We start from the raw sequence: 288,358 nt of genomic DNA, 5'->3' as shown, positions 1-288,358 counted from the left end.
AGGATTTGGGATTCTGTCTCATTCTTCAAGTCTGGGAAGTTTTCTTGTATTATTTCATTGAATAGACTTCTCATTCCTTTGGTTTGGAGCTCTGTACCTTCCTGTATCCCAATGACTCTTAAGTTTGGTCTCTTAATGTTATCCCATATTTCTTGGATGTTCTGCTCATGGTTCCTTAACAGTCTTGCTGAGCTGTCTATGTTCTTTTCCAGTTGAAATACTTTGTCTTCATTGTCTGATGTTCTATCTTCTAAGTGTTCTACTCTGCTGGTAGTATTCTCCATTGAGTTTTTAAGTTGGTTTATTGCTTCCTGCATTTCTAGGATTTCTGTTTGTTTGTTTTTTATAACCTCTATCTCCCTGTATAGTTGATCCTTTGCTTCCTGGATTTGTTTGCGTAATTCGTTGTCGAAGTGATCTTTCATTGTCTGATTTTGCTGTTTAATGTCTTCCTTGATACTCCAGATCATTTGAAGCATGTATATCCTGAATTCTTTATCTGACATTCCATCTGCTGCAGCTGTTACCTCTTCTAAAGTTGCGTTGACCTGCACTGCTTGTGGTCCTTTCTTTCCTTGTCTTTTCATACTGCTTGCGTATCTTTCCTGCAGGTGCGGGCAGTGGCTCTGCTCTCTCCTTATTCCAATTGGGGTTTCGTGGCTACCACGCCGGCAGGTCACTGGGCCTGTTCTGGGAGCTGGCGGCGGCTCTGTTCTGCCCCTGCTCCGATTGGGGTGACGAGTGTACCACGCCGGCAGGCCACCGGGCCTGATCCGCCGGTCGGTTGCAGGTTTGCCTACCCTGCAGGCGCGGGAGGCGGCTCTACTCTGCCCCTACTCCAAATGGGGTGACGTGTCTGTCGTACCGGCAGGCCACTGGGCCTGTCCCGCTGGTCGGTCGCAGATCTGCCCACCTTTCGGGCACGGGTGGAGGCTCTGCTCTTCCCCTACTCCAATTGGGGTGTTGTGACTACCCCGCCTGCAGGACGCTGGGCCTGTTCCTGGCACGGGCGGCGACTTTGCTCTGCCACTACTCCAATTAGGGTGGTGTTTGTACCACGCCGGCAGGCTCCTGGGCCTGATCCGCCAGTCTGTTGTAGGTCTGCCTACCTTGGAGGCGCGGGCGGCGGATCTGCCCTGCCCCTCCTACCACGCCTGCGGACCTCTGGGCCTGATCTGCAGGTTGATCACTGGTCTGCTCACCCTGCGGGCATGGGTGGCGGTTCCGCTCCGCCCCCACTCCAATTGGGGTCACGTGACCACCACACCGGCAGGGCCTGATCCGGGCGTGGCAGAAGGATCTGCTCTGCCCCTACTCCAGTTGGGGTGACGTGTGTACCACACTGGCAGGCCACTGGGCCTGACCCGCCAGGCTGTCACAGGTCTGTTTACCTTGCCAGCGCGAACGGCGGCTCTGCCCTGCCCCTCCTACCACGCCCATGTACCACTGGGTCGCGGGTCTGCCCACCTTGCGGGTGCGGGTGGCGGCTCCGCTCCGCCCCCTCTCCAATTGGGGTCACGCGGTCACCATGCTGGTGAGCCGCTGGGCCTGCTCTGGGCGCTGGCGGCGGCCCGGCTCCTCCCCTCTGGCTCGACGACAAATTGCGGAGACTCGGGTGACTGTGCCTCACCCCCCCCTACCAGGAGACCAACTGCTTATGTCACCGCTGGTATTGATGAAGTTCTCTCCTCCGCCGCTTTCTGCTGACATCAGATCTCTGCCATGTTGGTATCCTATGCGAATGGCAGCATTTCGTTCCCCTTGCCAGGCAACCAAAGCAATGGATGAGTCCTGACCGGCCCTCAGCAGGACCCGGACCGAGAAGCAGTTTCCGCGGGCTCCTAGCCCCGGGCCAGGGAAGTTCCGGGAGCCGGAACTCGGCCGCTCTGTGCTCTGTGTAAGCTCCTATAAGTGTAAGCTCCAAGAAGCAGTCCCCGCGGGCTCAGTTCCGGGAGCTGGAATTCGGCTGCTTAGTGCTTGGTGTATGCTCTGATAGGCGCAGGGTCCAAGAAGCAGCCTCCGCAGGCTCCGCAGCCCAGGGCCAGGGCGGTTCCGGGACGGTTCCGGGAGCCGGAACTCGGCCGCTCCGTGCTCTGTGTAAGCTCCTATAAGTGTAAGCTCCAAGAAGCAGTCCCCGCGGGCTCAGTTCCGGGAGCCGGAATTCGGTTGCTTAGTGCTTGGTGTATGCTCTGATAGGCGCAGGATCCAAGAAGCAGCCTCCGCAGGCTCCGCAGCCCTGGGCCAGGGCGGTTCCGGGACGGTTCCGGGAGCCGGAACTCGGCCGCCCCGCGCTCGGTGTTCGCTCCGATAGGATCAGGTTCTAAGAAGCACCCAGGCGCTGAACCCTAGCAATCTGTCTGCAAGCCGCAGGCGAATTGCAGCCTGAAATTACCTGATCTATGGCTGAATGAGCTGCGGTCAGTCGAAAACAGGGGTGGTGACGTCAGTTTACCAACATGGTGGCTGCTGGCCTCCTCTGTGGTCTGACCGGTGTGGAGAACTGAGATGGACCGCTTCCTTCCCCCGTCTCGAACCCAGAATTCAGCCCTGAGTACGGTGCTTGCGCGGCTGGCAGAAACTGCAGCGCTGTAACCCTGCGTCTCTATCCCAGCGCGCTCTGCAGACTTTAGCCGCGGGGCGATTTGCTGAATAAGCAGTGTTACCCTCCGTGCAACAAACCTCTCGCGTTTGAGTCCCCGTAGCCGATCCTCGTGCGATGGAAATCCTTCCTCCAGGTTCCGGAGCACCCCACTATTGCTGGAAATTCCTAACAAAATATCCTTTAGCCGTCCTGACTTGTCATACTCCCACACAGTGAAGCAGCACACGGGGACAATGCACTCCCCTCGCCGCCATCTTCCTTCTCCTCAGTGGCTTCTTTAACAAGTTTTCTCAGTGTGCTTGACCATAAGAGGGCCTATGGGGGAGACATGGTATGAATGCTCCGCTCTCTGCCCCAGGTGTGCGGAGGACTTGAGGTGTAGTCAGAGCTCCCAAGTGGCTGTGTGGAGTTCAGGCTACTTGGGCTGGTACAGCCTAAAGGACTTTAGTCATGGTGACTGCCTGATGGTTCCAAAATCCTCTCAGCTTTTCCCAGCTTTTCTAGGTTGGCCCCAAGGGCATCATTTCCCTCCATAGCCACCAGATTCCTTCTCTTTTGACAACACACCCCTCCAGACTGGACCATCCTAGTTGCACTGACCTTCCTATCTGCCCTCAAAATGAAACTCTCATGCCTGTGTCCCTTCCTCCTCCCCAACCAACCCATCCAAGCAAGTGACAGTGGTTTCAGGCATTGATCTCTTATTTTAATTAATTTGCTCCATCAAGCAAGTAATATGAACTGGAAAGCTGACTGTGTTTCAGATATTGCATTAAGCACTTAGAAAGCTCTGGAATCTGACTGCATTCAAAAGCAGCCTCACTAGATTTTTGTTAGGGATCTCAGGAAAGCTAATATCTTACACCACAATTTCCTCATCTGTAATATGGGAACCACAAGAATTCCTAACTCCTAAAACTAGATTTTTAAAAATATTTTATTTTTTAAAATTGTAATTGGACACAATACCTTTATTTTATTTATTTTTATGTGGTGCTGATGATCGAACCCAGGACCTCACACATGCTAGGTGAGTACTCTACTGCTAAGCCCCAACCCCAGCCCCTCATAAAACTGTTTTGAGATTAGATGGCATAGTATACATAAAGAACTTAAAACAGAATCTAGTGCTTAAGTCATTATCAGGGGCTGGGGATATGGCTCAAGGGGTAACAGGCTCGCCTGGCATGCGCGGGATGCTGAGTTCGATCCTCAACACCACATAAAATAAAATAAAGATGTTGTGTCCACCGAAAACTGAAAAATAAATATTTTTTAAAAATTCTCTCTCTCTCCTCTCTCTCTCTCTCTCTTTTTAAAAAAAGTCATTATCAGTTCTATTAGTAGTTCTACTACTATTAGTCACTGTCATTAGTAAACACTGGCAATAGTATTAATAAGACAATATTCCATGCCTTCAAGAGGGACTAGGGGAAAGATTGGTAGACATGACCTCGAAGTGTGAGCTGGCCAGCAGGAATGCAGAAGAGTGAGCCTCTGAACTTCCAGTGCAGCAGAGGGAAGATTTCCTGGAGGGGTGACGCGTGAGCCTAAGTACTAGCGGACATAGAGGAAGAGAGACCACTTTAGAAAGAGAGAGACCAACACACAGGGGAGAGAACGGGCGAGGGAGGGAGAGAGAGAACACAGAGGTGTGGAGAGAGATCTCCATCAGACAGCTGAAGGGATTTGGTCTGCCTGGATCCCAGATGGGGAGGGAAAGTTCCTCAAGAGCTTTGAGGGTGATGTTGAGAAATCTGTACTGAATCTACGGTTGGATCTTAAGCAGGGGAGCAATACAGTCAAATTGGCACTTCAGAAAAATCACTAGTAACCCATTAGGGAAATCAAGGTAGGAAACTGGTTGGGAATTGCCCAAGCAAATAGAGTTTAGTTAAGGCAGGGCCAAAGGACACAGAGAGGAAGGGCCAATTTTAGGAGATTATCAGGAGCTGGACTGGACTAGTGGGCTAAAGGGAAGTAAGGAGGCTACAGAAGCATTGAATAGTTCACAGCTTTTGCCTGGAGTGACTGGGTGGGAAATGTCCTCACTCAGCAAGACCAGAAGTACAGGAGGCAAGGCAGGTATTTTGAGAGGAAGGGGAGAGGGAAGAGGTCCATTCTTAACACACTGGGTCCGAGGTTGGCACAGCAGAAGATTCCAGCAGGTGAAGCCTGCTGTCCACAGTTTCAGGGAGTCCCCTGTCATGAGGGAGAGAGTAGAGTGAGAATAGAAGAGACCCCAAGACAAATTCCTAGGAAGCAACAGCATAGGGATGAGGGGAGCCCATGAAGGGGACTGAGAAGAATACAGACTGGATGGAGAGGTCAGATAATATCAGAGAGGGAGAGAGAGGTTTCGTAACCCAGAAGGAATAGTCAACACACTCAGAGCTGCAAGAGGCCTTGCAAGATAAGAGCAGGAAAGGGGGCCTGGTGCCATCAGAGGGGTAGGTGACAGTAGTGGGGACAGAGGCAGATTGCAGCAAGGAGCTGGGTGGGCAGGAGGTGAAGTAGTAGAAGACAGGTTTGGCTAAGGGGTGGAGTTGAGAGAAAGAGTAGGGGCTAAAGGGGTATGCAGGGTTGAAAAGGGTGAGGGTTGAAGGTGGGTGCAGTTTTATTAAAACAGTGAGTTGTATTTGTGCAAGTAAAAGCTGTAAGAGCTGACTGGGGACAGAGAAGTTTGAAAAACAGGAGAGAGAAGGATGCTGGTGTACAGGTTCCTGAGACAAAGGCTCAGAAAGCAGGTGAATGCAGGAAGAAGTGTCCCATATCAGGGAAGGCAGTGGGTGTCCCACTCCTTACTCTGGGTCCTTCCTCCTGTCTTCTCCTTTCTCTCATCCATGCTTTTCTCCCTAGGCATTCCTCAAAACCTCCTTACTGCCAGAAGCAGTGGTACATTTGCTCCAAGGACTTGTACTTCATTTATTTGGCAGTGCTGAGGATCAAACCCAGGGCCTTACGCATGCTAAGCAAGTACTCTGTCACTGAGCCACATCCTCAGCCCTCTTACTTTTCTTATTAGAATCAAGGTCCTTGCTCATTGGCATTCTGTCCTCTCAGCTATTTCCAAAACTCTGGTATAAATCTTAATGTTTCTTCTTCTATTGTTTTTATTTGAGATTCACATTGGGCCTAGAAGGTCTCATCCCAAACAATGAAACTGACAAAAAAATAAATACAATTAAAGTCATCTCAAGGGTGATATAGAGTGGGATCTGTTTGCATTTAATGTCCAGAGAGTGGCTTTTTGTTTTTTTTAAATATTTAAATATTTTTTAAAATATTTTAAATATTTCACCATTTTTAATACCTTTATTTAATTTATTTATTTTTATATGGTGAGGATAGAACCCAGTGCCTCATGCGTGTGAGGCCAGTGGTCTACCACTGAGCTACAACCCCAGCCCAGAGAGTGACTCTTTGGGATAAAGGAGAGGGCTCAGGTACAGAGCAGGCTCACTGAGGCTTTCTTAGTTGTGGGTGATAGTCCTTCCCACAGAGGTCCACGCCACTTCATCCTCCTGGACACTATGTCAGCTCACCTTTCCTTCGGCTCCCCCACCACAGCACAGCACCTGCCAGAAAATGCCCTACTGCTCAAGAGCCACATGACACTAGGCCCTGATAGTTCCTTGGCTTCTGCACCTCCTCTCAGCCAAGTGACACTGCCAACAAAAACCAAAGGGCAAGTGAGAAAACCAGTTGTGATCTGCCCAGTAAGCAGGCGGCAGTGCAGCAACCCGCCCCGCCTTCTGTGTCTCCCAGAGTCTTGGGATGCAAAGGGCAGCAGACACTCCGGGACCAGTTTCCGGAAGCTCCAGTCCATCCAGCTGTTCTGTGGGAAGCAGCCCAGGAGCCCTGAGGCAGCCACCATGGCCCAAGGTAGGGGAGGCTCTTGGGGCTGCTGGAGTGTTAGGGACAAGGACACAGAGAGAATTAGGAAGTCCAGGGGAGAAGGACGGATTCCAAGGAATAAAGAAGTAAATTCAGAGTTGACCTAGGAAGAGAAGGACCCCCAGAATCCTCAGAATTCATTGGTGGTCTGAGAATCAGGAGATAGGCTGGACGCTGACAGGTAAACACACCTGCAAACCAGCATGGCTGCTTCGATAGCTGAATGGGATAAGGCAGAGCCAGGGATTAGGGGGTCTGATTCCTATCCTTTTCTGCTACTAGTTGACCTTTTGTCATTGGGCAAGTCATTTCTCTGATTTCCACCTCCCATGCTTGAAAAATGGAAGGGGTTGGAACACAGTCTTGAAGTTGTCTAGCAACTCTAAAGTTCTTTGGATCTTCATTTCTTCTCTTGTCCTTCATTCCAGAGAGTCTCCTCCTCATTTTAGCTTATCTCCCCACATCTTCTCTACATCATCCCCTCTCTCTAAAAAGAGCTGTTATGAAGATTCAATGGTTAGTTGAAACCATTTACAGGTATGAACTTTAATTTGCTCTACAAATGTAACAGCCTCACCTTTGTTGATTTTTGTGTTTAAGTTTTTTAAAAATTTTTTTGTATAATATTTAATTAACAAGGAAATATAAGAATACATAGTTGGAGTAAAATAAAGCAATAATTACAGGTATCCCAATTCTATTTCCAATCTCACCCATCCTCATCTCCAGAGTAAATGCTGTTACCAGTCTTTGGTCTACACATTAACATTACATATATATATTCTATATATATATATATATATATACACACACATACATATATATATATTCAAGGTAATACAAAATATTAGCATGTGTGGCTTTTTTATATCCATGGTATCATCATATTGTAAACACTTTTCCTCAATTTGATTTTTTTTTCACTTAACAGTTTATCTTGATGCTCTGTCCATGCCAGTCAGTATCTATAGATCTACCTCAATTTTTCCACTTAGCATAGTATTCCATAGTATGCATATAAGTAATTTATTTATCCAGTTCCCTTCTGATGGACATTTGGGTTGTCTCTAATATCTCAGTTATATAGGCAATGAACTTTGCAATGAACTTCCTTATGTGTGCTTCTTTGTACTCTAGAACAGATATTGAGATCTTCTTTAAAAGATCTTCCTAGAATCTTGTTATTTCCCTGATCATTTTACCTCATTCTACCCTTACCTCAAAGAGAATTAATATGCACAATAGAGAATGAAGGGACTGAAGAATAATCCCCATGCTATGGGTGGAAATTAGCTTGACTCATGATGTATCCAAAGGATGAGATCTGGCTGCTGTGCTTGCTGAAAGGCAGATGCTGCCACACCTGTTGGGTAGCCTAAGTCATGTGCCCCACCTGAGCTGGAGCCAGTTAGTGCTCCCTGTCTAGTCAACTGGTCTCCCAAAAGGATGAGCTTCTTTTTCTACTACCAGGAAAAAGCTAAGTGTCTTCCCAATGGCACTGTTGTGATGTTCTTTCCAAACAAAGAGTGAAAGACAGCAATAGGTGGCCACTATTGGATAATGGAAAGAACAGTGGACTTGGATTGGGAATCTTGGGTTTAACCTAAGGCAAAACATTTAATCTACCTGAACCTCAATTTTTTGTCTCCAAATGCAGACGGCATAACATTTCATCTTTCTAAGGTAATTGTGAGGATTAAAGGAGATAACTGTCCTAGAGTGTCTAGCACAGTGCCCAACACATAGTAGACAGGCATTGATAAATGCTTATTGAATCTGAAGTCTAAAATAAATGCTGGGTGATTGTGCAAAAGATAGAGAACTCTGTTCAATCTAGCACACATTTCTGAATACCTAAAATGTGCTGATATATGTATACAAATATATATATGTACATACATATATAGGTACAAGTCCCTTATTAGATATATTATTTACAAATGTTTTCTTATATTCCATGGGTGATCTTTTCACTTTATAGTGTTCTTTTTTAATATTTATTTTTTAGTTGTAGTTGGACACAATAACTTTATTTCACTTATTTATTTTTTTATGTGGTGCTGAGGATTGAACCCAGGGTCTCGCACATGCGAGGTGAGCACTCTACTGCTGAGCCACAACCCCAGCTCTTTATAGTGCTCTTGAAGAAAAAAAAACTATTAATTTTTAAATTAACGTTGATGAGCTCCAATTTATCTGTTTTCTCTTTTACTGCTTATTGCTTCAGCTGTCATATCCAAGAAAGCATTGCCTGGTCCAAGATCATGGACCATATTTTCTTCCATGGGTTTTTGCTGTTATGTTTAGGTCTTTGATCCATTTTGAGTTAATTTCTGCATATTGTGAGAGGTAGGCATCCAACTTCTTTTCTTTCACATAGGAAGTCCACTTGTCCTGACATCAGTTTTTGAAAGGAGTATTTCCCCATTAAATCAACTTGACACCTTTGTCAAACATCAATTGATGGGCTGGGGTGGTAGCTCAGTGGTAGAGTGCTTGCCTGGCATGTGTGAAACACTGGGTTCAATCTTCAGCACCACATAAAAATAAATAAATAAAATAAGATATTGTGTCCATCTACAGCTAAAAAAATTTTTTATAAAGATCAATTGACAGTAAATATGAGTTTATTTCTAGACTCTCAGTGCTATTCCACTGATATAAGTCCACAACCATATTGCTTTAATTACTTTAGCTTTATTGTAAATTTTAAAATAGGGGAGTATAAGTCCTCTAATTTTGTCTTTCTTTTTAAAATTTGTATTGACTATTATGGAGCCCTTGTATTTAGGATCTGCCTCTTAATTTCTGTAAAATGGTAGTTGGGATTTTGAAGTCATTATATTGAATTTATAGATCAATTTGTCATCTTAATGGTATTATCTTCCAGTCCATGAAATGGAAAAATCTTTCCATTTATTTATTTAGCTGTTCATTTATTTAGGTATTCTTTAATTTTTTTCAATTTTGTGTGTGTGTGTGTGTGCAAGTGCGCACGCGCATTCATGTGCATCTGTGTGTGTGTGGTAGAAGTTTTGCACTTCTTTCAAATTTATTTTTAAGTGTTTCATTCTTCCCATGGGATTATAAATGTAATTTTAAAAATTTATCCTCAGATCACTCATTGCAAGTGTAAGGAAACTATAGCTTTATTTATAATTTGTTTTATTTTACTCTAATTTTAAAATAGTTTTATCCTGCAAACTTGCTGTCCTTTATTTTTATTTATTTATTTTTATGTGGTGCTGAGAATTGAACCCAGTGCTTCACACATGCTAGGCAAGCACTTTACCACTGAGCCACAATCCCAGCCCTGTTTTAGGATTTTTTAAAAGACAAAATTATATCATCTGTGAATAGAAATAATTTTACTTATCTTTCCAATATGAATGTTTTTAACTTCTTATCCTTGCTTAATTGCCCTGACCAAAATCTCCAATGTTGAATAGATGGCAAGGGTAGATATCTTTGTTCCGTATCTTAGCAGGAAAGCATTCAGTCGTTCATTATTAAATATGGTTGGCTGTGAGGTTTTATTATTACCACTTATCGGTTTGAGGAAACTCCCTTCTAAGTTTGTTGAGCATTTTTATCATAAAAGGGTATTATATTTTATCAAATGTTCTGATTCATTTATTTTTTAAAATCTTATGGCCAAGACAAAACAGCTAGCTATGTCCTTATTGGCTTACATCTCGTGGGGGAAAACAGATAAATAAAAAAGAGACTAAGAATTTTACATATATAAAATAACACTTTTTTCAGATATGTGGAAGATGTTTAGTAACTAAAAAGTTGTTGAATAACTCTAGACCATATTAATTATGTCTCAGTAAAAATAATTAAGTATTACAATTTTTAAAAAGTAAGAAAAATATCTGATGTCGATTTTGAAAGTAATAGGATCTCAGTAAAAATTTGTTGATATCAATAAGCATGAACAATAAGCATGACACTTAACATATTGATTGAGCAGTCAAGACTTAAGGTAGGTTAAATTAAATGCCATAGATCAGTGGGAGATGGGAATAAGGGTTTGCCAATTGGGGCATGCTTCATGAGGGAGGTAGATCTCAGGACAAGTGGAATTTGGTTAGTGGGGAGGCATTCTGAGGTGGGGCTATAGCAGGAACAAAATGCACAGACAGGTAGCTGCCATATGCTTAGGGCATGGCTGGAGGAGAGGCCCCATGGTGGGAGTGGTGAGAAGTAGCTTTCAAATATAAGTTAGGGCCAGGGTATAAGGGTCAAGTAAAGGAGTTTTCCTTTTTAATGTGGTAGATGTAAGGTATCTTTGAACTTTTAAAGCCAAAGGATGGCATGAGAAACTGTCTTGAGGAAAGATAATTGGGTGATATGTTAAGGGAAGGTGGTGGGGAGAGACACAGGAGGCAGAAGACCCATTGGAGGCTGGTACTCACTAGGAATGAGGTGAGGAGAGAGGAATTCCGTGCATGTGGAAAGGGACAGTTCTCCTCCATGGTCAATCAAGAAGTCAAAAACAGGGCCCTCTGGGAGAGCCACTCTCTGAGAACAGTGAATTCAGTTTAGCAGAAAGTCCTAAAGGCTGAGAGTGAAACTTTCTTTGACTTTCCTCAGCATTCAAGCTCCCAGACTTTGGACACATTGGCATTGGTGGTGGTCAGAGAGCCAACAAATTGTTAAAAGTAAGGCAGCTAATCTAGGGACAGTTATTCCAGGGGAAGCTGACCCAGGGACTTGCCCCCAGGTTTGGAGGCTAGTATACAAACAAGTAAGACTGTTAACTTGAATCCAAGAAAGTGCATCTTAGAGTAAATTGGAAGACATGCTGGACTGCCATCAAACTTGGAAGCAATCAAACTTGGATGGGTCTACAAAAGAAGTTAGAGGTAGAAAATCATTCACATCCAGCTGTGCAGGGATAGAAATTCAGAGAAAATGGAAGAGGAAGGAAGGAAGAGGAACTCACATTCATGGAGCCTTGGTAATCCTCAAATCTAAACTTTCAGACTGGTATTATATATTCTCTTTCACCGACATGGAAACAGGTGTTGAGAGGCCAAGTTACTTTCTCAAATTTGCACAATTAGTAAGTAATAAACAGGATTGGACCAAGTTCCACAACCTTTCCTTTTGTCTGTCCCTGGCTGCCCCATCACAGGGCTGGAGGTGGACCTCACAGACCTCCAGAGCTACCAGAACAATGTGCGGCACCACACAGAGGAGATCAGCATTGACCAGCTCATTGTTCGCCGGGGCCAGGCCTTCAACATCACCCTGTACTTTAGGAACCGGGGCTTCCAGCCAGGCCTGGACAACATCATCTTTGTGACTGAGACTGGTAAGGACCTCAGCTGGCTCCCAGGGTGTGTGAATGTGTGTGTGTGTGTGTGTGTGTGTGTGTGTGTGTTGGGGGAACTTTGTGTAGTTACCTCTGGGAGGTAACCACAGAGGGTGTCAGCTCTATTTCCCCCCAGGACCCCTGCCAGAGCTAGCTAAAGGGACTCGGGCAGTATTCAGCCTGGCAAGCCGTGGTGGCCCCAGCCCCTGGATCGCCTCTCTGGAGACCAATGGGGCCACATCCCTAGAAGTGAGCCTGTGTCCCCCACCCATGGCAGCTGTGGGTCGGTACCTACTGAAAGTTCGTATCGAATCCTTCCAAGGGCCTGTCACAGCCTATCAGCTTGGAGAGTTCATCCTGCTCTTTAATCCCTGGTGTACAGGTAAGGCAGGTGCCCATGAAAGGCTCCTTCATCTCTGTCTGTCTGTCCTGCTATAGAAAGCCAAGCTTGAGGGTTTCCTGACCCTGCTCCTACCACCTACAATTATCCTAAAATCCCAGGTACTCAGCATCCACCCCCCACTGTCAACAACCAGGACAGGGAGACCTTGTTACTTATTTAGAATTTAAAAATTATGAACCAAATAATCTTTACTTAAATAGAAAACTATTGTAATTAAATTGAACCAATGTTAACACCTACCTTCATCATACATTTTTGAAGTTGATTTGAGATTTCTCATTTTAAAAGTAATAAGCACACTATACATTTGATGAATGAAGTAAAGGGTAAAACTGAAAGATACAGAGAGAAAAGAAGAGGGAGGGAGGAAAGAAGAGAGAGAAAGAGGGGAAAAGGAAAGGGAAAGGGAGGAAAGGAGAGAAAGGTATAAGGTGAAAAGTTAAAACTTCCAATCCCAGGCTGGGGTTGTGGCTCAGTAGTAGAACCTCGCCTAGCATGTACAAGGCCCTGGGTTTGATCCTCAGCACTACATAAAAATAAATAAAATAAAGATATTGTGTCAAACTGCAACTAAAAACTAAAATATTTTAAAAAATTTCTGCTCCATTCTCTAGCAGAAACCTGTTAACATTGTCTTGTGTAGCCTTACAAAATATTCTATAATTAATCAAATATGTGTATGTATGTGCCTGTATGTGTGATTCTATAATACATTCCACAAACAGGATTATATAATACCTAGCAGTCTCCAACTTGCTTTCCTCATGTCAGCATTCAATATTGAAAATATCCAATTCCTAACATTTTCTTTCTTTTTTTTTTAACTTAGAAATCCTCTATGAGTAGATCAGCATACTTTTATTTTATTTATTTATTTTTTATGTGGTGCTAAGTATTGAACCCAGTGCCTCACATGTGTTAGACAAGTGCTCTGTCACTGAGCACAGCCCCAGCCCCATCCTACCAGAACATTTTTCTTAACAATCATTTCACTACTTGGATGCACCACATGTTTATTTCCAGGCACTTTGGCTATTTGCAATTTTTCTCTTATACAAACAAAGCCACAGTGAATATGCCAACATCCTATCCCATAAGCCTTGTCCTCCAAATCTACCCAGGTGTAGAGATAGATGCCTAGCCAGACATAAGGACACTGTGGGCAGAATAAAGCACAGGGCAGCAGGAGATAGTGGGAAGAAGGGCGAGAAGTCTTGACAGTGGAGAATGGTCCTGTCTGCTTTGGGTAGAGGCCAGAAAAGCTTCTGACTAGAGGATGATCCCCTTCCTACCTTCCTGTCATTGAATGGCTCAGGACCATCACTGACATACTAGGTAAAGAGGCATGCTCCTGGAGCAAGGAGGGCCAGTTGTCTGTCTTCTGCATATGTGTCTGTTTCTCTCTGTATATCTCTCTCTGTCTCTTTCTCTCTAACACACACACATACCCCCTCTTCCGATCTCCAAGACTGTGGGCTTCAGGCATGTAATGAGGACCTATCTGAGCTGAGGAAAGACTGTGGGGCTTCTCTCCTGAGCTTAGACTGCACCCAGATTCCAGGGAGACCCAGTACTGGGGTAATGACTGGTGGGAGCTGCAGTTGGGACTGATAGCTGCCTATCACTGTGCCTCATACATATATTGACTGGAAATCTCCACTCTGTGATTCAAGGATGTATGTGATCTCACCATGAATCTATAGCTTCTCACCCCACTGTTCAAACCCTCGATAAAACACATCTCAGCAAGGAGTTCTCCTACACCAGCATCCTGTTAGGTTGTGTCTGAGGCTCCCTCCAACAAGGGCAGGATGCTCCTTCACCTCAGGCTCAGGTAGCATCTCCAGACAGGTCCAGAATACTGCAAAGGGGACACCTGCTCCCCTGGCCTTTTGTTTGTTTAAGCAGCCTTTAACTTTAAAAGATAATTTTTTATATCACTAAAAATAACACATTCATTTGGGAAAATCTGGAGAATACCAGTAGGCAAAAAGGAAAACAAAAACAATTACCATTAACATGTTTTAGAATAGGCTTCAAAATCCTTTCCTCATATATGTGTATATGTTTAACAAAAATCAATGAATGCTGTACATGTTATTTTATAACCTATTTTAGTTTAACATATCACATGTAGATTTCCACGTCCATATATCCAAATTTGCCCCTTTCTATTAATTCTATAGAGAATCCTGTGGTGGAGATGCAATGAAGCTATTTGACCAGTCCCCAAGAACAGCATTGTGATTGTTTCCAGCTTTTCAGTCCTATAAGCACTCAGATGAGCTACCTACTGTCTAAATCTTGGTTCACAAGCTGAATACTTCCTTTAGATGAAATTCCTAAAACAGGAAGGATGAGGTCAACGCCAACCCTTAAATTTCTACTTGCTCTTTTCCAACCAGGATTCGTTGAAAATAACAGAAAACACAGAATATGGAGTTGCATGGGCTCTGTGCTCAGATTGCAGCTTTGTATTTACATATAACTTGGGCAAGTTACTTAATCACTTGTCAGGTTTTTTCAATCTTCAAATGGGATTAGGGTGTAAATGTGTTTTGGAAACCCAGAAATTTCACCAAAGGTAAATTTTTATTATTCCACCTCAAGTTCATATTGAGCCTGTTGCTGATGTTGGGGATGTCGTCTCCCAAGACCCACCCCTTGTGCTTGTGCCCCTCATGGTATCTCCAGGTGCCCTCCCCAGAGCTCAGTTTCCAGGGGATCATGAGGGACACGAATGGGATGGGAAAGACAAGATAACTTTTCTGTTTTGTGCCCTCCTGCTTTGAATCTTAGGGGACGCTGTTTACCTGGACAGTGAGCCCCAAAGGCAGGAGTATGTTATGAATGATTATGGCTTCATCTACCAAGGGAACAAGAACTGGATCCGCCCGTGCCCCTGGAACTATGGACAGGTGAGTCTCAGCCCGTCTAGGCCCGGGCTTGTGGGGAGAGAGGGGGGAGCAGGAGTGGGGTGAACTGCAGAGTGATACTAACTAAATGGCAGCAGCAAGGGGTAAGATGGACCCCAGGTTGCTAGTGGAACCATAGGAAGGTGGAAGGTCCATTCTGTGCTGCTCATAGTTTCCCTTGGACAACAAGATCTAAAGGGAAAAGGCAGATAAGAGCACACCAGGTGGTCCACTGGGTGTTAGGGTGAGAATGAAGGGGACATGATCACAATGGCAATGATAGTGCCTGGCATTTTGTTTTTTAAACTTATGTTTCTTGTGGGATTCTATTTTCCACTCTCTCGCTTCATCATTACAACTCTTGGTGATACACTAATGAAAACTTGCCTTTGAACATCTCAGCCAGAAGTTGTGCTGATAAGCAGCAATGCATCTCCCTCCACATGACTATTATCTTTTTATTTTTTTTATTTCAATGATAGATCTTTTCATTATAAAAGTAGTACATGATTGCTTAAAAAAAAAAAACTTGCAAAGAAATATTGCAAAAATAGACATGTAGAACACGGAGGTCATCCCAAGCACTGTTACCAGCTTGGTGTATGTTCCTCTACACTTTTTCTACACATATTTAAAAATGTGATTTCATATATAAATAGCATCCTATTTGTTGCCAGGCTTGAAAACTAAAGACCTCCTCTCATTTAAAGCTCAACCTCCCAGCAGGTGCTCTAGGAAGTCCAAGGCCAGGCCAGGGAAGAGGGTTCTCTAGGCTGAGCCTAGGTGCTAGGAGCACTGAGGGAGAGAGAGGATCAGTCTCTGGCTTCTCAGAAGGGGTGTCAGCTGGGATACCCTGGGAGTTCTCCAGAAAGGTCTTGTCAGCTGTATATGGGTTCCTCTCCTGAACTTTTCCTGATAGAACTCCAATACACATGGCCTTCAGGCCCAATCAGGGCCCAGGTGACTACAACTAAGAAGGAGACAGCAACCTCCACTGGCCACAACTAATTTCCCTAACTTCTCACTCAGCTAGGGTATTTGGGGATTTCAGAGAGCCCTGGAGAAGAGTTGACTATCATCTGTGAGATGCAGAAGCAAGGAGTTACTGCTTTCGGAGCCCTGGTTTCCTCCCTGTCTGTCTCTCTTCTTCAGTAAACTTATACTGAATGTGGGTTCAGTGCCAGGCAAGGTGCTAAGAGAGACAAAATACGATGCCTGATCTCAGAGTGTAATGGGGCCACCACACACACACACACACACACACACACACACACACACGCAACAGGTCACATATCTTGCAAAAGGATAAGTGAAGACTGACAGGTGCAGATGTTCTGAGGATCAGGAGGAAGGCTGTTGAGAGTGACAGTGCTTGAGCTAAATTGGCCAAGTGAAGGCAGAGGGAACGCATAAGCAAAGACACCTGTGCTTACTGCCCACTGTTTAAAGGAATACATTGCATTCATTTACACTCATTCAACAAAGATGTATGGAGTCTCTCCTATGTGCTGGACAAACTGTGCCAAGTCTGGGGTCCAGAGTTATATGAAGAGCTGGAAAGAGACAGTGAGTACAGTTAGGCAAGAAGGATGGACCTCAACTATAGCATCTACTGAATCTGATGGGAGCAGGCACTCTTCCAGGGCTAAAGACCTATCCCCAAGTTCAGGCTCAGGAAAGACTCAGAGGAAGTGACATCACACTAAGCCTGAAGGGTGAGGAGGATCCAGGCTTCCTTGAGTGGGAAGTTCTGTAACTCACATGTACGGTAGAGCCCCACTGAGTTGTGGGTGCCATGACAGGTTAGCATCATGACCTCAGCATGGCTTCCAGTGATAATCTGGGCTGTGAAGTGAGTGTGGAAGAAGAAGAAACATGGTTTTAGTAAGAGTATCCCAGCAGATCCAGAATAAAGGGGCAAACAGACTTTTTTGCCAGCCCAACTCACTGGGAAAACCCAACAGTAGCAACCATCACTTCAAAATGAAGGAGGAAGGATTTGACTTGCAGGACATACATTCCAAGTGGGTTATAACCCCAGAGCTTTGGAAACCCACACCCGCCTGGAAGGCAGTCAATGGTTTTCTGTTTGAAAGTCACCTTCCAAACTGGTTTGTATTCCACAAACACACTCCTTTGGAGAGCTGGACCGTGTATGTCTTTACACATCCTCACATGCCAAGCACAGGCACCTCCCTTCTCTGCACTTCCTCTTGCAGTTTGAAGAAAATATCATACACATCTGCCTGAAACTTCTAGACAAGAGCCTGAACTTCCAGATCGACTCCGCCATAGACTGTGCCCTGCGTGGAAGCCCTGTCTACATCAGCAGAGTGGTGTGTGCCATGGTGAGGTCCCTGGTGTGCCCAGGGAGGGAGGAGACTGTGCAGGGCCTCCCTTGCCCTCTCACAGTTGCCTCCTGCAGGGGTGGAATAGAATCAAAGCCATTTGGGTTAAGACTGATGCCAAAATGTGAGTAACAAGTTTTCTCAACTGAGCTCTGAAGTAGCTAAGCATGGCTCATCACCTCTGTTATTTCCAAATTGCATGTTTTGGGAAAAGCTGATTGTCACTCCAGTTTGAGAAATTATCTTGTTGTTTCTAGATTTCCTTTGTCCTGAAATATTTTTTAAAGTACTCAGAGCCAAGCTCCAGCTTTGCAAGAGGTAGAAACAAATTAATAAACTAAAAGTGAAGGACAAGTCTGAACAGTGGCCTCCCACCTTTACCCCTTCCCCAGTGGATCTGGAAGATCTTCAGTGAAATAAGGTCAAAAGTCTCCTTTGGCCATGTTTGGTGGTGCACACCTGTAATCCCAGTGGCTCAGGAGGTTGAGACAGGAGGATTGCAACTTCAAAGCTAGCCTCAGCAACTTAGCGAGGCCCTAAGCAACTCGGCAAGACCCTGTCTCTAAATAAAATACAAACAGCGCTGGGGATGTGGCTCAGTGATTGAGTGTCCCTGAGTCCAATCCCTGGTACCAAAAAAAAAAAAGTCTTCTCTGTGTCTAAGGCTCATGGGCCTTCCCACACATCAACTCTTATTGAGGGAAAACATGTTTTTAATGTTTCTATCTATGACTTCTCTTCAGATTAATAGCAATGATGACAGTGGGGTGCTCAATGGAAACTGGAGTGAGAATTACACAGATGGTGTCAACCCTGCAGAGTGGACTGGCAGTGTAGCCATCCTGAAGCAGTGGCATGCCACAGGCTGCCAGCCAGTGCGCTATGGACAGTGCTGGGTCTTTGCAGCAGTCATGTGCACAGGTAGGAAAGAGCCCCAGGGAAAGGGCCCCAGGTATAATAGTTCACTTAAGAGTTCTCCGAACTCTTCTTATATCAGTTTCAAAATTCCCACCAAGGGATGTTTGGAAGGAAACCCTTTCCACTAATGGAAATGTCTCATCCCTGACCATATGTTTCACAAATCTGGGCTTACTCCAGATGATAGTTTTGAAGTGAAACTCACATACATCCCAAGACTTGGCTCCCCTCCATTCTTCTGAGCTCAGGAAGCCTAACGATATTCCTAAGAGTCTAGCTGGGAATTAACCAGGTACAAAAGAGAGTGAGAGTGAGATGAGAGAATAAGTAATTAGAACTCTAACACACTGAATTGTGCCCTTTTGGAGCACAGAGAACGGGCTTAGTGAAGATATGCTCATGGGAGGGAAATGTGCATCTGAGCAGTGTTTTAGACCATGGAGCTAGAACAAGATGGTACCCCAGTAAAATTATCTTTAATTTGGAGTTGTCATAAAGTCAAAGGGAATTGGAGGCCTGACTGAAGCCAGGGAGTTAGGGAATGGAAGCAAAATGGAGATCAGCTTTTCAGAGAGAGAGAGAGAGAATAGTACATTAATAGAAGAAAAGATTAAAAGTGCATACAGGGCAAATAAGGAAAATGGAAGTTGTGTGGTGCGTGGCAAGAGGAATAAGCAGAAGGATGAGATAGGGAGGAAATCTTGAGGGAAGTAACATCTAGAAATGAGTAATGAGTCACATGCTGGAGGTGACAGGAGGATGCCTTCTGCCCCACCCAGGGCCACGCTCCTGCTCTTGGTCCTCACCCTCTCGCTCTTGGTCCTCACCCTCCCTCTGCTTCCGTGTCCAGACCAGCTCCAAGCCTGTTGAAACACGCATATCCATATACCTGATTTGGTCACAATTGGTAAGTTATTATTTATGTTAGCTGGACAAAAAGGCCAAGTAAGGCTTTCACTCATAGGACTCTCTAGTAGAATCCAGGGAGACAAGATTGGCCTACAACTTGGTTTGTTGAAGGCTCAGGACTTCTGTGTAGAATTCCCTGTGTGACAGGATTGGTGTAGTCTGTGAGCATATGAATGCCATCTCTGGGCTCTTGAAGGAATATGACAGTTTTGGAGGAATCCCAGAGAGCCCCAGGCTTCTGAACAGTCAGGCACAGGAAGGTCTCTGTTAACACGGACAGAAAGTGACTTTAGAATGAGCTGATGATGATGAAATCCCAAGCTTATTCCTCCTTTGCAGCTGCAAAGCCTGACCTTGAGTTGGATGTTTTGATGGCCCAGAGATAAGAAGCAGATAACTCAACAGCTTTTGTATCAAAAGTCAGGGAGCTGGCAAGGTGGTGCACACCTGTAATCCCAGCAGCTCAGGAGGCTGAGGCAGGAGGCTCAGGAGTTCAAAACCACCCTCAGCAACAGTGAGGCCCTAAGCAACTCAGTGAGACCCTGTCTCTAAAGAAAATACAAAATAGGGCTGAGGATGTGGCTCAGTGGTTGAGTGCCCCTGAGTTCAATTCCCAGTACCAAAAAAAAAAAAGTCATAGAGATTGGGGTGAAGTGGGAGGTCTGAGTCATTCAGAAAGCAGACACAAAACTGACAGGCAGAAAATGGATCGTATGCAAGATAAAGAGGGAACCTTCTGGTATGTGGAAAACCCAAGAGCCTAATGTGCCAGGAGCGTGTGTTTAGAGGGAGAGAGACGGGTTTGGGTGTGGTTGTCTGCAACTGGGTGATGAGAGAGGTGGAACCAGTAGATGGAGATTATGCAATGATGGCAGGCCAATTAAAATGTTTATGAGAATCATGGCCCTTCAGTGACTTTGGAACAAAGAGCTGGGCAAAGGGGTTCTAATGTGGCCTAGTTCGGTAGCAGCTTAGTCACTACCAGCCTTCCCCAAAAGGACCACTGATATCATATATCATCCAGTAACAATTAGTGAGTTCTTATTCTCTGCCAGGTTCTGTGTTTCAAGTACTCTTAGATATAAAGATGGGAAGGATCAGCCTGTCCTCCATAAAAGTTAAAGATAAGAATTTAGTTAAATTCTTTAACCCAAAATAGCTGTCTTAGTATGTCTTTTAAAAATACATTATTATAAAGGAAAATGAGAAAAAATTAAATTCATTATTATTATTCCATAGCCACCATAACTAATGTTTATTGGGAACTTCCTTTGTGCCTTTAACTAGTTAAAACCTTGAGAACCTAGAACAATGAAGAAGCATAGGAACTCTGGAGACAGACTGCTTGGGGTTAGTCTCCTTTATCCATAGAGGTTACATTCCAAAGTCCCCAGTGGATATCTGAAACCATGGATAATTCTGAATCCTAGACATCTGTACTATGTTTTTTCCTATGCGTATTTACCTATGATAAATTTACCTATGATAAATATTACACTTGGCATGGTAAGAAATAGGGGCTGAGGCTGGAGCTCAGCATTAGAGTGCTCGCCTAGCATGTTCGAGGCCCTAGGTTCGATCCTCAGCATCTCATAAAAATAAAATAAAGGTATTGTGTCAACTAAATAAACAAAATATTTAAAAAGATATTAACAACAATAATAAAATAGAACATCCAGGCATAGTGGTGCATGCCCATAATCCCAGCAGTTTGGGAAGCCGAGGCAGGAAGATTGCAAGTTCAAAGCCAGCCTCAGCAACTTAGAGAGGCTCTAAGCAACTTAGTGAGACCCTGTCTCAAAACAAAAAATAAAAAGGGTTAGGGATGTGGTTCAGTGATTAAGTGCCCCTGTATTAAATCCCCAGGGTGTGTATGTAAATATATATATGAACATATGTATATATATGAACAATTATAACAATACACCAATATACCATAATAAAATCACCAGAATCATTATTCTCATGATTTTCAAAATAAGGGTCACTTGAACAAGCACCATGATAGGTGATCTTGTAACCTAGAAGGATGTTAAATGACTCATAATGGTTGATAGTACATACAGTGTGGACACATTGGACTAAGGGATGATTCATGTCCTAGGCAGGGTGGCTTCAGATTCATCACACTCCTCAGAACTACGCACAATTTAAAATTAGTGAATTGTCTATTTATGAAAATTTCCACAATATTTTCAGGTGATTATTGACTGAGGGTAATTGTAACTGCAAAAAGCAAACAACAGATGATGAGGTACTGCTGTAAATATTAGCACTCCCATTATTTGTCTGAGTAATCTTGGGCAAGTCACTTAACTTGAGCCTCAGTTTCCACAGATATGTGTGATGGGAAACGTAATGGTATCTCTCTCCTAGTTTATTAAAAAAATTCGTATATGGAGAATGCCTAATTATAGTGAGAATTCAGTAAGGGTTGTGCTAGTTGAGCCCCAGAATGACTTTATGACATTCTTTCATTATCTCCATGTGATAGATGAGGCATATGTGTGGCAAAGCCAGTCTCACCCCCAAGTCTAACTGGCATTGCAGTCCATGCTCTCTAACTATGAGGCTGTACTGCTTCAGAAACATTACTAGTACCTGCCATTTATCCAACACTCACTGTGCTTCAGGCACACACAGGGTACTTTCACTGTTTATAATCCTTCCCACTACCTGCAAAATAGATATCATTACAACCATTGTACACACAAGAAAACAGAGGCTCAAAGTGACCAAGTGACTCTAGTCTGACTCAGAAGTACATTCTCCCTCTGCAGCCCTCCCTCCTAGTGTTGTCTTTTTAAACATTTAAACATGACTTCAACTTCCTGTAGAAAAATCACCAAGGAGACTTTGTGTGCATCAAACTTATGGTTATACTTTTTAGACAGGAGATTTCCTTGGCATCCATTTAATTGAATGTTACTTGGGAATTTTAGAGAGATCCCTGTCACACCCTTCCTGTGCTCAGCACCAGCTCCCCCCACTCCACCCCTGAGCTCTAGGTCATCAGGCTTTTTCTGTTCTGACCAAGTATTCCCCGACAAGGTTGGAACCCTCAGCTCTTGGCTGATGTCTCAGAAGTTGCCTGGACTCCTTGAGCTACAGCAAGGGGACAGATGTTCTGTTTGAAAATTTCCCCAAAACATGGTGTCAAAAAGCCACATATCATCCAGGCATAGGGGCACACGCCTATAATTACAGTGTCTTGGGATGCTGAGGCAGGAGGATTGCAAATTCAAGGCCAATGTCAGGAACTTAGCAAGATCCTATCTCAAAAAATAAAAAGCCTTGGGGATGTACCTTAGTGGTAGCTTATATGCCCTGGGTTCTATCCCCAGCATGGCAAAATAAATAAGGCGGGGGTGGGGGGCAGTTGTTTGGGAAACAACTAGGCATCCTGGGAACATGTTTGGTCTGTACTTTCCTGTAACTGCATGAGGACTAAGGGGTGGGGACAGCAATGACTTGAGCAGGAAGACATTAATGTATGACAGTGAGCAGGTCTATGGGGCATCAACCCCTCCTCTGTAAAACTGTACCTGGACCTTAGGAGCTACAACAGGAAGGGGAAGTAGAAACTGGTGTGGGGGATGGGAGGCTGTGGGAGAGGCACTGGCTCCCCTCTTCAACCACATTAACTCACTTTTACATCTTACTTATAGGATCCCCACTTACAGTTTGGCTTGCACATAGTGTCATCCACTTCCAACTTTTTGAAACCCTGCCCTCAAGCTAGATGTCCTCTAAGATTTTGTCTAACTTAATTGTGTAGTGGCCGCTATAGAGTATTTCATGTTTATTTTAATACATTCTTGTTATTGCTTTTTTTTAGTTGTTGATGGACCTTTATTTTGTTCATTTATTTATATGTGGTGCTGAGAATCGAACCCACTGCCTCACACACCCTAGGCAAACGCTCTACAACTGAGCCACAACCCCAGCCCTCTTGTTATTGTTTTTACTGAGCCCTGAGTCTCTAAGAAGAAACCTCAGCCAAGTGCCTGGTGTGTTATTCTCTCCAACCTTTCTTCAGATCCCATTTCAAACTTTCTTTTATGCAACACCCTGGCTTGACCACATATCCACCGTTATTTTCCATTGGCTTATGAGACATCAAGATTGTATGGAATGTTCCCTCATAAGGTTATTGGTTAACACATGACACATATTTAGAAAGACTTCTGGCGCGTCGGTTTAACTAAGTGTTAAGTATCATAATTAGTCTGATAATGTTTCAACCTCCACCTCTTGAGCTGCAGTGGTTTGGCTGGGTCTTGCTAAAAAAAATATTTCTAGCAATCCTTAAAACTTCAGTTTCCCATCCCCTCTACCACTTTGTTCCCTTCACTTCCTTCTTTTCTTTCTTAAAATCTTTAGTGTTAAATTAAGCATATTGCTCATTTCAAGACATTGTGATTGGTCTGTTTTAGCCTCTCTTTAAAAAAAAAAAGTTATTGAATTTTCTTTTTATCCTGTAACCAACTTCTATTCACTTCCTCCTACAAAATATTTTTTTCACCTCCAACTTCCTCACATTCATTAGTTTACAAATATGTCTCCCTGCTCAACTCCTTGAGGTAAGCAATGTCATATTCCCCTTTCCAGGCCCACATCCAACACTGCTCTGCATGTACAGGACATGTCCATGTCAGTGAAGAATTGCAGCGAAGGGACTTCATTAACATAGGAGATTTGCCGTTTCTCTGGTAAATCTTGGAAGCCACATAGGCAACCACAACTGTCTGGTTTTCACATAGACTATTGTAGAGTTTGGGAGGCTGAGGCAGGAGGATCACGAGTTCAAAGCTAGCCTCAGCAATTTAGCAAGGCCCTAAGCAATTCAGCAAGATCCTGTCTCTAAATAAAATATTTTTAAAAGCTTTGGGATGTGGCTCAATGGTTAAGCACCCTCGGGTTCAATCCCTGTTCCAAAAAAGAAAAACCACTGAGGGGTGAATCTGGCAACATACAAAGTTCATAAACTCCCTCCAGCAGGCAGCAGGGCATGCACTTCCCATTTCATTTCTTGCTTCCCCACATTTTCTAACAGCTTGTGTCCAGGGAGATATTTTATATTTGCATGGTTATTATGTATGATGTCTGTCAGTTTTCTCCGATTGACCGTTTCTTCAAAAATCTGCATTTTGACTGTGGAGGCAAATCTCTGCAGTATCTTGACATTATTACCAATTATTTTTGCAACAGCTGAACCCCAGTTCCCTGAGCCTATGATGCATACTTTCAGGGGCACCACTGCCATGGCCAGGTTGGTGTGCAGCAACCAGATTGTGCCTCTCACGCCGGCTGCCGGCCTCACCTGCTCAGCCTAACCTGCAATGGCTTGAGGTGACCCCATGCTTTCCTACATTTTAAATGTTTTATATGTAGCATTGCAGTTGAATGTGTTCTCACAAAAATATATTGTTATCTGTATATGATTTTTTTCCCAGTATGTTTTTGTTTCATATATTACATATATTTTTATCTTTAGAAGTTCCATTGGGTCTTTTTTTCTATCTTCAGTTTCTCTCCTCATTGTGTTCATGCTTTTCTCTACCTCCCCTTGAATATATTTATAATACTTAAAATAGCTCTTTTAGATCCTTGTCTGATAATTCTATCATCTCTATCATTTCTGGATCTGTTTCTATTGATTGATTTTTCTCCTGGTTATGGGTCATCTTTTCTTATTCTACATGCTTGGAATTTTTTTGGAAATGATCATTGTATGACATTGTTGAGAACTGTATTTTGTTTTATTCCTTTAAAGGATATTGTTATGGTTTGCCAATAAGTTCCTAGCAGTTCAATTTGAGCTGTCAGAGGTTTGCTTTTAATCTTCATTTTAGTGGGTCCAGAGTAGCCTTTAAAGTTGCTTTAGCCCCACTAGTAAGTCTCGACTCTCTGAGAACTCTTCCAATGCCCTGTGTGTTATAAGGTCCAACTACTCTATTACTTTATCTGTCCTCTTGGAATTTCATTCTCATATATGCACAGATCATCATTCAGCCAGAGACCTGGAGGGACCCCTCTGATAATCTCTGGAATATTCTCTGTTCAGCCCTCTCTTCTATACTACCTTGCAAGTTTGAGCCACCTTAACTTCCCTGAATTGTAATTATATCTCTTCAACTCGGTAAGACTGCTGGGGGTCTGCTTGGGTTCTTCCTCTCTATATATTGTGGCCTGGAAGTCACCTCTAGGAATCCTCTCGGTTGGGATGTGTCTCATATTTTTATCATGATTGGACTGGAGTTATGTGTTTTGGGGAGGAAGATCACAAAGGCTGAGTGCCACTTTCACCATGTCTATCAGGTGAAGTTACTATCAACTTGACTTTTCACCCTTGATGTTGACTTGATGCCTGCCTGAGGTTGTTTGGCCTTTGATGGCAGGGGGTGGCAAGGGTGAGGCTATAGCTTTTTTCTGTATAGTTTGTCCAAATCAAAATCTTATCTGGAACCAAGCATTACACCTAGTTGCAATGTCCTTGGTGTCCCTTTTAATCTGGAAAAGACATTTTATTTAATATGTGATCTTGTGAATACACTAGGACATGGTCCTCTTCAAGTTAAAGTAGAATGCTATTTTCTGGATTTATTGATAGGCATCCTTGTATTGTTGCTCTTCTTATGCCCCTGTTTCTTGTTTTGTAATGAGAAGTTGGATATAAGGGCTTGAAATGTTCAAATTGAACATTTTTGACTAGAGACTGTTTCTTTTTAAAACAGCTAAAGTTTTTGATATTTGTTTATTGGTTCAGGTGACACTTCTGTGAGGACAGGGGGAGTAATCTATAGGAGTGCTCATTGTGAAGTGCTCATTCTGCCATTTAAGACTCCTGCAGATAACTCATTCCCACAGAACCTCAGAGCAGTTCTTGGCTCTGTGAAATGCCCAATAGTCCCTGCATGAGTGTGTATACACATGTGTATAGACACACAGATAACCTATACAGGTCTCTTTTTCTGAGGGAGTCAGTCCCACAAAATTATCATTGAAAGGGTCACCTGAATCTCATTTCAAACTGTGAGTCATCAGGACTGATAGTCTGCAGACACTTTGTTCACAGGTTGAAGACCTTTTACTTCAACAGAAAATTAATGAGCCTCTACTCTGTACTCAGCACTGTGCTAGGAATGAAGAAATACAAACAAAGTATCTGATATAAGCCTGACTTTAAGTTTATTAATAAGCTGGATGACAAGATAAAACATATATTAAATTATAGAGAGCTTAATCCAGTGCTAAAATATGTGGCACAGATGACTGGGATTATGTGAGAGTGTGAGAAGGGAGGTTATTATGGCCTAGAGTAGTCAGTGAAAATTTCACAGAGGAAGGTACATGGATCCTGAGGTGTGGCTGGGATGTCCAGTGAAGCTTCAGTGGGCTTATAGTTACAGCAGGGAAGAACTGGAGATCAGAAAAACATGGGCTAGGGGCTGGGGTTGTGGCTCAGTGGTAGAATTCTTGTCTAGCATGTGTGAGGCACTGGCTTCAATTCTCAGCACTGCATATAAATAAATGGATAAAATAAAGGTCCATCAACCTCTAAAAAATATTAAAAAGAAGAAGAAGAGGAGGAGGAGGAGGAGGAGGAGGAGGAGGAGGAGGAGGAGGAGGAGGAGGAGGAGAAAAAGAACATGGGCTTAAATCCTGGCCTGGCTTTCTTCTTGTCATGTGACGTCACTTCTCTAAACTTTAAGGCATCTCATCTTTAAAGTTGGGAGAATCAGGTTTTGGAGAGGATTAAGTGAGATAAAGCCTGTGCAGTGCTTGACACCACACTTGGCACCTACAAAGATGATGATATCCTTGACTAGAAAGGAAGATTGGGAACACTAAAAAACATTCAGCTGGAGATGTGTGACACCAAGATCTCCATACGATTCTAGATTCAAATTCAGAAGTCTTGCAGAAGTGAGAGATGAAGCCAGTGACTGAGTAAGCTCTTTGTGGCAAGACTGAGCAGGAAGTACAGAAGGAGCAAGGCTCCAGGGAATGTGCACATACGTGACTTTGGCTGCACAGGTCTGAATACCATTAGCTACCTTCATGTGTGCTTCACTTCCTATGCAAGAAACTATGCTTGCTCCTTTCTAGTTTCACTTATTTCCACTGTGACACTATATCCCCCTTATCAGTCTTCTCATAGCCATGATGAGGAAAAATGACAATGAATCAGTGCAAATCCATCACCACTCAAAGTTTGTGCTCTAAGGACAGTTGAGTTTGACCTTCATGCATAGCATGCAGCCATTATGACTGTGATACCCTGAAGTTGGAAATCACCAGAGTGGTCATAAGGTTTACAAGACACCACTCATTTATCTATCCAGTAAAGATGCACCAAATGTTGGCAAAACAGGCCTCACCCTGTATTATTCATGGTTGTGTAATGATAAAATGAATCATACACAATCCCTGTCCTCAGGAAGACACACTCGTAAACAGATCATGACAAGCCATGCACTCTGGTCTAATAGAGAATTTCCAAGTGTTATGAGATCATTTACCTGTGTTAGGATAGAGAAGTGCCCATCAGGCCATGTTTAGCAGGAGTTGACACCACCATTGCAAGTGGCCATTCACAAATTCATCAGAGTGAAGATGGGGAGGAGGTGTCTCTGCTCTCTCCCTGGCTGCCCTTCCTTGGCATGCTCTCTTGTTATCTTGGGTGTCATCCACCCTCCTGGCCATACTTTTAGCACAAAATGTGCCCATGCATTGCTCCTCTCTTGCCTCACATCCACTGTGAATTTCTTTGGTGACATCTTTTCAACCTTTACCATTGCCTTCATTGTTCTGTGTCACCTCTACCTTCTACTGACTCATCAGCACTGCCCACGGCCTGCCCTAGTTTTTTGGCCCTGTTCAGACCTGCCTCTCCAGGGACTGTGCAAGGAACCTCTCTGGCTTCTCTTCTCTCCATCCTAGGTTGCATCCAGGGAGGGGTTCCCCACCTTGGTCTGGAGAGGCTTATACCAAATCAAGCTAACAACTATCTGCAATTAAATGCTCAAGTTAAAATTTCCAAACACTTTTAAAAATGATAGTAGTATGTCTGAAGAACCTTTAGAAATATCTTTATTTTTAGTCAGTCATTCTACCTTTGGAATCTGCCCCAAGGAATGGAATAAAGATTGATCTATAAAGATATTCATCACAGCCTCATTTATGACAGGGGAAATATTGAACACTAGCCCAATGTCTAAAAATAACCACCACTAGAAATCTCTTGGCAAATATTTGATTACATGGGAAAATACATGGATATATAATTAGATAAATTATATATATATAACTAGAATGATGAACTCTGGGCATACTACCCAGAGGTGAACTCAGTGTTGAGTACAATCTTAGCAGTGAAACCAGGACTTGAGTGATAGCTCTATCCCTTACTAACTGTGTGACCTTGGTCAGTGTAGCAAACTTTACTTAGCCTCTGATTTTCTGTCTTTAAAATGAGACAATAATTGTACATATCATGTAGAGTTGTCCTGAGGATAATATATATGAAACATATAACACTAAATACAAGAAACATTTGACACTTATTATTATCTTTATCATTATTGAATTGGGTGGGACATCACTGCTGTATTGAAGGGACAGAGGTGCCCACAGCACTTGGTGGGATGGGATAGGACAGGGGATATCACTTTACTTGAAAGAGCACAGAATGAAGGAGATGTGTCAAAGGACAAAGAAAGAGGTTGGCTAGCAAAGGGAATGGATGCCTCTCAGGAATAAAAACAACATTCTACTTCCTTTCAAGAATTTCTGAACCAGGTACAGACTCTCACTTTTCTAAGATTTTGTTTCATAGTTTCCTTCCATTCCTGACTTAATCTGTGATGCTTTCCTAGAGAGGTGGCCAAGATAATATTCCCAGGGGAAGAGGGAAATCTAAGCCATAGAACCCTTTGCCTGAGAATCTGGTGGTCTCGCCCATTAACCTAATGACAGGAAGAAATAGAATCCCAGCTATTTGGCTTGAAGATGGAGAGAAGCGAGGTTCAGTCAGCTCCCTGAGACTCACGAATGGAGAGGTATACTGTCCCATCTTCTGGCATGGGCAGGAAATCTGACAACTTACTAGACATTCTGTTGGCTCTAGCAGTGCTTATCACAGCAGCTAACCTTTGCACAGTCATCCTGCAAGCTCAGGAAGTGGGGAAGAGATTGGAAATGTCACCAACCCATTCCCAGACAACTTCTGCCTGGTCCTGCAGATGTTAAATGAAAGCTCTCCTTCAGTCCAGGGCCACAGCCCACAGGTGGTTTTTCTGCCCTTTCTGCAGTGATGAGGTGCCTGGGGATCCCCACTCGTGTGGTTACCAACTTTGACTCCGGTCACGATACAGATGGAAACCTGATCATAGATGAATACTATGACAACACAGGCAGGATTTTGGAGAATAAGAAGAAGGATACCGTCTGGTGAGAAACAATCTCTTGGTCTGTTTCTAGGGTCACAAATCTGAGCCAAACCCCACAAGCATAAATTAGAACAGGGGCTGGGGATATAGCTCAGTTGGTAGAGTGATTGTCTCATATGCACAAGGCCCTGGGTTCAATCCCCAGCACCAAAATAAATAAATAAATAAATTAGAACAGGACTGGTCCTTAGCCTCCTGTCCCTTGTATACCCTCACCTCTTGCCAGACTCAGGGCTTGGTATCTCCATTCTAAGGCTGGGGGACAGGGGAGCAAAAATCATCTTGGGTTTAGATAAATCCTCACACCATCAGAGCTCTAGGCCTTGGGTTGAGGTCTTCTTCTTTGTCATGTCCTTCAACTACTCCTTAGATTATGGTTCTGACCACAGAAGGGCCTGAGTCACACTTCTGGACACATGCCTCCTTGAATGAGCAACCCATTCAGGAAAAGGGCCACAGGAACATTTTTGAGGGAGAGAAAAGAAGTTTTAACTTCTATAGACTGGAAACCTTTGCTGTCTATTCACGACGTCAACAGAGGGACACTTTTCTAGAGGTAGACAGAGGCTCACAACACACAGATATGAAACTATTCATCCACAGAGGCTTCAAACTCTGTAGGGGCTAAGTCTGTCTTTCTATCTAACAGTTCACCTGCTCACCCATCTTGCTCTAGAAAGAAGACAAGAAGGACACCTCTCCCTTGGCTGTGGTTAATGGGGACTCTGTTTTTTCCCTCAGGAATTTCCATGTCTGGAATGAGTGCTGGATGGCCCGAAAGGATCTCCCTCCTGGATATGGAGGCTGGCAGGTGCTGGATGCCACACCTCAAGAGACCAGCAATGGTGAGGCCCTCCGGAAGGAAGGCAGGACCCACTCCCAGAATCTGCCCCTACCACACAACCTGCCCCTGCCACTGTATGGCCTGCCACAACCCGTATTCAGGCTCTCTTGTACCCCTTCAGGTCTCTACTGCTGTGGCCCCGCCTCTGTTAGGGCCATCAAAGAAGGAGAAGTGGATCTGAACTATGATACTCCCTTTGCATTTTCTATGGTGAATGCTGACTGCACATCCTGGCTTGTCTCTGGTGGGAAGGAGCAGAAAATACACCAGGACACAAATTCCGTTGGCAATTTTATCAGCACTAAGAGCATCCAGAGTGATGAGAGGGATGACATCACACAGAACTATAAGTATGGAGAAGGTACAACTAAGAGGCCCCACTCAGAGTCCAATTCTGTGGGCACCTTCCCCTACCCAACCTCAGGGAGCCAGAGGGCAGCTGCAGGTAGGATCCAGGTCCACTGTCTCCTCAGCTGATCAGTTGTAAGGTCCCAGTTGGGGTGTCCACCATCACCCCACATCCTACAGGCCAGAGAGCTACCTCCACAAGATGTTCACATTGATTGGGGAGCCATTCACAGACATCCCACCAGGAATATATGAGTTCTTCACCCCTGCTTCTGGAAAAATCAGCCTCCCACTGAAGATGGGAGACAACTTAGTAAATCCTCTATGATTAATCTGTTTTATTTAACTTATTATTTCATTAAGTGTGCTTTATTGAATGTTTGGAAGATAGGTCAGACCACCAGCCAACATGCAGGCTGATTGGTATAAGGCCCAACGTTCATTCCCACCCTGTTGGACCAGAAGGGCCAGTAGGTGATTCTTTTATTGATTGATTGACTGAGATGGGGTCTTGCTGTGTTGCACAGGCTAGGCTCAAACTTGTGGTCCTCCAGCCTCAGCCTCTTAAGTAGCTAGTATTACAGCTTTATACCATCATTCCCAGCTACCAGAGGTGATTCTGAGGTAAGAGCCCTGGCAGGAGTTTCTTGCACATGCCAGCAGGGTCAAAGGGGAGGCTAAGTTGGTCAGGTGTAGAATGATGCCTGGAAATTGAGAAAGGTCATCTGCTAGGTTTAGCTATCAGAAAGTCAAGCAAAAATGTCCATCCATGAGGGCCAAAAGCAGGATGAGGGCCAGAGCTGAGATCAGGTAGGGGCAGGATCAGAGCAGAAGCAAGTCAGGGTAGGTGGAAGGCTGGGGGAGCTGAGTAATTGCTGGGAGTACAGATGAATGTGTGGTCTTCCAGGCAGACACAGAGAAGCTCCGGGTAGGGTATGTACAGTAAGAGAGGAGCTCATTTGATCATTTGATCATTCTGCATTTGATCATTCCACCAACTATGAACTGAAAATATTTGGTGAAAAAAATGCATCTATATTTAACATATACATATTTTTTCCTTGTCATTTTTTAAATAATACAATGTAACAACTATTTGCATAGCATTTATGATGTATTAACAATCATAAATGATCTGGACATATTCAAAGTATTCAAGAGGTTGTATATAGATTATATGCAAATTTCGATGCCATTTTATATAAAGAACTTGAGCACAGATTTGGTGTCCTGGGGGTCCTGGAACTAATACCCTACAGATACTAAGGAACATGTGTTTTGAACACACAGCCTAGTAGTGCCATTACCCCTCTAGTACCTGTTGACCGAAGTTAACCTTGGCTGAGTGGCCCTAGAAACAGATCTTGACTCCTTGGAGGCAAGAAATTAATATGAGAGGTTTATTTGTGAGGCATTCCTGGGAATTCTGTAGGAGAGTGATGAAGTAAGACAGAGAAGTAGAGGAAGCCAATGTAGAGCTGGTTAAGCCTGTTAACACTGTGGACAGCTGGAGCCTACTTCTGGTGGGACCTCCTGGAGGATGAATAATGCTGAAATTAAAATTAAATGGCCCTCTATTTTTACTTGCTAAATATGACAGCCCCACATTGACTCAATGTGACATGAAGAACAACAGTAAAGCTTTGTTGTGCCTGAGAGGCAAAGGTATCTAGGGTTGCTCCATGGGGGTATAAGTTCTCTGGCTCTTTTGCCTTCCCCATGAATGGTCTGAACCTGCTCTGGTAGCAGAGAAGGTCACAGTAGTCGCAGGGGCTACAATTTGAGGGTAAAGCCTGTGGGCACTGAGATGGCAAGTGCCAGGGGATATGGGCAGGACACAGATAGCATTACCATGGAGGTCCACATTGAGTCACACTGCAGTGGGCTTGAGTGTCCTGATAAGTCATGTCTCTTGGGCCAGCAGCATTCTGTCTCCCACTCCCAGCCTGACAAGATCTGGAGGTGGAACAGATCCCAGATGCACTGAATCTGAGTCACATCTATCTGGGCTCATCTCTACTGAAGTAAATGTCCCAAGATCCTCTTCTGCCAGGGACTGGGCTTTGAAGCCCCAGAGCAAGGACATCAAAATGGCCTCTGGCTTAGGTGGTTATAGCAATTCACTGAAGGGATGGAACCAGTGCCTGAATGTAGTAAATTCTTAAGGCAGCTTTTGGGATAGGGATGTATAAGAGAGTATTCCTGTACCTCCTAGACTGAATGCAGAAGCCTGGGCTACTCTGAGTTCTCTACTTGCCTAAATGTACTGTTTTATCTATTTGTTTATTATATTTACTGTACTTCTTGGTTTCCCAATTTCTAGGAATTTGTTTTAATCTGACCAATAATTTGATTCAGGGACAGGAAATCACACCATGCCCTGCTGTCTTATTTTTTTAAAACATTTTAACAAACACATAAAACATAAATTTTTCACATATTAATGTAATATCCTGAAATGTTTCAATACACGTATACATTGCACAATGCTTAAGTCATCTTAATGAAGTTTATCTCCTCAAACTTCTATCATTTCTTTGTGGTAAAAACTTTCAAAATCCTTTCTTCTAGTTTTATGACATACAGAACATTATTGTTATCTAGTACTACCCTGCTGTGCAAGAGCATACTAGAACTTCTTGTTCCAATCTAACTGTAACAGTACCCATTGATCAACCTTTCCCTCTATCCCCCATAATCACTCTCTGGAAACCGCCTAGAACTTCTATGAAATGAACCTTTTAAGATTCCACACGAGAACACATAGTCCTTGTTTTTCTGTGGCTGGTTTATTTCACTTAACATAATGATCTCTAATTCCATCCATGTTATCACAAATGACAGAGTTTCATTCTTTTTAATGGTTGAATAGTATTCTACTATGTATATATTTCCTTCATTCATTAGTGATGGGCACTTAGATCCTTTCCATTTCTTGGTAATTGTGAATACTGCTACAATGAATGTGGGTCTGCCGATGTCTCTTCAGCATACCGACTGCATTTCCTTTGAATGTACACCCAGTAGTAAGATTGCTGGATAAAGGGTAGCTTTATTTGTAATTTTTTTTAAGAACCTCCATATTATTTTCCAAAGTGCCTCTACTAATTTATATTCCCACCAAGAGTGTACAAAGGTTCCCTTTTCTCCAGCATTTGTTATATTAAATCTTTTTGCTAATAGCCATTCTTACTGGGTGAGGTGAGGTGAAATCTCATCATGGTTTTGATTCTCATTTCCCTGATGATAAGTGATGCTGAGCACTTTTTCATGTGTCTGTTGGGCCATTCATATGTCTTCTTTTGAGAAGTATCTATGCAGATATATTGTCCATTTCAAATTCTAATAAGTTTTTTATTTTATTTTATTTTATTTTTGCTATAGAGTTTTTGGAGTTCCTTATATATTCTGGATATACATTATCAGATGTGTAGTTTTCAAATACTTTTTTCCATTCTGAAGGATGTCTCTTCACTGCCAATTGCTTACTTTACTGTGCAAAAGCTCTTTTTTTGTGTGTGGGGTTTTTTGTTGGTTTGTTTGTTTTGGTAGAGATGCTAAGGAGGAACATTCTTGTTTGATGTAATCCCATTTGTCTTTGTTTGTCTCTTGTGCTTTTGGGGTCTTGTTAAAAAAAAAATCCTTAGTCAGATGTGGTGATGCATGCCTCTAATCCACCTGGCAGGCTGAAGTGGGAGGATCCCAAGTTCAAGGCCAACCTCAGCAATTCAGCAAGACCCTAAGCAACTGAGTGAGACCCTGTCTCAGCATAAAAACATAAAAAGGACTGGGGGCACAGCTCAGTGTTGAAGTGCCCCTGGGTTCAATCCCCAGTATCAAATGCCTATTCCAATGTCCTGAAGCATCTCTTCTGGTAGTTTCTAGTTTCTAGTTTCAAATTTTAAGTCTTTAATCCATTTTAAGTTTGTCTTTGATGGAAGTGAGAGATAGGGATCTAGTTTCATTCTTTAGCATGTTGATATTCCCAGCACCATTTATTGAAAATACTCTTCTCCAGTAAGTGTTCTTAGCATCTTTCTTTAAAATCAGTTGGTTGTAGATGTGTGAGTTTACTTCTAGGCTGTCTATTGTGTTCCATAGGTCTGGGTGTCTGTTTTTATACCAAAATGATGCTGTTTTGATTACTAAAGCTTTGCAGTACATTTTGAAGTCAGATAGGGTAATGCCTCCTGTTTTGTTCTTTTTGCTGAAGATGGCTTTCGCTATTTGGGTTTTTTGTTTGTTTGTTTTGTTTTGTTCTGTGTGTGTGGCTTTATATAAATTTTAAGATCATTTCTTCCAGTTCTTTGAAGAATGTCATTGTTATTTTGATGGAGATTGCATTTAATCTGTAGATTGCTTAGTTAGTGTGGACATTTTTGCAATATTGATTCTTCTGATCTGTGAATATGGGACGTCTTCTCACTTTTTTGTGTCTTCTTCAATTTCTTTCATCAATGTTTAACAATTTTCATTGTAGAGGTCTTTCACTGCTTTTTAAAATATTTATTTATTTTTTAGTAATAGGTGGTCACAATATCTTTATTTTTTAAATTTTTATTTTTATGTGGTGCTGAGGATCGAACCCGGTGCCTCATGCATGGTAGGTGAGCGCTCTACCTCTGAGCCATAACCCCAGCCCCATTCACTTCTTTGATAAAAATTTTTTCTTTGATATTTTATTTTTTGGTGCTATTGTAAATGAAATTGCTTTCTTGATTTCTATTTCAGATAATTCACTATTGGCATATAGCAGCACTACATTTTTTGTGCATTGATTTTATCCTGCAACTTTTCTGAATTTATTTATTGGTTCTAATCATTGTTTGGTGGAGTTTTTGGTTTTCTACACATAAGACCATGTAATCTGCAAACAGGGTCAGCTTGGATACTTTTCCAATTTGAATGTCCTTTATTTCTTTCACTTGCCTGATTGCTCTACTAGGACTTCCAGAACTATGTTGAATAAAAGGGGTGAAAGTGAGCACCCTGTCTTTTCCAGCTCTTAGAAAGAAAGCTTTCAGCTTTTGCCTGTTCACTGTAATGTTAGCTGTTTGCTTATTATAAATGGCCTTTATTATGCTGTGGTATATTTCTTCTATACCTAATTTGTTCCAAGTTTTTATCATGAAAGGATGTTAAACATTATCAAATGTCTTTTCAGCATCAGTGGAGAAGACCATATGGATTTTATCCTTCACACTATTGATGTGATACATCATGTTTATTGACTTGCATGTATTTAACTATCTTTTTATTCCTACATGAATCCCACTTGATCTTTTGAATGTGCTGTTGGACTCAGTTTTCTACTATTTTGTTGATGATTTTTGCATCTATATTCATCAAAGATATTAGCCTATAGATTTCTTTTTTTATTGTGTCCTTTACTGGTTTTGGTATCATGGTAATTCTGGCTTCATAGAATGTGTTTGGAAAAATAACTCCCTCTTCTACTTTTTGGAATAACTTAAGGAGAATTTGTGTTTTATCTCAATGTTTGGTAGAATTTGGCAGTGAACCCATCTGGTCCTGGACTTTTCTTTGATGGGAGGTTTTATTATTGATGCATTCTTATTACTGGTCTGTTTAGGATTTCTATCTTCATGATTCAGTCTTTTTGGGGGGAAAGCTACCAGGGATTGAACTCAGAGGCACTGGACCACTAAGCCACATCCCTATTTGTATTTTATTTAGGGACAGGGTCTCATTGAGTTCCTGAGCACCTTGTTTTTGCTGAGGCTGGCTTTGAACTCATGATCCTCCTGCCTCAGCCTCCCGAGTCACTGGGATTACAGGTGTGAGCCACAATGCCGAGCCATGATTCAGTCTTGGTAAGGTGTATGTGTGTGGGAATTTGACCATTTCATCTAGTTATAAAACTTCTTGACATATAGTTGTTCATAATAATGTCTAATGATCTTTTGTATTTCTGTGGTATCACTTGTAATGTCTCCCTTTCATCTCTGATTTTATTTGAATCTTTTTCTTTGTCAGTCTGGCTAAGGGTTTGTCTATTTCATTTATCTCTTCAAGGAACCACCTCTCACTGATATTTTGTACTTTTTTAGTCTCCATTTTCATTTATTTCTGCTTTTATCTTTGTTATTTCTTTTCTTCTGCTAATGTTGGGTTTACTCTTGCTTTTGTAGTTTCTTGAGATCATCCTATTTCTTTGATGTGGGCATTGATTGATACTCACTTTCCTTATAGCTTTTGCTATACGCATAGGTTTGGATAGTGGGGTTCAAATCCTCAACTATCTCTCCCTTTGGGTCTACTAATATTTACTTTATATATTTGGGTGCTCCAATACTGGGTGCATGGATATTTAGAATTGCTATTTCCCCTTGCTGATCTGACCCCTTTATCATTATATAATGACTTTTCTTGTCTCTTTTTACTGCTTTTGATTTAAAAGTCTACGTAATCTGAAATAATTTGGTGACTCCTGCTTTCTTTTGCATTTCATTTGCATGATATATCTTTTCCCACCCAGAACCTTTCAGTGTTCTGTGTATCCTTAATGGTGAAGTGAGTTCCTTGTAAACAACATATTGTTTGTTCTTTTTTTTTTACCCCATTCAGTAACTCTATGTATTTTAATTGGAGAACTTAAATTCAAAGTAATTGCTGATAGGTCTGTTCTTACTATGGTTATTGTGTAACTTGTCTTCTGGTTTTGTTGAGGTTCTTTTCTTTATTTCTCCCTCTCTTATGATCGTCCTTTGTGATTAAGTGATTTACTCTAATAGCATGCTTTGATTCCTTGCTTATTATTTTTGGTTTGTCTGTAATAGATGTTTTCTGTGTGGTTACCATGAGGCTTACAAAAAACATCTCTTGATTACAGCAAACTATTTTGAAATTATATCAACTTTCTATGATTATACATGTAAGAACAGAAACAAAAGAGCAAGAGAAAATATACTAATAAGAAAATTCTAGGGCTGGGTTTGTGGCTCAGAGGTAGAGCGCTCACCTAGCATGCGTGAGGCCCTGGGTTCAATCCTCAGCACCACATAAAAAATAAATAAAATAAAGATATTGTGTCCATCTATAACTAAAAAAAATATTAAAAAAAAGAAAACTCTACATTTGTATTCCATTTCCCACATTTTGAATTTTTTGTATCCCATTTTACATATTTCTATATTGCCTATATTTTAACATATTAATGTAGTTATATTTTTTAATTATTTTGTTTATTAGTTTTCATACTAAAGACATAAATGCCAGACATGGTGATACACATCTGTAATCCCAGAGATTCAGGAGACTGAGGCAGGAGGTTCAGAAGTTCAAGCCTATCCTCAGCAACTTAGTGAGACACTGTCACAAAATAAAAAATATTAAAAAAAAATTTAAGGACTGGGGATGTAGCTGAGTGGTAAAGCACCCCTGGGTTCAGTCCTCAGTATCCCAAATATATATATATATTTTCCATATCATCACCATGCTTACAATGTTCAGCATTCAGAATTTGTATAATTACTTTCATCATTGAGTTTTATACTTTCTTGTGTTTTCTTCTTATTCATTAATGTCTATTTCAACTTCCTTTAATATTAAAGAACTTCCTTTAATATTTCTTTTAGAACAGGTGTAGTGGAAATACATTCTTCTCAGCTTTTATTTGTTTGCAAATGTCTTTATTTTTAAAGGATAACTTTGCTGGGAACAGTACTCTCAGCTGACAGAATTTTTTTTTTTTTTCTGTGAAATTCTCCTGCCATTTTCTCCTGGCCTACAAGGTTTCTGCTAAGAAGTCCACTTTCAAGTGAATTGGGTCACCCCTATATGTTACTTATCTCTTTCTCTTGCAGCCTTGACAACCTTGTCTTTATCTTTCACCTTTGAAAGCTCAATTAGATGTCTTGGGGTGGATTTGATTCAATTAAATTTAACTGGTGACCTTTGAATTTCCTGTACCTGGATATTTACATCTTTCCCTAGGTTTGAGAAGTTTTTTATTATAATTTATTTGAATAAAGCTTCTAATCCTTTGGTATTCTCAAGTCCTTCCTGAATTCTAGTAATTCAAACATTTCTCTTTTAATACTGTTCCAAAGTTCCAGTAAACTTTCATTTTTTTCTTCATTCTTTTTTCTTCTCCAATTGTGTATTTTCAAATAGCTTGTCTTTTTTTTCCAGGTTTTTTTTTTTAAAGAGAGAGAGAGAGAGGTGGGGGTGGGGAGAGAGAATTTTTAATATTTATTTTTTAGTTTTCGGCGGACACAACATCTTTGTTTGTATGTAGTGCTGAGGATCTAACCTGGGCCGCACGCATGCCAGGTGAGCGCGCTACTGCTTGAGCCACATTCCCAGCCCCTTTTCCATGTTTTAAAAATAGAATTTATTTTTTAAAAGTTAATATGTGCATTACAGGTAAAATAAAAACACAAGCAAAAATGACAAAGTCATCCAGTCCCAAGCATCTTAGTTGGATGTGTCCCTCCAGGTCGTATGTATACATACACAATATCCCATTTTGAGTGATCGAGATCATAGTATGTATCATGCTTTTCCACACATCATGAATATTCACCCATTCAAAATCCTAAAGCTACATGAGTATTTTTGATAACCAAGAATATACTACACCAACTCAATATGTTATCCTTTCTTGGGAACAAAAATTTCACTGAAGACAGTCCTCTAGATAGACCTATTGGCAGAGTTACAACTAAAATAATGCATTCCCTTAATACACCAAGCTTGTTTTATTATAAGATTTCTACTACTAAAATATTAGGAAGAATGCATGTTCCCAGTGAATTAAAGTATTCCTATAGTACAGCCAGAAGATGCACACACACCAGTAGTTCATATCAAAATGCAAATCCTTGAGCACTTGCTCCCGTCTTTCCCTGTGTGCTTCCCTGTGCCCCTCTGCTGCCAGCTAATGAACAAGTCCTGACATACGCTGCCCAGAGATAAAGCAATTTCATGCCCAAGAAGCATCTTTTCTATCAATTATAACAAAGATATTTACAAATTGGCTAATTCACTAGCTCTACTTTTTATGATTTATTGTCACCTCAGGACATCTAGAAAGTTTAGATATTGTGAAATAAAGTATGAACTTTGTGCACAATAAACACAAATACTTTATCAAAAATGCACATATAAATCTATGATTATAATCTAAACCTGTCTTCCAGATATGGACATATTAGCAAAGAGCACTTCCCCTCACACTTCCTCTTTTCCCTCTTCATCATTCCAGTGACTAAATTCAGGACTACCCCTAGCTCCAAGAAGTGGATTAACAAGGGTCATTCCCAGAAGACAATTCTTCCTAAAAACTAACAAAAGGATATTTATATATAGGGATTATTTTACTACTTCTAGCAAACATTGGACATTAAGACTTATCCTTTAATACTCAGCAATATTAATTAAAATGTATATATAAGAATGGCTGGACCATCTGAACTAATCTAAGGGACATGATTGCTTCTCTATGCATACTTTCTCCTTCCCCCACACCACCCAGTGAACCTTTAACATACTCTCCAAGACATCAAGTTCAACAATTCCAGTCCCCTAAATGGCAACCATTCCTATGTAGTAACAAAAAATTTAGCCCTCTACTTTTACCATATGTTGTGTACTTTTAAACATCTAGAAACACTAGATGTTTCCAACAAGGACTTAAGTTTCCAACCATATATACAGTAGCACTGAATAAACTGCAACACTTACTTAACAAAGGCTATACTTTGAAGCAAAACCTCCTTTTTTTAAAGGCTAGAATTTGAAAGTGTCTTCCAAACAGAAACATTCTGGTCTAGAACCCTTACCCTTCTAATCTCTTATTAACCCAGGGTCCAGATTTATGTATCTGTAATGCTTAGAGATGACTTTAACAATTTTACTTTCTTAGTGGTTTTAAGAACTGCCTTTCTTATGAATTTAACACTAAGCGTACTCAATGTGTTAGCTTATTAACTCTTCTTTTATCATACACTGGCAACCTCTTTAACATCTAGATAGACTACATGTAAATTAGGATTCATTTGTCCTTTATATACATTATTTACACAGCATAAGAAAACAAAACTCACAGACATAAGAGCCAACGGTCAATTCACAGAAAATACATTGGTATAAAGCCCTTTGCATTTTCTTTTCCTTCTTCTTTCCTGAACCAGCACTGATATAATATGTGCTGCTCAGAGAAGTGTTTTAATCATCCTATTCCAAAAGACAGTTATTTCATTATGAATTTTAACCAAAAGATATCCACAAAATGTTTCCTTTACTACCTCTACTCTTAACATACTTTTTGCACTTCTAAACATCTAGAAAGTCTAAGTTTGTCCACTATGTCCATATTGTGTTAAATAAACACACATATAACAATGGTTATATCTGAAAGCATCTTCTAAATAGGATCATTCTGGCCTAGAATCCTTCATTTCTTCCACTTCTTTCTTCTATATCACATGTGTCACATCTGAGTGTCACATGATAAAATGTTACAATTTCACTTCCTTTTCAGAGGACTGCCTTTCTATGAATTTTAACACAAAGCGTACAAAATGTATTAGTTTACTAACTCTACTTGTGTCATACATTGGCAACCTCTTTAATATCTAGAGACAAGATTTATAAAATTAGGACTCCTCTATCCAGTATATATACAATATATATAGTACAGTAAAGTTAAATGAAATTCACATTACAGGACAATGGGTAAGCTAAAATTTTCTAGCATGCTCTAACAAAATACCTTTTTGCAACTTCTTCCCTCCCTCCTCCCTCAACCCAATGAACCAGAACAGACAGTATTCTGTTCAGAGGTGGTTTAACAATTCCAAACACAGTATTTTTCATCAGTTTTTAAAAGAAATAGCTGATCTTTGTGCTCACTAATTCTTCCTTCTGTTTGTCCTATCCTATTGATACTTTCTCTTTTTTTTCTATTGATACTTTCTATTGCATGTTTAATTTTGCTAAGCATATTTTTTCAGCTCAAGATTTCTATTTGATTTTTTTTAATTGAAAAAAATCTCTGTTGTTTCTCTGTTAGAGTATCGAAACATTTCACTGTTTCTTCAAGTCATTGACTTTTCTTTAAATAGCTGTTTTAAATTCTCTATGACTTCTCACATACTGATCACTGTCTGCTCTGTTTCTGGAACCCTATTAATTGAAGTCATAGTTTCCTGAAAGTTCTTTTTTTATGGTTTATTTTTTTATTTTTATTTTTTAATTTTTATTGTTGGTTGTTCAAAACATTACATAGTTCTTGACAAATCATATTTCACACTTTGATTCAAGTGGGTTATGAACTCCCATTTTTACCCCGTATACAGATTGCAGCATCACATCGGTTACACATCCACTGTTTTACATATTGCTATACTAGTGTCTGTTGTATTCTGCTGCCTTTCCTATCCTCTACTATCCCCCATCCCCTCCCCTCCCATCTTCTCTCTCTACCCCATCTACTGTAATTCATTTCTCCCCCTTGTTTTTTTTTCCCCCTTTCCCCTCACTTCCTCTTGTATGTAATTTTGTATAACCATGAGGGTCTCCTTCCATTTCCATGCAATTTCCCTTCTCTTTCCTTTTCCATCCCACCTCTCACCCCTGTTTAATGTTAATCTTCTTCTCATGGTCTTCCTCCCAACTCTGTTCTTAGTTACTCTCCTTATATCAAAGAAAACATTTGGCATTTGTTTTTTAGGGATTGGCTAGCTTCACTTAGCATAATCTGTTCTAATGCCATCCATTTCCCTGCAAATTCTATGATTTTATCATTTTTTAATGCAGAGTAATATTCCATTGTGTATAACTGCCACATTTTTTTTAATCCATTCGTCTATTGAAGGGCATCTAGGTTGGTTCCACAGTCTTGCTATTGTGAATTGTGCTGCTATGAACATCGATGTAGCAGTGTCCCTGTAGCATGCTCTTTTTAGGTCTTTAGGGAATAGACTGAGAAGGGGAATAGCTGGGTCAAATGGTGGTTCCATTCCCAGCTTTCCAAGAAATCTCCATACTGCTTTCCAAATTGGCTACACCAATTTGCAGTCCCACCAGCAGTGTACAAGTGTACCCTTTTCCCCACATCCTCGCCAGCACTTGTTGTTGTTTGACTTCATAATGGCTGCCAATCTTACTGGAGTGAGATGGTATCTTAGGGTGGTTTTGATTTGCATTTCTCTGACTGCTAGAGATGGTGAGCATTTTTTCATGTACTTATTGATTGATTGTATGTCTTCCTCTGAGAAGTGTCTGTTCAGGTCCTTGGCCCATTTGTTGATTGGGTTATTCGTTTTCTTATTGTTTAATTTTTTGAGTTCTTTGTATACTCTGGATATTAGGGCTCTATCTGAAGTGTGAGGAGTAAAGATTTGTTCCCATGATGTAGGCTCCCTATTTACCTCTCTTATTGTTTCTTTTGCTGAGAAAAAACTTTTTAGTTTGAGTAAGTCCCATTTGTTGATTCTAGTTATTAACTCTTGTGCTATGGGTGTCCTATTGAGGAATTTGGAGCCCGACCCCACCGACTGTAGATCGTAGCCAACTTTTTCTTGTATCAGACGCCATGTCTCTGATTTGATATCAAGCTCCTTGATCCATTTTGAGTTAACTTTTGTGCATGGCGAGAGAAAGGGATTCAGTTTCATTTTGTTGCATACGGATTTCCAGTTTTCCCAGCACCATTTGTTGAAGATGCTATCCTTCCTCCATTTCATGCTTTTAGCCCCTTTATCAAATATAAGATAGTTGTAGTTTTGTGGATTGGTTTCTGTGTCCTCTATTCTGTACCATTGGTCCACCCGCCTGTTTTGGTACCAGTACCATGCTGTTTTTGTTACTATTGCTCTGTAGTATAGTTTGAGGTCTGGTATCGCTATACCGCCTGATTCACACTTCCTGCTTAGAGTTGTTTTTGCTATTCTGGGTCTTTTATTTTTACATATGAATTTCATAATTGCTTTGTCTATTTCTACAAGAAATGCCGTTGGGATTTTGATTGGATTAAACCTATAGAGAACTTTTGGTAGTATCGCCATTTTGATGATGTTAGTTCTGCCTATCCATGAACAGTGTATATTTTTCCATCTTCTAAGATCTTCTTCTATTTCTCTCTTTAGGGTTCTGTAGTTTTCATTGTATAAGTCTTTCACCTCTTTTGTTAGGTTCCTGAAAGTTCTTGATGTGTGTTGATATGCAACATCATCTGGTCATTGAAGGGCTAGGTCTCTCTAATCTGTCATTATTTTTGCCTATTTTTCCAGAAATTCTCAACAGGTTCCTTATTTTCTCTGAACTTTTAGTCACTTCCACTATTTGATCACTGAATGGTGCCCCGGTCCAGATTTTCCAGGAGTCTGCTGTTGATGTGTTGTTGCTATTTCAGTATTAGAGGGCAATCCAAGTCCTGATTAGGTTTGTTCCAAATGTACCATTGGTGTGTGGTTTAGAATGAACCAGGAGAGAACCTAGAAAGAGTGTACTTAATGAATGCTTTTTTAAATATTTATTACTGGTATTAAGCCCCTCTAACCTCTATAGTGTTGGCAGAGGCATTGAGGGTGGGCCTTCAGCCAAATCTTGCCCCCTAGTTAGCCTAGCCCACAGCTAATTCTGTGTTCTACCATCCTAGGTTCTCCTCAAGAGAGGCAGGTGTTTCTGAAGGCTCTACAGAAACTGAAGAATGGAAGGTTCCAAAGCCCCCATCGAACAGACTCAGAACCCTCCAGGCCCATGCCACCAAACCAGGACAACCCTCACAGCCTGGATACACCTTCCCTTCGACCTAGTGATGTTGTCCAGGTCTCCCTGAAATTCAAGCTACTAGACTCTCCCAACATGGGCCAGGACATAAATTTTGTCCTGCTGGCACTCAATATGTCATCCCAGTTCAAGGATCTCAAAGTGAACCTGAGTGCCCAGTCCCTGCTTCATGATGGCAGCCCACTGTCCCCATTCTGGCAGGACATGGCATTTATCACATTGTCTCCTAAAGAAGGTATGGGCTCTGAATATGGGCATGGCACACACTACGTGCAGAGTCAGTTAGGCCACTACTGAAGAGTCAAGTCAGCCAACAGAGCTCTGGGGACAGACCCCCGGGACACTGTTCTTCTTACTATGTTCTCCAGTCCATATTCCTCCTCTTCCTTTTCTCTCATTCCCTCTTACTCCCTACTCCCTTTCTTCTCTCTCCCTCTTCATTTCTCCTCCTCCTCATTCCTGCTCCCCTTTTGAATCTTCAAGGAAAGTAGTTAATTTAGTGGGAAAAGTCTAAACTTTAGAGTCATCTAGACCTTGGCTGGAGCCTCAGCTCACCCATTTGCTAGCAGAATGATTGGGCAAACCATTTCACCACTCAGTCTCGAGTTTTCTCTGTCTGAAAAACTAGTGCTTGCTTCAGCAGGACTTGGTTACACATTGGTTCCCTCTTCTCTATGGAAGAGCTATCAGATCCAATCCAGGCCCAATTGATTTTCTCAGCTATTCTCACTTCATCATTGTGTTCTCTCCCTAGCAAAGAGCTACCCCTGCAAAATCCTCTATTCCCAGTACAGCCAGTACCTGTCAACAGACAAGCTAATCCGCCTCAGTGCCCTGGGTGAAGAAAAGAGCAGTCCTGAGAAAATCCTGGCAAACAAGATCATCACCTTGACTTACCCAGGCATCATGATTAATGTAGGCAGGAAACCTGCAAATGGCCATGGATCTCCTTGACTCTGACTGGGAGGGGGTGGAGCCCTTAGCCCCTCCTTTTCTTTGCTTCTTCTGGTGCCCTTAGAATGGGAAAATTATCTTAGAGGTCTTTATTCTCTAGTACCACTGAGGCTTTATGAGTGGGTCCTTGAGCAGGGGCCATGTACTGTCAGAAATATTCTTTCTTGTGCCACCTCCTGCTGTTGGCCTTCCTAGGGTCAACAAATAGACACAGAGTCCAGATGGGAGGGGCTCAGATAAAGAGATAGCCCTGCCTCAAGGTTAGCTCAGATTTAATTTGCCATTTCCTGGCTATGCATCTGGGCCTTTACTTCTTTAACTGTCAAAAAAGAGGATTATAGGGGATGAAGATGTGGCTCAATGTAGAGTGCTCACCTGGCACCTGCAAGGTACTTGGTTTGATTCTCAGCACCACTTAAAAATAAAGTATACAATTTGATGTTTAAAAAAAATAAAATATATTGAGTAGATATGCCTAAAAACAAAATAGAGGATTACACTACAGAGCTTCTGAGGACCCCTCCTGCTCTGACATTCTGTGGTCTTTTGAGTGGGATGATGTTTAGGGCTCCTTTCTTCCAGTACCATCGCCTCAAGGCCAATCCACCTCCCGGACCCCGTTTAGAGAGTCCATGAGCCCCTAAATGGGGCAACTCAAATGTCTGGTGAGCACTTGGGCCTGTGTAGCATCTTAGCAAAGGATTAATACACTTTTAGAGAAGTGACAAAACAAAGGAAAAAGACTTTTCTTCTCTATGTGTGGGAGTAGGGGGTGGCAGATTGTGAGAAGTCCAGTAAATGGGAAATTCATGGAGGTAAGGGTTAGTTAGGAAAGTTTGTTATGTAGATTCCTCTTGTGCCCCTCCAGGCTGATAAACCTCTTAGATTGTCTTAGGGATTAACTTTTGTCCTTCTAGGTAGAGAGAAGAGGGGATATCTTAGTAAATATATGTCCTGCTTTAAGGTAAATAGAAGGAGGCCAGAGAGCATTTCTTGTTGCCTCCAACTTAAAATAATCCTGATGTCAAAGTAGCATATTTTGGGGTGGCATATTCTGGAACCCTACAAAATAGTGCTATCCATAAGCATTCAGTGATTCGGGATTGAAAACTAAGCACTACTTCCCTGCTCTGTTCGTTTAGGTGCTAGGAGCAGCCATTATGAACCAGCCACTTACTATTCAGGTCGTATTTTCAAATCCCCTCTCAGAACAAGTGGAAGATTGTGTCCTGACCTTGGAAGGAAGTGGCCTCTTTAAGAAGCAGCAAAGGGTCCTGTAAGTGCTGGGAGTGCTCAGCCTTCTCTCTCATTTTATTCTGGGATTAGCATTATCCTTCTTTCTAGATGTAGGCTCCTGGGCCAGGCTCAGTACACTGGAGGAGGGAGAGACCAGGAAGTTCGGTGGAAAAGGGCTTTATAGTTATTGTAATGCCTGTGGGTTGTTCTGACCTTTTCCATTCTTTGCTGCAGCATTGGAGTCCTCAAACCCCGATACAAAGTCACTGTCTCTCTGAAGACTGTCCCCTTCAAGAGTGGCCAGAGGCAGATCCAAGCTAATCTGAGAAGCAACAAGTTTAAGGACATCAAGGGTTACAGGAATGTGTATGTAGACTTTGGGTTATAAATCCTGGGATGGTGAGCTGGACGTGTGGATTTTAAACTTCAGGGAAAGGAGCAAATTTAAATGCAAGCTGTACCTTTCCCCAACATCAAAGGCTCCTCAGGCTCTGATGTGAGCAATAGGGGAGATGTCAATGATGGCTAGTTCCTTGGCCATTGGTACAGCTGCCCAGGACTCCATTCAAGACCCAGTGATTCCATGGTTTCCCATACAGAAGTGTGACAGATGTCAGAGGGTACCAGTAGGACATGGCCATGACTTACTGCTCCTCATATATCAAGGAAAGAAGACTCACTGAGCAGATTGCTGTTGTCCTGTTGTTGCAATGACTAATTTCTCATATCAATAAACTTCAATCCTTGCTCTCATGTCCTTCACTCGAGTAATCATCACTTTCCCTACATAAGCTTCTGCCTATTTTCTGGTTGCTGGGAGTGTCCTGTTGTTTCAATGCCTGAGCCCAATTGCTCATTTGAGATTTATTGATTGTCTAGTATATGCTGTACACTGTTTTGAGCACAGGGGGACAAGACAGTAAACAAAACAAACTCCCTGCAGACATATAAACCTAGCAACAGATGGGGTATCTGTCATGATCTAGTTTGGAAAGCAAAAAACAGGCTGAGACAGGAAGATTGCAAATATGAAGCCAATCTGGGCAGTTTAGTGATACCCTGTCTCAAAATTTAAAACCTTAAAAAAGGACTGGGATTTAGCTCAGTGGTAGATCACTGAGTTCAATCCCCAGTACTAAAAGAAAAACAAAAGAGCTATAACTTCTGTTTATGTCTCTACATACACCTATATGTTTACATCTTGGAGAAAATCTGGGCAAATCTCTCACTCTCAGCATTCCCTTGGATCCCTTTCCATATGAATCCAAGCAACATCTTGGTCCTCACAGTCTTAGAATTTTCTCTCAAAGTCCACTGATGCGTTGTGGTCCTGGAGGGTCTTGGATTGGCTAGAGTTCAGGAGACAAGGCCAATTGAATAATGCAGGCAGGTAGATTTTTTTTTTTTTTTTTTGTACTAGAATTGAACCAGGGCCTCACACATGTTAGGTGAGTACTCTATCACTGCACTACATCCCCAGTCCACCAGTCTTTCTTTTTTTTGGGACAAGGTCCACTAAGTTGTTGAGGCTGGCCTGGAACTTATGACCATCCTGACTCAGCCTCCCCAGTAGATAGGATTACAGGCATGTGCTACCATGTTCAGGTATGATATAGATTTTGGGTAGGAAATGAAATTCCTTCAGAGTTTTCTATAGGTTGTAGTGTGTGCTTCTTCTGGTCATTTATATTCCATCCTTTCTGGGTCCTATGAAACACAAAGCAACTCCAATCATTATCTCCGCTTGGATGCACCTGCTTTCTCATGGCAGCACACAAAGTTCTGTACTGAGAAAGGTATGAAGCACCTGCCCTTCAGGCAATGACTATGAGATGGAGACAACTATTCTATTAAATGTACATCCATTAAATAAAGAAGTTAAATACTTCCATTATATACAAACAAAAAGGTCAATGCAGTTAATTTGAGAAGGGGTATGGTGGGAATCATCTAGTAGGCTGCTCATCCTGTGAGTGGGCTGAGAACCAGGAGCTGGTGGCACAGAGCTAGAAGTAACCTATAATTACTCCAACCTATAATTATTACATGACAATCATGAGAAATCATTTAAGGAAAACACTGTGGAGAGGCACACAGTGGGGTATCTGTCATGATCTAGTTTGAAGTTCTTGGAAGACTTCTGCTACCACACCCTCAGACTCTTTCATGAGCTCTGTATGTACATATTTTTTTCCTATGTTGGTACTGGGGATTGAATCCAGGGGCGCTCAACCACTGAGCCACATCCCCAGCCCTTTTTTATATTTTATTTAGAGACAAAATCTTGCTAAATTACTAAGGGTGGCTTTGAGCTTGCAATCCTCCTGCCTCGGCCTCTGGAGCCACTAGGATTACAGGTGTGTGCCACTAAGGTGTGTGTGGGGGGGGCGGGTAGCTGGTTTTAACACCACTTTCATTAACACCTCAACAAATATTTACAGTTTCTTCTAGTGAGGTAGGCACTGAGGACTCAAGGAAGGACAAGGGCCTGCACTCAAGTTGTTCATGTGTAAGCACATGCAGAAAGAAAAATAAACAGGAGATTATAATGCAGAGTGATGAGAACCACCACTGGAATAACCTGAGGTGCTGTGGGAGGACAAAGAAGGCCAACCAGTCCAGTCTTGGGATTGTGGATCAAGGAGAGCTTCCTGGGGGAACTGGCATTTAAATTAAAACTAAAGGACTAAGAGTTGGTCAAATATAGGCTCAGGATTAGAAAGAAACAGGGTGGAGTCTAGCAGCCAGGAATTGCAAGTCAATCAGACGTGAGAGGTCAGAGTAGGGGGAAACAAGCAGCAGAAAAAAAAAAAAAAAAACAAGGCAAGAGCCAGGTGGGTGAAGAATTTCAGGTGGCAGTCTAAGGAGTTTGGATGGCTACCATCTTCAGGCATCTGTTGCTTCTACATCCTAGATCACAGTCACTGCCTGCAGAATTGATTTTACTTTGCAGAGCTGAACAGAATTCACGTATTTAAGAAGCGCTTAAAGAACAAAGAGTTCCCCACCCTGATCTGCCACAGAAGTTGCAATTCTTCGAGTTAAGGCCTTTCTTGGTGGCAAAGGTTGTTTTTCATCTATTCATTTAACATGTATTGAGGACCTATGAGCCGAATGTTCTAGACCTGAGAAATGGAGCAGTAAACAGGTCAAATAAGGTCCTCCCAACTCATCCTAGCCACCAAAGCAATCCCTCAACTCCAACAGAACTTGATATGATTTTTTCTTACAACACCCAGTACAGTTCTAGGTATAAAAGAGCCTTGTAAAGGCATCTCTTAGAAGGAGCTCCTTTTCTCTCTGTTTGCAGTGTTTGTGGCTCCATCAGCAGAGGTGTTCTGCTTCCTCACAGCTAGAGGTGGGCATGGAACTTACAGTGGACCAATTGGACTCTTCTCCCCAGAACTTTGCAGAGCTGGGTGAGCCAGAGAAGGGAAAAACCAGGAACCCATCCTTCTCAGCAACAAAGACCCACAGGGCAACCAATCCTCCCTTCTATTCCTGATGCCTAGGCCCCTGAGCTGGCCTGGATTTCTCCTTTTTGCAGTTCTGAGCCTGGTTGTCATTTTTTCCCCCTATCATTCTAGGAGCTTATCTCGTCCACAGCCCAGTTGTGCCAGGGCAGTGAGGTAGTTTGTGAAAAAGCCAGAGAAAGTCTCTGGAGACAGCATGCAAGACAAGATTTATTGGGGAAAGCTTTAACAAAATCAGTGACTCCAAGAAGAGTTTTGTGGCAACAGGCTGAACAGAAAGCACCTCTGTCCCTCTTGGTGCTTCTCCAAGCACTCCCTCCTCTCCCTCTAGGCGTTTTGCATAGGACACATATTCTTTCCACTGTGCCCTCAGTTCCCCACCAGTCCCCATTCAGAGAGGGCTGCAGAAACAGTGACATCATTAACATTGGCTTGCTTAGTTTGCTTGTCTGACCAGCAACTGTCCTGGCATACATGAAAGAAAGTAGCTTTCCACAGATAGCACTAACTTGCTAACTTGCCATAGTTCCCAGTGAGCTTAAGAGAAAGCCAGTGTCCTTAAGATCATATGTATCTGGATTTTTCTGCCCAGGCTTGCTATTCCCTTGACTAGGCTAGATTTTTGAGAACAGAAATGGTGCATTCAGAAACATAGTGATTTACTGTCCCCCTTCTCTTTAGGGGTGATACAGAATTTCCTCACCCTTTTGCTTTTTTGCCTAAATTGACTAAAGATGGTTTCATTTGCTTGCATTCAAAGAAATTTATCTGGTTCAGAGAGACAAGGTGATTTGTTTAAGATCACACAGCGAGGTCTAACCAACTCTAAATTCCCACCAAACCAGGTTGCTCATTGCTCCTCAAGGTCTGCCCTTTGGTCTGAAAGGTGTCTTTGTTAGTGTCATAAGCTGGTCTAAAGTTTAAGGAAGTGGCAGAAGCTCTCATTCTCCTGATAAATAACTAGAAAGATTGGGGCTAGCTATGCAAAGGTCAGGCATCAGGAAAAATAATTTTGTTTCCCAGGCTCTGCTCCTCCTTTGGTCTCTGGCCCCATACCACCCACTGTCCAGCCTTTCTCCACCATAATCTGCCCACTGACCAGAGTCAAGCAGCCAAGGTGCAGCAGTTACCACCTTTCTACCTACTCCTGAGGCTTGGTTTTCTGGTATCCAAGAAGCACCTAGTGTCATCTTTAGCCTGTTGCATTTTCAAGAGAACAGGAGAAAAGAATTTGATTGTACAATGTACAATGGAGACAGCATGCAAGACATGATTTATTGGGGAAAACTTTAACAAAATCAGTGACTCCAAGACCTCAGGATTGCCCACATTTCCTCTCACTGCATAGGATGAGATATGGCTTCAGGCTGAATAAGAGAATGGAGCTTCATGAAGGGAGGCAGGCCACGTGCCTGGCATGGCAAGGATGTTCAGGAAACGTTTGAACTGAGATAATTAATGAATATGTGGGAATGTGAAAAAGAGCTCTGCAAGCAATGTCATGCTTTGGATATTATGCTAAAAATCCTCCAGAAAATTTTCTTTCTGGAAGGAAGTTTGGATGGGACAAAGCACTGTAATCAAGACTGATTTAAAACCAGGTTTTAGCTTTTATAAGGATTGTTCTGTTTCCTGTTTACTACTTTTACTCCTGGGACTTAGCCCTTCTGGGATCCCAATCAAAAGCCTAGATTGTTCATTGGGACTCCTCATTCTTGATGACTCTGAGACTCCAACCTTGTGAGATGGCCAGAAGATATGCTCAAATTCTCAGGCTCTCATCCACCAATTATGAATCAGCAAATGACTCAGGTGAAAAAGTAACAGGGTCAAGTCCAACTCTGTGCACTCTTCTTCCAAGATCTTCACACCTCCAGTACTTGCTTCCATGACACTTTAAAGCAGATATTCTTTTTGTTTAAGTATTTATTTTGAGATGGGGGTTCTCACTACGTTGCCAGGCTGGTCTCAAACTTCTGGGCCTAAGTGATCCTTTCACTTCAGCTTTCCAAGGTCTGTAACTATATGCATATATCAAAACACCCTGCCAAACAGATATTTTAAATATTTTATTCAGCTTTTCTAGTCGTTTTCAACATAGGGGTTGGTAAGAAGCTAGTAGGTTGAATTTAGAAGCAGAAATCAATGAGAGATTTCACAAGAAGATTGAACAGAGAATCTTCTTAGCATGGCTTGGATAAAGACTAAGGTGAAATCAGATGTTTGGGATATAAGTTGGAAGACTTAAGTTTGAATCTAGGCTTTACCATAAGCTGCGAGATATTGGGAAAGCCTCAACTTCTGGAAAGATTAGAGATTAACATCCAGTGTGTGGAAAGAGTGTATATAGGTAGGTTATAATGTCCTTTTTTAGCCTCATCATGAGTATGTTTGGTCTCCATCTCTGTTCTTTCATCAATTGTATCATTTTAGTATATTCTTCTGCCATTTCATGTTTCATTGCTAGTCTTCTTACATTTTTTTCAGGAATAAGACAGTATTAACTGATTTATTCATTAACCCATTCATGGAAATAAGTGTTTACTCCCTGAACCTGTTTTTTTCCCCAATTAAATTGAAATAATGACCCCTTATCTAGTTTACAAGATTGAGGTAATATATGTGAAATTACTTTGTAAAGCATAATTACTTTATTTGTACTTGGAGTCATGTTGATTATCTTTTTTTCTTTGACCTCCCTACCCTGTCCATTACCATATTTTGTCAATTACTTTTTTCTTTTTTAAAATATTTTTAGTTGTTAATGGATCTTTTTATTTCATTTATTTACTTATATGTGGTGCTGAGGATCAAACCCAGGGTCTCATACATGCCAGGCAAGCACTATACCACTGAGCCACAACTCCAGCCCAATTACTTTTCTTTTCACATCTATCTACGTCTCTTTTCACTTGACACTCCCTAACCAAGCCACTGTCATCTGTTGTCTGAACCATGACAGTGTCTCTGACTGCTCAATTCCTTTCCCCTCTGTTACCTTTAAATAATTCTCCCAGTCTTATCAAGTGTGGTATTTTTAAAATGCAAATCTGTTTGTGCTACTCGCTTCCTTAAAATATCATTCAGTGGCTTCCCAATAAAGCCCAAGATGCTTAATTCAGCTCTGCAAGACTTGATCCTTGCCTTAGCATCTTTGCATTGCTCCTTGCCTTAGAGCTCTGCACATGTTAATCTCTCTCCCACTCCACCCTGCACCTTGCCCCATGACTGAGCCAACTCCTAATTCTTTCTATAATGAAGCAGTATATTAATTGATTTGCTCATTAATTTATTCATTAAAATAAATATTTTTTCTTAGCTTAAATACCACTTTCTTGGAGGAGCCTATTTTGACCTCCACTCCCAGATCTGAAAGCTCTGAACTTCTCTCATAGCACATTACAAGGGCAGGTGAATAACTAATGAATAAACAGCACCCAGTACTGTCTCCCCCTGCTGGAAGATAAGCTCCTCGGTGGCAGGGATACATCTAATTTACTACTCTACCGCCACTACTCATAGGGTTCTTGGTGCATGATAATGCTCAATAAACATTTGTTTCACAAACGAATAAGTGAATCGTTGGGTACACACCTGCTGTTGAGTTGTTCTGCCAGAGACTGGGGAGCTGAAAGGTGTGGGTGCTGTAGGGAGCAGACAGACCGACTTTTCTGGTCACCCCTCCCTCCATCCTCCTCACTTTTCCCACTCACCTTTTCCGCCTTTTCCGGGCTAAACCAAAACACCGCAGTATCTGTCTCATCATGGGCTCCCCTGAAAGCACCCCACTGAAAATAATGCTGCAGACTGGATATTTGTGAAATGCTCATGGACACTGTAACAGGAAAAAGAAGATTCTCCCTGCTAGTACTGAATTAGAACAAAACCCACAGGAAGGGCAGGGGTTGTAACTCAGTGGTAGAGCACTTGCCTAGCATGTGTGAGGCACTGGGTTCAGTTCCTGGCACCACATTAAAAAAAAAAAAAACACAGGGGGGCCAACCCACGATCTCCAAGGCAGGGGGGCTCTCAGTGGTGAAAATAGTCCTTTCAGTCAGGCTTTTTTTCTGTTACAAGTTTTTGTTATTTTAAAAATATTAACAGAGATGTACGCTTATAGTCAAAAGATATAAAAAGGTGAAAAAAGCCTTAATTCTAGGTGCTGAATTTCTCTAACCAGAAGCAGTAAGTTTTCAGAAATATTCTGGGTCAACACAAGCAAACTCATATATATATTCTCTTCACACTTAACCCTTTACAAAAAGGGATAGCACATGTTTATATTGTTCTGTAACTTTTTTTATTTAACAATACAGTTTGAGAATTGTTCCATATCAGTTTATATAGAGTTATTTCATTCTTTTTCATACCTGTATGGTACTATATTAAGTGTATGTCTTATTATTATTTGTCCAAAACTTTATTTATGGTACCTCCCAATCTTTTGTTATTATAAACATCAATGTATTAAATATATAAATTTCATATTATCTCTATTTGTTTTCTGGCATGATTAACATATAGAAATAAAATGGCTGAATCAAAAGTATAGATTGTAAAAGTTTTTGTAGATATTACTTAACTTCCCTCTGTTTATAGACTGAATTATGTTCCCTACCTCCTGCAAATTCATACACTGAAGCCCTGACCCCAAATGTGACTATATGTGGAGAAACAGCACTTATAAGAGAACCACTGTCTCCCCAAACTGTCACCAACTTAGAATGCAGTCAAACATTCAAATTTTATCTTTGCCATTCTGATAGGGGAAAAAAATGATACCTCAGGTAGGTTTATTTTGTATTTATATTCAGCAAGGCTGGACATCTTTTCATGTATTTGAGAGACATTTGCATTTTTTTCCTGTGAATTGTCTGCCAGATCCTTCCCCAATCTTTCTATTGGTTTGTGTTCTTATTGATTTGTAGACCTACTTTATATTAAGAAAGCAAACCCTTTGTGATGAGTTTTAAACATTTCCCATAATTTACTTGATATCTTTTAATTTTGTGAGTTTTTTCATTTAAAAATGTTCAAGGAATCCAATTTATCAATCTTTTCATTATTGCCTCTTGGTTTGCAGACTATTTTAAATGGTTTTCCCAAGCTGACTTAAAAATAAGTGTCTCAGTAGAATTAATTGGACATGACTTTCCTAGCCTTATATCTGTATACACAACCAGGGTAACTCCACATCATGTACAACCTACAAGAATGGGAATCTAAACAGAATAAGTTACACTTTATGTATGTATATTCTGCCCAAATACATTCTACTGTCATGTATAACTAAAAATAAAAAAAAATTAAAAAATAAAAAGATATAAAATCATATGTGTCACATCTTTTAACACTTTTAGGATTTAATGTTTTACATTTAGATTTTTGATTCATCTAGAATTTATTTTAGTGTGTGGTATAAGTAGAAAAACAACATTATCTTGGCAAGCTTTTTACAAATCATTTACTGATAGACCTTTATTTTCCCCATTAATTTCAAGTGTCACATTTAATATATACTTAGTGCCTGTGTTTTGTTCTGTGGACTTATTAAGTTACAGTAATATTATGTTTTAATATCTAGGAAGACTGGGAATATTTCATTACTGTTTTAGAAATTTCATTTTGAAATTTAGAATCAGTTTACTTTGAAACAAAAATTTTCTTAGTGTTTTTATTGGGCATACATTGAACCTAAGATCAACTTAGGATGAAAAGACATCTTAGCGATGTTGAATCATCCTACCCAAGATGATAATCTGCCTTTTTATTTGCTCAAGTCTTATTTTGTGTCTGTCAATGGCAGTTCAAACATTTTTTTCTGATAGTTCTTGAATATTTCTTAAGTTTATTTCTTGGTCGGTCTTTATTTCTTTTTCTAACTGATAGTTGGAACCAATTACATTAATTATATTTTCTAGTTAGTAACATTTAATTACATTTTGTAATTGGTTATTTATTTATTAAATATTTATTTTTTAGTTTTAGGTGGACACAATATCTTCATTTTATTTTTATGTGTTGCTGAGGATTGAACCCAGTGCCTCATGTGTGCTAGGCAAGCACTCTACTACTTGAGCCACAATCCCAGCACTATAATTGGTTATTTATTGTAGATATAAAACTACTGTATTAGCTGCTATAATTTTAGTATTAGCTAGCTTATTAAATTATCTCAACTTTTATCATTTTTAGTAGATTCATCTTTTCTAGGCAAAAATCATAGTATATTCAAATAATCAAAATTAGAGCTGGGGTTGTATCTCAGTGGTAGAGCACTTGCCTAGCATGGGTGAAGCACTGGGTTCGATCCTCAGCACCACATAAAAAACAAATAAATAAGAAGTGTCTGTTCAGTTGCTTGGGTATTGATTGGGTTATTTGTTTTTTTGGTGTTAAGATTTTTGAGTTCCTTATATATCCTAGACATTAGAGCTCTATCTAATGTGCATGTGGTAAAAATTTGATCCCATTCTTGAGGCTCTCTATTCACCTCACTGATTCTTTCTTTTGCTAAGAAGCTTTTTAGTTTGAATCCATCCCATTTGTGTACAACCAGAGACATGAAAAACTGTGCTCTATATTTGTACTATGAATTGAAATGCATTCTGCTGTCATGTGTAACAAATTATAATAAATAAATTTGGGGGGCTGTGGTTGTGGCTCAGAGGTAGAGTGCTTGCCTAGCATGCGTGAGGCACTGGGTTCAATCCTCAGCACCACATAAAAATAAAATAAAGATGTTGTGTCCACCTTTACCTAAAAAATAAATAATAATAATAATAATAAAATTTTAAAAACAAATAAATAAAAAATTAAATTCTTGTTAAAAAAACTAACTTCTTCGATTCTTATGAAGAATTCTTTTTTTGAAGGCAAGAGTAGGAAGGCAGCAGGGTTTTTGTTTTGTTTTACACAAAATAAGATTTTTCAAATAGGTAACAGTTCAAAGTTTTGAAAGCATAAACAGGTAAACAGCAATAAATAAATAAATAATCTTTCTACCCCATCACCCAGTATCCCTGATCACAGGTAACAGCATTTTTCATAATTTTATATCCTTCCAGAGGCATCTCACACATATGCAGCAGGTATTGTTGCCCCTGGGCCTGCCTCCAGGGACAGTTTCAGACGTCCAGGCAAAAACTGAGCTCTAGAAGGCCAAGGAAGACCAGATATGAGATCTTTTCCCATGTCTTATATGTCTCAGTGACTATACAAGGAGAAATTGAAAAGATCCAAGGCTGAGCTCCAAGACAGTTCCATCTTCTCTGGTAGGTTTTCCCAGACTGTGGTCTTAAAAGAGCCTTCTGCTTTTAGAACTTTTCCCCCATACTCTGCAACAAACTCTACCTCCTTATCTCTTTCACACAGATGAATTCCAGACACACATGTTCTCTCCTTATATTATCAAAACAGCCCATGAGCATCTAGCAATGCAATTCAGATTTGGACATGGGCCTCCTGTTTAGGGAGTCACCTTCCAGGGTTTTCCTTTGTTGTCCAGATAACATCTCTGAGGGGCTCTTAAAGCCACTGAAGAAACAGGCTTAGAGGTTTCTTGGGGGATCTTCCAGCTGGTAGGTGTTGCTGGTTGCATCTCTCACTCCAGGCCTGACAGTCATATCCCTAGCTGGGTCCCCTGGCACAAGAGATAGAACTCAGGAAGGGTTACTCCCAGCAGCTGGTCCAGGAGATACCAGCAGGGAGGGAATAGGAGAAAAGAAACCTGTCAGGCCACTCACAAGAGGAGTGGAGAGAAATTTTGCTATTTACAAATTTTTACGCACTTGATCATTTCTTGTCTGCAAGAGATTTTCAGAGAGGGAACCCAGAGGCAATAATTCAAGACAGGCATTTCCTGTGCTGAATTGGATGAAGGTGGCCTACAGTCATGGGACAAGGTGAGCCAAGCCACAAGGCTTACTGAACTGTCATTAATTCCTCCATTATTATGTGTTTTCATTAAAGAAAGTAGGATGACAGGAAAGATGATGGTGGGGGAGGGGAGGGGAGATGATAGTGTGGCTGTGGTGGGATAAATAAGTGGGTGCTGGTGGAGAGGAGATGGTGGTGTGGCTATGCAGTGGTAATGGGTAGATGGTTGGTGATAAATTAGTGGTCACAGTTGTGATGATGATGGTGTTTAAAATGGATTTACATCCTTATCCCAGGATAATCATAACCTGATAGTTCACAGCTCACTGGGCTGTGATACAAATGAGAGACACCCCAGAAAAGCATGAGTCCAATAAAAGGAAAGGGGAGGTGAGAGTCAGGGAATCAACTAGAAGGGGCAGACGCAGACATAAACATCAGGCAGACCTGGGGGGTACAGAAGCTTCAGGAACCTCTGCAGGGGTCCATCAGCACAGGCTGAGGCCCAAGGTGCCTCTGAGAAACTCTCCATAGGGCTGACTCGATGTTCTCATCCATTCACTGACTGAGCAAACACGGACTGGGTAACTATTGTATTCAGCACACTGCTCGGCACAAGATGTAGTTAAGAAAAAACACTACCTCAGGAAGTTCAGTGGGAGGGGTAGCAGAGAGAAAAACTGGATGGCTATAAACTAAATGCTGAAAAGAGTGAAGCAGAGTATATGGGAACTCAGAGGACTGATCTCCGCCTGGAGGAGTCAGTGAAGGCTTTGTCGGGGGGTGTCTTAGGATCCTGGAAAATGAGTAGGCATCAACCAGGCAAAAAGAGGCAGGAGGAGAAGCCTTCCTGACTGACCCAGAATCCTAATGGATCCTGAAGAGTGGCTCTTCTGTAACACTGTGGTCATTAAGTCATGAGGTGGACTCAGATACACCAAGGCTCAAATCACATGACTGTTCACCATTCCACCATTCACCAACACAACCAGTCTAAAGAGGCAGGGCTTGTTCTGGTCCCCAGCAAACAGAGAGGAATCGTTTCTGGTTTCTGAGTACTGCCATTTTCAATTTACAAATCCCAGCCTTGCTGTGGCTATTTTATTTATTGCAATGACCTAACCAACCCACTGGTGGACAAAGGGGTAAAAGGAGTACCTAGGGACACCAGGATTAGATGCACAGAGAGTTTCCTTTTCTCCTCTGTATACTTTCACACTCCTTCATATGAACAATGTCACTTCTTGCCCCCCATTTTTATATCAATGGCATCTTCCGTCAGCTCTATCACTAATGAAAGGAATATTATTGGAGGTGGGATATTTTCTTTTCTTTATCCTTCCCTTCTACTCTTGAGCTCTAAGTCAGAAAGTTTGGGAACTGATGGAAATTGGAAGCAGAATTGAATTTGCCAAAATATCTTGGAGCCTGAAGAACTTTGCCATCGGGGTCAGATCATTTCCCTGAAGTAGGTTTGACTCTATTCCACGCCTGTCAGCAAAAGTCATAGCTTCTCTATCCCAGTAGCTGAGCCCCTGCAAACACTGCAGGCCACCTTCAGACTAGAGAGACTCCCAACAGCCCTCTGTTGTCAAAGAAATTAAAAAGTTCACAACTTTGCACAAGGAACTGAATTTTCTTTTAACAGCATTGTGCCTTATCTTGGACTTGCCAATGATATTTTTAAAAAATTTCTGTTTCCTTGTATTTCCTCTTCTCCATAAAATAAAAATTAATTGATAGACTTTTCTCAGGCCACCTCCTTGTAGAGTTTCTCTGAACAGTGTGGTGCTGAGATTTTGGTAAGCCTCTAGGTCACTGAACACACATGATCTCAAGGGAACTGGTTCTACTCTCAACCTCACTCTTTTCCTCTTTAGGACAAGAGAACTGGATCTCAAAACGAGTTCTGAAAATTACCCAATTGCAATCTAAGAAAAAATGAACAAGGATGAACAAAATTCTGGATCCTATTCATTGCTTGGAATTGGGAACATAAAAGGATATCAACAATGAGAACAAGCATTGCTCTCCATAATAATAACAATGGCAATACCACTTCATGGGTTTTAATATGTCTGAGACTGTACAAAAATATATGATCTTACTTAATCCCCACAAACTCTGTAAGGAGGGTTAATAATTATAAGGAGAAGGAAATTGAGGCTCAGAGTTTGCAAGCTAATAAGTAAGGTGAAACGATGACTTGAACCTTGTCTCTCTGACTTCAGAATCTCTGCTTTTACTTATATTGTTACCCCGTATCCATGATTTTGATCTTTTTCACAATAGCCCTGGATATCGAGAGCTGTGACTTCCAGGCAGCAAAGAACAACAAGGAGCACCATACCAGTGCCATCAGCTCCAGTCACCTCATTGTGCGGAGGGGGCAGCCCTTCACCATCAGCTTGCACTTCCGTACCCCAGTCCACAGATTTCTTCCTACCCTGAAGAAGGTGGCCCTAATTGCACAAACTGGTAAGTGGACAGGTTTAGATATCTTTGGCAATGGGACTGTGGGATTTCTCTCTCAAAACAAAAGAGAGAGGAAAAAGGAACAAATGGCCCACACTGTTATGGGGTCTTAAGAAGTCCTGCCCACCTGGAGATGCCATGAGATAGTGTGCATAATAAATGCTGTCTGTTACTATTCAGAATTTGCTCAGCAGCATTGTCAAATGTTTTAGTTTGGTTGTAAATTTAGTTTTTGTAGAAAAGCCTGAATGGGCTCTAACTCAGGGTAAATATAATATCTAATTGCCACTATTTGTTAAATCTGTACTACATGTCCAATATTTTTAAAAAATATTTTTTAGTTATCAATGGACCTTTATTTTATTTATTTATATGCAGTGCTGAGAATTGAACCCAGTGCCTCACACATGCTAGGCAGGCGCTCTACTACTGAGCCACCACCCCAGCCCCTACCTGCTTAATATTGAGCCCAGTACTTCATGTGCAATATCAGTCCTCACATTGGCCTCCCCACTCCCCTACTCTTTTTTTTTTTTTTTTTTTTTTGTAACTGAGAATGAACCCAGGGGTGCTTAATGACTGAGCCACATCCCCAACCCTTTTTATTTTTCATTTTGAGACAGGGTCTTGCTAAGTTGCTTAGGGCCTCGCTAAATTGCCAAGGCTGGCTTTCAATTTGCAATTCTCCTGCCTCAGCCTCCTGAGCCGCTGGGATTATTGGCATACACCACTGTGCCCAGCCTTTCTCCCCCACCTTTTTTCATATTTTTTATTGGTGCATTATAGTTTTACATAATGTGCATTTGTTGCTACATATTAGCAGATGCCCACAATATAATTATATAATTTGGCCAATATAATTTCCCAGTCTTTCCCTTTCACATTGTCCTTATGAAGCAATTACAATCACCCCTCCATATCCATGGGTTCCCCCATTCTCGGATTTAACCAACCACATATGGAAAATTCCCTGGGGGTGGATTATGTCTGTACTGAATACATAGACTTTTTCTTGTCATTATTCCTTAAACAATATAGCATAATGACTATTTACATAGGACTCACATTGTATAAGGTATTATAAGATATCTAGAGATTATTTAAGATATATAGGAGGATGTTCATGGGTTATATGCAAATAACTAAGCCATTTTATATAAGGGACTTGAGCATTCTCAGATTTCTGCAGGAGGTCCTGGAAAAAAATCCCCCACATATAGGGAGGGATGACTACATTAATATGGCCATATTATTGACTATGAAACTTTCGAAAAGTGTAAGCAATGAACAATGAGAACCTGTGCTCTCCTTTACCTTTTATTGTTCCTCATTACTGGATAGGCCTCTTTCGTTCTCCTCCAACACAAACTTTCACCTCCCCCATCTTTGTAATACCCTGACTTTCTTATTCTGATTGTGACCAAGAAGTCCAAATGGCTGATTTATCATTGTGGGATTGCAGGACAGCAGCCTTCCAAGACCAACAGGACCCAAGTCACTCTTCCCATTTCCACTATGGGAGACCAAAAATGGAGTGCAGCAGTGGAAGAGAGAGATGCCCATTTCTGGGCCATCTCTGTGACCACATCTGCTGATGCTGTCATTGGCCACTACTCACTCCTGCTGCAGGTCTTGGGTGAGAAGGAACACCTCTTGGGCCAGTTCACAGTACTCTTTAACCCATGGAGTAGAGGTAAGTTTGGACCCAGGCTACCCTGGGCTGCACCAAGGCATTGGAGCTGAGGTGCAGGTCTGGGAGGGACCCTTCTCAGACGCAGCATCCTGTCTGGGTATCACCCTGGTAGAAGCACCCTGGGGCTTTCCACTGAAATTCCAGGTGCTGGCTCAGGTTATTTCAGTTGTGTGAGTTGAGACTCACTTAAATAACCCTAGGAAAGTTACCCTTTAACAGTAAAGGGGCAAAAGCTGGAAAAGGCTGCAGGAAGGCCATGGGATAGGCTTCTCTGTCATTCCCTGTCACCTTTAGTCTATCTCCAGGGTGTAGTCAGGTTTTCTGGGGCCAGAGCTTTTATAATTTGAAGGACCCTTTTAAAGAAAAACAATACAATTGAATTGAATTGCTAACCCCCTCCAAGAGGGGGACCTGTGGAAGAGGTCTGTGTTAGTGAGGGTTCCCAAGCTTCATCAGCTTCACAGTAAATGTGCCCAGTTTTGCTTTGCTTGTCTCCATTTGTTTGTTCTGTTCTTGAGACAGATTACAGGGTCCTCTCCATTTTAACTTGTCCAAATATCTAACTGGAGCCCTATAATTCAGCCAGCTTATAGGTGGGCTCCCCTGGGTCATGCAACCTCATGTTGCTCATTAAGTGGCCACCTCTAGCAAAGCTGAGCCCTGATTGAGGCTGGGGCTATTACATCTAGAAAGGGCCATTGAGGGGCTGGAGTTGTGGCTCAGTGGTACAGAAATTGCCTAGTACAGGTGAGGCACTGGGTTTGATTCTCAGAACCACATAAAAAAGAATAAAGATATTGTGTCCATCTACAACTAAAATTATTTAAAAGAAAGTAAAGGCCATTAGACATGACTGATTTGCCCAAATTAGGACCCAATGGGGCATATTCTCTTCCTTCCCATTCTGAAGATTGGATCTTTCCTTTCCTTTCTAAATTTGCCACACCCACCTTAATCTGGTGGGCTCCATAAAGGATTGATTGGGAGAATGGAAAACAGTTCCTCCTGGCTTTCCTGTCCTCAAGACTTCAGATCTTGAAAAACCCTTTCATTTCATGAGTTTCTCTGCCAGCCTGAGGGCCCCCCTTTAAAAGGCAAGATGGATAGTCAGAGGAAACATGGAAAGTAAAAGAATCTTCACAGATTCCTAGAGCCCCATCCTGGACCCAGGTCCTGACTATGTTTCTCTGTGGTACCTGAAGCCCAGTGGCCTCACTCTCTCTACTTCTTTCATCCAGGGTGGGGTTTTCCAATCCCTACTGCCTGCTTTGGATGGTCCTGCCAGTCCTCAGTTCAGACCCTTCTTTCCTGTTCCAAAGGGGTAGGCAGGTGGAGCAACAGATGGGAGTTAGTGTCCATTCAGGAGCCCTTATTCCATGTGGGTGAACGTGGATTCAGGGCCCTTTAGCTGACAGAGGCCCCATGGATCTCCACATAGGGAAGACCTTCAAGCCATTTCTCCCAAAAACTGAGGCTTTGGTGTACCTCTCACTAACTAACTGAGTCCAAATCCAGAGCTAGAGCCTGGCAGCCATAGTAAAGACGAGCAAAGACAGTACTAGAACAGTGCTGGGTTCAAAGGGAAGCCACAATCTTGACTGGTGCCAGGATTCCTGGCTTCATGCTTCAGTGAAACATGCTCACATGCTCAGGCCACCTAAGGAGGCCTTTCATGTGAGTGTGCCAGTGTGCATGGAGGTGTCGGTTAGAGCGTGGTGAATTGTTGGCTCTGATCCTTTGGGAGATGACAAAAAGAGGTTGAGAGCCCAGGCAATGGCACATGCCTGTAATCCCAGGGGCTTTGGAGGCTGAGGCAGGAGGATCACGAGTTCAAAGCCAGTCTCAGCAAAAGTGAGGTGCTAAGCAACTCAGTGAGACCCTGCCTCTAAATAAAATACAAAATAGGGCTGGGAATGTGGCTCAGTGGTCAAGTGCCCCTAAGGTACCAAAAAAAAAAAAAACAGAGGTTGAAAGATTCTCTGGCATCTCAGTCTCAGCGTATTTAGGGGCTTTCCTGGATTCAAAAGGAATGTTTAACTCATATGATGAAAGTTATGCCATGGACTTTATAAAGGGGGCTGTATCCCAGCAGAGAAGAGGTAGTAGTGCTGCCTGTGCTCTTCCCAGAGCCCTACAGATCATGGGACCAAATACCTCCATTTGAAGTGATTTCTGAAGAACTGATACCTAGCTGACTTCATAGAGAGTACTCAGAATGAATGCACAGGAGTTAAAGACTCCTTGGAATACAGTTCTGTGATTTTAGACCCCAGATTTACAGGATTTCCTGATTTAGAATATTCTATCCTGGGCTGGGGATGTGGCTCAAGCGGTAGTGCGCTCGCCTGGCATGTGTGCGGCCCGGGTTCGATCCTCAGCACCACATACAAACAGAGATGTTGTGTCCGCCGAAAAAAACTAAAAAATAAATATTAAAATTCTCTCTCTCTCTCACTCTCTCTTAAAAAAAATATTAAAAAAAAAAAAAAAGAATATTCTATCCTTCTCTTGCCTGGAGTACCTTCATTTCAGCTTGATGCCTGTGGAGGGCCCCAGAGAGCTGTAGCCCATTAGCTTTTCTGGATGGCCTAGAGATTTTTATTTTTATTTATTTATTTTTTGTACCAGGTATTGAATCTAGGGTCACTTAACCACTGAGTCACATCCCAGCACCCCCCCCCCTTTTTTTTTGTATTTTATTTAGAGACTGGGTCTTGAGTTGCTTAGGGCCTTGCTAAATTGCTGAGATTGGCTTTGAACTCACAATCCTCCTGCCTCAGCCTTCCAAGCTGCTGGGATTACAGGTGTGCAACTTGCTCCCAACCTGGAAATCCTTTTAAGAGTTCCCAGGAACTAGTCTAACTGCCCCCACTCTTCCATATCACCAAGTCAGAGAGATAAGACTTGGCAAGCAGAGCTGTTCCCTGTACTGCTCCCAGCTTCCTGGAGTGAGCCATGGTCTCCTCCAAAGTTGCCTATCCTCCTCATGATGCCCAGCCCAGCCCTGGGGTGAGGGAAGCAGAAGGAACTTCAGGAAGAGATGGTAGGAGTCTTAGACCTAAGGCACTGCTCCTTCCTACCCTGTCTTGCCTCAACTCATCTTCCCTCTGCTCATTCCTGTTTACCTATGACTTCCCTTGAGCTGATACTGCTCTGTCTGCAAACACCTTCTGGGAACTATTCTGCATTTTAAGGTTGTCTTGTTCCTGTCTGCCTGGCTAACCATGAAGGCCACATCCTGACTGACCCAGGAATTCTGGGCCAGGTCTCAGAACCGGCAGTGGAAGAGGGACTTCTTCCTGGATCTTTATTAGGCCCAGAGCTGCAAGGGAGTCCTATAGCCAAATATGACCTGGACTGGGAAGGCAGAGACCTGAGTACAGAGGGCAAGTCTGGCACCCCTCAAACCCTCATTCTTTCTTTCTTCTTGCCAGAGGATGACGTATTTCTACCAAATGAGGCTCAACGCAGTGAGTATGTGTTGAACCAGAATGGTCTTATCTACCTGGGCACGGCCGACTGCATCCAGGAAGAGCCCTGGGACTTCGGCCAGGTATTTGGGACCTCCAAGGGAAGGAAAGGACAGTGGCTATCCTATAATCTTCCATGTTCAGGCCAGACAGGGCTGCCAGATCCAAAAGTCCCTGATTGTGAGATCATTTCTTAAGCCCATTTTAGCCCTGTGGTATCTCCCTTTCTACTGGGTCTCATCACACCACCTTCCACAGCTGCCAGAGTTATTGTCCCCAAAGCTGTGGCACATGAAGTCTCTATTAAAATAATCTCTAATATCTATAGAATCAAGACCAAGTCTCCTGCCCTGATACCCAAGGCCCTTCCAATGAGGCACTGCTTTCCTTTCCCCACAAGCTGCCCTGTGTCCTAGCTGCAGGGCGTCAAGGCTGATGTTTCCTCTGCCTGGAACAGCTTCTCCCTTTATCCTCTGGAAACTCCTATCTATCTCTTAAGACTTCCTGAAACAGCTTCCCCCATCCCCTAAAGGCAGAGGGATTCTCTCCACTGCATTCTCTCCTCTGCATTGGTGTCTCTATAGAGCCCTGAAATCTAAGGGCCATGTATCTATCTCTAGCGCTAAACTGGGGGCTCCTCCAGAGCAGGAGTTACCTTGATATCCTCCAAACCTGCCTCAGGTATGGGGCAGTAGGAGCTCATGAAATAAAACAGTGATGGTCCTCAAGAGTTCACACCCTCTCATGTGCGTCAAACAATAGAACAGGCAAAGGTCTGGATGCTGGGACATAGGGACCAGGAAGCACAGTGGGAGAGAGGCAAGAGACAGAACTCCCACAGGAGACAAGGAGGCAGGGGAGGAAGGTGCAGAAGGGAGGGTGAGATGTTGGGGCCGTCCTAGGGAATGAGTGCCTGACCTGGAGACCCTTTATTGTGGCCCTGTGTGGTCTTACAGTTCGAGAAGGATGTCATGGACATCAGCCTAGGCTTGCTAGGCATGGACAAGCATATGGAGAAGTGGAGTCAGCCTGTGCACGTGGCCCATGTGTTGGGTACCTTGGTGAGTGAGAAGTGGGAACCAGAGGGAAGAAGAGATGGGAAAAGAGCCCTTTGACAGACCTGTCCCACCTGTCCTGGAAGTCCTCAAAATTACAAACAGTCCCCTCTCCCAGGCTTTTAGAGAAAAGCCCTGCTAAAGAGGGAAGAAGTTTAGGCAATAGCCTCCACAGGAGCAATAAAAGAAAAAAAAAGGTATCATTCAGAAAAAGGCCAACTGAGGGGCTGGGGTTGTAGCTCAGTGGTAGATTGCTTGCCTAGCATGTGTGAGGCAATGGGTGCAATTCTCAGCATCTCATATAAATAAATACAAATAGGTCCATCAGCAACTTAAAAAAAAAAAAACAGCTGAGAAGGAAAACTGGTCTGGGATTCCTCAGAGGACTCCTCCCCAATCCTTCCACTGCACCCTCCCAGACCCAACTGTAGTGTCCACATTACCAGTGCTTGCTGCTACCAGGTCAAAGGGACCTGTCTTTATTTCTAAGAATAATGCAGACCATGAAGGTAGCTTGGTGGTTTTCCTTGTCTCTGAAGGTTTTTCCATAGGAGTAATGTGCTATTTCCTTAGGTGCCTCTAAAGTCCACTCTGAAAAGGAAGTAGGACCAAGGCCAGCCTCTATGGAGGAAGAAGCCTCCAAGACACAAGGCAAACTAAGTCAAAGGAGTCAGGGCAAGGGAAGCTAATGACCAATGACCAAGCACTTCCCAGCAGCTTTCTTACTCCTCTCTGTGGCTCAAGCAGGAGAACTTATTTAAAAACGTAATCCTGGGTCTGAGTTCTAGCAATGACAACCCAGTGGGTCTAGGATGGAGTCCAGAAGCATTCAGATTTAACAAGTCTCCAGTAATTCTGATTTGTGCTTGGAGAGATGCAGTGAACCCTCATGTATTTCATGTATTTTGTGCCGTGGGACTCACACCCACACATTTCCCCAAACAGCTGCAAACTCTCAAGCAGAGGAGTGTCCTGCCCATCCCGCAGGCCCAGACTGCCCAGGAAGAAGCCCTGCTTAACAAGCGCCGGGGAAGTGTACCCATCCTGCGGCAATGGCTCACCGGTCAAGGGCGACCTGTGTATGAAAGTCAGGCCTGGGTGTTGGCTGCTGTTGCTTGCACAGGTACAGAGCAGGCAACACATAAGTCAGTTACCTGGGCTGCTGTATACTGTCTGTCCTGTGTCCTGAGTTGCCCCTTGACCTTCCATCTGGGAGGGACATCTCCAAAAGCAGGCACAAACCTCTACTCTGCAGCTTTCCCCCATCTTCATCATGCCCATAAATGGTTCAGCCTTATTAAGAAACCAAAACCACTTCCTGTCTGGCTTGGGAACTCCTTGTCCCAACCAATCCTCCCCAATAGCTTTTGTTTCTTTTCCTGTCAACAAAGCTGGGTCCTTTTTCAACTGTACTCTCTAAGTCACTTTCTCTCAGAAACATTCCCTCACCCTGCTGCAAAAGAGCAAGTTCTATCCTCTATTCTGCAGTCCTCTCCCGTGCTCTATATTCAAGTGCTGGGTAATTTGTACCTCCATGATCAGTCTTTATGTTCTGTTCTTGAGTGCCAGTTCTAACTTCCTGGTGCTGTGCTCCTCCTCCTTCCACAGTGTCATTTGATATTTAAAACAAAGTTTACCCAGAAGAGACACTGAAAATTCTAGCCATATGCATTGTGTCCACTCCCTCGGCCCCAACTTCTCTGCTCCCTCTGACACCTATCAACTACCTCTTCTCTGCAGTGCTGCGATGCCTGGGAATCCCAGCCCGTGTTGTTACCACATATGCCTCAGCCCAGGGTACCCACGGGGACCTGTTGGTGGACGAGTACTACAATGAGGAGGGGATCCAGAATGGAGAAGGTCAGAGAGGACGCATCTGGTGAGAAGCCCAAAGGAGATGGGGTTCCAGATTAGGAAGAGCTCCAAACCCTTTTGGTATAGGCCCATGGGAATCCCCACATCCCGAGCGGCTCTGGTACTCAGAGTAGGCCTTCAGGACTCTTGGAGGCAGGTCAGTCATGTGTGTACTCCCCTTCCTGGAAGTGTTATGGACACTTTTACAGTGTCCTCCCATCCCCATGGTAACAATGACTCTGCTAGGCCCATTTCTAGAACCACCTACATACTCTTTTTCTTCCCATTTGCATTTGATACCTTCAGGATCTTCCAGACTTCCACGGAGTGCTGGATGACCAGACCTGATTTTCGTTACCCACATTATGCCGGATGGCAGATTCTGTATCCATATGTTCCTAATAAAGGTGAAGGTAAAGCCTGGGAGTGGGCTCAGGACTACCCAGGGCTGCAAGAACTGAAGAGGTCCCCCAGAGAGAAAACAGGAACAGCAGGTGTCCCAAAGGGGATCTGTGTTCTCTAAAACAGGAGAAGCAGAAGGAAGAATAGTGGCCAGCAGAAAGCTGACCTGATACCAGCATGCTTAGCCATATAGGGAAATGATCTTAAGATGCCCGGATAGTGCAAGTGCTAGGGCAGGGCTAGCAGCATAGGATTTCTGAGGTTCTGGATGGGGATGAGGAAGGTCTCAGGATAGGCTCAAGCTCAGAAAAGGAAACCAGCAGCCATGGAAAGGGTTGTTCCTTGCTCAGAAACAGAACTGGCAGATAGCAAGTGCTTAAGAAAGATGACCAATTCCTGTCATATCTGTAGTTGAGCTGGCTTGGGAACTCCCATGTATGACACATGTTCCTCTGACGTCCTTCCTGGCCAGTTTCAGAGAGGGCTTCAACCAGAAAGTATTTTTATTACATAGTTGTCTCACCTCTCTCCTCTAAGAAACTGCCTAGTATCACCTGTGACCTTGAGCCTGGGGGAGGGAAAACAGGGTACAGGGTAGGGACTGATGTGATGTAGCAGCTCTGAGAAGAGCAGAGGAAATGTCTGGGAGTGGTCCTCTTGCTCATTAACCTTTCTCTCCCCCAGGCTTGGGATCCTGTGATCTTGTTCCAGTCAAAGCAGTCAAGGATGGGATACTGGAGCTGACCCCTGCAGTGTCAGACCTTTTTGCTGCAGTAAACGCCTCGTGTGTAGTCTGGAAGTGCTGTGAGGATGGAAAACTGGAATTGACCAACTCCAACACAAAGTATGTTGGCAACAACATCAGCACTAAGGTTGTGGGCAGTGACCGCTGTGAGGACATCACTCAGAACTACAAGTATCCTGCAGGTACTGGCCAGGGAAAAGCCCCAGGTTTCTCAGCACTGAAATGAGGGGAAGAGATGGGCCAATCAGATATAGGCCAGAAAAAGTCCCAAACTTTTCTCCAATGTATCTATCCTCTATCCATGAGATGTCAGCACCCCTCACATACCAGCTGTGTCAACAAAAAGTGTATTCAGGCATTTCCAAATGTTGGCAAGGGGGGGGGGAGTGTAAAATTCCCCGAGTTGAGAACTACTGCTATAAGACAATACACTCAAAACCAAGCCCAGTGTTCAGAAGAGTTTTGCTGTTGCCTCCTTCCCCCTTGCCTCCAACACCCCAACTCTTCCTTCATATTAGCAGGTGGCACTGCTTTCCACCTATTTGTCAAAAGAAGAAGGGAGTCTTCCCTTTTCACCTCCATATACTATCCTCACATGAATCTGCATCCTGAGCTGTTTCTCATCGCCTGGAGTTAATCCAGGCCTCATTACTTCTTGTCTACAAGATTACAACAGCTTGCTAACTGGGCCGCTGGCCTCCAGTATCTTCACCATGGTTCTCTTTCCAATTTTCAGTTTCCAGAATGAGCTAAGATAAAAAAATCATTATGCACACCCCCAACTCCGGAATAGTCCGTGGCCCCATTACCCTTGGAGTAAGTCCAAATTCCTTCACATTTAATTCCCTGAAAACTGTCCTCAGAGACAATGTTGGCTTGTTGCAAAGCTTACTCTCTCCTTGTTTAAGGGACAAATTCATTTCAGTTGAATAAGTTGGTCCTTGAGTGGCTTGGAAGAAACACATTATCTGTGGTGGCTCTGCCTAACACAGGCATTTTGTGGGCTAAATATGGCCTTAGAGGTTTGCAAAGCTTTTGTGACTTTGATATCTGAGTAGAAATGGGGTAAATACATGTTAAACTTTGGCTTTAATTAGAAGGGTCTGTACCTGCTAGGTGAGAGGCCTGCTTTGTCTCTTCCATATTCCAGGATCCCTTCAAGAAAAAGAGGTGATGGAGAGAGTCCAGGAAAAGAGAATGAAACAGTGGAAACCGAATGGCATCAGACCCCCCAGCGACAAGTGGGCTGATCCTCTATACCTGTTCCTGGAAGCACCCAGCTCCTTTCCCTTGAGAGGGGATGCCCAACTCTCAGTGATCCTGTTTAACCCCAGCAACCAGGAGAAGGAGGTGCAGCTGGTGATTGGGGTCCAAGCTGTGTATTACAATGGAGTGTTTGCTGCCAAGCTCTGGAGGAAAAAGCAGTTTCTCACACTCAGCGCCAACCTGGGTAACGCTACAGCCCCACCAGACACCCTTGACACACCAGGCTCCACCCTGGACACTGCCACAGGTCTCCAGAGAAGGCTTTTAACCTCTAGTGCTCATGCATTCTCAATCAGCCATTCAACATATATTTATTGGGCCTGACATGGCAAAAAAAAAAAAAAAAAGCACAATCTCAACTGCAGTCAGATAAACAAACAGACTTATCATAACAGTGAGGAGGCATCTGAGGAGGTGAACAGAATACAAGGGCAGGAGAGCATCTCACCCAGGCTGGAGTGGGCTGCCCCCAGATGACTCATGCCATGCTGAGTCTTGAAGGACAGGTAGGAAGACAGAAAAGTGTGCTGGCATTCCAGACAGAAGGAACATGAGCACAGATTCCTCCTTCTCCCTGAGATTCTTGTTTAATTGGTCTGGGATGGGGTCCAGACACTGGTGTGTATGTGTGTGTATAGTTTTTTTTAAAGCTCCATATGTGTTCTAGGGTTAAGATTCCCTGGATTAGAAGAGTCATTCTCAAACTTTGTCACCCGTCAGTCACTTGGGAAGTCTGATGCTTGGGCTGCATCCATGCTGCATCCATGGGCTGTGTCCATGGTAGACACAAACATCAGAATTTTTAAAACTTCTCAGATAATTCCAATGTGAGGCAAGTTTGAGAAACAGTGGGCTAGAGTTTGCCTACATGATCGCAACAGCTTCCTGACCATCTCCCTGCCTCCATACTCTCTGTCATTGTTCCCTCTCCAAGCACAGGGGGAATGGTGTGAGGGCAGTGGTGTCAGAGCTACAGAGAGCCCAAATGATGATGGATCTTGTATATGATGCTAAGGAGTCTTGTTTTTGTTCTCTGAAAAAGGGAAGGAAAAGCAGAGAATGGGAAAGAACTATGTGAGCATATATTCAACAACCATGTGTGTCAGCTTCTTCATTCAACATCATCTCATTTAGCACAAACCATCCCATTATTAGATAGACACTGAGGCCAAAAGAGCTTCCCTTCTTTTAATTCATGGGAACTTTTCCACAAACTTTTCTTCTAATTCACGGGAACTTTTTCACACTGAAGTGGTCTGCCAAGAGTGTTGGTGGAAGTGGTATGGGGGAATGGAGGGTAAGAATAGGGTCTTGAGCAAGTGCAAAGTTTATAGCTGTGTGGGAATCAGGCCTCTTTCTGACCTCAGTGAGAGCTTGAGTCCTTTGCATTGTGTGAGGAACGATGGCTTGTTTCAGCGGTATATGCACTCACCCCTTTGCACTGACTCTGCTCATCATGTATTTCAGATATGAGAATAACTATCAGCCTGTCATTCTCCCATTTTGAGCGACACCCACCGGAGAACAGCTTCCTCAGACTTACTGTGATGGCAACACATTCTGAGTCCGGTCTTAGCTGCTTTGCTCAGGAAGATGTCGCCATTTGTAGACCACGTCTTGTTATCCAGGTAGGCACTGGTTCTTCCCTGAATTGCTCTCATTTGCTGCCACTCTGGTCATTTCAGAAGGAAGCCCAGCTCCTCAAGCTTCAGAGCAGATGAGCATGTTGCATAATTGCCTAACAATGCTAGGTTTGAGAGCTCTTCTCTTGAAAGAGATGACCTCTTACATGTAAGATTAAGATTTTAAATTTCCAAATTTAAATGGTTAAGGTTTCTTAACCATACTTAAAGGATAATAATAAGCTGTATTTATTTAGCCCTTTATACATATGCCAAAATATATTCACCTCCTTTATTTCAATACAAAAGCCTTACGAGGTGGAACCATTCCTCTTATTCAGATGAGGAAACTAAGTCTAGAGAGCAACGTATCCAAGAACATAAAAGTAGGAAGTTCTAGAAGCTTGTGGCGCTTGGTGCATAAAGCTTATGGCTCTTTCCACAAGTCTACCACAGCCAAAATGAATGAGATCTGATTCCTGTTCAAGGAGGTTTTACTTTGGTAAAGGAGACACAACATTTGGTCTTCTACATAAGTGCTTTACAAGAGGCAAAGTCACTAAGAGAAAACTGAACTAAAAGAGATTAACTCTAGCTGGTGGGTTTATGGACAATTTTGTGAAGGAGGTGACATTTATGATGGGCCTTGAAACATGGATATGCTTTCAGTGCAGAGGTAGGGGAAGGCCATCAAAGGCAGAAGAGGACACACAGAGGTGCAAAGGAAAGGAGCCTGAGTGTTGGGCTAGGGATGGAAATTCCCTGACATGGCTGGAGCATCCTTAGGTCAGGGGAAGAACCAGTAAGGTTGAAAAGGTAGGTTTGGAGCAGATTGTGATGGACCCTGAATGCAAACTAAGCTAGATTCTGAAGGCAATGGGAGACCCTCCAAGATTTCTAAGCAGAGAACAGGCACCATCAGAGAGAGTCCATGATGGATAAAGGGTGGAGAGTAAATACAGAAACATTGGGGAGAAGGCAAATAAGTCAACTGAGCAGTCTGGGTCAGGGTGGCAGAAATGAGATGCATAACTGAGGAGGGAAGGGAATGCACAGGAGGGGAAAGTGGGACAGATTCTGTGCCCTTTGCATCATTCCATGTGTTGTCCTTTCCCACAGATGCCAGAGACAGCCAAGCAATATCAACCTCTTACAGCCTCAATTAGCATCCATAACTCCCTAGACTCCCCCATGATGGACTGCATGATCTCCATCTTTGGAAGGGGGCTCATTCACAAAGAAAGGAGATACGGGTAAGAAACTGAAAGCTTCTTATCCCAGTGATACATCTGGTCAGAAAGGAAGAGACCCCAAAACAATAACTTAGAATATCATAGGGAGGGTGAGCTGCAACCACAACATACAATTTTAATTTATTCCCTATTATTCTAATTCCCTACTTGCACTCACATCACTACCCTTCATATCCTTTTCTATTTGTGTGTCCTTACATGAGTATGTGTAAAATGTGTAGCATTGCTTCATGAGTCTTTGTTTTTAACTTATATAAATGTCTACTTGTATCTTTTCACTCAGAACTGATTTTAAGATTCATGGACATATATCAAGTTCATTGCTTCTGCTACATAATAATCCTGATGTACATCCATCACTTCTTACCATTCCATGATGATGGCCACCCAGAGTGCCTCCAACTGTGACACCATAAATATTGTTGCAGTGAACAGCCTCACATATGTCCCCCTTATATGCTTGGTTAAGACTCTGATGGAGTCAGGGGACATATATGCCCAGGAATGAAATGATGGGTTACAGGATATGATCTGGTTTGACAAGGTACTTCCAGATTTATTTGCAGAATGGCTACAGAAATCTACACTCCCTCCAGCAGTACATGAGTTTCTATATCCTACCTCTCCTCCACTGGTAGCAATAATTATTAATTAATTATTAATTTCTTCCAGTCTAATATAAAACCAGTAGTATCTTACTACTGTTCTAATTTGCCACTCTTCATTTTTCTTCACTGTTTCCACTTCTTCCTTTACAAAAAGTCTATCCTTATCTTTGTCCAGTCTTCTTTTGGTAGTCTTGCCATTTTTTCTTGTTGATTTTATTCTACACTGTAACACTGTGTATTCTACATTAGTCCCTTGTTGATTAGATGTTACAAATATTCTTTTAGTATGTCCACTGCATCCTTCATTGGTTATATGATATAGAGTTCAAGATCCCCATTTCTGTCTTCCCCGAGATCCCTGACAGACAATCAGGTTATTGAGTCACTGCCTCAGCCTCATGGAACTAAATGAGCCACTCTAACCAGTTAAGATGTTAACTGCCAACATTTTACCAGACTTTTTGTGGTTTACCAGGTCCACTGTGTGGCAAAGCTCCTCAAAAGAAATCCACACCATTCTCTCAGTCACCAAAAGGCCTTCAGCAGGCCAGGAGTTGATAGGGCCTTCAAACATCACCAACTGACACAATGATATTCTCCCCAAATGCCTGCTTCACCCACTATGCTTAGAACTAAGTGAGGGTTCCAACACTATTTTCCAAACATACACCTGTCCTATTACCAAGAAATGACAGACTGAATCACAGATAATAAAAGGAAAATGAGAAGCAACCCTTATTATTCTTCTCTTTCAAAATATGCAGTTGCCCAGTGTAGGGAGGTTCTGGTCTTCTATTCTTCTAACCACCTCTGGCTTAAAAGCTACGTACATAGATGATTTTTCTTTTTCTTTTTTTTTTTTTTAACATCTTTATTTTATTTTTACGTGGTGCTGAGGATTGAACCCAGCACCCCGCGCATGAAAGGCGAGCGCACTACCGCTTGAGCCACATCCCCAGCCCCATAGATGATTTTTTCATAGTCCACCTCTTCAAGCAAAGAACAGAGTTACCACAATGAGGACAGCAATGAACCTGTGACAGAATTAGCACCCACTTTTTCCTTTATTTCAGATTAGGTTCTGTGTGGCCTGGAAACACCTTGAGCACCCAGTTCAAGTTCACACCAACACAGCTGGGGCTCCAGAGGCTCACCGTGGAAATGGATTGCAACATGTTCCAGAACCTAATCAGCCACAGAAGCATCACTGTGGTAGCCCCAGAACTTTCAGCTTAAACTTCCCAGCTCTAATCACCATTTTCCTCATAAACTCTTGAAACTACACTCTAAAACCAAACATGTGCTGTGGAGGGAAACTCTGTCAACCAATGACTCTCCATTCAGGTTGCAGAAGAGTGACCAAGAACAAAGTTAGATTCCGAGAAACCAAAAGACCTGTCACCTGGCTTAAAGCAGCCATGAGGGCTAGATGTTTTAGAACAGAACTATTAGGTTAGAGTGACAAAAGGACGCCTTTGAAAAGGTACTCAGATCTAACTTTTCAAAGTATGAAAAGTATATCTATATATTTGCCTTTTCAGAGTATATTCAGATTTTCTAAGTTTGGGGCTTTTCACAACTTTTACTGAATAATAAAACATTCACTAACTTAGAGGCAAGGGAAAGGACCTAATGTGCAAATCATTATTCCATTTCTGATGAAGTAGTATAATATTAGCTAAGACTGAAATTTTTAGATAATCTTAAAATTATATTGATTAGTGCTATCATTACCCTTAAAGATCCAAAGATGACTGAACAAATGTATAAAATATATAACACAGGCCACATGTGGTGGTGCACACCCATAATCCCAGTGACTTGATAGGCTGAGGCAATGGATCCTAAATTCAAGGCTGGCGCTGGCCACTTGGCAAGACCCTATCTCCAAAAAAAAAAAAAAAATGAACTGGGGATTAGCTCAGCTCAGTGGTAAAGTGCCCCTGGGTTCAAACCTCAGTACCAATTTTTTAAAAAATTTAATACATATACACACATCTAAATGCATAAAAATATATATACTCACACACCGTACATACATACACATCTAAAAATGTGTATATATGTGTATGTACACACATGCATGTGTGTATATATACATATTTATATATTTGTAGATAAGTGTTTATATATATGTATATACACCCTATATACATATTTACAACACAGAACCTAAGAGCATAATGACCTACATTTAGCTATAGATAAATATTTATTAGAATTCTATATTCATTAAGTATCCCACAACTAAACACTGATGTTAATAACATGTATTTGGTCCAGTAAAGAAATATGAAAATTAAGTATATAGAAAATAGGCCCTATAAAAAAAGAATAAATGAATAAGAGTCCTTTTGTACAAAGTTGTGATTTGTTTACATTATGTTGTTGCTTCAGTAATTCACTAGTTTTAGTTCTTTTTATTATAATAAATAAATTTTTTAGTTGTAGATAGACACAATACCTTTATTTTATTTATTTTTATGTGGTGCTGAGGCTTGAACCCATTGCTTCACACATGCCAGACAAGCACTCTACCACTGAGTCACAACCCAAGACCCTTAGTTCCTTCTCTTTAAAAGTGCAGATTGGTGCGGCTAATTTGGAAAGCAGTATGGAGATTCCTGGGAAAGCTGGGAATGGAACCACCATTTGACCCAGCTATTGCCCTTCTCGGACTATTCCCTGAAGACCTTAAAAGAGCGTACTACAGGGATACTGCCACATCGATGTTCATAGCAGCACAATTCACAATAGCTAGACTGTGGAACCAACCCAGAAGCCCTTCAATAGATGAATGGATAAAAAAAAAATGTGGCATTTATACACCATGGAGTATTATGCAGCACTAAAAAATGACAAAATCATGGAATTTGCAGGGAAATGGATGGCACTAGAGCAGATTATGCTAAGTGAAGCTAGCCAATCCCTAAAAAACAAATGCCAAATGTCTTCTTTGATATAATGAGAGCAACTAAGAACAGAGCAGGGAGGAAGAGCAAGAGGAAAAGATTAACATTAAACAGAGACATGAGGTGGGAGGGAAAGGTAGAGAAAAGGGAAATTGCATGGAAATGGAAGGAGACCCTCTTTGTTATACAAAATTACATATAAGAGGTTATGAGGGGAATGGGAAAAAAAAAACAAGGAGAGAAATTAATTACAGTAGATGGGGTAGAGAGAGAAGTGGGAGGGGAGGGGAGGGGGGATAGTAGAGGATAGGAAAGGTAGTAGAATACAACAGTTACTAATATGGCATTATGTAAAAATGTGGATGTGTAACCGATGTGATTCTGCAATCTGTATTTGGGGTAAAAATGGGAGTTCATAACTCACTTGAATCTAATGTATGAAATATGATATGTCAAGAGCTTTGTAATGTTTTGAACAACCAATAAAAAAACATAAAAAAATAAAATAAAATAAAAAAATAAAAGTGCAGAATGGAACTTTTAAAAAATAGGTTAAAACTCATTTGGTTTAAGGAATTTCAAACCCAAGGATGTACTGGTCACTGAAAATAATGACTGTTATTGTTGATTATACCTTAAGAAAGACAGGTTGCAGAGACCTGTAGTACATACATTAGGCCCAATTCAAGTCACCACATATACGACATTTATAGCTTTACTCCACTTTACAACATGTGATCTTCTAGATAGATGCAAAAATATAATTAAGTGGAGATAATTTTACAAAAGAATGTACCAAATAAACTTAAATTTATATAAACTCTAATATATAAAAACTTTTGATTTATATACTGTGGTATTTATCTTTGGGAATGTAATATACAATAGAACAATAACAATAACGTATAAGGAAAACAGATCTGTTTAATAAAGTGGACAAACCTAAAAATGAGCTCAATACCAATATATTTTAGAGGCAAGGAGTAACCTGGGGTAATATTCAGAAGGAATTACTGATGAGAATAATATTATGAAACATGCTAAAACACTAAGGGGCTTTTTGCAGTCATTTTCTCTAAATAAATTAATGTCAAGTGTTTTTGTTCTAAATAGACTTCTGATCAGAATCAGATATTTAGCCAGGTGCGATGGCACACACCTATAATCCCAGCAGCTTGGGAGTGTGAGGCAGGAGGATCACGAGTTCAAAGGCAGCCTTAGCAACAATGAGGCACTGGGCAACTAAGTGAGACCCTGTCTCTAAATAAAATACAAAAAAAGGACTGGGGATAGGTTCAGTGGTTGAGTGCTCCTGAGTTCAATTCCTGGAAACCCCCCGCAAAAAAAAAAAAAAAAAAAATCAGATATTTATACTTATAAACCCAAATGAAAGTAATGGTGGTCTCAGCAGATTGCATTTCTGGTAGGAAGAAATTTTAGAAGGGTATTCATTTAATTGCTAGCAAATAGTTAGCATTTCATTGAGACCACTGGCATCTGTAACAATGAAAAACATACTTTATTGCAAATAAGGATTAAGGCAGCTTCCCTAGGAGTCTCTGAGAGGCCATTCAGGAATACTGATTCATGCAATTATCTTTTGTATCTAGCAGAAAAATATATCATACTCATACTGTTTATAAATAATTGCCAATCTGGCTTAACCAACAATCTTTGGTAATAGAGTCTCTTGTTAAATATAGACAGGAATTCCCTTTCCATCCAGCAAGTATTCTAGCTCCATTCTTAAAAGCAGACATTATAGATCTGGCTGGGACAATAAGAGAGAGTAAAAGGAGAATATGAATGCGCCTGAAAACTCATAATTAAATTTCACTCTGAGTGAGCTCCTTAATTCTGTTCATGCAATGATCAACAGCATTAATGAGTAAAGGGATCCAACTATCTTCTGGCTGAGGGGTCACATGACTTGCTCTGTAGAATAAAATGGGGGAAAAAAGGTTACTATGAGGTCAGGGGAAAATCTATCCTCAGGAGAGTGCACAGAAGAAACTACAGTAAAAGGCAAGTTTCTTCACAGAAACCAAAACTAAAAGAAAACCCCAATCCTTCCCTTTCCTATTTCTTGAAGTGGGAACTTGGGAGTTGAGAAAGTCAGACAGACACTCAGCTTTATTCTCAAAAGGCTAGCTAGGGAGAAGTCTTCATACTTACTTTGTAATTTCGAGTGCCTTCCTTAAAACAGATACAAGTTTTGCAGACTAGAAAAGAAACAGAGAAGTTAATCACCCTGAGCCCTGCCATCAAAAAGGTAAAGGAGAGCTTGAATTTTTAATAGACCCCCAAAATTAAAAAAAAAAAACAAAAAAACGTTAAAACAAGAACTCATTTAAAAAGAACCTTGAATATACTCAAAACAAAAATGCTGACTAGGTTGAGGTGGCAGGATTATAAATTCTCTTCTATTTAGCAAAATATTACTAATATTGTTGCTATAACATTTTTCTAAGTTTTTAAAACTTAAAATATTTCTAATTTTTAAAAAAGAAGAGAAAAGAATGTAGTCTGAATTTATCCTATCTGCTAAGAGCTCAAAATATAAAGCAGAAATAACTAATGTTCTTTACTTTAAAAATGTACAGAATTTTAACAACACCAATTTCAAGTTAACATGGGGAGGTGGGGGACACAGCTCCATGGTAGAATATGTGCTTACCATGCATAAGGACCTGGGTTCAATTCTCAGCACCAAAAAAAACACCCAGAAATGAGGATGTATATATCCCAACAATATAAAGTAAGACATATAAAGATTACATATTTTTAATTGCTTTAGTAATTATTATTTGGGATAATTGAATATTTTTAATAGGCATACTGCTAAAGATGTTTAATTCTTAGGAAGTTAACTTTTAAACTTAATGCCAAAACAACAAACAAAAAATTTAATGCCCTAAGGATACTATTCTTCTTCAAGGTGTTTGTACACTATGAACACACATTTTGATGAATCTAATTTTCACTATCAAATTTATCAAATATTAGAAGGGGTACATCTGACTATAAAACATAAGTCATTTGGGGGGCTGGGATTGTGGCTCAGTGGCAGAGTGCTTGCCTCACATGTATGAGGTACTAGGTTCAATCCTCAGCACCACATAAAAATAAATAAATAAAATTAAAAAAAAAACACCTCAGCAAATATTTATAATGCACAAACACATGCAAGAACTGTGACATTACTGTTGTGACAGTACTTTCGCACCCAAGTGAGACAAATAAATAAGTACCCTATACTTTACAGAAAATACTAGTGACTAGTGAAATTCTACAAATAGGTCTATAACTCCTCCCAAAAAGTCAATACTCACATTGATTCGCACAGTCAGGTGGCACATAGGTGGATATATGCTCAGAGCCAAATCATCCACGCTAGGAGCAGAAAGAAAAATAACCATTATCATATTCAACAACAAAAACAAAGGAACTAAGCTAGCTAGGTTGTTTCTAGTATACAACTATGGATGTAACTAGGGAGAAATTGGCTGTCCCAGAAGTGCTTGTCAGTTCCTTAAATTGGGCAACCAGGCAACCAATGAAAAATCAATTTAACCAGTATTCGCTGAAACATACATACCCTATTTCACTAGAAAACTGGGGTGGGAGGGAATGCCCTTGGTTCATTCATAGGGCAGGACATGATTAATTTAGTAAAAAATGTGAGGATCTGAAATTATAAATTTAGTAACTGATACAGGCTCATCAATGGAAGCTAAAATTGTTACATAAAAGTCACCCTTACTAAAGAAGACACCACTTAAAATTTCACGATCAAATTTGGGATTATCAATAATGGAACAAACCGATATCATATGACTTCCCCAATATGACAGGAGGCACAAAACATAACAGCTATATGATAGTCTTGCAAAAAAAAAATGTTTAACCTGACTATAATCCCTAGAAAATTATCCTATGAATACAAATTGTTAAGGTATTCTATAGGACAACTGATGGGTTTTGTTTTGAAATGTCAATGTCAAAAAGAGACTGTATTAAACTGCAAGAAACTAATTTGAGACCTTGATAGAAACCTGGATTTTATATAAAATATTTTAGAGCCAAAGGGAAAAGTACGACTGTTGGATAATATTATATTCAACATTAAATTCTTTAGATATGATGATAAGACTATCTTTGTTCTTAGGAGATAGATGCTAGGTTTTAGGGGTGAAATGTCATCGATGAATACAACTAACTCTTTAATGGTTTAGGAAAAACCATTATGGAACATCTATTTATCAAGACATAAACCAATACAGGAAGAAAAATGTGAACAACAGGTGAATTCATATGTAGGATGTAGAGTTATTTACTGAAGTACTTTTTCAACTTTCCTGTAGGTTTAAACATCTTCAAAATACAAAAATCTAGGCAAAAACTTTGGGATGACAGCACAAGCATAAGCTAAGATCAGAAGTCTCCTGCAGTTTCAAGTGGAGAACATGTTTACCTAGGGCTGATCTCATCAGAAATATCCACAATGTCATCCAGCTGAGCCACCTGATCCTTCTTCCCATTCTCTGCCACTAAGATCCGTATTTTCTTCAGGCAAGCTTTGGATGATCTCACCAGTGCAAGACATGGGATTATGAGCTCTTGATCTTCCTCAGACCAATATAAGTCTCGATTGCTTGGAAACCCCAACACATCTTCATTGCTGTGGTTGTCCTCCTCAGAATCATTCAAGAGACCACAGTAAGGGTCACATTCTTCCACAGCCTAAAACATACCATGATAAATGTGAATGCAAACAAAAACAAAAACACCTATTTTACTCTTAGCACCATAACTGAATTGTTTAGAAACCCCAGCCAGGCTAAGCACAATATTGCTCCTTATAATCCCAGGGACTTGGAAGGACGAGGTAGCAGAAGTTCAAGTCCAAGGCCAGTATGAACAACTTAGTGAGACCCTGTCTCAAAATAAAATATAAAAAGGACTGGGGATGCAGCTCAGTGTTAAAGCATGTACAGGTTTAACTCCCAGTACAAAAAAACAAACAAACAAACAAACAAAAAAACACCCAGGCTGGCTGTTTCACTAACAACTAACAGCTAACAGCTACACAGTTAAATCACTTCATGAACCCTGTTCTTACTCTCCTTGTCCAGCAAAGGAACAAAGAGAAGTGGTACAAATTACACAGCAGAATGGAGTGGGAATGGAAGACACAGGACAGAAGTAAGAATGGAACCAGCTAAGTCAATGCTCAAGATATCCCTCTTTTTTTTTTTTTTGTAGTTGTAGATGGACAAAATGCCTTTATTTTATTTTATTTGTTTATTTTTATGTGGTGCTGAGGATCGAACCCAGTGCCTAACGTATACTAGGTTACACTCTGCCACTGAGCTACAGCCCCAGCCCATATCCCCTTTTAATTTTTTTATTAATGACAGCAGAATGTATTACAATTCTTATTACACATATAGAGCAAAATTTTCCATGTCTCCAGTTGTATACAAAGTATATTCACACCAATTCATGTCTTCATACATGTACTTTGGATAATAATGATCATCACATTCCACCATCATTAATAACCCCATGACCCCTCCCTTCCCCTCAAATCCCTCTGCCCTATCTAGAGTTCGTCTATTCCTCCCACGCTCCTGCTCCCTACCCCACTATGAATTAGCCTCCTTATATCAAAGAAAACATACAGCACTTGGTTTTTTGGCATTGGCTAACTTCACTTAGTACTATCTTCTCGAATTCCACCCATTTACCTGCAATTGCCATGATTTTATTCTCTTTTATTGCTGAGTTATAGTCCATTTTGTATATATGCCACATTTTTTTAATCCATTTATCTGCTTAAGGGCATCTAGGTTGATTCCACAGTTTAGCTATTGTGAATTGTGGTGCTATAAACATTGATGTGGCTATGTCCCTGTAGTATGCTGTTTTTAAGTCCTTTGGGTATAGACCGAGGAGAGGGATAGCTAGGTCAAATGGTTCCATTCCCAATTTTCCAAGAAATCTCCATACTGCTGTCCATCTTGGCTGCACCAATTTACAGTCCCACCAGCAATGTATGAGTTTACCTTTTCCCCCCACATCCTCGCCAACATTTATTGTTGTTTGTCTTCATAATAGCTGCCATTCTGACAGAGTGGTTTTGATTTGCATATCCCTTTCTTTATAATCTATTTTCTACTGGTCATGGAGTTTGCCCTCCAATGACCAGCAAAGGCAGAGGTTCCCTCACCTGCTCCATTTCTTCATGTGCATCCTTCACAAAATCCACACTCTTTGTCAGCATTAATAGGGCTGCAGCTTTATTATCTATGAATGAAAAATTGAAACACTAGAATGAGAGAAGAAATCTTATAATTCTCTTAAGACTACAAAGGGCAACCAACACTGTTTCTTTTGAAGAGAATATCAAAGTAACCTAGGGTCACCACCTAATGTAAAACTCTTTTTTCACTACCTCCCCTGGAACTCAAAGATTAAAAAGCTTTTCTTCATTCACCACAAGAAATAAAATGGGCACATGATATTTCTCATCACAATCCTTTTATTGACCACTGCTTCTGACCTGATAACTGCTTCAGTGTGTCCAATAAAACTGCCGCAGAGGTAATACTAGAAAAAAACCACATCTGTTCAGCAAGAGAGAGAACCGCAAGTAGAGTCTGAATTTAAAAAGGTGTTATAATTCAATCACAGCATGCTTGTCTAGCATATAGAAGGCCCTGAGTTAGATACCCAGTAGAACTAGAGAATGGCAAAAAGTACTAATACTAACTATTAATGCAGATGACAAACTAAATCTATTTCACTAAAGTGTTTATACAAATTAAAATATATAAATACTACAAAGCAGGAAGTTAGACATGGGATGTCTTTCTGTTTTGGCCAGCAGTTACTGGCTCATCTCCCACTCTTACCTACCTTTTGGTATCTGAGGAACTTGCTGGCATGCAACCCAGACATTGTTGTAGGAAATAAGGTTACTGTTTTCAGGGCTGGGGAATGGAATCAATGAAAATATTGTCAATAATCTAGGTTCCTGTCTTGTAAAAAGCTCCCTCCTACTGGTCACTATTCTTGGCTATCAGTAACTTTTCTCTTAGGGTGAGTTTTCCCCTGGGTCAAGGAAGCCTATTAACTGCTAACCCATACTATGGCATCAGTACCTCTGAGGTGGAGTGATAAGAAGCACTTCCACAAGCTGAGCCATGCCATCCACAATGTCCAAAGTGGCACTCCGTACCAGCTTTCTCAGGGTGATCCCTGTGGCCAAAACCGAAGAGTAAGCAGCCTGGTCTCCTTTTCAGAAGTCACTGTCCATTTTCCTGAGTTTAAGCATTAGAGAACTACAAGATAATGGCCACTCACATGCTTTAAAGGAAGTACCAAACACAAAACTCAGATTTTATTTATATCCTCATGTTATTTTCTTATCCCCCCCACCAGTACTTAGAGCTGTTCCTCCAAGAGATTTGGAAATACAATCTTTCCATCACAACAAGTACTCATTCATTAAGGACAGTAGCCCCTTGACAACTGTGGATAAAATGCTGAAAGTTTAAACAATCCATGAGTAATCCTAAAGATCTATGACATGTATTCATTTATAATTTTGGCATGATTATAATCAAGACATAAATCAGAGGAGTGGCAGGACTAGTGAACATTTAACCTATTAAGAAGCCTAGAAATAGAGTATGCTGTAATATGAATGCAGGAGATGGGACAGCTTTAGTCTAGGTATATGGGGCTGAGATTGAGCCAGCATCTAGCAGTTAGATGGAAAGGAAGATCCAAAAAGAATTAAAAGCCTTAAGATTCAGACAAAGCACAGGAGATGGAAAATCTTAGGTACAAAGCATCTGTACCTTAGTATAATGGAGTGTTTACATAGGTCAATTACATTATAAAATTCTCCTTGAGGTGCATGCTCAAACTGGGGAAAGGCAAAAGTCTCAGGATATACCCATCATTTTAGCAAAGATGTAGCCTACAAATGCAATATTAATGTGTATATAGTATCTTACCCTGTTCCTTGGGAAGTGAATAGTACACCGCAATAATTGCCTTGACGGCAGCACAGACTTGTTCACTGATCCTCTGGGTTTCCTATGATGTGACAAACCAATTTAAAAATAAAGAAAGGAAATGGATTAGATCAATTTGGTCAACTCACCTACTGTAAAAGAGAATAGACATCTGTAAAGCATCATTAAATATTTTCTGAAGTCCTATTATGAGTTAGGCCTTGTGATAAGACTCATTGTATACCACAGAGAAGTTAGTGAAACACCAAACACTTGATGACAACTCAATAAGGCACAAAGAAACAATAAGTAAAACTTGTTCCTGGTTAACTCTATATCCCAAGATATTCATGATGTGCCATGAGATATTCACCATATCATAGACTAGGAGTAGTCAAACTATAGTCCACAGGTAAACCAGACCCATTTACATTTATTATAAATAAAGTATTACTGGGACCCAGCCATGGTCATTAGTGTACATATTGTCTATACCCGCATTCACACAAAAAGGGCAGTACTAACTAGCTAGCCTTCAAAGCCTAAAATATTTACCACTATCTGGCCTTTTACAGAAAAAGTTTGCCAACCCCTGTAGCAGATCATTAACCAAATCTCTATGTATGTGTCTCTTTCAACAGAATCAAAATATGTACCTAAAAGTAAATAACATGGACTGAATAATGCTCAATATTAACTATTTTCCTTCTAAGCAGTCATTGGTTTTCTTATCTTCCTTGTCCTCACTTCTCTGTTAAATTCTAAACCAGTGCTTATATGTAAAATGTGATCCAGGTTGGTGCCAGTCCACAAACTGTTACCTGTTTGGGATGAGACATCCCCAGGGATTGAGAATAAATGCTTAGAAACTTTTTAAAATTTTTTCAATGCTGGGGATCCAACACAGAGCCTTGCATATACTAGGCAAGAACTCCACCTCTGAGCTATATTCTTACTCTGTTCAGAAACTATTATGGCAATACACAAATTTTTATAAAAATATCAGTTCATAAAGATTTTTTGAATCTTAAAAACAAAAACAAACAAACCACCCTGCAGTAGGACTAAAATGCTAACGTCCGAAGAAGGCAACTGAATCTTTGTATATAATTCCAATAAAACTATGTTCTAATTTTTCATCTATGAGTAAAACTACCATCCTGAACATATATAGAAAAATAATCCTATGCTATCTACTCACTGTATTTTTCTTGCTACAAATTTTAGCAGGAAGTTTTTCTTTTCAAAGAAAGAAGCCAGCAAATATTTAAAAATAAGATAATACTTCCTTTGGAAAAAATACACCTTCTATGAATCTTTTAAAGTGCTCTCACATAGTTCACCTCTTGTTTCCTCATCACAGACCTCTAAGGTATCCAAGGAGAAGGTTTACCATTGTAGTCATATGCAGCAAAAGAATATTTATATCATTTCAAAACATCCGGATATAGATTTGGGCTGGGGGATTGTAGCTCAGAGGTAGAGCGGTCGTCTGGCATGTGTGAGGCACTGGGTTCTATCCTCCACCACATAAAGTAAAATAAAGACACTGTGTCCACCTATAACTAAAAAATAATATTTAAAAAAAATCTGGATATAGACTTAAAATATTATTAAAAAATAAAATAAGATAATGAATATGCCATTTTTAAATACCCTTACTCTCAAATTAAGTATGGGCAGTTCTAGAAAAAATGAATATAGGGAATGCTATATCACAGTCAACACCTTTACTTTCAGTTTTATAATGAAGAATTATTAAAACTGTATAATTTCTTTGTTCTAGCAACTTCTTCTTGGGAATTTTTTCTACAAATATGTACACAAAGATTATATTTGGCAATTCACCACAGGACCATTTACAATAGTTACAAGTTGGAAACAGTTTAAATGTCCACATAAGGTATTGACTAAATTATAGTTAAGCCCTCTGTTGAATATTAAGAAGCTATTACAACTTTTTAGGTGATGCTAAGAATCAATTTCTAAGCTATACTATTAATTTTTTAAAAATGAAAAAGTACAGTGTTGATGGTATCTGATCATTTGTGTAAAAAGCATATATATATATATATACACACACATATACATGTAAATATGAATATACATATGCATAGAATATACAGTATACAGAATAATACAAAAGGAAGTGAAGAGAGATGACAAAAATGAGGAACAGGGTGGGTAGGTAGAAACATTTTAGCATACTTTGTTAGCTTTTGAATTTCACACTTTCTACATAAGTTACTGATTATATACAAAATAATTCACTACCAAAGGGTCCTATGTAGTATAATAGAATAGGTATAGCTTAGCATTCAGATAGACCTTATTTACATTCAACTTCGACTTTTACTAACCTTAACCTGAGCCTCTGACCCTGACTACTTATCTGTCAGAGATCATGTATGTGAAACTATCTAGAAAACAGTGTGCACTTTAATTTTTTTTCAGAAAGTAAATAACCAGGCTAAATTTCAAATTGCAAAAATTAGGAGACTGGTCTACCCATGCCAGGCCCTGCATTTAGGCAATTTGGTTTCCACAACAATCCTGTAAAGTAAGAAATGTAGTCTCATTTGAGATTACATGAATGAAAAAGGTGGAAAGAAATAGCGAGGATACCTAAGGAATAACAAGTCCGCACAAGGATTCCAGTAAAGTGAAGCTCACCTGTGGAGACGGCAATGGAAGTCGAGAGAAGACTGTAGTCAGAGCGGTGGCTTCCCATGACACTTTAACAGCTGCCTCATCTGGTGGGTGGGAATAAGGGGAGGCAGGTGCTAAAGTTAGTGCCAAAAGGCTAAAGCTGCAGCTGCGACAGGGACTTGGACGACAATGCGTTCTCTCTCCACGCTTATCAGCCTAGACAACTCAAAAACAGCTCCAAAAGTCAATATTTTATATTTTAACCACTCAAGTGCCAAGGACTAGCAAGGTGAAGTATCCCCACAGTCGGGATGAGGCAGGGGAGACGCAGAGCCCTCCAATGGGGACTGCCAGCAGGAAAGGGACCTTTTCGCTGGAATAGGTGAGAGAAGGGAATCACCGACAGGAAAGGCACTCACTGAGTCTTCTCCAGAACACCTCCCGATTAAACTCCTCAGTGGTCTCCCGGGCTTCGCCGACTTGTAGGTGTAGTATGGTGGGCCGAACCGCGGCAAAAGGAGAAACTGAAGTGAGCGGAGCCACCTCCCCTACCGGGGTCCAGCCCGCAGCGCCCTACCTGGGCTTTTCTCTACCCCAAGGCCGCCCCTGGCCTCGCCAGACCCACAGCGTCAGCTCACCCCGCACTCCAGGCAAGAGCAACCGCAGCTCGGCCGCCAAGTGCCGGAGCTGTTCCAAAGGCGGAGCCAGAGTGAGGACTGAGGCTGCAGACGCAGTTTCGCTCGCCATTTCTTTCGCTCACCGGCACCTGAAAACAGACGCCACCTCCCCAGTTGCCCTAGACGCACTGCGACTGCGCCTCGCTTCCGGTGCCGCCTACCCGAGATCGTTTCTGGCAACAACCCAGCCCTCCCGCTCCGCCCCTTCCTCCCTGAGGCCTGGCCCCGCCCCTTCCATTGGCCGGGTCACGCCTCCCCGCCCCACCCCATTCCAACCAAAAGACTGGGCCACACTGCAAGGTTCAGGTTCGTTGTGTATCTTATTCTTCATTCATTCATTTATTTGATTAGCTGAAACACTCCCGACTAAGGAAGCAGAGAGCCCATAACCCTATGTGTGGCGCTGGATGCTTTTACATGGGGTAACCCCCAAAAATGCTGGGCCTCCTGAGATACTCCCATACACACACCCAGCCCCTACCCTGTGGGTCTCCTTGTTTAGGGCTTTCTCTTTGCCTCCTTAGGAAAGAGAGAAGTCATTATTTAGACTCTTTTTCAGTCCACTCTCCAGGAATCAGTAGTGAGTGATCCCTCCAACATTCACGTGTCCAAGAAGCAGCAGCTCTCTGAAGCTCATCCACTGACATCTGCTTTCCACCTAGTACGGGCAGAGACCAGGGTTACAGATGCAGAGACTGAACTTCTGCCCAGCTGGCAGTGATGGGACATGCATTTCAGGAGCTCAGGTGGCTTTTTAACTGCAACATGAAGGTTCCAAACTTGGTGGAGTTCAGTGTCCACACACAACGAATGAGTACTGGTGTCAGCAATGTCAACCAGGTCCGCAAAGGGGAGAATAAAAGAGCTAGCGTGCCCTGTGTCACATGAAGAAAGTAGCAGGAATAAATCTGCCAGATATACAGCAGTAGCATAAGTAGGTGAACAGGTATAATTTTCAAGTATTTTCCTTGATGGAGATGAGACTTGAAGTTGTGACCAAAGCACCTCTGCAACAAGCTCCAACAAAGGTAAGCCATCAAGGGAATGTTGAAAAACACCACCTAGAATAAAGAAGCAGAACACAATCGTTAGCTTACCACCAAGCTAACGTTGAAGGAGTCAGGTCTCATTATTGGTGGCTCCTAAGAATATGTTGCTTTCTGACTTGGGGTTAGTTGTCTGATATATATATATATATATATATATATATATATATATATATATATATATATATACTTTTTGTTTGTTTGTTTTTGTTTTGCATTTTTTTTATTGGTTGTTCAAAACATTACAAAGCTCTTGACATATCATACTTCATACATTAGATTCAAGTGGGTTATGAACTCCCATTTTTACCCCAAATACAGATTGCAGAATCACATCGGTTACACATCCACATTTTTAAATAATGCCATATTAGTAACTGTTCTGCTACCTTTCCTATCCTCTACTATCCCCCCTCCCCTCCCCTCCCACTTCTCTCTCTACCCCATCTACTGTAATTAATTTCTCTCCTTGTTTATTTTCCCATTCCCCTCACAACCTCTTATTTGTGATTTTGTATAACAAAGAGGGTCTCCTTCCATTTCCATGCAATTTCCCTTTTCTCTACCTTTCCCTCCCACCTCATGTCTCTGTTTAATGTTAATCTTTTCCTCCTGCTCTTCCTCCCTGCTCTGTTCTTAGTTGCTCTCATTATATCAAAGAAGACATTTGGCATTTGTTTTTTAGGGATTGGCTAGCTTCACTTAGCATAATCTGCTCTAGTGCCATCCATTTCCCTGCAAATTCCATGATTTTGTCATTTTTTAGTGCTGCACAATACTCCATGGTGTATAAATGCCACATTTTTTTTTATCCATTCATCTATTGAAGGGCATCTGGGTTGGTTCCACAGTCTAGCTATTGTGAATTGTGCTGCTATGAACATCGATGTGGCAGTATCCCTGTAGTACGCTCTTTTAAGGTCTTCAGGGAATAGTCCGAGAAGGGCAATAGCTGGTGGTTCCATTCCCAGCTTTCCCAGGAATCTCCATATTGCTTTCCAAATTGGCCGCACCAATTTGCAGTCCCACCAGCAATGTACAAGAGTACCCTTTTCCCCACATCCTCGCCAGCACTTCTTGTTGTTTGACTTCAGAATGGCTGCCAATCTTACTGGAGTGAGATGGTATCTTAGGGTGGTTTTGATTTTCATTTCTCTGACTGCTAGAGATGGTGAGCATTTTTTCATGTACTTGTTGATTGATTGTATGTCCTCCTCTGAGAAGTATCTGTTCAGGTCCTTGGCCCATTTGTTGATTGGGTTATTTGTTATCTTATTATCTAATTTTTTGAGTTCTTTGTATACTCTGGATATTAGGGCTCTATCTGATGTGTGAGGAGTAAAAATTTGTTCCCATGATGTAGGCTCCCTATTTACCTCTCTCATTGTTTCTCTTGCTGAGAAAAAACTTTTTAGTTTAAGTAAGTCCCATTTGTTGATTCTTGTTCTTAACTCTTGTGCTATGGGTGTCCTATTAAGGAATTTGGAGCCCGACCCCACAATATGTAGATCACTCCATTCACAATATCCTCAAAAATAAAATAAAATACTTGGGAATCAACCTAACAAAAGAGGTGAAAGATTTATACAATGAAAACTACAGAACCCTAAAGAGAGAAGTAGAAGAAGATCTTAGAAGATGGAAAAATATACCCTGTTCATGGAGAGGCAGAACTAACATCATCAAAATGGCGATATTACCAAAAGTTCTCTATAGGTTTAATGCAATGCCAATCAAAATCCCAACGGCATTTCTTGTAGAAATAGACAAAGCAATCATGAAATTCATATGGAAAAATAAAAGACCCAGAATAGCAAAAGCAATTCTAAGCAGGAAGTGTGAATCAGGCGGTATAGCGATACCAGACCTCAAACTATACTACAGAGCAATAGTAACAAAAACAGCATGGTACTGGTACCAAAACAGGCAGGTGGACCAATGGTACAGAATAAAGGACACAGAGACTAATCCACAAAGTTACAACTATCTTAGATTTGATAAAGGGGCTAAAAGCATGCAATGGAGGAAGGATAGCATCTTCAACAAATGGTGTTGGGAAAACTGGAAATCCATATGCAACAAAATGAAACTGAATCCCCTCCTCTCGCCATGCACAAAAGTTAACTCAAAATGGATCAAGGAGCTTGATATATATATACTTTGATCACACTTATTTGTAACACATTCAACCTACAGTTAGTTGTGTCCTTTTGTTCATCTTAAAGACAGGAATCATTTAACTTATATTGAAGCTCCAATATATATATATATATATATATATATATATATATATATAGAGAGAGAGAGAGAGAGAGAGAGAGAGTAAATATCGGCCAGTGTTTAAATTAAAATTAAGTACACACAAATGCGAGTGTGCATGTGCGTGCGTGCGCGCGCACACCAACACACACACACCCAGAATATACATTCTGTTTTGGTGGAATGGAGGGACTTGTATTACCAGTATATTTTTTCTTATCTTGATATTTTTGTTTGAGGTAGAATGATGAGTACTAAAGTATAAATTGGAATATCTATGTTATAATATAGTTTGAAGGATGTGTGATTCATTTATTCATTCAACAATATTTATTGTAGCAGTCACTGTCCTAGGATCTAGGTTAGGGATACTCTAGGTTAGGGACACAATAGTGAACAAGTCAAAAAAGATCCATCATAGAGCTATACAGTCTAACAGGAAAAAGAAAAAATTAAAAAAGGAATTACAAATTGTGATAAATTCAATTAAGAAATAACTGGATCACAAAAGAGTAAATAAAAGAGAGGCTCTGTGTAGCCTGAAGGACAGGAATGAGTCAGTTAATGTAAATGCATTCCAGGAAGAAGGAACAAATGAAAAGTCCAGAGGTGGGAGAGGTCTTGGGCTCTGTAAGACAACGGTAGCCAAGGATGATGAACAAGGTGGAAAGTAGGAGTGGAGCCACAAGTGTGAGGTCAGAGACATAATACTGAGATGCCTGTTATGCATCAAAGGAAATATATAAAATGGCAGTTGAGTATATAGACACTTGAAGTACAGAGAAGATATCTATGTCAGAGGTATACATTTGGAAGTCAGGAGCCTGGATAATACATAAAGTCCATTATTAACTTATAATTGCTCAAAATATGAATGTACACATTTTCATAGAAAAAAAAACCCATGCCTTTTGGTAAGACATAAGTTTCACTTGGTGTAAGAGTGCTCCTGAGAGACAGCCTGCATGTATATAACAGAAAACTGAACTTAAGCCAGAGATGTAGTTCAACAGCAGAGTGCCTGTCTAGTATGCCTGAAACCCTGGGTTCAATCCCCAGCACCAAAGTGTGGAGGGAAAGAAAAAGAATAAGACCCAGGATCTATTTACATGCTGCTATGCAGAGAATGTTGTGGACTGGGGTAAGTATTTGCTAGGTAAAAGTTTTCCCTAATTGGCTGTCTCTAATCCTGCTAATCTTGTTATACTGTTGTTAAGAGGTTTTTGAACTCATTTTGATTAATATTTTTTTATGTTTTCCAAAACTTCAAATTACACTGAGATTTTGGTCCAGCAGCCCCATTAGGTGAATAAAACAAAGCAATTGTTAGGTAAATACTTGTCAAGTTTTTTTAATGGAATTTTGCTATGGAACAGGATCTCTTAATTATATATTTGTTTTAGAGGAATCAAATGTAAACTTAATATGTTGGTGTTTCCCGAATAATACTGCTAAGACATCATTACAAAGCCCAGGTCTGAATTTTGTCCAGTGAAGCTTCTACTAAATAACTGATTTCCTTTTCATGTGTTTATATTTTTCCTTTCCTTCTTCTGAAATATTTTCCTTCCTTCTTTATCATAATCAGTTTTGGTTTAACTTAAAGTGTAAAACTTATTCTATCATAAAGCCCTTATTTCATTTTCTGTCAATGAAAAAGCACAATGAAACAAACAACAAAAACCTCTTTTACCTCTGATCAACCCTGAATGCCAAAATGTATTTTTGAAGTTTACACAAGAGTGGTGGAAGAAAAGGGTTAGGAAGCAAACAAAACATCAGTTATTAAAGACTGCCCTACAAATAAAGTAAGAAAGATGATCTATAATGTTCAATTTAAGACTTGAGATTTTTAAAAAAGATTTTGGATTTAACTGTTATGCAATTGTTTCAACAAGGCCAAGATGTTCTTAAACTGTATATCTAATTTCTTACCTGGAAAATTCCAGCTACAAATGTTGCACCACCTTGTAGGAAATGTCCATTAACAAATATCCCAAAGGAAAAGCAGAAACCCAATTTGCCATCAATAATTTCACCAAAAAACCATGGTCCTGAGAGAGGCAAAGTGTAGAAAAGAAGATTAAATAGCTACCACCCTAATTACATACATCTGAGATTCATTTATAGTAATAATGAAGATACAAGAATAGTAATCTATGAGCATTTTATTTCATAGTGTTTCTCCTTTGCTAATTTCTGTTGCATATGGTATCTTAACCAACTATTTGCCCCCTGTTTCTCTGGATCAAAAATTATCTGCATATATGCTATACTTGGAATAGATAAATAGCTTGTAGATAGCAAAAACAGGCTGCATTACACTCACAATTTTAAAAATATTCTCTTGCACTAATAAACTCAATATAATGTATTAACATTTCCTTTAAGAAGCAGAGGTATTCTACTGAAGCTAATTTTTGAGATACCTGAGATTTACTCCTTAAAGCAATAAAACCTCAACCACTTGTTTTAAAAAATATTTTTTTAGTTGTCAGTCAATCTTTATTTTATTTATTTATTTATTTGCAGTGCTGAGAGTCAAACCCAGTGCCTCACACATGCTAGGCATGTGCTCTACCACTGAGCTACAACTCCGGCTCCCTAAACCACTTTTCAATGGAAATTTTTCTAAAATGCTCTCTTGTACTTCTCTTTCTTACTAATATAATGAATATATTTTAGCCTTTTCTATTGACCTATGGCCATTAATTCATTCGTTCATATGTTCACTACATAATGACAATTCTTTAACAAGACTCCTAAAGCACAATAAATAAAACAAAAAAAATCAGTAAGTGGTATGGCATCAATTAAAGCTTGTGTGCAGCAAAAGAAACAATTAAGAACATGAAAAGAGAGCCTACAGAATGGGAGAAAATCTTTGCCACCTGCTCCCCAAGGCATTAATATCCAGAATATATAAAGAACTCAAAAAACTTGACACCAAAAATCCAATTAGGGCTGGGGTTGTAGCTCAGTAATAGAGCACTTGCCTCATATGTGTGAGGCCCTGGGTTCGATCCTCCATACCACATAAAAAAATAAAATAAAATAAAAATAAAGGTATTGTGTCCATTACAACTAAAAAAAAAACCCCAATTAATAAATAGGAAAAATAACTAAACAGACACTTCTCCAAAGAAGAAATACAATTGGCCAACAAATAAGTGAAAAAATGTTCAACAACTCTAGCAATCAGGGAAATGCAAATCAAAACTATATTGCAATTTCATCTCGCTCCAGTCAGCATGGCAATTATCAAGAATACAATAACAGGTCAGGTGCAGTGGCCCATGCCTATAATCTCAGTGGCTCAGAATTACAAGTTCAAAACTAGCCTTAGCAATTTATCAAGACCTTGAGCAACTTAGCAAGAACCTGTCTCAAAAATTAAAAAATAAAATATAAAAATAAAAAGGACCAGGGATTTGGCTTAGGGTACAGTGCCTTTGTTCAATCCCTGGTACAAAAAACAAACAAAATACACACGGAATATTACTCAGCATTAAAAGAGAATAGAATCATGGCTTTGTAAGTAAATGGATGGAGCTGGAGAATATAAAGCTAAGTGAAGTAAGCCAATCCCCCCCAAAAAATGCCGAGTGTTTTTTCTGATATAAGGATGCTGATTCATAATGGGGATGGGGAATGCAACATGGGAGGATTAGATGAACTTTAGATAGAGCAAAGGGGAGGAAGGGGAAGGAAGCGGGCATGGGGGTAGGAAAGAAGTGGAATGAGACGGACATCGTTATCCTAAGTACATGTATGAAAACATGAATGGTGTGACTCTACTTTGTATACAACCAGAGACATGAAAAACTGTGTTCTATTTGTGTATTATGAATTGAATTGTATTCTGCTGTCATATATAACAAATTAGAATAAATAAAAGAAAATTTAAAAATCTCAATATATTCTTTGACAGAATGCTCTACAATTTGAAGTTTATTAATTTACTTACCAAGCACTACATACAGGGTCATCAACAACATAGAATAGTAGAAGATGTTTATTTTGCTCAAGAGGTGAAGGGAAAATGATATCAAATTTATAAATCTTGGAGGTTCTAAACAGAACAAATTTTTTAAAATTCAGTGACCACATGTAAACTTTAATTTCTTTTTTTTTATAATGTAATTTTTATTTTCCAACAGATCAACTGCCTAAGATAGCACAGGTCTAATGACCAACCAATACCTTCTTTTCCTTTTACTTATCCATTATCCCTAGTGACTAATATCATATCTGACACAGTGGTATATCAATAATTTTTTTGTTAAATGAATCTACAAACAAATGAAAGTACAAGTGAGTTTAGAAGTGGTTAGGTATTTTGTAAAATTTAATTTCTTTATAACATTTTCTAGAAGACTATTATGGGCTATCTGCTTTATATGGGGCAAATCCTTCATTACATGGCAACTATACAGATGATACCACTTTAAATTTAGAATCCTGATGAGCTAATATACTTAAAATTATATAGGGTAGCCAGGCATGGTGGCATACACCTGTAATCCCAGCAGCTTGGGAGGCTGAGACAAGAAGATCACAAGTTCAAAGTCAGCCTCAGCAAAAGCGAGGTATTAAGCAACTCAGTGAGACCCAGTCTCTAAATAAAATACCAAATAGGGCTGGGGATGTGGCTCAGTGGTTGAGTGCCCCTGAGTTCAATCTCTGGTACCCACCCAAAAAAAGAATTATATAGGGTAGAAAGTTTAAAAAAACGGTTTAGTTGTGAGACCATATATACATTGTACTATATGTACTATAATATATTGAACTCATACATATACATATACATATATATATATACATATATATGTGTGTGTGTATATATATATTTTATATATATATATATATATATATATATATATATATATGTTTTTTAGTTTTCGGTGGACACAACATCTTTCTTTGTATGTGGTGCTGAGGATGGAACCCAGGCTGCACGCATGCCAGGCCAGCATGCTACCGCTTGAGCCACATCCCCAGCCCCCATAAATATTTTTGACTGAAAATAGACATACCTGCCAGAGGTCTGTACTATTTTATTATTTATTTATTTATTTAAATAAACCTTTATTTTATTTATTTACTTTTATGTGGTCCTGAGGATCAAATTCAGTGCCTTGTACATGCAAAGCAAGCACTCTACCAACTGAGCTATATCCCCAGCCCTGTACTATTTTATTTTCATGTAGATTTGAAAGATAGTGCTATGTTCAAAGGATCATTAAGTCTCCGTTTTCCATAGAATTTAGTACCAAAATTACAAACTTCCAAGAGATGCATTAAAATATATCAAAAGTACATAAAAGAAATAGCAAAATTTCTCATTTTGATCTTAAATATGAGTATCTGTCCCAGTAGTCCTTTCTTGTATGTGATACCGTTCTTAACAAACAGTTCTGTCATTCTAATTGAGAGGCACCCCTAAAGCTCTCCCAATTGATATGCTCTTAAATATGGTGCCAAAAGGCTCAAATATAAGTGCTTCAGCCAAAGAAGCTCCATCTGTGGCCATAGATTATCATTTTACTTATCATGGAGCTGGTCATAAACCAGTTATCAGAAAATTATGATAAAAAGTTCAGGCACACTGAGTGACACGCTAGACAAAAAAAAAAATTAAAAAACAGGTCCTGATGAAAGACAGCCTAATGTAAGTTAAATAAGTTATGAAGCCAGGTGCAGTGATGCACGCCTATAATCCCAGCAGCTTTGGGGGCTGAGACAAGAAGATCACGAGTTCAAAGCCAGTCTCGGCAAAAGCAAGGTGCTAAGCAACTCAGTGAGAACCAGTCTCTAAATAAAATACAAAATAGGGCTGGGGATGTTGCTCAGTGGTCAAGTGCCTCTGAGTTCAATCCCCAGTACCACCCACCAAAAAAAGTTATGATTTTGCTAATAGGTCAGCATACTCATTTAATACTTATAACATTATTCAGCCTGCTGACAATTAATTTTATACAAAGCCTAATAAAACCTTTCTCATTGTGTGTATTACTCTCACTTGTTTTTGTTTTTAGTCTTGTACTTTCAAAGTATTTATCTGGTTGAGGAGAAAATATATCATTTTAAGTGATTATGTAAAGTAAGATGCTTGGCTAATTAAGTATAGAATTGGGGATAGGGATATAGATTAGTGATAGAGTGCCTGTTTAGTATTCCTGAGGCCTTGTGTTCAATTCCCAGCGCTGAAAAAAAATTAGTAAAGAATTAATCATCAGGAAGCACTATAGGACTCAGACAAGCAAGAACTCACTATGACTTGGAATGGTTAGAGAAAGGGGTACAAGAAAAGACTATTTCAAGTAAGCCATACAGGAGACTAATATTTAAATAACTTTAGAAGAATAATTTAAAGTAGGCATAATAGCCTGGGCAAAAACACAAATGCATAAGTGATCATAGTTTGTATAGGGAACATTGAAAATTATCTGGGCTGGGAATTCCAGCAATTGGTTGAAGACATGGCTAGTCAAGTAAGACTAGGTTGTAGAGAGGTGTCTGATTTTTAATTATGGAATTTCATTCATAGGATCACTTCCATGACCAAAAAGCCTTACATATAAAATTCTGAGAAGGATAATTGCCTAATGATGAAGACAGACAATGGATTAGATGGACAGACTGGATATAGAAGCAACAGTTAGAAGTCTGTTTGGGAATCCTGAAAGGAGGTAGCATTGAAATAACATTGGTAACCCTTCAAAGGAAAAGAAACATTTGAAGAAAGAATCAATGGGTTTTAATAATATGCTGGCATTAGGGAATGAAGAATGAAGATTACTGAAAAATAAAATAAGGAATAATGATGCCATGAGAGACATAGGAAAATCAAACTAGGGATGAGGGGAGCAGGTGTGAGGTATTTCAGGAGTTTCTTTGTAGAAATATGTAGAGCCACTTAGGGATTCAGTAAGTTAAATCAGGCACAGACTGGGCTGGAGATGTGGCTCAAGCGGTAGCGCGCTCGGCTGGCATGCGTGCAGCCTGGGTTCGATCCTCAGCACCACATACAAACAAAGATGTTGTGTCCGCCGAAAACTAAAAAAATATAAATAAATAAATAAATATTTAAAAATTCTCTAAAAAAAAAATAAATAAATAAATCAGGCACAGACAATAAAATGTGGGAAGCATCCATAAAACCTTGATGACTGAAGTGCTACGCAGCTTATGCAAAGAAAAATCTTGGAGGAAAGGAAGAAAGAGGATCAGAGGTGAAAAAAAAAAAATAGGTCAGAACACTGATATATACCAAAAGGAGAGTTGTTTTTTAAGAAAAAAAAAAGAGTAGCAAAAAAATGTCCAGTTCTCAAGCAAGAGCAAGAAAATTGACTCAGCTATTAAGATGGCAAATAGTAAATTTGAGAGCTGAATGTTATACTTTCTTTTTTTTTCCCACATGTGGACTATAAAGATCTTTATCTATATATATCATTCAAATTAATATTTTTTCCTTCCTTCCTTCCTCCCACTTCTTTTCTTCCAGTGCTCACAGGGATCAAACAGAGCCTGTGCATACTAGGCAAGCATTCTACCACTAAGCTATATTCCTAACCCTGAAATGAATATCTTTTTAAATTCAGTCATTTTGGTTCAACATCTAGAGAAAGGTTTTAAAAAAGCAGAAAACCCTTTTAATAGCTTGACATGGGCTGACTTGTATTCCTCAAAAGTCATGTTGAAGTCCTAACTCCTAGTATCTTAGACTGTCACTGTATTTGAAGATAGGGCCTTTAAAGAGGTAACTGAGGTAAAAATGAGGTCATATGGGTGGGCTTAATCCAATGTGACTGGTATCCTTATAAAAAGGATATCAGGATACAAACAACACAGATCCAGGGATGACTACGTGAGGACACAGTGAGAAGGTGGTTATCTATAAGCCAAGGAGTGAGGCCTTAGGAAAAAACAAAACAAACAACAACAACAACAAAAACCTGAACTTGAACTTCAAGGCTCCAGAATTGTGAGAAAACAAATTTTTATTGTTTGAGCCAACCAGCCTGTGATATTTTGTTATGTCAGACCTAGCACACTAATATAAGCTTTATTTTAAAACTTTGTCATAAACCTTTTTTTAAAAAATATTTTTATTAGTTGTTGATGGACCTTTATTTTATTTATTTATATGTGGTGCTGAAAATCGAACCCAGTGCCTCACACATGCTAGGCAAGTTCTCTACCACTGATCCACAACCCAGCCCTGTCATAAACCTTTTTAAATGTACTTTGAAACTAGACTTTTTGCATCTTAAAAGGCTCATATTACTTTTAAGCTAGACAGCTAATTATATGGAATTAAGTATTGTAGTTATTAAGGGAAGCAGCCAGAGAAAACTATTAGTAAGTAATTTTAATGTTACTTTAAAATTAGTAATATAAGCTTAACCCTCAAAAGATTAGAAGCTAACAGAAAACCCTTATCAATACCTATAAAAAGGCTATGACTACTTCTATTTCTCTATTTTTGATTTTAGACTATAAAGTAGTAGTTTTTAAACCTGTCTGCTTTTCAGAATAACCTGGAAAGTACTTCAAAATAGAGATGCCCAGATCCCTCCTGCTACTAACACCCCCATTAGAGTTCTCCTCCAAAGTTGCTAAGATATATTAACCCCATACCCTCACATGTTTTCCCCTTAACATAACGTCCTATGCCCTATCCCCAGTTCTCTATATGCCACTAGAAACTGTACACCTTTTATGAAACTACTGACTATATTTTCAATAATAATTGAATCCAACATTTCTTCCAACATTTCTAGTCATAGAAATGTATTAAAAAAAAAAACTTGCTCATAGATGATGTATTGTTGATATTGGGAACTGTTAATATTGTCCTTCCCCACAAAGGAGAGAGATCTTGGAACTATATAAGAGCACTACAAATCTATAGGATAAAAACAATAACACACCAGACTCACAGAGCTGGAAAGAAACACAAGCAACATGAAAAGACAAGGAAAGAAAGTACCACAAACAATGCAAGACAATACATCACTAGAAGAATTACAGCAGAAAAAAATGACAGATAAAGATTTCAGGATATACATGATTCAGATGTTTTGGAGTCTTAAGGAAGACATCATACAACAAATACAGACAATGAAAGATCACTTTGACAATGAATTACATAAACAAACCCAAGAAGCAAAAGATCACCTACAGGGAGATAGAAGTTATTAAAAAAAAACAAAAAACAGAAATCCTAGAAATGAAAGAAATAATAAACCAAATTAAAAACTCAAATGAGAGTATCACCAGCAGAGTAGACCAGTTAGAAGATAGGATATCAGACAACGAGGACAAAGTATATAATCTTGAAAAAAACGTATACAGCACAGCGAGAATGATAAGAAACCACGAGCAGAATATCTAAGAAATATGGGATAACATAAAGAGACCAAATTTAAGAGCTATTGGGATAGAGGAAGGTATAGAGGTCCAAACCAAAGGAATGAGCAATCTATTCAATGAAGTAATATCAGAAAACTTTCCAGACATGAAGAATGAAACAGAAATCCAAATCCAATAAACCTGCAGGATGCTGAATGTGCAAAAATCACAAAAGATGCACACCAAGATACATTATAATGAAAATGCCCAACATAAAAAATAAGGAGAGAATTTTAAAAGCCACAAGATAAAAAAAATCAGATTACATATAGGGGTAAACCAATTAGGATAACGGCTGATTTTTCAACACAGACCCTGAAAGCAAAAAATCCTGGAACAACATATTTCAAATGCTGAAAGATAATGGGTTCCAACCAAGAATCTTGTATCCAGCAAAATTAAGTTTCAGGTTTGAAAATGAAATAAAAACCTTCCATGATAAACAAAAGTTAAAAGAATTTACAGCTAGAAAAACCGGGACTACAAAACAGCCTTGGCAAAACATTTCATGAAGAGGAAATGAAAAATAACAATGAAAACCAGCAGAGGGAGTTAGTACACTAAAGGAAAACCTAATCAAAGAGGAAAACCAAGTCAAGTTAAATAACAAAAATAAACAAATATGGCTGGAAATATGTCTCAACAGTAACCCTAAATGTTAATGGCTTAAACTCACTAATCAAAAGACACAGTCTAGCAGACTGGATTTAGAAAAAAACCCCAATAATATGCTGCCTACAGGAGACTCATTTGATAGGAAAAGAAATACACAGATTGAAGGTGAAAGGTTGGAAAAAATCATACCACACACCTGGTCTTCAGAAGCAAGCAGGGGTGTCCATACTCATATCAAATAAAGTTAATCTGTTAATTTCTGTTTTTTTTTTTTTTAATAAAGCCAAAGTTAATCAAAAGGGATAAAGATGGACATTACATACTGCTCAAGGGAACCATATATCAACAAGACATAACAATCATAAATATATATGCCACAAACAATGGTGCAGCTATGTTCATCAAATAAACTCTTCTCAAGTTCAAGAGTCAAATTGACCACAACACAATTATCTTGGGTGAGTTTAACACACCTCTCTCACCACTAGATAGATCTTCCAAACAAAAGTTGAATAAAGAAATTAGAGAGCTCAATAACACAATTAATAACTTAGACTTAATTGACATATATAGAATATATCAACCAGCATGAAGCAGATACGCTTTCTTCTCAGCAGCACATGGATCCTTCTCAAAAATAGACCATATACTATGCCACAGGGCAACTCTTAGCAAATACAAAGGAGTAGAGATACTACCATGCATTTTATCTGATCATAATGGAATGAAATTGGAAATCAATGATAAAATAAAGAAGAAAAATTCCTGCATCACATGGAGACTGAACTATATGCTACTGAATGAACACTGGGTTACAGAATACATCAAGGAGGAAATTAAAAAATTCTTAGAGGTAGGGCTGGGGATGTGGCTCAAGCAGTAGCGTGCTTGCCTAGCATGCGCGGGGCACTGGGTTCGATCCTCAGCACCACATAAAAATTAAAAAAAATAAAGATGTTGTGTCCACTGAAAACTAAAAAATAAATATAAAAAAAAATTCTTAGAGGTAAATGACAGACACAACATATCGAAATCTCTGGGACACTATGAAAGTAGTATTAAGAGGAAAATTCATTGCATGGAGTTCATTCCTTAAAAGAAGAAAAATCCAACAAATAAATTACCTCACACTACATCTCAAAGCCCTAGAAAAAGAAGAACAAATCAGCAGCAAAAGTAGAAGGCAAGAAATAATTAAAATCAGAGTTGAAATCAATGAAATTGAAACAAAGGAAACAAATGAAAAAATTGACAAAACTAAAAGTTGGTTTTTGGAAAAATAAATAACACTGACAGACCCTTAGCCATGCTAACAAACAGAAGGAGAGAGAAAACCCAAATTTCTAGCATATGAGATGAAAAAGTCAATATCACAACAGACACTACAGAAATACAGAAGATAATTAGAAATTATTTTGCAACCTTATACTCTAATATAATAGAAGATAGTGAAGGCATCAGTAAATTCCTAAATTCTAATTCTAATATAATAGAAGATAGTGAAGGCATCAGTAAATTCCAGATTGAGTCAGGAAGATATACACAACTTAAACAGACCAATGTCAAGTGAGGAAATAGAAGAAGCCATCAAAAGATTACCAACCAAGAAAAGCCCAGGACCTGATGGATATACATCCGAGTTTTACAAGACCTTTAAAGAACTATTACCAATACTCTTTAATCTATTTCAGGAAATAAAAAAAGAGGGAGTACTTCCAAATTCATTCTATGAGGCCAATATCACCCTGATTCCAAAACCAGACAAAGACACTTCAAAGAAAGAAAACTTCAGACCAATATCTCTAATGAATAGATGCAAAAATCCTCAATAAAATTCTGGCAAATTGAATACAAATACATATCAAAAAGATCGTGCACCATGATCAAGTGGGATTCATCCCAGGGATGCAAGGTTGGTTCAACATAGAGAAATCAATAAATGTAATTCATCACATCAGTAGACTTAAAGATAAGAACCATATGATCATCTCAACAGACGCAGAAAAAGCATTTGACAAAATACAACACCCCCTTATGTTCAAAACACTAGAAAAACTAGGGATTACAGGAACACATTTCAATATTATAAAGGCTATCTACACTAAGCCTCAGACCAACATCATTCTAAATGGAGAAAAACTGAAGGCATTCCCTCTAAAATCTGGAACAAGACAGGGATGCCGTCTCTCACCACTTCTATTCAACATAGTTCTTGAAACACTGGCCAAAGCAATAAGATGAAAGAAATTGAAGGAATAACTACAGGAAAAGAAGAACTTAAACTAGCACTATTTGCTGATGATATGATTCTATACCTAGAAGACCCAAAAAACTCCACCAGAAAACTTCTAGAACTAGTAAATGAGTTCAGCAAAGTGGCAAGATATAAAACCAACACCCATAAATCAAAGGCATTTCTGTATATCAGTGACATATCCTCTGAAAAGGAAATGAGGAAAACTACACCATTCACAATATCCTCAAAAAAAAAAAAATAAGGTACTTGGGAATTAACTTAACAAAAGAGGTGAAAGATCTATACAATGAAAATTACAGAACATTACAGAGAGAAATCGAAGAAGACCTTAGAAGATGGAAAGATCTACCTCACTCATGGATAGGCAGAATTAATATTATCAAAATGAACATACTACCAAAAGCACTATATAGATTCAATGCAATTCTGATCAAAATCCCAATGGCATTCCTCATAGAAATAGAAAAAGCAATCATGAAATTCACCTGGAAAAATAAGAGACCAGAATAGCTAAAGCAATTCTAAGCAGGAAGCGTAAAACAGGTGATATCGCTGTAACACACCTTAAACTATACTACAGAGCAATAGTAACAAAAACAGCATGGTACTGGCACCAATGATACTGGTAGACCAATGGTACAGAATAGAGAACACAGAGACTAACCCACAAAATTACAATTATCTTATATTAGACAAAGGAGCCAAAAGCATGCACTGGAGGAAAATAGCCTCTTCAACAAATGGTGCTGGGAAAACTGGAAATCCATATGCAACAAAATGAAATTGAATCCCTATCTCTCACCATACACAAAAGTTAACTCAAAATGGATCAAGGATCCAGGAATTAAACCAGAGACTCTGCGTCTAATAGAAGAAAAAGTAGGCCCTAATCTTCATCACGTGGGGCTAGGCCCCAACTTCCTTAATAAGACGCCTATAGCACAAGAATTAAAACCAAGAATCAACAAATGGGATGGATTCAAACTAAAATGTTTTTTCTCAGCAAAAGAAATAATATGTGAGGTGGACAGGGAGCCTACCTCCTGGGAGCAAATCTTTACCCCTCACACATCAGATAGAGCACTAATCTCTAGGGTATATAAAGAACTCAACAAGCTAAGCACCAGAAAACCAAATAATCCAATCAATAACTGGGCCAAGGACCTGAACAGACACTTCTCAGAAGAGGATATATAATCAACAAATATATGAAAAAATGCTCATCATCTCTAGCAATCAGAGAAATGCAAATTAAAACTACTCTAAGATACCATCTCACTCCAGTCAGAATGGCAGCTATTATGAAGACAAACAACAACAAGTGTTGGTGAGGATGTGGGGGAAAAGGTACACTCATACTTTGCTGGTGGAACTGCAAATTGGTACAGCCAATTTGGAAAGCAGTATGGAGATTTCTTGGAAATCTGGGAATGGAACCACCATTTGACCCAGCTATTCCTCTTCTTGGTCTATATCCAAAGGACCTAAAAACAGCATACTACAGGGACACAGCCACATAAATGTTTACAGCAGCACAATTCACAATAGCTAAACTGTGGAACCAACCTAGATGTCCTTCAGTGGATGAATGGATAAAAAAAATGTGGCATATATACACAATGGAATATTACTCAGCACTAAAAAAAGAACAAAATCATGGCATTTGCAGGTAAATGGATGGCGTTAGAGAAGATTATGCTAAGTTAAATTAGCTAATCCCTAAAAAAACAAATGCCGAATGTTTTCTCTGATATAAGGGTGGTGACTCAAAGAGGGTTAGGGAGGGAGAGCATGGGAGGAAGATTATTTCTAGATAGGGAAGAGGGGTGGGAGGGAAAGGGAGGGGGAAGGGGAATAGCAAGGATGGGGGAATGTGATGGTCATCATTATACAAAATACATGTATGAAGATTTGAATTTGGTGTCAACATACCTTATATATAACAGAGATATGAAAAATTGTCGTGTATATGTGTATTAAGAATTGTAATGCAAAAAAAAAGAATATATGTATGATGGCATAATGTGGTATTATCATACTTTATATACAGAGTTACAAAAAATTGTGCTGTATATGTGTAATAATGAGTGTAATGCATTCCACTATTGTCATATATTAAAAAAAAAACCGATAAAAAGGTCATGACTACTTCTATTTCTCTATTTTTGATTTTATAATATAAAGTAGTATTTTTAAAACCTGTCTGCTTTTCAGAATAACCTGGGAAGTTCTTCAAAATAGAGATTCCCAGATCCCTCCCTCAGACATTTTAATTCAGTAGGCCTGAGATAGGGCCTAAGAATCTATTTCTTTGAAATGTCCTTAGGTGATTGTTATATACTGCCAGATTTGAGGATCACTGCAGTAAAGTACAAGGAATGAAAAGAAAAAGGTTTTCAAGCAAACCAAGAATGTAGGACTATTACTCTTTACCACTTACTAGCTATTAGCCTATGAAGGGTCATTAGATATAGAATCAAAGAGTAAGCAGTGAATAATGGAAAAAGTTGAAAACTGGTGCAAAAAGTTATATAGATGTACCTACATGATTATAACTCTCTATTGCTAATAGTCAATATTAGTGCTTTTACACAGAAATATTTATAAGTATTTGTTTTACTAGAAAAAGCATGAGTGGAAAATGTGTTATTTTTCTGTTTTAACATACCTATAGGGAGCTTCACTGTACTAAAAGATCATTGAAAGCACCACTATCCAAAATATCAGCCTAGATATATTGATGGGATACTATCTAGGAAGAAACAAGCAGCCAACAAAAAGCCTTTTGAGTGTTCCAAACCCACACCTATACAGGTTCAGAAAAACTTTTAGCAGCTATCTAAACAAATGATTATCAATTTCCCTTCAGTATTCATTAACTTATTAACAGTTTTCTGCTAGTCAGTTCAGTTGGCAAATATAGTCAGAGAAGACAAACAGGGACAGACAGTTGTCCCTGGGGAAGGAAGCATCCCAGGAAAAGTCACCTCTTTTGCAACTGTTCTATAGCTTGCCCTGTGTATGTAATTCAAAATTATATATACATTATTTAAGTTTTGTCAAGCTTTGCTGGGTATCATGGCACATGCCGATAATCTTAGCAACTTGGGAGGCTGAGGCAAGAAGGATCCCAATTTTGAGGCCATCCTCAGCAACTTAGCAAGACCCTGTCTTAAAATAAAAAGGGCTCAGGATAGAGTTTAGTGGTATAGCCCCTGAGTTCAATCTGTAGTACAAAAGAAAAAAAAAGTTTTGTCAGGCTTTGTTTAGTGCCTTATCTTTGAATATCTGAAACATTATTTTCTATTTAAAAGCATTTCATATTTAAAAATTATATTAAATAGCTACTTATATTAATATTTGGTCATTCTGAGCCATATTGTATTTTACCTTCATTTTGACTGAACTTCATTTTACTGTTATAAAGCAGCAAAAATAATAATGATGCTCTTCAAGATAAGAGCATTATGGGGGAAAAGTAATGCTTTGAAGAATGCATCTCACCAACTCATGCAAAGACAATTTATATTGTTATATATCACTTCATAATTGGACATTATATGATATTTTAAGGTCTTCTAAGAATGAAAATAACCATAACTAACCTTTAAGATCTGGGTATTCTAGGTACCTAAAAGTAATGAGAATGAAGAGTTGGATCAGCACGATCAGCACAAAAAGGACCCGGGCCTGCAGAGAAAAAAGATGTTAGTGTGACTAGATACATGGGGATAGCTCCAGTGAACACTTTAAAACTGGCCTCATTAACAAAAATGGAAATGACATCTGTGATATTGTGATATAATAAGAAATATGAGGGCTGGGGTTGTGGCTCAGAGGTAGAGTGCTCGCCTGGCACGTGCAAGGCCCTGGGTTCAATCTTCAGCACCACATAAAAATAAATAAAATAAAGGTATTTTGTCCAACTAAAAAAATTAATATTCAAAAAAAGAAATATGAATTTTAGTTTTCATCTTGGCCACAGCTCCTAAAACCCTTGTGATTTTTCAAATGGTAGCAGAAAAAAATAAAGCATCTTTTGTTATATTTGGCTTTTGTCTGTAGTTCTTGGACAAGCTCTGGAATGATAAATAAAAGGAGTGTCTTCTGTGATTAATAACAAGCCTATTTCAATCACACCTCAGTTCATGTTAATAAGGGAACTTTTAAAAAGCCCTTAAGGATGGGGGCTGGTTATAATGTGGACAAACCATGTGATCACATCACCCCCATCCTTTCCCTCCAGAGAGGGGAGAGAGGTTGTAAGTTGAATTAATCACCAATAGCCAATGATTTAAACAATCATGCCTACATAATAAAACCTCCATAAAAACCCTAACTGAAGGAGTTCAGAGAGCTTCCCAGGTTGGTGAATACATGGAGGTGTTGGGAAAGTGGCATGTGTTTGGGGAAAGCATGGAAATTCACAACCAACCCTCATAACTTGCCTTGGCATCTCTTCCATTTGGCTCTTCCTGAGTTGTATTCTTCTCTCATAAGCCAATAATCTAGTAAGTAAAGGGTTTTCCTGAATTCTGGGAAGCTTTCTAGCAAACTTTTGGACCTGAGGAAGGAAGCCGTGGGAACCTCTAATTTATAACCAGTTGGTCAGAAGCACAGGTGACATCTGGACTTATGATTGGTATTGGGGATGGTGGGTGGTGAGGAGGGCAGTCTTCTAACATTAAGCTCGTAACCTGTGGAGTCTGTGCTAACTTCTAGCAGTTAGTGTCAGAATTGTGTTGAACTGTATAAGGCCCATTCAGTGTCCACTGATATTGGAAAATTATATGGTTTAGAAAAATTCACACATTTAGTTTTAGAAATGTTGTATAATTATAGAGAGAAAAGCAAATTTCATGCCGAGTGTCATGGTGCACGCCTGTAATCCTAGTGGCTTGGGAGGCTGAGGCAGGAGGATTTTTAGTTCAAAGCCAGATTCAGCAAAAGTGAGATGCTAAGCAACTCAGAGAGACTCTGTTTCTAAATAAAATACAAAATAGCTGGGAATGTGGCTCAGTGATCAAGTGCCCCTGAGTTCAATCCTTGGTACCAAAACAAAACAAAAAAAAAGAAAGAAAGAAAAAAGAAAAGCAAGTTTCTTTTTTTCTTTCAGCATCATTAAACGATTATAAGAAAAATATAGGTAGCCAGGTTCAGTGGCTATAATCCCAGCAATTTAGGAGTCGAGGCAGGAGGATCATAAATTCAAGGCCAGCCTCAGCAACTTAGCTTCTAAGACCTTCAGTAACTTAGTAAGCAACTAAGACCTTCAGTAACATAGTAAGAACCTGTCTCAAACTAAAAAATAAAAAAGACTGGGGATCTTGCTCAATGAAAAAGTACCCCTGGCTCCTGGTTCAATCCCCAATACCCTCTCAAAAAAAAAAAAAAAAAAAAAAAAAAAAAAAAAAATATATATATATATATATATATATATATATATATATATATATATATATAAAACACACACACATATTAAAGAGAATCAAACATCTGATACAGTGATAAAGAAAATTGTAAGTTGCCTCAGTTTAAATTGGAGATAAGTAGTTTATATAGTTATATTAAACTATCAAATTAAAATAGTTCACTTTCATTGTATGAAGATAAAAATAATTTGTTTTATTTAAAGTTGCATATGGGAGTTAGGGTTGTGGCTCAGTGGTAGTGTGCTTGCCTAGCATGCATGAGGCAATACATCCTGAGATAGCTTTAGAGGACACACCCTCACAGACTTAAAATGTGAAATTATTTTTGTTTTTATTACTTGTGTGATTGAGTTTTTAAGAAATGTGATTAATGGGCATTTATATTTCATTACTATCATTTTAGGGGTCATTTTAAAATTTTTCTTTGGAAGATTTTTTATAGTCACCTAGATCAGGCTTGATGTAGTAGAGGGAAAATTTGGAAACAAATGTCCCCTAATAGGCAAGTAGTTATATATACTAAGGAAAATCTTAATTTATCTAACTAAGGCATACCTCTATTTAGTCACTTGTCCAAAATACCTTAACAAATTAAGGTCTTTATTCATACAATAATGTATATCTTAACATAATACAACTAATATCACATTATAAAATAATGTAGTCAGGCAAAGAGGTATGCATCTATAATCCCAGCTACTAAGGAGGCTAAGGCAGGAGAATTGCTTGAGCCCAGGAGTTCAATTCCAGCCTGGGTAACATAGCAAGATCCCATAAAAAAAGAAAAACATATAAATTGATATGAGAAATAGTCAAAACAAATTCCTCAACGGGAAAAAATCAGATAGCAAAAAAGAACAAATGTATACTAGAGGGGCTGGGGATATAGCTCAATGATAAAAGCCTTGCCTAGCCTGCACAAGGCCCTAGGTTTAATCACCAGTACCACCAAAGGAAAAAAAAATCACATTTTACTTTAAAGACTCATATACAAGCATATAACAATACAATGGTTATAATGAACAGTGGGATGAAAATGATGTAGAGTTGATCCTTCTTTTTTTTCTTAATTTTCCACGTTATTTTTTCTTTTAAAGGAACTTCACAATTTTTTTGAGAGAGAGAGAGATTTTTTTTAATGTTTATTATTTATTTTTTAGTTCTCAGTGGACACAACATCTTTATTTTATTTTTTGTGCTGCTGAGGATCGAACCCAGCGCCCTGCGCATGCCAGGCGAGCGTGCTACTGCTTGAGCCACATCCCCAGCCCTCCACATATTTTTTTTAAAAAAGAAATATTCTTTTAAAAGCCTTAATTCTGGATTGGGTGTGTGGCTCAGTGGTAGAGTGTTTGCCTAACATAAACGAGGCCCTAGGTTCAATTCCCAGCATGGTACAAACAAATAATTAAAATCAAAATAATACACAAAAAATATTATCATTAGTAGTATTAGTAGTAGTGAATAATTAAACTTAAAAGCTTTAATTCAAATCAGCACCTATAATTTCCTTAGTCATCCTGGTTGTATGGCATTGATTAGAACTAGGTACTAAATTACTTGTTCACGTCTCTACTTCTTTTGATTCAAATCAACTTAAAATCATTTTATTCTTCTAGACAAATAACTAAACTTTAATTTTACGAGGCTCTACTTTCTTTATACATGATTATATTATTTACAACTTTGAGTTTACCAAATCCAATAAAAATACATGTAACATTTAATTGAATTCACTTACCACCATGCAGTGGTCAGTAAGGAGAATAAATGATGCCAGGGGATTAAATGTGAGATGAATATTCTCTTGAACAGAAAATATGTGGTGAACACTCGTACTTCTTCCAGCAGAATCCTAGTTATAAGCACAGCAGAGAAGTGACTTCATACATATTTATATATATATATATATATATAATGTTCTAAATTGTGCACATAACTGACAAGAGAGTTTGCAATAACTTTTATCAGTTGTCTTGTTGAATAGCTACCTTTTTTATCACTTACTTTTGATTCTCCGTATAAGTGCTTTTGACAGCATTTTATTTTATTTATTTATTTAGTTTTAGAGAGAGAGAGAATTTTTTAATCTTTATTTCTTAGTTTTCGGCGGACACATCTTTGTTTGCATGTGGTGCTGAGGATCGAACCCGGGCCACACGCATGCCAGGCGAGCGCGCTACCTCTTGAGCCACATCCCCAGCCCTGTACTTTTATTTTTAAAGAAATCTTTTTCCCTCTGTTCACCGAAAAGGCCCAGTAGTAATAATAAACCTATAAAAGCAATGAGCTAGCAGAACTAGTATAGACTCTTAAAAAAGCATTTTTCACTAAAAGGAAGCAGTGTTTCTTAGAAAAATGGCTGATTCCAGGTTTTGAGTAAGAAATGCAGAAGAACTTAGAATATCTTGTTATACCAGAAACTAAAAAAAACTAATTAAGAATACTAGGATTGTGTCAAAGAACTTAGAGGTCAACATGAAGAGGCTCCCACTAGCCAAACATGGACCAATTTGAGTATCAAAAGAATAAATGCAATGGATTGAAACATCAAATAGGGGCTGGGGTTGTGGCTCAGTGGTAGCGCACTTGCCTAGCATGCGTGAGGCACTCGGTTCGATTCTCAGCACCACATACAAATAAATAAAATAAAGGTCCATCAACAACTCAAAAATATTTAAAAAAAAGAAACATCAAATAAATAAACATATATAAATAAATATCTAAATATGTATACATTTTAGGCTCAGAATTCATAATGATACAAAAAGTAAATGATTCCCCTTAGTGACCTTTGGCAGATGCTAAAGAATTAACTCATTATTCTGAAAAATGGTTTAGAAAAGTGGGGTATGGGAAAGAATCAAGAATTTATCCTGCATTTTTCTTATGAACTCCATATCTAGGAACTAAATAGATGAGGGAATTTTTTTTCCTTTGTAAGACTATTCTGATTAATACTTCTATCATACAGAGAAAGATTTGAATATCACCATTTTATAGCTAAAGAAAAAAATGAAACTTGGCAAAAGTCATTGATGGCTGCTAAAACCCCTTAGATGAAAAATTGATGGAGATTTTTACGAGGCTCTACTATATATATATTTGTTAGCAGTGTGTTAGAGGTGGCTTCACTGGCTTACGAGGGCCAACTGTTAAATTTTTAGGAAATTTTATGGGCTACTTAGCATTATGTTGGTATCTAAAACCGATCATGGTAGGAATATTTATACTATGAAAATTGGCACCCCCATAACCTATCTCAAGTTGGTTGTTAAATATTTGCCAGCGCACTATTAGATAAGGGTACAAACACTAGAATGTACTGATCAATGTCAGTGTTACAAAAAGAGACAACCAAGTATTATAGGCATCCTGATAAAAGCACAAAACATCTATTGAAGTAGTCTTGTCAAAAAAACAAGACTCATATCTTATCACACTTCTAAATCTACCTACTAGTTATAGAAACTGTTGGGGTAGGCAAAAGAATATGTTAAATGATACCAAAAGGATACAAACAGCAAAAATTCTGAAGAAACTTTCTAGGACCAAAGATCCAGATTCCAAAGCAAACACATTGTAAAGGAAAAAAAAAAAAAAAAAAGGGGGCATAGGGAGAAACCTACAGAGTAAAAGAGATGGCAGAAACAACTCAGTTTTCAGTGTATGACCCTTGTCTAGATTCTCAGTTGAACCAAACGAATGGATGTATGTGTAACAAATTGGAGAAAACAGAATACTATTAACTTTTTCAGGGGTGATACAGTATCATGGTTGTGTTTTTAAACAGTCTTTATCTTTTAGTAATTTATACTGGACATATTTATACATGAAATACCATGGTGCAGGGAGGGGAGAAGTAGGTAAGAGTATAGGCGAACAAGATCAATAATGAGCTGATAATTGTTGAGATGTGCTGATAGAGTCACAGAGTTCATTAGAGTATTATTTTTTTAAAAATTTGTTCTTTTTAGATATACATTATAGTAGAGAGTACTTTGACATATTATGCATACATGAAGCATAACTTATTCTAATTAGGATCCCATTCTTGTGGTTGAACATGATGTGGAATTACACTGGTCGTGTATTCATATACAAATGTAGTAAAGTTATATCTGATTAATTCTACTCTTTCTTATTCTCCTCCCGCTCCCTTCCCTTCTTTCCCCTTTACTTAATCCAACAGATTTCTATCTGCCCCTCCTCAACTTCCCTTGTTGTGGATTAGCATCTACATATCAGAGAGAACATTCGGTCTTTGTTTTTGTGGGGATTGGCTTATTTCACTTAGCATGATATTCTCCAGTTCCATCCATTGACTGGCAAATGCCATAATTTCATTCTTCTTCAAGATAGAGTAATATTCCATTGTGTGTACATTGATGTGGCTGCATCACTGTAGTATGCTGATTTAAACTTCTTTGGAGATATATATATATATATATATATATATATATATATATATATATATATATATGGAGTGGCATAAATGGGTCAAATGGTAGTTCCATTCCTAGTATTTGTTTACTTATTTGTTCTTTTTAGGTATACATGGCAGTAGAGTGTATTTTTATATATTACACATATATGGAATATAAACTATTCTAATTATGATCCCATTTTTGCAGTTGTATGTGATGTGGAGTTTTGCTGGTCATGTATTCATATAAGAACATAGAAAAGTTATGTCTGATTCATTCTACTGTCTTTCCTGTTCCTCTCCCTGATCCCTTCTCTTCAATGCCCTTTGTCTAATCCAATGAATTTATATTCTCCCTGCCCTCCCCACTCCCAACTTCTTGTGTGTTAGTATCCACCTATCAGACCATTTCTAGTTTTCTGAGGAATCTCCCTACTGCTTTCCAGAGTGGTTGCATCAATTTGCAGTCCCACCAGCAATGTATAAGTGTGCCCTTTTCCCCACATCCTCACCAACATTTATTGTTGCTTGTATTCTTGATTGTTGCCATTCTGAGTGGAATGAGATGAAATCTCAGTGTAGTTTTAATTTGCTTTTCTCTAATTGCTAGAGATGTTGAACATTTCTTCATATATTTGTTGACCATTGGTATTACTTATTCTGTGAAGTGTCTGTTCAGTTCCTTTGCCCATTTATTGATTGGGTTATTTGTTTATTTGGTGTTAAGTTTATTGAGTTCTCTATATATCCTGGAGATTAATGCTCTATCTGAGCTGCAGGTGGCAAAGATTTTTCTCCTATTCTGTAGGCTCTCTCTTTACACTCTGGATTATTTCCTTTGCCGTGAAGAAGCTTTTTAGTTTGACACAGTCCCATTTATTGATTCTTGCTTTTACTTCTTGTGCTTTCGGAGTCTTGTTGAGGAAATCAGTTCGTAAACCAACATGGTGGAGAGTAGGGCCTACATTTTCTTCTAGTAGGTGCAGGGTCTCTGGTCCAATGCCTAGGTCCTTGATCCACCTTGAGTTTTGTGTAAGGTGAGAGACAGTGGTTAAATTTCATTCTGCTACATTTGGATTTCCAGTTTTCCCAGCACCATTTGCTGAAGGGGCTATCTTTTCTCCAATGTATGTTTATAGTGCCTCTGTCTAGTATGAGATAACTGTATTTATAGGGGTTTATCTCTATGTCTTCTAGTCTGTTCCATTGGTCTTCATGTCTGTTTTGGTGCCAATGCCATGCTGTTCTTGCTACATAGCTCTTTAGTATGATTTAAGGTCTGGTATTGAGATGCCTCCTGCTTCGCTTTTCTTATTGAGGATTTCTTTGGCTAGTTTTTTCATATGAATTTCATGACTGCTTTTTCTATTTCTATGAAAAACATCAGTGAGATTTTAATAGGAAGTGCATTAAATCTGTATAGCACTTTTGGTAGTATAGCTATTTTAAAAAAAATATAGTTGTAGATGGATAGAATACTTTTATTTTGTGGTGCTAAGGATTGAACCCAGTGCCTCACATATGCTAGGCAGCACTCTACCACTGAGCTACAGCCTCAGCTCAGTATAGCTATTTTGACAATATTAATTCTGCCTATCCAAGAACATGGGAGATCTTTTCATCTTCTAAGGTCTTCAATGTCTTTCTTTAGTGTTCTGTAATTTTCATTATAGAGGTCTTTCATCTCTTTTGTTATGCTGATTCCCAAGTATTTCATTTTTTGAGGCTATTGTGAATGGGATAGTTTTCCTAATTTCTCTTTCAGTGGATTCGTCATTGGTGTATAGGAATACAATTGATTTATGGGTGTTAATTTTATATTCCACTACTTTGCTGAATTCATTTATGAGTCATTAGAGTATTATTATATCTTTTATATATTTTAAAAACATTTTCTCATCTTAAAAACTTTAAAAAAACAAAAATGAACTTGTACTGGTGTTTATCAAATTTGTATTGCTCAAAATGAATATACCTTATGATAAATTCTTGTTTTAAAGCTGGGATTTTCTTTCATTTTGAGATATAGAGACTTCTATAATGAAATCTTTAAATTGGCAAAGTAGGCACAACAATTTAAACTACTGGTTCTCAAACATGTGCACATCAGAATTACCTATAGAAAATTTGTTAAAGTAGATTTCTGATTGTTTCATGTTGTTTTTTCCATTGTTTCATGCTGTTTTTGTTTCTTTTCTCTTTAAATAGCATTAACATGTTGCCTAGGGTGGTCTCAAACTCCTGGTCTCAAGTGATCCTCCTGCCTCAGCCTCCCAAGTACCTGGGACTATAGATGCACTCTACCATGCCCAGCTTCCAGAGTTTCTGATTCAGTAGGTTTTGGATAGGACCTGACAATCTGCATTTCTATCATGTTTCCAGGTGATATTGATACTACTAATCTATGATTCACATTGAGAATTGATGTAAAGATCTAATTGCTACTAGGTTACCAGGAACCTATACATATTCAAAAAACATAGTGATATAGGTAAAATATTAGATAATAAGTTGATGTTTTTGCTCAATTTCAAATCAGATTTATCAATAGTGCACTATATTTATCAACAGTACATGAATTTTTCCATTAATAAATGGAAAGGAAGAAACCAAGTTTCCTACTTAATATTTAGTAGGTGATGATGATGATCTGCCTCAGCCTCTCGAGCAGCTGTAATTAAAGATGTAGACCACCATGCATGGCTTAATTAGATTTGTCTTGAGCCAGACATGGACTCTGTGTGTGTGAGCTATGAGCATTTGAGCGGAACTGGACTGATGTTGCAGCTCTGACTAGGCCATGCAACTATATGTCCTTTTTGCTCACTCTGCCTTTGATCCCACACAGCACCTAAGATGGGTGTGGTTTTCCAAGATGTCAGTCAATCCGCTGACTGCAAGACATTATCAAGCAACCCCCTGAAACCCAATCTCTTGCTGTATTTGGGTTGAACTTTCTCGAATGTCTTCCCCTCAATAAACAGGATGGTCTCAGGTATGCTCTCTCTTTTGTCTGCCACTCTTGCTTTCCTTGTGGGAGCTGGGGCAGAGGAGCCATCACTGAACCCCAAGAAAAAGGTACTTTCTGTGTCTGTGTGATTATTCAGTGCCAACCCAATTTAACTGGAGTGACCCTGACTAATTTAGTCATGTGTCACAGCAAGATTAAGTTTTTAAGGTTATACTTTAAGAAAACACATTAATGGTTGCCTGGGAGATGAGGATAGAAGGAAGGCAGATAACAAAAGGGCACAAGAAAACTTTCAGGGAAATGTATCATATTGATTATAGTGATGGTTACAGGGATGTATATGTATGTCAAAACTCATGAAATTGTACACTTTAAACATGACATAATTTTCCTATGTACATATATAAATACACTACAGTGAGTCTCATCATCTCGTAAATCCACAAAAATGGAATCCTAGTTAAAATAAGATATATTCCATGCTTTTATAATTATATAAAAATGGATTCTATTGTTATGTATAACCATGAAGTACAATAAAATTTAAAAAGTAGAATTTATTTTACATAAATTATACCTCAATAATGTTATAAGAAATGTTAAAAATGTGCCAAGCACATGATTTCACTTTTTTTTTGTGGCACTGGTGATTTCACATTATTAAAAGGATTCAACTAGACAAACAGGTGTTTCAAGAAAATATGAATAATTGTTTTTCTTTATAAAACTACAGAAGCTGAACATCTTATTAAAAAAAATAATAAGAGAATCTGAAGCAATCCAAGGATTTGGGAACTTTCCATTCCTATAGTGGGCAGTTTTCCTATAGTTATTCCTAGTTCTTCCCCATGACTTAACGATAGGGAATAATTTATTCTAGTTCATGTGTACCTTCAAGCCTCTTTAATCCAACTTCTAATATAAAATATAATAAGAGTTTATTCCCATCCGTCCCTCCTACTTCCTGCCTATTGGTTCTTCCTCCTATATAGAACACTTCAAAGATGGGTGGCAAAGCAAAGTGCCTTCCATTATGCAGACATACAAGTTTTCCCACCTATTAGCGAAGAATAAAACTGCCCATTACATAGAATTATTATGAGGATGAAATAAAAAATCCTAAGTGTCTGGTATCTCCTTAGAAGGAGCTCAACAACAGTTCCTTATGTATGGACCTATTTCTGTGGGGGAAGTAAAAAAAGATAATAAAGTAATTACATGTGTTTTTGAAGTATTATTTGGTGTTTCAAACTGAGACTTAACATTTGAAGACTAAATGGTTAAAAACTGTCAACAAATCATAAAACTGTAGAAATTAAGAATATGAATATTAAAAGAGAACAGCTTATCCCCTGAAGAGTTTGATGAAGCTATTCTATTTTGGTAACGATTATCACTTTCTATTCTGGTAGATGCTAATGAATTAAGTGTCCCAAATTGAACCAGAATAAGGACAGGCATACTGTTACTGCTTATGCTGACAATGCACATTCCCCAAACAAAAAAGTTACTTTGCAGCATTGAAAATTCTGTGTCCTGGCAAGAGAAATATGGTTTTTGACCTATTCTTTTATCTTGAAATATATCAGGGAATTTACCCCCATTATTTAAAAGCAAAACAAAACAAAAACCCTCTGGCCAAAGTTGGAAGAAAATAAGAGAATGATTCCCCAGGGTTAAAAAAGGGGGGAACTGCAGCCAATAAATACATATTCCTCTCATCCTGTAATTCTATCTAATAGAATTACTTCTAAGTGCCTATTTTCAAATATACTAAACAAAGTATATTTTTTAAAGAGAGAGAGAGAGAGAATTTTTTTAATATTTATTTATTTTTTTAGTTTTCAGTGGACACAACATCTTTATTTTATTTTTTTTAAAGAATTTTAATATTTATTTTTTAGTTTTCGGCGGACACAACATCTTTGTTTGTATGTGGTGCTGAGGTTCGAACCCGGGCCGCACGCATGCCAGGCGAGTGCGCTACCGCTTGAGCCACATCCCCTTTATTTTATTTTTATGTGGTGCTAAGGATCAAACCCAGCACCCCATGTATGCCAGGCGAGCGTGCTACTGCTTCAGCCACATCCCCAGTGCCAACAAAGTATATATATATGTATATTTTTCAGTTTTCGGTGGACACAACATCTTTATTTTTATGTGGTGCTGAGAATCCAACCCAGCACCCCGTGCATGCCAGGCGAGCGCGTTACCGCTTGAGCCACATCCCCAGCCCGCAACAAAGTATATTTTTAAAAAGTGTTTTTTTTTTTTTTTTTTTTTTTTTAAACTGTTTATCAAACTGAGCTTTTGTACCAATTGACTAAAAACAAATCCACAATCAAGAGTTCACTCTGGCAAGAGCCTAATCATTTACATAGCAAATTGAAAATCACTAACTTACCTGGACAATTGCTTCTATGTTATGTGTTCCATTACTGTAGTTTCTGGGGTTCCACTTCAGTATAAAAATAGGACCAGACAAATGAATAGCCTGTCCTAAATTAACTCCATCAATCTTAATGGTGACAGAAGTAATAGAGGATAAGGAAAAGGCCAAGACTCTAAAATGAGAGCACATATAAAAGGCATGTTTTCAGGTAGTTGTCATTATTTTTATAAAGGAGAATAACACTATTGCAACCAGACATTATATAAGTATAGGCAGAAGCATCACGTTGCACAACTGTAGGGGCCACTCATGATCTTGGTTTCTTTCTTGGAGATTTTTGAAGTTGTACAATTCAGCAAACCTACATTGGTGAGAAATTAAGAACTATTCTTTTACTTCTTAGAAAGGAAAATCTTTGACAAATCTAGCTAGGATAGATTCAAAATTCTTTCTGAATAAACTCCTAAAGTTCTGATTTTTTTCTCTTAGGAAGAAAATATAGAGTAGGGATCTCAATTTGTCAATCTAATGTCAAGCCTTCATCTACTCATTTGGTTCCCAACGTATTTACCTGGAAGAAGCAAGGTCACAGTCAGGGCTGGCTACCACACTCTATCAAAAACTGTGACTGACAGGTATGATGATTACACACCTGTAATCCATCTACTCGGGAAGCTGTGGCAAAAGGAATGCAAGTTTAAGGCCAGTCTGAGGCAGGAGTATTGCAAGTTTAAGGTCAATCTGAGCAACTTACTTGAGACCCTAACTCAAAGTTTTTTAAAAAGGTGAGGCTGGGGTTGTAGCTTTGTGGTAAAATGCTCTGCATAGACATGGCTGTGAGTTCTATCTCCAGCACCAAAAAAAAAAAAAAGAATACATGTATTCCAATTTCACAAAAATGTAAACAGCTTGGTACCATTTATATCAGATTAACTACTAAATGTTTTTTTAAAATATAGTATCCAATAATGATAAGAAGGTTGTGAATTTGGCACTCATATTGTTTGATAACATTATAAATTTGTATATTTTTTTAAGAGAGAGAGAGAATTTTAATATTTTTTTTTCCAGAGGACACAACATCTTTGTTTGTATGTGGTGCTGAGGATCGAACCGGGGCCGCACGCATGCCAGGCGAGCACGCTACCACCTGAGCCACATCCCCAGCCCCATAAATTTGTATATGTTTTTAAAAGTGAAGTAACTGGTTACTTGGTACATTGCTGGTGGAAATTTAAAATAGTGTAGCTGCCATGAAAAACAGTATGGTAGCTCCTTAAAAAATTAAACATAGGGGGCTGGGGCTGCGGCTCAGCAGTAGAGCACTTGTCTAGCACGTATGAGGCCCTGGGTTCAAGTCTCAGCACCACATAAAAATAAATAAATAAAATAAAGGTATTGTGTCCAATTACAACTAAAAATATAAATATTTTAAAAATTAAACACAGAATTACCATATGGTTCAGCAATTCCACTTCTGGGTATATATACAAAAGAAGTGAAAGTAGAGACTTGAACAGATATTTATACACTCATGTTCACAGAAGCAATATTCAGTATCATCAAAAAATGATATTAACAGATGAAATATACAAAATGTGGTATATACATACAGTAGAATATTATTAAGTCTTAAAAAATGAAAGAGAGTATTACAAATGCTACAAAATGTATGAATTTTAGGGACATTATTAACTGAAATAAGCCAAAGATGAGGTACATAGAGTAGTCAAATTCACAGGGGTAGTGAGTAGGATGGTGGTTGTTCATCTTACTGTGGGGAAAGTGAGAAGTTACTGTTTAACAAGTGCAGAATTTCAGCTTTAGAAAATGAAAAAAGTTCTAGAGATAGTGATCATGATTGCACAACAATGTGAACATACATAATGCCATTGAATTGTACACTTGAAAATGTGAAATGACATATATTTTACCATTTAAGTAAAAAGTAATCAAGCAATCTTTAGCAACACCTGTAAAAGAATTCAAAATTTTCACCTAGAATTTCACTTCTGGAACTCAATTATAAAGAAATTATTCAAGTGAAGGAAGAATCTGCATGTACCAGGTGTTTATCCTCAAATAAAAAAAAATCGAAAAGTTCACCAATAAGATAGGGAAACTGTTACATAAATTATGGTACATTCTCAGTGTTGAAAGACAAAAAGTAGGAAGTAGATTAAACCATGCTCTGATGATTAATTAATTATGTAAAAATATGCCTAAGAGGGGCTGAAGCTGTAGCTCAGTGATGAACTTCTTGCCTTGCATGTGTGAGGCACTGGGTTCAATCTTCAGCACTACATAAAAATACATAAAGATACTGTGTGTTCATCTACAACTAAATAAATATTAAAAATAAAAAATGCCTAAGAGAAAATGCCTATGAAGAAACATAGGAACACTCAGAAACACTAATGGTTCTATTAGGGGTGGGCAAAACACACACACACACACACACACACTCTTATAATATCATTACTATATTTTCTAAAGATTGTTATTTTTGATTACTTTTCAAAATAAATACTTAAAAGTATATTTTTAAAAATGTCCTTCCTTATGTTTGAAAAAAGTTATACATATTTTTGCAAAAAGAATGATAATGATATCTCATTTGCATCCTATAATCTACATCATCAACTTTATATGCAAACTAAATTTGCAATTCCATAAGGATTATACATCTTTTGCTTTTTTTGAAAACTATGTAGCAAAATGAAAAACACTATTTCTCATACAAAATGTAAAGTTTTAAAAGTAGAATATATGGGTCTGGGGGTATAGCTCAGTGGCAGGGCACTTGCCTAGCATAAGGCCCTGGGTTTGATTCCCAGTAGTGCAAATAAAGAAAGAAAGAAAGGAAGGAAGGCTACAAGGTAATATATATATTATAATCATAGCAATAGAAATCCATGCAACAAAAAGGCTGCAATAAAATGTTCAAAAATGGTGATTGGATTATGGGTTTCTGGTTGGTTTTAAGATTTTTATCAGCTTAAAATATTGTATATTTTTTAATAGAAGGGGAATCAAATAATAAGCAACTTATCATTATATAATGTTTAGGTTGTTAAGAAAATTTGTTGGATATCTCATAGCTTTCATATGAGAATACAATCACAATGACTTATTCTCTGTCAATATCAAATTAAAAGTAATTTCTGAAAAATTGCAATGTACCTGATGTGTGTTGAGTGAAGGATTCTTTCTAGAGGTTCATGTTTATCACAACTATAGAGGAGTGATTTAGGATTGGTAATAAGAATCACAGGCCAGTTTCCAAAGATCAAATCTTCAAAGCTAAAAAGGTCATGATCAAAAGCAAAGATTCGATACCTGGAGAACAGAAGATAGGCAATTTAGTTACTTTATAAGAGGGCTTAAAGGTTATAGACAGACAAATGTCAAAATACAAAACCATGGTGTTTTTACATGATGAATTTGGGTACAAAGTAAATAACACTGTTTCTCTTTCTTCCTTTGCCTTTATCACTTTTCTTCGCATTTGTCACATCAAGTAGACTCTGATTGAAACAATGAATTTATGCCCTAAAACAATTCTTGGCACATAGCATGTACTCTTTAATTTTTAAATACTTGCTGAATTAATTCACTTTATTTTACATTATTTTAAGACTATTTTGAAGCTAAGACATTCATCATAAATCTAAGATCTGATATTCTTCATTCCATCAACAATGCTACATAAAATATTAAAGTGTTGGATATAAATACAATAAGAAAAGTTGCATACGCCTTTAAACTTTTATTCCTATAATCCCAAAGAAATTAAAGTGAAAACATTTTGATTTTCCAAATGTACAATGAAAGGTATAAAATATTCATTAAAGAGTAACCCAAATTTTATATTCTCCTTCCCCTTACCCTACCCTCTCTCTCTCTCTCTCTCTGCTGGGGATCAAACCCAGGGCCTCACACATGCTAGAAATGTGCTCTACCACTGAGTTATATCCGTAGCCCCTATATTTTCTTTTAGAACTTAAAAAAGAAATGATTAATTATGATATAAACAATAATGCTTACCAAATACTCTATGGGCCTCCTAGCATTTCGTAGTCTCTGTGTACTAGATTAGGATCATGTGACTAATCCTGGCCAATAGGCTATGAGTAGAAATGTCATGTAGCACACTCTGATCAAAGTTTGCTGTTTTTTTTTTTTAACACCTCTTTTCAGTTATAGATGGATATAATATCTTTTTAATTAATTAATTTATTTTTATGTGGTACTGAGGATTGAACACAGTACCTCACATGTGCTAGGCAAGCATTCTATCATTGAACCACAACACCAGCCCCCATACAAAGTTTTTTTGTTTGTTTGTTTTTTTAGTTGTAGTTGGACACAATACCTTTATTTCACTTATTTATTTTTATGTGATGCTGAGGATCGAATCCAGGGTCCCGCATGTGCGAGGCAAGTGCTCAACCACTGAGCCACAAACCCAGCCCCTGTGGCCCCCCCATCCAAAGTTTTTAAGAGCATATGTGAGTTCTCTGTTCTCTTCTCCACTCTGGAATTAACATGTTAAAATAGTGGTATTATGCTAGGAGAAGTGGCGAATGCCCAGCAGCTCAGGAGGCTGAGGCAGGAGGATCATGAGTTGAAAGCCAGCCTCAGCAAAAGTGAAGCACTAAGCAACTCAGTGAGACCCTGTCTCTAAAGTAAAATACAAAATAAGGCTGGGGATGTGGCTCAGTGGTCAAATGCCCCTGAGTTCAATCCCTGGTAACCCGCCCCCACCCCCCCACACACACACACAAATAGTGGTCATATAAGATGGAGAAGTCAGAATTCCCAAGTCACCCCATGGAGGATAGTTGCCCTGACTCAGACTGGGTTTAGAGGAATGAAAAGTAAACATTATTGTGTTAGGCCATTGATATTTTTTAATTTGTTTTACATCCACAACAAGGCCTAACCTATACTACTAATATACTGTCAAAAAAATCTTCTACTGTAAATACAATTTAAATGTTATAAGAACAGTAAAGGTTAGGTTGTTTCAGGGTTGAAACAATGAAGACCAGATGGGAAGAAAAACAAAAGAAATGGCTTCAAATTTAACACTACAACTTGTAACTGTAGCATTTAGAAGAAATAAAAAAGCTGGCCAAGAGTCAAGAAGCCTATGTAACAAAAGGCAATGCCTGCTCAGCCTTCAGCTTCAGTCATGAGCACACAGGTCTTAGCCCAAAGTAATTACAGTTGCCAAGTAATAACAGGCTTAGCTCAAAGTTTCTATAAAAACCAAACAAAATGAGGAAGCAGCTTCTAAAATGTAAAGCTGATTTTTCATTAATGAAAGTAGTTAGAAATAGGTAACATATTCAGTTCAACAAATATTTGAATAAATGATAATGTTCTATACTTAAAGATATTTCACTTACATATCAAAAATAAATATTTAAATAAAATATATACTTCCAGTAAATAAGTTGTTTTCTATAATAGATATAAAACTAAAAATAACTATTTGAAGAATTGAAATTACTAATGTCTAGAAAAAAACTAGAATGGTAGATATAAAATTCAAGAGGAAAAATGACATGTCTAGTTCTAGTGCTTCTCAAAGTATGATCTGTAGACAAGGACAGACCAACACAATTAAAATCTCTAGTAGTAGGGCCTGGAAATTTTTATTTTTAATAAACTCTATAATTTTTGTGTACACTGAAGTTTAAAACTACTTCCTAATGGATTCATCTTGAATCAATATGGCATAGTGATGGTAAATATCACTGCTACAACAAGGTTTTTGCATAATGACAAAGACTGCAAGTTATGTTACTTAAAAAAAAAAAAGTATCACAATTTTTTCCTTAAGTGGTATAGCCTATCATATAATATGGATAAGTTTTGTTTTGTGAGGTAATTCCCTTACCTTCTATTATCTTTCCAGTCTCCTACCTCAAGTTCCAAAGTGCCCTGGAAGTGACGAGTGTGCAGAATAGGCATGAGTCCACCAAGTGTATGGAGGTGCCCACACAAATAAGCTGTAGCCGAACTAACCAATGAAAAATAAACAGAATAAGTGAACAAAAGTAAATTGGGATACCAAACTAATAAAGAATGTTTCTTCAGGAAAGCAAGATAGGTACAGCAACAATTAGTTTGGATTTTGGAAGCTTGTTTCACCTCATGATTGACCGGATTCCTGGTGATGGAGAAAGGATAGTGGATGTTGTAAAGTGTCCAAACCAAATTGTATGGTTGCTCTCTTTACTTTCCTTGGCCAATAATAAGAGTTCCTTCATCTGTTTCTGAAATGGAAGAAAAATAGAAGGATCTTCAGTTAGGACTCAGACAATTAGGACTGAAATCCAGTGTCATCAGGTTAAACAAGTCCTTAAGTTTTATAATTATAATTGCACAATATCTAGATCCGATATTCTACCAGGTAGGACCTGAATGGACCTCTGTAAGTTTTAAACTGTTTTCATGTATATTATAATTCACTTGATCCTAAAATAACTCTGTTATTGGTAGGGCAGGTATTATCCCCATTTGATAAACAAAAACAAACAAAAAATAACAAGAAATAAAGAAATCACCACTATCTTCTAATTCTGTTAATTGGCCTAGTTACTTCTGGTACTGGTAATGAAGACATGGTAATAAATTAAAAACATATTGAAACTAAACTTTTAAAATATATACATATGTCCATAGAAATACTTGAAACTAAATGTGCATAACAGCTCTACTCATAATGGCCCCAAACTAGAAATCATCTACAAATTGTAATATATCCATAAAATGGAATATTATTCAGCAATAAAAAGAACTACTGATATATCCAAGAATATAGATGAAACCCAGCAACATCATACTAAGCATAAGAAGCCATATTGAAGAGTACATTCTGTATGATTTCATTTAGATAAATTTTTAGAGCAAATAAGACTAGTCTATAATGATAGAAAACCAGTTTAGTTCCACAGGGGCTGAAGACAGACAAGGAAACATTTTGGGATGATGGAAATGTTCTATGTTTTCATTATGGTCACAGTTATGCCAGTATACCCATTTGTCAAAACTCTTCAGACACTTAAAATGAGTACATTTTATTGTATGTAAATCATATCTCAGAAAATTGATTTTTAAAATGTGCACATACATAAGTATATATTATTATCTATAAAGTACTTAGAACAATACATTTTGGAGCGTTCTACTCAGGGTTTCTAATTTGGTAAGTCTGAGGTAAAAACCAGGGACTCTGTACTTAGCAATAGTGCAGTTGATTTTCGTGCACCTGGTCCTTGAATTGTACCTTGAAAAACACTATCCTAGGACTATAGCTCAGTGGCAGAGCGCTTTCCTAGCACATGTGAGGCACTGGGTTTGATCCTCAGAACCACATAAAAATAAACAAATAAAATAAAGGCATGTTGTCCATCTACAACTACAAAAAATAATTTATTTAAAAAAACCCACTATCCTGAGGAATATGACTTAATATAAGTTAATTAACTCTGAATAAAGATACTTGGTAGCTAGGAAACACAATAAAACTTAATTAAATAAAATGCCTAAAATAATAAATTATATTAGGCATTATTCTGTTCCCTTGATTCAAACTCCTTTGAACCCTCATATAACAAATCTCTTTCAGTACTTAGTAAATTCTGCTAATTGATCTAGTTACTTCTATATTGGTCTTATAACCCACCACTAAATTAAATACTCTAAGAAGTCAGGAACTTGATCTTGTCACCTTTATACTTTTACACATGGGCATATGTATCTTGCATAGGGACATGTGCTCATTAAATAATAAACTGGCATTTGTTGTATCAAGAAATAATGAAAAGTTCTCATATATGACTTTACAGATGGTTGTAACCCAGCAATAGTTTTCACCTAGCCTGTTTGAAACACTTTAAAAAGAAACTTACATAATTCAATAGTTGTCCTTCTCTTTTATTGGCCATTGTGAGGATTTAGCACTATGCCATATAGCACACAAAGATGTATGCCCTGTGCCTTGCAAAATACATTCTGCATTTTACATACTAAATAAATGTTCACCGAATAAACTGTGAGGTGCCTCTTTCCTGGGTTTTGGGATAAGAATAGGGATAGCAATAACAGCCCTGAAGTAGCCAGTAGCTCCTAGCCATACTTTTTGCCACAGTTAAATTTTTCTTGAACATTTCTAGGTAAGAACTTGCTTAGTTAGGACAACTTGAAAACCCACATGTATCTGTGAAAAAGTAAAAACACATAAGCTACTAAGAAAAATGAGAATTTTACTGTACCTCATCTAAAATTCCAAAGAAATTAAAAGGTCTCTTAGGCCCTGGATTTTGGGTGGCATCCACAGAGATGAAAGAGTAGTTGCCAAAGGGAGTATTGTGAACATAATGAAAAGAGCCATCCCTATGTACAGCAGAATACTTCCTAAAAAATATAAGACAGGGAAGTTTTAGTTCAATTTTTAAAAGAAGGAATTTAAATTCTGTCCCTAATACCACTGCAGATTTTGCTTCCCTTTGAAAAGGTATACTGATTTAACAGAGAAATAACTAAATGACAAATACAACGGATAAACTCATTAAAAGACATTTCAAAGTTTTTCTCTCATTGTTTCTAAGACTCATGCAAACTAAATCATCAATAAGCAAACACAAGGTCTCCAAGTAAAGCAGAAAAGAAGACTATTTTAAGCAGTCCCCTAAATATTTAAAAATATCAGAATTCAGTGAAATGGAACTTATCAATCATTTAAAAATTTAATGAAGGTCTACTAAGTATCTACCACTGAGCCACATCCCAGCCCTATTTTGTATTTTAATTAGAGACAGGGTCTCACTGAGTTGCTTAGCGCCTCACTGTTGCTGGGGCTGGCTTTGATCTAGAAATCCTCCTGCCTCAGCCTCCCCAGCTGCTGGGATTACAGGCGTGTGCTACCGTGCCCTGTCCTTTCCTACATTTTTTGACACATTAAAATTCAACTGTCTAAAAAGAATACTATTTGAAAGCAGAGGTTAAAATATATGATGCTGACATTCTTTTTATTCTAAACTTTGGTATTTTCTGGGAGCATTCCTCAGAGCAAGATTTAATTTTAATATTATTTCTGATCCTCAGTTTGATTTTTTATAATACCTATATTTCTAGCAAAATGTTATTTATTAAATTCAGATAAAGTTTAGGTGTCTAGAACTAGATATATAAAAGTAAGAAACTTTTATGTGATTAATCACTACTTTCCCAATAATCACTCAGGCATCAAGTTCTATTAAGTCTTCACTGAAAATGTCTAATTCCATTCCCACAGTAACCATCAAAGATGCAGACAGTTTTAGGAAGCAAAATATTTTCATCTTTGTTCTTTTTCTTTTTCATATTAACAAAAGAGGACAATCTCCTGTTTTAGTTATATGGCGACTCTAATTTTATAAATTCAGTTAGTTAAACAATTATTTTTAACTTGTCATCTTTAAATTGATGTTACAGTCCCCATGTTCATGAATTTTGTTCAGATGGTTATGTTTCTACACACTTAAATCCTTTGCATTAAATGACTGATCTATTGCAGATATATATAACTCAAACACCACCCCCCCCCTTTTTTTTCTTTTTGAGACAGGGTCTTGCTAAGTTGCTTAGGACCTTGCTAAGTTGCTGAGGCTTGCAACTCATTGAATTAACTGTATCCTGCTTATAAGAGACTCTACATAGTTGTCTCTCTTCTGTTCGTTTGGGTACCTGTAATAATTCTTGACGCTCTCCAGACTTGGAATGTTGTATGCATCTAATTAAAAAGAAAAAAGCAAGTATTCATCTATACAAAAAAAGAAAAATGCAAACATGTTAATGACTAAACAAAGACAAGAATTCTTTCTACAAAACTTAAAATGGCAGAATGGAACTCAATTAGACTGATAATTTTTTAAAATTGACAAATGAAGTAGGAAGATTGTAAGTTCAAGGCCAGCCTGGGAAGCTTGGCAAGACACTGCCTCAAAATAAAATTTTTTTAAAAGGCCTTAGATGTAGCTTAGGCGGTAGAGCACTTAACTAGCAGGGGTAAGGCCCTAGTACAAAAACAAAAAAACACAAACAACAACTTGATAGGATAAAAGATTATCTGAAAACTTTAAGGTATATAGTATTCTGGAGATTAATAGGTACTTTGAGAATAATAGGTATTTTTTTATTTATCAAAATAAATAAATTTGAAGTTATAAGATTGGGCTGTTGCTCTTATTTTAACTGTATGATTCTAGATGCAGTGAATTCATGCCTGATCTATATATGGGTCAGTGCCAAGTGCTTCTAAGCAGCAAATCACTTTTATATCAGGGACAAAGCCCCTTTCTTAAGACTTAAAAAAAAAGAAGTTATCAAATGGTGAGGGCTAAGGTTAAGCATATCATAGAACACTCATCTGGAAACACATTTTTTTTCCATAGAGCTTAATTGCCTTGTTGCAGTAACTAAAATTATCAAATTTGATTTCCAGAAATCAACAATATTTCTAATAACCTTAGAGAACAAGCAATAAGTCCAATTTAGGCCAAAATAAATATTAACATGAATTCAGTCTTCTTGTTAAATAAGAGAATAACTGTATGTTATGGCTAAATCTCAATAAAAAACTAGCTTCCTTCCCTATTTTAACATATAGAAATATATATTCATACCATAAACATTTATGTCTTATAAATCAAATTACATTACTATGAAAGCCAAATGACTAATCAAATTATTTAATCACAAGTCTTTTTGACATGAATTACTTAAAATAAATAATTCAGTAGCTTGGCTTAGAAACATTTTAAAATATACATATTTACTACATATTGAAAAATAATTTGACTTGGATCAGGAAAAAGGGAAAATGTAAACATACCAAAGAGAGTTGTAAGCCAAGTATCCTATTTCTAATTTTTAATTCCTAGCTGTTTTGAAAGAACTATTTATAATCAGCCATTTTCTGATCAAATCAATCGCTATGTATTTCACCAGGCAAAATTATCTGTTTAAAATGATAGTAAAAAAAAATACATGAATAATCAAAGAAAGTGGACAAATGAAGTACTTAATTCTAATAAGAAAGTCAGCCTTTATAAAACAAACCTACTATCAGGACTCTTTTGGAGAAGAGTTCATTTCCTTATTAATGTAACAATGATAATCCAAAAAAGAGAATGGATTTTCCATTTCTCTTCCATGTCTGTGGATATTTGCATTCAGTTTAATTTTTCTTGAAATTTTCATATAACAAAATTCATTCTTTGTGATGTATAGTTCTATGGGCTTGCCAAATACATAATCATGTATCCAAGAACACAATCAAAACACAGAACAGTCCTATCAACCCCCAAAATTCACTCATGATGCCTTTTTGTAGTCAATATCACTCCCCATTCCCTTCCTGTCAACAATAGCCTGCTGTCTACAGTTTTGCCTTTTTCCTGCATGTGATATAAACAGAATCATACAGTATTAAGACTTATAGGCTTAGTTCTTTCACTTAACAAAATGTAGGGGGTTTTGTTGTTGTTGTTTTCTTTTTTGTTTGTTTTTTGTTACTAGGGATTGAACCCAAGGGTGCTCAACCACTGAGCCATATCCTCAGCCCTTTTTATTTTGAGATAGGGTCTCACCAAGTTGCTTAGGGCCTCACTAGGTTGCTGAAGCTGGCTTTGAACTTGCAATCCTCTTGCCTCAACTTTATTCTACCAAAAAGAAAATACCACCACTTGAATCAAAGTGTGAAATATGATATATCAAGAACTACGTAATGTTTTTGAACAACCAACAATAAAAAATTAAAAAAAAAAAAATACCATACTAATTTTCATCTCAAAGGCTAACAGTGACATTTGAAGTTTAAAAATAACATATTATAACTGTGTTTTAGAGTTGTGGCCTTCAGTGTATCTAAACTTATGTTACAATTTCCCACTTTATAATTTTATAATATAAATGGAAGGATCTAGGTTCTTAAGAAATATATATCTAGTCTTTATTATATCTGGGTCTTGACTCTTACCATGATTTCCTTTGATGTCCAGCCACTTGGTTTTTTCCATGACTCTTGTCTTCTTCAGAATACTCTGGTAAGTTTGCCATTCTACCTCCTGCTGCCTGGATCCCAACTGTTCCTTTGTTTTGGCATCTGTCAGGTCTCCTGTAGGTTTACACAAGAATTGAATCACAATGTAAAATAAACTCAAGAGAGTTCAATTTTTTAAAAAATGCACACAGAAGGAACAAAGATACTTAAAAGTACATAACATGAATAAGCTTAATAGGTGAGTCCACCTATGACCAAGCCATGATATCTAAACTAGAAGATTGTCTCAGCAAGAGCTTTGCTTATTAGAGGTTAATGAGTACCTATTTAACCTCCTGTGATGTGGAAAACAATGTATCTTTAAAGAGAGCAGTACAAAATGCATCAAAAGACTGACAAAATGAAAAACCTCTGTAAGAAATTCCAACAGTTTGGGAGGGGCCTAACATCTATTGCAACCATTTCCCACAACCCAAATCAGGGTATGTAATCTGACCAACTGTTATTTTTATAGCAAGAAGCAATCTGGAAAGTGTAGTTTGGACAATGACATACCAAAATTTCTAAGAAACTAAAAGAACACTTGAAATAGGGCCCATACATTAACTGAGGACTAATGAAACTAAGATGTTTCAGTAAAGTGAAGGACAGATGAACCACCCAGTAAACAGGAGAGATGTTCCTTTAGCTTCTTCTCCAGACCACTTTGGGAATACCTGGTCAAATATTTAAAGAGTCTAGGAAATTCAAATCAAGGAAATATCAGGGGGGTGAAGAAAAAGTTCCTGGAGTCACTTGAAGCCTCAAATGATGGAAAATATCAAACTAACTTATGTGTGAAGAAAATGGAAAAATTAGCAAGAGAACTTCTGCTTAAAGAACTTCCTCTAATCCTCTCTCAAATTCAGCTGCAACGAAGAAAAAAAACAAAAACAAAAAAAGCCAGACACAAACATAGCAGACAACAACACACTTACATGAGCATCACAAGCCTTCCTTCACGCCTTGACAAAAACCTTAATATGTCAAAGCATTTAGCCTGGACCTTGACTCTGTTATACATCAGCAAAGTAAATCACGAAGTCCCAACTCCTCTACCTCACAGAGCTCACCTGGGGTCATGGCTTGTGGATAGTGTTCCCAACGCCCCCAAAGTGAACAAGTGTAATCCTGGCTAGCATTCTGCCATCCGGACCACGAAACACCACCATAGCACGGCAATCCTCCCTACCTGTTGCTAAGACGAGAGCTGGTTGAATGATGTCAATAGTTTCAGAACAGAACTTCTCTAAGTCTACTGCTCTGCTTGGATCACGAAACCTGCTCACGTGAATGTCGGATATCTGCCAAAAGCAGGTATTGAACAGAGATAGACATCTGAGTCAGGAAGAGGCAGTATGGGCAGAGGCGGCCCAGTGGCTCTCTCGGGTAGAAGGAAAAGGCAGAGATACAGTGCATCAAAGATAACTCCCCACCCCCGGAAGGACTGGGCAGAGGCCAGCACTAGACAGATCCTCTAGTGACAACTTGACCGAGGCCTGCAGCCAGAGTTTGGTTCTAAACAGGTGCAGGTTGCGCTCCTAAAGGAACAGCAAGGGTCTTTCTGCACAGTTGCCGCTCAGCACCCACCGCCCGCCAGCCTCTCGCCGCGTCACCTGCAGGCCCCAGAAAATGTTGCTGTCTCCAGGGCCCGGAGCCGGGTGCGGCCTCTGAGGATTGCGGGGCTGGGGCAGTGAAGAGGACGGCCCAGTCAGGCCATAGTGCTCCAAAAGCAGGGCCGCCAGAGCCGCTGCCAACAGCCCCGCGAACACCTTTAAGGCCAGCGCTATTGCCATCCCGCCAGCCAGCTGGGGCGCAGCCTTCCCTGGTCCTGGGAAGCTCTGGGCGGCGCTCCTGCGCCCACCCCCACCCTCGCCACCGCCTGGCGCCGCTCTGTCCGCACTTCCGGACTCTATGGTCGCGGGGCCAGATCCTGATGTCCGTCCTAGGGCGCAGTGCTGGTCAGGTTATCCCTGCGCCTTCTCCTCTCTTGACGCGAGTGTTTCGGGTCTCCGTTTGCAAATGTAATGCGGGGAAAGAAAAGGAAACTGATATCCTCAACGCTAGGGCAGTGCCGTGTGGTGGCAGGGAAGCCGCCTTGAGCCTGAAGCTGGGAGGCGGGGACTGGAATCCTCGCTCCACATTGGTCAATCATTCGTGATCTCGGTAGCTGGTCACCTTACTTGTAAACCGGAGTTAATGATACCTCCCGCGCGTACTTCTCTGGGTTGTTGTGAAAATCAAAGTGAGTATGTATGAGGACGCCTTTTAAATTGCTGTGTAGTGCGACAGAGGTGACCATCTCTGGTCCCTTCTGATGAACATGACCCCAGAGGCTTTCTATAGGTATAATTTGTATGTTTTGTTAAAGTTATTTTTTCCTTAACCTGATGTCATATGTGCTTGATCACATAATGTTGCAAACAATGATATGCCCCTCATCTAATATTAAATACTTCCTATGAGCCAGGCAAGTATGAAGTAAATTCTGGGCCTGGCCTTAATTTATCTAACCACTCCCTTGTACTTGAGGCATTGGATAGTTTATGTGTTGTTGGTCTGAATAAACATTTTTATACAAATAGCCCTTAAAAAAAAAAAAAAAAAAAAAAAAAAAAACCCTCTTTGAGTTATTGGGATGTAGTGCCAGTACTGGCTTTCTGCCAATTTCAATTCATTGAGTTCTTTTTGAGTACTTTTGGAATGCAAGACATTTATCTAAACAGAAATTATAAGAATAATAAGTAATTAAAGAGCCATGAGCTTTTTTTTTTTTCTTATGAACTTGTCTAGGACATAAATACACAAGTACATTTAATGTAAGAATATGTTATTTGCCACAAGAGACAGCCAGATTTAAAAGTCTAGGGGAAGGTAAAAACTGGGAGATTGTACTTTTGGGAAGAATCAAGAAATGTTTAATTAAGGAGGTGGCATATGAAAGAGGGAAGTATTTCTGACTGATGGAGATTGGGGTTGGGATGAGAAGCACTTTCTTCCAAGACCTAACAATATCAATCAAAGTATTAAGGTGAGAAAATGCAAGACATGTTGAGGAAACAACTTCAGTTTGGCAGGGCCTGCATTATGCCTGGAGGAATAGGTAGTTAGAACACAGACTCTTGACTTGAGCCTTGTGGGAGGCCTTTATAAATGTCATGAGTGAAAACAACAAGAGATCTGCTTTGGCAAAATAGATATGGCAACGGCATTGAGAACTTACTAGAGAAGACTGCAATAATGCAGGCAGTAGGTTATTACGAAGACCTAAGAAAGAAGATGGGAGAATGTAACACTGAGTTTAGAAAAAATGGATCAGATGTAAAAGTTATTGTAAAGATTGAAACTACAGAACTTAACAACTGTGCATTCTGGAGGAAATAAAAGAGTTCCTAGAGCCTGGCACCCTGGTAAATACCTGTAGTTCTAGCTATTTAGGAGGTTGATGCACAAGGATTGCTTGTGTTTGGGAGTTCAACGCCAGCCTAGGCAACACAGCAAGACACTGTTCAAAACAAACAAACAAAACAAAAAACCCTAAACTTAAAAGTCAAAAACAAAGAATGGGACCAGGGCTTTTTAAAACCAAATTTGGAAGATATAATTGAAATGATGTGATTTAAAATGCTGGCAGTGTACATAAAATACATTTGGAAAGGCCCTAAAGGAACCTCACAGATACAGAAAATTATTTAGCAGAAATGGAATACAAGATTCTGTGTGATAGCAAATAGAAAGAAATGTGCCATTAAGGGATCCTGGACAGAAACAGTTTAAAGTCACTAAGGCCAATAGTCTAAATTTCAGATACTGAACTACAACCAAGCCATTTTCCCCATAGTAATCAAAGTGCATAGGAACAGGATTTTATTTACTTAATGATGATTAATGATTCTCTAGGGAAATACTGGTTTGACCAGCTAATCACTACAATTCAGTATAAAAAGTGGTTCTTAGTTCCTGACAAAGCAGAAAGGTAAATAGATCATTATTATCTCATAATAAAAAAAGAAGGCAGCAATTCACCACTGGAGTGGACTTACCTAGAACTAAAGTCAAGGGAGAATGTATAACTTGGACCTTAAACAATATAGTGTATAATATCATCAACAACCATAAGTTGAATTGACTCATACATAAGATATAGAAATTGTCTATGAAATAGACAAATATATGAAATCACCATTTCATATATTGACCTTATTAAAAATAAAAAATATCTAGTAATAAATGATTGTTTTGTGAAGTTGTTTACATAAAGAGCTAAAGTAATCAAAACAGGTAGTTTTTTTTTTTTTTTTATGTGTATGTAAGTATTTTTTTGGGTGGGGGTACCGGGGATTGAACTCATGGGCACTCAGCCACTGAGCACATCCCCAGCCTTATTTTGTATTTTATTTAGAGACTGGGTCTCACTGAGTTGCTTATTGCCTCGACGTGCTGAGGCTGGCTTTGAACTCGAGATCTTCTTGTCTCAGCCTCCTGAGTCACTGGGATTACCGGCATGGGTCACTGCACCCGACTTGTATGTAAACATTTAAAAATTTACTTCAAAAATTTGGTGAATTTACCTTCTTAACCATTTTTAAGTATACCTTCAGGGCCATTAAGTACATTTATATTATGCAACCATCACCACCATCCATCTTCACAGCTCTTTTCATCATCCTATCTGAAATTCTGTACCCATTAAACATAAACTCCCCAGTCTCCCAATCTCCCCAGACCCCGGCAACCACCATTCCATTTTTTTTTTAACCCAGCTTTCTCCCACAAGGAAAATAACCTTAAAATAACTGTTTTCACTAAACAAGTACTATTGCATCTATTTTTTAATTAATTCATTTATTTTAATTAAGTTTATATGACAGCAGGATGCATTTTGATTCATTGTACACAATTGCAGCACAACTTTTCATTTCTCTGGTTGTACACTATGTAGCATCGCACTATACCATTCTACTTTCTGTCTCTGTGAATTTGACTACTGAGAATCAATTTGATTTGTGGAATCATACATTTTGTCCTTTTGTATCTTGCTCATTTCATTCAATCGGACATCCTCAAAGTTCATTCAGGATGTAGCATGTGTCAAAATCTTACTTTTTAAGACTGAATCATGTTCCCTTGTGTGTATATACAATGTATGTTTATCCATTCATCTGTTGATGGACACCTGGATTGTTTCCACCTTTTTGCTATTGTAGGTCATTTGTTTTTGCTTTTTGTGGTGCTAAGGATCAAATGCAGGGCCTCATCAATGCTACACAAGCACTCAACCAGTAAGCTGCAAACTCAGCCTATTGTAAGCCATTGGTAAGTTATGGTTCAAAGAGAATATGTCCATATAACCACTATGGACTGTAACCAGTATGAATTGAGTCAAGGCAAGTTTGGATAATATCAAATACATTCTTTACATCCTCTTTAAATGTGTGTGACAGATGGAGAAACAATCATAAAGGTTGTCAGCTTTCACATTCCTGAGATATACATGCCATTCTACCACCCTGCAAAGACATGGATCCACAAGTCAAAACAAGAAGACTAATGCCCTTACCAAAAATTAGAAAAAGCACCAAACTCAGCAATTTAAACTAAACTACCAGAAAAAAATTTTGGTCACTTTTTTTTAAGTGTTTAAAAGTTAAACTAGTGGTAGATATACTGGTATTCATTTTTATTGTTATTCTTGTTACATGAAATCATTATTTATAAAATATTTAGCACAACATTCTTATGAACAATTTAATAAAAAAAACATATATAGTCTATTTTCTCTATTAAAATAGAAGAATAGGGCTGGGGATATAACTAAGTGAAGCACTTGACTAGCATGTGTAAGTACCTGGAGTCTTATGTCCAGCACTGCAAAAATAAAAAAAAAAGGGGGGGGGATATCAAAATGTACCATTCTCTTTGACTTGTTACTTTTACTTATCCTAAGGAAAAATATGGATAAGTATGCTCCCATGAACCTACTTACCAATAAGTAAGTTCATGAGAACAAAATTTATTTAGGTCTGGGGATATAACTTAGTGTTGAAAGCTTGCTCAGTATGTGCAAGGCCCCAGCACCACCAAAAAAAAAAAAAAAAGAAAGAAAGAAAAGAAAATTGGAAATAAACTATAGTAAATGTTCCACAGTAGAAGTTTTTAAAATGGCATACACATAGAAGGGAATACCATGCAGTAACCTTAAAATAATTTTGAAGAAAAATATTAAAGACATGGAAATGTTAATAACAGGCTAATACATATTTTGTAAAAGTATATAGCATAATACACAGACCTTCTAGGCCAAGGGACTAACCTATGTAAACAGAGGTGCCAGACTCTATGGTATGTTTGTGTTTGGAAAATAAATGTGGGTGAAGTTTAAGGTCAGGGATAATAAGGAGGCTTATACTGGCAAAAATCATTTCAGGTCAGATTGAGAAGGGCTTTGGACGCCATGTTCAGATGTTAAATTTTAATCTAGGGCAGTTGTCCAATGTATGTAGGTATAAGAGAGTCAAATGACCAGATTTATTTTTAAGAGTTAATTCTGGGGCTGGGTTTATAACTCAGTAGTGGAGCACTTGTCTACTGGATTCAATCCTCAGCACCACATAGAAATAAACAAGTAAAATAAAGCTATTGTGTTCATCTACAGTTAAAAACACTAATCAATGGAATTTTTTTAAAAAGAGTAATTCTAGCAGAATAGTGGATTAATTTGAGCAAGAGAATGAAAAGAGAGAGACCAATTAGGAAGGCTGCTCTTCTCTTATCTGGATGAATAATATTAAAGATTTATTTTTGGTGGGTTATGTGATTGAACTTAGTTTCACACATGCTTAAGCTCTATCTACCATTAAGCCATACCCCCCAGCTCAATTTGGAAATTTTAAAAGCTCCTTGGCAATCCTAATGTACAGCCAGAGTTGAAAACTACAGGAACAATTTAAAAAATGAAGATTCTAAGTAAAACATTTCTAAACATGGGTAATATATATAGCTGGGCTTGTAATCCCAGCAGCTTGGGAGGCTATAGCATGAGGATCACAAGTTCCAAGCCAGCCTCAGCAACTGAGCAAGGCCCTGCCCCAAAATAAAACATAAAAAGGGCTGGGCATTGGCTTAGTGGTTAAGTGCCTCTGGGTTCCATCCCTGCCGCCAGTGCCCCCCCCCCCAACAAAATAAATAAATGGGACAGTACTGGGGGAAAAAATAAAAGAAATTCATAATCCTATTCTAAACTAACCAAACCACACCTTGGTCTAGATAAGAAAAGAGCAATAAGTTACTGATAAATTAAAGCCAGACAGGTATATTTTTGAATGTAGATTTTGTCACTTAGTAATTGGACAAGCAACTTCACTACATTAGGCCATGAATTCCTTGTTAGTACAACAGCAATAATAGGAGCTATTATCACAGGATTGCCACCCAACCCCAGCACAAGGACTATTTTCAGAGTTACACTTTAAAATGTATCTGAAGTTCTTAGTAAAGAAACTGAATTTCTATGGATAGGCCTGGGTTCCTCTGTTCAAGGAACTAACAATTTAAGGATACAGGCAATTAACATAAAGCAGTGTTACATGTTATAAATAACAATTTAATAGTTAATACATCAGTTAGGAAACTTTCTATTTTAAATACAGATTGAACACTCCTAATTAGAAAATCCAAAATTGGAAATGCTTCAAAATCTGAAATGTTTTGAGTACTAACATAACACCACAAGTGGAAAATTCCATACAATGAAACTTTCCTTTATGCACAAATTATTCAGGCTGTGTGTATAAGGCATATATGAAACATAAGTTAATTTTGTGTTCTATCCTCAAGATATCTTATTGTATATAAACAAATATTCCAAAATCTGTAAACCCCCCCCCCAAAAAAACCCCACAATTTCTAGTCCTAAGTATTTAAGTTGAGTAAGGGATATCCAACCTATGATTAAAACAACAACAACAAAAACCCTCTGGATATCTTAAGCAAAAAGTATATCTACTGAAGGGACATAAATGAATCAGAGATTCTGTAGGAGGCTGGGGATAGGTTTGGAAAGCAAGCAGAAATATAAGGAAGAACGGAATACCAAAAAGCAGGAGGCACAACCTGTCTTTTAGCAATAATCTGAAAAGACACTGCAGGGCTAAGAGTGCAGCTCCGTGGTAATGCACTTGCCTGGTATGCATGAGGTATGCATGATCCCTAGCTCCCCCCCCCAACACACACTCACTCACACACAAAATAAGGAAAGTATACTACTACCTGAGGATACCAAGCAGGAATGAATTCTAGCCACATGGTGGGGGAGACCTTCTCCCAATAAGACTTCCACAATGGAAAGACCCATCTCCCACTTGACAGTGCCTTTGGATGCAGGATAAATTAAAAAGACCTTATAGCTGGTACTGAACACTAGCAGAGCAGGCACTGTACTGCATAAAACCAGGTATTGAGGGCTTTAGGTGGAGTGTCTCATTAATCTTTATAATCATCACATGAGGAAAATATTCTCATTACATTTGTCTTATAGATGAGAAAACCAAGTCTCAGGCTAATTCTCCTAAGTTTACAGAACCAGCAAGTAGTAAAAATAGACATTCAAATCCATAAAGTTTATTTCAAAGGGTAGGTACATAGCTACTAATTACTCCAAGTGGAGGAAAAGATGCAATCACATCTGGCTAGGAGAGCAAGGAAATGCTTTTTGAACTGGATAGACTGAGTATTCCTTGAAAATGGATAGATCTGTAAAAAGTACTTTTACACAAAATAATGCTTGTTGTAATAAAAACTAGAAAATGCACTTAAAGTAGAAATTAGAAAACAAAATTTCCACAATCTAGGGATAACCAAAAGTAATATTGTGGTGATGATTAGTATTCTTCATTAAACACATTTAATATAAAAATAAGTGCATTTTTTGACCTTACAAAAAAATCATACTGTATCAGCAACTTAATTTTTCTACACAACAATATATTCTAAATATCTTCTCATGCCAAAAAGAATGTCTCTACAACAGTGGTTTCCAAATTTTATGGTCTCAGGATCACTTTATACTAAGAGATCTCCTGTATATGTGGGCTGTATCTTTCAACATTTACTATATTAGAAATGCAAAAAAAAAAATTAAATAATGTAACAATTGTTTTACAGTAATAAACCCAGGGCTGGGACGTGGCTCAAGCGGTAGCCTGCTCGCCTGGCATGCGTGGGGCGCTGGGTTCGATCCTCAGCACCACATAAAAATAAAATAGAGATGTTGTATCCACCGAAAACTAAAAAATAAATATTAAAAAATTCTCTCTCTTAAAAAATAATATTTTATTTTTATCCCCAGGCCAATATATACTAACATAGACAGCATTTTAAATGAAAATTAACTGACTTTCAAAACAAAATTATCTGAAAGTGTAGCAATGTTTTTTACATACTTGCAAATTTCTTTACTGTCTGGCTTAATAGATAGATGGGCTAACTTACCTACTATATATCCAATCTACTTCGATGTGTTGTTTTAATTGAAGTATGCAAAGAAAATGTGACCTTGAATAGATCTCCTTGTTAAAAATACTTTAAAATTATTCATTTTGTAAACTATTTAAAACAACACAGATAATGCTAAAGCAGCTCTGACTTTTTTCCTCCAATCCTTGTCCTGGCCCTTGGAGCTTTATTAGTTTGCTTTCTCCCTTTTCAGATTTATGCCTTCATATTTATATGCACATATGTGTAAATGCACATTGTTTGTGGCAATTTGTTTTTTTCTCACTTAATTTATCTTAATCTTTTCACATAAACCTACCTTTTTAACATTTGGAGATAACTTAAAACAGAACACATAAATTAGGATTTACAGATTGTCTTAAGATATTCTTTTGAGAATTTTGACTACCCCATTCCTTTCAATAATCTTGACGTTTCTAAAGAGTAAAGTTATTATATAAATCCTCCTCAAGTTTTTGATCAAATAAATCTGACAAATGTTCTGTAAGAAAAACAACCTTCAATTTTACTTCTTCCCTGCATATTTAGAATAATTATCTTCCAAGATTCACATCTTTTCCCAGTATCTCCAAGAATAATTTCTTTTTCTTTTTTTTTTAAAGAGAGAGAGAGAGAATTCTTTTTTTTTTTTTTAATATTTATTTTTTAGTTATCGGCAGACACAACATCTTTGTTTGTATGTGGTGCTGAGGATCGAACCCAGGCCGCACGCATGCCAGGAGAGCGCGCTACGGATTGAGCCACATCCCCAGCCCAAGAATAATTTCTTGATATGAATTTTTTGGCTGGAATCTTACTTCCTTCTTAATTCCCTCATCATGGTAAAGTTACTTTAGAAAAGGAGTTCTTTGAATTAAGAAACGTCGCATACTCATATTCGACTGTCACTCAAGCTCCTCTAGAATCAAAAACTTAACGCCAACCATGCCAACAGTTCCTACATTCCACATCAGAGAGGTGGGGACCTATTGGTATGCTTTAGATTCGCCATTTATCTTGTTCTTTTCAAGTGCTGCATGGTATTCCATAATGCAAATGCAACAGTTTATCCTCCCTCTCCAGACGCCTGTTGCCATTTTTTGAATTTCACACCCCTACCCAAAAGCTGAGGATCATTACACACAGGTGCAAGTGCCCAAGGCAACACTTCTATAGGTGGAAGAGCTGTGAGTGCTTTCTTTTTCATTTTGTAGTATCTGGAGAACCACTGCAGGTATGTCAGGAGACAAAACAGCCCCAGGCCAACAACCCGGCCAGCCAGGAGAGGTTCTCCCAGACAGCTTCCTCCTTTCAAAATGGACGCTGAATTTGTTTTTTTCCTAGTAGACGCAAGAAATTCTAGCACCGAAGCCAGATAAACATTCAAGTCATCAGACACTACGACTAAATTCAGGGAAAAGCCCCGCCAGCTCCTTCAGTTGGCTACGCCTGCTTCCGGGAAGCGGACCGGAAGCCGCTCCTTTATTCTGCGTCAAACCCGACTTCAGGGGCCGTCGTAAAAGTGTCGCTCCTCGTCACTCCGACCGGCCACAGGTTTCCGCTCGCCTCTGGCCGGGGGTCGAGAACTGCGGGCGTTAGTTTCCCTTAAGATGGCGGATGAAGAGGCCGAGGGTGCGGAGAGGATGGAAGTGAGCACCGAGTTGCCCCAGACCCCTCAGCGACTGGCATCTGTAAGTCCTTGTGGGCAAGTTCCTTTTGTCCTCCCCCCTGTGCCTCCCTACCACATTCAGGAGGATGCGGGGCTTCACCCCCTATGGCGGCTCTGGGGAGGGGGAAGTCATATGGATTGATCTGGAAGGAAGACTCCGAATGAAAAGTTAGTCGTCACCCATATTCCTGCCAGCCAAGTCTACGAAATATAATGACTGTCATTTATTAGTCTTGATGAGCTCCAGCATGCATGTCTCAATCCTGAAGTAGAAAGAACTGGGGATGTTATTAGGTGGTTTGATGGGGGAGCTGAGGCGAGGTTGGAGAAAGCCATTTTCTGATAGACGCAGTGCTAACCCCTCTTGATGGTAGGAATCCAGGACGCAGCACCTGGTGTTGTATCGCATAGCTGGCTGGGTGGGATCTGGTAGTGGCAGGGAATGTTGCCGCTGTCAAGTCCCATCCAGATGTGGGGTGTAGGAATTGTCTTTCATTATAACATCTTGATATTACAAGGCCTAATCCTCAGTGGAGAAAACCATCATCTGTCGCCGCTTTGAAAAGGTGAAGCAGGGACTTCTAGACATTTCAATTCAGAGCAATACGATTAATTAATATCAGAATCTATGCTTTGCTCTTGTATTTTGAGAGAATGGGAAGGCAGAATTAGTGAGCAAATTTGAATCAGTAGTCTGGCCATAGGGAGAAAGCTAGCTGAAGAGGATAAGAAGTGGGGGGCAATGTTAGGGAATGTTCTGGATGTGCTCCTCCCTTCCCAGGCATTTAGTGGAGAGTTATATAGGAAACATCCCACTATCTACCATGGCATTATGTTTTATCAGTTTGGTTTTCAGCTGCATATAGAAAGGTGTGTGGTAAATAGCTCTTAATGAAGTTTCATTGGTTTGCAGTTTTAATAAGATACATTCTTCAAGTATTTTAATTCTGTAGACATTGAGTGTTGTTTTATGAGCAACAGAATGAGCTGTGGAAATGAGTCAACAACAAATTGGAGAGACTGGCTGGGAGGTAGAATCCAGATAGGGATGAAGTTGGAATAAGGGTTTGCTTAAGGCCAGTGTTTCTTTCCTATTTTTCTCTACCTCAAATAGCTCTCCAAATTCATTTCACTACTGGTAGTATACTACCAAAAATCTATTTAAGAGGATGAGGGGCTGGGACTGGGGCTCAGAGGTGGAGCACTTGCCTGGCACATGTGAAGTACTGGGTTTGATCCTCAGCACCACATACAAATGAACAAATAAAATGATGTACATATATACATATATGTGTGTGAGTGTATATATATATACACACATACACATATATATGTATATAAGATTATAAGGAATGAGAAGATGTGAAAAGTTTCTAAGCAGCTGGAACTTTTTTTTGTGGGGGGCATGCTGGGACTCAAACCCAATGCCTTGGACATGCTAACCAAGGACTGTACCACTGAGCTACATCCCCAGCCATGAAACATTTCTTCTTAATGGTAAGCCAAGGTGCTCTGGAGAAGGAGGCAGGAGAATTGCTTGATACCAGGAGTTCCAACATGGCAAGACCCTGGCTCAAAAAAAAAAGATTGTGCTTTTTACTTGTTGGAAGGAATGGAGAAACTATGTTGTGGTCAGAAGAAGAGTTGTTGTAGTTTCATATCACCAAAGATGGCTTATTTATTTAAAGCTTTGATATATTTCTTCAATTGGCACACTAAAACCTCATCTGGATTCTACTAATTTGGAATTGAAGACAATAGTACAGGAATTGAGTTGCAATTTATGTGGCAAACTTTACTTTTCAAAAAATAACATTAGATTTCTTTGGACTTTGCAAAAATAGTAAGTGGATAGTGTAATATAGCTTCATAGACTAGTGTCACAGATAATATACTAATTCAAGATAGAGTGATGTAACTGGATAGAAACATACGACTGTTAAGCCTCATAACTACTCTTTTTTAAGTTGAATCTCTCTATCTGCTTGACCCCAGAGAAGACTTGGCTACTTTCTTTTCAAAGCTGTTATTTTCAATTTTATTCTACTGGTGGAGTAAGATACTGGCTTACCGTTTACTAATACTTTGCTGTTAAGCAAAACAAGCTTAGTTTTAGATTTTTAAAAAATCACCATTGTATTTTAAATCACTATTGGAGGCAGGAGAAAACAAAAATAATAAAAATGAGCCAAATATAGAGGTTTAAGAACTCTAACCACTTCAATTAGTCATACCCTTGTTTTAATTTCTGATTTCCTTAACATTCCTTCATATATATATATGTATATATATATATATATTTGTGAAACTACTATTTGCAATATTCCTAATATCACCTAACATGAAGTTAGAATGAAATAATATGTATGAGTTATTGATAAAATTATATTATAAAAGCCATTGCTTAAGAGTCACTAGGGATGTATCTTGGTGATAGTGATAGAGCACTTGCCTAGCATGCATGAGACCCTGAATTCAATTCCCAGCACCAAAACAAAAAAGGAAAAGAAAAGAAAATCACAAGAGGAACTGACTCAGTAGATCTGCAGTGAGGAGTAAGGTCCAAGAATCTACATTTTCCCACAAGCATGCCCTGAAATCCTGGTTTGTGGGCCACAGTTTGAATAACACTTAGCTAGATATTTGAAGTTATAAGTTGAGGCTATAGAAATGGATAAGATCTTTGAGGATTAGTGTGTGTGTGTGTACATTTGTGTGTATGGACCTGGAAATGGAACAGCCTAGGAAATAAAAGTTATCAGTATCAACTGCTCAAAACTAAGCTAGTTTTGAGGAGAGGGTGGTTTATTGGGTCCATCATGAGTGTTGAGAAAAATTGGAAATCCAGAGGGCATTTGGGGTGATCTGCTGGAACTTTTGCCTTCTGTCTTGGACTGGATTTTCTTCTTTATCTTAGAAGATATCTCCTGACATGGTGTTAAGCTCTTTTCTTTTGCTTGACTACATACTCTGTTTAGGTAATTTCATCCAGTTCTTTGGAATTAAATATCATCTGTATGTGTTCAGTCTCTAGTCATTTCATGTCTGAACTCCAGAATCATAAATTCAGCTGCCTACTTATCATTTCTACTTAGATGTCTGATAGGTATTTCAAACAGGGGAACAATTAGGAAGTCACTGCAGTAACCCAAACCATAGTTAATGATAGCTTGCACTAGATAGAATATCATTGGAGCTGGAGTGAAGTAGATGAGAGAGTTTGGAAATACAGTAGAAGCAAACAAAAACAAACAAAAAAAATCTTTATGATGGATTAGGAAAAGGGAAGAAATAGATGACAACTGGATCTCCAGTTTTTGACTTTAGCACTATGACAATGGTTGTGTCATGTTCTGAAAGGAAGGACCAGGTTCTAAGAGAAGAAAGGGGAAAGGCAGATCAAGAGTTTTCTTATCCCTGTCTCAGTAGATGACACCTTCACCACAGCTTTTGAACACAGACATTTCTGACAATCAAGCCACTTTCTGTTGCATTTCTGAAATTAAATTTCTGTTGCCTGGATAACTGTAATGGCCTTTTAACTGGTTTCTTTGCTTCTGCTTTTGCCATCTTTTAGTCCATTCTTCATAGAGCAACTAGTGTAATCTTTATAAGATTACAGTCTTGCTGAGTATAGTGGTACATGTTCTGTAATTCCAGTGACTCAGGAGGCTGAGGCAGGATTATTGCAAGTTTGAGGCCTGTTTTAGCAACTTAGTAACACCCTAACAATTTAGTGAGATCCTGTCTCAAAAAAAAAAAAAAAAAAAAAAGGGATTGTGGTTATAGCTCAATGATAAAACACCCCTGGATTCAATCCCAGTACCAAAAATAATAATAATAACAATAATAATAATAATAATAATAATAATAGTCTCCTGCCTGAATCTTTCAGAGGCTTCCCATTGTACTTGGAAAAGTCTGACCTCATTGACTTTACAAGCCCTTTATGACTTTGCCTGGTCTAGCCCTTTATATTTTTCCCTCATTTCCTTTCTCCTCATTCACCTTTAGCCATACTGTCCTGTCTCCCCCTCTCTCCCATTTTTTTGTACTAGAAATTGAGAAAAGTGGCACTCTACCACTGGGCTACATTTCCTAGTCCCTCCCTTTTTAAAAAATTTTAAGATAGGATCTCACTAAATTGACCAGTATAACCTCAAATTTGTGATCCTCCTGCCTCAGCCTCCCCAATAACTGTTATTACAGTCATATGCCACCACACCCAGCTGTCTTATTTCTAAAATAAGCCCAGGCTCTATCTTGCTTCAAGGCTTGCATGTTTGTTTGCTCTTACCTTTTCCTAGAGTGATTTTTTTCTTTTTCTTTTTTCTAAAAGATGCTCTTCTCTTATTCTCTGTCAAAGAACCCCATTTATTTGCTTATTGCACTTATTATAATTTGTAATTACTATATTGTCTTTATTTACTTATTGAAATGCCTGTCTCTCCCACCAGAATGTAAGTTTCAAGAAGATAAGAATTATGTCTGACCTTTCACTATTGTATCCTGATATGTGCTTTTTATAGCAAACACTCACATATTCTTGTTTATTGGTGCCAGAAATTGAACCTGGGCCTTGTTCCTTCTAAACATGTGCTTTGCCACTGAACTACCCCCACCCCAACCTCTGCCCTTGCTCTTTTTTTTTTAATATTTATTTTTATCTTTATTTTCTTTTATGTGGTGCTGAGGATCGAACCCAGTGATTCATGCATGCCAGGCGAGCATGCTACCACTTGAGCCACCTCCCGAGCCCCTGCCCTTATTCTTAAATGAATCAATAACTAAGGATTGATATCAGTGATTTTATTTTAGAAAGACTGGTAGTAGCTTGGGGATTGGAGGTTGTGGATAGAAGAAGGAAGAGGAAATGAGGGACCATATTAGAATAGTGTCCAACCTTGGAATCTAGGCAAATAGGGACATATGAAAAGTTAAAACAGGAATTCTGGGGATATCATGGGATTTGAGATATTAAAAGTCATGTTGTTGGAATAAATGAAAGGACTGAATGTTATGGTTAGAAAGGGAAATTTAAAATTTGAGAATTTAAAGAGAATATTATGCTTTTGTGATGGTAGAGCTGGGTTACATGCACTTGTTATATGTTTTTCTTAATTATTTATTTTTTAGTTAAGGGTGGACACAATGTCTTTATTTTACTTTATGTGTAATTGGAGCTGAGGATTATGTGGTGCTGAGGATTGAACCCAGTGCCTCACACATGCTAGGCGAGTGCTCTTTGTCTGAGCCACGAGTGCTCTTTGTCTGAGCCACAACCCCAGCCCATTGTTATATGTTCTTAATAGCACCTATTTCATACTTCCATTGTATTCTGTATTGCTTGTTTACTGTGTTCTTTCTAGACTGTAAACGCCTTGAGTGCATGAACTTTTTCTTGTTCACAGCTACTATCTTCACTATCTAACACATTGCCTTGAAATTTTTATTGAATGAATGAATGAATGAATAGATACTGAGGTGTTATGGAGGTAGAAGTAATAGGAGTTGAGGAGAAAAGTAACATTGTGGAAGCATAATTTATATGCATATAATATACCCACTTTAAGCATTTTCTGGATAAGTTTTGACAAATTTGTATATCTGTGTGACTACCACCAAATCAGGATATAGAACATTTGCATTACTCCCTCAAATTGTCTTGTGGGGATTTTTTTTTAAGTTTAATATTTTTATGCTTGTGTTATAGTCATTTACTTCAGGGAAAGAATATCCACAATCCATATCATGTATAGAAGATCTTTAAAAGAAAATATTTCAATAGTTGACTTTAAAATGTTGATGTATTAAAAGGGTGAGAAGTTATATTCTGTATTCATTGGGGGTAACTTTCCTTAGAAATTTGGTCCTATGTAGTTTTAAGCTACAACACAACTTTCTTTTAGTAAGGATTTGCTTTGAGTAGGAAAACTAGATGAAAACTTGGGTTTCTTGAATCCCAACTGAAGTGCTTTGTCACCAGGTCTTATTGGGGCCTAATTGCTGTTGTTTTTTCATCATCTCATAATTTCCACGGTGAACAGTTAGGGAAATTCAGATTTTCAGTACCAAATTTTATAGAGTTAGATATTAAGTTCTAAAATCTCAGATGAAAGTGACAGATTCAGTCTCACTATGTAAGAGGCCAGAGAATAACATTAACTTAATGTAGATGAACTGGAGCTGGAAACTGACTTCTTGTGTTTAATAACAGATATTTGCAGGCAAATAAAAACTTTCTTGTCCTCAGTACTGTATAAAGAATTTCTCTAAATAGATAATGTGTATAAATCAATGATGCAGTATGAACCAGTGAGGTATCTTGCCCATTCTGTTTTTTTTTTTTTTTTTCCTTGATGCTGGGAATTGAACGCAGGGATGCTTAACCACTGAGCCACAACTCCAGCCCTTTTTATATATATATTTATTTTTATGTTTTGATACAGGGTCTCACTAAGTTGCTTAGGACCTTGCTAATTGCTGAGGCTGGCCTTGAATTTGGTGATCTTTCTGCCTCAGCCTCCTGAGACCCTAGGATTACAGGTGTGCACCACTGCACCTGGCTTTGCCCATCCTTTCATGTACTGACTGCCTCAGATTTCCCTTGCCGTCACTTTATTCATTTATCTAAAGGTGTTAATCATATAATGTTCTATGAAATGATTTTCCTTAAGCTTTTAGCCCATTGCCTCATATCACTTAAGACAAAATACTAAGACCTTAGTCCCAAGTGACTTACTGTGAACTCTTGTGTATTCTTTCATGGTATTCTGAATATTGAAGAAACAATAGTTATTTGATGAGCTTGGTTTTTAAAGCATTTGATACAGCCTTTAAAAAATGTTTTATTGCTATAATAAGCTGAGTGCTTATGAAAACAAACTTTACTAAATAAACATTACTGAAAGACTCCAGAAGAGTTATTGTGGTTCCTTGAGTACCCACTTGCTACCCAGGAGTGACATAGGCCCTGGCCAGGATGGAGTTTACATTTATTCTTTTGAATATATTTCTCCTATTTGTTTACTTAATACTGCTCTTCAGAACAAAGTATTTGATTTATTTGGAGGAGTGGGACAATAACCACTTACTGTATCTTTTATGGGCTAACTTTTAAAATGCCATTCAACTTTGGTATTTATAAGTAAGCTAGAAATGACTTTAGTTACGGGAAGGAACATCTATTAATTTATCCATTAATTGTTTTTATATACACATGCTCTACCTTGCAATCTAATCTGAGAAAGGATTTTAGTTGCTTTGCAAGTAGATTCTTTTAGGCAAGTAGATTTCATTCATCCAGAGACTTTAAGAAAAATCTCGAAAATTGAGGTATGATCTGTGGTCAGAGATGAAAAAGAAAGAGAATAGCTTAATAGGGACAGGATACTTTTTAAAAATGAAATTCAGACCAGCATACTTAGACAGGAAAAAAAAAAAAAAAAGAAAGAGGCCTTGTATGTCATACACCTCAATATGTGACCCTAGCTTATGTTAGCAATCCCTTAAATATTTAAATAAACTTAAATAGATTTACTGCTGTTATATTTAAAGACAGCACAATGTTGGCAGGAATAACAAAACATTATAAAATGAAAAAAAACCTTAGGCTTAGAATTGCATCAAAACTAACAAGGTAAACGAACCTTATTTGAGATGAAAATAAAGCCTTACAACTAGGTTCCTTTGTGTATAGGGCTAGTCTCTTCTGTGTTTTTGATCTCAGATTTTTAGTTGTCTGCACAATCACCAGTAATCAGAGTGATATGGTTGCCAGGCTAGTGCTCATTCCTCTGTACAGAAGCATATTGTGAGTATTCCATAAGAGTGTAATCTACATGAGAACAATTTGGATACTGTGTCATTAAAGATGGTCATTTCTAGGAATGGACTAATTTGTTTCATCTCTTCATTCCAGTTTAACCCCTGAGTAGAGATTATGAGACATAAGAGTTATCTTTGTTTATTTGAAAGGGTGTTAGATGAAAGAGCAGAGTGCATTGTATTCAGTTTAACCCCTGAGTAGAGATTATGAGACATAAGAGTTATCTTTGTTTATTTGAAAGGGTGTTAGATGAAAGAGCAGAGTGCATTGTATTGAATTATTTCAGGATGGTAGGTTTTGAATTAAAAATGGAAGTTGGTTGAGAATTGTTCAGATAGGCTCAGGTAGCTATCAGATAGATTTGAGTTTCCTTTGGAATAAGCAGTTGAACTGGCATTTGTTGTGTTGTTTTTAAACATGGAGTTTGTTAAATAGCATTTTAAGAAAACTTTGTAGACAAAGTCTTCCTGGTGCATAGAGATGCTCTAATTACCAATCCAGTATTGCCTATGAAAAATTCTAGAGCCTCCAGATTTTGTCGCCTTTTTTAAAAAGAAGAATTTAAAAAGGACTAGGCCTCCGAAGGCTCTATAGATGTCTAGCAGTTGTTTTAAGAAAGAATCCATTGTGGTTTGATGAAGGAAACTATTATACTTACATTCTTTTTTAAAGAATGATATTCCCAAACAGGCATCTGTGTCCCTGGGTCAGAGTGGTCAAGATATCTTTTTGTCTCCATGGGGATGAGGAAAATGTTTGGAATACTTGGGTATTTAAATGTTGTGAGAACTTGTTTTTACAGAACGGTCAACTGGGAATGCCTTCCCTTAATTTTAGATGTTAGGGGAAATTTTTTTTTCTGGATACTGAAATTTAAAATTCTTAATTTTATATCTGTTGCAAATGGAGGAAAACACTAAAACCACCAAACAAAAATCAAACCTATTCCAGTCACCAAGAGGTAAATTTACACTCTTGAAGATAACACCAATAATACCAGGAAGTAGTATGAGTACAGAATGAATAGCTCCTTCAGTAAATGCTGTATTAGTATTAACAGGGGAGATAAATTTTATTGGCTTTATCAGTGAGGGATTTGTTAAGGTGGGCCATGAGCTGGGCCTTGAGGAAAAGATAAGGAAGTGGGTGGAGGGTGGAGGGTGGAGGAGTAGAGTGCTAGAGAGGACACTTAAGGCATTTACAGATATTCTGCCTAAATCAACCAAAATAGATATTTTTAAAACATTGATTCTTCATGCTAAGGCATGTAATGACAGCTACAATTTAGGAATATTTAGTAGTATTAAAGAATGTTAGGCAGTTGTTAGCTAAGAGACTTCATTTGGAGGAAAAGATTAAATATAAGGCAAAGCTTTGTTGTTTAAATTTAAAAGACTTTTGTTTTTGTATTTGTAGAGTGAGCACTGAATTCTAGGAGAATTAGAATTAGAATACCTAGGTTTTTTTCCCTCAGCGTTGGGTATCAAATCCAGGGCCTCATTCATGCCAGCTCTTACACTAAGCTACATCTCTAGTGAAATCTATAGAAATTTTGAAGGTGTTTTGTCTTTTTAAAATGTTTATAAAAATTAAGATTATATTATATAAAACTTGCTTTTCCCACCTAACAGTATTTTATGGCATTCTGACTACATAGAATGGCATATTGTACCACGATTTATTGATAGATATTTTGGTACACTTCATCTTTTCACTTATAATTGATGTTGTGGTGAACATCCTGGTATGTGTTTTGTGTGTGTGTGTGTGTGTCTTTGCATACTTGGGCAAGTATAGCTAAATGATAGATTCTAAAATTTCTTAAACTATACTCCTATTGATGTATATTCAAGTTATTGGTGTTTTGCTGTTATGAATAAATTTGTACCTGAAATGTGTTAGATTGAAAAAGCTTTAAAATGATTTCTGTAAATGATGTGTGTGTATATATATTCTCTCTATATGTGTATATGTATATAATGTATGTGTATAATATGTGTGTATGTATGTATGTAAATATGTATATAAATTAAAATAGAAAAAAAGGGTACACAATGAAAACTAAGCCCTTCCCATGGTTTTTCCTACTCTTAAATTATTTTGAACTTTTCTAGAGGTTTTTTGTTCACAGTAAGCATATACACTTACCTCTTCTTCTCCTCCTACTCTCCAACCTTACTTCCTTCTGTTTTGTCTCTTCCTCCTCTCCTTCCTTCCCATTTCCTTTCTCCCTCTATAAATGGTAGCATACTATACTCAGTGTTCTGCATCTGTTGCATTTTATTTAAAATATAATTTGAAGAATGACTTATATCAGAACATATCTATACTTTTTCCCTTATTTGAATGGCAGCATTGAATTTTTTATGTTCCATGATTTGTTCAACTGTTATTTTGGGACATTTAGATTGTTTGCAGTCTTTTACTATTATAAATAATGCTGCTAATAAAAACACTTGTGTACTTTTTATACATGTTTGGGTTCATTCAATGAATACATTCCTAGAAATGGGAATGCCTGAGTCAGGATATATAAATTAAAATTTTTAGTAAGTGTCTGCATATTGCCCCTTATAGAGAATGGGATAATTTAACTCTTACAGTAATACTTACAAAAATTTTCCACAAAATTTTATTAAGTGGAGTTTATTTGTGGATGGAATATTGAACTTTATAAGAGCAAATTCAGATGGCTTTGTATATAATAAAATATCTCACATTTTCCTTAGTGAACTATTGTGAAACCTAGTATAAAATCTTAGTTCTAATTACATTGTTAACTTTCAAAACTGCTTGGATAAGTTTTGTAAATTTATTATAGCTTTATAAAATTCTACTTCCTTTTCTTTGCCCTAAAAATTATGGTTTTGTTTGGGTATTGAATCCAGGTTTCTACTTGTGCCAGGAAAATGCTCTACTACTAAGCCACATTCTTAGCCCTGGAAATTATATGTATATATGTTTTTGGTAGTAGGGATTGAACCCAGAGGCACTTAACCACTGAGCCATATCCCCAGCCCTTTGTAGTTTTAATTTTGAAACAGGGTCTTGCTAAGTTGCTTAGGGCTTCACTAGGTTTCTGAGGCTGACCTTGAACTTGCTGTCCTTTTACCTCAGACTCACGAGTCAGTGGGATTACAGGCATATTGCTGAGAGCCACGGCTGAGTCTGTATGGCCCCTGGCACAGACTCAGCCGTGGCTCTCAGCAGCATATGCCACCACTTTGTGGTGCTGGGGATTGAACCCAGGGCCCCGTGCATGGGAGGCAAGCACTCTACCAACTGAGCTATATCCCCAGCCCTGAAAATTATATTTTTAACGTGTCAAGGAGGCACCTGCTAGGATATAGAGAACAGATACATATTTACCTTGTCAAAGCCCTTGTGTGATTTTATAAACATTGTTCAGCCTTTGTTTTTGCAGACTGACAAGTTTTAATTTTCCGTCCCTATTACTTTTTCTTGGGTTTCCCCATGGTAAATTTTTGTTTGGATAACTCTTTTCAATGGTTCTGAACAGTCAGCATCTGATATTTTACAGTTTGGATCAGGGATGTTCCAGTGTCATAGGGGCAAGGGTTACATAGACAACTTCTGGGTGGGTACCCTATTTTAAGTTGGGTTAGAGTATAATAAATGTGCTTCTAACTTGCCTTTTATTTCTGTGTCATTTCACAGAAGTGTAGCTGTATAGACTAAAGAAGAAGAGGCATGTTTATCTTAACATATTTATCTTCATTATTGTATTAAATGAAAAAATTGAAAAAAATGAATAATGGGTACTGGAATTGGATATTAGTTACTCATGTTCTATTTTGAAGAACAGAGGTTTTAATTTTGAATAATTCCAGTTTATCAGTTATGTTTTTTGGTTAGTGCTTTGAGCACCCCATCCAAGAAATCTTAACCTGCCCCAAGGATTTGAAGAGTTTTCATCAAAACAAATTTTGTAGTTTTAAATCACTTTTATGCATAAGTCTATGATCAATTTTGAATTAATTTTTGTGTATAGCATGTAGTATGGTTTGATTTTTTTTTTTTTTTTTTTAATGGCAGGGATTGATTGGACCCAAAGGTTCTTAACTGCCGAGCCACATCCCCAGCCCATTTTATTTATTTTTTTTATTTTGAGGTAGTGTCTTGCTAAATTGCTGAGCTGGCTTTGAACTTGTGGTCCTCCTGCCTTAGCCTCCTGAGATGTGGGATTGCTTTTTTCATAAGGGCATCTAATTGCTCCTGCCCTGTTTTTTTTTTTTTTTTTTTAAGATGATTTTTTTCTCCTTTGAATTGTAAGTTTCCTTTTTAAAAATCAATTGACAATATGTGTGTGTTGATTGATTTTGGACTTTATGCTATTCTGTTATTATTTATGTCTATTAAGACCACACAGAACACAGAACACACTAAGTCTTAATATCAGGTAGCCTACTTCTATATTTCCATATTCATCTTAGTGACAACTTTTCAGTTTCTACAAAAAGCTTGTTGGGATTGTGTGGAATTTATATATCCATTTGGGAAGATAGACATTTTAACAGTATTCAATCCTGTAACCAGTGAACATGGTATATCTCTTCATTTATTTAGATGTTTTAGAAATTTCTCTTAGTGTTTTGTAGTTTTTAATGTAGAGGTCATATATATATATATATATATATATATATATATATATATATATATCTTTTGTTAAATTTATGCATGAATGTTTTAGATAGTAGTTTTGTTTTTCAGCACTGAGGAATAAACCCAGGGACTCTCTATCACTGAACTATGTATATTACAGCCCTTTTTATTTTTTGAGATAGGGTCTTGCTAAGTTGTTGAAGCTGTCCTCAGACTTGTGATCCTCTTGCCTCAGCCTCCTGAATCATTGGTATTACAGGTATTCACCCCCATGCCCAGCATGTTTTATATTTTTTGAGACTACCATAAGTGCTTTAATTTTTTTTTTTACTTTCCAGTTGTTTGTTGTTAAGTAAATATAGAAATATAGTTGATTTTTATATATTGACCTTATATACAATGATCACGCTGAATTTATTTATAGTTTGTGTGTTTGATTCCTTAGGAAGTTTTGTATAATCATGTCTTCTATAACTAAAGACAGTTATTAAAGACAGTTATTACTTCTTTCCTTCTAATGGTTATGCCTTTTTTTCCTTTGTCTAGTACAATATTGATCTCTAGTACAATATTGAATAGAAGAGGAGAGAATAGATATCTTGCCTTGTTCCTGATTTTTAAAAAATATTTTTAGTTATAAGTGGACATGGTACCTTTATTATTTATTTTTTATATGGTGCTGAGGATCGAACCAAGTGCCTCACATGTACTACACAAGTGCTCTACCACTGAGCCCCAGCCCCAGTCCTGTTCCTGATCTGTGGGGAAAACATTAAGTTACTATTGCAAATATTTTCTCTCCATTTGTGGTTTTCCTTTACATGTTTTTAAACTGTATCCTTTTTTATGCACTTTTAAAATTTACATAAACGACATCTTTTGTTGTTGTTTTACAGTTTGAGTTTTGACAAATGCCAGTGGTTGTAAGACCATCACAGTGCCACTTTGCAGTCAGCCCCTTCCCCTACTCTCTACCCCCGGCAACTACTGTGATATTTTCTCTCTATAGTAGTTTTTGCCTTTGCCAGAATGTCATGTAGTCTTTTACAAATTTAAAATTAGTTTTATTAGACTGTAAACTTGAATGTTTACAAATATACAACTGAGTACAAATGCCTTATAGTTTTTACATAACTATGAAGCAAACATGAAGTACTAATAAAACCAGAAATCTAAGCCATTTGAGGTGAATAATGTTAATTTAATTGGAAGAATGTTAACTGAAACTAAATTGCCAGTGTTGAATTGATAGTAGAGAGCTGTGCCTTCCTCCCTGTTTCTCCTGCCTTGGTTAACTTGAGCCTGCTTACAAAGTGCCAATGATAATGTTGGATTGGGTGGGTGATTTGGGGTGATCAGACCTAAATTTAAGCCCAAACTGCTAGCGAGTAATTCCCGGATATCTGTTTTGACAGAGCATTGCTTGATATCCGGAAAGCTGCTTTGTTACATTGAAGATAGGAGTGGAATGTCATGTTATTGAAATCTGCATAAAATGGCTATTAAACCCGTTCACAATGGGAATAAGGAATTTGGCACAAAGATGGTCTTGCTAATTCACACAGATGCTTGTACCGTGGTCTAAGCTGCTAAGAGACAGAACATAGTATTTTGAATATGGCTTCTTTTACATTAAGGCATTTTGAAGTTATCCATGATATTATGTATATTAATAGTTCTTTCCTTTTATTTCTGAATAGTATTTCATGGTTTGGATGTAGCTTAGTGTATTTATTTATTTATTTATTTGTGTGTTTGTTTTTGTTAGAGCTTTATAGTTATACATAGTAGTTGGTCATCCTGACAAACTCATACATGCATGGAATTCGGTTTTAGTTCATGATCTACCCCTTTCTCTCCCCTTTTTCACTTTCATCTTCTTCCCTCCTGTCTTATCTTCCTTCCCTTTCCCATTCTCCTTCCTCTACTCTAGTAGAGTTCCTTTTGCTGTCTATTTGTTTATATTTGATTGGTTCTTTCTACCTATACTTAAAGGTGAAGTTCCCTGTGGTGTATTTATATATGCCCATAACATGATTTTTAAAGAATTCATTCTATGTTGCCTCCCTTATCCATCTCTCCACTCTGCCTCTCATCTCCTTCTTATATTACTAATCTTCCCTTTATGTTATACTGTCAATCACCTTCCCCTTTTCTTTACTCTAGCTTCTGCATAACATTCCACCCTTGAGTTTCTGAGTTTAACTTATTTCACTTAACTTGATATTCTCCATTTCCATCCATTTGCTGGCAAATGCCATAATTTCATTCTTTTTTTAATGGCTAAGTGGAACTCCATTTGTGTGTGTGTGTGTATCACAATTTCTTAATCCATTCATCTATTGACAGACACCAGGCTAGATTTCATAATTTATCTACTGTGAGTTGTGCTGCTGTACACATTGAGGTGGCTATATCACTTTGGTATGCTGATTTTAGATCTTTTGGGAAAATACCAAGGAGTGGGATGGCTGGGTCATATGGTGGTTCCATTCCTAATTTTTTGAGGAATCTCTATACTGCTTTTCAGAATGGTTGTACTAGTCTGCAGTCCCACCAACAAAGTACTAGTGTACCTCCCCTCTCCACCAACCTCATCAACATTTGTTATTGTTCGTATTCTTGATCATTGTCATTCTGACTGGAGTAAGGTAAGATCTTAGTGTAGTTTTGATTTGCATTTCCCTGATTGCTAGAGAATTGAAGATTTTTTTCATATATTTGTTGGCCATTTGTGTTTCTTCTTTGGCGAAGTTTCTGTTTAGTTCTTTTTACCCATTTATTGATTGGGTTATTTGTTTTTTGATGCTAAGCATTTTGAGTTCTTTCTCTTATTGGAGGAGTATCTGGAGTAGATTTTGTTTCGTAGGCTCTCCCTTCATGCTCTTAATAATTTCCTTTGCTGTACAGAAGCTTTTTAGTTTAATGGCATCTCCTTTATTGATTCTTGGTTTTATTTCTTGCATTTTGATTGGTGCCAGCACCTATATGATGGATTGTTGACCCTAGCAGTTGTAAGATTTCTCATCTGATTCCTAAGTCTTTAATCCATTTCCATTTGAGTTTTATCCAGGTTTGTCCTAAATGGGCTTTATGATATTGAGGTAAGTTCCTCAGTCTCTAGCTTTTCTACCTTTTTTTAACATGAATGGTGTAGAATTTTATCAAAATCCTTTTCTGCATCTATTGAGATGATCATGTGATTCTTGTCCTTGATTCTGTTTAAGTGGTGAATTACATTTATTGATTCATAATGTGGAGCCAACCTTGCATGCCTGAAATGAAACCCACTTGATCGTGGTATATTTCCTTTTAGACGTGTTTTTCAATGCGGTTTACGAATATTTTACTATGGATTTTTGCACCTATGTTTATCAGGGATATTGGTCTGTAGTTTTCTTGATGTGTCTTTGTCTGGTTTTAGTGTCAGGTTTATATTACTTTCATAGAATGTCTTTGGGAGTATCTCTTTCTTTTCAATTTCATGGAATAATTTGAGAAAGTCTGAGAATCCATCTGATCCTGGGCTTTTCTTTGTTGAAAGGCTTTTAATGACTGTTTCAGTTTCATTACTTGATCCACATATTGGATCAAGTATTGGTCTGTTTAGGTTTTCTGTATCTTCCAGATTGAATTTGGGCAGCTCATGTGTGTCTAGAAATTTGTCAGTGTCTTCCAGATTTTCCAGTTTATCGGAGTATACGTTTTCAAAATGGGTTCTGATAATCCTCTGAATTTCAGAAGGATCTGTGGTGATATCTCCATTTTCACCATTGATCTTATTGATTTTGTTCTTCTCTTTCTTTTGGTAGTTTGGCTAAGGGTTTGTCAATCTTATTTATCTTTTCAAAGAATCAAGTCTTTGTTGCATTGATTCTGAGTATTATTTTCTTTATTCTCAATTTCATTGATTTTTGATTCTGATCTTAATTATGTTCTACTGGTGTTGGAGTTCGTTCTTCTTTTTCTAAGGCCTTGAGGTGGAGCATAAGCTTATTTATTTGTGATCTAATTTTTTAACGTAGGCATTCAGTGATATAAATTCTTCTTGGAAGAATCAGTTCTTCTTAGAACTGATTTCATATCCTCCTAGAGGTTTTGATAAGTTCTCTCTCTGTTTTTGTTCGTTCCTAAAAATTTCTTGATTTCTATTCTCATTTCTTCTTTGATCCATTCTTCATTTAAAAGTATTGTTTAATCTTCATGTGTGCATGTGGTAATTATTTTTCTTTCTGTTGATTTCTAGTTTCATTCCATTATGGTCTGATAGGATACTTGGGATTATAAATATTTTGTATTTGCTAAAATTTGCTTTGTGGCCAAGAATATGATCTAATTTGAAAAAAAATTGCATGCAATGCTGAGAAGAAGATAAATTCAGCTGTTTTGGAGTGAAATATTCTGTAGACATCTGTTAAGTCCATTTGAATTATAGTGTTATTTAGGTTGGATATGTCTTTATTGATTTTACGTTTTGATGACCTGTCTATTGGTGATAGGGTATGTTGAAATCCCCTAGTATCATTGTGTTGGAGTCTATCTAGGATTTAATGTCATGGAGTTGTTTTTTTTTTTTTTACTTTAATTGAGTGCATTGATATTTGGAGCATAAATGTTTACTATTATTATATCTTTTTGTTGGATTCTTCCCTTTACCAGGATTTAGTAGTGTCCTTCTTTGTCTCTTCTGTTTAATTTTTGCTTGAAATCTGCTTTGTCAGATAAGAGAATAGCTATTCCTGCTTGTTTTCAGGGTCTGTATGTGTGGAATATTTTTTTCCATCTTTTTACCTTCAGCCTGTGGGTGTCTTTGCTGGTAAAATGAGTCTTTTTTTTTTTTTTTTTTTTTTTGGTACTAGGGATTGAACTCATGGATGCTTAACCACTAAGTCACATCTCTAGCCTGTTTTTGTATTTTATTTTGAGACAGGGTCTCACTAAATTGTTTAGAGCCTCACTAAGTTACTGAGGCTGAACTCAAGATCCTCCTGCCTTAGCCTCCCAAGCCACTGAGATTATAGGGCACTATCATGCCTGGCAATTTGAATCTTTTGTTAACAGCATATAGTTGGATCTTGTTTTTTTATTCATTCTGTGTAGCCTAGTTTATTAATTCACCAGCTGAAGGATAGTTGGATTGTTTCTGGTTTGGGGCAGTTATGAATAGAGCTGCTATAACATTTGTGTACAAGTTTTTGTATGAATATAAATTTCATTTCTTTCTTTTTTTCTAAAGAGAGAATTTTTTTAATATTTATTTTTTAGTTTTCGGTGGACACAACATTTTTATAATTTTTATTTTTGTGTGGTGCTGAGGATCAAACCCAGCGCCCTGCGCATGCCAGGCAAGCGCACTGCTGCTTGAGCCACATCCCTAGCCCAAATTTCATTTCTTTGATAAATACCTAGTAATTTGATTGCTGCCTCATATGGTACATGTATGTTTAGCTTTATAAGAAACTGTCAAACTTTTTTGTTAAAGTGTCTGTATCATTTTAAGTTTCCACTAGCACTTTCCTGACTCATTTTTCTGCATCTGTATTGATATTTGATATCACCAGATTTTTGTTTTAGCCCTCTACTAGGTTGTGTAGAGATATTTCATTGTTGTTTTCATTTGAATTTCCCTAATGACTGATGATGTGGAGCAGCATGTTTTCATGTGTGGATAAGTCATCTGTACAGTTTCTTTTGCAAAGCAAAATTCCATGCAATGCTGAGAAGAAGATAAATTCAGCTGTTCTGGAGTGAAATATTCTGTAGACATCTGTCTACAAGGGTTTTCCTTTTTTTGGTGCTGGAGATTGAATCCAGGGCCTTCTGCATGCTAGGAAAGTATCCTGTTAACTGAGCTATACCCCCAGTCCCAAGAATTTTACTTTTGATGAAGTCTAATTTAATCATTATTTTCTTTTATGTTAATGCTTTTTGTGTTTACAGAACTCTGGTTTATATCCTTTTGATCTTTTATTAAACACTACGATTTCCTTAAACAGTTAAACTAAGAATATAGGGAATACTTGTCTGTATAGGCTATGGCTGATAATAGTATCACCTTTACATAGCAAGAATGACCATTGGAGAGGGAAACTGTCACTACAGACAGTTTCTCTCCTTGCCTTCCGTATTTATTATGTATGGGTAACTGCTTATTACTAAGGTCAATTTTTAATTGTCCACTTTCCTTTTGTTTTAGTGAAGGATAAAATATATTGCAAATCACCTTGAAAGTACAGAATTATGCCATTACTTGTGTTGCAGGTTATTAAGAAGAAACTAACTGGTAAGAAATTCTGAATTGTCATTTTCTTTTCTTTCAGTGGTGGGATCAGCAAGTTGATTTTTATACTGCTTTTTTGCATCATTTGGCACAGTGGGTGCCAGAAATTTATTTTGCTGAAATGGATCCAGATTTGGAAAAGCAAGAGGAGAGTGTACAGATATCAATATTTACTCCACTGGAATGGTATTTATTTGGAGAAGATCCAGATATTTGCCTAGAGAAACTAAAGCACAGTGGAGCATTTCAACTCTGTGGGAAGGTTTTTAAAAGTGGAGAGACAACATATTCTTGTAGGTAAGAATTAGAAATTTACAAGCTTGGTTATAATTACTATCTTGGTATTTCATACTTATTTCATGGTGTACTTGTCAGGGTTTATTACCATCTATAATATATTTAATTCTACTTAACCTTTTTTTAAATATTTCTTTTTAATTGTAGATGGGCACAATATCTTTATTTTATTTAATTATCTTATGTGATGCTGAGGATCAAATCCAGTGCCTCATGCAAGCAAGGCTCTACCACTGAGCCACAACCCCAGCCCCTTAACATCTTTTTATTTTACACTTTAAATCTGTTTTTGCTAATGAAGTTTGGTTTTTGATATATGACTTTTACTTTAAACAGTTCTCTCATTTTTTAAATTCTTGTTCCCCAAAGCATGTAAATAATCCTTTTGTACAATATAGTTATCATATTCTTATCTAAAACCTTTGGGGCCAGGTGTATTTTCAAAATTCTCAATACTTCTCCAACAGAGTCAAGGTAGGACCCTGTAATCAAACACAGTAAGATTTCTCTAAGAAATTATATGGCAGTTCATTAGTGGTATAAGTCTATAGTCTCATGTCATGTCATGTTTATTTGGGTTTTTTAAAATTACCAACTGAGATTTGATGCAATCCAACAAAGAAATAAAACCTTTTAGGGCTTTTTGGATTTTAGAATTGCAGGGAAGGGATTATAAACATGAAGGAATCGTTTAATGAAGTTGAATAGAAGAAAATGGTAGCAGGTTTAGGCTTTTGTTCTTCGTAAGAGCAGTTGCCTTAAACTTGCTTACCCTGCCTGAAATTTTTGACTTCTGTTGGTTTTCTTTTTATTAGATATAGAAGTATAAATTTTTTTAGACTTTATAAATGCAGAGTTTTTGTTTTTGCATCAGTGTAATTCTAGACTTGACTGGTTTTGTATAGTTAATAGTCATTTTAAACATACTGTTTTCTCAGGAAAAAATTAGTTTTTGCATTTTGTAAACTATTTTCTTTTTTTTGGTACTGGAGATTGCACCCAGCGGTGCTTAACCACTTACCTACATCCTCAGCCTTTTTTGTATTTTATTTAGAGACAGGTTCTCACTGAGTTGCTTAGGGCCTCTCTAAGTTGCTGAGGCTGGCTTTGAACTCGCAATCCTCCTGCTTCAGCCTCCTGAGCAGCTGGGATTATAGGTGTGCGCCACTGCACCCGGCTTTTGATACTGTTTTCCTACGTTGCTTGGTAAGATTCGTTTATGTTCTTACATATTTATAGCTAAAGCCCAATCACTTTCCACTAAAGCATGGTAATCATTTTTAGACTTCTGTCCCCAAAGTTTCTTGGAAATATTGTGAGAACTGAGGATTGGTACTAGCACCTATTGGGTAGAGTACAAGGTTGCTGCTAAACATCTTACAGTTTACAGGATAGTTCCACCTGCATGCAGCATAATTATCTGGTCCACTCAAAATGTCAGTAGTACTAAAGTTGAGAAATTCTGCTCTAAATAGGTCAATAGATCATACATATTTTATAGAATATTATTAAATAACTTTTACATCCTGTTAGCTTTTTAATTTTTTCTTTTTTTTTTTTTGTGATGATATGTGAGGCAAGTGCTCTACCACTGAGCTTCAAGAACCCCAGCACTAAATTGCATTTTTTTAAAAAAAAATATTTTTTTAGTTATACATGGGCACAATATCTTTATTTTGTTTATTTTTTATGTGGTGCTGAGGATCGAACCCAGGGTCTCACACGTAAGAGACGAGTGCTGTATCACTGAGCCACAACCCCGGCCGTAAACTGAATTTTAAAACGTCCTAACTTCATCTTTTCAACTTCCTTCCCTCCTCCTAGTACTGGGGATTGAACTCAAGTGTGCTCGGCAAACACTGTGCCACTGAACTACATCCCCAGCCCACTTCAACTCTTTTTAAAGTATTTTTTTAAAAATGAATCCGATGCTTTATACTAATTTAAATTGTTTGTAGTATTTCCCAGAAAATATTAAATAATACATTTCAAAAGTTGTTACTAGAAGAGAGATTAAGTGATTGAATTTCTTTCATGCAGTAAATATTGAGTATCTTCTATGTACCAGTCACTGTCCAGGTGTTTGGGACACATCAATGTATAAAATAAAATTGTTTTCTGTATCATGTTTGTTTTCCAGTGAATTTTGTCTTTATCAAAACCTTACTTTGCACAATAAGGTTTGTAAAATATATATTTATAAATGTAATAGGGTGAGGTACAGATAATGGGAGAAAATTAAGTATTTTTTCACAAAATTTTCTTTTTAGTACTGGGTATTAAACCTAGGGGCACTTAACCAATGAGCTACATCCCCAGCCCTTTTAATATTTTTAGTTTTGAGACTGGATGTTGCTATGTTCCTTAGGGCCTCACTAAGTTGCTGAGGCTGGCCTCGAACTTGTGATCCTCCTACCCCAGCCTTCCAAATCACTAGTATTCCCAATCACTAGGCTTGCACCACCATACCCAGCACAAAGTTAATTTTAAATTACAGCTCTAGTTTGAAACCAGGTGAATTCTCAAAGTTTTGAGGATGATTTAAGAAACAAAACCAAACATTCACATTTACACATTCAAATGTGGTTTAAACGAGGATAAAATTAGGCTAACAATGTTGTCTTTGTTCAAAACATTTTTAGAATTCCATTTTTTGAAATATTTTCATTTGCAGATTGTGTTTCATATAGGAAACACATTCACATTATAATTATACCTTAAGCATCAATAGAAGTCCTCTAAATTTTGCAATTTAATTTTCCTTCTTTTTCAGGGACTGTGCAATTGATCCAACTTGTGTACTCTGTATGGACTGCTTCCAGAATAGTGTTCATAAAAATCATCGTTACAAGGTATGAAAATAGATTCATAAAATCACTGGATTAATTGGAATCTTATGGACATCTTGTCCATTTATTCAAAACAGATACTTAACTTCTGTTTAATAGCACTGATATGTGCACCTTTTGCATCTAGTTAAATATATAATGTGGTGGGACATCTACTACCCTTCGAAGTTTTTTGATGAGACCTATCATGCTTATACAAAAGAGCATATGAGTAGTTTTATACCTGTGTAACCACTACTCAGGTCAAGAAATATATGACAAGCGAGATCTTCTGGATCTCAATCACTCTCTCCTCTCTTAAGATAACCTCTCTTGTGTGGATTTTTTTTTTCTTCCTTATCCTCAAAGTACTGGATATGGAAACCCGGAGAACTCTACCATCGAGCTATACCCCCAGCCCTTCTTATTTTTAATTTTGAGACAGGGTCTTGATAAGTTGCCTTCAGCTGACCTAAAACTTGGGATCTTTCTGCCTCAGTTTTCTGAGTCACTGGGATTACAGGTATGTACACCATGCCTGGCTTTCCTGTGTTTTGGGATAATTGTTTCCTTGATTTTTTTTCCTTTCTAGCTTATCGCCCAAATTATTTTGAATAGATTTTATCTGTTTTTAAATTTTATGTAGTTGGAATTATCTGGTATATTATTCTTGTTGAGTACCTTTGTCTGTGTAAAGGTAGTTTGTCCTTAGGCCTTGTGGTGTTCAATAAACCATATTGTCTTCATTTGTTGTACTATATATTGATTTGTAGATTGCTTCTTTTTTGGAGCTATTATGAACATTTTTGCTATGAACATGTTTGTATGAGCTTAGACAGACATAATAATTGATATCTGTCTAGATCAGATATATACCTGGTATATACACACATGTATATACATATACCATGTCTAGTGTCCTCTGTAAACATAAATAACATTTTGAAGTTATATAGACCATATCTTCCATAAACTTGAAAGTTTTGTTGGGATGAGTTCAGACTGGCCTCAACATTGCCACTTTCATCTCAGGAAATGAGGAGCCATAGTTACAGGATCTAGGTATTACTATGCACAAGGAAAAACATTTTGAGGAGCCTGTACTGTATAGTGAAGTTAAAATACTTACCCAAGTTTGCCAAAGCAGTGATTGGTTCAATTTACAAAGTTGATCATTGTTTATGTACTCTTTGATCATCTCCATTAATCATAGTGGACCATTCCCACCCTCTGCTGGGGATTGAACATAGGGGTATGTACATTCCAGGTAAGCACTCTACCATTTATGCTAGAGCATTCAAGAAATAATTTCTGATGTAGAGACAAGGAAAAAAATTGTTAATTTCTTCTCATTTTTACTTTGGGAAAATAGAGGAAGAGATACTAAAGAGTCAAGACAAAGAGTTTGTTTAAAAATAAAGTCTTTATTTAAAGACTGCTATGCAGTGCTTCCCAAGATTTGGGGATTTCATGGGTCAGAACAGTTTTCAGAAAACTTCGAGAAAAAACATAGGGTTTTTTAACTTTTTAAATAACTAGGTTGAATTTTAAGTTTTTTTGAAAAGGATGAAAAATAGCAAATGAAAAAATAGCATCATTTAAAAATTTCTTTTTAAGTTGTTGATGGTCCTTTATTTTATTCATTTATTTATATGTGACTCTGAGAATTGAACTCAGTGCCTCACACATGTGAGGCAAGTGCTCTACCTCTGAGCCATAATCCCAGCCCCTTGACATCATTTTATAAAGAAAAAAAGACATTTTAATTTCAAGAATGTAGGATAATCTCAGAATAAAGAATAGTCCTTTAATTTGAATACATGTGGTTCTGTGAAGGAATTTGCCACATTGGCCTTCTTTTTCTGATTTTGTTTTGATGGATTAGTCAAAACTTGTATGTTAATTTTGGGAACTTCTTCATTAAGCTTGTTTATTTAAAACTTACCATTTCTAGGACTGGTGGTAGCTCAGTGGTAGAATGCTTTTCTAGAATTTATGAGGCCCTGAGTTTAAACCCTAGCACTATGGGGTTGGGGAACACACAACTTAACAGTCTACCTTGCCACCACTAAGCATTTATGGAGAACCCTTAGCTTTGCCATCTTTGGGTTTTTGCAGAGTTCTACCTGTTGCTTACACAGCTTGGGCAGGGATTTTTAGTATATGTGCTGCCAAAGTGAGCTCTTGGGCAGGGGTTTTAGTCATTAGAAAGATGGCTTAGCTGGGTACAGTGGTGCACACCTATAATTCCAGTGAGTTGGAGGCCTGAGGCAGGAGGATCAAAAGTTTGGGGCCAGTTCCAGCAAGTTAGCAAGGCCCTAAGCAACTTAGTGAGACCCCGTCTCAACATTAGAGAGAAAGAGTTAGGGCTGGGGATGTGACTCACTCTGGGTTAAATCCCCAGCACGGAAGGAAGGAAGGGAGGGAGGGAGGGAGGGAGGGAGGGAGGAAGGATATTATGTGACAAATAAAATGTATTTATAAGCTCAATAATTGACCATAAAAAGAGACTGTGAAGAGAATGGAACATTTTTGGTGGGAGAATAAGTTGATAGAAGCTTTCTGACATACAAATTGGTGTGGTGAAATTTTTAAAGGAAAATGAGGAAATGACTAATCATTTAGATGAGTAGTTACCTCCAGGCTGAATAAGGGTATGGGACTCTGGATGATCAAACAGCGAGCTTCAGCCATATTGATATTCTCTTAGGTTGGATACTGGGTTCACAGGTATTCACTTCTTTGTTATAATTGTAACTTACTTCTACATTGTGTGTATTCTTTTATAACAAAATACTTCATAAAAGAAAAAAAATAAAACCATTAAAAATTAGAAGAATTATAATTAAACCAAGACGTCTTTAGCAGCAACAAATCGCCACATAAATGTTAAAGAAGATACCCACTGAGTGGCCAAGTGAAAATTGATAAGAGCAAATTGGAGTTTGGATCAAAGAGTATGGCTTGTGAAGGAAAAAATATATGTATCTTTAAGAGGAGATTCTTCATTCCATGTAGCTGTAGTCCTTTAATATAGACTCAAGATCTATTTTCTTACTAGCACTTGAGCATATATTGCCTTTTCTGATGTAAACAAATGCATTTCATTATAGAAAATCTGAAAAATGTATAACCATTTTAAGATGGATTCTGAAATGGTAATTAAAGTCTTCAGGGAAGAGCAAAAAAAAGAAAAATTGGAAGAAATAAGGGATATGTATTGCTTCAAAGGAGAGGTAAAAAGGAGAATAATGGCAAGGGGATACTAAAGATCGTTTATTATCTGAACAAAGGACAAAGAAAAACCTTCAGTGGCAAAAGAGTACATAACAACTTTTGAGAATAAGAAACAAAGCTTTAGGGGCTGGAGTTTGTGTGGCTCAGTGGTAGAGCGCTTGCCTAGCATGTGCGAGGCCCTGGGTTTAATCCTCAGCACCACATATAAATAAAGGTATTGTGTGCAACTACAACTAAAAAATAAATAAACATTTAAAAAAAAAAAGAAACAAAGCTTTAGAGTCTTTGTTTTATAGTATGACTTTTACTGCTTATTTTGCCATCATCCTTGCAGATGGGACCAATGTCTTTGATGTAATGAGTAGATAAAATTCTAAGAAGCATAGATCAGAATCTCATACCTTGGTCAGATAGGACCAAAATTGTGCTGAGTTCACTAAAGTAGGATTCTGGTATCTCAGAAGGTAATGCTGAAAGTCAGGCCTACTTGTAACCTTGACAGCCATATGATAATACATTAAACACATTCAAATGCCGTGTAGAACATATCTGGAGAAGAAAACAAACCCCACTGACAGTCTTCTTTCTTCTCTCCCTCTTCCTGTGCATTCCTCTGCCTTATTTGTGTGTCCTTATCTCCACCTGACCATCAACATCTTACCAACAAAGTTCAGGTCTTGTGTACTTTATACATCTTCTGTCAATTATAGTACTTAGTACACAGAGGCTTTTGATAAACTTTTGTTGAATTGAAATGTTAGGATCAAAAGGTCTATATCATAGGCAAAGCTGACGGCTAAGATTATAAAAATAACTATTTTAGTATTAGCATGCTTTGTACATTCTGTAGTCCTATCATATGTGATGATAATATATATTCTTATATTGTCTTTGAAATAAAAGAGGATTCAAAATTTATTTCTTGGGCTGGAGATGTAGCTCAGTGGTAGAACACTTGATTGCCATGCATAAAACCCTGGGTTTGGTCCCCAATACTGCAAAATAAATTAATTAATTAAAAATTATTTACTAAGGCAATACATTAAAAGCTACATTTTAAATAATTCAAATAATTCAGAAGAATATAAATAAAAAATTACAGTAGTCCTTTTGCCTTGTGGTATTTTCCTCCCCAGAGAACACATTGTTAACAATTTAGTATATATACTGACAAGTTTTTTTTTTTAGACAGGTCTTGCTAAATTTCTTACACTGACCTCATCTTCCTGCCTCATTCTCCTGAGTAGTTGGAATTATATACGTAGCTAGAATTATAGACATGTATCACTGTGCCATACTCTGACAGATCTTATGTTTAGTTGCTGTATTTGTGTGTGTGGTGATGACAGTGCTATACTGTATATTCTGTTTTGCAATCTCTTTTTAACTTAGTATATATCATAGGGATCATTCTGTGGTGATACAGATAATAAGTCTTGGCTTATTTAATTGCTATATAAATTCCTTGGGTGAATATAACATATATTTAATCCCTTTTCTTTTTGTAGGCATCTAAATTGTTACCTCTTTTACTTGAGCATATGAGTGTTACTTTGAATAAATACATATGCCTTTGTTTTTATATAAACAAATGTTAAAGAGTGCCCAAGACTAGATACTTAGAGGTATATTTTCTGGGGTGAAAAATATGTTTATTTTAAAATTTTAAAATATTTTTTCCAGTTTTTCTTACTGTAAAATACATATAGAATTTATCATCTTAACCATTTTAAGTGTACAGTTCAGTGGTGTTGAATATATTCATAATTTGCAACCATTTACCACCATCCATATTCATAACTCTTATCACTTTGTAAAACAGAATTAATTCCTCATTCTTTGCTTCCTCTAGATTATGGCAGCCACCAGATTTTTTGTCTCTATGAATATGACTAATTTAAGTACCTCATATAAATAGAGTCAAACAGTATTTGTCTTTTTGTGACAAATAAAAAGGAGAATAATGGCCAGGGGATACTACAGATCATTTATTATCTGAACAAAGGACAAAGAAAAACCTTCAGTGGCAAAAGAGTACATAACAACTTTGAGAATAAGAAATGAAGCTTTAGGGGCTGGAGTTGTTCATCCATGCCATAGAATATATCAGAATTTTCTTCCTTTTTAAGGCTTAATAATACTCCATTATATGTATACACCACATTTTATTTAGCCAGGTTTGATTCTCAGCATCGCATATAGATATATTAAAAAATAAAGGTCAATTGACAACTAAAACAAATTAAAAAAAAAAAAAAAAGGATATGGGAAGCTGGGCATGGTGGTGCATGCTTATAATCCCAGCTACTCAGGAGGCTGAGACAGGAGGATCATAAGTTTGAGGCTGTTCTGGGAAATTTAATGAGACCCTATCTCAAAAAAAAAATGGGCTGAGGATATATTTTAGTGGTAGAATGCTTGCCTAGCATGCTCAAGGCATTGGGTTCAATCCCTAGTACTGCCAAAAAAAAAAAAAAAAAAAAAAATTTATGGGAATGTTCTTATACCTGTTCCCAAACTTTTATTTAATCAGTCTTAATTTTTGCTAACCTGTTAGTCAAATAATCTTATCCTAATTTACATTTTTTGTTAACATGTTTTCACAATTTAATTGTGTGATTAATTTCTCTTCTGTGTTGATTATTTCTTTTCTTTACTCATTTTTCTATTGTTTTATTCTTATTACATACATTTTATAAATGCCTCCTCCTAGTATGCTTGTCTTTTTTATTTTTATTTTTTATTTTATTCTTTTTGATAACTTGACAGCAGAGTGTATTTTGACATATAATACCTACATGAAGTATAACTTATTCTAATTAGAATCCCATTCTTGTGGTTGTACATAATGTGGAGTTATACTGTATATTCATATATGAGCATAAGAAAGTTATGTCCAATTCATTCTACTGTCTTTCCTATTCCTATTTCCCCTTCCTTCTTTTTAAAATTCCTATTTTTACAGATTTATTGAGGTTTAAATTACATACAATAAAATCTATCCTTCTAAGTACATAGTTTCATGAGATTTGATATAGTTATATAAACAGCACCACAGCCAAGCCAGAAATATTTTTATCATCTAAAAAGTCCTCTGGTGCCCCTTTGTAATTAGTCCCCTTTTCCTCTAGCTCTTGGCAACCACTGATTTATTTACTGTCCCTGTAGTTATGCTTTTTCAGAATATTATGTAAATGAAACCATATATTATATAGTTTGCCTGTCTGGCTTCTTTCACTTCTTTTACTTGTTATGATGCCTTGGAAATCCACTTGTGTATTGGCAGTTTGTTCATTTTGAGTGCTGAGTAATATGCCCTTATATGCATGTGCCTCAGTTTGTTTATTCATTCATGAGTTGATAGATATTTGGGTTGTTTCCAGCTTTTGAATAAAGCTGTTTTATTTTACTATTATTTATTATTTATTTTATTGTTGTTGCGAGGGGGCAAAATTGTGACAAATGCAGTCGAGGGGAGAAATAAAGAATGTCCATGCGCCTCTGCCCCTTTCAATGCTTTATTCACTCAAATTACTCAATACAGTTTCACTCTATAGGTCCTTAATCAAGGAAACGACAATCTTTAATGCTAGGCACTGCAATAGACATAATCAATTCACAGCAGACAATTCTAGATTAATTAATTCATAGCAAACAATTCTAGATTAATACTAAGCACTGCAAAACACACTTAATCATGATAGGCTAATGACTGACATTTCCTCTACATGCTAAATTCAAAAGTCTTAAGCCATAGGCTTTTTTTTTTTTTTTAAGAGAGAGAGAGAGAGAATTTTTAATATTTATTTCTAGTTTTCAGCAGACACGACATCTTTGTATGTGGTGCTGAGGATCGAACCTGGGCCCGCACGCATGCCAGGCAAGCGCGCTACCGCTTGAGCCACATCCCCAGCCCAAGCCATAGGCTTTAAGTCCAGCAGATGCACACTCATTCAGACGGCGGTGACCAGGTCTGGAACCAAGGCAGGCTTTTCCTGGCGGGCAATGGACTACCAGTTGAGGGAGGGGGTCGTAGGGAGGAGTTGTAGCTCTCCCAAGGTCCAGATGAGACAGTAGAGTTTGAGAGTGGTGAGGATCACCAAGAGGCTCAGGAAGGATGACAAGTGATGGAATGACAGGTCCTCCTCAGGCTCTCCAGCTCGAGTGCATCCTTGTTTCTGCTGGCTGAATCTCTGTTCATTTGCTGTATCATTTATATTAAATTTGGGGGCTTTTGACTCCCCCTTTCAATCCTTATCAGCTACTACCGATTTCTCAGTGACATTATTTACCTGGGGTCAGAAACATCTTGTCTGGTGGTCTCCACCCTGCCAGGAGCTTCACTCTCTTTATCAGGGTGAGGGGAAGTAACTTGTTTTAGGCCATACTGGAGGGATCTGTAGGTGTGCCTAATGAGACTGCAGGTTAAACTGGAGTTTTTAAAATGGAGTTGCTTAGGCTCAGGCCTAAGGCCATCCTAACAAATTGTATTCAAGTAAAAGTTTTTATGTAAGTTTATGTTCTCATTTCATTTTGGACCTAAGAGTGTGATTGCTGAATCATAAGTGGATGTTTGACTTTCTTAAACTTTTTTTCTGTCCTGTTGATGCGGTTTATGCTATCATTTATGTAATTGACATTTTAAATTTGTATGTTATTAAATTTGCCAAATTTTTTCATGCTTCTAGATTTTGTGACTTGCTTCTTTGGCATTCACTTTCTCAAAATTATGCTGACAAACAGCTACATTTTTACTAACAGTGGGGTTCCAGCAGTGTACTCTATATATGGAAGAAGAAAAATTACTGAGTGGTATAATCCTATAATACCAGCTACTTGGGAAGCCGAAACAGGAGGATTACAAATTCAAGGCTAGTCTGGGCCACTTAGTGAAACCTTGTCTCAAAAACAATAAAACAAAAACAAAAAACTCAAAAGGGCTGGACATATGGCTCTGTGGTAGAGTACTTACTTTGCATGCAGAAGGCTCTGAGTTCAATCCCCAGAACTATAAAAAGAAAAAGGAACAAATTCATTTTTTTTTTTTAGAGAGAGAGAGAGAGAGAGAATTTTAATATTTATTTTTTAGTTCTCGGCAGACACAACATCTTTGTTTGTATGTAGTGCTGAGGATCGAACCCGGGCTGCACGCATGCCAGGCGAGCGCGCTACCACTTGAGCCACATCCCCAGCCCAACAAATTCATTTTTATATCTTAATTTCTTGTTACTTTTGTTCTGTTGGTTATCCCAGTAGTAATAATTTTGTCATCTAGTCTCTTTTTCCCCTTACTGATCCTTTTATCTAGTCTGTGTTCTTTGACTCTTCCTATTGCTTGTAATCAGTCATGTTCTGTTACTTTGCTTTCTCTTCTCTCGCTTTTTTGTTGTTGTTGTTGTTGCATCTTTCTGAGATCATGTAATGTTTACATTATTTTATCCATCTCTCCACCTTTGATTGTTCTTAACTCTACTATTAAATATATAAAATGTTTGCCATCATTTTTCTGTTTCCTCAATTACATGGTTAATGAAGCTCATCCTTTGGTACAGGGGTCAGTAAACTGCAGCTTGTGAGTCAAATATGGCTTACTATTTTATATGGACTTCAAGCAATGTTTCAGTATTTTCACATGGTTAGGGAAAAAATAAAAGGAATAGTTAGTTCATGATTTATAGAAATTATATGAAATTAAATTTTCAGGAGTTAAGTATATAACTTACCTCTTGTAGCACATGCTTAACATATGTAAAGCCTTGAGTTTGATCCCCAGCACCCCTGCCACCGCCAAATTCAGTGCCCATAAATGAAATTTTATTGGAATATAACCACACCCATCCATTTATCTATGGCAGCTCCTAAAATATAGAAATGCAAACTAAAAGTATTATTTCTAGTCAAGCTATAAAAATACATTCTGGACATATCAAAACTTAGGGAACAGCTGGGTGTGGTTGCTTACACCTGTAATCCTAGCAGCTCAGGAGTTTGCAGATCTTCACTCAATTTTTAGACGCCTTAGGAAGGGCACATGTGTATAGTGCTCCCTAATTTATTTATTTTGATACCAGGGATTGAACCCAGAGTTGCTTAACCACTGAGCCACATTCCCACCCCTTTTTTATGTTTTATTTTGGGACAGGGTCTCGCTAAGTCTTTAGGGCCCCACTGAGTTTGCTGGGATTACAGGTGTGAGTCACCACACCCAGCTGTTCCCTAAGTTTTGATATGTCCAAAATGTATTTTTATAGCTTGACTAGAAATAATAATTTTAGTTTGCATCTTCTTCTTTCTTCCTCCATCCTTCCCTTTTTTCTCTTTTCTTTCCTTTCTTTCATTCCAAGGATGGAAACAAGGGCCTCATGCATGCTAAGCTCTACCCCAACCCTCTGTATTTCTCATTGAAGGTATTTTAGTTCAATTAATGAAGGTTTTCATATCCCCAAATACTTTGTTAAAAAATACTTTTAGGGGCTAGGGTTGTGGCTCAGTGGTAGAGCGCTTGCCTAGCATGCACGAGACACTGGGTTCAATCCTCAGCACCACATAAATGTAAAATAAAGATATTGTGTCCACCTAAAGCTAAAAAATAAACATTAAAAAAATACTTTTAGTTGTAGATGACCACAGTATCTTTTATTTTGTTATCTATTTTTTTTTTGTGGTGCTGAGGATTGAACCCAGTGGTGCCTCACATGTGCCAGGCAAGCACTCTACCACTGAGCTACAATCCCAGCTCCCTCAAATACTTTTGGAGATAATGTAATTCCTTTTGGAGCATTGTGTTACAGTGTTCTTCAGCTTTGTTGAGTTTTGACTCTCATTTGCACTTTTTGCTTTTTAATTTATTTTTTGCAGTGCTTGTATATTCTTTTTCATTTTTGTGTACAGGAGTAATAAGTACTCTCTTCTGTCATTTTTGCCTTCTGTCTAATTTTTTTAATATATGACGGTGGTGGTAATGATGTGAGAAAAAATTTTGGCATGTCTTATTTCTGTTTCTGTAGGATCTTTAATTCTTATTTTCTTTTTCCTTCACTGCAACATCTTTCTGCTCATTTTCCCAGTGAATCAATGAACCTTTGTTCAGTTTTCATCCCTTAGTGCTTGGCTTTGTCTTTGGGGAGACATTTTGTCTATATTATGTTTGCCTTCTGCACCTCTCTGCTCTTTTTCATGTAGTATCTTAAGCTACCCTTTCTGGTTGTCTGTACCTACAGTCTTGAAGTGATAGGCAATGAAAACTGTTGAAACTATATGAAAGTCATAGGTCTTTGATCCTAGTAATTCTGGAAAGTTTGTAAAATATACAATTTTATGCCTTATTTTATGTTTTGGAGAGGAAGGTTTTGAGGAAGGTTAAAAATTAGGTTGTTGCCATTATCCTCTACCTGAGTTTGTGTGTGTGTACACATGTATGTACATACACTAAAAGGAAAAAAGTCATGAGTAAGTTTTAGTTGTGTGGAACATCAATGTCAATGAAGATACTATATATATTTCTTAACTACTATATATGTACCATTGATTTAAGAGTCTGTTTAATTAAAAAATCTAATTAATAAAGCAATATAGGTATTGTAGTTTTTTTGCACACTTTTCAGTCTGTTATCCGTCAGTTCAAAATTTAAACAAGTATTATTTTAAAATTGAGTTACATTTCAAAAACATACAATTTTGAAGATTCATTTTGTTGCGAAGAAGTATTTAGGATTTTTTTTTTTTTTTTTTTGGTTTGTTTCTATTTTGGGTAACAAATATTTACAGTGAGTTTTGTTATTAATTTTCTATTACATTAAAGACAATTAAGGATGAAGTATTTGTGAGACTTTATTAGTTGAGTAATCTTTTGTTCTTTCTTGCTTTGTGATATGTCAAAACAAACTCATTTCATTTGTCAGATGCACACTTCTACTGGAGGAGGGTTTTGTGACTGTGGAGACACTGAGGCATGGAAAACTGGCCCTTTTTGTATAAATCATGAACCTGGAAGAGCAGGTACTACCAAAGAGGTAAGATTATTACTTTTAAGAAATTGCTAACCATTTTAAACTTGTTGAAATTAGATGCGGGCTGGGGATGTGGCTCAAGCGGTAGCGTGCTTGCCTGGCACGCGTGCGGCCCGGGTTCGATCCTCAGCACCACATACAAACAAAGATGTTGTGTCCGCCGAAAACTAAAAAATAAATAAATAAATATTAAAAAAAAAATTAGATGAGAATAAATGTGACATATATGGGTTAAACTGAATTCCATTTAGAATTCCAGTCTTTTTGTTATTATTTTTAATTTGTAAAGAGGTTTTTTTTTTTTATTTCTCACTTGAGAATTTGAAGACTTGATAATTGATAACAAAGTAGGAATGGATTTGCAATGAAAAATTAAGTTTATAATACTTTTTAAGCAATTAACTCTGTAAGTAAGAGTAAGTAATGTATAAGTCTAAAAGAACAAAATGATGTAATTATTAATAGATAACAACAGAGTGTAATACAGTGGAAAACAGTTGAATTGATATAAATTCAATAACTGCTTTTCTTCTCTTTTTGGTACTGGGGATTGAACCCAAGGGCACTTTACCACTAAACTACCTCTGTAGCCCTTTTTATATTTTATTTTGAGATAGGATCTTGCTAAAGCTTAGGGTCTCACTAAGTTGCTGAGGCTGGCTTTGAATTCACAAGCCTTCTATTTTAGCCTCAGGAGCCACTGGGATTAAGGCATGCACCACGATGCCTAGCAATAGCTGCTTTTCTGAAAGGAAGAAAAGCCAAAAAGGTCAAATAGATTCATCCTAGTCAAGAAACAACAAGATAGGTATAAACACTTAGAAATGTGATGGGGTAAATAACGATAGGACCATAAATACAGAAAAATTTAAAGGATTATAAAAGACTCTTAGAATAACCCTGTTCTAATTCATTTGAGAATTATTTGTTTCATCAGACAGTATAAAGTACCTTAATGTATTCAAAGACAGAGAGTAAATTTCGTCAGTAATCACTAAAAATTTTCAGAAAATTGTCACGAAAAAGTGCTTCCCCCAAAATGCCATATTCACATAGTTTTGCAGACAAACCCTTTTAAAATATCAAAGAATAGCTTTTGTGCTTTTTGAATTCTAGATACCCCTGTAGCAGTGAATACTTCTAGGACCCTGCTGTTGATTTATCTCCTTTTTTTTCCACTGTGGTACTAGGAATTCCAGCAGATCCTTGTTCATGCTTGGCAATAAGCTACACCCTACCAATAAGCTATACTCCCAACCCTTTCTAAATTTTATTTTGAGACTGAGTATTTGTAAGTTGCCCATGCTGGCCTCAAACTTGGCTGTCTTCCTGGCTCAGCCTCCTGAGTAGCTTGGATTAGTCATGTCTCATAATGTCTGACTTCAAATGTTCTCTTATATACCATTTCCCACTAAAATAAATAAGATTTATAATACCTGCTTCCAGGTTTGGGTAATGTAAATGTGTGTGAGTTTGCGACCAAAGAACCAGGGACCAAGCTCCAAAAGGCTCCCATTGATCTTAGTTGGATAATTGGGCTATCAAAATAATTAATAATAATATCCACTGTAATAACACAGAATAAGTAGATATCCTAATGAAACTTAAATGAAATTAAGTAAAACCTGTTTTTCACCATGGCAGTAAGTATTTTTACAGTGTTCCCTACTGTAAAAATTGAGGTGATTTAAGGGAATGAAATAAACATTTTTTCTACCTTTTCTGTAGGAATTGTATTTTATAGTAATCAGGTATCCATAGTTCATTAGGAAAAGTTCTTGTTTCTAGAAGAATTCACGCTAATAGAGAAGGGCAATGGAATTAGGAAAATAAGCATTTTGTAAACCTTAAGGAAATATTTGGTTTGAGATAAAGATCTTTGATGTATGCTAAAACCACTAAGAGTTAGGTTGATGAGGAATGATAATAACATGGTTCAAAATTATTTGCTAGTCATAGACTATTTGCTGGTGGTTAAGAGGGGAAAATGAAACTTTACAATGGAGGTATAATACTGTTATCATCTCAAATCAAGCATCAGTGTTAATATCATGACTAATAAGGGTGAAATGGTATCATAAGCCTCCTCATGTGATGTAAAATAAAGTATTGGTTGATTAAGAGCATTTAGGTAAGAAAATGTAGTAAAAGGCTTCCAGATTGGGAAGGAAGAAGTAAAACTAATTTTATTTGCAGATGACATTATTTTGTGTATTTTGAAATCCTCAGGAATTAAAAAAAAAGTATTAGAACTTTTTAAAAGTTCAGCAAGTTTGTAGGTTACATGATAATTCTAAAAAATCTCTTGTATTGATCTACATTAATAATGAATAGTTACAGTTCAGAGATGAAATTAATAAGATGAATTCCATTTATTATAGTTTCAAAGAGTATAAAATATTTAGGAATGGATTAACAAAAGATGTTCAGAATTTGTACTCTGTAATTTTCAAGCATTTATTGAAACAAATTATTGAAGATCCAAATAAATGGAAAAAAAATCCCTTATTTCTGGTTCAGATGACAATATTGTTAAGATTCCAGTACTTTCTCAATTGACAATCCCAGTTAGGAGTTTAAAAACAAGCAAAAAAAAAAAAAAAAAGAAAATTTTTAAATAGGAATGAATAACCTGACTCTAAAATTCATATTTAATTGCAAGGGACCCAGAATAGCTAAAGCAGCCTTGAAAAAGAAGAAAGAATTGAAGAGGCTCACACTTCCCTATTGTGAAACTTACCATGAAGCAACAGTAGTCAAGATGGTATGGTACTGGCAGAATGATAGCCCTTGGTCAGTGGAGTACAATTGAGAGTCCAGAAATAAACCCACATGTCTGTGAACAACTGATTTTCAACAAGGATATAAAGATCATTCAGTGAGAAAAGAATAGGCTTTTCATCAGTGCTGGGACAGCTGGATATCCATATGTAAAAGAATGAAGTTGAACCTCCAGCTCACATGTTTATGTAATTTTTGATATTTAAGACTTAAATCAGTGGCTGGGCATGGTGGCACATATCTATAATTCCAGTGGCTTGGGAGGCTGAGACAGGAGAATCGCGAGTTCAAAGCCAGCCTTAGCAATGGCGAGATGCTAAGCACCTCAGTGAGACTCTCTCTCTAAATAAAATACAAAATAGGGCTAGGCATGTGGCTCAGAGGTTGAGTGCCCCTGAGTTCAGTCCGTAGTACCCCCACCAAAAAAAAGAATTAACTCAGTGTATCAAAAAATGCAGGAGCCAAAACTATAAAACTCTTAGAAAAAATGGGTAAATCTTCATGGCCTCAGGTTTGGCAATAGATTTCATAGATATGGCACCAAAAGCATGAGTTAAAAGAATAAAATAAGGAGGCTGGAATTGTAGCTGAATAGTAGAGTGCTAGCCTAGCGTGTGTGAAGCACTGGGTTTGATGTTTAGCACCACATAAAAAATAAATAAAACAAAGGCATTGTGTCCATCTAAAACTAAAAATATATTTTAAAAAAGAAGAAAATAAGATGCTACATTGAGCAATGTAGCTCAGTGGTAAAGTGTTTCCGCTCTGGATTCAATTTCTAGCACTGGTAAAGAAAAAGAAAAAATAAATAAACAAATTAGATTTAATCAAAATGTAAAACTTTATCAGCTATGACACTCCTTGGTATTTATCCAAAATACCAATATTAAATTCAGCATACTTTAGAGATACATTTATATACATGTTTATCTCAGCACAGTTCACATTAGCCGCATTATGGAAATAGCCTAGATGTTCAACAAAAGATGAATGGGTAAAGAAAATGTTATTTATATATGCACAAAGAAGAATGAAATTGTGTCATTTGCAGGAAAAACTGAGACCATAATTTTGAGTGAAATAAGTCAGATTCAAAGAGAAAAGTATCTGTGTTTTCTAACATGTGTCATGGAAGTAGAAGAGAGATCATTAAAGGAGAGGAAGGGCATCAAGGGGAGAGGGGAGGAGAGACTTGGAAGGTTTAGGGGAATGAAATTGATCAAATTGTATGTGTGTGTGTGTGTGTGTGCGCGCGCGCGCGCGCATGTGCATGTGCCACAATGAAATCCACCATTCTTTATACATAATATACAGAAAGCACACTCTAGAAAGCACTATCAACAAAATGAAAAGGCATCCCCAGAATCGAAGAAATATATTTGTAAATCATATGACTGCTAGGAGATTTTTAAGTAGACTTTATTGAAGAACTCTTAAAACTTAATAAAAACACAAGTCTAGTTTTAAAACTGAACTAAAGGTCTGAATAAATGTTTCTCCAAAGAAGGTGTATAAGCACATGGAAAAATGCTGAATATCATTAACCATCAGGGAAATAAAAATCAAAACCCCTGTGAACTGGCTCTTTACAACCACTAAGATGACAATAATCAAAAAGGCAGATAAGCCAGGTATAATGACACATGCCTGTAATCCCAGTGATTTGGAAGGCTAAGGCAGGAGGATCACGAGTTCAAAGCCAGCCTCAGCAACTTAGCCAGACCTTGTCTCAAAATAAAACAATTTTTAAAAGGGTGGTTAAATACCCTGAGTTCAATTCCTGGTATGAAAAAAGAAAAAAAGGCAGATAATAGCAGGCATTTGCAAGGATGTGACAAAATTAGAACCCTCATATAATCTAGTTGAAATATATAATAATATAGCCTCTTTGGGAAAAAATCTGGCAAATGTAGAGTTATTGGCTAAATGTAGAGTTACTTTACAGCCCAGCAATTCCCTTCCTGGATATATACTCAAAATAATTGAAAATAAGTGTTAAAACAAATATTTGAACATGATTGTTTATAGCAGTATTATTCATAATAGCCAAAGTGTGGAATCAATCCAGTTATTCATCAAATGATTAATGCTTAAATATATGCTAAGTGAAAGAAGCCTTCCATAAAAGACTATTTTAGAACATGATTGCAATTATATGAAATGTCTAGAATAGGCAAATCAATAGGGACATAAAATAGTGGTTGTGTAAGCTAGGATAGATGGAAGCATTGGTGGGAATGGTCCTATTATTAACAGTTCACTTATGAAATATTCTTACTAAAAATGTTGAACTTCATAAACCCATTTAGATCTAACTTTTAGTTTATAGGAAATATGGAGATGGATGAACAACATATATAAATACCACAAGGAAGATAAATCTAGAATATAGGACTTTTACAGAAAAATTGGCCTGGTCTCTTTCATGAAGAACAAAAGGCTGTGGGGTGTGGGGGTGGGAGATTCATTTAGATGTCATAACAACTACAGTTAGTGTGTGAATCTTGGTCTCAACAAGCATTTACTGAAGATTTGGAGGGTAATTAAGAAGATTGAATGTGGTTCAAAGTCAGCCTCAGCAAAAGCGAGGTGCTAAGCAACTCAGTGAGACCCTGTCTCTAAATAAAATACAAAAATATAGAGCTGGGGATGTGGCTCAGTGGTTGAGTGCCCCTAAGTTCAATCCTTGGAACCCGCCCCCTTACAAAAAAAGAAATATATCCTTTGATAATTTTCTCAATTTCTTTTAGGGCTATTGGTTTCAAATCATGTTTAATATTGAAATATCAATGTATTATGGATAAAGATAAGACAGATGAATGGGGTAATTGGCTGTCTACTAAGAAAAATAAGTGAAGCTTAATATCAGATAGTTTCCACAAACATCAATGATTTACCAGGGATTGAACGCAGGGTCCACTTAACCACCAAGCCACACCTCGAGCTGTTTTTTGTATTTTATGTAGAGACAGGGTCTCACTTGATTGGTTAGGGCCTTGCTAAGTTGTTGAAGCTGGCTTTGAACTTGTGATCCTCCTGCTTCAGCTTCTTGAGCCTCTGGGATTACAGGTGTACATCACCATGCCTGGCAGGTATTGATTTTTTTTTTTTTTTTAAGAAAGAAAGTTTGTATTAAATAGTAGAAAATATGGGTGATTAGAAAAAATAACTTTGAAATAGATTGGGCCTTTCTTTGAGTTTTGAAAAATTCAGAAACCATTAAAAGGAAAAGATTGATAACTTAAACTTCATAAATGATTTACATCTTCTTTATAGCAAATAGCTAAATCATGAGATTATGACAGACTGGGAAAAATATTATGCTGTGTTACAAAAGATAGTGGTCCCGTGTTACAAAAGATAGTGGTCTGTTGTTAAGAAAACATTGGTTTTTCTGTGTGTCTACACTGAGTATTTATTTTTTTATTTATACAACTCTAAATGTAAAGGAATTATATTTGGAGAAACAAAATATGTTTCCTTTCCTTGAGTAGACTACAACATCATGGCCTCTAAAACAAATGTCCTTGGTTGGTTTAGTTTATAACCACCACACACAACTAGCTCTGTGACAGTGGAAAAGTTATTAAATCTTTATGCTTCAGTTTCTCCCTCTGAACCAGACTTTTAGCATCTGCCTCACAGGCTGTAAGGTTTAAATGAAATGATACATGTAAAGTACTTAGAATATGCCTGGCATTTAGTAATGACCCATTTAGATATTGTCATCATCATTAAAATTATTCTTTTAATAATTACTTCTTTTCCCATTATGTGTACTTTTGGCACTAATAACACTTTATATTTGTATAACCTTTTTTTTTTTTTTTTTAAGAGGTGGAGTCTTGTATTTCCCAGATAGGTCCTGAACTCCTGGTCTCAAGTAATTCTTCTATCTTAGCCTCCCCTGGTATCTAGGACTACAGGCGAGCACAATTTTACTCAGCTTTTTGTATAACATTTTAGACTTAAAGTCCTTTCACATACATTATTTTTCTTCATTATTACTTTATGAGGTGGATTTAGTGGTCTCATTTTACACATGTGGAAACAACCTCAGTATGGTGATTTACTCCACTTTGTACAACTGGTCAAACCAACTAGTTGGGCTTGAAATTTCAGATCTATAGACTCTGGTCCCCAGTACTTTTTTTTTTTTTTAAAGCTTGGATTTAGAAACAATTTCAAATTTATAAAAAGTTCCAAAAATGACAATAGTACAAAGAATACTCACATACACATTACCCAGTCACTTATTGGATTAGCATTTTATCACATTTATCATTTAGCATTGTTTTGTGATTGCCTCCATTATTTTTAACTTATTTATCCCAAATGGTTATTTATTCATTTGACAGATATTTATCAAGTACCTAGTTCTTGGTTAAAATCATTAGATGTCTGTTACCTGAAATATTCTATCTAGTCTTAACCCTTTTAGTACATTCTCTTGTTTTTGTTTTGTTTAAAAAGCCCTTTTAATTCTGATTGTTTCAATTTCTTTCTCTTGATATTTTTTAAATCATGTTTGCACTGTGATTTTGTGCGTGTATGTTTGTGTTGGCCTCAGGGCTTCAAGCATTCTAGTCAAGTGCTCTACCACTAAGCTGTTATCTCCAGCCCTGTAGCATGACTTATATCCTCTTCATTCAGTAATTGGTCTTTCAGGAAGTCTACTTTTAGACTTGAAGTAGCTGAGGAATTCTTAGGAGTTAAGTTGGCTCATTGAGTTTTTTTTTTTTTTTTAATTTTTTATTGTTGGTTGTTCAAAACATTACATAGTTCTTGACATATCATATTTCACACTTTGATTCAAGTGGGTTATGAACTCCCATTTTTACCCCATATACAGATTGCAGAATCACATCAGTTACACATCCGTTGATTTACATATTGCCATACTAGTGGCTCATTGAGTTTTTAAAACAGCACCGCACTTTGGGGTTTTCCTGAAATCATAAGACCACAAAACACTGAAATCAGTCCCAGACTAACCCAATCTTGGATTTTTTTTTGGATTTATAATTAGATTCAGATGGTCTAGATATATACTGGAACTGATTCATAATCTGGAGGTGTGAGAAAAGATATCTACCTTATAGGTAGCACATAACTAATCAACCCAGGCAACACAAACAATCCTGTGTATTTAGCATTTTGCTTTCTTTCTGCTTTGGTGAACGTGGAATCTATATGCTGCCAAATGCACGGCATTGTGCCAAACATAATGGAAATTTACCTAGGGTAATCAGACCTGGCTGATACTAATAGCCAATCACCCAGCATTTGGCAATATCTTTTGAAGAGAGACTCCTTTCCCATCCATGTAAAAGCAGTTTTTCTCTAGTTTTGCAGTGTATTTCTGCTTATTAATTTGTTTATTTTGGCAACTTTTATTTAAGTTATAGTTCTTCTGTTCCCTCTAATTGACCTTGTTTTCTAAGGTGTAGATGCTCCTCTTGAAAATTTCTTACATATTCACCAGATCTCTTCCAAAGAACTCAAAGCTTCTGATACAATATGGAAACAGTGAATAGTTTCTTTTAACTCTTCATCTTGAACTAATTTCATGAAGAATTACAAGGAAATGCTGAGTGGAAAAAAGAAACAGAAATGAAATGGACCAGTAATAAACCTAGTACCTTTGGCATTCTTTTTATCTCTCTTCAACAAAGGCTTCTGAACAAAATATCTAGAGAGAAGATGACCTGTTAAAGAGACGGTATTAAAGTGTAAATGAGTAGGTTAGTGGTTTGTGATGATACAGTCTATAGGAATTCGATTAAAATTTATTAAAAGCCTTATACTGAATCAGTTTTATTTTTTATTTTGTTTTATTTCATTTTTCATATGCTGAAAGAGCTACTATACATATTTTTCTTACTTATTCCACTTTTAAAACAGCTTAGTGAGATGTAAATTGCTTACATATAAAAATTCATTTATTTAAAAGAATATAATTCAGTGGTGTTTTTAGTATATTCACAGTTTTGTAATCCTCACGATAATTGTAGAACATTTTCATCACCCAAGAAGAACTACTACTACCCATTAAAATGTCGCTATCCGTTTCTCCCTACTCCCATCCTTAGACAACAACTAATTTACTTTCTGATTCTATAGATTTGCCTCTTGTGGACATTTTATGAAAATACAATCATGAAATATATAGTCATTTGTGACTGGTTTCTTGCTTTCTTTCTTTTTTTTAACAACTAATTCTTTTTCTTTTTTTTAAGTTGTGGATAGACACAATATTTATTTATTTATATGTGATACTGAGGATCTAACCCAGTGCTTCATACGTGCCAGGCAAGCACTCTAGCGCTGAGCCACAACCCCAGCCCTGTGATTGGTTTCTTTTACTTAGCATAATGTTTTCAAGATTCGTCCATGTTGGGGCTGGGGATGTGGCTCAAGTGGTAGCGCGCCCGCCTAGCATGTGTGAGGCACTGGGTTCGATTCTCAGCACCACGTAAAAATAAAATATATTGTATCCACCTAAAACTAAAAAATAAATATAAAAAAAAAAGATCCATGTGGTGGCATTCTCTCTTACAGCCATGTATTCTGTTGCATAGATACACACCACATTTTATTTATCATTACTTGATGAACGTTTAGGATGTTTCTACTTTTGTGCTATTATGAATTATGATGCTATGAAAATTTGTATATAAATGTGTGAACATATATTTTCATTTCTCTTAGTTATATACTGAAAGTAGAATTTCTGTGTCATGGTAACTATACTTAACATTTTGATAAACTGCCAGACTATTTTCCACAGTGGCTGCAGGCTTTTTTATGTCCACCAGTAGTATATAAGAGTTCCAGTTTTGCCACAGCATGACTAACACTTATATTTTCGGCCTTTTTGATTATAGCCACCCAACTAGGGGTGAAGTGGTAGCTCATTATGGCTTTGATTTGCATTCTATAATGGCTTATGACATAGAGCATTCACATGCACTATTTCAACAGATTTGCACATAGCCACTTCGTAAAAAGGCAGATCAAGTATTAAAGACATTTAAAAGATAAGGAACTGGGCTGAAGATGTTGTGGAGAACACCTTTTATTAATGTTCTGTAATGAACATAGCATTGCACCTTTTATTAATGTTCTGTGGAAGTTAAAAGACCCAGGTTTTAATTTTCCTCCTCTTTATAGGCTCTTTGACCTTATCTTTTTTTAAATTATAAAAATCTCATTAAATTTGCCATTTTAACCATTCTTAAGAATACAGTTCAGTAGTATTAATTATATTTACATTGTTGTGCAATAGATCTCAAGAACTCTTTTATCTTTCAATACTGAAACTCTGTACCCATTACACACTAATTCCCCCTCTTCCCAGCCCTTGGCAATCAACTTTCTACTTTTTGTTTCTGTGATATGACTACTTTCTGTGGTTAAGATACTTCATCTGAGCACAGTCATAAAGTTACTGGCTGGTTTACTTATCTTCTTCTCCTTTTTTTCTTTCTTTTTTTTTCCTAGTACTGGGGATCAAACCCAGGGCCTTCCTTGTATTAGGCACATACTCTAGCACAACATCTTCAGCACAACATCTTCACACGTGAAGATTGTTCATAATGATATTAAGAAGCAAATAAACGGGCTGGGGTTGTGGCTCAGCGGAAGAAGGAACTTCTCCTTAAAAAGGAGAAGTTCCTTATCTTTTAAATGTCTTTAATACTTGATCTGCCTTTTTACGAAGTGGCTATGTGCAATTCTGTTGAAATAAATTATGACTACAGTTCTTGTGAGTTAAAAGGGATAATCAGTTATTACATGAATTTTCCTAACCAAGCTTCTCAGGCAGAGAAGAACATTTTTATAAGGGAGAATATTGGTGAAAGTGGTTCCATGGTTCTGCCTTGGCGTCTTGTGTGATCTGTAACACCAACTTGGCCACAAGAAGGTAAACCAAACTGATAGCAACTTTCTTGAGCTCATCTGAGCAACTCTTTCCTGGAAGATGTGTTAATAAACTCACAAAAGTGATTGCTTTAAATAAATAACATTATCATCCTCTATGTTTACTTTTATACAGTCTTAGTATGTTTTTCTCTACTTTCTTACAGAATTTACGTTGTCCATTGAGTGAAGAGGTAATTGTTCAAGCCAGGAAAATATTCCCTTTGGTGATAAAATACATTGTAGAAATGACTATATGGGAAGAGGAAAAAGAACTGCCTCCTGAATTGCAGATAAGGTAGGGAAAATTGTTAAAAGGGAAAAGTTTAGTGATGATTGTCTATATTGCAAATAAGTGTTTGTTTTTTTTAAAGACCTTTGTTTATTTTTTAGTTGTAGTTGGACAAAATATCTTTATTGTATTTATTTTATGTGGTGCTAAGGATTGAACCCAGGGCCTTGCACTTGCTAGGCGAGCGCTCTACCTTTGAGCCACAACCCCAGCCCGCAAATAAGTATTGAACAGCAATTTTTTTGGTTATTTGCTTCTTTTTTTTTTTAAATTGTTGATAGACCTTTATTTTATTCATTTATTTGTATGTGGTGCTGAGAATCGAACCCAGTGCTTCATACATACGAGGCAACCGCTCTACCACTGAGACAAAACCCCAGCCCTCTTTCTTTTTTAATATTTACTTTTTAGTTGTAGTTGGACACAATACCTTTATTTATTTATTTTTATGTGGTGCTGAGGATCAAACCCAGGGCCTCACATGCACTAGGTGAGTGCTCTACCGCTAAGCCACAACCCCAGCCTGGTTATTTGCTTCTTAATATCATTATGAAAAATATATAGTGATTAACTCTTGGAAATATTTTCAAAATGTTTCTTTACATGAGATGTTTTGGTAGACACCATACAGAAGTTAAAGAGGAGTCTGTTAGGGGCTTTGCATTTATAGGTAAGCCAGTATTTTGATAGTTTTGTTCTAAGTTTAGCCACAGATCCCAGTAAGTAAATTGTTTGATTCTGACCTGGACCAACAACTAGGTTTCCCAAAAGGTTTGTGAACAAATAGGAATGTTGGAACAATATTTCTCTCATTAGCCCCGATCTTTAGCTTTTTTTTCTAATCAAGAAAGGTTTGGGGCTGGGGATGTGGCTCAAGCGGTAGTGTGCTCGCCTGGCATGCGTGCGGCCTGGGTTCGATCCTCAGCACCACATACAGATAAAGATGTTGTGTCCGCCGAAAACTAAAAAAAAAATTATTAAAAATTCTCTCTCTCTCTCTTAAAAAAAAAAAAAGAAAGAAAGAAAGGTTTGATGGTGAGGGTGAGGAAGTAGATCCTTCCCTGTGCTCTGGTAATGGTATACTAGAATTATTGCAGTTGTAGGGAATTAACTATTTTTTTAGCTAAATCTCAGCAATTTCTAACAACCATGTCTTTGGTTATAGTAAGAGCTGCTCTTAACTTAAAAATGAAAAAAGGAAGATATAATTGAGCCTTGTGGGAATTTTTCTACCTGTGTAATATTCAGAATTTCACAAAATCATAGCACAAATCTAAATTTAGTTGATCTTTGAGTTTACTAGGGCTTTTTGTTTATTTTGTTCAGGAGAGAGAATTAAGAATATTAGTTCATATATTGTTTTTACTCTTGTTGGTCTATAAACTTCTTGGAGAAATTATATCCACAATTTTTAATTTCAAATAGGTGATAAAGTCAATTAAACCTTTTAAGAAACTTTGTGTCAGTAAACATAATTGAAGCCATCTGCCTACCCAAAATGGAAGAGTTGCTTGAATATTATTTTGTAATAGGTAGCACTGGTCTCTGGATTCACAGATCTGAGTTCTAGTACTACTTATTGACATATGCCACTGCTTATTGACATTGTGACCATGAATGTCCTAATTTGTTTGAGTCTCTGTTTCCTATACTACGTGTAAGAGGGCTGAGACAGTCTGCTTCTTAAGAGTTATAAAGATCAATTGAGTATATTATAAAAGCATATTATAAATTCTTTAAAATCATAACATCTGTAGCCCATAGCAGCTGAGAATTGAACTCAGAACCTCCTAAGTACACATTCTATGACTGAGCAACATCCTCAGCCTGTATAACTTTTCTTCTTTATCCATTACTAGAGTTGGCATCTTTAGATTTTTAAAAAAATATATTTATTTTTTAGTTGTAGTTGAACACAATACCTTTATTTTTATTTATTTTTATGTGGTTTTGAGGAACGAACCCAGGGCCTCTCACATGCTAGGCTAGCACTTTATTGCTGAGCCACAACCCCAGCCCAATGTCTTTAGATTTTTAAAAAAGCAACACAGAATTTTCTTTCTTTCTTTCTCTCTGTCTCCCTCTCTCTCTCTCTCTCTCTTTTTATTTTCCCTTGGTATTGGGGATTGAACCTGTGGGGCACTTTACCACTGGCTACATTGCCAACTCTTTTTATTTTTTTATTCTGAGACAGAATTTTGCTAAGTTTTCAGGGCCTCACTAAGTTGCCCAGGCTGGGCAATTTGATACTCTTTTGTCTCAGATTCCCAAGTTGCTGGGAACACAGGCATGTAGCACTTTACCTAGCTGTTTTATATTTTTTATGATATCCTCATGTGACTTTTGAATATAAATATTATCCTTTTCTTAGAGATGGACAAGGCACTGTCATTTCAGCAAGATTAAGAGAGTATATGACATGTTTGAGGTACTACAACGAAAATGGGAGTGCTAGCACTTTATACATCTTTACCAAAATATCTCTAAATGTATTATAATGTCAGTTCACTTAAATAAAAGTTATACATAAAATAAATATAATAAAATTCAGGAAAAATTAAATTTTAATAAAATCTGATCATATATTGTTACCTGCTTGAAACTTCTAAACTGGAGCTTGAAAAAGTATCCCTCTTTATCAGAATGCAAGGTAAACAGAGAGTGGTATATAAGGCGTAGTAGCTCTAAAATAAAATTTCTAGAAGTAAGAAAAATTGGAGGAGGGGCTGGGATTGTGGCTCAGCGGTAGAGCACTCGCCTAGCACGGGCGGGACCCGGGTTTGATCCTCAGCACCACATAAAAATAAAGGCACTGTGTTGTGTCCATCTACACCTAAAAAAGAAAAGAAAAGAAAAACTGGAGGAAATACTATTATTAGTTAGTTAGTTTGTTTTGAGATTGGGCCTCAGTAGCTTACCCGGATGGTGCTGAACTCATAGGCTCAAGTCATCCTTCCACCTTATTCTCACAAGGAACTGGGACTATAGGCATGTGCCTCATGACTGGCTAGGATTTTTTAAAATTCCATTTTACTATTCAACTTAAGATCCTTTCCTGCTGGGCAAAGTGACACATACTTGTAATCTCAGTGTCTTGGAAGGCTGAGGCAAGAGAATCAAAGTTTTGAGACCAGCCTGGACAACCTTATGAGACCCTGTCTCAAAATAAAGTAAAGAGGGCTGGGGATGTAACTCAGTGGTAAAGTGCCCCTGGGTTCAGTCCCCAGTACTTTAAAAAAAAAATCACCATTTCCTGTATCACTATTATAGTATTATTTTCCCACAGGTATGAATCTATATGCTGCTTTAGTATAGATGTCATATATTATTTTTGTCTATTTTTATCTTTTTCTTTTACTTGTTGCAGTATCTAAATGTGTCTTTTTAATTAAAAGGGAGAAAAATGAAAGATACTATTGTGTCCTTTTTAATGATGAACACCATTCTTATGACCATGTCATATACAGTCTACAAAGAGCTCTTGACTGTGAACTCGCAGAGGCCCAGTTGCACACCACTGCCATAGACAAAGAGGTTTGTAGTCACTATTTGAATTATACTTCTGTCTTACATTAGTTTCCTGGGAATGTTGATGGAGCCCTTGCCAAGTGCCTCAGTATTGTGTTAAGTATAACTATTTATTCCTTACATCTTGCATAAATTGGCTAGAACTTTGATTTTGGGTGTTTATGTTTCATAGTTTTAGATAAGGATTTGTAACTTCCCTCTTTTTAAATTTTTTTTTAGTTGTATATGGACACAATACCCTTTTTTTTTTAAATTTATTTTTATGTGGTGCTGAGGATCAAACCTGGTGCCACACACATGCTAGGCAAGCACTCTACTACTGAGCTACAACCCCAGCCCTCCTCTTTTATTCTTAATAATTAGAAACTTACCAAATATGTTTGACAATTATAGGTTAAAATGTCAGTTTAGGGTTAATCTATTCCTGTAGCTTTATTTATTGAATGAATTGAATGCATGCATGAATTAAGAAATGATGATCATTTCTGAGATTTTTGACATGATTTGTTTGTATTATCTTTGAGTAATGTTAATTCTATGGCTTAGCTTTTATTTTCTTTTGGATGGCCAAAAGAAAATGGATTCTTTAGGTGATAGAGGTGTTTAAAAGAAATATTAATTTAACCCCTGCCCTTGAGAGGAATAGAATCAAGTGGAGGAAGAAACATTAGTAACTCAGAACTTTCCAATTTTCTTTACTTTCAGTGCTGGGGGTAGAACACAGGATCTCATGCATGCTAAGCAAGCATTCTACCACTGAACTGCATCCTCTGAACAAAATTTTCCTATTTATATGTGTGTGTGTGTGTGTGTGTGTGTTGTACTGGGATTGAACGGGCTCTTGCACTGAGCTACAAGCCCAATCCTTCATATTTTTTGTTTTGAGATAGGGTCTTTCTAAGTTGCCCAAGTGTAAACCCCCCCTGACTCCCCAGTTGGTGGAATTACAGCTGAGCATCCCTACATCCAGCTTCCATTTTTCTAATATACTTATTTTTAAAAGGTGGCTTAATATAGACAGAATAGGTGATTAGCTTCCCTTCTCTGTGTTTCTTACATATGTCTTATTTGGTGGCATATCATAAAGAAAGGGCAAATGAGAAAAAAAGGATATGAACATTTAATAAAATTGGCTAACATTTGCCAAGCATTGACATATTTCAGACATGGTGTATTTGAAGATCTCATTAGGTTTTGAGAACAACCTTTAAGATAGGTACTGTCATCTCTGTTTCATAAACCTATGCCCAGTACCTTGAGGTTAAGAGGATCAATATCTTGGCACACATACAATTCATTCCCAGTACATAAGAATTCTGGTTAGAATGATGCTTTTAATTTTAATATTCAGCCTGAGTGTGGTGGCATATGCCTATAATCCCAGCGACCTGGTAAGCTGAGGCAGGAGGATCACAAGTTCAAAGCCAGCCTCTTAGTGAGTCCCTAAGTAATTTAGTGAGACCCTGTTTTAAAAAGCAGGGGTGGGAGGTATGGCCTGGAGATGTGGCTCAGTAGTAAAGTGCCCCTGTTTCAATCTGTGGTTCCAAACCAAACAAACAAAAAACTTTAATTTTCATGTGAATCCTACTAGGATTTTATTAAAAATGTAGATTCTTATTTAGTGGATTTAATGTGGTGTAGGCAGTTTTTCATTTCTAACTAGTTCTTGGTGTTTTAATGGCTGCCAATGCAAGGATCATATTTCAACTAGTGTGTACTTTCTCCAGCATTTCTCTCCTGTATAAATAATTTTCTTTGCTCAAGGGCTAAAGAGACCAGTTTCACTGATATTATCTGCATATAGACATAAACTGAGTTTTCTCCTATATTTTGAATGGTCTTTAGTTTAGGCATAGTCACGGAATATAATAATTCTATGTTAATGGTTAATTGGCCTCAGGTCAATTGTATTTCCAGATTAAATATTTTTTATACTCTGTGGTTGGTTGATTCTGAAATCAGATTTATTTTAAGGAAGTGAAGAGCCTAAGAATTTGAGTGGGTTTGAGGAGGAATGGTGAAATGTATATTTATTTACAGTTAAGAAGATTGAGAAAAAGAGATTGGTCAGGCAGTCTTGAAAGAAGACAAGAAAGGTGAAAATTTAGGAAGCAAGAGAAGAATGAAAGGAGAAAAGGTGGCTGAGAAAATAAGAGGTGGTTGGGAAAGAGTAGCTATAAAAGAAAGAATAGAAGAAGACGAAAGAAAACAGTGAAGTGATTCATTTAACAAATATTTTCTAGTCCTACACAGTGATATCAGGTTATGCCAGGTTTTAGTGCCCTTATTAATATTGTTACACTGTGTTTTTAGGTTATAGAAGGAGCAATAAAGGTTGGTCAGGCTGATGATTTTCAACTACTATTTGAACAAGGGAAAGTCTACTTGGATTTTCACAATAGTTACAAAATGTATATATATGCCCTATCTTTTTCAGAAAGCTTGAAAGGAACTCACAAAGGCTTAACAAATACTCTTTCAATACTCTTCTTTTTTTAAATATTTTTTTTAGCTGTTGATAGAACTTTATTTATTTGTATGTGGTGCTGAGAATCGAACCCAGTGCCTCACACATGTAGGCAAGTGCTCCACCACTGAGCTACAAACTTAGCCCTCAATACCCTTCTTCTTTTTTTAAAAAAAAAAGTTTTTAAGTTGTAGATGGACAAATAACTTTATTTTATTGATTTATTTTTATGTGGTCCTGAGGATTGAACCCAGGCCTCCCACGTGAGAGGCAAGCATTCTACCTCTGAGTCACAATCCCAGCACCATCAGTACTCTTCTTAAGGGAAAAAAAAATGTTTTGTTTTTGTCCTTATAGGTATTTGTTTACTGATAAAGTGAGTATTAACATACAAGAAAGAAAAAAAGTTGAAACAACTGAAATTGCCTACCCCTGTATTGAGAATACAGTATCCCTATCCAGTGGTCCTCTAACTACTGCTTGAATACTTAGAGAGTTTGGTTCTGTTGAACAACACATTCATAGAAGAATTTATTTCCATGTTCAGTCAAAATCTGTCTCCATGTAAACTAACTCCCAAAAGACCTTTTGTTTTCAGATGGCAGCCCATGAAGTAGTTTAGTAAATCTATAATTTCATATTTACTATTTCTGCTTTCTTCTTCTTTTTTTGGCTGTTTATCTTGTGATAATAAGCTCAGTCTGGTCAAACTTTCCTTCTCTTCATCTGCTTTCCTTGGATAAATGTCACCTTGTCAAAGACTCTCTTAAAATATGGTACTCAGTCAGTTCACTAAATATTTATACAGTCTTTTTTTTTTATTAGTTGCTCAAAACATTACAATGATCTTGACATATCATATATCATACATTTGATTCAAATGGGGTATGAATTCTTATTTTTCCCACGTGTACAGATTGCAGGATTACATTGGTTATACAGTCACGTTTATACATACTGCCATACTAGCGTCTGTTGTATTCTGCTGCCTTTCTGTTGTATTCTGCTGCCCTTAATATTTATACAGTCTTTAGAGGAAATATAAAGATGAGTCAGATTGTTCTCTGCCTTCAGAAGATCATTCTCTGTCATTCTTATGAAAGAAACATTCAAAAAGATTTTAAAGATGCAATGATGCTCTTTCCCAATTCACATTTTGCCATCTTACATACAAAATTAACATTGCAGATTGTAAGAGAAAATCTTGGTGAATATTGTAAATATCAGGGTGTATTATTCCTGTAGAATTACTGTGAGCTAGCATGATCCTAGGACTCTAAGAAGTAGGTAACCCCATGAGATGAGTTGGCTTGGGAAGGTATGGACCTGGAATTTGTTCGTTTTCAAATGTAATGGAAAGATCTAGGTCTTCCAGTGTCTTTGTCTTATTTATCCCTTTTCCTACCACCATTTCCTCCTCCCATTCCCCCCCCCCAACAATTAAAAAAAAAATTCATTGATAAGGAAAAATAAAACATGAGATAAGGTAGGCATATAAAACTAAAAAAAAAAAAAAAGTTGGCCAGATAGGCTGTATTGCAATTAGTCTGTTTTATAAATCTGTAAAGATGTATAGTTGTACATGTATATACCTATTATAATTAGTTGAAAAGGTTTTTTTGTTTGTTTGTTTTTGGCCAGCCCAAGCCTACTAAATTAAAAAGATGGGAAAAGGGGACTGGGTCTGTAGCTCAGTGGTAAAGCACTTGCCTTGTATATGTGAGGTACTGGGTTTGATCCTCAGCATTGCATAAAAATAAATAAAGATACTGTGTGTTTATCTGCAACTAAATAACATATATATATATATATATATATATATATATATATATATATATATATATAAAATCTAGAGACTAGTATCAACATTATTTAAAAAAAAAAAAAAAAGATGGGAAAAGGAGGGGAAAGAAATGCCCATGTATTGCACTAGGGTCATAGCTCAGTGGTAGAGTGCTGCCTAGCATGTGTGAGGCACTGGATTCGATTCTCAGCACCACAAACAAACAGATAAATAAATAAATAAATATCCATCCATCCATTCATTGAAGGAGAAAGAAGAAGAAAGAAATGCCCATGTATTTAAAAAAATCTGGGGCTGGGAATGTGGCTCAAGCGGTAGCGCGCTCGCCTGGCATGCGTGTGGCCCGGGTTCGATCCTCAGCACCACATACAAAGATGTTGTGTCCGCCGAAAACTAAAAAATAAATATTAAAAAGTTCTCTCTCTCTCTCAAAAAAAAAAATCTGCCTTTCTTCAAATGATATACTTCCATCTTCACCTCCCCCCCATTATTTTGTCATTTAAAAAAATGTAATGATGACAAAATCCACATAACATAAAATTTACTGTTTAACCTTTTTTATGTATACAATACTGTGGTGTTAATTGTGTGCACATCATTGTGCAACACATCTCTTAAGAACATTTTTATCTTATAACGGTAAAACTCTGTATCCACTGAACAATGCTCCTACAAGTCCCTGGCAGACACCATTCTACTCTAAGAATTTGACAGTTTTAGATTTATAATTGGGATCATGCAGTGTTTGTGTTTTTGTGTTTTGGTTTATTTCACTTAGCATAATGCCCTCAAAGCTCATTCATATTGTAGCATACGACAATATTTCTTTCCTTTTTTAGGCTGATTAATATTCCATTGTATACATGTACCCCATTTTGCTCATACATTGATGGACACAGATTATTTCCACTTTTTGGCTTTTGTAATAATGCTTTTATGAACATGATCATACAAATATTGGTTTGAGCCTTTACTTCCAGTTCTTTGGGTTATATATCCAGAAATGGAATTACTAGATCAAATGGGAATTTTATGTTTAAGTGTTTGAGGAACTGCCATACTTTTTTCCACAGCAACTGTACGGTTTTATATTTCTTCTAGCAGTGTACATGTATGCTTTAGTTTATCTACATCCTTGCCAACATCTGTTATTTTTTGTTTTGTTGATAAGGAGCCATGGCAACCTGTTGCATGTGAAATATTCCCAGTGTCCCTGTTTATTTTGAGATCCACTGCTTTAGGTTATTTTGTTTATTCTTTTTAAAATAAATTTCATATAACTTTGTTTTTTGTGCATTTTTTTTTCATTGTCATGGCAGCCTTAACTGGTGTAATTGACACTTTAATATATTTGGGTAGGTTTTTTTTGTTGTTGTTTTTTGTTTGTTTGTTTGGTGTATTGTTTTTTGTACCCAGTATTGAACCCAGGGGCGCTTAACCACTGAGCCATGTCCCCAGCCCTTTTTATATTTATTTTGAGACATGGTCTCACTAAGTTGCTTAGAGCCTCACTAAATTGCTGAGGTTGGCTTTGAACTTGTGATCCTCCTGCCTTAGCCTCCAGAGCCATTGGGATTACAGGCGTGCATCACCATGCCTAGCGTCTGTTCTTACCACATATACTAAGGAGCTGAAGAAGGAATATTGTAAGATGGTTAGAAGTATGTACTGTGGAAATGGACTGCCTGTAATTGATATCTGGATCTACCATTTATTAACTTTTGGATTTGAAGAGAAAGTACTTAATCTTTCTGTGTCTTGGTGTTCTCGCTAAAATAGGGATACCTTCCTTATAAGATGATTATAAAGGTTAAATGAGGAAGATAGTGCTTTCTGATCCTTTTCACATGGCACATATAGAAAATGGTAAAATTTTATAGGTAAATAAAAGATTGAGTTACCAGGAACTCCTATATAGACCTTATTTAGCTCACTCCAGGGGTGGAGGAATCATTAGCCCATTCACACCATTAATGGATGACAAGTATATTAATAGAATCTATGTTGAAAAGCTCTAAATTCATTCATGAAAATATGAATTTATTTATTTACAACTTATAGTAGGAGTTTAGTAAACCTAAGTTATTATTACCTGATAAAAATAGGAAATACACTATAATAAGTAAAGAACTAGCCAGCACACTAAATTATAGAATTCTCTTTTGGAGGTTCAGATGCTTCAAAAAGGTATTAAGCATGTATTATGTATTATCCTAGAATCTTGAACTTTTAGTCCGCCAATTACTTAGAATTGACAGCTCATTAGATCTGTGGGCAATATATTACATATGGATTGTGGTTATCATTCCACTACCTAATTCTCATTTTTGTCTATAATTAGGGTCGTCGGGCTGTTAAAGCAGGTGCTTATGCCACTTGCCAGGAAGCAAAAGAAGATATAAAGGTAACTTTCTGAATGAGAAACCGAGACTGATAATCAAGACTTTTAAGAGGACTATACACATTTATAAGAGCCCAAGTAGGACAAGTAGAATGACTATATTGTTGAAGTGGTTTGATATTGTTGAAGTGGTTTGACACCTAAGTAAAGATAGGATCAGGATGCTTAGACTCAGAAATTTGGTAATGGCATGGGTATATGGTGATGATGATGATTATTATTTTAAAGAATAGATTGTTTAGCTGAAAGCAAAATTTACATACTAGCTTTTTTTTTTTTTTCAATGTACCTTTTATTTGTAGAGCCATTCAGAAAATGTCTCTCAACATCCACTTCATGTAGAAGTACTGCACTCTGAGGTTATGGCTCATCAGAAATTTGCTTTGCGTCTTGGTTCCTGGATGAACAAAATTATGAGCTATTCAAGTAAGCATGCAGACTGTTTTTTCTTATTTCTAATAAACTGTTGAGTTTTTATAACCATAAATTTTTAAATGTCATTAGGTTTAAAATAATTTTTTTTGTCAAGTATCTGTTTTTATTGTCAGGATTACACTTCAAATGCATAAATAATATATTTTAAATGCATAATATAAAATAATATTGTTTATTGGCTTTCAAGTTTTTGATGATGGCAGAATTATTTTTGACATCAAGCATAGGAGGATTAATGTTAGTCTTTCATATATTATTATAGGAAATGTACTTTTACGGAGAAATCAAAAATAAAAATTGGGCTGGGGATGTGGCTCAAGCGGTAGCGTGCTTGCCTGGCATGCGTGCGGCCCGGGTTCGATCCTCAGCACCACATACAAACAAAGATGTTGTGTCTGCCGAAAACTAAAAAATAAACATTAAAAAATTCTCTCTCTCTCCCCCTCCCTCTCCTCTCTCTCTTTAAAAAATAAATAAATAAATATATCTGACTTCTTTTATTTACAGGTGACTTTAGGCAAATCTTTTGCCAAGCATGCCTTAAAGAAGAACCTGGCTCTGAGAATCCATGTCTCATTAGCAGGTTGATGCTTTGGGATGCAAAGCTTTACAAAGGTAAATAGACCTTTGCTTTTGCTACTTATATGAAGGTATATTTATCCAATTTGTATTTGTGTTGAAACTAAGGATGTTGCCTTTTAATTACAGTACCTTTTCATTTAATCAGGGCCAGTTTTTTAAAAGTGGGTATATATTTTCATGTAATAATGTGTTTATTACAGCTATGTGCTGCAGTCTGGCTGGGCACAATTCAGGAGCCACTTGTCAAAAGAAACGAACTTTATTTTTAGAACCACACAGGCCAAACAAAACAGCTCCTCAGGAAAAACCTTCAGAGCCCAACTGCCACTACCGGCTTCCCACAAGCCTCTCAACCTCCCCCACTCCTCCTGCTCTTGAGGCCATTGGCTGGGTTGCGTGGGCGGAGCCAAAAAAAGTCCCCCAATGAGCAGCTCCCTAGTCTGAAAGGGCGGGGGAAACAGCCCAATGAGCATCACGGCAGAGGAGCCAATCAGCTAGAAGTTGCTGGGGCCGCTGTGGGCCCCTTCGGCTGTGGCTCTCAACAGCTATGTTTTCATTTCAAAAATCTCAATTAACAAAAAGTAAAGGATGAGAGAAAGGGTAAGGTGAAGGAAAAGTACAAAGTAAGAGTAGTTCTGAGTGAAAATGAATGAAAAAATTGAAAGGATAAAGTAAGATGAGGTGGTGGAAGAAGTGCAGAAAAAGAAAATGCAGTATATGGTTGTATTTTAAATTTTACTATATTAGTACCACTTCAATAAATGCTATTTATAATTGTCCTTGAAGGCTATTAACATGTGAAATATTTTTGTAATATTTTCTCACTTCTAATGGATGGAATAATTTGCTTTCATTTTGCTGATATCCTCTTATCTCCTGACTCCAAATGATCTATAGGTGCCCGTAAGATCCTTCACGAATTGATCTTTAGCAGTTTTTTTATGGAGATGGACTACAAAAAACTCTTTGCCATGGAATTTGTGAAGGTAATTGCTTTTTATATATAGAAATCAATAAACAGAAGTAGAAGTTTTATAAATGACTAAGAGAAGCAAAGGAATAATTATGTTTCAAAAGAATTGAATTTTTTGATTAATTTCTTTGTCAAAAGTTTAATATTTTATGTTAAATAAATATTTTTACAGATGGCACTTGGTAGTATAGAAACAGCAGAACAGGAGATAGGTTTGGAAAATGACGAAAGAGCCAAGCAAAGGGCAGTTATCACATTCACACATTTGTTTTTTTTTTTGTTGTTTTTTTTTTTTTTAGTTGTAGTTGGACACAATACCTCTATTTTATTTATTTATTTTTATATGGTGCTGAAGATCGAACCAAGGACCTTGCACATGCTGGGCGAGTGCTCTACCACTGAACCACAACCCCAGTCCCACACATTTGTTCTTTTTGGTCATTTATTTGCTATTAGTAAAATTTGTAACGAGTAGCAGTAATTAATTGAAGGAAATGGCAGGAAAGATATGCATACTAAAGGCAGCAGAAATTAAATGGCAAAAGTTATCCTTACCTGAGGCTAAAACAAACTTAAAACTTAGAGCTTTTTAAGTTGCTTGATATATATCCTTTTTTGGGGGGGGTTGGTGGTGCCGGGAATTGAACTCAGGGGAACTCAACCACTGAACCACATCCCCAGACCTTTGTTGTGTTTTATTTAGAGACAAGGTTTCACTGAGTTACTTACTGGCTGTTGCTTGGCTAGCTTTGAACACGTGATCCTCCTGCCTCAGCCTCCAGATCTGCTGGGATTACAGGTGTACACTACTACACCTGGCATGTTATATATATCCCTTATATTGTTATATATTTTTGTCTATCTTGCAAGTTAGATTGTAGGGTTACACAGAGCAGGGACTTTGAATTTTCTACTTTGCCTTATACAAAAATATACAATAAATATTTGTTGATGTCTTCTGATTTTAAGTTGCAGACAGTTCTATAAAGCTTAGGATATGGCAGAGATAGGACCCAGAATGGAATTGGAAGCAGAGAGGAAAATAATTGTTATTAGGCAAATAATAATGAGATGAGATACCTGTGTTATATGGATTTTATAAGCATATTGTAACATTTGATGCATGTGTTAATCTTGGGAAGCAATGGTAACTGAAGATGGAAAAACTGTACTTATAAAACTCTTTAGAGATAGAATGTTGGACTGTATGTGTGCTCTGGAATGAAATTTATTTTCTTTCTTTTTTTCATTCTTTCTTTCCTGGGGATTGAACCCAAGGCCTCATGCATGCTAGACAAGGACTGTACTACTGAGCTACATCCCTAGCTGAAATTATATTTTCTTATATAAAAGATAATCTGTCAATTTATTTATTTATTATTTATTTTTAAATTTATTTTTAATTTTTTTTTAATCTGTCAATTTAGATGATATATTGTTGGTACAGCATTTAATCTCTTAAATTCTGTGGGAATTCTGGGAGGTAAAATTAAATATCTTAAGTTTGGTAACCAATTCTGTGCTTAGACATACTAGATGCTCAATATACAGCTATGTCTGTTATTTGTTCTAATATGTCGGGGTTGATTTCCAGTTCATTTGCATAAGGATAAAAAGTTTAAAAGTTGGCATGCATTCCATTTAAGGCTAGGTTGAATCTAATTTGTCGGTTTTCTGGATCATATCAGTTGTTAAATACTTTGAATGTATCCCCTGTCCTATACCATTGGAGTAGAAAGTATTCAAGATTGCTCCATCCGGACATGGTGGCACACGCCTGTAATCCCAGCTGCTTTGGAGGCTGAGGCAGGAGGAACGCAAGTTCAAAGCTAACCATAGCAACTTAGAGAGGCCCTAAGCAACTTAAGCAAGACCCTGTCCCAAAATAAAATATATATTTAAAAAAATAAAGATTGCCCCAGATTCTGCTTGGAGAAAGGATAAACTGCACAATTTATTGCTCTCCTCCATCATTTTCACCTGTGCTTTTTGTTTTGTTTTTATTTTAGCAGATCTTCTAACTCTACTAGTAGTTTGGGTAACTGAATTAATATTTAGTCTTTTTTTATTTTCTAGTATATTTTTGTTGACCATGCCATATCTTGCCTCAATAAGTAGGAAGTATATTTGTCATATTCTGGATAGAGACATTCTTGCAGCACTTATTAATTTGAGATTTAAATTTTAAAACCTTTTTTAAATTGAGATTTTTAAAGTTTTTTGTTAGTAACTTTGAATTGACTCCATTTATATTTTTCAGTATTATAAACAACTGCAGAAAGAATATATCAGTGATGATCATGACAGGAGTATCTCTGTAACTGCACTCTCAGTTCAGATGTTTACTGTTCCTACTCTGGTATGTATCAGTTATTTGTGTGTGTGTCTGTGTGTACATACTTTTTTGCAGGATTTCTGATAAACCTTGTTTTGTTTTAAGAATTTCACTTAATATCGAACTAAATATCATAATGACTAAGGTGGGCTAATTCCATTTGGAAAATTGACTGCTATTTCAGTGTTATTCATTTGTATATTTAGTGGTACCCAAGGACCAAGTAACTGGGCATTACTCTAGTCCAAATGTTCTGATCTCTGCGGATAACATCCACAACTTATTTCTCACTTTCTCACTTTCTAGAGCAACTTAGGAGACTGTCATTTCAATACCAAAACTTTCCTTTTCTTTTTACAGGTTTTTTTATATTTTACTCTGTTTTTATTCTTCATTTATTCTTTAGTTTACCTTATGGAATAAGGTAAAACTAAAAAGGGAGAGAGTGTGCCTGTCACACATATGTGTAAGATAATGCTACATAGTTCTGGAGGACAATGGATGATTCTGCTTCCTTTTTGTGCTACTACTTTTCCTGTTTCTTCAGGGTAGTTTGATTAATTCTTGCTTCTTTCCCTTTTCAAAGAGCCAGAGAAAAGTATAGGAAAAAGAAATTAAACTGGGAATGAGGAGAGGCTATTCTAGAGTAGAAGTCATGAAAGATTTTTGTTATGGTTTTCCCGTTATGTGATTACTGAAGATGAATTATTAGATAACTTGTTTAAAGGCTGGGAGTGTGCAACCAAGTGTTTTCTAGTTACTGAGGAGTAGGAGATTAGGGGATTTTTACTTTTTTTTCTTCCTAGTACTGGTGATTGACTACAGGGACACTCTACCACTGAGCTGCATCCCCAGCCCCTTTTATTTTATTTGGAGAAAGTTTTGCTAAGTTGTAAAGACTGGCCTTGAACTTGCAGTCCTCCTGTCTCAAATCTCCCAAATTGCTGGGATTACAGCAGTGCACCACCATTCCTAGCAAGGATTCTTAAGTTTAACTAACTTTTCATTAGTTGCTATTCTGTAAAACTAAGGACTGTGGTTAATGCTTAGTAAACTTTTTTTTTTTAATTACTGACCAAACCAAGTTAATGAATAAATTAAGTCCATGCTACTATGACTTCATTCTAAAGATAATATTCTTGAAATATTCTGCAGGCTCGACATCTTATTGAAGAACAGAATGTTATCTCTGTCATTACTGAAACTCTGCTAGAAGTTTTACCTGAGTACTTGGACAGGAACAATAAATTCAACTTCCAGGGTTATAGCCAGGACAAATTGGGAAGAGTATATGCAGTAATATGTGACCTAAAGTAAGTTGTGAGTCAAAAGGTGAGGGCACCTGTTAAACACAGTGTGCTTATTTACTCTGTCTTATAAGTAAATCTTTGATCCTTCTGATTATCCAGGATTGTCTTTATAATGATGGCAAGTTCAAAGGACTCTTACTGCTTCATGTTAATACAGTTGGCCCACCTTATCCATGGGTTCCACATCTGTTTATTCAACTACTCTCAAATAGAAAATACTCAAAACATAAGAGTCTGTACTAAATATGTACACTTTTTTTCTTATTCTTTAAACAGTACAGTATAACAAGTATTTGCAACACATTTACATTGTATTAGATATTAGATAATCTAGAGATGATTTAAAGTATATGGGAGAATGTAGATATGTATAGATAAGTTCTGTGCAAATACTGTGCCATTTTATATATACTGTGTTGGGGACTGGAACCAATCCCCCACTAATATCAAGGGATGTCTGTAAATGTCTTCAGTACAGGCTCCCCCCACCCCCTTAGTGCTAGGGATTAAACTCAGGACCTCATGTTTGTTAGTCAAGAGCTCTACCACTGAACTAAATTCATAGCTCTAGTAAACCAGTAAAGCCTATATATATATATATATTAGTTGTAGATGGACACAATACCTTTATTTAGTATTTTTTATGTGGTGCTGGGCATCAAACCCAGTGCCTCACATGTGCTAGGCAAGCACTCTACCACTGGGCACAACCCCAGCCCAAAGCCTTCTTTTTGAGTTTAAAATCAGGTAAATAAGGTATTGAAAATCTCCTGCCACAGGTACTTGGCGTCTCCTGAGGTCACCAAATGAATCTCCATTGTAATTACCACATCTTTTACTTACTTCCATTCACATATTTTGTGGTTCTGTCCCACTTGTATAGTCTCTTTGTACAGCCTCATATTGCTAAGGATCTGTTGACTTTTTAACTCCCCTTTTCATACACACACACACACACACACACACACACACATTAGAAAGCTAGGCATAGTGGCACTTGCCTATAATCCCAGTGATTTGGGAGCCTGAAGCAATAGGATCACAAATTCTAGGCTAGCCTGGGCAACTTAGTGAGACCTTCTCTCATTATGAAAAGACTGGGGATATAGCCCTGTTGTAAAGCTCCCCTAGGTTTCATCTCCAGTACTGCCAAAAAGAAAAGAAGACTAGATTAGAACAAAATATATTTTATTTAATTTGCCATTGAAAAAAAAAAAAAAAAAAAACTCCATGTTGGGGTTATAGCTCAGTGGTAAAGTGGTTCCTCGTATGAGGCCCTGGGTTCAATCTCCAGAACTACAGAAAATAATAATAAAATAAAATTGGCAAATTAAAAAAAAAAGAGCTCCAAGGCATATATGATTATTTATTTCTAGTCCCAAGGATGGAAGAATTCCAATTTTATCTACCTCTAGTGACCATTCAGGGTATAGAGGGATAGGAAAAAAGGCCTTCTAATTCAACTTCAAAATAATTTAGTCTATTTTAAAAATAAGCCTTGGGAGTTTACCTCTGTGTAGAGCACTTGCCTAGCATGCACAAGGCCCTAGTTTCCATCCCCAGCACTGTAAAACAAAAATATAAAACAAAGAACAAAGTACAGATTTCTGTAACTTTGAAGTATATCCTTGATATTACTGAAGGAAATTCTTCAAAACCTTTTAACATTCCTCAATTTCAAAACACAATTATGGCATATAAACTTTTCTTTAAAATTGTTAAGTTTGCACACATTGGTAGATGAATTTAGTAGTGAATCAGCATATGAACTTTGTGATTCAAATTTGTTTCATAGCCAAATTATGCAAAGCATATAAACTAAAACTGATGGCTGAACTTAAAAGTTATCTTCATGAAGTCAGTGAATAACCTTGGTCTGCTTTACTGGGGAGGCGGGAGTGGGACTTGGTCCTGTGACTCTGACTACCATGAAAAAGTCTCATAACTGTGTTTAGAGAGAACAAACATATTTTGAGTACCTAGTCAACAGATAACTGTGTAATTCATTCTTATAAGGATCCTGTAAAATTTATTTGAAACTCCTGTGTGCTAAAGAGCTTTGCTTATTTTACCTTATTTTAATGTAACATTTTTTATAAAGCAGGTAAGGTAATCTTGATTTGAAGATCATATTTATTTTCCTAATTCATGAAACTAGTAAGTGGCAGAACTGGAATTTGGGCTTAACCACTATTTATCTGTAAAACTCCTATTCATTTCACTATAGTATGTAGCCTCAGAGGATACATAAAAAATCCCCAACCATACCTATTCTGAAACCTGGCTTAAAACACCAGTGAGTAATATCCTTTGTTTAGCAAATGATTATTAAAGCCCATTTTGTAGAAATTTTGCAGCCATGTCTTATTCTATGTATGTTTTTATTTTCTACTTCTTTCCGAAATCTTTTAAACCAGTTTAATCTACAAACACTTAATTTAGTTTTCAGAATAAAGTCTAAATTTTTCCAGAATTTATAGTTTTCCATAGTCTAGCCATATACTCTACTTATCTGATTATGCCTTACCATGATATACATTTGTTGGTAGTAATAGATATTCTGTTTATTCTGCCTCAGGAAATTTTCATTCTCTCAAAATAGTGCATTCCAATTTTGGATAGCACCTTTCACCTTTTAGACAGCTTATTGTACATTGAATTCTGTCTTTTTGTAGCTTTCATTGTCTGGTTCTAGTTTTCCCTTAATCCATTTACTTGTTTTTCCAGAATTTCTTCTTTTATTACAATAGTACATATTAATTATACAAAATAATGAATTTCTTTGTCACATATTCATACACACATATAACATACTTTGATCCTTTTTCCACTTAGAACAAAATCATCTCTTGTTTAACTTAAATATTTAAAGACAGCATTCATGTCTGCCAAATTTTTTCTAGGTTAAGTTGTAAATGTTTTTTTAATTGTTCCTATTTCATGGTATTTAAATTTTCTTCTAAATTGTTTGTCCATCTCTTCTAAACCTGTTCCAGTTGAATATATACCATTTATATGCAAAAAAAAAAAAAAGAACATAGTACTCCAACTGAGGTCTGTCTAGAAAAGCATAAAAGGGAGGGATTACTACTTCTCTCATTTTAGTTAATATGCCTCTGTTAATTTAGTCACTTTATGGACAGTATCTAATGGATTATTTGGTTTCTCAGTTGCTAATGCACTATGGAAATGAAACTTAGAAAAGAGAAGTCATTGAACCTTGGTTTTACTAGGGAATCCTTACACTTTTATTACTGTAACCTATTCCTTTGTTCCATTTCTCAAAAATGCAACAAGCTCTCAAACCAGATCATTCCATTATTTTCCCAATCTTTTACCCTCTTTCCCATTGCTTTTGCCACCTATTTTTATATACTGGCTTGGCTTGGCTTGGCTTTTCTTCCCCTTCCCCTTCCCCTTCTTCCTGCCTTTGGCATCTTTACTTGGTAGGTAAACTACAGAGGTCAGGTATGAATTATGTGAGAAACTAAAAATGTAAATTCTCCTCTACTCTAGATCAGTGCTTCTTGAATTTTAATGAGCACTGATTATCTTAAGGACCTTGTTAAAATGCAGATCCTTTATTTAGTAGGTCTGATTAGAGCACAAGAGCTTGCATTTCTAAAAAGTACCCCGGTAATGATTGCTGCTGTTTTATGGACTACATATTGAGTTACAATAATATAAAAAACAACAAGACCTTGATGACGTTTGTTTATTGTGACAGATTTTAAGCTTTAGTCCTTTTTACCTTTATTTTAAAAGAAAGATTTAGATGGTAATTAGCAAATTTCAGTTATTTCTTTGATAAGGTCCTGATGATTATCTTTAATGCATAGTCATCATAGTAATGAATATCCAAAGAATGGGAAAAATTAAACCACAATCCTGGTTTTATAGTTTCTACATCTGTTGTCTTATGTTTTATGTTCCTATATTACTTCCTTTGTACCTTTTTTTTTAAGCATTTATGTTTAGATTACAGTGTCCACTATATGTGTTTTCCTCACTACTTTGAACTTTAAGGGCAGGATGTGTCTTGCTCATGTTTATATTTACAGTACTTGGTATATATAACAAAAATGTATTTTGATTGAGTACAAAATAATTTTTAATAATTGTTAATGATTGCTTCCTGAGAAGTCATTTGGTGATAAACATCATTCTTATTTGATATGAAACCAATTTTAACTAAAAGAAATAGTGATCTTGTAAACTGTAGGCTAAAATATGTCTATTTATTCATTTATTTTTTGGTACTGGGCATTGAACCCAGGGGTGATAAACCACTGAGCCATATCCCCAGCCCATTTTTTGTTTTTTAATTTTGAGACAGGGTCTCGCTAAGTTGCTTAGGGCCTCACTTATTTGCTGAGGCTGACCTTGAACTTGCAGTCCTCCTGCCTCAGCTGCCTTATCCGCTGGGATTATATTTTGTTTTTTATATTATTGTTACTCAACATGCCCTGCTGTTTATTTTTTGAAACTAGTAGATTCTGATGTGCAAACCATGATGACATAGGTGCTTAGATCCTTCTTCCTGGTTCTGAGTTCTCAAAAACTGTAGGTAGGAAATCTTTTCCAAATTTTCTAAGCCTAAAAGTTTTTTGCTGGCCCTTTGGATGATGGGTATGAAGAATCCTAGGAAATCTATACTGTTTGTCATTTGTCCAGAGTTGGCTGTGGTAAGCTAGGTTGGTCTGAGGCCCACTTAATCAGGCTAACCTTGGAGGGCATGATGTATGGAGAAGTCAGGCCTAGCTTTAATATCTGCCTCTTGTAGGGCATTCCCACATTTCACTGACTATATATAAAATAAACAGATTATTCTAGCTCTGCTTAGAGCTTCTAATGATTGTAAGAAATTAGAATGCATAATTTTTTTATATTCATTTTTTAGGTGTAGATGGACACAACACAATGCCTTTATTTTTATGTGGTGCTGTGGATTGAACTCGGGTCCCGCCCAAGCTACGCGAGCGCTCTACCACTGAGCCACAATCCCAGCCCTAGAATGCATAATTTTGAGAAGTCAACATTATCTGTAATCCTGAAAACCTTAAAATTACTTCAAAATAGAGAAGTGAAATATTTCTTTTTCTTTTGAAATGATATAGATATATCCTGATCAGCAAGCCTACGATATGGACGGAAAGATTAAGAATGCAGTTCCTTGAAGGTTTTCGATCTTTTTTGAAAATTCTTACCTGTATGCAGGTATGATACTTATTCTGTACACCATAAGAGAATTTTATTTTAAAAAATATAATCTCAATTGTCTTCTTCTTTTTCATCTTCTCATTCTCCTTTAGTAAACTGTTGTCTTTTTATATGAGAGAAAAATTTTATAGCAAACTAGTATAAAATTTAAACACTGATTCACTTTAACACATCTTTCTATATATCTTAGTAACTTAGTTATTATACACCTTAATAATAATTTTTGTTTACTACTGCTACTATTATTAATGTTTATTGAATGTTTACCATATGATAAATGTATAATAAGCACTTTACATGCATTATCTCTTTTGAGCCTTATAGCAATCTTATGAAGTAGTTGCTATTATTATTCTCAATTTGTATATAAGGAATTAAGGGGTTAATAATAATTTGCTTAGGGATCCCAAAAAGAAATCCCAGACAGAGCTGGTATTTGCATTCAAATGTTATACTTCTGAGCTGTACCTCTGAGAGCTGGGATTTGATCTGATGTATTGTGACCTAGTATAACAACCATGTGAAAATACTTTAGCATATATGTACACGAATCCCAACAATTTTATATTTTGCCAGTAGAAAAGCAAAGAAAAAGGGTTATATGTTGACTAACCTTCTTACAGGGAATGGAAGAAATCAGAAGACAGGTTGGGCAACATATTGAAGTAGATCCTGATTGGGAGGCTGCCATTGCTATACAGATGCAATTGAAGAATATTTTACTCATGTTCCAAGAGTGGTGTGCTTGTGATGTAAGTAAGATTTGTTAGTAAGATTGGTGTCTTTTAAGTACTCTAATAATTCTTTTTTTTTTTTTAAATTATTTATTCTATTTCTTATACATGACAGCAGAATGCATGTCAATTCATAGTACACATATAGAGCACAGTTTTTCGTGTCTCTGGCTGTACACACAGTAGAGGCTCACCATTTCTGTCTTCGTACATGTACTTAGGGTAATGATGACCATCTCATAACACTATCTTTCCTACCCTGTGCCTTCTCCCTTCCCCTCCCTCTCCTTTGCCCTATCTAAAGTTTCTACATTCCTCCCATGTACCCCCATTATGAACCAGCATCCACATATCAGAGAAAACATTTGGCCTTTGGTTTTTTGGGATTAGCTTACTTCACTTAGCATAATATTCTAGTAGTTCTTAATAGTATAGATTTATGTTGTAGCTTCCTTGATGTAAATTTTTGTTATTTAATAAATAATAAATCTCTTAGATATTTAAATTTGTCTTATTAAATTTGGGAGGAAAATTCAGTTTTTTACACTTGATTAGAAAATGTATCCTGGGTGGTTTTGCTTATTTTGGAGAATTGCAGGGTTTAATAATGTATATCTTTATTTCATACATATTTATTTATTTATTATTAGTGATAATGATAATTAGGACCACATAGACTTTTTTAAAATTTTTTTTTGAGAGAGAAAGAGAGAGAGAATTTTTTAATATTTATTTTTTAGTTTTCGGCGGACACAGCATCTTTGTTTGTATGTGGTGCCGAGGATCGAACCCGGGCTGCACGCACGCCAGGCGAGCGCGCTACCGCTTGAGCCACATCCCCAGCCCCCACATAGACTTTAAATATTTCAAGAATGGATAGAGGTGAATATTTTATTCAATTAAGAGCTTTGTTACATGTGTTAAACCATTCATAAAATTAATTTCAAGGGCTGGGGTTGTGGCTCAGTGGTAGAGCTCTTGCCTTGCACACATGAGGCACTGGGTTCGATCCTCAGCACCACATAAAAATGAATGAATAAAATAAAGATATTGTGTCCATCTACAACTAAAAATGTTTTTTAAAAATTAATTTCAAAATATATTAATGTAGTTTCTTAAGCAATAATTTTAGAGCATAACCTTCTTTATTGATTGATTGATTTTTTGCAATACTAGGGATTGACAGGGCCTCACACATAACTAGGCAAGCACTATCTCACTGATCTACATCCCCACCCCCATAACTCTTTAAACACACAATACTACTTCAGATTCCCTTTGGGGAAGATGACTCATTTTTTTCTTTTCTGAGAAAATTAACATTATTTCAATCAAATTCCATTGTCTCTTCCATTTTCTCTGTTTTGTCATCATCATCTATTTGTTGACTAAATTTATCTGTGTCTTTACTATTGGTCTCTGAGTCTTTTTTTTCTCTCATTTCTAAAACCAATGCATCTACCTAGGCTCTTGGTTCTAGTTTATATTACTTTTTCCTGGAGTTTGCCTCCTCATTTGTCTCCACTTGTATTTTCCTTCTGCTTATTCTCTCACCATTATGAGATAGTTGCACAATTATTGGGAAATGAGGTCAAGGTGTGTGTTGTTCATATTCATATATCTCAAACCTTCTGAAGTTATCTAATTTACCATTCTTCACTCATTATATCCTAGTATTCATCTGATTCAGGCCTTACAACTGTGTTTAGAAAAAAACTCCTAAAAGATCCATTTAGTAATCCAATTTAGAGATTTTTTTTCTTGGTCCCATCTTCCTTGAATTATCTGTATCATTGTATTCAGTTAAGTACCTTAGTCTTTTTAAATTTTTCTTTCCTTCTGATTTTCACAAGACTGTACTGTCCTAATATTTTATTAACATTTACCGATTTTAGTCAATGACTGCTTTTCTCCAGTTCCTTCTGCCTGCTAAGAATACTGAGGCATTCCCCAGTATTCTCTTATAGATCTTTATTTAAATTCTTATAGGAATGATTTTTCCCAAACTATAGTATCACTTTTATTTGCCATATATTCCTTAGATTGTATATTTGTATTTCTTATATTTTAAACTCTGAATATCTTTTTTTTCACATTTTTATTAATGCATTATAGTTGTAAGTAATGATGGGGTTTGTTAAATATTCATACATGCACACAGTATAACAATATAATTTGTCCACTATCACTCCCCAGCACTCCCCCTGCCCAATCCCCACCTCTTACCTCCTGGTCCATTTCCTCTGCTGGACTCCCTTTTATTTTCATGAGATCTCTGACACCCCCCTGCCCCCCACTTTCTCTGACACCCGCCTGCCCCCCACTTTCTTTTTCCTCTCTAGCTTCCACATATGAAAGAAAACATACAACCCTTGACCTTCTGATCAAATTCAGAATTTTATCTTAAAACTGATTTGTCATCATTTTCTTCCACTTGCAATTTGCATTTTCTCTTTTTGACTTTCCTTATTTTATTAATGATATTACTATTAATACAGTCATCATCCATACAGGAAATTTCAGAGTCATTGTATTCTGTGTGTTTGACGTTATCAGATGTTTTGACAAGAAAAATGTTCTGGGTTCATGCAAGATTGGGGAATTTGGAGTTGAACAGAATGAGAGAATCTTTTAAAGTTACTTTAAACTTCTCAAATAGAATTGAACACTGTGCTAATGTCTGTTTCTCAAATTCATTTGGACATGGAGTTCCTTTCTCAAGGTAAAATCAACAGGAGAAACACTGTGTTAAGAAAGAGACCTAATGACTTGAAAGGCTATGACAAGATGATCACAAGTTTGAGGTCACTCTCAGCAAGTTACTACACAATGACATTAGTCAGGACAGTATGGTATAAAGATAGAAATACAGATCAGTGAGATAGGCATGGTGGCCCACGAATGTAATTCCAGCTACTAGGGAGACTGAGTCAGGAAGATTGCAATCCAAGACCAACTGGGCAATTTAGCAAGAACCTGTCTCAAAATAAAATACAAAAGGGCTAGGCATGGCTCAGTGGAAGATGGTCCCTGGGCTCAATCACCAGTACCACAAAAATAAATAAATAAATTTTAAGTAGGATGCAGTGGTGCACATGTGGAATCCCAGCAACTCAGGAGGCTGAAGCAGGAAAATCACAAGTTTGAGGCCAGCCTCAACAGCTTAGTGAGATCCTGTCTCAAAATGAAAAAAAGAACTAGGGGTGTATCTCAGAGGTTCCAATCCCCAGTGGTAACGGAGAGAGAGAATGTGACCTGAGTGACCTTTGACTTTTCTCTTTTCCTACCAAAATTACCTAGAGTTGGTTCTTCCTTATCCCAAATTTATTTTAAAATTTTCTCATTTTATGTGAGTTCATTCTGTTTCTTCTTCACTGCCCCATCCTATCCTAGTCCAGATCCTTAACACCTAAATGCTATAATATTTTTCCTGTTAGTTTCCTTATCTCCTAACTTTACCCTCTCCACTTTGTTACCTTCAACACACTCCTTAATTCTTTTTGCAACAATGTGTTCACTGTTACTGGTCTTATACCACCAATGTATTGTTTTATTTTTACATCTCTTCATAGAATGCTCCTTTCCCCTCATCTTTCCCCATACTTAAATCCTGCATATTCTGTTGTAGTATTTGTTGGTGATAAGGATGTTGGGAATAGAACTTAGAGCCTTGAGTGTGCTAAGCATATGTTCTACCACCTTGTTATATCCCCAACCCTAAATTATGCATATGTTTCAGTTCCCATTCAAAAGCTGCTTTAATTTATAGTGTGTGCATGTATAAGTATGTGATAACAAATCCCACCATTATGTACAACTATAATGTATCTATAAAAAATGTAGGAAAAAAAGGTTGCTTTAATAGGTATATCTTCCCAATTGTTTATTGTCTTATAAAAGCTGTTTTAGGGCAGTTAATTTATACTGTATTTTACTTTGATTATAAGTGTGTTTATGTTGTATTTCCTACTGATTTGCAGATCTTTGTAAGGGGTCCTAGTAATAAATAGAATAATTTTATAATCATATATAACAAATATTTATTGAATGATGAGTGATAAAGTATCTAACTTGTGAACATATTTGCATTTTTATTTTCTCTTTAGGAAGAACTCTTACTAGTAGCTTATAAAGAATGTCACAAAGCTGTGATGAGATGCAGTACAAGTTTTATATCTAGTAGCAAGACAATAGTACAATTTTGTGGTCATATTTTGGAAACTAAGTCCTATAGAGTATCTGAGGATCTTGTAAGCATACATCTGCCACTCTCTAGGACTCTTGCTGGTGAGTATTGTTTTGATATATCTTTTTCCCTATGTTTAGTATGTACAAATGTATTCGGACCAGATAATGCAATTAAGAGCTTTCATTATCACTGTCCTTCAAGGAACTATTACCACAGTATTTTTCAAAGGATGCTTATTTACCTAGACTACTTTTTATCTAGGTTAGTTAATGAATCTTGAAGACTAACTTGGTAGCTCATATTCCACTCATTTATTTATTTATTTTTCAAACATAAGTTGAATAATATGAAGTACTGAATCTGTGTAAAGTTTCTGACATATGCTCCTAACATTTTTTTTCTAGCTTATGTATTCATTTTTTGTTGTTGTCATTCTTTTTAGTTATACCTAACAGTAGAATATATTTTAACATATCATACATATATGAAGTATAATTTCCCATTCTTGTGGTTGTACATGATGCAGAGTTACATTGGTCATGTATTCATATATGAACATAGGAAGATTATGTCTGATTCATTCTACTTTCTTTCCCATTCCCATCCCCATACCCTTCCCTCCATTCTCCCCATTCCCTGCTGTCTAACCTAGTGAACCCACACACACACACTTACCTATTGTGAGTCAGCATTTGCATATCAGAGAGAACATTCTGCCTTTGGTTTTTTGGAGTTGGCTTATTTCACTTAGCATGATAATTTCCAATTCCATCCATTTCTTGGCAAATGCCATAATTTCATTCTTCTTTATGGCTAAATAATATTCTATTGTATATAAGCACAACATTTTCTTTATCCATTTATCAATCGAAGGGCACCTTGGTTGGTTCCATAGCTTCGCTATTGTGATTTGAGCTGCTATAAATATTTTTTTTAATATTTTATTTTTTAGTTTTAAGTGGACATAGTATCTTTATTTTATATTTATGTTCTGCTGAGGATTGAACTCAGTGCCTCAAGCATGCTAGGCAAGCATTCTACCACTGAGCCACAACCCCAGCCCCCAGCTGCTATAAATATTGATGTGGCGGTGTCACTATAGGATGCTGATTTTAAGTCCTTTGGGTATATGCTGAGGAGTGGGAGAGCTGGGCTAAATTCCATTCCAAGTTTTCTGAGAAATCTCCAAACCGCTTTCCTTAGTGGTTGCACCAATTTGCAGTCCCACCAGCAATGTATGAGTGTACCTTTTTCCCCCATATCTTCATCAACATTTATTGTTGCTTGTATTCTTGATAATTGCCATTCTGATTGGAATGAGATGAAATCTTGGTGTACTTTTTAAAAATTTTTTTTTTAATATTTATTTTTTAGTCATAGTTGGACACAATATCTTTATTTTTATTTTTATGTGGTGCTGAGGATCTAACCCATATACATATATGAAGTATACCCACCTATTAATTGGTTTACTTTTTTGTTAAGTTCCATCGCTTGTGCTAGGCAAGCGCTCTACTGCTGAGCCACAATCCCAGGCCCTCTTAGTGTACTTTTAATTTGTATTTCTCTAATTGCTAGAGATGTCGAACATTTTTTCATGTTTGTTGACCATTGGTATTTCTTCTTCTTTGAAGTGTCTGTTCAGTTCCTTAGCCCATTTGTTGATCGGGTTATTTGTTTTTTTGGTGTAAAGTTTTTTTAGTTCTTTATATATCCTGGAGATTAATGCTCTATGTGAGGTGTAGGTAGCAAAGATTTTCTCCCAACCTGTAGACTCTCTTCATGTTCTTGATTGTTTCTTTTGCTGTGAAGAAGCTTTTTAGTTTGAATTCATCCTATTTATTGGTTCTTGGTTTTACTTCTTGCATTTTAGGAGTCTTATTGAGGAATTCTTAAGCTAACATTATGGCATATGCTCCTAACTTTTTAAGTAGTTAATATGACTGAATACTTGGAAATGTACTAACCTAATTAATCATCTTTACTTTTACCAATATGCTTTGAATGAATATCCTAGATACACCGTCATACAAGGTGGAATTTTTTTCAAATTTAAAGGTATATATATTCAATTCTCCCTAAAAAGGCATCTTTACATTTTAGACTTTGCAATGAAAAGTTCATTTCCAGCATACTTAATTACAAATATTATCTTTTCATATTAATTGTGCAAATGAATGGATCTCACTGTAGGATTTCTGTACAAGAACATGTCATGCTTTGATCATGTCTACCCTCTTCTCTTCTACTCTCTCTCACTAACATCCCTTCTTCCCAGCCCCAATAATCCCTTTTTCCCCCCCTTAGTTTCAACATGTGAGAAAAAATGTGATACATGTCTCTGTTTGTCTGGCTTAATATAATATCTTTGAGTTCCATCCATCTTCCTGCAAATGACAGGATTTCATTCTTCTTTATGACTTAATAATACTGTATTGTGTATAGCATTTTTCTTCATCTGTTCTTTTGTTCCTGAACACCTAGGCTAATTCCATATCTTGACTCCTGTGAATAGTGCCACAGTAAATATGGGTATGCAGGAATCTCTTTGGTATACTGACTTCTTTTCCTTCAGATATATACCTAAAAGTGGTGCAGCTGAGTCATATGATAGTTACATTTTTATTATTTTTTGAGGAACCTTCCTTTGTTTTTTATAGTGAATGTACTAATTTATATTCTCACCAACGGTATATAAAGTTTCCCGTTTCTTCGCAATCTCATCAGTATTTATGTACACATACATATTTTTTTAAACTGGGGTAAGATGATATTTCCATATAGTTGTTTGATGTTTTTTGTTCTGGGGATCAAAAACCCAGAGCCTCATGCATGCTAGGCAAGGACTATACCACTGAGATTTAACCCCAGCCCTCAGTATAGTTTTGATTTTCATTTCCTTGATGACTAAAGATACTGAACATTTTTTCATTTATTGACCATTCATACTTCTTTGGAGAAGAAGATAGGTGATTTACCCACCTATTAATTGGTTTACGTTTTTTGTTAAGTTTATAGAAGTATTTCTGTATTCTGGATTTTTAATCTGACAGATGAATAACTGACAAAGATTTTCTCCCATTGTATAGGTTGTGTTTTCATTCTGTTGACTGCTTTCTTAGCTGAAGCAGTTTCTTTCTTTCTTTCTTTTTTTTTTTTTTTTTAATGGCACCAGGAATTGAAGTCAGGGGCACTAAACCAGTGAGCTACATCCCCACCCCTTTTTCATATTTTATTTAGAGACAGGGTCTTGCTGAGTTTCTTAGAGCATCGCTGTGTTGCTGAGGCTGGCTTTGAACTCATAATCCTCCTGCCTTAGCCTCCCAAGCTTCTGTGATTACAAGCTTTGTGCTACCACTCCCAGCTGTGCAGAAACTTTTAATTTTATGTTATACCATTTGTCAATTCTCCGTTTTGTTTCCTAGATATTAAGAGTCCTATTCAGGAAATCATTGCCTTTGTCACTATTTCGAACTGTTTCCCCTATGTTTTCTTTAGTGGTGTCAAAGTTTTGGGTCTTACATCAAGGTCTTTGATCCATTTTGAGTTGATTTTTGTACAGGTTAGGAGATAGGAGTCTAGTTTCAACCTTCTACATGTGAATATCCAGTCTTTCTAGTACCATTTGTGGAGGAGGCTGTCCTTTCTCCAGTATATGTTTTTGGCACTTTTTGTCAAAAGTCAGTTTAGCTACAAATGTTCTCTCTGATATGGGGATGCTAACACAATAAGTAGGGGAAGGAAGAATAGAACTTCTGTGGATTAAACAAAGGGGAATTAAGGGAAAGGATTGGGAATGGGAATAGGAAAGACAGTGGAATGAATCGGGCATAACTTTCCTATGTTCATATATGAATACATGACCAGTGTAACTCCACATCATGTATAACCACAAGAATTGAAGTTATACTCCATGTATCTATGATATGTCAAAATATACTCTACTGTCATTTATATCTAAAAAAAAAATTTTTTAAGTCAGTTGGCTAGGAGTTGGGGTTGCCCAGTCAATGCAGCTATATGCCTACAGGGACCCTAAGATGTGATTATGCCAGGGCTGCTGACCCCTAGAATAGTACTAGTTCCAGACAATAAGACCCCTTTCTAGATATCTCCTGGGCATAGCACTCTGAGAGTTTGCTGCAAGATGCAGTGAACTTCTCTAAAGATAGCTTGTTGTTCAGACTCCAGGTCAATTATTTTATGTTTTATTTAGAGATAGGGTCTCACTGATTTGTTTAGCAACTCATCATTATTGAGGGTACAGCCTTCTACACCACACTTTGAATCTCTCTTTTTCATCTTTACTCCCTTCCCGCATCCCTGGTGCCAAATGCTGTAGTATTCTACTTCTCTTGCATTATTCTCCCTAGTTTCTGGAGTTTACCAGGTTTTGTTTTCTGGTGCTCACCCATGACCAGTCACCTCCACACACAGTAACATACTTAATTGCTTTGGTTCTATCTAGTGGAGGAGTATACTAGTCCTGGATGCCTTTATTCTGTCATCTTGCCCTCCCCCACCCAAACTTGAATATAATTAAATCTTGTTGCTGGTTTTAACCCTTTTCTTTGCTCATTTTCACCACAGTATTGTCTTTGTCAATGTTTCTTCATCACCAAAGAAAGAAATCATAGATTTTTTTTAGTCACATGAATTTTCATGTAAATTGGCCCTTTGTCAGAACTTTTTTAAAAAAAACTTTATTGAAGTGTATATTTTTATATTTTTAATTGTGGTAAAATATACATAACATAAAGTTTACCATCTTAATCATTTTTAAGTGTACAATGGCATTAAGCACCTTCACATTGTTTTACAACCGTTACCTTTCATCTTCCTAAAATAAACTTCCCAAACTGAAATATAATGCTATAATTATTAAATAACTCTGTTACCTCTTCCCCATATCCCTTGGCAATTGTACTGTCTGTCTCAATTTGAGTGCTCTAGTTACCTATGATAAATGGAATCATGTAATATTTGTCCTTTTGTGGATGGTCTTTCACTTAGCATAATATGCTGAATAATACTCCATTGCATGTATGTACTTTTTTCCAACTATTCATCCATTTAACATTTGAGTTACTTTTTTTTTTTATCTTTGGACTGTTGTGAATAAAACTGTATGGAATCTCTGTTCAGGTCATTTTTGGGGGGAAGGGTGTAATCAGGGATTGCATTCAACGGCATTCGACCACTGAGCCACATCCCCAGTCCTATTTTGTATTTTATTAGAGACAGGGTCTCACTGAGTTGTTTACCACCTCACCATTGTTGAGGCTGGCTTTGAACTTGTGATTCTCCTGCCTCAGCCTCCTCAGCCACTGGGATTACAGGTGTGTATCACCACACCCAAGATTTTTTTTAATATTAATTTTTTAGTTGTAGTTGGACACAATACCTTTATTTTATTTATTTATTTATATGTGGTGCTGAGGATCAAACCCAGGGCCTCGCACGTGATAGGCGAGCACTCTACCACTGAGCCACAACCCCACTCCTGGTTTTTTTTTTTTTTTTTGAAGAACCATCATAGTTTGCCATGGTGACTTCACCATCATACTGTTTGCCATGGTGGCTCCACCATTTTATATTCCCTGTAGCAGTGCACAAATGTTTGTAATTTTTTCGCATCCTTTGTTATTTTCTGATTTTTTGTTTGTTTTACCCTGGGGATTGAGCGCAGGGATGCTTAACCACTGAGCAACATCCCCATCCCTTTTTAAAATATATTTTATAAGTTGCTTAAGGCCTCTCTAACTTGCTGAGGCTGGCTTTGAACTCAAGTTTCATGCCTCAGCCTCCTGAGCCACTGGGACTATAGGCCTATGTCACCAGCACCTGGCTTTTTCTGAGGATTTTGTTTGTTTTTTTTAAATAAAAGCCTTCCTTTTGTATTTAATGGTATTTCATTATGTTTATTTGTTTAGTACCAGGGATTGAACCCCTGAATCCTTAACTACTGAGCTACATCCCCACCCCCCACCCCACCCCCTTTTTTTTTTTTTGAGACATGGTCTTGCTAAATTGCTGAGTCTGGCTTTGAACTTGTGATCCTCCTGCCTCAGCCCTCCAAGCTGCTGGGATTACAGGCATGTGCCACTGTGAATGGCTCATTATGGTTTTCATCAGCATTTCCCTAGTGATTAGTGATGTTGAGCATCTTATAGATATGTTTATTGTCTTTTTTTTTCATTTTTAAAACTTTATTGTTTATTTATTATTTGTATGTGGTGCTGAGGATCGAACCCAGGGCCTTTCAGGTGCGAGGCAAGCGCTCTACCACTGAACCACAACCCCAGCCCCATGTCTTTTTGGAGTGATACCTTTTCAAGTGCTTTGCCCATGTTTTATTTGGGTTGTTTGGTGTTTTGGGGGTTTTGTTGTTGTTGTTGTGTTTTAACTGTTGATTTGTAAGAGTTCTTTTTATATTCTGGATATTGACTGCTTGTCAAAAACATGACTTTAAAATATTTTTTCTCATCCTTTTCCTCTATTGGTAGTGTCCTCTGGTATATAGGAATTTTTGATGTAGTCTAATTTATGTATTTTTTCTTTACCTATGTTTTTTAGGTTATATTCAAGAAAAATCATTGTCAGATCTAATTTCTCTTCTGAATATTTTGTACTTTTCATTCCCATATTTAGGTCTTTGATTCATTTTGAGTTAACTAATAATTAACATCATGTGATTTTATATTGATTTTATTTTGATTTTAACAATACTTAGTTTTTCATCCTTTAAGAACTCCAAGATTCTCAAATCTTTGGTTTGATTTTTTAATGTAAACAGAAAGGGAATCATTGAGTAACAATTTCTTAGGAACCTCAGGTGTTCAGCAAATATTCCTCTCCTATATGTCTTCCTAAGAACAGAGTTACTTTGATTGTCAGTTTGTATTTTGTGTAGTTTTTTTTTTGTTGTTGTTGTTTGTTTTGTTTCCTGCCTGGCACTTAACTCATTGCATTTGAGATTTTTGCCCTATAACTAATAGATCAGGGTGACTCTAGAAAAGAGATCTGAGTTTCTGAGCTTTCCCGTGTTTAAAAAAAAAAAAAAATGTCCAGAGTTCTCATTTTTTACCAAATAGTTCTCTGCATTTATTTATAGCTTTTTCTTTACCTTGCCCAAAATTCTGACCTTAAAGCAATTTCCCTGTGTCTTTACCTTTCTCATTTTCTCAGAGGTTTAGGGTTTTACATAAAACCCCGATAAAAGAACCAAGGAGAAGGAGGGATGGCACTTTTTTTCATTGGCTTCCCCCACCCCTTCTCATTTATTTTAAGATTAGCTGTTGCTTGTTCCTTGCAAAATACAAGTTTTTTACTGCAATTTTGAGATGATTGAAATGTACTTAAGACTCTTCCCTGCCCCTTAATTTGAATTTTATTTTAGGATTGGCCTTTCCTAGACTTGCACTAGACATCACAGATTTCTTGGGTAATATGAGCAGCAAAGGAGGGAGAATTAGGGTCAAGCCACTTATTCAGCATGAACCAAGTAGCCCTTGGAGATTACAGCATTCTCCAGGAGTGGCTTTAGAACGCTATTATATAGAAGGTCAAGAATGTGCAACTCAAGCCCTACTAGCAAGCAACCTATGAAAATGTCGAGCATCCACATTTTTGTATGGAAGATTAAAGTCAGTTTCAGTCATTTATCTACCAACAGTGACAAAGGAAAAGTTTCATTATGCAACTCATAACAATATTATTCTAAGGAACTGTCTAGCCATTCATCAGTTCCTTGATTGGTTACTCCTGAAATGAGACATGTTCCTGTAGAAAGAATTTTAAGTCATGTTGTCTGCACTTATCAAGAATAAAGAGAACATTGTATCTATCAAACAATGTCAGGGAAATCCTTCAGCAGTTCTAATCCGATTTGGGTTTTCAGCCATATTTATATCTAAAGCAATAGCAGAGTTAATTGAAATCTCTTCTACTTAGTAAAATCAATTGTGGAATTACAGGAATTCTGGTAATGATATTAAGGTGAAATAGCCCCCCCCCCAAAAAAAAAAAGCAAACAGAAGGTCCCTTGGTCCCTTTTAAACAATTGACAGTAAATTTTAGTAGGATAGAGAATATTCAATTTCATTTTGGAACTGTTTCCCAACGAATAAGGGCTTTTTCCCCATAACATTTAAAGAGTCAGATAAATTAGAAAATTTAGAAAGTGGCAGCTATAGAACTTGCTCTTCTGAGTATTTCACAAACTTTTATTGAGCCTAATAATAATATTGTCAAATCACCATAATCCCAGTAAAGGGTTTTTATTTGCTGTTAAAAAGAAAGCCCGGATACATTTTTATTCTTAAATGTGTGTGTGTGTGTGTGTGTGTGTGTGTGTGTGTACACTTAGTTTTCAATTATTTTGATATTTGTTTAAGAGTGTATAATAAGCATATCTGGGAGAGGCAGTAAATTAGTTTTATGTAATGAATGCACACACCTTGCATATATGAGATTTTAAATGTTTTGCTTATTTTGTGTTTCAAATTTAGAAGTCAAAAGTTTGCGTCATTTTTAGACGTCATTTGTAAACTCAGTAAATGTACAGTGTGTATGTGTGATTGAGGATTTTGCACATGCTAGGGAAGCACTTTATTACTGAGCTACATCCCCAGCCTTAGTAAATATACATTAAAATCACCCATGTTTTCAAACTTGATGAGTTTAGTAAACAGATTTATTGAGTTTAATCACTTTTTCATTTTCTTTTTCTTATTTCTTTTATTTCACTTTTTAAAAAATTTTAGGTCTTCATGTGCGTTTAAGTAGGCTGGGCGCTGTTTCAAGACTGCACGAATTTGTACCTTTTGTAAGTGACTCTGTTAAGTATTGATTTGCTTATGTCCTATCTCTGAACACCTCTCTGTTGATGAGTGGAAAAGAAAATAACATTTTACAACCCATCTAAGTAGTTCCCATTTAGTAATTTAACAACTATATATGTGTGTATATAGTCACACATATATAAAGTCATCTAGTTCAAGTCCTTCCCATTTTACAGATAAGAAAACTGAGAAATATACAGTGTCATAATTAAGATGTGTCTTGAACTCTGTGAGGAGTAATGAAATTGAGCTTACTCTGTTTCAGGAGGATTTTCAAGTGGAGGTACTAGTGGAATATCCTTTGCGTTGTTTGGTGTTGGTTGCCCAAGTTGTTGCTGAGATGTGGCGAAGAAATGGTCTCTCTCTCATTAGCCAGGTATGGCAAGATTCATTACTCATATTTATGAATGTGTTCATTTTCTAATTACTCTGACATAGTTTTACCCCATGTCCCTATATTTTTCTGAGCATTTGCTTTTATTCTCTTATATGATCTCTTAGAAATGAGAATTCTAGGGATAACATAGATGTTTCTCTTATCCTATTTACTGCTTAGTCTTTCTGAATTATAAGCATTAGGGTGCTTGAGTGGCTAGATTAAGTAAATGTCAGTAGTAGCACAGAAGTTTCACTGTTAACATAACTTTTTTCTTAGGATAACTTACTTGCAGACCTGTAGTCTTCCCATCATATGTGTGTGTGTGTGTGGGGTGTGTGTGTGTATAGTACTAGGGATTGAATCCAGGAGTATTCTACTTCTGAGCTACATCCCCAACTCTTTTTAAAAATTTTTTTATTTTTGAGATATGGGGCTTGCTATGTTGCCCAGTCTAGGATTCAGAACATGTGCCACTACACCTGGCCTACTGTCTTAATCAAAGGCTACCTTTTAATTTTTCCTTCTGTTTTAGAGCAAATAGGGAGAAGCTGGGAAAATAGGACTTGTAAAGTTACTACTTCAAAAAAAGTGGTATTAACTGATTAAGTGTAGAAATTGTTGTGTTTTTTTGTTTTTGTTTTTGTTTTGTTCCGGGGATTGAATTCAGGGATGCTTAACCATTTAGCCAAATCCCCAGCACTTTTTTATATTTTATTTAGAGACAGGGTCTCACCAAATTGCTCCGTGCCTCACCAATCTGCTAAGGCTGATTTTAACCTCACAATCCTCCTTCCTCAGCCTCCCGAGTAGCTGGGATTACAGGCGTGTGCCACCACACCTTGTAAAATTGGGTTTCTTTTTATTGAAATATTTTAAACAGTGAAAATTCATTTTTTGTTACAAATTTTGAGAATAATGATCAATGTAGAGCATCTTTAACTCTGAAGTATTTTCATGTCATATTTCCTCATTTTATCCTCACAAATCACTTAAAATGATTCAGAGATTTACAACTTATTTTTTGCCACTAAGGAGTTTCAGCAATTTCTATCTGAGAGAAAGTTTTAATAATTGTTGAATTTTGCTTGAAAGAATTTTTCTAGCATCTCTCTTTTATTTTGTAGGTGTTTTATTACCAAGATGTTAAGTGCAGAGAAGAAATGTATGATAAAGATATCATCATGCTTCAGGTACCTGTTAAGTTACTTATCATATTATGACTTAACCTTCCCTCGTACATTCCTGGTAAAAGAAAAGATGCAGTTATTTTTAATTTTACTTGAACTTTTCTCATCTTTAAACTGAATATGATATTATAGGAATAGAAGGGGCTCTACTATGTTATTTTTTGCAAACTTTAGTTTTCTGACACAGTGTTTCTCTATTTAACATACAAGAGTTGTGATGCTGAATTTCTTTCACAGATTGGTGCATCTTTAATGGATCCAAACAAGTTCTTGTTACTGGTACTTCAGAGATATGAACTTGCTGATGCTTTTAATAAAACCATATCCACAAAAGACCAGGTAAGCAACAGAAACTGACATGTGAATTAATTCCAAAGTAAATATTATTATTACTATTTTATTCATATTTTAAAAGTTTATTTCTTTATGTATCTTGGGGTTCTATGTCTACAGATTTAACCTATTATAGACTTTTCCCCATTATTCCCAAAATAATACAGTATAACAAGTATTTATATAGTGTTCACATTGTATTAGGCATTAGTAATCCAGAGATGGTTTAAAGTATATGGATGATGTATATAACTTATGTAAATACTACATTGTTTTATATAAGGGACTTGAGCATCCTTGGATTTTGATATCCTAGGAGGAATGTGTCCTGTGTCCTGGAACCAAGTCCTTCATCCCCTGTACTAAGGGGTCTCTCCAAAAATTTCCATATATGTGTATGCTATACATACATACATGCACACTTGCTTACACACACAAACTCTTTTTTACTCAAGAATAGTTAGAATATATAGATTAACAATGAGAAATCATGTGAAACACAAAAGTGTTTTAGAATCTTGTTTTTTTTTATTATAACTTTATTTCATTTATTTATGTATTTTTATGTGGTGCTGAGGATCGAATCCAGGGCCTTGCACACGCAAAGTGAGCGCTCTTCCACTGAGCCATAACCCAAGTCCCGAGAATATTGTTTTTAAAACAAAAAAAATTTACATCATTCTGTATATGCTGTTTTGTAATTTTCTGCCTTTGCTGAATGAAATATTGTGGTAGTTTTTTTCTTATTAAATGAATATACAACTATATCATCATTTTTTGTATCATTTCTGATGACTATAAAATTTCAGTATGTGAATACATTGTACTTTAGTTTCCTCTTGCTAAAGATGTTTTTCTTGTTTTTTGATCTTATGGACATTAGTACCTCTATGTTTTAAATACTTTTCTAATTTTTTGTTAAGATAAAGTCTTAGAAGTAGATTTGGTAGATAAGACAGCATGCTCTTTCTAAAGGCTCTTAATACATATCAACAAGTCAGAAAAATTATTTCTATTTAGGTTCTCCAAGTATGTTCATCTCTAATGAGAGAATTTTTTTTAGTTCTATTTAGTTATACATGACAGTAGAATGTATTTTAACATAATATACGTGCATGGAGTATAACCTCCCATTCTTGTGGTTGTACACGATGTGAAATTAGACTGGTTGTTTATTCATATATGTGTATTCACAAACATAGGAAAATTATGTCTGATTCATTCTACCTTCTTTCCCATTCCCACCTCCTCTCCCTTCCCTTCACTCCCCTCTGTCCAATCTAGTGCACCTCCACTCCCCCACCATAGTGAGTCAGCATCCAAATATCAGAGAGAACTCTATTCAGCCTTTGGTTTTTTGGGATTGACTTATTTCACTTAGAATGATAGTTTCCATTTCTGTCCATTTACTGGCAATTGAAGTATTTTTAATTCTTGATCTGAGAGGTAAAAGAAGATACTTTAACTTTCAGGGTTTGGGATTTTTTTGTTGTTGTTGTTGTTGTTTCCCCTGCTACTTGGGATTGACTTCAGGGATGCTTAGTCACTGAGCTATAGCCCCAAGCCTTTTTATTTCTTATTTTGAGACAGTGTCTTCCTGAGTAACTGAGACTGGTCTTGAACTTGTGATTCTTCTGCCTCAGTCTCCTGAGTTGCTGGAATTAACAGGCATGCACCACCATACCTTGCTTAACTCAGTTCTTTATCAATGGAATTGACGATTTTTTTCATTCTTTCTTCTTTCGGGGGAAACGTGGGAACCGTGAATTATCAGTTCCCATTCTTTACCCTTGTCTTATTTTATTTTTTTATACCTTTATTTTATTTGATTTATTTATATGTGATGCTGAGGATCGAACCCAGCACCTTGGACATGCTAGGCTAGTGCTCTATGCTGAGCCACAACCCCAGTGCCCCCTTGTTTTATTTTTGTAAAAGTTCTTTGTACTTTTTTTTTTCACTTTGTAGATCATCTCATGGTATTTTCTAACATTTATATTGTTTTAATATTTGCAGTACTGTCTTAAAAAGTAACCCCTGATTGTTTTGAAATCATGAAATCACAGCACTTTGTTATTTCAAATTAGAAGTCACTTGCAAAAGGCCAAAGAATAGGATATAAAACAGAAACTGATTTGTAGTCACGTTTTATACTTAGTAGAAACAAATACCTGATTTGATGCAGCACTTAAAGAAGGGATGTGTTAAGGGAAGGGTAATCTTGCCACAACTATTTTAAAAACAATTTTTCACTAACCCAGTAAGAAGGAAGCCAATAGTAGTTGGAAAGTTAGAATTAATTTGTTGAGTTAGAATAAATAGTGATCCAAGGATAATGATAATGAAAACAGACAGTATTTAATAGTTGGTATACAGTACTTACTTATTATGTACCAAGTATTGTGAATTTTGTTGAATTTGAAGTTATTAACCTCATAACTTTTTATTGTTGTGCTCTGAAAGAAAATACTTGGGGCTGGGGATGTGGCTCAAGTGGTAGTGCGCTCACCTGGCATGTGTGCGGCCCGGGTTCGATCCTCAGCACCACATACAAACAAAGATGTTGTGTCCGCCAAAAACTAAAAAATAAATATTAAAAAAAAAATTCTCTTTAAAAAAAAAAAAAAAACAAAGAAAATACTTGACTAGATGGACCATGAGTCTGATCCAGAAATGCATGCTTTATGGAGGGTTCTGGTTCTTATTAACTATTCTTTTTTTCAATTCTATAGGATTTGATTAAGCAATATAATACATTAATAGAAGAAATGCTTCAGGTCCTCATCTACATTGTGGGTAAGATTAAAACAAAATGTTGGAAATAGAACATGGGTTATTCTGTGGAGAGAAGATCTATAAGAACTATACTTGATCATTTTATTCCTCTTCCAAATACTTCATAGAATATAAATTGAGATTGATATGGAAAATGTGTTTGATAGATTTTGAAACTTACTTTTCAAAAAGCCACAGATCTTACATCTTTATTTTGGGGAGAGTACTGTGGATTGAACTCAGGGACACTGTACCACTGAGCTATATCCCCAACCCGTTTTATTTTGAAACAGGGTCTTACTAAGTTTCAGGGACTAGATTCAAATGTGCAGTCCTTTTGCCTCAGCCTCCCAGTTTACTGGGATTACAAGCATGTACCACCACACCCAGCTTACATCTGTATTTTTTAATACCTGATTTAAAATTGTTGGGAGTTTGAAAGCCTGGAAAATAAGTATTCCAGATAGTCATGTAGATTTTTAAAAACCTCATTCAGTACTGAAAATTACATCTATATATGAAACTCAAACATAACATAACATAGTTCTAAGTAAGATTGAATTGTTATGTTAAATTGCTTTGTGCAAATTTTGGCCATTCTTAGTGTCCTTAAAATAATTTAGGGAAAGGAAGAAGAATATTCTTTGCCAGAAATATTTATCAAGGTATGACATTAACCTCCAGAAATTTGTTCTATAATTCAACTGAAATTAATATTCTAACGTAATGAATAAAAATATACACTATATCTTAGTCTATTGATTTTTCCAACTGGATGCATCCATTTGCCATTATCTTGTTCTTGACTTCTCATTCTACATTTATTATTTAATTTGTTGCACCAAATGCTGTTGTAATAGTTCCTAAAGAGGATTCTAGCCCTTACTTTTTTTGTCAGAAGGCTAGTTGCTGGATCAGTTTTTGATCTCAATAGAAAATATAGTTTGAAAATTAATTTAAATTAATCTCAGAAAATTAACTGAATCTCTCAGTCAAAAGAATTTCTTTCTTTGTGACTCTGTTATCATAGTTCTTTGTCCAGATGTTGTAGTGTTGAAAATTGCTGATGAAATAAGACCAGTTGTTGTAAATCCTCTTAAAGCAATAGGAGTTAAATATTGTTGACACCAATGAAGTTCCCATAGTTAACTATTTCCTCTCCATTTGGCAGTGTATTGCAATGAAAAATAGAAGCCTGACCATGTGGGCATTTTTGTAACACTAGTCATTCCTGATACATATTACTGTTTTGTCATTTAACCCATAAAGACATTTTTAAGTATTTTGTTTTTCAGTTTTCACTTTGTTCTTTCTTATATAACAAGTAGAGACAAAATTGAGGAAGTAGAGGAAGATATTGAGAGACAAGCTATTTGGTGATGGCCACTGCTCATTTGTTCATTCACATGCCATCTGCCTTGTTTTCTGGATTAGAAACACATGCTAATTTAATTGAGGGACCTTGTTTTATAATGTGTGAGTATGTGTATGTATACGTATGTATATGTGTGTTTGTATGTATGTATGTGCTTATAAGTAAGGTAAGACAAGTCCTGGATTCTCCTCAGGTCACTCAGTTTTCCTCTGTTGTTCAACAAATAGACATTTGTTCAGAGTTGGGGAAATGTTAAAACGATTTTTGGTCCCCTTCTCACAGACTTTATTTAACGCAATGTTCTGTGTATAAGTGCACCTGATGGGAAGAGATTAAAATAGAAATTAATTAATTTTTCTACTTTTTCTTTCTTTCCTTTTTTTCTTTTCTTTGTATTAGGAGAACGTTATGTACCTGGAGTGGGAAATGTGACAAAAGAAGAGGTCACAATGAGGGAAATTATTCATTTGCTTTGCATTGAACCCATGCCACACAGTGCTATTGCCAAAAATTTGCCTGAGAATGTAAGTCTAACTTCGTTGGGTTTGTTTTTCCCCCTTGACCTCAAAATGAGATGATTTTCTTTTTCTTTAATTGGAAGCAACTTCACGTGTCAGAAAAACTTATTGAGCAAAAAACTATAAATTTTTTACCTTTAGATGTAAACCAAGACCTCATCTCTTAAAAGACTGACTAAATAATAAAATAAAATAAACCTACTTTTTAAAAAGTAAGTTAAATTTATTAATTTTTACAAGACTGTAGATATCTGTAAACTTACCATAGTAGCTTAACTATGTATATATCCTGATTTTAAATGACTTTACAAAATACAGTGTACTGTCTTCAAAGAGAAGTTCAGGTCAATCACCAAAAAACTTTTGCAGAAGGTAGAATACATTAGGATATTTACACATGTGTTTTGCTATAGATTTCTTTTTACATTCCATTTTTTCTGTAACCTTGGTTTTAGAGAGCAGTAAACTGTAGGCATTTGCCTTAATGTGGGCAATGAACATATTAAATTTGAAAAAATTGTTATTTCTTTTAATTGTGTTTGTGAATACACATATAGGCAAACTTAGGTAGCATTTCTTATTTGGTTTATACATACATCTTATCTCCTAAGAAATTGGTCCACCACAATGTACCTAACTGGTTTTATTTTTTTATTTATTTATTTTTTTTAAATTCTCTCTCTCTCTCTCTTTTTTTTTTTTTTTTTTAAAGAGAGTGAGAGACAGAGAGAATTTTTTTTTTAATATTTATTTTTTAGTTTTCGGCAGGCACAACATCTTTGTTTGTATGTGGTGCTGAGGATTGAACCCGGGCCGCACGCATGCCAGGCGAGCGCTCTACCGCTTGAGCCACATCCCCAGCCCCCCTAACTGGTTTTAGATGTAACTTTTTATACTGGAAATTGATCTTTTAATTTATTGTTTACAAAGTACCCCAGAGATGCAGTTGAAAATATATTTCAATTCACAGTAAAAGAAAATCAATATATAAAGGTAAAAATGACAAAAATGTTTGTTTCAACAGGAAAATAATGAAACTGGCTTAGAGAATGTCATAAACAAAGTGGCCATATTTAAGTAAGTGCCTAATATTTATACTTATTCTGAGAGGTATATTGATCTTTGTTCTTATGCTATGGATACTTTAGAAGCTCTGAAGTTTTCTTCAGAACACCCAAGAATGGAATACAGATTAGAAGGGATGAGAATGAGGAGAACATAGTAGGTACTAAGTATATTTTTGTTGAAGAAATTAGTTTTTTGGGCAAGTAAATGAAAAATACTCATTTATAATAATAGGTGATTAGATAGTCAACAAACCTTTCCATTAGTCACTCTCCTTAGTTTGAAGCCAGACTTTATTGTTCCATAAATTTTTACTTTACATGCTAATTTTACATTTATCTTTAGTAGAGTTAAAACATAATTTTATAATCCTTCTATTCTTCAAGATGAATTAAATGGGAATAAAAATCTTAATTGGATTAATTCTTTAGATTTGAAAAATGGATACTAGTAATGGATTTCTACTTGTTTTAGTATTATGTTTATGGATACATTATTATTTTCGGGGGCTAGAATTGTAGCTCTGTGGTAGAGCACTTGCCTCGCATGTGTGAGACACTGGGTTCAATTCTCAGCACCACATATAAATAAGTAAATAAAATAAAGGTTCGTCAACTAAAAAATATAGTTTCAGACAACTTATAAGAGAGGATGCAGCTTTTCTTTTGCTCTAATAATGTTGAGTGATATATTAAGAATTGGACAGAAACCCAAAACTAGTTAATGTTCTGAGCAAATATATTTCTTTTGGCTTCGGTGCTTTTCTTTATAGTACTATATACAGGATTCAGCACTACTTTCAACTACAGATTATTAAGGATGTGGTATCTCCTTACCATTTTATATTTAACCTTAGTGCAGTGTGCTGTAGTTCACTGCAGTTTACCTCTCTATTTTCTATTTATTTAGGAAACCAGGTGTATCAGGCCATGGAGTTTATGAATTGAAAGATGAATCATTAAAAGACTTCAACATGTATTTTTATCATTACTCCAAAACACAGCATAGCAAGGTAGGAAAAAGTACCCCCTGCAGTTAATAGACCTTAAATGCTTGATGTTTTTAAAGTCCAGCAAAACGTCCCTGATTCTTATGTAGTTTCATACTGGTCCTAATTAATAGAGGGCATTATCTCACCCAAGAAATTAAGATTGAATTAATAATGTTATCTAGTTGAATGGACAATATTCAGATTTTCCTGTTTATACTGGAAATATCTTTTATAGCTGTCTACAGGGAAGAGGATTCAGTGAAGCAGCATGCATTTCATGATCATGCCCTTCATTTGGTTGTCATATTTCATTAGCTTCTGTTAATTTAGGATAAGTATTTTGTCTGTTTTGTTTTTTATAATATTGACTTTTCTGCAAATTACAAGCTAGTTGTCTTTTAGAATATCCTACATCCTAATCCTACATCAGACTAATTATTCAATTTTTGGTAAGAATACTTACATAGGTGATATATTGCATCACTTCAATAAGCACATAATAATATCTATTGGTTCCCTGAAGGATGGTGTTAAGTTTATATTTGACCTTAAGTAAGTAGTTGAGGTGATGCATGATTCTGTCCTTATAAATAAATAACTTAGTGACCATCATAGTGCTACATACAAATAGGTACTAGGGAACTATTTTAGACTGAATAGAATAGAGACTAAGCACTTGATGAGGAACATTTCTCATCTACTTTGCAATGGATTCCTTTAGGACAGCTATTTTGGTTCTAGGATAAGGTAACATTTTGAATACGTGCTTCAGCATATACAGTATTTTAATAGGTGGGTAAATCTTTTCTACCAACTTTTAGACATTTTTCCATTTGTACTTTTTTTTTAAATTTTTTTAAATAGGCTGAACATATGCAGAAGAAAAGGAGAAAACAAGAAAATAAAGATGAAGGTAAAAAGTGAGATTCTGAATTGACTCATTTTGCTTTCGGGGAGGTGTGTGGTTTTTGTATATTTTGTTTTTGTTAGTTTTGGAAAGTAGGCAACTAAAGAAAGTTCAGAGACCATTTTGCTTTTTCATGTATTAAGATGTGGACAACATGAATGGTGATAGAATTTTAAATTGATAGCAAGTGGAGACTATTTTAGAGGACTGATATAGTAACTTTCATTTTCCTTGACATTGACATTCTCAGTGCTGTAAAACTAGCAAAAATTCATATGTTTTGCACATCATCTTTTTTTTTTTAACTTTTCAATTTAGTATATGCAGAATAACCCCCCAAATGTATCTGTTTGTCTCTTTTCCCATATATTCCCCACCTCCTGTAGCACTGCCACCACCACCACCTCCTGAGTTCTGTCCTGCTTTCAGCAAAGTTGTGAACCTCCTCAACTGTGATATCATGATGTACATCCTCAGGACCATATTTGAACGGGCAATAGATACAGATTCTAACTTGTGGACTGAAGGGATGCTCCAAATGGTATGTTTGCCTGAAACATTTTTTCTTTTCTTTTTTTTTTTTTTTTTTAGTTGTAGTTGGACACAATACCTTTTTATTTTATTCATTTATTTTTATGTGGTGCTGAGAATCGAACCCAGGGTCTCACACATGTGAGGCGAGCGCTCTACCGTTAAGCCACAACTCCAGCCCCTGAAACATTTTTTTCTTTATTGAGTCCTAGAGATCTTGGGGATCTGGAGAAAATCCCTGTCTTAACTTCAGTCAGAACCATGTATAGAGTAACTGATACTTAGGGGTCATTAACATAATTTACATGTAGCATAATTTTCTTTAGTGATACATTCTCATGTTTTTATTATCCCAAATCTTGGGAAACATTTATGTTTTTAAAGGCTCATGAAAACAAAACAGGTATACCCCTGATAGAAATGTCACTATTGCATCATGATTTTTAAAAATCTTTTGTTTCAGTTGTATTAAAAGAAAACAACAGGACTGGGGTTGTGGCTCAGAGGTAGAGCACTTGCCTTGCATATGTGAGGTACTGTGTTCAATCCTCAGCACCACATAAAAATAAAATAAAAATACTGTGTCCACCTATAACTAAAAAATAAATGATTTTTTAAAAGAAGAAAAGAAAACAACATATTTAAGATTTGAAGACAGACGGTCTAGGCTTGAATCATGGATTTCCCTGCTTCCCGTATAAGAGCAAGTAATGTTGTTCTTATTAAAAAATGAGTATAATTATTTTGTAGAGTTGTTATGAGTTAGCTCAGGTAGAAGCAGTTTTTGTTGTTGTTGTTTGTTTGTTTTTTTCTTTTCTTTTTTGTTTTATGGACTAGAGATTTAACTCAGGGGCAGTTTACCACTGAGCTACATCCCTACCCTTTTTTATTTTGTATTTTGAGACAGGGTCTCACTGAGTTATTACTGAAGGCCTTGCTAAATTGCTGAGGTTGGCCTTGAACTCACGATCCTGCTATGTCAGCCTCCTGAGCTGCTGGGATTACAGGGGTGCCACTGTGCCTTGCAGTAATTGTTTTCTCAGTATTGTTACAATTACCCAATCTTGCCACTTTGTAGTAGCTATAACTGCATATTTATTTAGCACCTAGCTAAATAAAGTTTTTTCTTTGATTGTTGGTCTACAGGCTCTCAATGCTGTCATGCCATATGTGTATCTCAATTTTTGTTACATTAAGTACATGTAATATAAAATTCCATACTGTAGAAACACGTTTGAAATCAATTTAAAATTTCTATCTCTCCTAGTGCCCAGTATAGTAGATGCACCCTGTTAAAATTTTTCATATTCTGGAAATCAGTCTAACAATAGCACATAGTAAGTCTGGTTCATATATCATAGCTGCATATTCTGTGCATAGTTATACTATCATGCATTTAGTCACCTATTAATAGACATTTAGTTTGGTTTTAGGTCTTTGCCAAAATACAGAACTTTAAAATGAATATCCTTGTATCGACATCTTTTTAAAAAAATATTTTTTTTAGTTATACATGGACACAATATTTTTATTTTGTTTATTTATTTTTATGTGGTGTTGAGATTCGAACCCAGGGTCTCACACTTGCAAAATGAGTGTTCTACCGCTGAGCCACAACCCCAGCCCCCTTGAACAGACATCTTTTAATACTTTTTAAAAAAATACCTTTAATTAATTAATTTATTTTTATATGTAGTGCTTAGGATCTAACCCAGGGCCTCACACGTGCTAAGCGAGCACTCTACTGCTGAGCCACCACCCCAGCCCCCATCTTTTAATACTTAAATGAATGTATTTGTCATTCTAATTCCTAGTAGAGGGTTTGTACTTTTACATTTTTTATTGATATTGTCAAATTGGCCTACACCATTTTACTTGCCCATCACCAGCACAGTAAAAAATTTTCCCAACGTATTTGCCAGCTATATATTTTATTAAACTCATAAGTTTTTTTCTAGGGCTGGGGATGTGGCTCAAGCGGTAGCGCGCTCGCCTAGCATGCGTGCAGCCCGGGTTCAATCCTCAGCACCACATACAAACAAAGATGTTGTGTCCGCCAAAAAATAAAAAATAAATATTAAAATTTAAAAAAAAAAAGTTTTTTCTACTCTTTTGGTTTTGGTACTGGGGATTAAACCCAGGGGAGTTTACCTACTGAGCCACATCTCTAGTCCTTTTTTATATTTTATTTAGACACAGGGCCTCCCTTGCTTGGGCTGACCTTGAACTCACAATCCTCCTTCCTCAGCCTTCTGAGTTGCTGGGATTAGAGGCATGTCCTGGCTTTTTGCCTCTTTTTTCTTTTTCTTTCTTTCTTTTTTTTTAAAATATTTATTTTTTTAGTTGTAGTTGGACACAATACCTTTAATTCTGTTCATTTATTTTTATGTGGTGCTGAGGATCAAATCCAGGGTCCCCGCATGTGCTAGGCGAGCACTCTACCTCTGAGCCACAATCCCAACCCCTTTTGCTGTTCTTAAGTAGCTAAAAAGTGAGATTATCTTGCTTCAACTCATATTTCTTTAATTTCAAGTGAGGATTGACATTTTTCATCATTTCTTTCCATTGAACTGCTTGTTTATAAATTTTGCCCATTTTTTTTTTTACCTGTCAGGTTGCTTATTCTTAATACCTCCAATTAAAATATAATTACCTGAAGAAGCACAATCTTAAAGATTTCTCATTTTCTTCCTTCAGGCATTTCACATTCTGGCACTGGGTTTACTAGAAGAGAAGCAGCAGCTTCAAAAAGCCCCTGAAGAAGAAGTAACATTTGACTTTTACCATAAGGCTTCAAGTATGTTTGAGTATCATTTTCAATACATATCCATCTAATTGCCAATTTGTAATTGAAAGTTTAGATATTAAGTATTTTTAATCTGTTAGACCTTAAAATGTAGAAATCTTAAAATTGTCTCTCTGTAGAATCTTTAGTTTTTAATTAATATTTTTCAGTATAATACTATATTTTTTAATCCCTACTGTAATCTCTTACTGTATTATTTCCCCCTTCTGCTGCTTTGGGGGAGAGGGGATAAGAGAGTATTAGTGGTTTCTTACTTTGATTCTTTGTCTCAATATTTCCAAATATTGATGCATCAACCATAATATTCATATTGTCCATATGTGGAAGATATTAATATTTCTGAATTTTAAATGATTGCAGAAGTTTTATTGATAGTATATTCATTTTGTACTGTTTTCAGTTAGGTTTAGATTAGATTTTTATTAAATGCTACCTGATTAAGATACATTTCTCAAAGACATTCCAGGGACATTGTTGTAAAACCAATAGTTGCAAGAAAAGGATCTCATTTTCTGTTTACACATTGTATTTTTTGGATCATTGAAGACATCATAAACCTGTTTAGTTAATGGATATAACATCTCCCACATATATATTTTCTTTCTGAAACACTTTTGCTTAAACAGTTAGCCAAGGAAATGTGAGAGACAGTCCTAAGGGTAGCTTTTGCTTAGCAATACTAGTGGAATACATAGGAAAGAGACTTGAAATAAGCACACATACATTATTTTTAAATTTTGTACTTATCACTTCATATAATGCTAACTCAGTGCTTTTATGTAATTGCATAATCTTCCACTGGAGAATTAAGGGAATGATTAGCAGACCCTGGTTATCAGTATAACATTAATTAAGAATTGTAATTTTTACATAATTATAAAGATGTTTTTTATGTGTAATTTTGTGTTTTAAAAAAGGATTGGGAAGTTCAGCCATGAATGCTCAGAATATACAAATGCTTTTAGAAAAACTCAAAGGAATTCCCCAGTTAGAAGGCCAAAAGGACATGATAACATGGATACTCCAGGTAAACTACAAATGTAAACTGATCAGATATTGGTTTTGTACAGTCATGTGTCACTTACCAATGAGGATACATTCTGTTAAATGCATCATTAAGTGATTTCATTCTTATTTGAACATCTTGGCATTTATTTACACAAAGTTAAATAGTAACCAAGTCAGTCCTTTAATGTGGCCTCCTGTGCAATCAAGAAATTGAAAAAACACAAAATATGAGACTGCTGCCAGTGTAACATGGTATATTGTTTATAGTAAACTAGAGAACACTCCAAAATAATAATAAAAAGCATAATATAGGAGCTGGGGCTGTAGATCAGTGGTAGAACACATACTTAGCATACATGAGGCCTCCTTGGTTGAATCTTAAGCACCACAAATCAATCAATTTTTTGAAAGTGTTGTATGGTAAATACATGAACCATATCATTTCTTATCATTATCAAGTAGTATTTGCTACACCTAATTGTGTGTGCTATACTTTTACATGTCCGTATGCAATAGGTTTTTAGCCTTGTTATAATCTTGTAGGACCACTGTCATATGTTGCCCATCGTTAACTAAAATAAGAAGGAAGGGGAGGGAAAAGTAGGAATAAAGTCAAAGGAGCAACCATGTACCAGATCATATAGACCTTATGGGTCAAATTAAAGAGGAATATTTGTACTTTTGAGGACAGTAGGAAACAATTGAGTGATTTAAAAAATTTTTTTTTGTTTTAATTAGTTATACATGACAGTAGAATGTATTTATGCACTTTGAAATATCATACATTTATGGGGTATAATTTCTCATTTTTCTGATTATACATGTTGTAGAATCACATCAGTCATGCAGTCATACATGTACATAAGGTAATAACGTCTGTTTCATTCTATTATCCTTCCTATCCCCACTTTCCCTCCCCTCCCTTCATTCCCCTCTACCTAATCTAAAGTAACTCTAGACTTCCCTAGCGCCCCACCCCTCTATTGTGAATTAGCAATTGCATATCAGAGAGAACATTCGGCCTTTGGTTTTGGGGGGTTGGCTTATTTCACTTCGCATGATATTCTCCAACTCCATCCTTTTGCTGGCAAAGGCCATAATTTCATTCTTCTTTAAAGCTGAGTAATAGTCCATCAAATATATATACCACATTTTCTTTATCCATTCATATATTGAAGGGCACCTACGTTGATTTCATAGTTCCGCTATTGTGAATTGAGCTGCTATAAACATTGACGTGGCCGTGTCACTATAGTATGCTGATTTTAAGTCCTTTGGGTATAAACCAAGGAGTGGGATGGCTGGGTCAAATGGTGGTTCCATTCCAAGTTTTCTGAGGAATCTCCATACTGGTTTCCATAGAGGTATCACCAGTTTGCAGTCCCATCAGCAATGTATGAGTATACCTTTTCTCCCACATCCTCACCAACATTTATGATTGCCTATATTCTTGATGATTGCCATTCTGACTGGAGTGAGATGAAATCTGAGAGTAGTTTTGATCTGAATTTCTTTAATTGCTAGAGATGTTGAACATTTTTCATACATTGTTGATCGATTGTATTTCTTCTGTGAAATGTCTGTTCAGTTCGTTTCTTTTGCTGAGAAGAAGCTTTTTAGTTTGAATCCATCCTATGTATTGATTCTTGATTTTATTTTTTGAGGTTGAAGAGTCTTGTGAAAGAAGTCAGATCCTAGGCCAACACGGTGAAGATCTGGGCCTACTTTTTCTTTTAGTAGGCACAGGGTCTCTGTCGTAGCGCCTAAGCCTTTGATCCACTTTGAGTTAAGTTTCATGCAGGATGAGATAGAGGTTTGATTTCATTTAGTTACATGTGGTTTTCTGTTTTTCCCAGCACCATTTGTTGAGTAGGCTATCTTTTCTCCAGTGAATGTTTTTGGCACCTTTGTCTAGTATGAGATAACTGCATTTGTGTGGGTTTGTCTCTGTGTCTTCAGTTCTATACCATTGGTCTGTGTGTCTGTTTTGATTCCAATACTATGCTGTTTTTGTCACTATAGTTCTGTAGTATAGTTTAAGGTCTGGTATCGTGATGCTTTCTGCTTCATTTTTCTTGCTAAGGATTGCTTTGGCCATTCTGGGTGTCTTATTTTTCCAAATGAATTTCTTGATTGCTTTTTCTATTTCTATGAAGAATGTTGTTGGGATTTTAATAAGAATTGCAATAAATCTGTATAACGCTTTTGGTATTATGACCATTTTGACAATATTAATTCTGCCTATCCAGGAGCATGAGATCTTTCCATCTTCTAAGACCTTTTGTCTTTCTTTAGTGCTCTGTTGTTTTCATTGTAGAGGTCTTTCACCTCATTTATTAGATTGATTCCTAAGGTTTTGTTTTTGTTTTTGAAGCTATTGTGAATGGAGTAGTTTTCCTAATTTCTCTTTCAGTGGATTCATTACTGATATATAGGAATGTGTTTGATTTATGGGTGTTGAATTTATATTCTGCTACTTTGCTGAATTCATTTATTAGTTCTAGAAGTTTTCTGGTGGATTTTTTGGATCTTCTAAATATATAATCATGTCATTGGTAAATAGTGATAAAGTTTGAGTTCTTTACCTGTTTGTATCACTTTAATTTCTTTTTCTAATTGTTCTGGCTAGAGTTTCAAGAACAATGTTGAATAAAAGTGGTGAAAAGAGAGCACAATCTAATGATTTTAAATTATAAATCTGATCTATATTTGTATAAGATGACTGGTTGTTGTGTAATACAAAGCTTACAGGGTATGAGCATAAAAGCAGGGAAACTACTAAGAGACTATTGCATTAATATTGGTGAAGTGAACATTATCTGAACAAAGATGCAGATGCTGCAGAGCAGGCCTGATGAAAGTATACTTTGAAGGTAATCTGTAATATTCACTAATAGATTTGATTGAAGGAATGAGGGGAATTAAGGAATAAAACATGACTCCTAGATTTGGTGCTTGAACTTGTTGGGGAGAAGAGAATAAAGGGTGTGAAGAGAGACCAGAAATGTTACTTTAATAACATTTAATAGGACATTCTCCTCTAATCCTGGATTATGGAGCTTCTTTGTTTACTGTATTCATTCTGATGTTTATAGCTAGTGTTATTTTGATAATTAGAATATACAGAGAAGGAAATAATTTCCTAAATTCTTATCAGTTGGAAATCATTGTGCTGATATGTACTTTTTTCTATTTTTTCCCCCTCTAATTGTGCTGGGGTTGAGGGCTTCACACATGATAGGCAAGTGCTCTACTGCTGAGAAACATTACCCCAACCCTACAAAACTATTTTTCTACTTAATTAGACATAATCTTTAAAAGAAGCTGATATAATAAGATATGTAACTAGAAGATAATGACCTTACTAAGATTTCTCTTGAAATAGATTGCACAAATATTTAGTATTTGTGTTAAATTTACCAGTATAATTATTTTTTAAATAAAATCAAAACAGAAAACAAAAGAAGTTGATAATGATCCCACCTTTATTTAGAAAGTAGATTGAACTGTTATTTAGTCCAATTCATATGTAGTAGACATAGTGTTATAAATTGGATATCTATTCCCCCAAATTTATTTTCTATTAGAATATGAGAGTTCATTACCAAAATATGCAAAAATCTGCTTTTAGAAAAAAAAAAAATCAGATATCTTACCCAGGTGTTTATTATGAATCTGTATTGTGAGTGTTCCTTGTGGGAAGTTTTTCCACATGAGACTAAGTCTTCTTCAAGGTATAAAATTGTTTTATGGATATATCATCCTATTGCCAAAACATAGACATTTGTTAAAAATAGTGAGATAGTCCTGTGCGGTGGCACACCACCTATAATCCCAGTAGTTTGGGAGGCTGTGGCAGGAGGATCATGAGTTCAAAGCCTTGGCAAATTAGTGAGGCTCTAAGCAACTCAGTGAGACCCTGTCTCTAAATAAAATATAAAAAAGGGTTGGGGATGTGGTTCAGTGATTACCCCTGGATTCAATTCCTAGTATTGATCGATCAATAGATAGATAGATGCATGTACATATATCTGTATATACTGTTGTGGAAATGTCTCCAAAGATAAATGATCAAGTACAAAATGGGAGTATGAAATAGTATATATAGTAAGATCTCTTTTGTGAGTATTATAGATATAAAGATATATAGTCATATGCCAACATACAGTCAACAACAGACTACATAAAGATAGTTATCCCATAAAATTTTATTGCCTAGTTACATCATGGCTTTCTTACTTTGTATAAGTGTACTCTGTGATATTCACATAATAATGAAATCACTCAACACATTTCTCAGAACATATCCCTGTAAAGTGATGTATGACTCTTGTGTACAGTTGTCCCTCAGTAACCCCTTCCTTCCATTCTACCCAACCTCTGGATGCCAAGTGCTGAAAAATTGTGCTCTATATGTGTAATAAGAATTGCAATGCATTCCACTGCTGTCGTGTATTTAAAAAAAATAATAAAATCAATAAAAAAATAAAATGCATAAGTATGGGGCTAGGGTTATAGCTCAGTGGTAGAGCACTTGCCTAGCACTTATAAGGCACAGAGTTTGATCCTCAGCACCACATAAAAATAAATAAATAAAATAATAAAGGTATTGTGTCCATCTACAATTAAAAATATTTTTTAAAATGCATAAGTATTGGGCTGGGATTGTGGCTCAGCGGTAGAGTGCTTGCCTAGCACGGGCGGGACCCAGGTTCGATCCTCAGCACCACATAAAAAAAAAAATAAAGGCATTGTGTTGTGTTCATCTACACCTAAAAAATAAATATTTTTAAAAAATGCATAAGTATTAGCATATAACCTATACACACCCTTCTATATACTTTAAATCATCTTTAGATTACTTATATCTCCTAATGCCATGTAACTATGTAAATGGTTAAATTGTTTAGGGAATAAGGACATGAAAAAAGTCTGAACATGTTCAGTACAGATGCAGGTTTTTTTTTTCTCCAAATATGTTTGATCTATGATTGGTTGAATCCATGGATATGGGACCAATAGGTATAAAGGACCTATTCAATTCATTTTGTTACTGTTCTTGTTGTTGTTCTTGCTGCTGCTGCTGGTGCTGCTGCTGCTGCTGCTAGGGATTGAAGCTAGGCCCTCAGGCATGCTAAGCACACAGATCTATTACTAAGGTATACTCCACCCCCAGACATACTATATTCTAGTGATTTTTTTCCCAAGAAACAAATAATTATCTTTATTTTAGTAATTGCTTTCAGCGATAAGGATTGTGGTCAAGAATGGGTATTTGACTTTTCATTTCATATCTTTGCCTTTATTTATCTTTGCATTAAAAATATTATTTTAGCAAGGAATGGTGGCATGCATTTGCTCCCAGCTGCTTGAGAGGTTGAGGCAGGAGGATTGCAAGTTCAAAGCCAACCTGGGCAACATAGTGAGATGCTGTCTGAAAATTTTAAAAAGAGCTGAGAATATATATAGTTTAGTGGTAAAGTACTTGCTGAGCATGCACCAAATCCCTAATATGGCCAAAAAGACAAAAAAGAATGAAAATGTTATATTAAGCCTGGTTGTGGTGTATACCATTTGTTGCCATAGTTATTCCTGAGGCTAAGGCAGGATGATCTCTTGAGCATATAAATTTGGGACTAGTCTGGGCAACATAGCCCATATTAAAAAAAAAAAAAAAAAAGTTTTAAATTAAAAAATTTTTTCCTGGCAAATTTTATTAAAGCCAACAGAAGCTTGGTCACAGGTACAGACTGAATCAGCTGGTTTATTACAAGTGACTTACTCAGCTGATTGCTCATTGGCCAAGTGATTTTTAGGGTCATTTTCCCCCCCATAAATCTAAATAGCTTAAATTCAAGACATTTAGAAACATGATAACTAAATAAGATTAGAATTTTTTTTTTTAATCCTTCTGGTCAGTTTAACCAAATCTTGTAATTTTTCGTTGGTTTTCTTACAGATGTTTGACACAGTGAAGCGATTAAGAGAAAAATCTTGTTTAATTATAGCAACTACTTCAGGATTGGAATCTATTAAGAATGATGAGGTAACAACACTGTAACAATAGTGACATTGTTCTGTCTTTGAACAAGAAGTTACTTCTTTTTGTTAGGAGGAACCTGTTTATTGTATGTATGTATGTATGTATGTAAGATCTGTCCAACTTTTATTTATTCTGTACTTGACAGATATTTATTCAGTATAATTTATTTATTTTACAAAAGCAGAGAAACTTGATGTACAATGGAATTCTACAAGAAATGCCATATTTTATTAATTTAAAAAATATTTTAGCCAGGCACATGTTTGTAATTCTAGTGATTTGGAAGGCTGAGGTTGGAGGATCACAAGTTAGGCTTAGCAACTTATTGAGACCCTGTCTCAAAATAAAAACAAAAGCTTAGTGGTTCAATCCCCAATAAAAAAAAATTTTTTTTAATGTTTAAAAGTAGGATATACATCACAGTCAGTGGCATCTCATGATTTAATCACCAATATACATTCATTGGAGGAATATAAGGTAGTGGTACATCTTCTACTCAATAAAATTAAATTATTAGAGTATCTTTATTTGTGGTTATTAACTGTCCTTCCTAAAAGAAAAGCACACTGGATTTAAGTTAAAATAGAAAATCAAAAGGTACCAAATACATCTCAGTAATACTGTTAAAGTTTTCAGTCATAACAATGCATTTAGAAGTGTTAGACATTAAATTGGTTTAAATTGTTTAAATTTCATTGATTGTTTGACAAATGGTTTTAAAATTTTATTTCATCTATTAATGTGCCTGTGTTGAACATCAAACGCAGTTTATTGAATAATTAAGGTTCTTGGCCTTGGCCTTTTACATTAAATTATTGAATAAATGAAGTAATAACAGAAGAAAAGTTGAAATAATGATGTTAATTTTGAAACATTAAATTTAAAGTAGACCTTTTAGTTACTAAGTTTTTCAGAATCTTACTCTTAAGAAATTTTTCTACCCGGCAGGGGTTGTGACTCAGAGGTAGAGCGCTCGCCTACCATGTGTGAGGCTCTGGGGTCAATCCTCAGCACCACATAAAAGTAAAATAAAGATATTTTAAAAAAAGAAAGAAAGAAATTTTGCCAATGAACAGTGTACATATTGAGCGTTTCAAATTAAAAAATCTGAAATCCAAAACTTTGGAGCATTTCAGAATTCAGATTAGGAATGCTTAATTGATGAAGTCTTTGCAGTATCCCAAAATTCAAAATATCTTAAATCTGGAACATTTTTGGTCCCAACCATTTTATGTAACGGATGTTCAGCCTGTATGTAAATTTTTAATAGTAGATCTTAACTGCTGTTGTGATTTCTTAATATTCAGATTACTCACGATAAAGAGAAAGCAGAACGAAAAAGAAAAGCTGAAGCTGCTAGGCTACATCGCCAGAAGATCATGGCTCAGATGTCTGCCTTACAGAAGAACTTCATTGAAACTCACAAACTCATGTATGACAATACATCAGAAATGCCTGGGAAAGAAGACTCCATTATGGAGGAAGAAAGGTAAAACAAAGCAAAATAAAAGTTAACAACTTTTAGAGATAAAATTAAATACTCACTTTAAATCATGATTTTCCAAAACATATTTTATAATAATGGAAAAGACAAAAGTGGGAACAGTAAAAATAGAAATCAACCCCTGTTATCCTGTTACCATACAAGCATGGGCATTCTTAGATACACATTTATATATTGATTACATATTGAGGGAAATTGGATAATCTTTTGAGCCATGCCTTGTGGGATGTTATATGATACATAGTGAGAAGAGGGAGAAGGAAAAATCATAGTACTTTGAAAAAGTATTCCAAGAAATTTTAAATATTGAAAATACCCCTTTTTGCCCATTTTTAAAAACAAACCTTCACTGTTATTTAAAACAACACATGTTATGGGTACTTTTAGGAAATTGTGTGTTTTCAGTAGCAGTAGACACATTGTATTCTGTGTAATAGGTCACATTCTCAGGAAGCTGAGAATGCTAATGAAGACCATAATGAATAATGGCTATTTTAAAGTTAAAAATTAAAAGGGAGCTGGTGACATAGAGGTCAGTGGTAGAGCTTTTGTCTAGAACATATGAAGCCCCAAGTTCAATAATGGCACCTTAACTAAATTAAATAAATAAAAATGAGATATGAAGGTAAGCTTTCCTTGGCCAACTGTAATGTAATAAAACCAGAAGTAGGGCTGGGGTTGTGGCTTAGTGGTAGAGCAAGCGCCTAGCACATGCAAGGCCCTGGGTTTGATCCTCAACACCACATAAAAGTAAATAAAATAAAGGTATTGTGTCCAACTACAACTAAAAAATTAAAAAATAGGTAAATAAATACATAAAACCAGAAGAAAAGAAGAACTAAACAAACAAAATTTTGAACTTTCTAAATATTATGTATCAACAGCATACTCTTTAGAAGAAGTGAGAAGTAAGCAAAGTTATACTCAGAGTTAATGGCTTTAATTATTTATTTTTATTGCCTGCTTAATTGAATATGTAATTTATTAATGTTTTCTCATTGAAAACAATTCAAAATGGGCTGGGGTTGTGGCTTAGCGGTAGAGCACTTGGCTAACACATGCAAGGTCCTGGGTTTGATCCTCAGCACCACATAAAAAATAAATAAAGGTACTGTGCCCAACTATAACTAAAAAATAAATATTTAAAACAAAAAAATGAAAATTCAAATAATGGATAAAATTCCCTCATACTATCCTCTGTGATCCTGATCTTTTTCCACAAACAACAATGGTTATAGGTTACCTCTTCCTAATGCATTTGTAAATATTTACATAAATAACGAATTGTCAGATGTAATGATTCTTACCTTCTTTTGGAGAGTAGATGAGAACAGGACTAGAGTTTGTGTACTAGGAGATTAATATCTGCATAATCAAGACTTAGCTTCATTGTTCCTATTTGACTCTTCCTGATTAAAGAAAAAAAAATGAATGAGAGTTTTGTGTTTTTAATGTTTTTTTTTTTTACATTTTTTAGTGATTTGTTTTTATTTTAGCATTCATTTTATTCTATTCTTTGCTTTCTCAGTATCTTATAAATCTTTTCACATTAGTACATATAGATCTATAGTGTGAATTCTATATCATTCTTCATGACTGCTGCATAGTCTGCCATGGCACAGATGTACAATATTTTATCAGATTTTGGACATTTAGTTGCTTCCCTTATCCCTCATTATAATTGGTCAGAAATTTTTTGTATGTGTCTCCTTGTGCATTTGTGCAAATAATTCTCTATGGTAAAATTCAAAAAGAGAAAGATATGGGTCAATAGATATGACCACATTCCCTTCAAACTGACTCTCCCAGTTTATTCATCTAACAGTGTATGAGCATGCCTGTTTACTTCATTCTTACCAATACTTATTATCAGTACTTGAAAATATCTGGTATTATCAAAATTTAAAATTTATGGGCTAGAAATGTAGCTCAGATGTAGAATGCTTCCTTAGCATATGCAAGGTTCTGGTTTTGATCCTCAGCACCACCAAAACAAAACAAAACAAAAAACATATGTTGACTAAAGTTTCCTTAGTAGTAGTATTAGGTTGAGCTAATATAATCTCATATGATTATTCACCTTTTATGTTTTATCTTCTGTAAATTGCCTATTGTTATCCTTTGAATTCTTTGCTCTTGTCTTTTTGATTTATAGTTCTTTAAAATTATATTTCACATGTTTTGTTCCTATTTCTTTAACATTAATTATGAAATTTAGCCATAAAGAAGTCTACATGAAGACAGATTTATTGATCTTTTAGAGCTTTAGTTTTTTGTATCTGTAGTCTTTTCCTATTCAAAAGTCACAACTTTAATTACATAGTTGCATTAATACATTTTCCTTTTAAAAATATTAGAGATAAAGCTGAAGTTCCATTTGAGTACCAGCTCAAATCCTGGATACATTTCTGTTCTTCCTTAGAGATTCATCTGCTTATAAATTTTATATATTTTTGTCAGAATTTTTACTGTTGTTACATAAAAATATGTATAACCATAGGAATTCTATATTGTCATTCAGCCTTTTGTTTTAGTTGCATAAATTATATTATATGCACATCTTGCAATATTCCATTTTCACTTCATTGTTTTGAAGATATGTATGTGTTCTTTCATACACAGTGAGCTTAGTGTTTCTCAGTTGAGGCATTTGGGCAGCCATTTTTTTTTATGCAAGACTGTTCCACAGATTACAGGATACTTAGCATACTGTGCTTACTAGTCTATGACAACCAAAAAGCAAATCTCCACTATGTATTTATTACCGAATGCTTCCTAGAAGGTGGTACCACACCTATTGAGAACTACGTTTTACAAACTGCATAATATTGCATATCGTGTAAGCTCATTTATGTAGGTGAACATTTATTTCTAGTTTGCCAAATGATACACTATATTTCATAGAGCTTTTTGAACAGATAATATTGCAGTATAGTTCAGAACATGGCCTCACAGGTTAAATACTGGTCCTGCTATTTACTGGTGATGAATTACAGGGTCTTTCTCTTCACTGTCTCTAGGCCTTAGCTTTTTCCTCTGAAAAATGAAGGTAATTGTAATACCTACCTCACAGAATTGTTGTACGGATTGAGTAAACATAATTATAGTATTTGAAATAGTGCTTAGTATCATAATCAGTGATTATAAATGTTTTCTCTTATTTATGTATGATTATTGCACACATTAGTAGATCCTAAGATTTGCTAGCCCAGAAGAAAAGAAGTAATAATCCCAAGTATAGCTACATCATTAAGATGTAAGATTTTTTAGTTTTAACACCTACCAAAATAGAAATAGAAGCCTAAATGCCTAATGAGAGGGAATTTAAAAAACTACTGTGCCACAAATAGTATAAGAATACTATGTAGCCATTTAAAAATGTTTCTGAAGAAATTTTAATCACATGAGAAAATGACAAAAAAATTTGTAAATGAATAAAACAAGATATAAGTAAATCTGTATATGTAATATAATCTTATTTATATCAAATGTATTTTATAAATGTTTCTGAAAGCAAAAAAAAAATATGCAGGGTTACTAGTGGTTATTGCTAGGTTGTAGGAGTATATAGGAAGATTTCCTACATCTTTTTCTTCTTAATTATAGAGCTTTTTGTCTAGATGTTCCAAAATTTATCAATAAGTATGCATTACTTTTATATTAAAAAAAGAAATAACCCAATTTGTTGGTATAATAAATTAAATATATATGCTATTTCATGATCTGCTTTTTTTGCACTTAGCATCACAAACTGTAATTTCTAATAAGAAAATCAATTAATTAAAGCCAGAAATATTAGGGGGAAGCTTTGAAGATAATATTCCTAAATATCATTTTTATTTTTATTCTTAAAGCTTTTACCTACATTTACTTAAAATCTACCAAAGTATAAAGACAAGTGACCAAAACATATGTCCTCATTTCTGGTCATTTCTTTTGGTAGCACCCCAGCAGTCAGTGACTACTCTAGAATTGCTTTGGGTCCTAAACGGGGTCCAACTGTTACTGAAAAGGAGGTGCTGACATGCATCCTCTGCCAAGAAGAACAAGAGGTGAAAATAGAAAATAATGCCATGGTATTATCGGCCTGTGTCCAGAAATCCACCGCCTTAACACAGCACAGGGGAAAACCCATAGAACTCCCAGGTGGTATGTATTATTTAATAAATATCTTTTTGAGCATTGCTTTTCATACCTATGCAATTAGAAAAAAATACTCTTTGAATGAAGTTTGGGAGTGAGGTTGTATTTAGTTTTATTTGGTTATATTACAATTTATCCACATGTAAAATACTCTAGGTTTTTACATGCCATGTTGGCTGCTTTTCTTTATTTTTTTATTTTAATTTTTATTAGCACTTGACCACATTGTTCATTCTATCTCTGGCTTTTATTTTATTTTTCTTCTTGCTGAACATTTAAAAATAGGTTGTAGGCATTTTAACATGTCATCCCTAAGCTCTTCTGCATGTATTTTCTAAAACTAAAGACACTCTACTATATATCTATCATACCATTATCATACTAAAGAAAGTTAATAATAATTCAGGAATATATCATCTAATATAAAATACGTATTTCTTCAACTTTTCTTAGAATCTCTTCAGTAGGTGGATTTTGTTTTTCCCCACTCAGGATCCAAACATGTTTCATGTGTTACTTTGGTCAAGTTTTTTGTAGTCTGTTTTAATCTAGAATAATCTCTTGCTTTGTTTTGTTTTGTTCATGCTAATTGTTTGAGGAATGTAGGCCAATTGTGTAGTATTTTGGATTGTGAATTTATCTTATTGTTGCCTCATGATTTGATTAATGTTAAGCATGTACCTGGTTAAGAATAATAATTAGGTAATGTGTTACATTTCTTATATCACATCAGGAGTTAGGTGCTTTATTTTTTAAATACCCTTGACATAATAATGATAATAAAAGCTAATATTAATTGAATATTTAATGTGTGTCAGGTTCTAATTAAGTGCTTTATGTGTATGTACTTACTTAATCCTCACAACAACCCTGTGAGTTAGTTACCAGTATTGGTCCCATTTTGCAGATGAGGGAACTGAGGCACAGAGAAGTAAGTAACTTGCCCAAAGTCTGTGCTTTTTTCTACTAGATTATAATACCCCTCAATATCCCTTAAAATCATCATCCATTCAAATTAGTCTTTAAAATTGCAAAGGAAAATTGATCTTAAATCAGAATATCATTGCAGTGACTAAGCTAATGAAGCTTAAACCTAATGTTCAAAATTAAAATGTAAACAAAAGGTTGAGTTTTTATTAATCTGCACTGATTTTAGAATCATACCTGATAGTCTTGTTTTATATTTACCTCTTTGTTTTACTATTAATAATATATATCCTCCTTTCATAATATTTTGATACTTGGATATTTCTAAGAAGTGAAAGTTTGTGGATTAGAATTTTAGACCTGATGACCTCTCTTTCTTCCCCAACCCCCATTCCTTTGTTATAATCTTGGAAGAGATGAATTCATAACTCTTCCTTTTGTGTTTCTGAACCAGAAACCCTAGACCCACTTTTCATGGATCCTGACTTGGCCTATGGAACTTACACAGGAAGCTGTGGCCATGTAATGCATGCAGTATGCTGGCAGAAGTAAGTTGTTCCTCTGACATGTTCTTGAAAGAGACTAGGAACAGTGAAGTTCACTACAGGCCACAAAAAGGCATGTTTTCTCATGTCTTCTTCCTTTTTTTCTTATTGGAATAATTCAAACAGTTTTAATTACTAATTCTGTTTGCATGATACTAATTGTTATATAAGCCATGGAAAATATTTTATAAAGCTCTCAATTTAAGATTTTCAGGGACTAGATATAATTCAGGTAGAACACGTGTTCAGCATGCTGAAAGCCCTGGGTTCAATACCCAGCGCTGCTTTAAAAAAAAATTAAAGTGTTCCTTACTCCCTCTGTTTGCTTTCCACAAACTAATCAATAGTCACATTGTTCATCAGTATTCACATAAAAATAATAGTAATCCTCATTTTAAAAAATCTCAAAAACAGTGAAAGTACCTTGAGACAGGACAAGAAGTCTAGTTTTATGTCAAAAAAAGATAAAAATTTAGAAATGCAATTCCTGAGAAATCTTTTGTTTAATTGTTTACCCACTTGGCATTTAATTAAAATATAAAATTTTTCTATGATAGCCCTCACTAATGTAGTTGGTCCCTGGAAACACATATGTCAACATTGCTGTTGATAGGAGACAAGTTATGATTCAGTAAATTAATTTTATTATAAATTTTTATCTGCCATGATAAATTTTCCAATTTGCCCCCCAAAAAGTGGGAATCCTATTTATTTCATAATTTAATGTGTATTTTTTGTATATAAGTTTTACACTTGATCATAGTTAAAAAGCTGAGAAGCCATGTACATAAGTTCTAAAGATGTTTACTGGAGAAAATTTTTCAGATCTTTGTACTTGGATTAAAGCAAGTTCTAAAAGTACACGTGTCTTTCGAATTTTGCAGGTATTTTGAAGCTGTACAGCTGAGCTCTCAGCAGCGCATTCATGTTGACCTTTTTGACTTGGAGAGTGGAGAATATCTTTGCCCTCTTTGCAAATCTCTGTGCAATACTGTGATTCCCATTATTCCTTTACAACCTCAGAAAATAAACAGGTATATTTTAATTTATGTTTTGGTTAATTTTTTAAAACCTATATTTAATCTTTTAATTTATGCTTGTTAGATTATTAGTTTCTTTTTTACTCTTTAAAGAAATGAGTGTGTTTTATTTCATAACTTAAATCATATTTTAAAATAAAATTAAAAGCTCCATTTTTTGGTCTTTAAGATAACTAGAATATTCATTTACTTAAGTCAGTATGTTGTGCATATATCTTCCAATCAACATTACAGTAGAACTCTGTTCTCTGCCTTAACACTCACAGGAGAAAAGATGTGAAAAAATTCATTACTTTCATTACTTGCTATCTGAACTTCTATAGCTCTAAAGGTCTTTGTATTATTTTTCTAATTCTATTTTTTTTTTTAATTCAAATGCTATGGTTTTAGACATCTGGGAGAAAAGCTAATGATAAAAACACTCATTGTATATGTTTCGATAATAGGTGAGCCTTTAGGACTTCAAAATTTCTGTATTCTGATAATCTGTAAATGGGATTACAACAAATATTCATTTTTTAATGACAACTGGGTTTCTTAACTATTTTTATATTCTCACTTTTCATTTAATAATAACAGTACTATTTATACTTGTTGGGTTCTTTTCAGTGATTTCGTAATGATAAACCCAAGTTCTGCTAAAGGAAATGGTTTGTTGTTTTAAAAAATCACCTTTGGGCTCGGGATGTAGCTCAATGGTAAAGTGCTTTTCCTAAGTCTGAGGGCCTGTGTTTGATCCCCAGTACTACAGAACACCAGCCAACAACAACAAAACCACCTTTAACATGTTTCCATAGCAAAAAATGTTAAGAAGTGATATGTATGGCAGGCAGAGTCAAGTAATAGTTGCTGTATATCTACTATTCCGTGTCTTTGGAAAACCTGGTTTACAAACTGTCATCTTCATCTTCTTCCAATTTGTTGGGAGATAGAAATATAGGAAGAAGCGGGCTGGGGCTGTAGCTCAATGGAAGAGCGCTTGCCTAGCATGCCGGAGGCACTGGGTTTGATCCTCAGCACCACATAAAAATATACAAATAAAATAAAGCATTCTGCCCATCTACAACTACAATCAATCAATCAATAAAAATTAATAAAAGAAATATAGGAAGAAGGTTGCATCAAAAAAACCCTATTTCATTTATTCAGTAATTAATGTATTCTAGGCACTCTTCCAAGCGCTTGCTACCTTATGTTGTTTAATTCTTACAGTAATGTACTGAAAATAGATACTGTTATTTCCATTTAAAGATATAAAGAATTAGAGATTATGAGTATTTTTTACTTCTCCCAGAGTTATACACTTGGAAGACAAAAATAAAAATAAAGTGAGTTTCAACATCTTATTAGTCTGCACAAGCCTTAAAAAAAAAAATACACTATTGTTCCCTTTAATAAGGATTATGAAGCATGTAAATAATTCTCTAAAGGAAGACTCAGCAACTTTCCTTGATGTCTTTAAGAATAAGATGCTTCAGGGCAGTCCTTTCAAAAGTCAGAAAAATTGATTTTTACAACCAGGTCTCTTAGAACCCTGAAATGCTTACTGTCAATAATAATTTTATTAACTCAGAATCTGACGTGTATAATTGTACATAACATTTTTATTAGATGCATCTATTTGCCTTTCTGTTTTTTTAGAACACCAGTATGAGTATAATAAAAATAATAAAGTTAAAAGTGTATGAGGAACTTTATCAAAAGTAATAATTTTTTTTAAATTTCATTATCTAATAACCATTATCTAATCAAAATCTAATATGAATTCATCAAAAAAATAAAGCTAATATGCTAAGGTTTTTTGTTTCTTGTGGTATTGAGGATTGAACTCAGGACTTCACACATGCTAGACAAGCACTCTACCTCTGAGCTACATCCCCCCTAACCCTTTGAATATTTATTTATTAATTCATTTGTTTATTTATTTTTGTGCCCGGGATTGAACCCAGAGGCACTTAATGGCTGAGCTACATCCCCAGCCCTTTTTATATTTTGAGATGGGAGTCTCTCTGAGATACTGAGGCTGGCTTTGAACTTGCAATCTTCCTGCCTCAACCTTCTGAGCTGCTAGGATTACAGGCATGTGCCACTGTGCCTGGCTCCTGAGTTTTTGAATGATTGATTTATTGATTGGTACTGAGGCTTGAACCCAGGGTCTTTAACCTGGTAGGCAAGAGCTCTACCACTGAGCTACTTCCCCAACTCTTTATTTTAAGACAGGGTATTGCCAAGTTACCTAGGCTGCCATCAAACTTGGAATCCTTCTGCCTCAACCTCCTTGAGTAGCTGGGATTATAGGCATATATCTCTGCACCCACTATATGCTAATATTTTTTAAAAGAAATTTAGTTATAACCAGTGATAATATCATTCATTTTTGAGAATCAAAAAATGTTTTGGTCATATTCATGCCGTAGTGTGCAATTTTGGCACATTTCACTATATATTTTAACTCAAGATTCTTTAAAAAAAAAAAAAAAGATTGTCCTTTCAATAAACAGATTCCTCTTTTGTAGTCTTTTTTTAAATATATTTTTTAGTTGTAGTTGGACACAATATCTTTATTTATTTTTATGTGGTGCTGAGGATCAAACCCAGTGCTAGACAAACACTCTACCACTGAGCCACAACCCCAGCCTCATTTCGTAGTCTTTTTTAATAAAATGGTTTCTGGTCCTCATGGTTCTTAGCACACTGGATCATATCCCTACCTTTATGAAATTTACATTCTATGAAAGAAAGGGTGGCAATAAACAAATACAAATAGCTGAGTACTGAGAAGTTCTATGAAAAAAACTAATGTAGCAGGGTATAAAGGGCTATAAAAAGGCTAGTTACTGTATTGTCAGGGAGCTCATCTCTGAGATGATAACCGGTCATCTGAATGAAGTTAAGGACTAGTAATGTTGCTGTCTGGAAGAAGAAAATTCTAAGCTCAGGCAATATCAACAGCAAAGGCCCCAAGTTAGGAACGTAACTGGCATGTTCAGGCACAGGAAGAAAACAAAATCTTGGAATGGACTACCAAGGAGGAGCCAGATTATAAAATTGTAAACTCATAAATGAGCTAAGGCAAGAAGTCAGAATTTAAAATTTTACTTATGATGGGAAAACATTGGAGTATTTTGAACAAGGGAATCATTATCTAATTTATAGTTTTAGAAGCTCCTTTGGGCTGCTACATGATAAATTCATACTTGAAAAAAAAAATAGGAATGGAAGTAGAAAGAACACTTAAAAGTCTATTGAAGTAGTTCAGGTTAGGAACTACTAAGGTGGTCTAGAGTAATAAAGGTAGAAGAAAGTGATCAACTTTTGAGATAGTTAGAAAGTAAAACTGTGGGGCTGGGGATATGGCTCAGAGGTAGAGTGCTCGCCTAGCATGCATGAGGCACTGAGTTCAATCCTCAGCACCACATGAAAATAAAATAAAGATATTGTGTCCACCTGTAACTGGAAAAATAAATATTTTTTTAAAAGAAAGTAAAACTGTGATACTACTAATAGAGTGTGAGGGAATCAGAAAAGTCAATAACAACCCCTTGTTTTTTACTTGAGAAATTAGAATGATATTTTCATTTACTAGCATTTCTTACTTCTGAGTAATGGGAGTATGGGGTGGTGTTTTACTCTTTGTACTTTTAAATTCCCTTCCTTCCCCAAAATCATTTAAATGCATGTTTCTATAACCTAGAAAGTTAATCTGGAGAAATTTTGATATTTTTATATAGCCATCTCTATTCAAGGAAAGACTCTGCAAGTTTGGCTTTTTACATTGATTTGGTACCAGTGGATTTTTCAAATAATTCTTAAATGTCATTTTTTCAGTGAGAATGCAGATGCTCTTGCTCAACTTTTGACCTTGACAAGATGGATACAGACTATTCTGGCCAGAATATCAGGTTACAATATGAAACATTCTAAAGGTTTGCTTAAATTTATGTTAGCTGTGTGAAAATTGTCTCAGAATCATTGATTTTTTTTTTTAAAGTTATTATTATGGTGAAATATAGTTCACAAGTACAAATTCGCTGAATATCATGAAAGACAGGTTTCTAAGGCCAAGACTAAATTTGGTCTATATCATTTTCTTAATGCAGTTGTTTTTCATACTATCTGGCAGAATAGACAGTGATTAAAGTCAGACTGACTGATTTAAATCTTAGATCCAAGACTTATTCTAATCAGCAAGATTCACTTACTGGCTCTGTTGTTCTTGGGCAAGTTACTCAAGTTCTCTGTGCTATAATTGAGAGAGAAGTGTTGGCTATTAAGGCAATGTGCTTAAAAAAGTATAAGAGGCCTTTTTAAAATGTAACAAAGAAAAGTGTTTTTCTTTATTCAGCTGTGAATCAATAAGATGAAGAAGGCAAAGTACAATTTTTTGGTTTTGTTTGTGTTATTATTTTTCTCATTTTTTGAGATTGTGTCTTAACTGTGTTGCCCAAGCTGGTCTTGAACTCCTGAGCTCAAGTGATCCTTCCACCACCGCCTCCTGAGTAGCTAGAACTACAAGGCAGTGCCACCATGTCCAGCTTTAAAAGTCTTTTAATTCTCATTCCCTCATTGGAGTTAAAATTGACGAAAACTGTACCTAGAAAATATTTCAGAATATTTCTAGGTGTTTTACTCAAAATATTTATGTCTTATCTTTATCATCCATACCCACATGTATTTGTCCAACTATTTCCTGATTATTTCCCCCTCTGCCATGCTTTAACTGTTTACAACCTTTTAGTTATGTGCATTTAGGGAAAATGAAGAATGTATACAAAAGCTAGAGATCAAAAATAGGAATTATGGTTTTATTTCTTAATACTATAGTAATCTAAGTTATCGAGTATTAAGTGTTTAATTGTACTGTACATAAAAAAGCATTGTAAAGGCTTTATGTTCTCTGTCTCATCAAACATGTATTTTATACAGTTCAGAGAATGTTACAAGAGGAAATAGCATTAATAACCATATTTTATAGTATAAAATAATAGGTCTTATAAAGCTTTAAAGAAGAAATAGATTCATAGAGCCTAAAGTAGTAAAAGAAAGTGTCATGGAGAAAATGGAATTTGAATTAACTTTGGATCAGATTTGTATGTGTGGTAGAAATAAAAGAGAGCAATCAGGTAGAGAAAGGAGAAAACATTTTTAGGGAAGTATGAATATGGCATTTTCAGAAATGTAGAAAAAACCTGGCATACCTGAATTGAGGGTACACAGTGGGGAATAAGAGGAGAGCACAGGGCAAGGTTATAGAGGGATATGAATAAAAATTTGGACTTGGTTTTTAGAAGCAGAAAGAGGGAAGACAATAGTTGGCAATGTATGAGTCTGGCAGTGATCTATCAGTTTCCTTTCTTCCTCCATTAACTTAATAGCAAAACCTTTTTCACAATTGGTGAGTATAGAGTAACATTCTGTATGCTGAAAAACTCCTTAATGGAAGACCTTTTTTTTTTGCTAAGAAACAATTTAGGGCATGTACTTACCATTTGTCACTTCTTTTCAGCAATAAAAATTCATCATACAAGGCTCTTCTCATTCTTTATTTTTAAATGGCTTGGATATATGTGAATAGTTTATTTTTATTTATATTTTAAAAGTAGATGAACATCCTGATTGTACATCCTTATATTTAGGTCTCAAAAGTTCAGCCTTAGTTTCACATTTTTTTTGTCATTTTGGTCTTTAAATGATTTACCTGGAAGTCTGAAACATGGCTTTAAGTGGAAAGATCCCTTTATTATTTATCAGACAGCATGACTAGAGGACAATAAAAAATACGAGTGATTAGTGTCTTTAAGAATACTAATTTTTTTAGACTTCTGTATTTTTAATGGAAGAAAATACTGAACATAATCTAAAAAAACTGTTGAAATAAAGAACTTAAAGGAAGAAACCACAGAATGATTAAAAAATTTTGAGCAAGTGACTAGCATTTTTTTCTGGTAACTTTTTTTTTTAAGGTTCCAAAAAGAAGGAGAAAAAAGAGTATAGAGAAAATAAATATTTGAGGAAATAATGGCTGAAAAGTCCCCACATTTGGTAAAAGATACACATTCAAGTAGTTCAGTGTACTTTAAACAAACTTAAAACCACTCAGACCATCATAACCAAACTGCTAAAAACAAAAGATAGATTATTCACTAACATATACTGCTTTGCTAAGAGGATACATATGCAGTGTTACTAAAAATGGAAATACAGAGGAAGAGTTGCTGATAAGGAAAAATAATCTACTAGGTGAATAGCAAAATGCAGAACTGCATTGTATAATATTATCTTTTGTTCAAAACAAAACAAAATGGTATGTGTAACATTTCTATGGAGAAAAGAATATCACCCAAATGTCATGTTATTGTCTGGTGGGAAAAGTATAGGTGGTTTTTATTGTTCATTAGCATTTTCTAGGTTTTCTAAAATGATCATGTATAATTTTTAAAAAAAAAATTATTGTCAGAACTAAAGTTACTCATTATTTTTCTTTTTCCTTTTAAATTATTAGGAGAAAACCCCGTAATTCCTGTCTTGTTTAATCAAGGAATGGGAGATTCTACTTTTGAGTTTCATTCCATCTTGAGTTTTGGAGTTCAGTCTTCGTAAGTATCTAAATGGTTAAAAACTTTGTAAATGGGGCTGGGGTTGTGGCCCAATGGTATAGTGCTTGTCTAGCATGTACGAGACCCTGGGTTCGATCCTCAGCACTACATAAAAATAAATAAATAAAATAAAGGTATTGTGTCCAACTACTTCTAAAAATAATTGTTTAGAAAAAAAAGTTTTTGTAAATGGCTGTGAAAATAAGAATGGGAAATGATTCTTTCCTCTTTCTTCTTTATTTGTAAAATTTTTCCTTTATCCCATTTTTCTTTCTTTTTCCCTGGAGTTTTATTTGTATTAGTAAAATTAAGTGGTTTGATATATAATATCTCTAGGTAACCATTTTTGACCAGCAAAAAAATGCCAATTCTGTATGGATCAGAATTTAAGAGACTTTACTTAAAGTCACATTTTACTTTCCCTGAAAAGCCTCAGGTCATACCCCTGTACTCATTTTTGTTTCCATGAAAACAAAACTAGGGGCTGGGGCTCAGCGGTAGAGTGCTCACCTAGCACAGGCGAGGCCCTGGGTTCGATCCTCAGCACCACATAAAAATAAATAAATAAGGGAATTGTATCCAACTATAACTAAAAAATAAATATTTTTTTAAAAAGAAAATAAAACTAAAAGCAATGTGCTTTCTTACCTACTTCACATGGATATTTATGTGATAACACTTCAAAAAATATAGTATGCCCAAATCGGGTATTATTATTTTATGAATATGACTATCTAGAATACTTTTCTCTGATTGTATTCCTTGTTTATATTATCTGTCCCATTACTACTGAAAATACTTATTACAAGTAGAAGTTCATAAAACCAAAAATTATCACTCCAAATATGTATTATTTGTCACACATACACATAACACACATTCACACATGACAAAGAACAGTTTACTTAAGTCAAAAGGAGTTGTTTCTGTTGCTTCAATACCTAACGAGCCTTCTTGGGAAAATAGCTCTTTTTACTAAATTATTGTGTAACTTTTTTTGTTTTGTTTTATTTGTAGGATCAAGTATTCTAATAGTATCAAGGAAATGGTCATTCTCTTTGCCACAACAATCTATAGAATTGGACTAAAAGTGCCTCCTGATGAAACAGATCCTCGAGTCCCCATGATGACCTGGAGCACATGTGCTTTCACTATACAGGCAATTGGTAAAGTCTGTAAGAAAACTGGCTTGGAAACTGGGCACAGTGGCACACACCTGTAATCCCAGCTACTCAGGAAGCTGAAGCAGAAGGATAACAAGTTCAAGACCAGCCTGGCCAACTTAGTGAGACCCTGTCTCAAAATAAAAGGGCTGGGATATAGCTCAGTGGTAGAGCACTTACTTGCCTGGCATGCAGAAGACCCTAGTTTCTATTCCCAGTATTGTACACCTAAGCCCAGTGACTCCAGAGGCTCAGGTAGGAGGATCCTAAGTTTAAGGCCAGCCTAGGCAACTTAGTGAAACCATATATGAAAACAAAAAATAAAAAGGGCTGGGGATGTTGCTCAGTGGTAGAGTATCCTGGGTTTGATCCCCCAGTACCAGAAATACTACAGGAGCAGGGTAGCCGGGGAGGGAGGGAAGAAGGAAAGAAAGAAAAAAAAAATTTGGTTTGGAGGTTTTAGTGAAACAATTTTGATTGACTAGAAAATTATTTCTTTTCCTGATGGCACAGAATAGTTTGCCTTGCTTAAGCATTACTAATATTTCAGTATAGTAGTGTGGCCTGATGCCATTAGGTCTGATCATTTTTTTTACATTGATCTCTTTTTAACTACCATAGTGACCATAAGCAGCACAAGTTAAAATTATTTTAGGGCTGGGGTAGTAGCTCAGTGGTAGAGCGCTAATCGCATGTGTGAGGCCCTGGATTCCATCCTTAGCACCACATAAAAATAAATAAATAAAAATGAAGATATTAAAAAATATATATTTTAAAGGGATAGCAAGAAGTACACTATAGCCAAAAAGTGGCACATTTATGACACTAGGTCAAGAATAAATAGCAATGAAGAATCAACTCAGAAATGCCCAGTAATTTTTGTTTCTTTTATACTTTGAGAGAAAAGAAAAAAAGGGCTGGGGCTGTAGCTCAGTGGTAGAACGCCTGCCTTGCAGGTGTGAGGCACTGGGTTCAATCCTCAGCAACACATAAAAATAAATAAATAAAAAGATATTGTGTCCATTTACAACTAATAAAATAAAATTAAAAAAAAAAGAAAAGAGAGGGAAACCAAAGTTACCTAAAAACCTTATCAGAAAAGGGAAATCTGAGATAAGAAGAGACAGATTAGCAAACTGAAACTAACCAGGTCTGAAGGGGAAGGCTTCTGTCAAATTTTTTGCCATGTTGGAAATTTCCCATCAAAAAGCAAACCAGTGAAAAATCACTTAGATTTTTAAATTAGCACATTTGCTCATTACAATTACAAAATATAATACTATATAGAAGAAAATAACAACTCTTCTTTTTGGGGGGGGGGTAACTGGGAATTAAACCCAGGGGCACTTACTTAACCACTGAAACACATCCCCAGCCCTTTTTTATATTTTATTTAGAGACAAGGTCTCACTGAGTTACTTAGGGCCTTGCCAAGGCTGGCTCTGAACTCATAATACTCATGATCCTCCTGACTCACCCTCCTGAGCTGTTAGGATTACAAGGCATGCACCATCATGCCTGGCAATTAAGAACTCTTTGTTCAAGCCACTTTAAATCTACTGTGTATTTTATTTTTGATAATAATTTTTTAGGAACTCACTGTATTTTCTACACTTTGAAGTATTTTTATAACAACATGCTGTTTTATATTTTGAATTAAGTGCATGGATGCCTCTTTATTACCCAAAACTTTCCTATAGCAGTAGACATCAGATTTTAGGAATCATTTCCATAGTTTTGGTATTATCTTCTTTTTTCTATAAATATGTTCTAATTCATATATATATTTAGTTATAGATGGACACAATACCTTTATTTTATTTATTTATTTTTATGTGGTGCCGAGGATCAAACTCAGTGCCTTACCCATTGCAAGTACTCTACCACTGAGCCACAACACCAGTCCCTGTTCTAATTCTTTTTAAATTATACTTAAAAGATTATAAAGTTACATGCATCTGCCTTCCACATTATTTTTAAGCAAAGTGAGTTCCTGTTACATATAAAAATTACTTTTAAAAATTTTTGTATAAAAAAGATATTAAAAGGTGGACCAGGCTGGAGTTGTGGCTCTGTGCTAGAGTGCTTGCCTAGTATGCATGGGTTCTATCCTCAGCACCACATAAATATAAAATAAAGATATTGTGTCTACCTAAAGCTAAAAAATAAATATTAAAAAAAAGAAAAACCAAACCCAGGTATTTTGGTTTTTTTGCTAGAGTTCTATAGGAACTTTATAGTTTATACTAGTAATTTATAGATTGTCTACATTTGCTTCTCTACTGTTCTCTCAAAAATGGGGAAATTTTGGCATATACAAACAATAAGACATTGAAGAAGAAAACTGCAAATCATCTGATCAAAAATATAATTAATTTAGGGCCCAGGGATATAGATCAGTGGTGGAGCTCTCCCCTAACATGAGCAAGGCAGTGGGTTTAATTACAATTCTGCATGCCTATAATCCCAGTAACTCCAGAAGCTAAGGCAGGAGGATTTTTTAGCCTAGGAAATTTAGTGAGACTCTGTTTAAAAGTAAAAAATTAATAGGGCTGGAAATGTAGCCCAGTGGTAGAGCACCCCTGGGTTCAGTCCCCAAGACCCCTCAAAAATACATATACATGTAAAATTCAAGAACATTTAATAGAACCTAAATACAATATATAATTGTAGCAGCATTCTGGATTTATTATTTTTATGTTTTTCTTATTTTTTAAGAAAATCTATTGGGTGATGAAGGAAAACCTCTGTTTGGAGCACTTCAAAATAGGCAGGTATGTATATTTCAACAGGGTTTATGTAATTCATGGAATGCTTTTTTAAATCTCTTTTTCTGTAAAGAAAGCAGAATTTTGTAGGGAGGTAAAAAAGAGCTGCTTCAGTCTCATAGGAAATGGCCTATGTTTTGCACTTTACAGAATTTACTCAATCTTAGTGGTTAAATATATTTCACACAGAGATTTCAGGTGATACTTGATTACTTTTCCTCCCCTTCTCTGTATATTGACAAATCAAAAACCTGGCATCTCCTGTGTTTTTCCCTCTCACTGATTTTTCACTATCATATTGCATTAAATATATGCTGGTTGAGTTAGGAAAATTATTATACTGAATTCAGGAATAAAATTAAGCCATGATTCCTTGATGGATAGATACTACACAATTTACTTCTGCCTCAGGCCAACCAAAGCCTTTTAACATAGGCAACCCTGGAAAACAGTATTAAAGCAATGTGCTCAGTAGCCCTGTGAAGATAAATGGACAACTGAAGATTCCCTAAACTATTTTCATTCTAACCATTTTCCTCTTACTTTCCCGACAGTCAGCATAGCAGACTTGTAGTCCACAGTGTGCTTCCCATCCTGCTATTAGGGAAGCAGATGTATTTCACTGGTTTTCTTACCGTCATTTTAGAATTTCTAGAAATACATTTGCACTGGCTTCAATAGAATAAATTGGCCAGACATTTAAGAAAATGACACTGAATAAAATGGATACTCAGCCAAGCGCACTTGCACATTGCCTATAATCCCAGCCAAATACCCCTGGGTTCAATCTGATACAATTTAAAAAAAAAAATATATATATATATATATATATATACACACACACACACACACACATGTATTAGAATATAAGTTTATGATATATAAGTGTGGTGTCTTTCTTCATCATTTCACATTTTATCTTCCTCTTACTTACAATCTAGCATAATGGTCTGAAAGCATTAATGCAGTTTGCAATTGCACAGAGGATTACCTGTCCTCAGGTCCTGATACAGAAACATCTGATTCGGCTCCTATCAGGTACAGTCTTCTGAATTATTATGTTTTTAGTTACGTGTATTTTTGTACTGCATTTCTGGCAATGTATTTCATTAGGAAACAACATAGTACAGTAATTGTTAGTACTCACTAATGAAATGTTAATGCCCACAACAGGTTTACCAAAAATAAATAAATAAAGCACATAGCTATCACATTAGTACTTGTAATTTTGTTTAAAAATCAGGTATTTTCCAAGTATTTTTAGCTTATATTCTTTGTATTCACTTAGTCATTGAAATAGTATCCTCAACCACTAACATACTTGTTTCCCAAATCTGGTTAGAAAAGGGATAGACTTGGATAGAAAGGGATAGATCATTTTAAAATTTTATTTCATTGTTGAGTCAAAGTCATGTAAAATAATAGAAATGCTAATTGTGATAATGTCAGAACTCAGGCCTGTTGTTTTATAATAACTTTATTTATGTTTTTATGTAGTGCTGAGTATCGAACCCAGAGACTCACACATGCTAGGCAAGCGCTCTATCACTGAGCCACAACTCCAGCCCCAGGCCTGTGGGGTTTTTTGTTTGTTTGTTTATTTGTTTGAGAGATAGGCTGTAACTATTTCTTGATGATTTTCTTGCAGTTTAGCAAGCTAGAATTATACTAAGGGCCCATATGATATTCTCAGTATAAAAATAAAAAGGATGTGTTTACATTTTGGTGGTCTGCATTTCCATTATGCATTTAAAGTCTACAACAATAGTTCCTCTGGACCCAAACAGGTCAGCCTTAAAAAGAGCTATTTATAAATCAGTTTGTTCATAAATTCAAAATGTCATGAAGGGGAGTTTCAGCTTGTTCTTCCTAGATAAATTCTTACCAAATAAGAATTATATGAGTTTTTTAAGTTTTAAAGCCAGATATAGGGTTTTTTTTTTTCCACCCCCTGGCTAATTAGCAGTCATTTTTTTCCCCAAGATAGAGCAGCTGTTTACCTTGAAAAATTGTTGAGGTCAGTTTTTCCTCTTTACTGATCCCCACAAGCCTCTTAGGAATCTCTTCTTGAGTATCTTTCTGCTCACTCTGATGATATGGTGATTCCACAACTCATCTAAGGCTGCCTCCCAACTTTCATTAGAACTTTACAATGCTTAGTTTTTATTTTTTTCAAATTAGTTTCCAATTATTCCTGAATTAGCTCATGTTACTAGGAATCTAAGATTGAAGTATTCTCCTAGCCACACATTTCGAAAGTTGTTTGTTTATGTCGCTTTCTTTTTTCTCTTGTTGGCCAGTTGCACAGGCCCAGAAATTTCATGTTATACATACCTGTCTTTGTTCTTATGACCTCTTCCTGTTATTGAACAGTTTATCATATTTACATAGTTTACATATTTACATATTTTGTTTTTTAATCTTTTGGTATCTCTTTCATTCATAATCTAGATACCTTGTTTTACTAGGACTTCCAAGCAGTCTCATTGCATTTGTGTTTATTGCACATTATGGGATTTATAATATTCAAAATATCTCAAAGTAAACACCAAACCAGAAGACTAAACATCATTACAGATGACAGAGACTAAGATGATTATGACAGCTAATAGTTTCTAATTAGCAGTAACTGATGGGATTGTTGTGCTTTGATTTGTATTGTAACTTTCTGTGCCTATTATGAAATTTTTTTAAGCAAAAATTTATTAGCAGGGGCATCTTTATTTATAAGGCATTGAAACTATAAATAATATATAAAGAAGTGTAAGATGTGGTCCCTGCCATGATAAGATTTTTTTTAATTAAAGAAAACATTATAACACATTAGAATAGCCAAATGCCCATATATGTCCTTCACAAATACATGTTTGAAAAATTGAGACAAGAAAGCAATCACTATGGGTCTTTGTTGTTATCTCCTCTAGCAGAGGGCCAGATTTGAACTTGGCCCTGAAGGGAAAGTACATAATGAACAAGTTTTGAAAAATAACTTTGCCAGGTGCAATGGCACATGCCAGTAATCCCAGCAACTTGGGAGGTGAGGCTGGAGGATAGTAAGTTTGAGGCCAGCTTCAGCAACTTAGTGAAACCCTGTCTAAAAATAAAAATATGAAAAGGACTGGGGATGTAGCTCAGTGGTAAAGCACCCCAGGGTTCAACCCAGAAGAGTAATAAATAATAATAGTTTTTATTAAGATAGAATTAATTCCTTTGTTGTTTATAACATATAAATCATTCCTGTTGATTTGATTTCTTGATTTCACTTCCTTGCTACTCTTTCCTGGACTCTGTGGTTTATTGCTTTTCCTTAGATACTGACCAGATATGAAAGATCATAGCTTCTGATCTATCTGCATTTCCCCCCAGTCATCAGTTCACTTAAACCATTATCAGTTTTATTGAGGAGAATCTTCTGCATCCTCATTTTACCTAAATTGCTTTGCACACTCTCCCTCCTTCCCACCCCAATCTGTTCATATAATTCATATAATAGAACATTTAAAAATGTGCAGTTTGGGAGGATGGACGTAGAGAGGACTTTTTAGGAAAGCAACCCTTCTTTTTCAGCATTTTTTGGGATATGAGTTCACTGCTGGATATTGAACCCAGGGCTTTCTGCATGATAAGCATGCACTCTACCACAAAGCTACAGCAACTATTTCTTGAACAATCTCTTTATTTCAGTTATCTCAGTTCATTCACCTTTTCCTCCTAAATCTTATCTTTCAACCCTTAAATTGTATTCAAGGCTTTCTTATAGCCTTTTTATCAGTTCAATTTATCTCTTTGTGTTTCTTATATCTTAAAGGTACAATATACTAGTTTCTGTATTTTATAACTGTGTTATATTTTCATCTTAGGTGCTTTGGTTTGCATTTTATTTAACTCCATTGTTATCTTACTAACGGAAATACATTAACTTTTTGTTTTAGTTGTTCTTCCTAACCTAAAATCAGAAGATACACCATGCCTTCTATCTATAGATCTATTTCATGTTTTGGTAAGTGTTTAATTTAAAAAAAAATTTTTTTTTCCCGTTACTGGGGATTGAACCCAGGGTCTCAAGCATGCTAGGCACGTATTTATAAGAAAAAAAAAATTATTTTTAAGTCACCAAATTTCTAATTGTATGTTTAACTCATTCAAATTTATGCTCTCTGTTCAAGATTATAAATTATTGGTGTTCCAATGGGATATTACTCAGCCATAAAGAAGAATGAAATTATGGCATATGCCAGTAAATGGATGGAATTGGAGAATATCATGCTAAGTGAAATAAGCCAGTTCCAAAAAACCAAAGGCAAAATATTCTCTCTGATATGTCGTTGATAACCTACAACAATGGAGAGGAAGATTAGAAGTTCTTTAGACTAAACAAAAAGGGAATGAAGGGAAGGGAGGAGGGATAGTAATAGGAAAGACAGTAGAATGAATCAGACATATCTTTTCTAGCCCTGTATATAAATATATGATCAATGTAACTCCACATCATGTACAACCACAATAATGGGATCCTAATTGGAACAAATTATACTTATTCTATGTATAATATTTCAAAATATACTTTACTGTCATGAAAAAAAATTAATTATTGATATTAAACCTAAGTTTAATAACCTGTTTGTTCTCTTATGCATTCTGCTTATAAGTAAATATACATTTGACTGAGACCATCAAAACCATTTTAAAAATGAAAGTACATTTATATTTACTTTGTAATTAGTCTTGTTGGTTATATTAGTTTATATTTTTTCAAACAAACTTTTACTAAATCTGTATTATGCTTCCTTTCTCTCCCCTCTTTTTTTTGTGGGGGGATGGCAGGTGCTGGGGATTGAACTCAGGGGCACTTGACTACTGAACCACATCCCCAGCTTTATTTTTTTTTTTTTTGTATTTTATTTAGAGACAGGGTCTCACTGAGTTGCTTAGCACATTGCTTTTGCTGAGACCAGCTTTGAACTCATGGTTCTCCTGCCATAGCCTCCCAAGCCGTTGGGATTATAAGCATGCACCATCGTGCCCGGCCTTTCTTCCCTCTTTTCTTAACTTTTTTTTTTATTATTATTATTATAAGCAGTGAATGACATGATGAGCTATCTTTAAAAATCGTTGTTTAGTGATAAGGACCAGGCCATAGGTGCATTTAGTCTTTCCCAAAACATCTGTGGACAGATGGCAACTAGATTGTGAGTTTCTTGCAAAACTTTTCCATCCTTGTGATGATCTCATTTCTTTAAAAACCAAATTCTATAAAGGAAGCAGTGGTGAGGTTGGGAGCATGGAGTTTGCAGTTATAGGGTTAACCAGCATCCCTACCCCTACCCCCATCCCCACCCTCACCACCATTCCTCTAGGCCTCTACTGGGTGATTGTCAACCCTGACTCTTTTGAAGTCTCCTGGAAAAATTTGGAAAGAATGCTGATAATTGGACCCTATCCCCAGAGATTCAGATTTGGTTGAACTGGGTTGAAAGTGTAACAGTTCTCCAAGTGATTATCATGTTGAATCATCTGTTGAACCACACAGTTAACCACTACCTAGAACACAAATGAGTGGACTCAGAAAAGGGATAACATTTGCAGATGACCTTTGTCTTCCATTTATAGTACATTATAATCTAAGATATTCTGTTGAATAACTAGAAGAAAAAGTGGTCATTTTAAAAATAAACATACCACAAACAGTGCAGCATCTATAGCCCTTTGCATTTAATTATGAGATTAATCTGTGTTGGTCTTTTGTTGCTACCCATGTTGATGCCCATTTTTCTCTCATAGGTAGGTGCTGTGTTAGCATTCCCATCCTTGTACTGGGATGACGCTGTTGATCTACAGCCTTCATCAATTAGTTCTTCCTATAACCACCTTTATCTCTTCCATTTGATCACCATGGCACACATGCTTCAGATACTTCTTACGATAGACACAGGTAAATCTCTCATGGGGTGCTCTAAATGTTAATTTATAAAAAACATTTGCCTGTGTTCTACTGGCAAATTTAAGTATGCTTATAGTTAATCATATTTCTAAGTGTTCTGTTATATGTTTTGTTGAATGATTATTCATCTGTTTCTTTACAGATGCCATTTAAACATACAAAGGTAGAATAAGTATGAAAAGGATTATTACCTGAAGATACTTGATTGCCTAATTTGTTCTGCAGATATTCAGAGACCATTTAAATCTACTCCCCCACCCCGCCAATTTCTCATTTTCATGGTCTCTCCAAGGTTTCTCTCTACCTCAGTAGTCCTGTCCATGAAACTGTTCTTTTTTCCTCCAGCTAGAATGGGTGGTATTTTGTTCACTTTGTAGTATACACCATATACTCCTGTTTTGTAGTTATTTGTGATTATAGCTTATTATTGTTTCCCTGCTTTTTCTTTCTCCCTACTTCTCCATCATCAGTTTAAGTTTCCTAATGGAAGAGAACAATCAAACTCGAAAATCTTCCCTGTTATCAAGTGTCTAGCAACCTTTGTTATACTGAATAAATACTCGTTGATTTTTGAATGAATGTGCAATTGAGGATACATGAGTAATGCAACAGTATGAAATTATAATTATCCTTTCAGAGTCTGATCTTCAATAGAAAATGAAGTTTGGTTTTAGCTAGAAGTGACCAGTAAGGGCTACTGAAAGTTCAGATAAGTTAGAAGACAAACAAATAAAGTGACAAACAAGTGACAAGACAAACAAAGTGATATTAGAATAAAAATTAGCACATGTGAATTTACCCTTTGATCCACCAATTCCACTTCTAAGAATCTATCGCATGCAGTAGTGGTGCATGCCTATAGTCCTAGCTACTGGAGAGGCTGAAAAAAAAGATTCTCCTGAGCCCAGAAGTTCAAAGCCAGCCTGTGCAGCAGACTGTCTTGGGGGTGGGGGGAAAAAGAATCTATCCCCAAGCTTCTCTAGGGCAAAAATATGAAATGACATAAGTATAACATTATTCATAGTATTATTATTTAGAATAACAAAAAGCCAGAAACAATTAAGCTATCCATCAATGGGTGAATAATCTGTGTATATCATATATGGATGTGCTATGCAGCTATAGATAGAAGTGAATGAAACCTGTTTATGTGAAGTGATATTAAGTGAAAAAAATTGGAAAACATTGGCAATAGTACACAGTTCCCTCATGTAGGGTATTTTATGTGTTTATATGCTTATGTATATTTATATTTGCCTATGATTTTTATAAAAGAAACAATAGAAACTAAAAAAGATTGCCTCAAGGGTAAGATAAAAGACACAGGAATTTGAGCAAAGATTCCAATGAATATTCTTTTTAGTTTGATTTTAAAGCCCTGTAAGTGCTTTATTTAACTAAAAAGTAATAAAATAGGGGGAAATAATTTTTAAAATTTGAAAATAACAAATGAAATTTTTTGAAGCATATCAAGAAAATGATTACTTCACATGACTTTAAAACTTAGTATTTTATCTGCACTTGCACTGGAATATACTCTCACAACAAAAGAATATGCTTCCCCTAGATCTTAAATTGGATTTATATTAATGGTATTGTTCATAATTAGTGTTTTGTTATTTTGAAATTATTATAGGTAATTTTTAGGATAAAACAAATTAACATCATTGAAAACCAAGAGTACACAGCAGAAGAGAAATGAGTAAAAATCAGAACAGCAAAGCAAACTCCAATAATATTTCAATCAAATCCCAGCAAGTTATTTTGTGGATATGGACAAAGGATTCTAAAGTTTATATGGAGAGATGAAAGACCCAGAATAGGCAACTCGGTATTGAAGAAGAACAAAAACGTTGGAAGGTTGACAATACCCTATTCAAAAATTCTTACTTGTTGATAGGAATACAAAATGGTACAGTCATTTTGGAAGATAGTTTATCAGTTTCTTACAAAACTAAGTATTCTTATCATTTGATCCAGCCACTATGTCCCTTGTTATCTACCCAAATAATTGAAAACATATATCTACACAAAAACCTGTACATGGTGTTTATAGCTGGTTTTTGTTTATTCATAATTGACTTGAAAGCAACCAAGATGACTTTTGGTGGGTGAATGACAAATTGTGGTTCATCCAGACAACAAATATTATTGTGTCTACCTATTGTCAAGCCATGAAAATATATAAAGAATCATATACAAAGTGAAAGAAGTCAGTCTGAAAAGGAAACTTACTATATGACTCCAACCACATGACACTTTAGAAAAGAAAAATATGAAGATAGTAAAAACATAAGTGGTTGCCAGGGGTATGGGAGGAGGAGATGAAATAGATGGAACACAATGAATTTTTAAGGCAGTGAAACTAGTTAGTACAATACTGCAATGATGGATGCATGTATGTTTGTACCAACCAAGAATGAACCCTATTATAAACTATGGACTTTGGGTGATAATGATGTTTCAATGTAGGTTCATGAATTATAAAATATCTACTATTCGAGTGCTGGATTTGAAAATACATATATATATATTTTTTTTTTAAGTTGTAGTTGGACATAATACATTTATTTTATTTGTTTATTTTTATGTGGTGCTAAGAATCGAGCCCAAGGCCTCACATGTGCTAGGCGAGCACTCTACCGCTAAGCCACAACCCCAGCCCTAGTGCTGGATGTTAATATTGAGGAAGATTGTGTGTGTGTAGCAACAAGATGGTTTATAAGAATTCTCTGTATTTGCTGCTCTATTTTGCTGTAACCTAAAATTACTCTAAAAAATTTAAAATACTCATCTTGTTACATGAATACATTTATCAAACTCATCAAGTAGCTTACTTAATATTTGCAATTAATCATAAGTAAAATTTTCTTCAAATACCCCCTCCCCCAAAAAAAGAAAACAAGGAAAAAAAAACTTACACAAACATTGGACTCTTTTTTTCTTCTTCTTCTTTTTGGTGCAGAGTTGAACCCAAGGCTTTAGGTATACTAAGTACATACTCTACCACTTAACTATACTCCCAGCCCCAAACTCTTAATATTTGAATTGAGGAAAATCAATATGAATTTATAATATGTTTTCCACTTTTTAAAAACAAAGTGTATACCTCTTAAGAAGATCTTATTTGGAAAATGAAAAGATCTACCAATATTCAAGACAGATAAGACAAAATCATTTGGGGTAATTTTTAATTGGATCTTTCAGATGAATGAATGCAGAAGCAAAAGAATTTTTTAATTTTTTTTTTAGTTGTAGGTAGACACAATACCTTTATTTTATTTGTTTTATTTTTATGTGGTGCCAGGGATCAAACCCAATGCCCCACACATGCTAGGCAAGCGCTCTACCACTGAGCCACAACCCCAGCCACACAGCAAAAGCATTTTTAGAACAACAGAGTACTAGCCCAGGCATAGTAGTACACACATGTAATCCTCACAACTCAGGAGGCTGAGGCTGAGGCAGAAGCATTGCAAATTCAAGGCCAGCCTCAGCAGTTTAGCAAGGCCCTAAGCAACTTATCAAGGCCCTGTCTTAAAAGAAAAAAATTAAAAAGTGCTGGGAACTGCCAGGTGTGCTGAGGCAAGAGGATCACAAGTTTAAAGCCAGCATCAGCAACAGCAAGGCACTAAGCAACTCAGTGAGAACCCTGTCTCTAACAAAATACAAAAAAAAAAAAGTGCTGGGAACGCAGCTCAGTCGTAAAGTGCTCCTGGGTTCAATCCCCAGTAACAAAATAATAAAAATAAAGCACTATTCAAATGTGCTATAACCATCCTCATCCCTCAAGCAAACTGCAAGGTAGGCATTTTAATCTCTATTTTAAATACAAGAAAACTTAAGTTAGAGAACTTAGTGACTTATTCAGAGCCTTAAAGTAAGAAGCAAAGTTGGCAGTTACTGGAAAGGTTTTGGAACCTTGAAATGAGATGCAATTTATAAACTAGATAGCCATATTCACAGATTAATCTTGGATTGTTTCTTTTTTCAGGCCTCCCCCTCGCTCAGGTTGAAGAAGATAGTGAAGAAGCTCGTTCTGCATCTTCTTTCTTTGCAGAAGTTTCACAATATACAAACGGGTGAGTAACGTTCCATTGTCTAGTCTACTTAGATAATGTTTTAATAATTCTATGTCTTTGTTCAGTTATTTGGCATATAACATTTTTTGGTATCGGGGATTGAATCTAGGGTGGTTAACCCCTGAGCCACATCCCCAGTGAGTCAGTATCTTGCTAAGTTGCTTTGGACCTCACTAAGTTGCTGAGACTGGCCTTGAGCTTGCAATCTTCCTGCCTCAGCTGAGATTACAAGTGTGTGCCAACACGCCCAGCTGGTACTATAACTTTTGAACCATTTTAATTCCAATTTTTAAAAATCAGTTAAGAGCATTTAATATGTGACTTTGCTAATAGGATAGGCTTATCCTGTGGGGGAATGGGGCTTATTTTGATGATTTTACCTTAAAGTTTACTTAAAGTTGTAAAGTAGTACAGTAGTAGGTTGGAATATCAGCTACTTTTTTATTTCTGAGACAGAAAGAAGTTCACATCTTTACCCTCATTCTGGGAATGTAGATAAAAGATGACAGAATTGTAACTAATAGCAGAATTTAGAATTTTAAGTAAATACAGAAAATAGAAAGCAGGGTGTCCTTTCACAGTGAGCTATATAGCTGATGTGCTTATCAGTAAATATATTTCCTATATTTTGGCATTTATATTTCAATATGCATATAACATACAATTATATAAATAATATATAATTATATAATGTATAATTCCAAAATTATGTACCTCTAACCTCTATATAGAGGTGAAAACAAAAAAATATAATTGGCATGCTTGTTAAATTTCATCTACTGCCAGGTTCTCCTCTTTTGTTTTTATCTTCTTCACCAGTCTTCTTCTCCCCCCCACCCCTGTTTTTTAAGTTAATAGACTTTGTTTTTTAGAGGCCTTTTAAGTTTACAGAAAAACTGAGCAGAAAGTATATAAAGTGTTCCTATTTATTCTCTCCCACCCCCCTCATCTTTCATTATTGTGATATATTTGTTAAAATTAATGAACCAGTGTTAATACATTTTTATTAACAAAAGTTCATAGTTTACATTAAACTCACTCTGCTGTACCATTACAGTATAATATAGAATGGTTTCATTGCCTATAAATCATTTGTCAATTGTAATACAGAAGCCAGAAAAATATTATTTCTTTAGTGAAACTAGTTGCTTCAATTAGTTATTGAGAAATTTTTTTCTCCATATTTCATTACAAGAATTTTTTATCTCAGAAATTTTTTATCTGCTTTGGCAACTTTTATATTGAATAGATAACTATTGTGAGAGTCAAGATTTTTTGAGGTGGATTTTCTTACTGCAATTTTGTTTTGTTTATCTCCACCTAGGAAAGAAGAGAGCAGCTCTATGCTTTAAAAATCTACATGGTAAAGATATAAGAGTTGGGTTTTCTTTAGGAAATGTAAACACTGAAGCTATTAACTTGCTAAGTGTTTTATTTTAAATGTTTAAAAATTAAGTGGGTAATAAACTATTAAAACTATTTAAATGTTTGTATTTTTAACAAGGGATATGTTTAAAATTTGTAGGTTTGTTCTAATAAATATTCTCTCCTATTATGGAATTATTGTCTCTAGATGCATTGGGTGTGATATTCCTGGCTGGTATTTGTGGGTCTCGTTGAAGAATGGAATCACCCCGTACCTTCGTTGTGCTGCATTGTTTTTCCACTATTTACTAGGGGTAACTCCACCTGAAGAACTGCTTACCAGTAAGTAGAAGAATGAAATCACAAAATAGAAAATGGAGACTTTTTTTGTTCTTATATTCAAGCTCAAGAATACAAGGTTACAGTTGTGGTGCACACCTATAATCCCAGCAACTCTGGAGGCTGAGGCATGAGGATCGAGAGTTCAAGCCAGCTTCAGCATATTAGCGAGGCACTTAGCAACTCAGGGAGACCCTGTCTTTAAATAAATATAAGAAAAGGCTGGGGACATGGCTCAGTTGTTAAGTGCACCCTGGGTTCAATCCCCTGTACCAAAAAAAAAAAAAAAAGAATACAAGGTTAGAACAGGCAAAACCATTTTCCCACGCCCTACATCTTCAATCTGTATTCACTCTTATCTGCCACTTCTCTGATGTAGGTTAAAATTGAAGCCAAATTTTAATCTGCATTGTAGATAACACTCATAATCTTACAGAACCTACTTCTGGTTTCTATTAATGTATAGCTTATGGGCTTGAGTTTATAAAATACCTGCATGCAGAATATAACTGATAGGATATATAGGAAATTAGAGACATTGGTGCCTTCAGGGAAGAGAACTATTTGGCTAGGTTGAAGGAAGACTTTATTATATTTTGTTATTTGAATTTTGAACATATGACTGTATTTTAAATGCTGCTGGGCAAAGCATGCTAGAACCAACCAAAATCACATATATTTAAACAACAAGGTCATTTCTTTCTTATTTACTTGTCTCTATATCAAGACCAAAATAGAGGTTTCCTTATGGCTTTGTATGGTTCAAAAAAAAAAAACAGAACTTTTACATGATTTTGAAAGAGTCACCAAAATTGTTCTGAAATTCTTCTTTTTTTCCTTTGAGAATATATTAACCATGTCATATTTACTAGATATCAACATTCTTTGTCTTGGATTCAGTTCACTAAGGAATCTCTTTTAAGATCAAGGTTTATCATGATTTAATATAAAATAGAATGCCACTTTCCAAAGTAATTACCAATACAGATCTATTGCTTGCACACATACAAAAGTCATGTGTGTATTTAATAGGTGCAATAGAAAATAAAGTCCTTTCTTTTATTGGGAGGTTGCCAGACAAACAAACAAACATAAATATGTGTAATATAATGTCTAATGGTGATAGTGCAAAGAAAAATAAAACAAAAATAGAGAGTTCTGGGGCCAGAGTGGAAAGTCTTTATGATAGATGGTCATGGAAGGCTTCTCTCTGAGGAGAAATTGAACAACAAGCTACACAGATGGGTTTGAGCTGGACAAGTAATTAAAAAGTATTCTTAAGAAGAAGAAAAAATAAATACAAGGGCTTTTCTTAGCATAGAGAACAGAAAGTCATGGTATGGCTGAAAATGAATAGAGAGAAAGAAGGTAGCTATTTAAGAAGCTGCTAGGTGCATGCAACATCACCTAGGATCTTATGCCACAATAAGGACTTCATATTTTATATTAAGTATGGTGGTTAGGCATTGGCACTATCTGATCAGAAGAGTGAATCAATTAGATTTATGTTGTAAAATGAAAACTGTGCTTGCCACCCACAGTTTTATAAAGTACAAAATGTACTCTATTTAGAATATAGAAATGAGCATAAACAACAAGGAAACTATTAACAGTTTGACCAGGTAAGAATAATGTACTTACTATATGTATGTTTTATTCCCTTGCAGATTCTGGAGAAGGAGAATACGCTGCACTATGTAGCTATCTATCTTTACCCACAAATTTGTTCCTGCTTTTCCAGGAATATTGGGATACTATACAGCCCTTGCTCCAGAGGTACTATGGGGGTAAAATGTCATTGTTGGGTTCCTGTCCAATTTGAAAATTTTAGATTAAAGTTATTTGCTAAGCTTTCAGGTTGATTAGCATTGATTGAATTAGATTCCTGATTCACACACTTAAGGAGTTGTGTATAAGACCAGCATCTATGGACGGATAAAATTTCTGCTTGCTCCACCATGGCTATCATCCATTCATTTTACTTATTTTATCCACTTATGTCTCATTCAAGTTTTAAAATATTGAAGGGAAGGGCTGCTTCATATATAAAATTCACAAGATTCAAAAGAACCCAAATTGGGACTATATCCATAACTGTAGCACATATCATGTAGGAACACATTTCTCAGGAAGTTATGTGAGGAGAGAAGGAAAGTCTCTCTTTCAGGAAACTTTCTACTTCATTATTTACTTGATCTCCTGTTCTCAACTTCTTAACCTCCACTCTCCTTATTGTATTTTTGTAATATTTTCCATCATTTTTATAATCAGTTCTCACTGTTACTCTTATTTTATTTCCCAAACGATTTTCTTCAGTCTCCTCACTTTCCTTTTTCTTCCTCCCTTTTCTTTAACCAGTATCTTCCTTCATGCCTAGGTCAGGATTTCTATGAATGTCAGCCTCTGTCTCCTGTCACTTTTCTTGCATGTTAGATTCTATGTATTAGGTTCTTTTCTTTTCTTCCTCATTTCTCATGAGGTATTCTGATCTCTGATGTGATGAAAATTATTTTAACAAATTAGTATCATGCTTTGTGTTGAGTGTAAGGACAGTAGATTATACTAATTTTATTTAAGTTCATGGAGTAGGTAAGTTTTAGACTTGCTAGTTTAATCAAGTATTAAAATTTTGAACTCTGAAACAGAAAGTTCTTGCTTTTTATGCCATTCCAGGACCTGCTTGCCTCATTCTTCTCTGCTTTGTAATGTAGGAGAATGACACCTGTAGGTCATGTTTCCCAGACTCTCTTATTAGCTGGCTTTTGCCTGGATTTATCCAGGGGGAGACACAGGATATTGGAGGCCAGGAAGAAAAGAAAAGGAAGGTCATTTGGTAGATATTTAGGCTACCTGTCTGCCTTGTTGGGGCATCTGTGGTAGTGGTACAATTCTTCTCTGGCTCCAGTTCCCACCAAACAAACCTATTGTGATTCTAGTACCCACTGGTGACCCAAGTCCCTGGCCTCCAGTATTACCACTGTTCCCTTTTGTTCCTCCAGCCTGGGTTGAGGAATGATCTTAGGTTGCCCTGCTTTTTTGTTTTAAAATTGCCTACTCAACCCTTCCATCTTTTTTCTTTTCTTTTCAGCATTGCTGGGGATTAAACCTAGGACTTGTGCATGCTTTGGAAGCACTGTACCATTGAGTTGTATCCCCAACCCAAAATGTAAATCCTTAGGAAAGTCTGGAGATTGAACCTAGGGCCTCGTGTAGTAGGTACTGAGCTACATCCCCAGTCCCTACCACTTTTATTACCACTTTATATTGAATTCCCTCTTTTTTAAATGCTTAGAGTAGTTTTTGTTTTTTTAGTTAGACCTTAATTGATAAAACTTTTTAAAAAGGATTTAATAATAGAGTGGGCAAATAAAATGGGAGGAAAAAATGGAGAAGAAAAGGAACAATTTGTAAGACAAACTTAGGAGGAACATGGAAAGGGACAGAGAGAGATAATGGCTCATTGATGAATATTGCACTGAACCTGTGGTAATCCATTCTTTTTTTTCCCCCTCTTGGCTCCACATAGGTGGTGTGCAGATTCTGTCTTACAGAGCTGTTTGAAGCAGAAAAGCACTGTGGTCAGGTTGGTTTTACTACTTCAGCCTTTTCACTCGATCCACATTATGTTTTCCAAAGTAATGGTAATTGATTTCTTGAGCATGCCTCTTAGTCTACTTTTTTTTTTTTTTCAGAGTAGGATTTTATTCAAGTGAGAAGAGTCAGAGCTCCCACAGGGCGAAAAAGGACCCAACAGGGGTTGCCCTAATCTGCCTTCTTTCATTCTTGCTCACTACATTATTTCCTGTGTATCTCTTAAGTCTTGGCCAGAAATCAGATTCTTTCTATGATTGTTTTTTCTTAGGGTAGTGACTCTTTCCCTCTTAAATCGTCAGTCTTCCAGCACCTATTGAGAGAATCATCCTTAAGCTAGTACATATTAAAAAGCAGAAGAAGTGGCATCTTGGAACTACTGGTATATTAAAATCATAGTGTAGTGGTTCTACTTCTTTTTCTTTGAGAATAAAGATAAAAATAAAACTATCTCCCCCCCTTTCCTGTCTTTATGGTTAAAAAACTAATATCTTCAACCCTCCTATCACCTCTATCAAAATCTACTTCTTCCTCAAGTACCAAATCAAATGCCATCTTCTTCATAAAACCTAATATGTGCTCACATATACCCCATAACACCCTAAATCACTAAAAAGTAAACAAGGGTGAGAACTATATGTTCGTCTTTTTTGTATTTCTTCCAGGGTCAATCTAACAGATAGTGTCTACTTTTATTTGAATTGAATCACTAGAAAAAACAGAGGAATTGATCCCCAGCTCTAAGTACCAGCACTAGTACCATTTTTCTATGGAAAACAGAGATTGTGAGGCAATGTACATTTGCCTCCTGTTTCTTATCTCCTCTCACTCCTGAACTCCTTTCAACTCCAGTGTAAATGTACATATGCCTCTTTCCCTTTGTAACCCAGCTTTAGTGAGTTAGTGATAATATATCTAGCTCCTGTGCCTAGATCCAGCAGTATTTAAATCTCACTAAGAAAAGAAAGATCTCAGAATAGAGAAAAACAAAGATTTGTAAGATGAGTACATATTTTTGGACTGGTGGTATCACACAATTTTTTTTTATTTCAAGTCAATTTTGTGCCTTTTAGATATATTTCCCCATCATGGTAGTAAAATATTTTGGGAGATTTAAAAAGAGTTAAAACATACATGTAGCCATTGGTCATGAGTAATTTATAATCTAGTTATGTACATAAAACTTGACACTATAACAAATTTAAAAATATATATATGTGGAGCGGGCGGGGCGCGGCGGGCGCGGAGCACGTAGCGGTACGTAGGTGCGCGACCTTGTATAGAGGCGGGGCCCCTGAAGCTAGTCGCCTTGTGGCGGGAGACTGGAGCCTGGTGTTTATGCCTTTCGGCGTGGCGGAACGTGAATCCTTGCTATTGCGTTTACGTGTATTTTCGGCTGTAGTTGTTCAACCACCTTTGATTCCCCGCCCCCCACCCCGACGTTAAGTGTACTGAATTTGTATGTATGCCTTCCTGATTTTTCTTTCCGTGGGCTAAGTGCAAGAGACATTAGTGCTATTCAAAGAAATAAAATTCCAACTTTCTTGAACTGAAAAAAAAAAAAATATATATATATATATATATATGTATATGGGGTATATGCATACACACACATATTCAGTCCTCATCTGGTTAGGATTTATAACCAGATGTGTCTAATTTCAATAACTGTTCTTAACTACTACTTTATGTTCCCTTACTAGACAGGCTAAAACAATTTAGTCTTAGGAAATAGTGGAACTTGAGTTTAGAAACGAAGCCAGCTGATGAAAGACTTGGAATTCTAGATTAAGAAGTTTGAATTTAATCAACTCAACAGGTGGATTTCTTTTGGATTTCAAGTTTGGATCCTTTTATTATTTTAAAGATATTCTTATTTTTATCACCTTGGCCAACTTTTTTTTTAATATTTATTTTTTAGTTGTAGGCGGACACAATATATCTTTATTTCATTTTCATGTGATGCTGAGGATCGAACCCACTGCCTCAGGCATGCTAGGCAAGCACTCTACCACTGAGCCACAACCCCAGCCCCACCTTGGTCAACTTTCTTTTTTTTTTTTTTTTTTTGGTAGTTGGACAGAATGCTTTATTTGTTTATTTTTATGTGGTGTTAAAAAAGATTGTACCCAGTGCCTCATACATGCTAGGCAAGTGCTCTGACACTGAGCTACAGCCCCAGCCCTCATCTTTTTAATGTTTTTTTAGTTGTAATGGACAATAATACCTTTATTTTATTTATTTATTTTTATGTGGTACTGAGGATTAAACCCACTGCTTTACATATGCTAGCCACTGTAAGTGCCCTACCACTGAACCACAACCCCAGTACACCTTGGTCAACTTTTTATCTGAGCTTATTTACTCATAAATAAAATTGCCTTTTAAATTACATTTCTAGGTATCCTAGAAAAAGAAACAGTTTGATAGAGCTTCCTGATGACTACAGCTGTCTCCTAAATCAAGCTTCTCATTTCAGGTGAGAGAGGGAGTATGTGTGAGTGTGGTGTGTCTGTGTGCACACATGCACGTTTGTGTGTGTGTGTGTGTGTTTTAAATATTTTCCTAAGTTTGCAATTGGTCTAAACTACCACCAACAAACTTAACTTTTATCAAATTGACCACTGAGCTTCCTCCATAAAAGTGATTGTCATTTTTTTAAATTGATATGAAATCCAAATAACATAATTATGATAAAGTATACAATTTAGTGGCTTCTAGTATATTCACAGTGTTGTACAACTCTCACCTCTGTCTAGTTTCAAAGCTTTTTCATCACTCCAAACACTTCCCATTCCCCTGTCTTCTGTTCCCTGGGTAACCAGTGATCTACTTTATGTCTCTCTCAATTTTCCTGCTGTGGATATATCATATAAAAGGAATCTTAAAGTGGTTCTAGCTGCTACTTCTGCTTCTTCCTCTTCTCCTTCTCTTTCTCTCTCTCTCTCTCACATTAATTTTATTGAAATAAGCATGTACACATTTTTTTTCCAATGACAAAATCCTGGCAAATTACATTTGAATATTTTTAGTATAAGAAAATATTTCAAATTTTATCATCTAGAGAAACAAACAACAACAACAACAACAAAAAACTAAAACCCCAAACTAGAAAATCATAGGAAACAAAATTTGGCCTCTCATTGTGATTTTTATGTAGAAGAAAGCAAGTCTAACTTTTTTCTTTTTTTTTTTTTAATTTGTATGTGGTGCTGAGCAATGAACCCAGTGCCTCATACATGCTAGGCAAGTGTGCTACTGCTGAGCTACAGCCCCAGCCCCTAACTAACTTTTTTTATTCAGCATTTTTTGTGGCTTATCCAAGTTGTAGCATGTATCAGTACTTTGTTCCTTTTTTCGCTCTGTAATATCCCATCATAGTATATATCCTGGTTTGTTTATTTCTTCATCCATTGATGAGCATTCATATTATATTTATGATGGTATTATTTCCCCCTTTCGACATTCATACAGTGTTTTTGTGAACACTCATGTACACGTTTCTATATGGATACGTGCTTTATTTCTTTGGTGTATATACCTGGGAGTGGAATTTGCTAAGTCATATGGTACTTCTGTATTTAACTTTTTCAGGAACAGTCAAACTGTTTTTCACAGAGGCTGTACCATTTTACATTCTCGCCAGCAATGTATGAGACCTCATTTCTTCATGTGCTTTTGTTTGTCCCTCTATGAACTACCAGTTAAATTTAAACTTATAATTCCATTTTCCATAGGACAAGGTTTCTTTGGCATACCCTGACACAAACAAGTCACACCAGAAAAATAAGCCTCCATCTCCATAACTCCCTGTCATGAGGCTGGGGGTAGGGAATGGTAGCTGCTACATAAAATACCAAAATATACCACTCCCCTGGTTGCTGCAAATATTCAGCTAGCCTTGAGTCCCAAAAGAGTTGCTTCAGATAGTTCTTCCTAGTTTAGTAGGTGGTTTATCAGAGGGACCAATATCTGGAGCTGCCTATCCCACCATATTTTGTAACTCTTCAAAATTTTTTTGTTAAATTGTAAGAACCCTTTTTAAAAATAAAATCTTATGGGGGCTGGGGTTGTGGCTCAGCGGTAGAGTGCTCGTCTAGCACGTGCAAGGTGCTGAGTTCAGTCCTCAGCACCACATAAGAATAAATAAAGGCATTGTGTCCAACTGTAACTAAAAAAAATATTTAAAAAATAAATAAAATCTTATGGAAACCCATCATCACAGCAAAACAGATAATAGTATTATGACTCAGGGACAAGCCTGCTTGGATCTTGGAGAGAAAAAAAATCCCCTTCATCTTCTTTTGGAACCTTGCCAGTGTCCCTTAAAACCTCTAAAGCAGTGGTTCTCAAATTTTGTTTTTTTCTTCTCTCCTTTCATTGATCGTTTCAAGTGAAAAAAGAACAGGGTGATATAAGAGAAATGATATTATTATATAAAGTTAGACATAATTTTTATAGTTTTAAGATGTTTTATTATTTTACACTTTACTTGCAGTGATATTTTTTAAAATATTTTTTTAGTTTTAGATGGGCATAGTACCTTTATTTTATTTTATTTATTTATTTTTTTGTGATGCGGGGGATCGAACCCAGTGCCTCACACATGCTGGGCAAGCGCTCTACCACTGAGCGACAGCCCGGGCCCAAGCCACAGCCCTGGCCCGCAGTGATATTATTTAAATAACAAAATCAGTGATCACCAATGAAATGTCAGTCACTGAATAGAGACTTGTATTCATATCTGCTTTAACTGTTGGAATATTTCATATTTGAATCACAGTGCATATATTTTTAAAATAATAAGCCAAAACTTCTCTAGATATAATTATGTATCCTTCTATCACATACCAAATTGATAATGATGACATAAAATTAGTAGTAATTTGTATTAAATGGCAAGATTCTCAGCAGCCTGAAAAATCAAAGTCTGTTCAAGTCTTACTGATGATGTACTAATATTGATTGCTGTATGGTATGAAATTAGCAGGGGTTAACTGTCCCAGTGGGGACTTGGGTATCCCATACTCCAGCCTCTGTTACCATAGAATTGGTCTTAATAACTCCCTTGCTAGTCAGCCAGCTAAAAGAATAGTTGAGCCACTTTATTCTCATCCTTCAAAAAATTAGCTAGATAATTTCAAAGATTGCATACAGCTCTAAATCCAGTGGTTCTCTTATTTTTTCCCCATATTTTATTGGTGCAGTATAGTTGTACATAATGATGGGATTTGTTACTTATTTGTAATACATGCAATATAGTAATATAATTTGACTAATACCATTCCCCAGTGATTCTCCTATTCTTAGGGTTACATTGCTATTACAGAAGCCAAGTCAAAAGATACTATCTTTTTTTAAAAATATTTATTTTTTAATTGTAGTTGGACTCAATATCTTTATTTTTATGTGGTGCTGATGATCGAACCCAGGGCCTCGCACATGCTAGGCGAACGCTCTACTGCTGAGCCACAACCTCAGCCCAAAAGATACTATCTTCCAAGTGTTAAAGGATATCAGATTGTTTCCTCTTAGGGGGAATCTTAGAAGAGTGTTAAGTCTTTAATCACAGTGAAGATGTTCCTGGATGATGTTGCCACTTACTGCTATCACCAGTTCCTGTTAAAACCAAACCCCATCTAGTGCTGGAGGAATGCTGCTTAGTTAATATCCTTTACACATCCTTCCCCTGCCTTACCTTTTCATCTATAGGATGGCTGGTAACTAAGACTCAGCCATCCTGCTTTACAGGTAAAATAAGATTTGAGCTTTATCTAAAAAGAGTTTTAATTATATTCTGGGATACTTCACCCCCCCCCCCAAGAAGTTAAAACACCCCCATCAACTTTAGGAGACAGAAATGGATTGCCTATGCACAGAGTTCCACTGGGTTCGATCCCCCGCACCACAAAAAAACAGAGTTCCTTTATTCCTGTGTAGACATGGTAGTTTTCTTATCTTGCTTGAGAAAGTTGGGATCAGAAAAGAAACTGTCAATACCCTTGGAGATTCTTTTTTTTTTTTTTTTTTAATGTGGTGCTGAGGATCAAACCCAGGTCCCTTCATGTACTAGGCAGGTGCTCTACCACAACCACAACCTCAGCCCCCACATTGGAGATTCTTTTGATGCTATTTATTCTACTCTAGGTGAATGTCTCCTTTAGCTGTATTTATTTATTTTTTTACTATCTAAATTAAGGATTCTTGATATATGTTTCCATTGTGTCCATATATCACAGAGAGAAAGTATGGGAAACTCTTTTATTTCAAAGATAGCCATTTTTCCTCTTTTTGGAACATTATAGTAAGGCTCCTGCATACCACCAGGTAAAATGGTAAAGTTTCAAAGTACTACTTGGTTCATGTAAGTCAATTGTCACTTTTTCCTTCTTAAGACTTGCTACGCTTACTGAGTTGGAAGAGTGCATCAACTCAATTATTTCAATCCTGAAGGTCTAATATTTCAAAGAGGAAAGTCTTTGGATCCTTACTGTAAAACGTCATTTTTTTAAACTATTACACACAAGATCATATTCCTTCAACATTGGGGGCCCAACATAGGGCAGGTAGGTGACTATTAAATGAATACCAGATTCTATAAATGAGTCTTCACATCAAGGCATATTTAGTCCTAGATATTATGTGAATTATTAGGATACTATATTTAATAATAGATTTTCTTACTGTGGACTAATCAGAAGGTTTGTTTTTTGGTGCTAGGGTAAAGCCCAGGCCTGACACGTGCATACACTGAGCTACATCCTTAACCAAATCAGAGTGTTGTTTTTTTGTTTTTTTGTTTTTTTAATTATTTTTTAGTTGTAGTTGGATACAATATTGTTAGTTAATTTATTTTTATATGGTGCTGAGGATCGAACCCAGGGCCTCGCCCATGCTAGGCGAGTACTCTACTGCTAAGCCACAACCCCAGCCCCCAAATCAAAAATTTTTTAAGTTCCCTTAGTGGGGAGCTATTAAAAAGGAATCACCCAATTAAATAGTCCCTGGAAAGGAGCAAGTATGAAAACATGTTTCATTGCTAACTCTAGATATATGGTGCTTTTTTGTTTAGTTTTTCTGCCACTTTAATTGTTACCTTTCCTTTTCAGGTGTCCACGATCTGCAGATGATGAACGAAAGCATCCTGTCCTCTGTCTTTTCTGTGGGGCCATATTATGTTCTCAGAACATTTGTTGCCAAGAAATCGTAAATGGGGAAGAGGTTGGAGCTTGCATATTTCATGCACTTCACTGTGGAGCAGGAGTCTGCATTTTCCTAAAGTGAGTAATACATGATCTGGAAGTTTGATAAGGAGCTTAGGGAATGTGGATCCAATCTAGAGGTCATTACATGTATAGTATGATAATAATGAACAACTGATCAGAAGTTAGAGCATACCAGCAGCTGGGGAGGATGAGGCAGGAGAATTGGGAGTTCAGAACTAGCTCAGCAAATTAGCAAGGCTAAGAACTTAGTGAGACCCCATCTCTAAATAAAACATACAAAAGGTCTGGGGTTGTGACTCAGTGGAATATTCAGGTATAATGAAAAAACTTGAGTCCTGAAACTTAGTTTAAAAAGTAAACGTAGGGCTGGGGATGTGGCTCAAGCGGTAACGTGCTCGCCTGGCATGCATGCGGCCATGGTTTGATCCTCAGCACCACATACAAACAAAGATGTTGTGTCCGCTGAAAACTAAAAAATAAATATTAAAATTCTCTCTCTCTCTCTCTCTCAAAAAAAAAAAAAAATGTAAATGTAAATTGTTACTTTAGGTTGTTCTCTGAATGTTTTCATTTTTCTTCACTTTTGGTATCAACCTAGCATTTCCCCTAGTTTTTCAGCAAAAGGTCGAGAGTTGAACAGTAATAATATTTATTTATGAGTGTAGATTGTCTCAGAGAAATGAAGTTTAAAGTTGATATGTGTTTTTGCTTTCCATTCTCCCCATGTAATGCAGCTTCTCTTTACATAGGCTTTAATGTCTTACTAACTGTGGAAATGTATTATTATTGCTCAAAGGCAGCTTTTGAACTAAGGGGATAGCCTGCATAAAAGCCAAACCCAAATATCTGCCTTTTTCTAGGGAACCCACAAGAGAAAACCACCATCATTTCAACTGTTTATTTTATAATTTTTCTCTGTAGTACTTTTTTATTCTATAAGTCTACCTGACAGTGGTTCTTTATGTAATCTGCACTGTTGGAGGTTGGCTCTAACCAGAAGTGTCTTTACACTTCCCTAGTTGACATTATGTTGACAACCTTCAGTTGTCAGATTAGAAGATGTGGTTCTATTCTGTTAAGTTCTTTCCACCCCCACTCCCCAGGTTGTGAGTTAGGAAACAGTACAGGAACAGCCCCAGCTGCCATTTTTCAAGGTATCTGTGGCTCAAGTAGGACAGCCTCCTTTCTTCAGTATATCCAGCTAGTATTGCTTGTCCCATTTCCCACAGATCCTTTTCTGTTGTTTCAAGAAAAAATTATGTTTGTTCTCTTTTATTTAGACAAAACACAACTTAGTCTATATTTATCTGTGTTTATATTGTCTTAATACTGAATTCCTTACAGATACCCGCCTATGTCTTTACTCTGGATTAACTTTGATGCAGTGCCTAACATTTGTACATATGAACTTAACAATATTTCCTGTTGGTTGTTTTATGTTTCAGAATCAGAGAATGCAGAGTGGTCCTGGTTGAAGGAAAAGCCAGAGGGTGTGCCTATCCAGCCCCTTACTTGGATGAATATGGAGAAACAGACCCTGGGCTGAAGTAAGAATTTTTCTTTAATAGGAAGGCTTCAATCAGTTCTCTTGTACAATTTTTTAAAATTTTTAATCACATTACTGCATGTAGATAAAAGCTAATGCTAAGAATCAAGAAATATTTTTATTGCTACAAATTTAAAATATTAAACGTGATGCCATCCTAAAGTAGCACATAATTTTATATAACTTTGTGCTTTCCACATTTGAAGGTAACACTTTCCAAAGTTATTAAAGATACCATTCGAATGTTGCATGTTCTATTTTCTTTAACTGATCTGTCTTCCTAATTACTTAGAAGGTATGGCCTTGGTATGTAAAAGAAATAAATCTGTAGTGTCCAGTGAGGGAATCTGGTTTAGAGTGGATATTCATTATTTCCATTTTGGATTAGGTGTTACACAGTGTTACAAACTTCGGGACTCTAATATTGAAAGGTATTTTATTTGACTGTTTCCTAAACCAGGCATGGTAGTATGCTCCTTTTCTCCCAGCTACTCAGGAGACTGGGACAGTAGGCTCAATTGAGCCCAGGAATTTGAGGTCAACCTAAACAACATAGCAAGACCCTCACCTCAAAAAAATATATATATATATTTGTTAAGCACCAAGGTGCTTTGTATCATAAGGATAATTGTAACCAAATATTTCTGAGTAGAAGAATATAACTTGAGGACTTTGGTTTTGCCTTAGACCTAACCTGTGCTTTGCAAGGATCACAAATTGAAGCTGAATAAGCTGTTACAGGTCAGAAAGCCATTAGAGCTCCATTCAGGCTAATTGACAGGAAATAACTTCAAGTTGTAAATCTTACTGGCAACCTAAATGAGGTCTTATTATGTCCGAGTTATCCTTGGCTTATTTCCTGAATAATCAAGGAGTAAATGTCTGTTTTGTTAACAAAGTGCTATTATCAAGTTCTTAGCTCAACAGTAAAGTGATATCTCTTTTTAAGCCTTCTCCTGGTGATGCCTCTCAGCTCCAGGAACATTTAAGTTGTTCTCTAAATGTTTTCATTTTTCTTCACTTCTGGTATCAACCTAGCATTTCCCCTAGTATAGTACATACTAATTAGACAATAAAGATGTTACTATAATTTGGTTCAAACTTATGTGTTGTTTTTTTTGTTGTTGTTGTTCGTGTTCTTGTTGTTGTTTTTTTCCCCCTGAAGGAGGGGCAACCCTCTTCATTTATCTCGTGAACGATACAGGAAGCTCCATTTGGTCTGGCAACAACACTGCATTATAGAAGAGATTGCTAGGAGCCAGGAAACTAATCAGATGTTATTTGGATTCAACTGGCAATTACTGTGAGCTCCAACTCTGCCTCAAGACAATCACAAATAACAACAATAATAAAGACTAATTTAAAATTATGGAGATCTTTCTGAGGGCTGGGGAAGTATTAGAGGGTCTTTTGTTCCATGTCCAGATTCACATATATCATTTAAGAAATTTCTTAATAGTGTATTGCTTTCAATTAGCAAATACACTTTTTAAGGGAAAAAAGGACATCGACTAATAATCTGTTTTATGTTCTGGAACACTAAAGAAATGCTTGTTCACCCCAAGTGTCTGATTCTGCTAATATTTCCAGGAAACTCATTTCCTTTGTCCTATTTCACATCATTTAATCCACCTGGTAAATGAAGTCACATCAACAATTGTGGACATTTTTATATGTTGGTTATCTCTTCTGCAGTTTTGTATTTAGTGTTTTCCCAAGTAGTTCAGGTAGCATTGGATCACTGACAAGATTCTAATAATATATAATGTTCTTCTTGAAACTAAAGAGGGGATGCAGAAAACATGCAGTGTTTTTCCTTTGAGAAAGATTTCAAAAAATTAAACTTTACTATTTTCCTTTCAAGGAAATATCTTTAATGTGCCACCAGCTGCTTTAGCCAGAAATCAATCTAAATCTTATTTTGGACAGAGTGCAAGTTCTGCCAGTATGGAAAAGTATCATTCCCTCTGTAGACCTAAAAAGAGTTATTTAGGATAACATATTTGTTATTCATTCCTGATGGTACAGAGCCTGAAATCCTCACCTCTGACTACAAATAGCTTTGTTGAGTTTAAGTTATGCTTTACATTTTCCAAAGTCAAGTTTCTACAGTGAGATCTCTTATCTCTTAATTGGCACCATCATATTTGACTTTCAGAAACCTGTTATAATTCTGATATAAACTATTTGTAGAATGAGGAGAAGAAAATTTCCCCCAATGAATGAAGCATAAAAACTGTAAATTACAACAATCCGATTTAAGCCAATTCTGCCATCTTTTGTGTCTTTGTGAAAGACAGATTGTTTATTTGGTATCTGTGCGCAACCTTTTCATAAACTCTTTTTTTAACTACTATAAACAAACAAGCCATGTGATCAGTGGTCTGTGTCCTGTTTTGCTGTGGTTGAGCCATTTTGTTTATAAATAATAGCGCTCTCCCAAATTTGTGCATAGACTTTTTGGTTTTTGGCTTTAACTTTTTATATCAAGAAATTGTGATATAAAACAGCAGACATAAATATAAATTGAATCTTTCCATTTTAGCTTCTGTTGTCTCTGATAATGTTATCAGTTTGAATGATGCATTCAATGCATCTTATATTGCCCGTGGTTACTGCTGTCATGTATGTGTATAAATGTTTTCCTACCTTCTTTGCTCAGCAAAGGCAAGCGAGTAAAGATATATTTGCTAAGTGATCAGTGGTGCACATTTGGGGCTAGATTTTTTGGTATTTTTACACAAAGAAAAGTGAATTTTGCAGTAAGGGATTGGCATGAGCTGGCTTCAGAATTACAATCATGATTTTCTACTTGGATAATTACAATTTGGAAGGTATCAGGAAATAGGTGCCTCTCTAGTGAATAATTCATAACAATTAACAGGTGAGGATCCAAGAATTCAGTACTCAGTTTATCACATTTGCCAGTATGATTAAATTATTTGGTCATTTCCTCAGTTTCTTATATAATTTTGTTGGATTGATTATTTGGCTGGGAAATCTGAGCTAAAATAAACACAGAAAATGCTGACTTCTGCCCTGATTGGCTTCCCGTTTAGCAAGGATAAACTAACTTTATTTCTGGTCTTTTTATACTCACTTCATAAATCCTAGAGTTAAGCTATCAAGCTGCCAGAAGGACTGTCTGGCACTGGCCAGCCAGCCTTTACTGCCAAAGATCCCATTTCATATTGAGTTCTACTTAATGAGATTGAGATCTCTGCACTGTAGATGAATTTATGTCTCAGTGCTGCCCCCGGCCCATGGGATTTTTAGTGATATTCAAATGTCCTAGTAGTTTGCCTTCATCATTGCAAACAATTTAATTATGCTTATGAAGTTTACTTACAAGCAAGCAACCAAGTCACTTTATTTTCTTTAGTGTAGTACGTGAAGGAATTGGTTCAACAGAATGGCTTCAAAACTGTGTTTTTCTAATGTTTGGTGAGGGGTTGGCAAGAATTTTAATGATTCAGTGAAGAAAAGCATATATCTGTATAATTAATTTATTATGTTGGTGTATGGGCTGTGAGTTCACCTTTTAGTGGTCATTTGTCATTTCGTAACAACTATGCATTTTGGTTCACTGTGATGTTCTATATTTAGTGACTGCAACATGTTTATACCACTGATTCAAATTCCATCCATGATGAAGTTATACAAATAATACATATATTGATATCTTTTATTGCAAAAATGTAAAT

General features: G+C 36.7%; 5 protein-coding genes and 1 non-coding gene across 18 annotated transcripts; 3 read left to right on the top strand and 3 right to left on the bottom strand.

Moving 5' to 3' along the window:
* The first annotated feature begins 6,449 nt into the window (after nucleotides 1-6,449).
* On the top strand, nucleotides 6,450-47,539 carry Tgm5 (transglutaminase 5). 2 transcript variants are annotated; one of them, XM_027926142.2, is made up of 13 exons: nucleotides 6,450-6,487; nucleotides 11,643-11,822; nucleotides 11,959-12,204; nucleotides 15,025-15,143; nucleotides 17,360-17,488; nucleotides 18,232-18,409; nucleotides 29,632-29,770; nucleotides 30,511-30,614; nucleotides 30,735-30,974; nucleotides 44,589-44,954; nucleotides 45,474-45,634; nucleotides 46,816-46,949; nucleotides 47,144-47,539. In XM_027926142.2, the coding sequence occupies exons 1-13, from the start codon at nucleotides 6,478-6,480 to the stop codon at nucleotides 47,295-47,297; spliced, it is 2,160 nt and encodes a 719-aa protein (XP_027781943.1). In that variant the 5' UTR covers nucleotides 6,450-6,477; the 3' UTR covers nucleotides 47,298-47,539. The 2 variants fall into 2 exon arrangements, with proteins under 2 accessions (XP_027781943.1, XP_027781945.1); XM_027926144.2 differs by lacking the exon at nucleotides 11,959-12,204.
* A 10,395-nt stretch (nucleotides 47,540-57,934) lies between these two features.
* On the top strand, nucleotides 57,935-82,325 carry Epb42 (erythrocyte membrane protein band 4.2). 5 transcript variants are annotated; one of them, XM_071608174.1, is made up of 13 exons: nucleotides 57,935-58,286; nucleotides 60,553-60,738; nucleotides 62,198-62,428; nucleotides 65,863-65,981; nucleotides 66,855-66,959; nucleotides 67,899-68,076; nucleotides 68,694-68,832; nucleotides 69,114-69,214; nucleotides 69,894-70,136; nucleotides 71,105-71,404; nucleotides 72,688-72,848; nucleotides 73,962-74,095; nucleotides 77,291-77,872. In XM_071608174.1, the coding sequence occupies exons 1-13, from the start codon at nucleotides 58,277-58,279 to the stop codon at nucleotides 77,553-77,555; spliced, it is 2,172 nt and encodes a 723-aa protein (XP_071464275.1). In that variant the 5' UTR covers nucleotides 57,935-58,276; the 3' UTR covers nucleotides 77,556-77,872. The 5 variants fall into 5 exon arrangements, with proteins under 5 accessions (XP_071464275.1, XP_071464274.1, XP_071464276.1 ...); XM_071608173.1 differs by having other exon boundaries at nucleotides 69,114-69,220; XM_071608175.1 differs by lacking the exon at nucleotides 77,291-77,872 and adding an exon at nucleotides 81,980-82,325 and having other exon boundaries at nucleotides 57,938-58,286; nucleotides 69,114-69,220.
* On the bottom strand, nucleotides 79,112-89,116 carry Ccndbp1 (cyclin D1 binding protein 1). The gene is made up of 11 exons (XM_071608177.1): nucleotides 88,930-89,116; nucleotides 88,711-88,770; nucleotides 88,316-88,395; nucleotides 85,643-85,724; nucleotides 84,782-84,878; nucleotides 84,537-84,610; nucleotides 83,848-83,924; nucleotides 82,090-82,358; nucleotides 80,948-81,008; nucleotides 79,791-79,837; nucleotides 79,112-79,550 (listed from the first exon to the last, which is right to left on the bottom strand). The coding sequence occupies exons 1-11, from the start codon at nucleotides 89,036-89,038 to the stop codon at nucleotides 79,442-79,444; spliced, it is 1,065 nt and encodes a 354-aa protein (XP_071464278.1). The 5' UTR covers nucleotides 89,039-89,116; the 3' UTR covers nucleotides 79,112-79,441.
* A 153-nt stretch (nucleotides 89,117-89,269) lies between these two features.
* Nucleotides 89,270-133,735, bottom strand: Tmem62 (transmembrane protein 62). 7 transcript variants are annotated; one of them, XM_071608171.1, is made up of 14 exons: nucleotides 133,497-133,735; nucleotides 133,073-133,184; nucleotides 131,818-131,955; nucleotides 129,525-129,570; nucleotides 128,072-128,213; nucleotides 125,946-126,070; nucleotides 125,692-125,814; nucleotides 122,967-123,122; nucleotides 119,796-119,955; nucleotides 111,736-111,849; nucleotides 108,168-108,252; nucleotides 96,241-96,345; nucleotides 94,209-94,327; nucleotides 89,609-90,029 (listed from the first exon to the last, which is right to left on the bottom strand). In XM_071608171.1, the coding sequence occupies exons 1-14, from the start codon at nucleotides 133,674-133,676 to the stop codon at nucleotides 89,703-89,705; spliced, it is 1,932 nt and encodes a 643-aa protein (XP_071464272.1). In that variant the 5' UTR covers nucleotides 133,677-133,735; the 3' UTR covers nucleotides 89,609-89,702. The 7 variants fall into 7 exon arrangements, with proteins under 7 accessions (XP_071464268.1, XP_071464272.1, XP_071464267.1 ...); XM_071608166.1 differs by lacking the exon at nucleotides 96,241-96,345 and having other exon boundaries at nucleotides 133,497-133,732; XM_071608167.1 differs by lacking the exons at nucleotides 94,209-94,327; nucleotides 96,241-96,345 and having other exon boundaries at nucleotides 89,270-90,029; nucleotides 133,497-133,732.
* A 9,159-nt stretch (nucleotides 133,736-142,894) lies between these two features.
* On the top strand, nucleotides 142,895-286,202 carry Ubr1 (ubiquitin protein ligase E3 component n-recognin 1). Of its 2 annotated transcripts, none has more exons than XM_071608165.1 (47): nucleotides 142,895-143,063; nucleotides 161,813-162,069; nucleotides 164,843-164,921; nucleotides 176,036-176,146; nucleotides 187,015-187,145; nucleotides 190,535-190,673; nucleotides 197,280-197,342; nucleotides 197,642-197,765; nucleotides 198,282-198,389; nucleotides 199,254-199,342; nucleotides 201,590-201,688; nucleotides 202,820-202,977; nucleotides 208,092-208,191; nucleotides 208,818-208,946; nucleotides 213,035-213,215; nucleotides 221,883-221,944; nucleotides 222,226-222,336; nucleotides 223,464-223,529; nucleotides 223,764-223,865; nucleotides 226,592-226,655; nucleotides 228,409-228,533; nucleotides 229,552-229,604; nucleotides 230,502-230,604; nucleotides 231,448-231,496; nucleotides 231,877-232,031; nucleotides 234,719-234,818; nucleotides 235,745-235,854; nucleotides 241,795-241,881; nucleotides 243,186-243,367; nucleotides 247,326-247,531; nucleotides 248,907-249,000; nucleotides 249,882-250,031; nucleotides 253,866-253,939; nucleotides 256,540-256,633; nucleotides 257,651-257,799; nucleotides 260,515-260,570; nucleotides 261,506-261,602; nucleotides 264,497-264,564; nucleotides 266,346-266,496; nucleotides 270,500-270,587; nucleotides 272,161-272,294; nucleotides 273,959-274,067; nucleotides 275,818-275,874; nucleotides 278,284-278,361; nucleotides 282,992-283,162; nucleotides 284,554-284,655; nucleotides 285,820-286,202. In XM_071608165.1, the coding sequence occupies exons 1-47, from the start codon at nucleotides 142,983-142,985 to the stop codon at nucleotides 285,959-285,961; spliced, it is 5,238 nt and encodes a 1,745-aa protein (XP_071464266.1). In that variant the 5' UTR covers nucleotides 142,895-142,982; the 3' UTR covers nucleotides 285,962-286,202. The 2 variants fall into 2 exon arrangements, with proteins under 2 accessions (XP_071464266.1, XP_027781818.1); XM_027926017.2 differs by having other exon boundaries at nucleotides 253,866-253,963.
* On the bottom strand, nucleotides 154,094-154,167 carry Trnag-ccc (transfer RNA glycine (anticodon CCC)). Its single transcript has one exon. It is a non-coding gene; the product is annotated as a tRNA-Gly (tRNA).
* Nucleotides 286,203-288,358: the final 2,156 nt, after the last annotated feature.

This window comes from Marmota flaviventris, chromosome 2 (assembly GCF_047511675.1).
Source record: "Marmota flaviventris isolate mMarFla1 chromosome 2, mMarFla1.hap1, whole genome shotgun sequence".
Lineage (NCBI taxonomy): Eukaryota > Metazoa > Chordata > Mammalia > Rodentia > Sciuridae > Marmota > Marmota flaviventris.
The sequence above is the reverse complement of the archived record's forward strand: the minus strand, read 5'-3'. Positions and strand labels throughout refer to the sequence as shown.

What these genes read in the sequence shown, in the direction of transcription:
- Tgm5 (XM_027926142.2), top strand. An exon ending in GCCCCTGGAACTATGGACAG is followed by an intron (nt 15,144 to 17,359) that starts GTGAGTCTCAGC and finishes TTCCTCTTGCAG; the next exon opens with TTTGAAGAAAATATCATACA. An exon ending in GCAGAGTGGTGTGTGCCATG is followed by an intron (nt 17,489 to 18,231) that starts GTGAGGTCCCTG and finishes ACTTCTCTTCAG; the next exon opens with ATTAATAGCAATGATGACAG.
- Epb42 (XM_071608173.1), top strand. An exon ending in CCCATGTGTTGGGTACCTTG is followed by an intron (nt 66,960 to 67,898) that starts GTGAGTGAGAAG and finishes TTCCCCAAACAG; the next exon opens with CTGCAAACTCTCAAGCAGAG. An exon ending in GACCACGTCTTGTTATCCAG is followed by an intron (nt 72,849 to 73,961) that starts GTAGGCACTGGT and finishes CCTTTCCCACAG; the next exon opens with ATGCCAGAGACAGCCAAGCA.
- Ccndbp1 (XM_071608177.1), bottom strand. Translation starts at nt 89,038, where the DNA reads ATGGCGAGCGAAACTGCGTCTGCAGCCTCAGTCCTCACTCTGGCTCCG. An exon ending in GCTCTTGCCTGGAGTGCGGG is followed by an intron (nt 88,771 to 88,929) that starts GTGAGCTGACGC and finishes TACACCTACAAG; the next exon opens with TCGGCGAAGCCCGGGAGACC. An exon ending in ACCTGACTGTGCGAATCAAT is followed by an intron (nt 79,838 to 80,947) that starts GTGAGTATTGAC and finishes TTTCTTTTCTAG; the next exon opens with TCTGCAAAACTTGTATCTGT.
- Tmem62 (XM_071608171.1), bottom strand. Translation starts at nt 133,676, where the DNA reads ATGGCAATAGCGCTGGCCTTAAAGGTGTTCGCGGGGCTGTTGGCAGCG. An exon ending in TCTTTGGAATTTTAGATGAG is followed by an intron (nt 126,071 to 128,071) that starts GTACAGTAAAAT and finishes CTTCCATTTCAG; the next exon opens with AAACAGATGAAGGAACTCTT. An exon ending in TTGTAGCTGGAATTTTCCAG is followed by an intron (nt 90,030 to 94,208) that starts GTAAGAAATTAG and finishes TCTTTATTCTAG; the next exon opens with GTGGTGTTTTTCAACATTCC.
- Ubr1 (XM_027926017.2), top strand. Translation starts at nt 142,983, where the DNA reads ATGGCGGATGAAGAGGCCGAGGGTGCGGAGAGGATGGAAGTGAGCACC. An exon ending in ACAAGAAAATAAAGATGAAG is followed by an intron (nt 231,497 to 231,876) that starts GTAAAAAGTGAG and finishes CACCTCCTGTAG; the next exon opens with CACTGCCACCACCACCACCT. An exon ending in TCTGATTCGGCTCCTATCAG is followed by an intron (nt 261,603 to 264,496) that starts GTACAGTCTTCT and finishes TTTTTGTTTTAG; the next exon opens with TTGTTCTTCCTAACCTAAAA.